Here is a 247,004-nt window from a genome sequence, read left to right as displayed (position 1 = left end):
GCCTGAGGTGTTCTGCCTACACTTCTGCCAGCCAACAGGTTACTTTGCTGGTCTTCATACCAGTGGTATTGTGTGGTGATGCAGAGCTCTGTTTTTTCAAAGTATCATGCAGAACAGTAGCTGTTCACCTTGATGTAATTGTTAAAGGCGGCTAGTGGTCTGCTCCCATGCATTTTGGGAGATGTTTGGTGGACTGTGCAAGATATCCAGTAGAGACAGCACTGTGGAAAATTAGTTTTAGAAAGCTTTTATTTTTATACCAAGGAAGTCAAAAAGGCTCCTGCCATTTGTAAGCATACAAGCACATAAATTTCAGGGCTTTTAAAACTGGAAGTCAGGTGACTGATGGATGTTAAGAATCCAATTTCTCAGGAGTAATGTATTTTGCTTCTTTCTTGGGTTTGGCTAATGAGAGTGGGGAGCTTTTAGTTTCTATAAGTTAGAAATATGTGCCTGTTTGATATTTTCATTGATACTCTTAAAAATGAGCTAACTCATAGGCACAGGGCAAAACAGACGAACAGGCTGCTTTGGTTTGACTTTGTGTACTGCACAGGCCAGAGCGTGACTGAGGTTCCTCTGCTTCTGATTGTGGAACAGTAGCTATTTAAAGATCTCCTTACAGCTGCTTGTGTTCTTCCATAAGGTATCTAGTTGCATGGCAATGATAAATCATAGATTCATAGAATGATGATGTTTGTAAAAATGTGTTTTGTGGCTTTTAAACTAAACAATGTTGATTATGAGCTGCCTGTTACTGGGCAAAACTCCTGGATTTGACTGGAGACCACATCCTTGATGTCTGGAAGGTTTGGGTTCCTGGAGCACTCTCTGTACTTTCTGGTTCTTACATGTTCAGGACTGGGAAGGGAGTTTGGAGAAAAATTAGTTTTCTAATGAAGTTTTATCTTTTCCTTTCTACTGCTTATAGGAGAAAATTTGGGGAAGAGAAGGCAGCATCTTCTAGAATGAAAGAAGCAGAAGAGAAATGGGCAAAGAGATGAATGTATTAAGTATCAGGAGCCGAAGTGACTGTTGCTGCATTGAGGATTTGGATTGCATAGGGAAATGAGATGGCAGAGCTTTATCTGTGGTGTCTATTGGAAGATTACACTTAGACCCTGAGCAGACAAGTTTTCAGACCACTGTAGTTAAATACAGGAGCATGAGAGCACTGTCACCCGTATCTTTGTATAGGAAAAATACAGTGGAGCTGCTTACCATGAGGTTAGAAGGGGCTTTATCTGGAAGTGTACTTTCTGTCATTCTGTGTAGACGCCATGAAGACAGTAAGAGAAAAGAAATCACAATGCCTGTTTTCTTTCACTGTACTCAGTACTTTCTCTGTTTGGTTATTTTGCCCATTCTAGTCCTCATACATGTTTGTACTGCTTTCATGTGATAGACCTTGTCAGAGTTGTCTTCCAGCAGCTGCAGAGTCCAGACAGAGGAATAGCCAGGGAATCTCACTGCAAGCTGACACTGACTGAACAAGCAGCTCAGTGGTATGAGACACAGGTCAGTAGTTTCAGACATTTCCAGTCTTTTCTCTGAAAGGAAGAGTTTGCTCAGGGTGAGCAAACAGAGATGGGAACTGTGTGGAGTTGCTGCTTCCAGAACACACTTCCAGTGTCAGATCTCTGTATCTGTTAATCTGTTGTTCCTGAGCTGTATCCCATGGAAATGTATCTGAGCAAGGAAAGGGAGAAAGGAGAAAGTGAGAAAGGAGATGATGATGGATTTTCTTGGCATGTGGCTGGGAGGTTCTTTGGGTATTTTTCACTTATAAGGGATAAGATGAGCCCTGGTGCCTCCAGAAGCACTAATTTACTATTAAGGCATAAAAATTATTACCCAGTTAGTCTTGTTAGTTTGTTCTCTATTCCAGGAGCTTGGGAAGTACTTATGCTCATTGGTTCTGAAAGGACATTTCAGCAGGAGGCTATAAAAAAGCAGAGGTCGTAGCCAACTCAAATTTCCTTTGGCTTTCAGTTAACACGTGTCTTTTTCACTTAGAGTAAATGTTCTCTAGGTCCTTGCTGTTACCAGCAACACATGAAGTGGTTGCAGTGAAGGCCACCTGCTGCAGCAGTTGGATGCTTTAGAGCTCTTCCAGTGTAGAAATGATTTTACATAGCTGAGAAGCTGTTTTCTGTGGTGGCTGTCAGCTCTCCCCAGGCTGGGCAGCAAATGCTGAGTTCAGTCAGTACTAAGAGCTACAGGTGTTTGTCTGGATAGGGCCTGGCACCTACCTGCACACATGATATTCTGTGATGGGAGGCCTTGCAATGGGTTATTGTCATGTTTGGTGAAGTCTAATTCACTGTTCCTTGAAGGCATGTTGAATGAGGTCTTTAGACTATGCTTCTACTGTGTCCTCTGCTCACAATGACATGCTTCACTTGCCAGACTTGTTTGCTCTTGTAGCCACATGAAATATACCTTTTAGCTGTTAGTCTCTGGAAATAACAGCTCATTTCAGTGAGGAGTTGGAGTCGGATTTGTACAGGTGCAGGTGAAACCAGCTGAGAATTGGCTGACGTCTTCACTGCAAGATACCTGTAGACCATTTTTCACTGTCCTTTTAAAGATCAAACTACTTAATAGTCCTAATTAGGACAGCGTGTGAAGGGCAGCCTTGAGCTCTGACTTAACCCACTGCTCTTGAAGTTTTGCGCATGTGTCAGCTAAACAACCTGGCAAGGGGCATAGATGTGCATTTTGATGCTCGGTCCAAGAATCAGTAGATGCAGGTGAAAGCAGATGGTGTTTCAGTGTTAGGATACTTAGAAGCAACTCCCTAACGACAGAGATTCCCTCTGCATATATAGTGGGGGCCATACATCACGAAATGTAAGGGAGAGGGTGTGAAAGTTTAAGGTGAGTGGTACTGTAAGTGAAAGGGCCTTTTTCCCACCCTCCCCTGAGGGTGATAGTGGGTGGCCCTTGTCTTTACCCCTTGCCTGTGTGCAGTCTCATCCTGTATCTGGCATAGCAGCATTTCTCAAACGTAAACTGTTGATCCCTGCATAGTTTCTGAGTCTTTAGGGGTAAAATCTTGGCATTCGTGTAGTTGGAAGACATGCCAAGATTGCACTTTGGATATTTGGCTTGTCAGAAGGAATAGTGTGATTTTTGCTCTTATAGAATTGATAAAATAAAGGTTTTGGTCATGGCAAGCCTCATTCCTTGGAAAACATCTTGTGCTGCTGCTGATAACCTTTTTCTGTGTAGATCAGGTATGCCAACCTCTGAGAGGGCCAGCTCCCCTTTTCCCTCTCCAGACATGTTCACCTGCAGCCACCTCTGTTGCAGGTGAAAGTTTTCCCTTTGTAAGCACTTTCCATGTGAGCAGAACAGTATTTGCCTTTGAACTTCAGTGTCTTTACAGCCCATGAACAAGCTGAGTTCTCAGCTGATGAAACAAGATGCCTAGCAACAGGTATGTCTGGAGTTAGCTGCGGAGTGTGTTTCTGTCTAGTTTTGTTTGCTGTCATTAATATTTATTTAGGATATGTATTTTCCTGCTCTAAAAGCCCATTCAGAAATAGCCTCCTGGGGAGTTTTTGAGCCTAAACTGGTTTTAAATTCGTTGTGTGGGTTTGTTTGTTATCAAGCCTAGCACTGTTGTATTTTGGAATAGAAGATGGGCTTTTACTTTCCCAGCTTGTTTAGCACTAGCTTAGGTATTGCTACACAGTGCTGTTGTGCACTGTGCCTTGCAAACCCCAGCCCACGGAAATGGAGTAAGCTTATGAAGCTTATCACCACCTCCTGGTATAAGTCAGCTGTAACATGATGTAAGTTTGAAATCATTGTCTGTCATTGTTGGGAAAGTTGTGTTTTTCTTACCCAGACATTAAGAGGTTGACAGGGTATTAAAATGAATTTCCCAGGATGCACCTAGGGAGTGTGTCAAAACAGGGAAGTACTCAGAGTCTGCTACTGAGGTTGGCAGGTTGGGCCATGAGGATGGCTCAGCATTTGTTGATGATTGTGACTGTTGTATGACTTTGCTTTTAAGCTCTCCTGATGGAGTGACCAGCTCTCAGCTACAGTTTATTCAGACTGGTTTGTGTTTTCTCTTTCTGTGCCTGAATAATATAATTCAAATGTGGCTTCTGAACTTATTTCTGTTTCCTGCTTATGTTTTAAAGGTACTCACACTTGGGACAGGGCAGTGGAGGCACCTGTCCAAGAGTGGCATTAACCTGCAAAAGCTGGAAGTGCAGCTTGGGGCTGTTCTGTAACAGGGTTTCCATTTGAGCCTATGCCTAGTTAATGCTCTTTCTCAGGGTAATGTCCAACTGCTTCATGTGCTGTCAAAAGGTCCCTTTGCTCTAGAGTGCTTCTTGTTGGTAGACAGTGACTGTGATCTGTGAATGACTTTCTTTTCCTTTATGGTGGCACCTGCATAGTTAATTAACAGGGACTGTGTCTCCACTGTCTCCTTCCATGTTGTGGTTTACTTTACCTTGCCTTTTTTAAGTCAAGTCAGCCAGGAGAGTGTCTCTCAGGAATTTTGGGGCTTAAAGGGCAGCTGTTGAGCCTTAGTGTCAACACAGTGGTGGTGTAATTCCGGAAATGCACCTTTTCCAGTGACTTGAGGGGTTTTGAGACCAGTCTGATTTATGATCCTCTGTTACCTACTGTATATGAAATGACCATAAGCTAGGTTTCAGACTCTTGGGGCACCATTATGGACATGGTGGTGTACAGGCATTTTGGAGAGACTGTAGAGTCAGTAAGACTATATTCTGAAAAAGGGGAGAAATTGAGTCTTGGAAGAAAACCACTCATTCTTTAAAGCCAAAACAAGATAAATACATTTCTACATAGTTCTCAAGAGTAGTGGCAATGAGTGTTGGGAATAAGTTTCTGGTAGCAAAACAAGCTTGCAAATTGTTTCTCAGAGGCAAGCATTAGTTCCTAATCTTAACAATGCTCAGTGTTTATGCTCTTTTTTTTTTTTTTCACCCCCACAAGCTTTTAAGAATAAGGGGAAAGAAAAAAACTGTAGGTAAAGCCCTGATAACTGGAGAGGGAGGTACCAGTGCTCAATCCATGTCCTACTGTGTGATGGGAGATGATACTCCTGGCTTGAGGCAGCCTGCTGAAAACACTTGTGTTAGTTGCTGCTGTCTTTGGTGCCTTCCTTGCAGCTGCACCATGTCAGCTGGGAGACACTCAGGATTGGGGGGGGGGGATAAACATATTTGGCATGTTCGGACCTGCTTGTCATAGGTTTTCTTGCCATGTTACTACTGATACAGCAGAATCACCAGCAAGAAATCAAAGGAGTCTCTTACCAACTGTGAGGGCTGAAAAACAACAGGATGAGTTTGAGCAAGCTGCTCACTAGAGTCACAGTGCTCAACTCTTGTGTGTCATTGACTTCCAGGAGCTGCAGGCTTCTGCCAGGAATATGTCCTTTTGCAGTGCTGTCATCAATGGAAAACTGCAGTTTTAAGCGATGAGATTTTTACATAGTCAATACAGGCTGCCACCTACAGAGCAATGCTTCCAGTTTCCTTAAAACATCTTTTCCCTGTAACTGAGACTTGTACCAGTACTTCCTGTACCTAGTAGAAAATGGTAACAGCCTACTTCTAAATATCTTCCTGACTGAATTTCAAAGGCTGTGTGTGTGTAGAAGTTCCAGCCCTACATGCTGAGCATTCTTTTCTGAGGTATATGTCTGCTGATGGCTTTCTTTTAAAAAGAAAGAGAGTTGCTTGGTCTTGCCGGTTCTTACCTTCCATTTACCTTTCCAGTTCTGAAGGGTGACCTTTCTGACGCCTGGTCAAATCACTCCTTTTTTAATGGGTTGGTTTCCCGTGCATCAGACTGAAGAGTATTTTTAATACATTACAAAAAAAAGTTCAGGTAAGGTTTTGTGCTTATTGTTTTTCTTGTATTAGATGTCAGCTGCTTACCATGAAGTTCTGTTGCCTCACATTTAGGTAAAAAAGGTAAGGTTTATTTCCACTGTCTGACCGTGAAGGTCTGTAATGTCTCAGTACCAAACGGGACAGTATCTAGTAACAAGCTTATCTCACTGGAAAAGACAGGTTTTGTTGGCTTTTTTGATATCACTGAGATTCTGATATTATAAAAGCTTCTCGTAGGAGGGGGTATGTGTTTCCACAGCTTTGAAGAGATGTCTGGAAAGAGGGTAGCTTCTGCAGCAGTGTGCTGTCAGAGGGAGTTACCAGATTTGAAAATGACTCTTCATCTGCTGAATCAGGTAAGGACGTCCTGCTTTTGCATTCTGACCACGGCAGGTGATTTGTTTGCCATTAACTTAAGCAGTAGGAACTAGCATAGCATTGAAATGAAGCTATATAGCTGGAAAGAATTAATAATGAGAATAAACAGCTGCCCTTTGCTGCCTTAAGTGAATGCCTATCACCAGTCAACTAACCCTGACATTTACTGAGCCCCTCCCAGTATCTATTCCTGGTACTTTGATGATTTTTTAATGTTTAAATCCATCTCCACATAGTCCAAGGTAAAGCACAAAGTAATTGTGTACATTAAGTAAGTGACAACCTGTAATGGATTAAGAGCAGGAAAGTGTGTTTAATGGAGCATCAGTAGCACTGGTGCTGGGATCCTCCTCCACCTGAGACAGCATGTGAAATCAGCTGCTCTGCTGTGGCAGTGTTTGTTTATCTCTGAAGTGCTCAGTGAAGTGGGGGCTGTAAAGCTGTTTTACAGTGCTCTCACACCCCAGACTATTTAAACAATGTTTTGCTTCCAGTTCAGTGTAAGGTTGTGTATTACTGTAGGTCTGCTTGTGGGCTCTCTAGTTACAGGCTGTGTGCTGTGCCAGTTTCTGCAAGCCTACAGGTGCTCCTCTGCTGTTACAGATGTAAGTTAAACACCTGTGTTGACCTCCCAAGTATCAGCTGTAAGACCTGGAGTGTTTCAGTTTTTCTTACCCTTGTACCAGCTATGGGTCCATGACATCACTCCAAATCATCACAAAGAAGAAAAATAAGTAGTACATTTATTGAATCTCCACTTACTACTACTTCTAGCTTTTATTCAGACACTTGTGCTCAGCTTCGAGAGCCAAGAATTTCTTCATTATCATTCAATGTGAATGATGCTATACATGAATCCAGTGCAGGAGGTCGGGCTCTTCTCTCTAACAGGAGCGAGAGAGGGGTTTCTGGTCTTTCTGTCCTTTTTTTTTGGCTGCACAAAATAACCCTTTCCAAGGGCACGTGAAATAAAATACTATATCGCATACTATATACATTTACATACAACGGTAAATGCACCATTCATTCAGAAATACACAATACCTAAGGCTCAATGGAAAAGCTTGGTTGAAGCAACTTCTCTCTGTGTAGGAGAAAAGGAGCTCATGACAGGTCGTGGAAGTTTCATCTGGATCCTGCCCCTCTGTTCTCAGGAACCGCAGCAGTCTCCAAGGACCGTCTGTGCCCAGGAGGGAGGGACGATGGCCCACACAGCTCCAAAGCCCATGGCTCAGTGACAGAAAACACGTACGACCGTGACGGAGGATTTCCTCTGAGAACAGTTATCCAGCAACTGCAGGAGGAGGCAAAGCACCTTCATGTACTTACTTGACTCTGCAGTAGTAAACTAAACAGCCCCTTTTGGACATTGAAAAATGCTTCTAACTCCAAGCCTTTCTGCATGATACTTTTAACTGTATTTTGCTTTCCTCCTTGGATCGTTGGACTGCATGGGGATTAAACAGGTGCCAGCTATCAGCATAGGTGGTAGGAACCCTGGAGCTCTTGGAAAGAGACAAATATTTGTTGGTTTGGGTTTTTTTTTAAGCTGATCAGACATGGGGAACTGAATTGTCTGCTTTCAGCTGTATCAGCCTTATTTCTTTCAGCTGTATCAGCCTTATTTGACAGTACCTGAGCTTTGCCTCCCCCAGCTTCTGTGCTGCACTAACACATGCCTCCAGAGTGTCCTAAAGGGACGTACTGCTCCTTGGTTATCTTTTGAAATGTCTAAAGTCCCTGCAGAGAAGTACTCGCCACGTTGCCACATGTGGCAACCTTTTCCCTATGATAACAAATCAGTTCGGCGACAGTAGCCACAGCTTTGCCTTTTCTCCCACTGCCCATTGACCACAGTCACTGGATGCTATCAGACCAACAATGCTGCAGGTAAGGAGAGGCAAATCTTAGGTCTATTACATCTGTCTCCAAGAAAGTGCGGTCTCCATCAGCCACACACAGTAGCACTGTAACTCATGATCATGGCCACTGTACTCCGCATGGGGAGGAACAAGGTGCTCTTGTACCTTGCTGTTGCCAAATAGACTTGTAGTCTATTTACAAGCTAGGGCTCACTGGACTAGATTCCCTCTTCTATTAAGCTGCTGCTTTTTTCGCAGCAGTGGGCTGAATAGCTCACCTCTTAAGTCTTTACTTCTGGACTCAGAGGCGTAACACGTTGACCCTCTAGCTACTGCCTGTTTCATATACTGAGAGGAGTATTTTAAACATAAAGTATTTACGGTGCTCTCTCCCCTGCTCAAAAGTAGGGCAGGCATTCCAAAGCCTTCCTGTAAGTAAAAGTCAAAAGTGTAATAACACCATTAATACTCAAGAATGTGACTTGCACTCTATATCCCAGGGCAGTGTCAGAGGCGGCAGCCCTTCCCAGTGGTGAGGAAAGGCTCCACATGCACACTCTCTGCTCCTGCTCATTTGTCGAGTTATTTTGGCTTGACAATATATGGCATCAAAGAGCACGTTGGAGCACCACACATCCCAATGGCACTGGGGGCAAGGGAGTCCCTCTCAGCTCCAGCTGGAGTTCTGCAGTTCCTCTCGGAGCCATGTTGGAAGGGGCTGCCCAAGTCTGTTCATCAGCTTGGATAATTCAATGTTGTGCTCGTGGTAGAAGTCTCTTAGGAACAGCCGTGACTGTGGAAAACACAGACCACATTAGTGGAAAATGTTACCCTGGACACGTTGCATAGGTCATCTAGGACACAGATGGTAGGAAAATCCAGGTTGGGTTGCTGGGATGTTTCTACATCTCTTGCTGCCAACAGATTTGAGACAGTTACTTACCAAGGAATCCATATCAGGGTATTTTCTTCCTTTACTCTTTCCTAGGCATTTAGTCTTTCCTCCATCTAGCAGCTGGCACCAAAATCCTTTTGCTTCATCAAATCTGGAAAGGACATTTGTCTTTAAATGATACAGCCACATGCCCAATTAGTAGCAGCAGAAATTAAGTAACTTCTCAAGCATTTCCCATTTCAGTGTTTTACAAATTGGGTTTGGGTTTTATTTACTTATTTGTTCATGGTTTTGATTCCTTTCTTTTGGCACTTGACTACTTTGACAAGAAATCCATTCCAACTGTGACTGTCTCAGCTTTATGCACATTTCAGAGGCAATGTAGTGTTAACAGTATTTGTCTGTTAAGATTGGGGGGAGGAATAATAATGTTTTAGTGTATGTAAATTCTTTTAAATCTCCTCATTATAATTGAGAAGTATTAGAACCAGCCCCTCCCCATCCCCCAAGCATTTAAAAAAGTCAGTGTTTCTTTTCTTGTTAAACCACAGGTATAAGGCAATGCTGGTAACAGTGTCTGAGTATGGCCTGTCCCCTCAGATAGCCAAGGAGGAGTTTGAGGTTTGAGCAAGGCCCACTACCAAACTCTGAGGCGAGCTGACCATTTATTTTCTGACCCTGGCTGAAGGGTACCAGCCAGTACCACGATTCTAAATAGTCCATTTACTATCACCACAAGTGCTCCAGCAAGTAAGGCTGTCAAATAATCTGACATTTCTAAACCTGCCCTTCCCTGGGGAGTGTGTGCCATCCCTTTGAAAAGACCTGTAGGAGGAGAACTGGATTAGTTCTCTCTCCTTGCTGTTAAAGGGCAATTGCCATATGCCTACACACACGCATACCACCCACCAACCTCAACAAGCATAGGCTGTGAGAGCAGAGATGGGAAAACACAGGTTTCAGCTGCAAAGAACAATATTCAGGATCTCCACTGAAGACTGTCAACTAGCACTTAATCTATTCAGATTAACTGCACTTGCAGTATGGGCAAGATCACAGTAATGGCTGAGTAACATCCTTCAGCTTATTAGCAGCGGGGTAGTGCCTCTACTAACACTTCCTCAGATAGCTCTGGGCACCTGTCAAGACCATGTCTTCTGTAATAATAGACTCACTATTTCAGAACTGTGCCATGTGTCCCTAATCTCCATCTGGTTGCAGATACGAGCAGCTTGTCACACATTTTTAATCTACCTCCGCTACTTTCTGTCAGCTATAACACAAAGCAGAAAGAGTGCTAATAATTCCAGCACCTTTTCTGAAACCATGCAGACTAAAACATCATAGTTACTGCTGTGAGCAACTTCATGCTTCTCCGTGACAATGACAAAAAAACACCCCTTTCCCTATAATTTCTTGAAAGGCTAAGCTATGATTTCGGTCTCAGCATAGCATGTCATGCTATCTGAACCTAATTTTAGGGTTAGCCATACCTCTGAAACCATAGCAGGTCTTGTAGTCTTTTAAGTCTTGTATACTTCAAGGTAAGTATTCTTCTAAACAAGTGTTTATTAGTATCACACTTGGCAAAGGAAAAATCCTCACAAAATGATTTCCCTACCTGAGGGCCTGGGTGTAGTTGAACAGTGGTGTCACTCCCAAGAACTTCTGGATGTTGTCCATTACAGAGGCAGGATTGTGTCTCAGCTCCTGACCATCCACAATGAGAAGCTGAAAAGACAGCAGCCGCCTTAGCCTCTAACCGCCTGTGCTGAATGACACCCGTGAGCTTCCTGGATCTCAAAACTGCCCCTGGCCCTTGTGTGTGTGAGTAAAGGCTGCCAAAAAAGCCCATTTGTTCTAGAGCAACACAGTGAGGGGATGTGGCCTATTTGTCACCACAGCTAGATAGAGAAGTTATAATATGGGCCACAAGTACCATAAACAGTAGACCTTGACAGGCTTTGCTTAATAAACTTGCCTTTGGCCAACCTCCCTGTAACTAAGCACTAAGGCCCAGCAGTAACACAATTTCCAGACTCTCTTTGGAAACCTCATATGTCCTTTTTAGATGCCAGCAGCCATTGTGCTAAGTATTCTTCTGTAATCTCCGAGTATTCTCCTGCTACATGTGTGATAAACAATAATGAACAACATTTGTGCTAATAAATTACCCATTTCAAAGAACAGAACAAAAAAACAGACACATGAAGTGTGTTCTGGAGAAGGTTGGAGACCTGACCCATAATAAGTGCATGGATGGTGTGTCTGGCTGTATCATTCCTCACAGCAGTGACCTCCAGAAATAGCAGGGCAATGAGATGTAAGCCCAAGAATGTTTTCCCATGTCTCTTTTTAGGCTTGGCAGATCTGTCACGTACAGTTTAGGCTGCTGCTTTGGCAGAGAATAACAGACTAAATGGGGCTTATACGCCTTTGCTGGATTATAGACTGTCTGAGGATAACCCCAGCAGCGGAAAGAAAGAAACTTAAAGGAACATATTCTGACTCACGCTGTATTAGACAGTTTATAAATTTCTTTTGAATTTAGAGACAGTAATGTTCTTTGTTAATGGATGTTGCGCAAATTTATATACAAAACATAGAATCCTGACATCTCTGCAGTGAAATTCCCCTTCAGCAGGCGGCTAAAGGCTTTGCAACACAGGAACTAATAAGTGGCAGAGACACAGAGCCTCTCTTTAAAACAGTGAAACTGCAGCAAGTGGCTGAGTGCCTACTGGGCCTGAAGAGAGTCTCTGGCCAACATGAACGGAAGGGAGCGCTTACACTGCTGAACTTCTCAATACTTTGGAGCTGTCCAGGAGATCGTAGTATGCTTCTGTACCCATTTACTTTTACAAACACAGTAAGGAGCAAAATCGGAGTATTCAAGCCTGATTTTCTTATTAGCTCATAACAGGAGGAATCAAGTGGCGGCTTTTGTTCCAGAAGACAAGACAGGAGGTCACATGAAAACAATGGGCTGGAGTGAGTGGGTAGCTGAAGCATACACACATGTAACAGTTCTCTACACTAAACCTACAAAGGGCTCCGCACAACAGCCTCTACTGCCAAGCCTCCTACCTGCCCAGAGGGGTAGTGTGTTAGCCAGCGCTCTAGGTGAGTTGAATACCAGCCAGGGAGCAGGCATCGGCTTTGCAGGTTGCGCAGTTCCTGAGGGGCCTGGGATTTTGCAGAGATCACTTGGTAGAAGGTGTAATTGAGTGCCACAGGGTCACTGTGAGCACGCTGGTGCTGGAAAACATAAACTGAATTTAGGAGCAAGAACACAGAATTCCACCTTACGCATCTCTCTGCAGACCCCACTGACTTGGCACAACAACCCACCAGTGCCTTTGTGTGTAACTGTCCACACTCTGCAGGCAGCCTGCCTTACATTCCCTGGCCCCTCTAGGGAGATGGATCCACAGGATTTCCACTTCACCCCACTGGAACACCTCTCTGGCCCTCACCTACAGAACAGCGCTGGGAAGTTACCTGGTACCACGAATAGGCTCGGTCAGCAGGGTTGATCAGAACAGTAATGATTTTGGCTCGAGGGAGCAGGGCTGCACCACGTTTTGGTACCACCTCTGTGTCAAAGTAATTGGCACTCTTCTCAAACATGAAGTCTGTGCTGGCATTGGAGGGGATGGGAAAGAATTCCATGTACCTGCCAAACAGAAGGGACACTGGTGAGCAGCTTGGCCCAACAAAGAAATGGCACATGGCAAAATGACGCCCTTGTGCCTCGTGAACAGACACAGTTCACAGAACAACTGCAGCTCGCCAGGAATGCAGTGAATGGGAAAACGGGCACAGAGGATAAGGTGTGGTGGAGCACAACATGGAAAGTTGGAGATGATAAAAGGGCAAGAAAGTATTTTGCTGAGAGTGTGTTTCCCAAGTCTTTGGGCAGCGGAAAGAAAAGGCTGAGGGTAGGGTACTAGTTCTAATAGAAAAGAGGTTCAGTCCAAGAGTAAGGCCAGAATCAGCTGCATGTCCTGCCACTGACTGGTTGTTTAAACCCACCTAAACCTGTTTAAACCCATCTAACTCAAGTGTCTCTCTGCACATCTGTCCATAGCTGAGGCGCAGGATAAAGATCACAGGAGCTTACATGGTATCTAAGGCATTTGAGTAAGGCAGAGGGCAATGTGTGGGACAGGGCACTGCAAAGTACTAGAAGACAGGTCTGTTGAAATTTAAGCTATACAACTAAGATTCCATGCTAAACATGCATGTGATGCAACACTCCAGTCAAGTTGGATGACTTTTCTAGGAGATGCACATAAAAACCTATGCTTTCTAGGCCTGTCAGCTAGTGCAACAGTTCACAGTATCACAGTATCACAGTATGCTAGAGATTGGAAGGGACCTCGAAAGATCATCTAGTCCAATCCCCCTGCCAGAGCAGGAACACCTAGATAATGTTACACAGGAATTGTGTCCAGGCGGGTTTTGAATGTCTCCAGGGAAGGAGACTCCACAACCTCCCTGGGCAGCCTGTTCCAGTGTTCCGTCACCCTCACTGAGAAGAAGTTTCTTCTCAAGTTTAAGTGGAACCTCTTGTGTTCCAGTTTGTACCCATTACCCCTTGTCCTATCATTGTTTGCCACCGAGTAGAGCCTGGCTCCATCCTCGTGACACTCCCCCTTTATATATTTATAGACACTTATAAGGTCACCCCTCAGTCTCCTCCAAACTATAGAGACCCAGCTCCCTCAGTCTTTCCTCATAAGGGAGATGCTCCACTCCCTTAATCATCTTCATTGCCCTGCGCTGGACTCTCTCCAGCAGCTCCCTGTCCTTCTTGAACTGAGGGGCCCAGAACTGGACACAATATTCCAGATGCGGTCTCACCAGGGCAGAGTAGAGGGGAAGGAGGACCTCTCTCGACCTACTAACCACCCCCTTCTAATACACCCCAGGATGCCATTGGCCTTCTTAGCCACAAGGGCACAGTGTTGGCTCATGGTCATCCTGTCGTCCACTAGGACCCCCAGGTCCCTCTCCCCTACGCTGCTCTCTAACAGGTCGTTCCCCAACCTATACTGGAACCTGGGGTTGTTCCTGCCCAGATGCAGGACTCTACACTTTCCCTTGTTATATTTCATCAAGTTATTTCCTGCCCAACTCTCCAGCCTGTCCAGGTCTCGCTGGATGGCAATACAACCCTCTGGCATGTCAGCCACTCCTCCCAGCTTAGTGTCATCAGCAAACTTGTCGATAGTACACTCAATTCCCTCATCTAAATCATTGATGAATATATTAAATAATACCGGTCCCAGTACTGACCCTTGAGGCACTCCACTAGTTACAGGCCTCCAACTAGACTCCCCCCCATAGACTACAACTCTCTGGCTTCTCTCCTTCAGCCAGTTCGCAGTCCACCTCGCTACCTGATCATCCAGACCACACTTCCTCAATTTAGCTGTGAGGATGCTGTGGGGGACTGTGTCAAATGCTTTGCTGAAGTCAAGGTAGACCACATCCACCGCTCTGCCATCATCCATCCACCGTGTTATTTCCTCATAAAAGGCTAAGAGATTGGTCAAACATGATTTCCCCTTGGTGAAGCCATGTTGACTGCCCCTCATAACCCTCTTATCCTTGATATGCCTTAAGATGGCACCAAGGATAAGGTGTTCCATCACTTTCCCAGGGATGGAGGTGAGGCTGACCGGCCTATAGTTACCCGGGTCCTCCTTCTTGCCCTTTTTGAAGATTGGAGTGACATTTGCTTTCCTCCAGTCCTCAGGCACCTCTCCCTTTTCCCAAGACTTGGTAAAGATGATGGAGAGTGGTCTAGCAATGACTTCCGCCAGTTCCCTCAGCACCTGCGGGTGCATCCCATCTGGACCCATGGATTTATGGATGTCCAGATTGCTCAACTGATCTCTAACCCATTCCTCATCGACTAAGGCAAACCGCTCCGTCGACCTGACTTCATCTAAGGTCTCAGGGGTACAGGGCTCTTCAGGACTGCCTGCGGCAGAGTAGACAGAGACAAAGAAGGCATTCAGTAACTCTGCAATCTCTGTATCTTCTGTCACCAGGGCACCCATCCCGTTCATCAGTGGGCCCACATTGCCTCTGGTGTTAGTTTTATCTGCCATGTATTTGAAAAAGCTCTTTTTGCTGTCCTTGACCCTTCTTGCCAGGTTTAATTCTAAGGATGCCTTAGTCCTCCTAGCTGCCTTCCTACATCCTCTAGCAGCAGCCTTATATTCCTCTGTAGTGCTTGATTCCTGTGAGCTTTGCTCAAGTACTAACCCCCTTGTGATATCTTTTCAGCAGTCCTCTAAACGATCAGAGAAGTCAGTCAAAGTCTCCCAGAGCTCATGGGCAAAGAAACCCAACAGCAGAATGCCTTGCTGTCACAGAGCTGCTCTCAGAGCCATGCGTGAGCAAGCACAGTGCCACAGTTGACCTGAAGTCAATGCTTTGAGCAAGAAACACCTTTGAAATGTCTCTGCCTGGAAACACAGCGGCATAATTGTGCCATAGTGACACCGACAGGTGGAAACACGTTAGCATACTTTTACACGTAAAGATCAAGGTATTCACGTGAACACTGGAGCCAATGTGAGGAATGCAGTGATGGCTGGAAGTCTGAAGAGCCCAGAACAACAGGAGGGAGGTTGTCCCCTCTGCACTGCCTCTTAACTCAGAAACAACAAAGGATTTTTAAATGAGTGCACTGTTACCTGTTTTTCATGTCAAAGGAAAAGAAACCTCATGACAGCAGAGCATTCAACAAAGACTGAGTTTTTAAAACTCTATCATGCCTACAAGTCTCCTGGTGAGCAGGCAGTGAAATCAGAAATTATCTGTCCTGGTACCAAGCAGTTGGATTAGCAGGAAAACAGAGCATGCACTGATCAATAGCTATGAAAATAGCTGTTCAGAAATGGAGAAGCTACTAAGGTGGCTGAGGTGGACATACAGAGAAACTCAGGAGAAAGCAACGTAACATGGGTGAACTTAGCACAGAAGAGCATGTCAGGGTTCTTACCAATCAATTCCTTTATGATAGTTGGGTCCATTGAAAAACTGGATCTCCTCGAAGGTGGATGGACTTGGGAAGTTACTAGTGACGGCTGGATGCATGGTCAGGAAGAAGTGCACAGCTGTTGTGCCTGCAACGGGAATGAGTTAATGGGACCTGGGTCACACATGACACTTGGCTGAATGAAAAGCTTTACCAGCACTGCAAAGCAGAGTCCCCAGATGGGCACACTCCTACCACGTGTGGCTAACCCACCCTTCACTCATGCAGGTTACAACAGTGGTGACACCAAGCACTGAGATTGAACCTGACTGAACAGTTCAATCCCATGTGTCAGCCCATGCAGCTGATTTAAGTCACCTCCTTAGCATGACAGCTGTCACCCATGTTGGCTACCCCCACTGGTGGCACAGCCACACTGTCAAGGAGCAGAATGCATACCCTCCAAACACAAAGTGGCCTGGGCACTGCAGGACAGTATCACGTGTTTGGGAAGGAGGCGTGCTAGGGGCAACATTAGTGTCCTTGCATGGGAGTTCAGCTAGAGGTGCCTTGGCCTTCCTCTGCTGTAGATGTTTTTCCTTTTACTCAGCCAAACCCAATAATCCTGCTCAGCAAACAGCTGTAGCCTCCAGCAGGACGATAAATCAGCCAAGAGAGGGGTTTCTTACTGTGCCATTTCAAGCACCTTGGGCCATGATACAGAAGGGCTCATGCTGCACACACACCAACAGAGCTTCACCATGACAGAGGCAGGAGACAGCAATATGGCTGGGACAAGCTTCCTCCCAAGGCCAGGATCACTGCTTGCTGTGCGTGGTTGGTGGCTGCTGTTTCACTGGGCTACAGAGAAAGCCAAGGCTTGAAGACCTGGCTTTGATTGAAAATTTTGTTCTCTTCAGCCTCGAAGGGACTCCTAGTACAGTATATACAGGCGTATCACTGCCAACCACAATGCCATAGCACTTAAGAGGTGGTGACAGAGGTCAGACAAAAGAGGATCTCTACCTCCCACTGACAGTGACATGGAGCGCGCAGTGGGCACACAGATCTGCCTCAATAAAAGCACTAGGGGGCATTCACTGGAACCTTTGCCAAGCGGCTGTGTTTATCCCTGCTGACAGCTTATGCTTGTGATACACTAAGTAAAGTCATAGTTTCTCTCGGCTTACCTGGAAAAGCCAAACCAACTCTGCAGGTAAGGCTTTTCTCTGCAAATCAGGACTGAGCCAGCCACAGCACCAGGGTACAAAGTGCAGACAGGCTTGCCAGATTCAGGTTAGAGCAAACCTGAGATTCTCTGAAATGTCCTCTGTGGTCATTTGGCAGCTTGCAGAAAGGACAGCCATACAGAACTACTACACAGACCTTTCCAGCTCTCCTCTCTGGAGGAATGACAGGGAAGCTGCAATCAATCTTTAGATAAAGTATTCACATTACCAGTTTTCTGAGGTCCCACGATGAGGAACTTGGGGAGTCGATCACATGTTTTCTCTTTGGACCAGATATCCTTGTGCCTCTTATCATCGCAGGGATTCTGCAGCACAAGTGATGGGATTAAGCATTACCACAGGAGCTAATGGAAAGGGGAGGAAAAGCTGGAAGGCCAGTCCTCTCAGGAAAATGCTATTAGCATATGAAGAACACTTCACAGCCACACTGCTACCCTGCCAGCGCCACAAATACTTAACTAAAAACACAGGAATGTTTTCCAAAAGCTCCAGGGTGACACCAGAGCCAAGGTCCCTCTGAAAGCGTTAACCACTAGCCTTGCCCTGTGCAGTCATGCTGACCTGGGCCACCATGATGGTACAGCTCAACATCTGTGAACTTCTGGCACACAGACAACTCTATCACCTTCAGTTAATTTCATCTGCTCATTACCATGCAGAGAGCTGCTGCACTGGGATAAAATGGAATAACCATGTTTTAATTTAATGAACATGAATCCTGCAGTGTGAGATTACTTTAAGATTAATCATATTAATGTGCCTGCAAGCTCCTCCAGCACCAAACAGGGTTCTTCCTTGCACACTTAACATTTCACAGCAGCTTGCTCTAATTAATATGCCTTTTAGTGACCCAAATGCCTGCAAGCCTGCCCCCCAGTCACTTTTGACAGCCATCCCCGACCCTAAACTCACACCATGATTGTGTCCTGCTGCTCCTACTCCCCATCCTTTCCACCCTGCAATTTGCCACTTACAGCCTCAAGCCACAAAGGTTAAACCTAAACTTTCCTCATTACCCCTCTGTGCTCTGGACCAGCAGTCCTGCCACTTTAAACGTGGGACATGCCTCTTCAAAACCACCAGGAGCAGTTAAAGCTGCCTTCTCACCTGCCACAAGGGATTCTTCTCCTGAGGAAAGATTTCAAAGTACTTCTTTGCAAGTTGGACAGGGGGCAATGTCTGCAAGCGAAGGTTGGTCCAGCACTGCACAAACTTCACCAAGCTCTCAAAAGTGTACAGTCCCAGACGGTCATTCCCATAGTTGGACAAGTGGGTCATGAAGATGCTGATCTGAAAATAGGGAAGACGTGGGATAAATCAGGTAACAGTACTCATTCTTCTTAGCTTGATTCCGCTGTCAGCAAGAGGCTGTTCACATCTCAGACTGCCCTGGCTGTCTCGGTTGATGGATCTTCATCTGCCAGGATACAGCACTGCCTTGATGTAGAGCTTGCAAGACAGGAGGAACTCAGGAGAGGAAGTCACAGACCTCCCAGTAAACCCTGGGAATGTTGGTGATGGAGTGGTAACTGAGCCCTGGATGTCAATGCAGAACAAGAGCTTCCCTTCCTCTCCCCAGGGCACAATCAGAGCAAGCTCTCTAGCTGCGGTGAGCAGCTAGGAGAGCAGGCCAGGGAGAGGAGCAGCATGCTGCAGGCCAGGGCACAATGGTGCAAGGACAGTTTTCACAGGAGTTATTTCTAGGGCCACAGCCTGTCAGCTTTCATTCACTTCAGAGCTGACATCTCAAGCATAAAGGAACAAGTGGCAATTCACACTGTAAAATACAAACAAACATATCTGGGGATCTGAACAGGGGCTGCAAAGATACACTGCACTAGGACATTGTCCTAGGAACAGATATCAGCTGATAAGGTTTTAGCTTGCAAGAGCCTTCAGCACAGGCAGCCCCTGAAAAATGTCCTGCCAAGCCTGAGGATGAAAACCCTTGGGCAAAGTGGCACAGAACACCCATGGGAGCCTACCCAGCACTGTAGTGCTCAGGAGCTGGTGTGCTATCCCTGCCTTGCCAAGTCATCTCTCAAGCATTTCCCTCCTGTGTTTCAGTACTTTAGCTTTTGGAAAGGAGTGCAAAAGACTCTTGTCAGCTTGACACTGGTGTATGGCTTTGACAGGTCCCATGGAATTGGGCATCCTAGTGCCTGTAACACAACAGCATTTTGCCAGACATAAACCACACCATGGCTACAAGTTAGCAAAACAAAAGCAGAACACTAAGACCAATGGAAGAATGACTGTGAATGATTTAGCACTCCCCAACCAGTGTCTGCTTGTGCAGGGAGGGAAAGAGACCTCAGTCACAGTAGGGGCATCCACTGCTGCACAGTTCAGGGCTTAATCCTGATGATGCCAGGTAAGATCAGGAGGCAACAAAAGGCTTCCCTGATGGGGGCAGGAATGGCTTTCCCACTAACAGCAGGGGAAGAGAAAAAGAGGGAAGCAGGAGACAGATGGTCTCGGGATGAAGACACTTGCTGGCACTCAAGAGGTCTGAATTCAGTCTTCTGCCCAGTGTTGCCATGGACTGGTCTCAGTGACCAGTTTTCCTTCTGGTTTCCTACTAAGCTGATAGAGAGGCCCTGACAGACAGGCTCTGGCACCTCCACTTCAAAGAGCAGCATGTGCTTGGTGCTGCCGTGTAAAAAGGAGATGTGCTAAATATAACACAGAGCAAAGGACAGGAAGATCTTCAGTGTAACTTCAGGGCCATGCCACGGAGCACATAAGGTGCCAAAGGATGTGTCTCATGTTGTATTTTTCCCATTTCTGGGGAACACAGGAATGTGGTGTGACAGCGAGTGCTGGCTCATCCCTTTGACTTGCCAGTGAAACGTTCAGAGGAAAAATTTGCTGCATGAAGCATGTGGCTCACTGGCATAAACCAAGCACTGCAGCAGGGAGGACACAGGTCACCACCTGGGGTCCCTGCAAGCGCTCCAGAATAAAAACAACCTGCATGTTTGCATCCATGTGATCAGGGAAGCAGCTGTGTCTCAAGAGTAAACACATTCAACTAAAAGGGCTCACACAGGTAATGCTGTCACCTGCAAACAGCCCCAAGTAACTGGATTTAGAAGACAAGCCCAACCAAAGGGCCATTTCCTTGTACTTGTGAGGATAGCCATGTCCTGTAACACACATGCGCTGTTCAACAAGGCCTGGCTGCTTGCTCTGCCTCATCACAGCTACTGCTGCCAACACTGCTCTGAGCACAACTTCTGACATAAGCTACATTGAAGTCCCATCTCTCCCTCCCATGCACACCCAGGGACCCCAGGGACTAGCTTGGTAATAACACCTCCTTCCTCTCCCCTCCCTTCCACTGTCAGCATGCCAAGGTTTCCCCTCCTTTGCACTGAGGAAAGATGAGAGGAAAGGCCACAGGGAGCCTAAAATACAGAAAATAAGCGGGTATGAGCACCCCTGCAGTATGTAACAAGCAGTTGTGGGCACAGCAGTAACCTAAGCAGCCGCTTAACGTGAGCAAAAGTGTTTGTCAGAAGTGATCAGCCTGTCTGCTGGGTATCAATGGCTATTCTCCTTCCTGACATCAGACCTTGTTCACCAGTCAGAACATCAAACATCTTCTGTTTGCACTGTGGAGTTAATCATATGCATACAGGCTTGGAGACTCCTGCATGTGTAGATACACTCAAAGGGAGCTGGAAGCACCAAAAAGGACTGAAAGAGCCTGGTCCAAGTCTGCTACGGATCACTGCTGGGGCTCCAGGGCTGGCCAGCTTTCCATCAGGTCTATGAGATGGCTCTATCAGCAAGAGGAGGAATGCAATGGTCTGAGTCACCGTGCAAACATGAGCAATGAAGAGCATCTTAGAGCACAGTACTCCACTGCTCACAGAGAGAGAAATGCTCCCCTGCCAAAAGGGAGCAAAACTGTAAACATCAGAATCATCTGAAGGTGCCTGAAAGAGTTTTAGTCACCGCAAAGAGCCAACAGTAAATCTGGCAAATAAGCTCATCCTATACCAGAGCACAACCTTCCCAAGCCTTCTGGATCACAGATCACTGCCAGCTGCTTTGACCATCACAAACTTACCAGCAAATTTTAATGGGTAGCTCTAGAAAGCATGTTTCTATGAACTGCTTGGCACAGCAATGATCCCTGGATTAGAATTCTTAAGTTTCACAGTAGCTAGTTCTGCAGGCATTCTTCAAGATCTGACAATTATGAAGTGCGACAAGGGGGAATTCACCCAGCGTATGGCAACAGAAACCCAGAAAAGCAGTGGTCACAGAGAAGAAAGCAGTTTGTTTCCCTCTGACTGATCACTCCATACGTACCACAAAGAACAGCCTTCTCCTTACTACAGACTTCTATTAAGCAGGTAGATTTGGTCCTGTGCAAAGATAACAATTGTGTCTCAGCTGACAGGCACAGAAGGCTGGCTTCCAGACCTTGGGGATGGAAGGTTGGCTTCCAGACCTTCTTTCTACCTAGGGCTTCCAGACCAGTTTTCTACCTAGGGCTGTTATAGACCCGTATCTCCTGTGGATCATACACCAAGGCAGAGGTGGTCACAGGCTAACCTTCAGAAAGAAACACGGGGCCTGTTTGTAAACTACAGCCTGTTTGTGTGATGCACCCAGAGCACATTGCAAGGGTCTTTTCACTATCAAAGTTCTACTTCAAGGAGAGCAGAGGCATTAAGCACTAGGAAAAACAGGAGACAAGAAAGGATTAAGCTCATTGAGGGGAAAAGCTTGAATTTATGATTCACTGAGCCTCTAGAGCCCCGACCAAAAGTAACTATATCTGCATATTCAACCCTGCAAGAGGAGAAGGCAGTGAAAGAAAAATCAGGGAGAAAGAGGCACTGAAGTTACATGACAAAACCCACAAAAAAGAATTCAATGAATGGGACCAGTACTCCAGGGTTCCCACCTAGGAAGCTAGGCAGAACCAACCTACTTTCTCTCAGATCTGCTTGCATGGCTTTTTGCCCATATTCAGGGCTGGTGGAAAAGATAATGGAGAAGTAAGAAGGTAGAAATTTGGAAGTCATGAGAAAAGAGATTAAACACCATTATATTTGGGAGTGGCTACATTAGAGGTAGACATTCTAAAATCACTATGTAAACTTGGCAAGCTGATGTCTATTCAGAGAAAGGGAAGACAACAGATGCCAAATCAGCTTTAGTAAGAAACAAATTTAGGTGGGGAATTGAGAATGTTACTGTACAATAAAAAAGAACAGCACGTTTTCCTGCTGCAGCCAACAAGCAGGAATGTGAGGGAGTGTGAAGGAAAGAGCTACACAGATTTGTCTCCTAATTCCATACATTCAGGATCTTCTAAAAATTACTGCTTTTTTTTGTGTGTGTTTCTCTTGCCACCTAGTACATCTTCACAGCTTCAATGGGGAGTGAGAAACTCATGTGATTTGTCATCCATGGCTAAGAACTGAGAAGGGACTGCATGGTGTTGAAGGTACTACTTTAGCTTTGTGTTTTGACTGAATTGTCAAGTACTGGAAGGGAAAAAGAAACACCTGTGTTAGATGCAGATCCCCCCAAATGCCTTAGGGTGACTACATCACAAAAAAAGGCACATAGAAATTGTTTTGAAGTGCATACATACTGGAAGAAAGGAGAGAACACTTCATAACAAAAGCCCAGAGAAAGCAATTATTGTGACCAAACTCATCAGTGAGCCAGCGGAGAAGCCAACAGGCGGCAGATGTGCAAGGAACAGAAGGAGCCAAGGCACATCTCACTTCTGATTCATGAAGATGCAGTGGTCTTGGTAACACCCACTCTACCTTGGGCCATACTCACTCAGTGTCACCCTAGCTAGTTTCTAACACTCGACACTGATGTGTCCTTGGCAGTGTATAAAGAAAAACATCATTAACTACAACGACTTCCTTGGCCCTCTTTTGCACATCTCCTTACCATCACATGGTGGTGCTTATACTGAATCCCCTGTAAGATCTAGTCCTTTTCCACATCAGGCACATCAGCCGAGATACCCATACACCGATTCCCCTTTCAGATTAACTTACTGGGTTTAGGAGCACCGTCAGGAAGAGTTCACCACCACGAATGCTCTTGTCCAACTCCTTTGAGCCACCAGGATACTCATTATAGAAGATAGTGTGAGTAAAAAGACCACAGGTCTGTCGAGGCAAGACCTAGCAATATCAGAGAAAAGCAAAATTAGGTAAGAGGCAGATGCAGCAGGATCTGCCAGTGAAGTGTCAGAGCAGCACTCTGGATCAATATGAAGAGTAAGGGACATAATCGACAGGGGTTCAGAGAACTCTTTTGATATTCCTCCCAACCATTTACTCATCACAGCACGGACAAGTCAGTGGGATCTCAGTTTAGTCTTCTTGTGCTTGGTTCTGCTCTCTGTTCAGTACTGACCTCTGAATTGTACTGAGAAACACACAAACTGGCTGCAGCCAAGCTTTTTTTCTCTTTGCTTGACTTAGTGATTTTGGAAACACTGGTGATAATAAGATTAATGTCTCTGATACAGGTCACTACGAGACCGTCCCTTGGGCAAGAAAGTGGGCTCTGATCACCCAGCTGTGCTCACCATGATTCCATTATGGATGAATCCACGCCGGTACCGGGCAGGGCGCAGGTGTGGGTATTCCTCTGTGCTCGTTACTTGGATGCTCCAAACGGATTTCCATGCCTCATAGAGTTGTGTATGGACAGGATAAACCCCAGAATGATGGGGGGCTACAGCATAGCCCAAGTCTGTGGGAATCCCATGCTCCTGGAAGCAGAATATGCAGCCTGATCATTCAATACTTAACTAAGATCCTTAATAAGGAACATATTTAGCAATCAACTCGAAGTTGGAGCAAGGTGACAAAGCAACATGAAAACTCTCTGGATTGGGAAACCTGAAATACTGCTTGTAACGTCTTGTTTTATGAATCTATAGAAGTATAAAGGTAATTCTGTATCAACCAGGATGTTTAGCACTGGTAACAGCTGCTGTAAGAATGGTGGTGTAACTTCCACCATTCTTAATTCACAAGCCTGAGGTCAGGCTCCTGGGTTACTGCAAACTAATCAATGCTGTTAAGTGACATATCTCACTCCCACAATGCCTAGATCTGAGCCACTAGAGGAGGAAAGCAAAATTTCCTTAACCAATATAGAAAGAAAGGAAGATGCCTGGGATCTGTCTCATCTCTAGCAATTCAAATAAAAGCAGACATGTAACAAGGGACTACTGAGGGTGGAGATACAGGGGCCTGGAGCTACATTAAAATGACAGGAAATATCTGAATTTCATGGGTTTTAATTCCACTGTGTAGTTCTGGTAACAATATGAATGATGACAGCTCTGCCCTGGTGGTGTACAGGAAAACCAGAGCCCCTAAATGAAGCAATAACCTTCTCCTTCCCACTGCTAGCCTGTTTAAATACGAGTAATTGTGTTCTGTACTTTGTGTCTCTTTGGAAAAGACTGCACTGTTATTCAACCAGGAAAAGGAGGAGCCTAAATTGTTCTATAATGCTGCAACTGTGCTCTGAATTCAAGATCATTCCTAATCTGTGTATGTCATGGGAACACAAGACAGCAGCCTGCTACTCCCAAGGGGATTACCATCAAAAGAACCAAACTAGAGGTGAAGAGGACATTTCATTTCAGAAAAACATGTATGCTATACTCAACTCTGGGCTGTAAGCATCAAACAGACATTGTTCCAACAATGCAGGATGTTCAAAGCTTCCCCCTCTGCCAAACCCAGGGAATTTCCCCTGCACTTCCTAGATAACTAGCTTCTTCAGCATTGCCTGAGGAGACCAGAAGTAAGGCTGTTAGCACACAGAGCATTTTATACAACCAACCAGGTGACTTCCTTACAAAACCACAGTGCATAAGGATGGAAAAGGAAATGCTTTCTCACTGCCGGAGTCTGTAAATTAATTGGATTTGGATGGTAATGCTACAAATTCACACCTCAGCAAACAACAGCCTTGGGATTTGCACCGTGGAATGTAGTAGCGCTGCCTGGGGCCATGCAGGTGCCAGGAAACATTCCCATTTCACAGGCAGGCACGGGAATTGTGTTTCTTGCCTGAAGACAGCAGGAGCTGCAGACCAATTTAAATTTTCAGAACTGCCTTTCTTAAATGCATCTGAGTTACCAGACCAATATTGGTGTTCAGTGAGGCCCGAACTCCTATCCCAGGAGAAGAATGTTTAAGGATTAGTACAGTAAAGTAACTAAACTGCGATGCCCCTTACCACAGCAAACTGCTTGTTGAGCTTCATCTGCTCAGCCAGCACAGTGACGTTGTGGAAAAGATGAGGTTGCATGTGACTCCACATGTGAGGGAACCACCAGAACTCCTTCCTGTGTTTGAGCAGCATGTCATCCCCTTCATCTTCCTCATCTGTACCTACAGAGAGCAGAAAAAGTGCAAAACCAAAAGGCAGAAAAGGGGCTCCTTGTTTCAAAGCAGTGGCTAATCCCCTGCAATGCTGAGTCCTCCCAACAGAGAATAATGCTTTCTCCAGTGTGGTACACATGCACATGGACACGGGGGCTGTATGCAGGCACTGGGACAAAGGGGTGCCAGGGGCTTACCTGTGTGGTAGAATTTCCCTGAGAAGCCCAGGTTAAAGGTGAAATTTGGGACTAAAGTTCTCAGCTTATTCTGGGTGCTCAGTAAAGCCTGTTTGAATGAAAGGAAAAAGAAATGCTCATATTCAGTTCTCTGTAACATTTCTCTGTGCTTTGCTGGTGCCCAGTTCAGTCTGAAAAGGTATCACAGGGCTAAGGCACTGTTGTCTGTGGAGTGAAGCAGCGTAGCCAGGCATTCCACATAGAGTCTCTGAAGTAGTCCCGCTGTACTAAATGATGCCACTTTAAAACCAGTCAGATGATGCTCTCTACTTCAATGTGAAGGACCCAGAGTGCCTGTGCTAAGGCAATGGAAAAATAAATCTCACTTCCAAGCAACAGATCCCCTACTCTTAACACGTTCAACCTCAGTGCTCCCTTCATCTCCTGTGCTGGCTGGGACATTACCATCGAACATCTGCCCTTTCTCCGAGCCTTTATGTTAATGAAAAGGAGGATGGGGCAGCACAAGGTGCATAGTCAAAGGAAGTCAACAGTGTCATGAACAGTAACTAAGTGATCCGAAGGGAGGGGGATTTATTTTGAGAGGAAAGGTGGATTTGCAGAACTACTTGTGAAAGGAGTCCTGCCACGGAGATATTCTTTTGTATCAGAAAAGTTTCCTGGATTCTGGAAATAGAACTTGAGGGAGCTGACATTCACAGTCATCAGATCTCCTACAGGTTCTCTCCTGCTCACTTTGTCTGCTTTAAATGTCCAAAGTAATTGCTCTAGCCAAAGGGAAGGAGCCTTCTGCCACAAACCCCAAGGTCCAGCAGTGAACAGAGCAAGACAGACAACCTTGGCGGAACAAAACCCCAGAGGCTCAGCATGTCCTAGACAAGTAAGATACAAACCAATTCCAGTCAAATCTGTTCTGTTGGAAAACAATAAAAAGAGAGAGCCCTGAGATGCACACTCTGCTGCTATCTGCGTGCTTCAGGGAATGTGTCGCTGGTGCAGCTCCCATGGGAGGAGCTCTCAATCAAACAGGGACCCGGCAGGAGGGCTGCTGGCAGGTGACAGAGATAGTCCTTGCCCAGGCAGTTATTTAGTTTTTAATAGCTTTTCCAAGGAAGCAATGGATGAGTGGCTACACCAAGGTGAAGGTGATGACCTCCCAACAGCAGACTTGGGCTAGATTTGAACACACAAGCAACTTGGCACATAATACTGGGGTAAGTGCTTTCCAAACTGTGCAGGGGAGATGGGCAGATCTTTCTGCACCAGCTGCCCTTCCCCAGCCCCAAGAAGCACAGAAGAGCACTACAACACTGCTTTCACATGGCTCACACTCTACAGGCATTGTTTAGGGGCACTGCTCCCTAGGTGGTAAAAGTGCATTCACAAATACAGACTCTCATCCTGTGGACCCTTGACACTCACCACTTAAGGACATCCTGACAAATCGGTGCTGTTACTCACATTTCAAAGCAGTGTTGACTTCTGGGAGTGCAGAAGTTGAGCAGTATTCCCAAGGCAGGCAGAACATGACCTCTTCACACAGCAAGGTGTGAAGACCAGACAGATTATTTCTGCAGTGCTGCAGAGAGGCTCAGTGCTCTGAGGGAACCAAGCTTTCAGACTTTTCCTTAGAGACACACTTAATGCCCGGTTCCTCCTCCCCAGATTCACGCAACACTGACATCAAATGCAGCCTGGGACAAATGTCAAAGATCCCAGCTCTCCGTAGCCATATGCCTACCACATCCATAGCCCAGGCCCCACCCAAGAGTAGTATTTTGAGGAATGTATTGCATGACATCTCCAGAACCTATCATAAATGTTAAACAAGTGTTTTTAAAAGCTGACATGCCAGCAGCACTGATGGCTGAAGTCCCCTTTGCTGCACAAGATCCAGAATAGGCAGCAGGAGGTCACGTTCCCCTCATGTAACTCTGTAAGGTGCAGGGACTCATCAGAAGCATCAGGGAGCACAGACTTCAGAGCTGTGCATCCCTTTACAGAGAAGCACCTGTCTGCACAGCTGGATGACAATATCACATCTCATCTGGGACCACCACCTTGAACATATCGCCCAGTATCCTGGACAGGAAAGTACAACTTTTGTGTCTTGTCTCCAGAGATGTCCCACACATCACCACCTCTCTGCTGCTCTGACAGGCACATCCAGTTCCCCAAGCCTGGGTAGGAAGGTGGAGGGAGGAAAGACAGCGGTTAAGAGGCTTAGCATTCCTCTGCACAGAGGGAGATTTAAAGCCTGGGTGGGGTTACCATGACAACACATCTGACTGATGATAAATCCCAAAAAGCCCAGCAATCCTTTGTGTCTGGCGAGGGACCAGAGATGAACCACAGGGGTCCCAGGAACTCCAAGACTATGGAGTCCTGCCTTCCTGGTTGGTTTATTGCTAATCTTGTGCCAGCCCTCTGCTGATGCTGGATCCTTTTCACAGCCACATCCACAAGGTGGCATGGAATAGGTCTGAAGCCATCCCCTGCACAGGATAAAAGAGATTAAGGTGCCAACGTAAAATATCTGGAAATCTATTTCATCATTATGTATTCACTCTTCCCTAGCACACTGGTTCAGAGATGTGTGAGCTGTATGTATTAAGGTGAAACAACACAGATGTGGGAATAGGCCAGGAACATGACTCTTCTGCCTGCTCTGACACCTCTGCACTATCTTTCTTGTTGATAAAGTAGGATGAAGATGATAGTACTAATAATGTCTTACAGGTGACTCAAGTGGCATTTCATTTATATTCATAATGTACTCTGATATTTTATATTAAATGCCATCAAGAAATACAGAATAGGCTATCCATTAACAGCCAGCCAGATGTAAACAGATCTTCATGTGCCTAATCTGTGCACTGGTGAGGCTGCACCTTGATTACTGTGTTCAGTTCTGGGCCCCTCACTACAAGGGAGATACTGAGGTGCTGGAGTGGGTCCAAAGAGCAACAAAGCTGGTGGAGGGTCTGAAGCACAAGTGTGATGAGGAATGGCTGAGGGAGCTGGGGTTGCTCTGTCTGGAGAAGAGAAGGCTCAGGGGGGACCTTATTACTCTCTACAACTGCCTGAAAGGAGGATGGAGCGAGGAGGTTCCTGGCCTCTTCCCAAGTAATGAGTGACAGGACAAGAGGTAATGGCTTCAAGCTGCACCAGGGGAGGTTTAGACTGGATATTAGGAGCAGTTTCTTCCCCAAAGGGTGGTCAGGCATTGGAACAGGCTGTACAGGGAAGTGGTAGAGTCATCGTCCCTGGAAGTGTTCAGAAACATGTAGACAAAGCCTTTAGTGACACGGTTTAGTGGTGGACATGGCAACACTGGGGTAACAGTTGGACTTGATGATCTTAAAGGTCTTTTCCAACCTAGCTGATTTTATGATGCAAGACATTTAGTTGTTCCCATGGTATGGGTCAGAGGGCTAGCATTTTAGCTACCCCCCATCTCTTAAAAGCAAGGTTTCTTCTCCCAGAAAACTGCCCCTCCAATCCCTCCAAGTATTTCTGTTTTGTATTTTCTAGCTATCTTCCACCACAAAATCCTCCCAAGATGCAGCCAAGAATACTAGCTCGCCAGAAAGACCCCCTTCCCTGCTAAGCTCCTACTACAAGTTCTGCAAGGTTCGCCCCAGGAAGGAATAGATGGAGTTTCCCAAGAGATTCCCAGCACTGGCCACTTGAACTCCTAAGCTACAGCACACCCAGACCTGCTTCACGCTTGCCAGAGTCTATTGGAGAACATCCTCTGCAAGTCATGACCCGTGCTTCTGAAGGCCTTTAGTACTTACTTGGGGCAGCCATACCGCAAGCCCAAGTGACAGACATCTACATTCCAAGGCACATTTCTGGGCACAGTGTGAAAAAGATCTAAGCTTCAGTCTGATGTCCGATGCCTAACACTTTAAAAAAGGCTTTCTGATAATCTCAAATAATGATAATTACTTCTAAGCAAATGTTAGGGGAAAAGAAGTTTAAAATCGTGCACTTTGTTGCAACACATTAAAAAATCCCCAACTGTACAATCTCACTGATGGATCTGCAAAGACTTACAGACACTTAATGCTGTCCAGTAAAAGACAAAAACTCTCACAATGGGATTAAAATTCTAGGACCGAAGAAGAAATGGGGGGAAACCACAGCATTGTACCCTCTTCAGGTTGTTTCTTTAGGACCTACTCCTCTTCTAAGATTGGCATCGCAATAATACAGGGCTAAACCTTCATAAAACTGTTGTGTTTAGCTACAACATTTTTAACTTGCAAAAGCGTTTGCAGAGATTTTAGCTGTTTCACACAAACCCTAAATGTTACCTCCCCTATCTCAGGTCCTTCTAAAAAGATGCAAAAGAAAAGGGGGAAACAAGTTTGAGAGTCAGAGCTGGGAAGAGAGGATACCATGAGTCTAGGAAAAGCACATGGACAAATGCAGAGAAACAGATGATAAAAAATGGAGGAGAAAAGCAGAGCACTTTGACAGCCTCATCTCAAACGCTTTTACAAAGCATATTAGGAATGTGTTGCAGAGACACCTTCGTAGGATCTGGCCCTATGACACAGGGCAGCACACTCACAAGAGAATTTTCTGCAGTCTTCTCACCACCCAGCAGTAGCAGTGGCATAGTTCAAAACAGCACCATCAAAACAGAAAGCATTCATGGTACTGGTACTTCTACCTCTTACAATGTTAGAATCAGCGAGTTAGAAATTGCTGAGTATTTTCATTTCATGTAAGATCATTCTCTACAATTTAGAAAGGCAAGAGCAGGCTGACAGCCAGCCTCACCAGCCTCGCTCTCTTCTACCCTCATAACCCAAAATGAAAGGGCTGTCCTTGATCTGCACTTAGCTTTCTCTCAGACTTGCTAGCAAGAACTGCTCACTATTTATGCCCTTGTAGAGATTACTAGCAAAAGAGGCAAAACCTGATCTACTTAATCTTCTTTCCTTATACCTAAGGACAAGCAGGAATGATCATAAAAGCCAGATCCTTTTGCATTAGAAACGGCTCATCTTTGCTGGCCAGTTCCACTGAGGTTTGGTGAATTTCAAGGATTATGATTTTAGAAGAGACTGAATACGGAATAATTGGGAAGAGAAGGGATTTTCTGAGATTTTTGTTTTGTTAATTACATGCAGCTCAAATCTCTGGTAAACTTTACAAGGGAAAAACATTTTCCTTGTTCAACTTCCAACTGTTTCAATCCAATTGAGGATGGCAAGCCCCTGGCTGCTGCCCTTCAGTAGAAACAGGAACTCAAGGGTTACCAACTTTAAAGTAAAAGCAAGCACAATTCCTTTTTTGCCTTGTTGAAGAACAAAGCCATTCAACTCTCCTTCAAGCATCACCAATAAAAACATTTCTCCTCTCATACAGGACATCTACTATGGACATGCATTCTTTTAATAGCCATTTTGTTTGGAAGCTCTCTGAATGTGTACCTGCACATGGGCGAACAGGCTCACTGGGACAGCAGAGTGAATTTTATACCTTCACACAACATCCAATCTCCAAACCGCTACCCTCACCATTGTAATCTAACCTTTCAGATAAGGAGCTGTGTGTTAACAGCCCTGAGACAGAGCTTTCATATGAAAGGCCAAAAAAAATGCCAGCTGTTCTGCCACTATTATATTCCCTTCTCTCCCCACGGTGAGAGGCTATCAACAAATCCATGTAGTTATTTCTCGCTTTTAAAAGGTAAAAATTCATTACCCTCTCATGTCTCTGCAATCAGAGAGCTTCTTTTAAATGGATAAATCTGGGTTTTATCTGCTTTGCCTGAGATTCTCTGCTTACTGATCACAGATTATTCCTCCATTTCACCCTGTTAAAACCCAAACAAAGCATCTTTGGGAATTATTTTGTCTGGGTTTGTTTTTAACATCACTAGAGCACCCTTTGTTTCCAAGGGGTTTGGCCACCTATCTCCTGCATTCTCACATGAGTCTGCAACCTGCACAAACGTTACAAAAGTGAGAATCTCTGCCAATTTGGTGTAGAGGGTGCAGGGCCTGCTTAAGACCAAGATGAGATTGTGATGCGTCAAACAACAAATTCAGAACATCACAGCTCCTCAAAACACATGGACACTGTGGTGAAATGATGAAAATTGTAGCACTTTCCTTAAATAAGTATCATATAAAAACTGCTCTATTTTTTCTATATCTGACTGCTTGGAAACACTTTTTATACATCTGTTTGCTCAGAGACCTATGGTCAAAGGTGCCTCTAAAGAATTATTAAAGCATGAAACAAGTAAAATAAATAATGGCATGCGATTACAGCTGCTTCAGGCATGCAGCTTCAAATGAACTGAAAAGATAAAGCTAGCTCTGAACAGAATGCATTCCCCCCAAGGCAAATCTGGGAAAACAGAACTTAAAATCTCAAAACCTCGAAAAATGGAGATAAACCGAGATACGTCTTGCACAGATGCAAAAAACAGATAGAAAAGGAGGTAAGACTCCTAAGTGAGGTGTAAGAGTGCTCTTGGAACATGTAATGGATGAGGTCTGGTTCAGGTAAGGGGGCACATGTGTATAACAGTATTTTGTTTTATACCTTTGCCTCAAATGTTCTGTGCACTCAGATGAAAGGTTAAAGGGTGCTTCAGTTTGAAGTTGTTTTGGAAACACGGTAAGGCAGCTGCTGTCACAGGCTTACTGTCATCATGACTGGTATCCAGGAAAATCCAGCCAGGACTTATCTAAGGGCAAGTGCTAAATGGGAAGCCAGAGAGAAAGGCTTGGAGCCTCATACCCGTGGTAACAACCTCAGCAAACCTGGAGAAACAGACAACACACCTGCCTCAATGGCTACAAACCAGAACTGATGGGGAAGACACCAGTCAGTATCTGATGGGGAAGCTACAAGGCAAGTCCTTAGCTCCATGATGCAGCATATGTACATGTATCACGGACTTAGAAGAACGCTCTATCACACACTTTCAAGGACACAAAGAATTAGAAGGGGCACTTGGTTTCTTACCTTCTTCCTACTTGCTTACTCCTTTGCCTGTCTTGCTTCCCTCTCCTCCAGAAAATATCCCTCTCTCTGTGCCTTTCCCGTATCCTTTCCTAATAGGTCACTGTATTACTCAAGGAACTGCCAAAGAAAGCAAACCATAAAGATGGCATCTCTCTTTCCCAATCATGAGGCCACGGAGATGGTTCTCATGAAAGCCTGGTGTGACCATGTTTCCCTGGTGAATATTTGGGTATTTCCTGCTCCGGAATGGGGGTTGCTGGTGGAGGATATGAGAGGGGTGTAATAAAGGGTGAGAGAAAACCTTTCTTTTTCCAGTTCAGTTATGTCCTGAAAAGCTAGATGGCTAAAACATAGACTATTGCAGTTTACACTCCAGGGACCAGCCAACAGCTTTGCAATATAATACATACAGTTTATACACATCATAATAATCTAATACAGTTTTATATTCTATTCTATTACAATCCGCCTTTTCCTTTTGAAAAGTACGTATACAGCTACAAATAGATTTGACAGAAGAAATCTGCATATGTCTGCTCCCTGTGTTAAAGATGAGACAGAACAGACCACCATAGGCAACATCCTCCTAAATTCAGAGAGGCCAGCTACAGGTCCCAGCATGAAAAATGCTCCTTTTGAACCTGCAAAACAGTTGAGAGCATCACACAGGATGCCTCAGCATCTGGCCTCAGAACTGGCCATTTGCAGGCCAGTTCTCTGTTTAAGATGAGAACAATTGCAGCAATCAAGTCTTGCACTCAAATTAAATGCAACCCTGCCTTTCCTGGCATACCACACACACTAGAGAATTGCCTGGTGCCTGTAGTTATTCTAGGAACTTTACCTCTACATCCGACACTTTCATGCGAGTGCCCTCTTTTCCCACAAATATATCATCAATGTCAACGAGGATATAGCGATCAAGTGTGAGACAGAGGCGCTTGCCAGTCAAGTAGGCAATGGCATCCACAAAAATGAGTTTGTGCAGCCAAAAATTGAGGTTATTGCCGAAGAGAACCCGCTGGATCCCATCATGCAGACCCAGGTCCTGCACCACTGTGGCATGCAATGCTTTGTGGGTGGCCAGGTGAGGAATAGACTCTGAGGACTTCGTGCTGGCCAACAGCACCGGCTCATAGGTGCTGTGGTTTGACTGGAACACAGTCCAGTCATCACCAGGCAGGGGACCTTGCTCCACCTCATTAGCCCGGGTGACGTAGAGCAAGGGAGCACTAGGGTTGATGTGATAGTCCCGCAGCCCCAAGTTGGAATGTAGGAAAAGGGGGAAACCCTTGAGCTGTGCACTGAGCAGGCTGTTCTCATTGGCTTTGAAAAAGCCTATAATCCCTACTCCATACTCTACACAGTATTTGTCCAGCAGCTCTCGGTTCCAAGCATCTAGGTTCACATATTTAAGGATGTTCTCGTAGATAATAAGAGCGTAGCGTCCTCTGTCTTTGTCTGTCAGGGTGGGCATATCCCCTTTGCCAGGGGCGATCTCTGTCCTGTATTTAAACCGGCTAGATTCCAGGATGGCCACTATTTCCTGCCCCAGCTGGGAGTAAATGCTTTCCACAAAGACTAACACCACAGGATCTGTGCGTGAGGTGTCCACAGACTTCGTGAGCCTCCAGCTGGCTTGCGGTGGGATCAAGACACGGTGCTGACTGCTGCAGTCACTGAAGGGCAGGGGCGGCGGCTCCTTGATTTTGGGACTGTTAGTGACGTAGTAGGCCAGGATGCACATGGAGATGAGGCTGAAGGCGATGAGCAGCAGGATCAACCTGTGCAGCTCCAGCTGTCGCACATGCCGCACCACTTTCCACAGCTGAATCATGGTGAGGCGGGCTGCCCAGCCCCTCCTCACGCGCTGCACCCACGGCGCTCCTGAGGTCTCCAGTGCCGCCGCGGCAGCACCCAGCAGCAGCTCGCAGAGAAGAAAGAGCAGCTGCGGAGAGAAACAAAGCGAAGGCGAACAGGTACAAGGCTAGACTCCCAGGGATCTGCCATTTATCTCAGGTAACCATGGCCCTCAATTCCCATCGCTCTTTTGTATGCTTCCTTCTGCTCCTCTCCTCTCACTCGAGGAAGTCTTTTGGAGGAGTGAAGTTTCCCTGAATCGTTTGGAAGAGCAAATCAGTCTGTCATCCTGTGCACGAGCAGTCTCAGCTCAGCCTTCCCAGGTGTCCCGTTTCTCTCCTAGCTGTTCTGCATTCACATGATGCCACCTTCTCTTTGCACCCTGCAATTCAAAAAGAAAAAGTCAATTCTCAGTATGGATTCATGTTATTTAACGGGTTTGAGATTAAATGGCAGGATCAGCAGGTGCTAGGTGGGCAGCACCGCTCGCCTGTCAGCAGGCAGACATGCTCCCTGGGAAGTGACACACACCTTTTGTGTGGGAGCTTGGCAGAACCTCCATAATGGCCTTTGAGAGAAAGGCCCTGACAGTGCACAGGCACTCAGCATTCACCCTGGGTGAGTTTCTCACACGCTACAGCAAGCAGAGCTGCCATACCTGGCCTTCCCCACTCCTCTTTATGCCACTGAACAGAAAACATGAACCCCTTTTATTCTAGCCTCTATTTCAAAATTAACAACAAGAAGAAAGAGCCCTCACATTCTCCATCTTGCCCACTTCCAATACTAACAGTGATGTGTCCAAGTCCTTGCCAGCAACTTCCTAGGCCCTCAGGATATGCTGCGTCAAGCCCAGCAGAATCATAGAAACATAGAATATTTAGGGTTGGAAAGGACCTGAAGATCATCAAGTTCCAGCCCCCCTGCCATGGGCAGGGACACCTCACACTAAACTATGTCACCCAAGGCTCTGTCCAACCTGGTCTTGAACACTGACAGGGATGGAGCATTCACAACCTCCCTTGGCAAACCTATTCCAGTGCTTCACCACCCTAACAGGAAAGAATTTCCTCCTTATATCCAACCTAAACTTCCCCCCTTTAAGTTTTAACCCGTTACCCCTTGTCCTCTCACTAAAGTCCCTAATGAAGAGTCCCTCCCCAGCATCCCTATAGGCCCCCTTCAGATACTGGAAGGCTGCTATGAGGTCTCCACACAGCCTTCTCTTCTCCAGGCTGAACAGCCCCAACTTTCTCAGCCTGTCTTCATACGGGAGGTGCTCCAGTCCCCTGAATGCCTCAAATTATCACGGAATTCCCACGGAATGCCCCACAGCTCCCAATTTTCATGATTCCCACCCCTCTCTATGAGGCTGCCCCGCTCTTCCTGGGAATTCATGTTCTTTTAGGGCCGTCAAAACATGGCTCTGGAGATACAATGTCCCTCAGACATCATGGAGCCAGGTGGCAAGGCTGCCCACACACCATACACCTGATTGCTGCCAATCGATTCGGTGGCAGTTGGACGGGAAACATCTCCTCAGATTTTCCTCACCTTCCCTCACATGCCTCTGAAGAGCATGAAGCCAGTTTCAAATCACCAACAGCACAACGTGAATTTGGGTTGGTCTCAAACATGCGAATGCTTCTTGTTACAAAGCTCTCTCACCTCCTGCTTTGTGTTTATGACAGCAGACTATTTCACCATATGCTGTTATTTTTCCAGGCTAAAATGCTCAACAAAGCCAACAAACACCAAACATAAACACCAGGGAAAGTAACTAAACTGCTCTTTGGTTTAAAAATAAAATGAAATCACTGTGTAGTTCTTCTCTCCCTTACCAGAAGGGTGACTCACCTACAGCGACAACACCATTAGCTGGGATACAGGTGGGATTCTAGGGAGCACCTGCTGCCCGCCCCTCCCAGCACAATGCACGGACACCCTGAATGCCAGATGTTGCTCACCAAGTCAGTCCTGCTCCAAATGAGCTCTCTGCAAAAGTTAAACCCCCCTTTTTTCTCTCAAAGCCTTTCTTAATCATTCACCCACACTCCTGCAGACATGTGCTCCACGATCCCGCTAACCACCTGCTCAACTGGCACCGCTTACAACACCAGGAGGCACAAGAGCAACAACAACAAAAAGCACTACCAAAACAGTTCTTCGCCCTTTCTCCACTCCTCCCATTCTCGAGCTTTTTTGCGACTATCACTCTGACAAAACAAAGAATATGGGAGACTAGGCTGTCCATGAGTTTAAGACTTATATAGTAAGGTCAGGGTTTTAACAACTAGCTCCACCAGAAAAGAAACTTGTGACCTGTGAGACAGATGCTAATTTTGCTCCACCAGAAAAGAAATGACTTGTGAGACAGATGCATATTTTGTAATGTGTATTACTAAACAGAAAAAAATCCTTCTGAGTCAGGGAAAATATCAGTTCACAGATGAGGCCAGAAGTCCCACTCGGAAGACTCCCACCAGGCTGGTTTCCAAACTGGTGCCACAGCTTGAAGCAGAGACAAAAAAACCTCCAACAGATTTCATATGAAGAGATATAATACTGCTAGCTTTGTGACAGCAGATGGAAGAGAGTCGGAGTGCTCCTTACACAAGCCTTGCAACGGTCATTAAGTATTATCACAAATAACATCTATGGTATAAGCTCAGCAGAGCCTGGACTGGTTTGCGTAGTGCACAAAGAAACCTTAGCCCCAGTGAGATCTTCAGAATAGCTGTAGACTGTAAATGCAAAGTATATGACAGAAACAATTTTCCGCTGGAGAAACTGAGGCACAGCAGCTCTTACTGAAGGTCACACTGTGAGGCAGAAGGTGAATCAAGGTTAAAAAACCAAAACAAGCAAAAACCCCCAACAAACCAAACCTCTGTTGCCCAGACTCCAAGCTGATCTAGTCTTCATTCCCAAATGGCCCTCTGTAATGACAGAACTGTCTTTGGAAATCCATCAGTGACAATAAGTTGTGTTTTCTTCAACAAGGGCAACCATCATCTTTGAGTTTTGTTTCTACATATTGTTAAATTTTACTGGAGAGAAGAGGAGAAATTACCACGGGAAGATGTAAAAAAACAGAATTCAGATACTTTTTTCCTTCTTTAGTTACTGAAGTGACAACAGATTTTGAATGCACGACTCTCTGGACTGAGTGCAGCATACAGCTTCTAATTCCAGTTTAAGTCAAGTTTAGCCCCAGTGATACACTGGGATTGCCAGTGTATCGGCACAGTATCCCAAAACATGTGTCACCTTTCAAAATCAACCAGGAAAACAACCTTTCCACCTCCACAATGAGCCTTCTGCATCCTACTGACTCTGCAAGGAAGGCTCTGATGTCACCTGCTTGGGCTTCGCAATAGAGCTCCAAAGTCACATTCAACGGCAGAGAGGCAGGAGCCAGGGAAAGAAAGAATTCAGCAGGGCAGAGACAGGTTAGGTAGAAACATATAATAAATGCTATATCTCTTATTAATTCCCTGTAAGATATGACATATATGACTCCATGCATACTAGCTACTATAAGAAGTGGTCTTCATTCTACTCCTATGCAACAAATTCATTCAAAACACTCCACTCGGATTCCTTCATACTTGATTTTCACTGAGAAGACTGAGAATTGTGTCAGTGTCTTCCCAAATAGCTCACATCCTTTTGCTTTTTAATCCCAGTGTATGAAATACAATAATTAGACTAATTTGGATTAAAAAAAAATCATTATCTCAAGAAACATAGACAGAAGTTGGTTTTGTAGGAGAAAGCAATGTAAAGAGGGATTTACAAGCTCAAGAGGCCATGCAGTGCCTGTAAAATATTCCAAGCAAGTGCTTCTGGGCTAGAATTTGTAATCTAAATACCACGATAACAGTAAGAAAACTCAGATTATGCTGATCTATGTGAAAGCCTGGCAAAGTACTGTACTACTTTTACAACTCTTTACCCCCAAAACATCAACCTGGAAAACACTTCTCTTCCCTGGTTTCACTCACTCACCTCTCTCCAACTTCATTTTTATTGTTGAACTGAATTGCAAAGAACTGCAGCTTCACTTTCCCTGGTTATCAGTTTAAAGATGAAAATCACAAGACAACTGGATTATTCTGCAGAATGAGGATGAAACCAGAGTTTAAACTAGGCTACCACACCTGCAGTGCCCAGCTGAGGAGCAAGAGGGAGAGGAGCCCCCTTTGCTGGGCACTTCTGAATCACAGCAGTGTTTTGATAACAATGGCTCCATTCAAGCCTCTATCGAAGCTCTCAAACAAGCCCCCATTTGTTACATGGGTGAGCTCAAAACCCCAAATTTTTTTTTAAAAAAGCCCTGCATCAGATTGCTGCTCAAGAATCTGTCAGCTCCGATCTCTTTAACAAGGCTTCACAGCCAGAGGGCATGCCAGCTGGCACCACACGCACTGAGCTCTTTGGGGACCAAATCAGCTGGTTTAGGTTCAAATGAAGAAAAAAAAAGAAAGTAGCAAAATAAATACACCAGCCTAAATTTATATTAAAAGGTGAGAGAACTGTCAGAAACCACCCGGACCCAACACACAAAGCTCAGAAAGATCTATACTGCAAGGGGAGGGAGAATCACACTGATAACTGTTCCCTCTTAAATGAAAAGCAAAATACCTGTGTCCTCTTTTGAGATCTAACTCCTCGGAATCTAACACCAAGAAAAACCAAACCCACCCAAACCTCAACCAACCAGATTTATAGATAAATTAAGGTCCATTCTGGATTCCTGCCAGGACTGCCCAAGTGTGAATCGCAAGAGGCGGCAGTCACAATGAACAAGGATGAAGTGTTTCACCAATGCAAGGGCGCAGGCTCAGCAGGCTCCCATCCTGCCAGGAAAGCATTGCTACATCAGAGAGCATCAGCTGCTAAGGTCAGCTATCTCACAAAGCACCAGCGTTAAGATAAACGCTTTATAAAACTTAGACATTCTGTTTCCTAGTGATATACAGTGTTAATGCAAAACATAAACCACCCTGTGAATTATCCGCTGCTAATCCACGTGGCAACTGATGTGATGTGAAAGAAGATAACAATCAGAATTGTATGGTTTTAATGTCTCACATCTCCAGATACTTCCAGTGCTTGGAAATTATCGTGGGGGATTGGTACAAACGCACCATCACTTAATCTAAACCAGTGACCAGAATATATGTTTTGGGGGCTGCTGGTACATTCATGCCAGGGCACATGGAAGATAATGGATGTCATCTGACACCTTTATCAAGAACTTCCATCACACACGGTCTTTCCTAGCTGAGCTACAGAAAGTCCTATCGCCCTAAAACCCAGTGTCACGAGTACATTTCCACAGCCCTTTTTATTATTCATAACATAACCCTCTTTCTGGAAGCACAGCAGCAGAATCTTGCCTTTGATCTTGCCTTTGTCCACAACAGTTCTAATTCAGAGGTCTTTCTTTGGCACTTCCTGCAAGACGGTTGCTGCCTTAGGCCTCAGGGGGGACTGCAGTAATAGAGTTACACAGTAATCAGAGAAAGAATCTGATTGATTTTTCCAACCGATTCCACTTTGATGGTGTCATCATGACACAAAATTCCTTTAATTGTGCTTTAATGTGAGTCACATCAGGCCCTCCCTTGTCTTTGGAGATATCTGTATGCCAGACCTCCAGGTACAGCCCCCTCTCTTGTGAAGCTGGAGAACCTGGCAAGTGTCAGCAGAGCACAGTGAGCCACACAGCAAAAGAGTCATTAGAACCTCAAGGGAATGAATGCTGGCTGTATTCTACATATTGGGTAAAACAGAATACTGGGAATCAGAGCCACGTTCTAATGCAATTGCCAACCAAACTCAGTTTTGGGGTCTGGGCATGTGTTTCAGCTACCACGCACTGACAGTCAAATCTTGTGGTGAGAGCCCAACGCATATAAAGCTCAGATCAAAGAGGCAAGAAACACAAATGGTGCCCATGCTGCTCTGACAGACAGGCTCACAGCCTCCGGCCAGGGCTGCGCTCTCCTCATGCAAGGGTAAGGCCCTGCTGGTGCAGACCTGTGGTAAGCCAGGAAGCTGACAGCGCTGGCCAGCAGGCTTGAAACACATCAATGTGATTAAGAGAAGACCTGTGCAATGAAGTAATCGTTTCATTATTTTAACCATCATCCCCAGACAGGTATGTAACCTCACACCTTCTGCAGGAGCAACTAACTGCAGTTCATGCTGAACACACCTGCATGAACCCCCTTCAGCCCAGCCTGGTGGAAACCCAACCGTAAGCTTGAATTTACCCTTGTGCCAGTGCAATGAAGTTTGACAACACCATGAAGGCAGAGATCTTGGAGAAGACACCTTATGCTGCTAGGCCAGCTCCCCAGGGGGCTGCACAGGGATCCAATGACTTCTGCAAGGTTCTTCCTGTTGGGATACATGATACATCCCTTCCACTGACAACCTAGTTTGCAGCAGATCTTTGTTCTCTTGCTCCTTTACAGCACAGAAAAAAAAGAACAGCTTCAGTCCTGCCCATGCCAATGACAGAGGCATGGCCCAGCATTACCTGCTAGCAACATAAACCAACCCTTTCCTCTGAAAACATGAAGGTCCTCCTTGTAAAAGCTTCCAGTAAATCTGGTTTTCAGTTCCCTGCCTTTTCCTTACCATACTACACTAACTGCTTAGGGTCACTACTGCTGACCTGACTCATTTTCAAAAGCAAGGAAATTACAACCTTTTACACTGAGGTATTCCCTCAAATGGAATGTCAGCACCACAAGCCCCTATGTGTTTCACTGTCTTGGCACTGGCCAATTTTGTGAAGGGAAAACAGCTGTTGTCTTGGTTTTCAGCCTGCCTAAAGATCAGATGTGCAAATCAGGAGAACCTGAAGAACTGTTTAAAAACCAAACCAGACAGAATTTTAGCCTTCACCAGTTGCTGATGTTACCTACTTAATAAAAATAATGAGTAGCTTGGCAGCTGCACACCTTTGCTGGAATGGAAAGAGTACAAGTATTATGGCTCACAGAAGTTAGAGCTTTCCACCAGCTGAGCGGATGTAACTGCTTGGCAGGTGCACAGGTCTCTGTCATGCAACTGCTCATGTAAGAGAAAGGAGAGAGAGAAGTTATCTCTTTCCTCAGAGATAACCAAAGGAGCATACCTACTCCTTTTATTTCATGTGCTACTGAACCCTAGGTATCAAGCTACCATAAGAACTGTACAGTTTCATTCTGGGCTTACCCTTTCTTCTGTTTTGTGCCTTTCCTGACACACAGGTCTACGCATGCTCTGACCCTAACTCTTTTCCCAAACCAGGTGATAATGTGAGATACAAGCTCCTTTCTGCAGCCAACCACTTGGAGCTGTGGAACAGAGAACCAGAGTTAGTGCAGGTTAGAGCCTGCCATATAAGAGCACTCCAAGTTGCTTTCTAATCCACTCAAGTGGGAAATGAGTATCTCAGTCACCCCAGATGGTGGAAACACACCATCTTCGGGCTCGTCCTTACATCAGTAATCAACACGTATGCTCTATCATGGCAGAACATCTTCAATTCAGCTATGAGAACAGGAAATAAATGCAGTTCCTTCCACATTAGATATGAACAAGGGTCTAATTTCCATTCCCTCATGCACCCTGCTTATCACAGTTCAGATAAAGGACCCTGCTGCAGAAAGCAAAATGTCTTCTCTGCTGTCTTCTCCTAAATTAATTAATGAGGAAATACAGTCAATCTGTCTCAAAACTAAGACAACCCAGTGTCAGAGTTGAAATGTTTTCATATCGAAATGTACATTATGGAAGTTTATCTGTAATTGCTATGAAAGCAGCATAACCATTCTTCCTTTGAGCTATACTTTAAAAATTTCACCTCAATTAGCAAGAGGCTGATGTTCTACATTCAACTGCTTCCTCCTGTCAGGTAATACATAGGAGGCAATCTTTTCCTATTTTACCTAGGAACGTTATGACAGTAGGGAAGAGGTTTGATGCTGTTATACTGAAAGTTTGCCCAAAATGACACCAGAAGAAAGCTGTAAGTATGCTCCACCAAAGCATGAAACCTCAGGAAAGCTTTTGTGCTTATCTGTCCTTGTGTATCTGCACTGAGATTCACAGGGTCAGAATTTGCTGGGCCTGTAAAAGAACATGTTCCACAGCTGAGCACAGCAGCTCCCTCCTATTCATGAGACTTCCACCCAGTATAAAGCTAATAGTGTATCTCCCAGCTTTTGTAGTTTCTAATACCTAGTTCTCTAATACCTCAGTGTAATTGAAATAAGTCTCCTGGACTCAGAAAACAAAATATTCATGTTCTTTTCTGGCTTGACTATTGAGAAACAGCTTTTAACACAGCACTAACTCATTGCAGAAAATGGGGTTAAAAGCGATATAAGCAAGCTATAAATCTGGCCTGCAAAGGCAAAACGAGTGAAGACAACCAAAGGCAACAGTACATCAGGTGGAAAAGGCATGACTTGAAGTCTACGGAGATTACACTGGCTGACCAAGAAAGTGGTTTAGAGGCCTGGGTTTGCAAGGCAGGAACAAATGCAAAGTCACTGCTCTCACTAAGCCTTCAGCCTTTAGGGCTACCTACGCATCTCGAGGGGGTACTCTGTGAGGAAGACTGTCGGGGCCCTGAGTACACCAACAGGCTCTGAATGCCCTCACCAGCCTTCACCTACTGACCTGCAAGCCGCTCCTGAGCTCATACCATGACCTGAATTCTGTCACAAGTACGCTCTGCCTTGCTGACCTGACTTTGGACCTGCCTGGTAACGCATCTGGTGATCACTGGACTCTAGGTTGAACCTGGCAGCTGTCACTGACCACCTCTAGCTGTCCTGTTTGGGTATTGCTGCTAAGGATGCTGTCTGTGCCAGAGGAGGAGGAAGGTGGATGGAGACTCCACATGTGGCAGGTGAGGACAAAGCCAGCCTGCTGGGGTCCTTACAGCCCTGATGGACTCCACAGCAGCTTCACACACGAGGTAATTTTCAATGCATGAAGGATGTGTAAGTGCCAGCAGGATGGAGTCTGCTAGAGAAACAGGGTGACAGAGAGTTGTGGCTATTGTTAGACTTCCCTGTCGTAGTGTGGGTGGAATTATTTAATTTTCTCTCAAACCATCTGTGTTTGTAATTGTTACAAAATCAGAGCAACACAGGCAATACATACTGCCACACCAGAGTTTACACTATGCTATGTTCCCTACCATTTTTAAACAAGCATTTCAACACTGTACCTTGAGTTCCCCCTTGTAGAAACCTTGTTTTTAGACAATCAAGACAGAAAAAGAAAGCTTAGTATTTCAAGAGACACACATCTCAAATACACTAATTCATTTTAAACTGCACTGTAATTGTTCTTAGTCTTCCTCCCATTTTATAGACTTAATACTAAAGTGGGTGCTACATCCTCACATTTTGAATTAGTCAAATGATTATAAATAGATTTTATTTCTTCTATGAAACTGCATCTTTAAAATACTCCTTCATGTTCAGGACCTCATTAACATCCTCACTAACAGCACAGACAAACTCAGGAACAAAAGCTGCCATATTTGCAATCAGATCTACCCTCTCATAAAACTGAAGTTTTGCCAGGAAAGCTCAATAATTTTGATCAAAATGTGCATCTCCATTAGGAACTGCAGCTAAAGACAAAAAGGATCTCGATATTGAAAACTGCAAGGGGCCTGAATATGACTAACACGGCTATCTTGGAGACTTTCTTCCAAAATTTGTAGGTAGTAAAATTCCCAATAAAATGCATTTGACTGCTGAAAATCAGATTAATTTCCTATTATTAACATGGAAACTATTTACTCAAGTAAGAAATATTTTTTTTTTCCATGAAGAAATGTAGTTTTAAGTCCACTTCTAGTTTCTGATAATGGAAAAACAAATGCTCAACCTTCAAGTCAAAACGAATGGGGTTAGTCTGGTGTGCCATTTTGCAAGCCTGTATTGGCATTAACAGGATTAAAACTTATGAAACTATTATTGTTTCAGACATAGCAGTAGGATACAAGGTCAGATATTATCAGAGGTGGGACTTAGGAGTATGCAGAACTGTTTATTACGAATCAGTCTAAATAAATATGAAATAGTCTAAAGCATCATTAATATTTTCAGAGTCTCTTTTTCTTTCTTAATAAATTGTCAAGTTGGTTCAAATAAGTGAACTGAAAACAGAAAATCCCAATAACTTTTTTTACTATAAAAATCAATGATCAGTTGGAATGGAAAGAACACAATTGACAGAAAAGTGAAATTCCCTCCAGGCAGAAACATGCATCAGCCTGCACGGCAAGGTGTTCGGTGGAGAAGAGAACTTGGTCTGGCCTGGTAGAAGGTATTCAGCCTATAAAATGCATTGCAAAAACCATGCTAACTTGATCCACCACTTGCATTCAACAACATAACCACTTATCAACACACAGTTCTACTAACATGGTAGGTCTTTTGCTTTTCTGCAGCATTTTTGTGGTAAGACTTGTTTCACAAACAAAATGCTTTATGGAAGGATTTTGTAAATATAAAATGGATACAAAAATGCCTTATAAGCAGTAAGCAGACACATCTCCATGCACACCTCTGTGAGCTTGTCCATGCTAGGGAAATAAGAGCCGCAGCACCACAATTACCACTGTAGCGAAACTGCAATGACAGAAGTATTTCTGAGCACCACCAGGTTTGCTGAGTACCCTGTGTTTTCTACCACCATTCCAGGCAAGTTGATAAAGAGAGCTGAACTTTGCCTATACAGACAGCCTAGTTGATGGCACTTGCTGTAATATAGATGCTAATTTTCTACAGCCTAGCAATTACCTTAAGATAAAACATGGCTGCTCTTTAATAGCATACAGAAAACAGTGAAGTGAAAAATTCTGCACTCCGAACGGGAATGGGAATCCATTACTAATCACTATAAAAAGAGCTAATGCAAACAATGCTCAACAAAATAGTGGCAAATATACTCCTGCCACATGTACTATTTCACATTAAGAAACATGGTCCAGAACAAAAGATACAGGAAAGAAAGCATACAGAGAGACAATTAGTCAAGTAAACAACTTGGGAATGATTGCTGGAAGAAACAGGTTTGCAAGAGCAGAGAGAGGGAGGGAGGGAGGGAGGGAGGGAGGATTTGGCAGCAGAGACTGGGAGACTGTTCCAGGAATAGGAGGCAGCATGAAACAAAATGCAAAGCTGAGAGTAGGAGGAAGAGATAAAGGGAGGAGTGCACAAGGAGTCAGAGGGGAGTAGGAGAAAATGACAGCTCACATCGCTTAAGGAGGTAGAAACACAGCGCCTAAAGACAGAAGGTGCCTTAGACATTAGGTCTAGCTTGCCTACTTTTAATAAACATAGGTTCTTTAATAATCAAAAGAAGTAGGGTCTATAAAAGTCTTAACAGCTCATCTTCAAAGACGAGTTCCAACAGAAACACACTAGCATGCTTATAGCTTATGTATTTAATGCTGACAGAGGAGGGCTCAGAGTCTGCAAGGCTGAAATTCACCATGTCTTGCAATATTCCGGACACACCACAGCATTATTTCCTCCACATCCTGACTAAAGCCGCAGCTGATTTGGTTGTGAAAATCTAATACACTTGCAGTACTAAGTGCACTCATCCCTTCCCTTTGTCCAGAGTGAAGCATTCAGGAGCAAAAGGTGGCAAGGAGTGCACTGGACAGAAAAGTTGCTCAAACTGCATTCTTACAGTGCTTTCTGCAAGTTTCATTGTAAACCATTTCCCATACAGATACAAAAGCAGCATTAGCTAGCTGACAGTAAGTTAACCTAAAGAATACACACAATAAAACATCATAAATGCTGACATTTCATCATTAATGCTGAAATCTCAAGTCCAAATGTACTAATTGATCTCAGTGATGTAACAGATACTTCATAGTTTTCAGATCACTTAACACTAAAATCTTGGGCACAGATGTGATGGGAGAGAAACAACCGCATTTAGAGCATTCAAGTAATTCAGACTCAACTTTGCAGCAACACTGTAACTAAATAATTAATGCTTTTTAGTAGCCCCAGATCAGAACAACACTGTATTTGCAGACAAGATTTTTTCTTCCTTTTCTACTCAACACTGCTGTAAAGGGGAGAGAGCAGAGGCAGTCCGGATATCCAAACTCTCTCTTATCTTCTCCATTGTAGCCAAAACACAAGCGTTAAATAATTTTTAGCTAGACAGCAACTTTGAAGAGCTACAATTATGTTACTAAAAAAGTACACTGTGATAACCATATTTTAAAATTTTAGACATTAAAGTTAAATACACATTAATTTTAACTCTTAATTATTTGGTCTACTTAACTCACATAATTAATTTGGTAGCTGGAATATAAAGATTACAGCTTTTTGGAAGACGTTCTCTTTTCTTAAAGAACAGAGAAATTAAGCCTCTACTTGGACTGTAAAATTCAGTCTTTGTTATGAACCTGAGCTAGTGTTTCTGCAATAATCTGAAAAGCTTTGGCTTTGTCCTCACCCTCCTGTGAAGCGCTAAGTGGCTTGCAGAACATCTGTGATTGCAAGCATTAATGGACAGTGCATTCAAAGGACGTGCTGACATCTTGATACCTGTAGTAAGAACCCTACCCTGGTGCTTTTACGCTTATTCTTGCCCATACCCCCTGTATTTTCCCAATCAATTTATTTGGTACAACCAGGCAGCACCACAGGGCAGCTGCCAGGCACTGGGTGCAACCCAGCCTCCTCTGCACAGCCAGGCACTGGCTTCGCTGCCTGACTCCCCTCTCAGCTGAGGGAGGCACAGGAGAATGTGGAAATCCACCAGTTCCTTGCACCCCGGCCAGGAGGGCAGACCTGCACATCCTCCTCCTTGGCCACACAGCACTGTCAGTTTGACAAACGCATTGGCCATTCCAGCCCCAGGAAACCCACCAACGTGGCTCTCAGTTTCAACTCCTGGTGTCCCTCTCCTCAGTGGGGCAGTCCCTGGGCAGCAGTGGCAACAGGTAACTCTACCCAAGTAGTGCCAAGGAGCCTGTGTAAGGGTTACCAACCCGTACATAACCCTCATTCAGGCACCTCCAGAGCTAAGACAGGGTGGCAGTTTTCCAACTCATTCCTGCACATGAGCTGAGGACCAAATTTTGTCCTCCCATCTAGACACCAATTTTTCAGAACATTCAGAGAGGAAGATTTCACAGCTAAGACAGAAGCACAGGCTCCATGTTCAGGAAACCAACACAGGGATATTTCAATGGCCTTTTTGTCTTCCTTCTCTCCTTGTACAGTTACAGAAGGGGAAGAAGGAAAAGCAGCACTATCATGGCAGGTAAAACAGGGTGAGACATTAAAATCTTCAACTACCCCTTTGTTCACTGGTCCACACGATCAGAAATACGTTCAAAGACCATTTCTGAGACGGTGAGAGCTCTTCATGTACCTTCTGGGAGGGAGCTAGACATCATCCTAAAAGCTAGGGAATTTGAGAAAAAGTCTTGTAACTTGATGTGGTTACATATTTACCAAACCCACGTTACACAAAGACACTGAGCACTGATGCCTCAAGAGCACTTTTTGAACTTAGCAGAACGGACTGATACCCTGACATTACGTGGATGAAACACAAACTTCAGAACAGTGATAAGGTAGAATTGCCACCGCTCGTTGCTCTCCTGCAAACACTCCAGAGAATGAGACCTAGGACAGACAGAAGGTGCAAAATCCTCTGGCAGCAGTCAATTAGCAGAAGGACTGTAACTCAGCTTGGTTTGCTGACACACAAAGATTGCTCCATGGAAGGGGTGAAAATTCTCTCCCCCTCCACTGCACTTGCCAGGCTCTCACCCATTTCTTTTTCTTCACTGCTGGTATTTGCATCAAACAGAGGAACCATGCTCCTTCAGCAAGGGCCACCTCAGAGGTTAAACTACTAGTAATGGCATTTAATTTATATGGAATGGGGAAGAGAGTGAATTTATTTTAGGTCAAATTGCTTATAAGAAGAATAACCTTGGACTCTGCAAGTGCTAGGAATACAAATAAGATGAGGTATTTGAGTTCTCCACTCTTTTTAGAGGTCCACTTTCCTTCATGATTCTAAACAGACTAATGTCAACCAACCAATTCAATGTATGCAGGCTGAACCACCGTCATATATCCTACCCCTAACTGCCTTGACAGGTTGTCTTAGAAGAGACACCTTATTCTATTGCCACTGCTTACAGAAATCCAAACCAGAACAACTGTACATGTATCAGTGGAGACACTGGAGGTCTGCATTATGTTCTCTTCCACATCCTCCACCCCTTTGCCCCAGAAAAAACCTTTACACAAATATACTCTACACTCAGAGTTTCAGTAGAAAAATGATTACTTACGCTGAAATGAAGCACACAATATGGAGTGGTCAGGAAGTGCCACGGAAAAGGCTGAAAAGCTGCAAACACACTAAAGCAGAGAGAGATGAACTTCTCCATTTGCTATTTTTCAGTTCCAAAAAGGAGGGTCTCTGCAAAACCTCAGCTCACATATGGGGGTATAAAAAAAGCAAGATTACGCTTCCTCTGTTATACAATACCTAACTTTACAACCTTTTTTCAGAAGAAGGCATCACACTGGATTGAAAGCAGCTTTTGAAATGGTAAGCAACAAAACCAAATCCCTTTGAGGAATATTTTGCATTAAAGATAGCTTCAAATTTGCAGTGAAAGAGTCCAGCATCAGCCATATTCTGAGAACAATGTGTGCTCTCTCTCTGCAAGCCCCTGGGCCTGGCTTGCTGGCTCTATAGTGAGTTTGTTACTGCCCTAAGGGAGTATTAGATAATGAAGAGCTCTGAGTTTTTCTTTCACTTCATGCCTGGGCTCATCCTAATGTGTGTAAGTAGGCTTAGTTTGCAGACTTTCCTTCTCAACCTCTTCCCCCTCCTATTTTCCAGCAACCCAGCAACATTTTTTATAAATGAACACTACAAATTGCCTCTCTTGAAACAAGCTTATTGAATTTATCACCTTCTTCACAGTGTTTCAGAGACTAAAACAGGTTCCCAGCTTTCAAATACACCCAAGTGCTTTTACTGCGCTTCATGTCTCCATCATGAAGCATCAGGAAAGAGGCACCCCACGGAGTGATAACTACTCAAGTACCTGCTCCAGTCCAGCTCTGCTCTACAGGTGGCACTTCATGCTGCAAGAAGCAAACTTCAGCAGGGCCCAGGTATGTGGAATGAATAATGACAATGGAGAAACGTCTATACACACTGGAATGGTAACACCAGGCTGAACAGGAGCTCATGCAAGCAGACCTCAACTGTGGTTTTAGGCAAACAGCTACATCCACTCACGAAATGCCTCTGAGATGCTGTAACATTCTACTGAGCACCTAAAATGGTTATTTCATTATGAAGGAGAGCAGTGGGATTAATGACTTTTTCTTCTTATATTTCATCTAAGGTGAACAGACCTTATAAATCATTTTGGATAGTTTAAAACCATGGAGATGGTTTTCATTTAAAGATAATTTTGAGGTTTATAGCAATTTCTTTCAAATCTTCAAAGCAGAAAAGCCACATAGGAGGTTGTCTGGCAATTCCAGTGGTGTGGCAAGATCCAAGATTCCTGGAGTTAGCAGCTGGTCAACCTTTGACAGGACAGCTCTGTGCTGGCTAAACACTCCTGTCAACATACACCTTTTCATTATCTCTTTGGGATTCTGGAACTGAATGACCTATGGAAAGGCCAGATCATAACACCATATGTAGAAAATGTCGCTGCAATTTTAGCTCACCTAAAACATACGACATCAGTTTAGCAGAGACCACCACCCTTCCTCACTGTTGAACTGAAGCTGGGGGAGTAGAGAAGAAGGGCAAAGAAGGGAATTTCAGCTTGCGTCTCCTCTTCCATACGGTCATATTGCAGAGGGAAGGTTTTAGACAGCAGGAACCATGTCTACAGAGTTACTTACAAAGAAACCATCTGACTACATTCATTACTGTTACTGCAAGAGAGTATGAAAGGAAAAAAAACAATGACCCATAAAAGAAGAGCCCTTGTGAGAAGTTTCTGGTCTGTGCTCCAGGCCAAGCTCTTGCTTCTTGCATCTGCAGTGTTCAGCTAAATTGCAGAACCATCCATACTATCAGCATGAACTTAATCGGTTAATTAAAAAACATTTTTAAACGCCTAAATTCTGTTCAGTGTGACTTGATCAGGAGAACGGCCGGCAGCTACCTCTCAGCTTGAGGATCAAGACATTTCTTAACAACTAGAAAATCCTTGGTGCTCCAAGCAAATCTCATTTACCAAGGAACTAAAAAATGGAAATCAAACACATCGTTAACCAAAGGGTCATCTTCTACTAGTCTGTGGTGAAAGGAAAAAGAATATATATAAACATTTCCATTTCTAAGCTTTCAAGTTGCTGCACATTAAGTTAGCACAACTAGCTCTGCTCTTGAGATGCAAATGAGAATTCAGATTGCTGTGTGACAAATCACTAGAAAATCTGGTTGCATTAGTCCTCAGGGAACACAGAAGACATCACATGATATTTGGAGTGTTCTATATCTGTAATCGCTCTAATCTTTACAACAATTTCATCAGTTACCAATATTACTGGTATCTGTTCATCTTCCAGTCATGTACCCAAGACATAAAGTGACTATGAAGGGTCAAGGGAGTGTCTATTTATAGTGCAGCATGAGCTGTAGCCCAGGCAAAGATGTGAAGCTCTAATCAGCTTCCTTGTACTGTTTGAGTGCATTTGTGAGACACCAGCTCCTCACAGGCCACAATTTTATCCTCCTCCAGCACATTTCAGAACCTGAATTTAACAGCAGCAAGGTTAGATGCAGAGACTCCCTATCAGGGACAGAAAGGGAGAGCAGAGAGAGGAGGAGGAGAGGGAACTAACAAATAGCTTAATGAGCAAGGAATGAAGCAGGCATATCAGTGTGAGATACAAGCCCTGCCAACTCCACTTAGTGCACTGCCTAATACAGTCACTGAAGAGCTGTTCCTGCATTCTCCTCTCAAAGCACTGCCCTTGCAGATGAATGGCCAACAAGCACCCAAATAGCAAGGCATGAAAGAAATCAATGCTTTCTTGTAACAACGTAAGTAACAATTAAATAAGGAATAAGAAAGGTAAGTACAGACATTCAAATTCCTACCTTTAAAAGTGAAATCCTCAAGTGAAGTTACTCTCTCAAAGGCGGTCTGAGAGTCAGCAAACCCAAGGAAAGATACAGAACCAAAGAGAAACGAAGAAAGCCTGAATGCTGTTCTTCACAAAAGCATATATAGAGCTGGCTTTTCTGGAGAAGGGCAGCTGGGTTGCACAGTTGGTAGATGGATGAACCATTATTAGTAGCAGTGGCTGCCTTCCCTTCACTCAGTGTTGCCACAGTCTCTCAGATCATTTTGTGAACCTAAGGATGCCAGACTTTGAAGTGCAGACAAATGGAAAATGTAAATAAATTTGCACTAAAAAAGAGCACATCACTGCTGAGCAGAAGCACTATTAACCACTAGCTGGTGTATCACACTGCAGCTACAGGTGGGTAGTAGGCAAAGCACAGTCCAACACAGACAGTCCAAAAGCACAGGCTTCTTCTCCCTGGAAACGATCTTGCCTTGCAGCTCCTCTCTGAAAAGCTTCAATGTCACTCCCTGAAGACCCAGGAACAGTTAAAGTAAGGAAGACAGTGTGCAGAGGAAGGTAGAGAAGCATGGTCCAGTACTCAGACTGTTACGGCACATGGCAGATTTGAGATGCTCCTTCACGGTGGGGATACAGCTCCATTCCTTCCTCCTCTTACACACTGTGCATCTAATCACGGCAGGGTGCTGAACTCCATTTGCACGGCAGACAATGGGATCTGGCAGCAGTTCAAAGGCATTTCTAGCAAAGTGACTGAACGAGCTCACTGCTGGCGCGGGCAGACGGGAATGCAGAGGGAGATGCAGAGCACACTGCTCGCTTCCCCTTCGCTCCCCAGGCTGCATGGGCAGATGCTGCACAGCGGGCAGCCAGTTCTCCTTTTGTTCCAGTGGCAAGAGGATCGAGGAGGAAACCGAGAAGGTACTGCCACAGAGAACGACAGCACCTAAACCCGCAGTGAGGTAGAGCGAGGTGGGGGGCAGGGAGGGAGGGGAAGAGGAGAGAGACAGGGAGAGAGGAAAGAGAGAGCTAGACAGGCAGAAGGAAGGCAATCAGGTGGGCAAGGGGGGAGATGGGAGGAAGGGAGCCCACAGACAGCAGTGCCTGGCACCCTAACAGCTTGCCGCCGGAGTTCGTCTTTTGAAGCTGTCACAGGTTTATGGATGCCTCCAGACTGACAAGCTGACAAGACAAGGGAGACTACACTCAGCAGATGTATTCAGCGGCAGTAAATTGGCTCTCTTGCCCTAATGTGGCTTGCAGTTTCACTCACTGAAATGATATCATGGGGGGGGACAGGCACAAAACAACCCACCATCACAGTATACTCGCACACCACTACTGGAATCTGGAGACTGTAATAAAACTGCAGAGGGACAAGGAAAAATCACTTTCTTGCACACCACTAATAAAAAATTAACATGCTAAAGGAATGAATGCACAAATCTGAGATTATGTTCTGTCCCTATCGAAGCATGGTTGGTCACAGTGGTGGTGGTGGAGCTAAACTCTCTTTATACCCCTGAAAGACTGCTACAAGAGGACCTCTCTACTTCAAAACATAGTAGAAAACCGTGTCCTCCTAGAGGAGCAGAGAGGCAAGCAGGAAAGGACCACAGCAGCATACTCTGATCTTTGAAGATGGAATACCCTAAGTATGCTCAAAGTTGCATCCCTTCCCAGTCAGGGTTTAGGAAAAGAGGGCTTTCAGACAGGATGACACACTAGCACACATCTCTGGGGGAGTTTTTTTAACAGGAGTTGACAGTGCACCACAAACACTTCTGTAAGAATACAGTGAAAACTTAATGTGATGGAACATTACAGGGTACTAGAGAGCACTCTGAAGGAGGCCTGAACCTCAGTGACTCAGGTGCTATTTCTATTACAAAGTGAACAAAGCACCTCCTTCGAGTTTTATCCTGACAGTTACAAGCTACAAACTAAAACCAGAAACAAGGGTCAATTATCAGGCTCTTGGGGTTACCTATTATGACTTAACCTGCTTTTACAGAATGTCTAGCTTTTTCCAGTTAAATTGACCAGGTAGCTGCAGCAATGTCTGTCTCAAAGGTATTTTCTACCATCCCATTGCTCCAACAGGACAGAAACAAGTCCTGTAAGTTAAGGTAGAAAAAGGTTTGTATTTTTGATTGTAAATAGATTATTTTCCTTTTGAATTAACAATAAAACCAATTCAGAACTAATTCGATTATCATGTATTCTTTCTGTCCAGTAAAGGCACAATGATTTTGCTCAGTGTTGTTTAATCCTAGAAGATATATTACAAAAACATTGCAAATTACATATTAATAAAAAAAGCACTGAAGTCTTTCAGAAAGAAAAGCACACAGATGTTAAGATATTTATTGCTAAGCAGAGAATAGAAGACAAGGTGCTGAGGGATCAGGATTACACACATTAAACTCGTACTGCTGTCCTCATCAATCAACAAAGTTAAATGGATGTTGAGTACCTCTGAAAAATGTGGTTTCCACATCTAACAGAGACAACTCTCTATTCTGCCTTGTTTAACAAAAGAACTTCTTATATTCTTGTCATGCTACAGTGCAGCACTGCAAGTTTGCAAGCTTTTCTGTGAACTGCAGATGGATGATGCTGACAACAATTTTCATTTATACATAACCTAAAACCATGCAAATTCTTAGCTTCCAGCTTCCATCTATGCCAGTAAACAAACCCTTCCCATCTGAGCTGCAGTATGCAAAAAGCAGATGTTGGAAATCTCTTGATGCTCCACTAGTCACAAAGATGACAGAAAATCCTAACTCCATACAACAAAACTGATGTGCAGAACAATCAAGACTTTCATGATGAGCTTTTGTCATACACTTAATACATTTTTCTCTAGCCTCCAGTGTTTTATAGCTATTCAGGTTTATTTGACACTTGGTGGTAGTTTTTTCAAATGTAGTCACTTAGGAAACGTTAGAGAGAAGAATTACTGCTGCTCCATGTATATGAAGACAATAAACTTTTGCCTTCTGCCTAAGGTGAGAAGTATCTCTCTCAAAGGCTACATTCCTTCCCCTCCATCCTGCCTACCCAAACCTCCCACACACTTCTCCACTCCTCTGCAACTCCCAGAACTATTCCACACTGTCCCCCGATCAGTGGCAAGCAGAGAAAAATTTAGGTCAATTGCTGTTGAGCATCGGCTGGAGGCAACAACATGAAATATTCCTCATGCTAGCAGGTAGATGTAGTGAGATTTCAGTTACGTTTTCCTAACCAGTCAGCCCTAACTACCCTGGCAGGATGCAAACTGTAGTTCTGCTCAGTATCGCTTTGTGGTAACTATCTCCAAACAGCCCTGGAAATAAAGAGGGAAATGCTGGGTGCTGTCAATGCAGTTAAGAGACAAGCCTCTACTGCTGCACACTGTTAAGTACAGCCTCCCTTTCCCGAACAGCTTCCCTGGTTATGAAGACTCAGATAACCATGTAGGTCTCTCTTTAACATTCCCTGTGTTGGCTATGATATACAATAAGGCCTTTCTGACATGATTTCATGATCTTTGTATTCATTACTCAGTGTATTTTAATCATCATCGTGAGAGCAGAGGCACAGCTGCAGAATTACACACTATCGGAGCAGAAGTTTTCCACCAAGATCAGCAGACTATTTCTATAGGGTCCAAGGAAGGGTAATCACAAAAAGTAAACCAATAGTACCTTAAATTCACTGTTAAGGTGTCAATATCTTTGTCAGGCAATGTCTGTAAAACTATACATGAAAGATTTTAAAAGTAACTTTTATTAGCATAATGCCCAGCAAAACGAAAGCAAACTCAAAATGTCTAGTAATGATTCAGATAAAAGTCTCTCTTCTGTCACTGGCTGAAATCACATGCCCACTGCAGCATTTCTGGAACAGCTTGTACCTTTCCTCTACTCCTAATGCTCATGATCTGGAATACCTTTCTGCAAACCAGAACCAACTATTCAGAGAAAGAGAGGCCTTTTAGAGTCTCTATATCCAACCTAAGAATGTTGGTTGTTACAAAAACATTAACGGTATTTGTGGTATTTCCTCCTTACCAGGGTCATACTTTGTAATAACGTAATTTCCAAGATACTGGTTAGGCCCAAATCTCTTGCTGTTCTTTGTACCAGTGGCTTAAAAGGATTTATTGGCATGAAGATAAGGCTGTTTGAAATAAGTGGCCTTAGTTTGTAAATAACCCGATCTTTGGAAATTAAACAAAAAAAGGAGCAAAATCCCACTATCCAGGCAAATCTGCTAACAGACCTATAAAGAAACCGGGGCTTCATACCTCAAGAGACTTTATAATCCTCTCTGAAGTCCCTCATTTACTAGGCTATACTACAAGGTGTATAGCTGGGCCTTTACAATGACTTTAAACAGCTAGGCAAAACACATTTTTCATGCCCCGGCATGTCAAAAAGATGTTCTTTTCCATCACATGTTTTTCAAAATACCTCAGGTTTAGGATGCTATTTGCACTAACAGTATTTGAAAAATGGATGGGGCCTAAATGGCTCTAGAACTACCAAGACATCACAAGACATGTTTGTTTAGTTTACATTCTTTAAAGAATTTTCTTGATAAGCCTTATTTGTAAGCCACCATGGCACAACAGCGTTGATAGTGCTATCCCTGAACAATTCTTAATCTCCAAACAGAAGTACACAACAAATCCAGCTTGGTTTACAGTAATGTGTCAAAAAAAGAATTTCTCACCCAGTTCTTCTGTCTCACACAGACAGACGCCAGTCTCCTCTGTGCACGGATCTTGTCCTCCAGGGCTCTGCCCACTTTACCACATTTTCCGGGTAGAGACAACACACAGGATATGCTGTAGCCAGTCCCATAGATCTTGAAACTGTCACTGAGCCAGTGAACCAAACATGCCTGTGTGTAAATTTCACTGGAAATGTACTAGCAACAAAAGATCACTACTGAGGTACTTTAATACTGCACTATATACCTGAAAAAACTAGATTTCTTTTGAATTCTTCCATCCTTACTCAACCATGTATTGATAAATATTCTAAACAACCTTAGTTCTTCTCAAAAAAGACACTTGGATACAGGGAAGATTTTCTGGGGGTCACCAAGGGAGAAGGGAAAATTTCTCATTCTCTTTAGCAGCCACAGAATGGCTAGGAGCAGCCACAGAATGGCTAGGAGATTTAAAGATGCGTTTAACTCAGCCAATATCTATTTGTTAACAGAGGAACAGCTTCCTGTCCTGAACTTCCCCTTTAACTGAGGTTAACAGAGTTCCACTCCATAGCACAAGGAAGACTACAGTTAAACCCAACAAGAGCTTATTGGCTTAACAAGGCATGCGAACACTGCCAGATGTGAGGCAGGGATGGGGGCTGAGAAAAGGGATGGACCTTGCAGCCCTGTGTAGGCACAATCTGTTCAGCTCCAGAAAGCTCATTTTTATTTGCACAGATTTTGGTACATTTCTAGCCTGCGTCAACATTTGTGTTGTCACTGATGGAATCTACCCTACCTGAAATTTAGCTGAAGACAGCTATATCATACTATACTTTTTTCTTGGACCTGCCACTGAAACAGAAACCAAGACTGGTTCTTGAGAAGGTCTTCAGGAGATAAGTGAGCCATCAAGCACCATGTTTGGAATGAAGTGCCCATCCAAGAGATGACAAGAATTTCTGGGGCCAGAATAAGCACACAAGGGAAAACCTTTCTGTTCATTTTCAGTGAAATAAAGGAGCTTTGTTATAGGTACCATTTATAACATCAAAACTTGTGAGCATACAGAGCAAGCAAACTTTCATCTGTCCCTCTAAGGAGCTGGAGGTGTCAGGACCCTGAGGGCACCTTAACAGCACAGACCAGTTTCATGTGGGACCTCCACACACCCATGCTGCCTATAGTCCTGCAATCCCTATTTAAGCTCAGGCTTGAGCCTTTGCTCTTTGCCTTAACTTTGCTGCAGGTGTAGCTGCCTGTAGCCTTACCTCTGGTCCCATCTCCTAGACTGATTTAGGCTGTAGGCAGATCAGTAGATTTAGGCTATAGCTTGCACCCAGTCCTGCCTTTAGCCCTGTCTCCTGGGTGGACTTTGGGCCTATGCTGTAGCTTTGTCTCCAGCTCTCTCTTTTAAACCCCTGGATGAAGCCTCATTGCTCCATCTTGCCTAGGACTGCCAACAGACCCTGTTACTAGCACCCCGCTCTGCCAGCTATGCTCAGACCCTGTGGGACTGTACCCCACTGGGGAGGGAACTGCCTACAGTGGGGTCACCCTTACCTCCTGGCTTGCCTCAGCTCTCAGCCCTTCCTGTGCCATGAGTGGTGCATAGTGGTTGCAGGAACAGATTAAAAAAAAAAAAAAAAAAAATCAATGGAAATAATATTCATCTCTTGTAACTGTTGACTAGACCGGTCCTTTCTGGGAAGCCTTCCAAGTTGTCCATAATCACAACCAAAGTTGATTTACAAGCCTTTAAGCATGGCTTTAAGGACAGACCTTGACAGTCTGGTGAGGTCCTTGGACCAACAGCTTTAATGCCAGGTACAATAAATACAATCTAAGAGACTAACAGAGTTTTGTAATATATAAATGCATGAATCATTTTGTGGAAGGTGAAAGAAAGGAAGAACATGTGTTTGCATTTATAGGAGAAAACTTAATGGTTATGTGCTACTTTTCCTCTTCCATGTTAAAGTAGGGAAAAAGCTCTTGAGATATTGAACACAGTAATCCCCAACCATAAGATTATACTAATTCATAATGCATGGCAAGAAGGGTGAAAAGGGCCAGAGTTAAGCCATTCAATTGACAAATAGATGATACATTCAGAAAAGAGGAATATGCCCCTGCCAGAGCACCCTAAGTCATGCCCTTCTGCTTTGTAATTAATTTTTTGTCTCTGTTCAGCTGTGCTCACATTTCTTATCTCATAGAGGAACTCCAAAACCCGCTTGGGGACAACCTAAGCTTATATGGAGGAAAGAATAATGAAGTTAGCAGGTGTTGCTAATGCAGGCTGCTAGCCTTACACTTAGTAGTGCCTACAATTTGAGACATTTCATTTTTGTATTCATATTCAATACTCAACAGTAATTACTGCCTCAAATTATACTTTACACTTACTAAGTCTTTACACTTAGTAGTGCCTATAATTGGAAAGACTTACTTCATTTTTGTATTCATCTTCAATACTTAACAGGCTCACCTTCAGGAACAGCCAGCTCTTAAGAATGATGTAAATAGTAACTGGCAAAAATCCACCACTAACTTGCCAGTTCTCTTGAACTTCATTCCAACAAACTAATTAAAATGGTTAAGACCAAATCCTGTCCAAGCATTAGAATTCATCTCGGTTGCATAAACGTGGCATGATGTCATGAAGACACACCATCTAAGTAAACCAGCATACTTCTGGAGATGTTTCAATGACAGGACCTCACTCTTCTGAGTAGATCAATTCCACAAGTTTCAGTGAAACTGGTTACCATAACGTGCTCCAGACAAGGAGATGAAGAACATGACTGCAAATCAATACCTGGTAGACAAGTCCTTACTAGACCCAGCTGACAGAACAAAGTAGACAAAGGAACCAGTGAATATATAACTGAAGAGGATTTATTTGTCCCTTTGCTTCTGCTATGACTGAACAGAGTTATTTCACAGGAAAATGAAAGCTTTTAGGAACATATAGGTTTATTGAAAACTAAAATATCGCAGACATTTTGCAGCTCACTCTCTTTTTCCGTAATTTACCTGTGGGATATAACTGGCACTGGCATTGAAGGAAACATTAAAACATTACAAACCTAAAAGAAAGTATTGCTAAAGATGAACTAATCACAGGTTAGCACTAGGAAAGCCCAAAGTCTGCTTTTAAATTAGTAAAAACTTCCAGTTTCCAATAACTCTGCTTTTATGTACAGTGAAACAGGTTCTGCATGGCCTATCTAGCTGTATATTCTAATGCATAGTCTCCTTTCCATTTGCTGTCACCTCTCATTTCTACATTTTTGCCGTCTTTCCCCATTTCCCAGCCTTCATGTCAATGAAATTAAAGGTGCAGTGGCAATTTACTGTGGCTGTACCTGAAATCATTCTTCTCCTTTTGCTGTTCTAGCTCTGATGTCACGTACACATCAACATTAGTTGAATACACAAAGTACTCCATTAAATATTTTCATTCTCTCTTATTTTAAGTATTTATTTTCTCATCTGAATATTACACCAAGTGTCTGGAATTACACAAAACTATTCAAGCTGGACAAAATGCTCTAACGTGGTCGTTACACTCATTCTACTCCACCACAAATTTTCGTTTAATTTATTGTTTCTACTCGAGTCTGAGAAAGTAGCCCTGGCTTCTACTACCACTCTATTCCCACAACAATGCACTGTACATACAAACCCCTTTATTATGTGTTCAATTTAATTTTTTTCTCCATTACTAGTCTCTGCCAACAGCACCTGCAAAATTGACAACAAGCTCACAGGAGAAAGGAATTACTATTTAAATCACACTGGAAGAATAAGCTATGAAACCAGACACACCAGCTACACAGATCCTACCTCTTTTCCAGCCCTCCAAAATCCTATTATCCAACCAATGCCTGAGGACCCTTGTCTACTCATAGCTAGGGAGAGAAAGCATAGAGCTGCAGTGTGAGTGGAGCTGGAAGAGGCTGCCAAAAGAAAGTGGGAGCTGCATGGAGACTGGCTCTGGAGGAAATCTTTCCTTTGGGCAGCAGTATCAGAATTGTCTATGGCTTTCCACGAAGATTAGGGTTAAAGTTCAGCTTCCGGCTGACAGACAGAGGAAGGTTAGTGCTGTAGCATGTGCAGGGCTCAAAGAGTCTGAAGTCCTTGTTGCAGCATGTCCACAGTTTCTGTGCACTGGAACTCAGCATTAAGTAAAAGCTCCTGCAACTTTCTTCTTCTAAACCCAGTCTACCTGCACAATGAACATGCTGTTTCGTCCTCCCTTTTTTTCCCCTCTGCTTTTCTGCACGTTATGGCACATGAAGCCGTAACAGTCTGCTCATATCAAACAACTTGACATACCCACATAAGTGAGGACACTCTTCAAAAAGTATTTCAACCAGACTTGTCCAGCACACACACAAAACCAAATCATCTATGTTCTTTCCAAGCAAAGAATCGAGGAGCCTTTCAGTGGAGGTAAGACTTGACCACATCATCCCTCTTCTACTGCACCGACTGTAGGAACTTCCACTCTCTTAAGATGGGATTGGCCTTTTTGCAAATATTAGGCAATTAGCATTTTATACGATTTATGTGTATATATATATATGCATGTATGTATATATCAGGCACTTCCACAGGACTTTTTTGCTACAATAGGCTGCAGTATTCAAACATCTGTCCTAAATGAACTCCACAAGAACTACCTTCCTTCACTATTCATTCAGACAGAACTGAGGGGAAAAAAAAGCAGAACTCCTTTCCTTCAGCACAGAATTTAGACCAACCCAATATTTCTATTTTTAATTACATTTATGATATTTCCTGTGGGTATAACTCATGAATGCAGTTTCAGTATGCTCGGAGCAACGTAAATATAGTAATTCCCAATGGGATCTTACAGCTGTTATGCATGGGTCAGAGATTCTGTGAAATGCAAAACCTGAGACTTTAAAAGCTTTTTAGCCCACATCCTTCCCCATTCCTTTTCAAAGGCAGAGTTAACGGATACTGAACAACACTGCCCCAGATTTTACCCACAAGGTATGGAAGTAGTAACTCCATTTAAATAATATTTAGGAACAAGCAACCACCTGGTCCTAACTCACTCAGGAACTACATCAAAAATTCCTTTCCGATACAAATTAACTCTTATCTGCCACTTCATGCTGACTACTGCGCACCTGGAAACAAGACACACAGTACTGCTTCCTCTGCAAATCATTCCAAAGAGAGGAAGGAGAAGTGCAACTTCACACTGCAGCATGCAAGTCTAGCCTCCACCTGATTCCTTGCCTCTTATTTTGACATGAGACCACTCAAAAGGACTTAAGTATGTTCTTCCCCTTACCAAATCTGAAGATGTCAGTACATAAAAATGCAAAAGATTTTGCACTTACCTCTGATCACAGTCTGGTGAAGGAAAAATACTCATTGGCTGCTTCTCTCAGGAACCATGCTCTGTTTTAAAATAAATAAGAAAGGAAAAAGATTTTAAACAGCGCTTCTCCCTTCCCTAATGTTCGCATCCATCAGTGATCGTAAACATTTACTCAGCAGGAGCACCTTCGCTCTCCAGAACCAAGGTAATGATTACATTACACTAACCATGGCATGAGGACAGAAGGAGGCCATGACAACAGCCTTGTTGGCACTGACTAGACCATGACGTAGGATTGCACTGCGGCAGCCTTAATTGTGCAAGAGCGAGAAAGAGTGCAATGAGATGAGAAATTACAAGTACAGGGATAAAAAAAGATCCCAACCAACAAACCAGGAACCTGGGTTTAGAGGTAAACCACAAAGAAAAAAGACAGCTCACAGAACAAGCAAATGTGGTATGAGCCGAGAGAACTGGACACACCAGTATAGTCCTAATGGAATTTCTTACATCTGTTCGTTAATATTGTTACCTTTGAAACAGTCAACAAAGCAAACTATAAGACGCTGTCTACTTTAGTCTTGGCCACAGCTAAGTCAGTTCAGTAAAACTTCAGTGGTGTGACAAAGCCTGTGTAGTCTGTTGCCAAAGCCTTTTAGAGTCAGGACCATGAGGTATACTGTGAAACAAAAACAAACCGAAGGACTAGTTACACCCTTCCTCCACTCCCCTACCTGGCTAGTGATCACACAGAGGAAAGTACTTTGTGAAGCTAACTGAAGCTCAGGAAACTCTGTGTGTACACAGTGAGAGCGTCTCAGTGGAGCCACCGAAACCCTGAGGGAGGGAGGGCACAGATTTGAACGGGGCTAAAAGACTAATTTTACTCTACCTGTCAGACAGCCTCTAAAGGCAGCTCTTCTACATCAGCTGTGTCTCAGATACACAAGCACTCTCCTGTAGCTCTCCTGCTCACACAGACCTTGATTCAGCAAAATCTGATCTTTGAGTTTCCAATAATCTGTAATACCTCTAGAGCCAATTAGTAAACAAGCAAGAGCCACACTTGCGCTGCTTGTAAATATAACCGAGTCTGCCCAGCTCCCTGTCCTCCTTGCAAATTTGCAAGAGCAAAAATTTTCTCCTTACCCTTCCCCAGCCTTTCTCCATAGACAACTTTGCTCTTTTATTTGACCCAAAATTCTTATGTTTCTTCACTTAACATTTTGAGAAGGCAGAATGAGAAGCCCTGCATGCCTGGCCTCTGCAGACAGCAACACACCAGGATAAACATCAAAACAGCCATATGCAACAGCAAAACATCTAAACTATAAAAAGGGTGAATGTTTGGTGTCACTGTAAAAGGAACAGACAACTGAAGAAATGCTTTCCGCAGAACCGCGGCAATCCAGTGAAACTCAATGAGAAGAACAATCAAACCAGGTTAATCATTAGTAGAATTTAAATGATGGCAGTGGATAAGACACTCACATGTCCACTACCCCTGTGACAGTCAGTACAACCCACACACGCAGATACACCAACATCCACCTAATGGCATTTAATACAAGTTTCCATAGGGGTTGCTGTCCCCCGATGTTTCACTGCAAAGTACCTTGCATTTTCTGATGAAAACTATTACCAAAGTGGAGGCTTTGACCACAATAGAGTATCACTCTGGTCTAGTTGATTTTACTTTCCAGAATAAACCTGACTTGAAAAAAAACCCCAAAGGATCAATAGACCACAAGTGCAGGGGAGACACACAAAAGGAAAATAAGTTTTGAATAATATTCTCTTCAGGTTTTAAAAATTCAACTTGCTTACACTTGCAGAAGCTCAGAAACATTTATACTGGTGAGGTAAAGAGAATCCTGCTCTTCGCAGTCCCATAGTTCTGCATTAAGGAATGTCACAACCAATAGAAGGAGACACAACAGGGCAGGGTAAGAGGCCAGGCAGAATTTAACACCAGTTGAATTGGGTAACAGGGAATTTAAACTGAACAGAGTAACTGATAAGTAGCCAGCAATGAAGCACAAAGAAGAGACTGGTATTATAAAGCAGATTTTTTTTTTTCCCATCAGTAGAGCATGACTGGAATTGGCCAAATCTGATTTTAGTGTGAGATTTATTTTAAGGGACCTCAAGCTAAAGGAGTGATTCAAAGAACCACTAAAGGGACAATACAGCTATCATGTCCATACAAAGCCAAGTGAGGTGGCAAAACCCTTGTCTAACGATTTCCCAGTTTCCCTCCTCCTTACATACTTATCTGCTTATGTTGTCAATGAGAGGCAAACAAATTGTATGTTGGCAAAGTCCTCAGCACAAAGTGCACGTTACCACCATCATCAACAGCTGCTAAACACCACCTCCCAAATGCTTAGCAGAGAATGCAAGACTGCATTTGGTCTCTCTGCATCAAAGCATTTACTAACAGAAATGAACCTCTGCATAGCACACCATTAAGCAATTTTGTAAAGATTCCAGTAATTCTAGGAGCATCATATCTTCTTCCAGGTTTGCATTTGGTTTCAAATTTACCAGTCATAACAGCAGAGTGGGAAGGCTTAGGAGCCGGGCATGCAGGGTGCGCTCCATACAGTACACACCCTGAGTTAACAGTCAATACATGATAACATTTGTATTCCTGACAGTTTTATTTCTCTAAACACCAGACACACTGGAAGTTTCACTTTACTTTTTACTCTGGAAAAAAGGCCAAAGCTGAGTGGAATGGATGCTGTCTGGAACACCCAGGACACATATGAGAGAGCATGTGTGTGGTCCCCTTCACCACTACGAGATAAAACAGCTTTCAGGGAAATTAAAATGGTGCTTTTCTAAGCATAAAAACCTTAATATTTACACTAATCAAATACAAAAGGGTCCACTTAGTCAGAAGAACTATTCACATGGGAGCCCAACTGAGTAGACCTGGTTTTCCATGAAGATCATCTCCTCAGTCTGGGCAAACAATCCAAGCCATACTAGCAAGACAACAGTTCTACTTTATGTATCTCTGTAGTAATTACACCAAAGAGACACAGAAGTTCTTAGTTTAAAAGTAATAATTATTTAAAAAGTGTAAATCAGAAGTACAGTGAAAAATATATAATAATAAATCACACATTGGGAAAACACAAAAGGTAGTTTGACACGGTCAAAATATGAAGAGATTTACAGAGACATGAATGGAGAGCAGAAAGTCCTGCTTAGTAAATGGTGGAGATTTTGAGTTAATTGGTGTAAAAGAATAAAAGAGAATAAAACCCCACAGGCGCTGGAGGTTTGCGTTCCTTTCTGGGTACAAATACTTTGTAACATCACTGAATGAGTAGGGTTGCTTTACAGTTCAAAGCTGCACAAAGACAACACAGCAAAGACAGGTGACTCTTAGTGGGTATGGGCAAGAAAGATGGATGGCCTGCAGCAGTCAAACAGGGAAAAAAGGGGACATGTACATAGACAAGGCACAGAGCTATTTGGGAAAGAGTGAAATCAAGGAGCAATTATCAGAAAAGGTTACTGTCAGAAACTGCAAATGTTCAAGAAAGAAGAACCATGGAGAAAACTGCATTCCCTGTCAGATCTCCAGGGAAGTAAAGAAATTGCAGCAAGGATATATCTGAAATAGTTAATCAAGGGCACTTGCCATCAAAACATTTTACCTTAGCATGTATAGCTCCTCTATGGCTCATTCATGTGCATCCAGAACTGGTTTGAGAAGGGAAATGGTTTCCAAGACCCAGTAAAGCTCTTAAGTGAATTCGTATTTCTGGTAAGAAAAAACAGCCTAATTTTCAAAGTTGTGGAAGTTATCTCAAATTCCTCCCTCCCTCTGGTATGATGGGTTGCTTCAATGTAACTCACCAGAGAAGCTTTCTCAACAGAGGAAAAAGGCAAAGCCATTTGAGGAAGGAGAAGCATCAGTCCAATAGCATAAACCAAATGGCTTTGCATGGTTAACCACTCAGCCAATGCCCTACTTCAGATCTTGCATGTCCTTACATGGCATCACCTTGTCACAGCGAAGGAAAAGATTCCTCCCTATTCATGGAGGGCATGCAGCCCAGACCCTGTCTGCATCAGCGTGATGGTGCTTGCTTGCAACCCTGCTGCTGTGAAATGCCCATGACTGACTTCTCCAGTAGCCCAATTTTCAGAAACGCCAATGCAAGCAGTGAGTGTTCAAACCGTAATGCTACCTGTCGTTGCCTCTCTCCTTTTCTCTCCTGCTATCAGCTAGCTTTATGTCTCCCAACAAGCAGAAAAGCAAACTGATTGCAGTCAAGGCCAATGGGGAAAAAGACTGCTTCCCAATGCTGCAGCCTAGCAGCTAAAATCCTGCCACCTTTGTGAGACGAAATTTGTAAAAAAAGGGGTAATAATTATAATAAAAATATTAGGAAAAGATCTCATTTGCTTTCTGCTCTCATCACACTGGTAGGAAGGAAACTGCTTTCTTAGCTGATGAATTTCTATTGCTACAAATCTCTTTCTCCCTTTGTTTCTGACTGTTCCTCTGTGAGTAAAGAATGGTCTTGAAGAAGGAAAAACTGTGATTTATACATTAGACAGATACATCTAAAAAGGCTGTCAGTTTCCATCCTGCCACAGAGCCACTGCCTTCTGACAGCAATGCTGTAATTAAGTTGATAGCACTGAGCATTCTCTGAATTAGCGGGTTAAAGTATCACAGCACTGTATTTAAACCTTTCACCCCATTCAGACCATTTAAACAATTCTGTTCATGCCTTGTTTAGGCTATGCCTCCGCAAAGCATTCAGATTAAGAGCACCCAAAAGAGCTAAAGACAGATAGTCTGGTACTAGCTTCTCTCTGGGCGTAATAAACCACGGTTCACACAGACAAAGCAATGCCTTATCTCCCCTATACCAGTCATAAAGTCATCATTATTATCTTAAGAAAAATAGCATTAAAAAAAAAGGAAAAAAGAGTAGCAAACGAATAACCAGATGAATGCAAGGCAATCATGTTAGGTTTCCAGACAGACAGCCTGAAAACACCTAGGAGCCCAAATCCCACACGAATTAACTTAATGTCAACAGAAAGCTATGTAAAGGCTTGATGCCTAAATGGTGACCTTCAGTTTACAATGAAGTTGATGGCTACCATGGAGAATTTCAAGAGGAAGATGGTCATTTACTTCTCTCATTTTATTCCTCTGTTAAATAAAGCAAATTAAGTCAGAAGCCTACTGACTTTAAGTCCATGTAATTCCTTCTCTACATTTTTCATTTATCGTTGTCAATATTTGATCTGGACAGTGTTGTCTTTTCAGGCTCCTTAATCTTACTTTTATCTGTCTTTTATCATAAAGTGAAGTGCAGTCTACATTGCAAAGAAGATTCCTCCAGTATCTAAGATGATGGCGGGGAAAAAACAAAGTATAAACAGCTCCTCAATTAACCTCATAAATGTGCCTACAATGTTATGAATCGGCAATTCCAAGTTATGACTCACACCCACCAAGGAACTAATTAAAACTAAAATTAACACTGCCCATTCTTTTTAATAAAGGGGAAAACCATTAAAGCAAATAATCTATATCCAAATAAAAGGTATAAAACATATGTGTGATGTGAATGTAAAGACACACTGCACTAATGAAAACATAGGTTTGCCTACAACTCAGTTCTAATGTGCTGTTTAAACAGCTTTCCTTGTATGTACTTTGAGGTTCATAGTAGTAACTTCCAAGATGGCCAGTAAGTGGCTGTAGCACAGCTGGCTGTACAGCAAAGATACAGGATGAGAAGAGATACTCCATCCAATAAACCAAATAAAAATTACAGGTACAGAGTTTCTTCCTGGATGCAAATGCACAAAGATGAATGAAATCCAAATCTGGAAGAATAAATATGGTATCTTGAAACCATATTGTGAAAGGGTAAGACTTGTTAGCAGATTGGCTGTGTCCACACTTGTCTTATTAGATGCATTTTGCCTTTTTCAGTAGGTGAGAGGAAGGAAATTTGCATACATGGAAACAGAGAAAAACCGGCAAAAATAATTAATGTTTTCAGGGAGTTAAGAAAAGAAGAAATCAAAGCTTCTTACTCAGTTACCTTTCACATGTTTTGACAATATTCAGCCCCAAATTCAGCTTAGCCAATGCTCAGAAACAGATATCTATCTTCAGGGTCTTTCCCACACGTTGAGGTATGATAGCTTTCTTTCTCTTCCCACACAGTTTTCTCAAGCTCTGCTCCTCGCTGCTGCTGCTTTCCAAACCCCTCTACCCAGCTGCTGATGGCGATGCTGCAGGTGCAGTCAGCTGGTGAGGAACATACAAATACTGAACAGGCTGTTCCCTCCTCCCTGGACACCCGCAATCACCACTGAGGGTTGGCTACGTAAATGCTCAGTCACCAAACCTTCCCACAATTGGAAATAGATATCTGATCCATCTGCAGAAGTGTCCACCATTACATGAGCTTGTTTGGAAGAATACTGAAACGCATTCTTTCAACTCTGCCTACCACCCCTCTTTATTTTTCTGGGATGCTGAGGTAAAATAACCAGGTACATAAATCCATTTTAAAATAAGTAATAAAGCTGCTTGATACTATTGCTCATGTTGTCTGGAAAAAAAAAATATCTTTGCATGAACCAGTAATTCTCTTTCTCCTTATTTTCCATGAGATCATGCTACAGATTGTAGCTACTGAGAGAGTAGTCCCAGAACAATGTGAGGAGTACAAATTCTTTCAATGCTACAGGTGCAAGGACTTGGCCACATCCTTTCACGTGGGTCTTTTGAAGTCAACAATCTGACTGTGGTTGAATTGTCAGGAAGAATGGCATCTGAAAAAGGTACACATGACCAACCAACCTGAATTCAAGGAACACCATTAATGCTTTGAGATTAGCAGGTAAAAGCCTGCAGATCCTCTAGGACACTAGGTTATGATCAGGGAGAAGTGTCAGTACTTACAGATTGACTCATGGAAGCGCAACTAAAGCAGCTCTGTGGGGCATTGTTTGAGAGTCATTGACCCAGAAAGGCACTAAAGCAAAGCTGTACATAAAGCTCCCAATGCAGGCACTCAGCTCTGTGCTCTGCTGCTGGAAGGAAAACACTGCACATAGCTCCACAATTTCATAGTTCACATAAACAGCCAGGGCAGCTTTTGTGCTTGCAGTGAAATGAAAATTTCCACTTCCCGTCTTAATTTCTTTTCATACCTCAAGTTAAAAGCTCTCTGCTTCCTTCTTTCTTCATCTTCATCTTCCCCCATCTTACTCTAACCCTTCACAGCCATCAGATAATGATTCTATTAGTGATTAAATTCCCTGTGTTTTCATGCAAACATTTGACTTTCCTGGCTTCACTGGGACACCAGTGAAGACCCCCCTCCCACTCCTCTCTCATCCCAAGAGATCAAGGCACACACAGCTTTGCCTAAGCACCATTTCAGAATAAGGCCACACTTGTGTTTTTCACAGAGGCATCCAGCCAGCTGGAGGCTGGCTTCACTAAGTGCAAAGCCTTTTACAGTCATAGACTGAGCCAAAACGCTGACCTACCATGGCATTGCGGGACCAACAGTATTCTTCCATTACTTGAGAGAGGAAATACATGAACTATCAGTTTAAAAAGCATGTGACACGGCAATTGAACATAGGACACTATCAAACAGTGTTTCAGCAGATAAAACACAGCAGGGTCTAGTGTGCAGGGCAAATGGTTTTTAGACTTTCAATCAACTGTGCTTCCTTTCAAGGCAGACAGAAAAAAACATGCAAAAGCAGAAGCTTCACTTTGAGTTTTGAACCACATTTACATGTCAGCGTGAGAATCTCATCTAATGTTTGTCACAACCATCAGAAGTATCTCCACTGAATTTAGCAAGCAAAGGGTCAGGATTTAAATATATGTTGTGCAAGAATTTGTACATACATTTATGTATACAGACACCTGTACAGTATTACAATTATTTTTTTTGGCACAGAACACGTCTATTACACATGAATCACAGCAAAGGGCTGGTTTTTTTAAATAATATTAAATAACTTCTTTCTCCTTTGGAACCCAACCATAACCCTCTCTTATCTCTGTAATAACATACATTTTCATCTCACTAACCTTCTCCCCTCCTCAATACAAAAAGAGAATTTGCAAAGTAGATGCCTAACCAAACCCCTTTCAGTTAAGGCTCACCCTGCTTAGATGTTTTGACACTCTTAAGCTATATTATTCTACTCATTTCTTGAAAACGCATGTTCCTTTTGTTTCAACAGATTTACAACAGACAATGTCAGAGACAGTGTCCCATCTGAGTTACCTCATAGATCAACAAAAACCTCAGAGGAAGCTGCATTTTTTATCCTAGCAGTGCAAACAAGAATTGCCCTTGCCCAGTCTTATTTACCAGACCATCTTGCTGGTGAACTGCATAACCCTTGCACAGTGTCCTGAACACATCCACACTCCTGTGGACCTAGGCAGTTGCAGATTATAGGGCTTCTCATGGGAAACACTTTTTTCTTATACCTTCCCTTTAGCTGAACAGTATAAAACCAGACAAAAGGGAAATGACTTCCCAAATACCAACACTCAAATCACTTTGTATTCCTAGCCACTATTTTCTCCAGTCAAAGGCTCTGCCATCTCACCCTCATGCAGACTCAAGCCTGACTCAACTGTCAAAAGAGAATCAGAGCTGTTTAAACACAACAGCATTTAAGCCTTGACTCAACAGAATAATAGCAAAGCTCTCCCTAGAACAGGCTAAGTATAATTCTTTCTGATTTACAGGACAGCAAAACTGAAGAACAGAGCACAGGCTCAGACACTTACCATGTCAGCAGCAGAATCAGAGACGTTTGGTTGCAGGAACAGAGTTCACAGGCTCTTAACTGCTGCCTTTTTGCCTCCAGAGTACAATTCCCGGCCCACCTAGAGCGCCCCCCTGGTTTTTGCCTCACGTGGAGCACAGGCCAGATTGTGTGCTCTCTGTGGCTGCTTGCATAGCCAAGGCTGGGACTGTGGTGCTCACAAAGTTCTCTCTTCCAGGTGTGATCCCTTGTCACCACAATTAAATATCCAACATTCAATATATGGCACCTTCTGGTATTTACCAAAGGGAAAATACAGTCATTTGATGCACAAACAATGTCCCACTAAAAATCACTGTTCTTTCTTTTCTCCTAACACCTTCTTGTCAATTCCATCTCACCCTTTGTTTCATATTTGCTCCTACCAAAGGCTGTCCCACACTGCACCACAAAATTAAGGAAAATATTTTTTTTCAGGAACAGTAAGACTGACACCTCCTTACCAAGCAGAACAAGACTAGCTCTTTTAACAAAATCAGTCTTTATAGGTTATCAGAGTCAACTCTTCCCTGTTTCAATGTCAGACGGATGATGGTTTCTGTCCCTTTTGCTGCCTTTCTTGTCTATCTCAGTAGGACTCAAGCTAATAAGCTTCTCATTAATGAAATGACTACGCTAAGGTACTGGCAGATGGCCCTATGTTCCAAGCACATCTTCCCATTCCTTCCCTCCCAGAAGTCCTAATCTATACACAGTGTAATCATCACAAAAACATATGCTCCCTGACAGAAAGCTTCCATTCCATTATCTTTGTACTCTAGGGGATTGCCCCCGAAACCTCTGTGACACAGAGCAACTCCCTTCCTACCCAAGTCTCAGTTTCCTACATGCCTGAAAACACATTGACCAGGTCCTGGCCACAGTACTTATACCAGCTTAAAATCCATGCTAATCATTCCATAGTACTGTCCTTATCCTAGTCCATTACTAAGTAAAATGCACATATACATGTAAATATACATACATGCACATGTAGTACTTTGCCACTGTTTTTTTTCTGAGGTCCCTGTAACAGTTTACAAGCCTTTCTCTTAGGTGAAACCATATAGTGAGATTTATTATGTTGGTTACCAGTAAATCTCTTAATGCTACACTTCCATTTAAATGCTGAGTCAGTCACTAATTTGATATCTCAAGATATCTTAAAATAATCTGTTTTTTTCATCTGCAGGCTCCCTCTCCCCCACCAATTTAATCAGATTACTGTGATTGATGAATTCATTAATGCGCTCATAAAATCCTGAGAGCATAGTAACTTCTACAGAGAAAATTTCAGGAAGCAAGAACAAGTATCTCTCTTGTACACACAGATAGACAGAAGCAGAGTAAGGAGCATTATCAGTTTCACAGCTGTGGGAACGGCTGCACTAAGGTTATTTCCAGACACTCAGGGTCCCTTTGGCTGACTTTGCTGGAGACTCTCAGAGAAGGCTAAGGGTATGACAGGCACAGAGAGGCTACCATAATGTGAAGGGTTGTCTTAGTTCTCCAAATTGACTTGAACCTTCTTAAAAACTCTTTCCAGAGGAAGAGAATATCTTATTGTCAGCTCTTCTCTGTATTTCATCTTAACAATACCTACCAGGTTTTCTCCACTGCAGGTAGGGAAAAACACCAACAGAAAGTAGAAGAGCTTCCTTTTAATCTTTCCCACCTGCTTTTCAACTTCAAGTTGAAAGTCTTCGAAGTAAGACCTTTTCTCATACTGTGCAATGCCTTAAACACTCCATATTGTCGTAGGGAAGAACTTAAGCTCAGTAACTCCAAAACTACCTTACAAAAGGTGAAAAAGTTAAAAAGCATGCTCATTTCTTGACTAAAACAAAACAAAACGAAAAAAGGTCAAATACAAGCAATGGTGGACAAAAACAGAGAGTGAGAAAAATCATTTAGCCAGCAGTAAAAATAGCACTGTTATGCTTCTGTAGCTTTTGTTACCCAGAAATAAGCTGAAGAACTTTGCTAGCACACCTTCCTAGTCCTCCCAAAGAGTAAAGGGAAAGATAAGAAAGAGTAACACAGAGAAAATAGAAGCAACTTGGCACTTACCAGGAAAAAGAGTAAACGTAACAGCACTGCTCAAGTACCAAGGAGCTGTGATCACCTGAGGAGGATGATACAAATGACCTTTGCCTGTGCTTACTAGTTGGCTGAAACTGTACTGACAAGTGGGACAACTCCGCCTTGAACTGTAACTTTGTATCTTTCTAATAACATCACAAACCAGATGAAAAACATATTGTTTAAAAATATGCTAAGTCTCTGAATTCCTAGGGAGAAAACCTAGTCTCTACCTTTAGCTTCTGCCAGAGCAACATCCAAGATGACACTGAGCATCTGAAGATCAAAAGAGCTCTTGGTGAGCATCTGTCAATTTGGATGAGGATTACTCTGGGAGGCTGGCCAGCCTGGTAAACAGCAGCTAGCAAACAGGAAAGGCTACTTGTTGGAGTCAGAAATGCACAACAGGCTTCCAGAAACTAAACACACCACACGCAATTAAAGCAATTTATTACAGTTATGTGGCTTTGCATATTTGGAAATGCATTTTCCCCTTTTTAGTCTTGGAGTGATGTGCTTATTCATGAAAACTGAAAGGAAATCTATAAACAGTTCTGAAAATGCAAGAACAAAGTGTGAGAATGGAACATTTCATATAGCATTATCTTGCGAATGCTTCCAGATTCCTCTCTGGTCACTGTGTGGGCAGTACATTCCCAGGAAAGAGAACGGGGTGGGTGGGAGAAAGGGGACTGTAAAGCTATTCATGAACTACATTTTGTCTTTTCCCGCTGACGCCCATTAGTGACCTACTGGAGCACTTGGGAGGAGGCAGGGCTTGCTCCAGCAGGAAGTACATCCACAAGTAGACCCCGATGCCCAATATGCTGGAGGAGGCCATGCCAAGGCAGCGCAGTCCTCTCGCCAACGCCCTGCCTACACCAGCCTTTTAACTGCTCTGCTTTGCAATCTCTCATTTGGATGTACCATACACAGTCATTCAAGAGGAAAGTTAGTCCATCACAATGAAGTTCTTACAATCTGGGCAGCCCTTTCTCCAGCCCCTGCATGAGTAAGAAGCCGAGTTACATCATCTTGATTGCTTAGACTTTCCCTAACCCCACTGAAGCTCAGAGATGTAGGAATCAGCTCCTCAAGAGAGATGAGGGGAAAAGGACAACAGAGAACCTGCACTTGCTGTTATGTTGACAAATGAGGCCTAGGGGCACTCAGTGCCAGCAAAATAAAGTGTCCACGTATTGCATCCTACGCCTAGCTGCTGTAAACACAGGAACCATCCCACACCTCCCTGCTACAGCAAGCATCAGGGTATTCACATCATACAGTATCTTAATTTTGACAACTGAAGATGGTGATAGAAACAGAAATGTAGACCTCCAGCAAAGGACTCTGCCCAGGATTTTTCTCTCAACCATCATCTGCCAGCAGATATTCCTTTCCCCCATTCACCAGTACCCTTTGTAGCACAGGGCAGCTCTATAACCAAGGCAATGTGAGAAAGCAAGGCCTGCCTGGAGCTATGAAGACAGGGACACATTTTGAAACTGTGGTATGGAAATAATGTGCAACTCATTAATACTGTGAATATTGTAACATTAATGAATGTGCTGATAAATGGGTGGTAAGCCCTGAGTACATAACAGATAGCTAGTGGTGTAGGCTGCCTATGGACAGAACAGCACTGAACAGTGCCCTCAAGGTAGGGGGTAAAGGAAAAGGTTGCGGGGAAATATAGCTGGAGAATCTGGATAACTGGTTTGTCTGCATAGCCCAGGTTACTCCAGGTATCCCCCAGAGCACTGTGATATAGCCCTGGCCCCTTTCAAAAGGTGGTGTTTTTTTTTTTTGTGAGCGGCATCGAGATGCATTCATATACAGTAGCCTGGGAAAGTGGTAAAAGAGTGTTTGGGGTCTTATGAGTTCAGGGTTAATTTCTGTTCCATTTTTAGACCACTAACATCTGGGGCTCAAGAGGCTGATGTAGGATGAAGAATGGTATAAAAGAGAGAAAATTACTTTGCCACATAAGAAGAAAAGAACATAACAAGCAAAACTGAAATGCAGTAGAACGACAGAAGTCACTAGACTGTGATCACAGTGGGCTATAAATCAGATCACATCACATTAATGAGTTAGGAAAAGATCTGTCATATGCAGAGGATTACAGAGTCTAACAAAAACATTCTGTATTAAGAGAAAGATGTAATTCAGTTCATATGGAAACAACCTTCATATTATACAAATCATGGGGTAAAATGCAGAACGCAAATTCAGGAAAAATGGCATATAACGCTGACGTAAAGTAAGCTGTCAATAAAACCTGGAAAAATCATGACACTAGTGAACAGAAAATCTATTTGAATTACTCAAACATAACCGTAGGAAAATGTAGAGATATGAAGTGGTAAATGCTGTACTTTGAAGAAGCAGAAATGGTGGCACAGTGAGTTTTTGACTAATAAACCTGATTTCTGTAGCTTGCAAATGAGTCAAAATGAAGGATTTATTTTTTGTGCTGCATTCACAGAGCATTCAAAACAGCTGGCACCTGACCTGTGATGAGGACTCTATGCACTTTGGCAATGCAAGCAAACTGGTAACCCAAACAACCACTTCATATATATGTATTCCCCTCAGAGAACTGAATTAAGAAACATGACGATATATTATATTTAAGCAAAGTACCAAACAGTGAAAATTATAAGGACTCATACTTGTTTTTTTTGAACAGAGTCGTAAATAAATTACTAATTCAAAAGAAGGGGAAAAACTAGACACCTCCATGAAGGTACACTGTGTGCTCAATAAGCAGTGACAGTGAAAAATGCAGTAAAAATGCAAATTAATTTATATTAAGATGTATAAGGAATTAAAAGGTGAGTAGTACAAGTACTAACATGCTTCCCACTGTGAAATACTGTTCAGTTCTCACTACTTTACCCTAAACCACAAGAAAAACATTGAAGTAATGGACTAATATGGCTGACTGAAAAAAAAACCCAAACCCATAAAGAGCTGGGTTTCTTCTCCTTTTCTTTTTTTTTCCCTTTTCAATCTGACAGGAGTTTTAAGAAGCACATGAAAAAAATCCAAAGGAGTCAAGAGCAGAGACTGGACAGATTAAGAAATATTAATTTTGTTTCCTAATTAAAAAAAACAAGGGAATACATTATGAAACTCATGGGCAAAAATCTGTGTAATTTGAGATGATGTAGTTTCACATCACACACAATTATCCAGTAGTGCTTACTATGGCATTAACACTGATGTTAAGAATACTATAAAACACTAATGTAATAAGCATATCTGAATTAATAACGATAAGCACAGAAAGACTCCTGTTTCAAGGCAAAACATAACAATAAATATGTAGGAAAAGTGTAAAAATAATAATCTACCACAAATTTTTTTTCTTAAACAGAGCTAATGTTGATAAGAGAAGGACTTTTGAATCTTGTTGGACAGATAATCTGATCCACTATGGGCAATAGAGAAAACATACCAGTAGCAGTTTATTCTGCAGGAAAAACACACTGTAAATTATATCACTGTAGCTACAGTGATAAAAAGTCTTACGAAGTGTGCCACACAAATGTGGAACTGAGAGGAGCTTGCAGTTTAAGCTTAAGAAAAGAGACAACAGAAAATTGTTTAGGCAAAGCTGCAACAGAAGTTAAGACAACAGTAATCAACAATACTGGTCTAACTTTTTTTTACAGGTATTATGAATATTTCTAGAGACCTTCCTAAATACGAGGGGCAGAATGGGAGGATGATACTTTTGACAATTTAGGAACTACAGGATGGAAGCTGTTACCACTGAACTGAGACAAAAGAAACTATATGGTGCTACAAAAACAAAAAGACAAATTACTTATTTCTTTTGACAAGATCTTATGCCTCCTGCTATTCAAGCAGATCCCTTCACTTCAGGATCCATTTCATTCCAAGAACCCATTATCAGTAACAGAGTGAACACCACCAAGTGTGTAACCGCCATCTCCCATTATTGGTGCTGTGGCAAGGATGGGGAGACAGAAAAGAGAACTGCAATGTGCCACGTGCTTTTTACCAGTATTGTGGGTGGCTGGTATCAGATGGGAACAGCCTCATTAGAAAAAAAAAAAACTCCCACTAAAATACCACCAGCAAGAAAAGAAACACTCTAACACTGTGCCATCACATTTTCACCTTTACAACTGTTCCAGCTGCAAAAGGGGACTGTGATCTTGCAGGTAGTTTGTTCCATCTCTCCTGGCTCAGTTGGTAAAATGCCTTGAGGTCTCAGTGTGCATCAAAGGCTAGCAGCTCTAAGAGAGAAAGAGCAGAAGACCCAATGGCACTTAAGTTGTGCAGTCCCACCATATCTGGATGTGGCAGGCAGAGCTGTGTCCTGGTGACAAGGTACACTTACAGTCCCAAGCAAAGAGTGATCAAAAAGGCCCAAGGTCCAGTCAGGAGCAAAGGACATGGAGCCAGGGACAGGACAAGACAGAAGACACTATCTACAACAGAGGTTCATGATCCATCCAGGAAACAAGGCTGGAGACAAAAGAGGAGACAGGCATACCTACCACACCACTCATGCCAGGACTGAAGGCCACGGCTTGAGGGCAGTCCCTGGACCCCTGGGGAAACAAGTGCACAGGTGGGCATCCTGATGAAGCTTCTCAGAGCTGATGCCTGAGCTGGTTTCTGCAACCTCTGAGTGCAAGGGAAGGCTGTGCACATCTGAAGGAACAGACAGATGATGTGCCAAAAGTGGTTTATATTCACACATTCTACTGTCCTCATGGGAATATACACAAAATCACAGATCTCTGAATGCATTTTTCCCCATGGGAATATACGCAAAATTACAGATATTTGAGAGCAGTTTTTCTACTAATTATGTAAACATATTGCTCTCAAACAGTGTGTGTGGGGGGGAACCACCTATTTTCCAACTCCACCTGCACTGGAGTGCTCTCCTGTAACTGCTCTTTCAACACATACTGGCCTCTTTATACTAGTGCAATCTCCACTCATCTGTATCTTAAAACGTCTGAAGCAGCATTTTGCCTTCAGCAATCACCATCCCAAGTATTCTAAACGCTCTTGACAACACAGGCAACACAACTGCATGCCCTTCTTCAACCCTCTGCTATTGTTTCTCACAGCCTCTTCAAGCAAAGACCAGGGAAGAGGAGCCTCACCTGCACGAGAAGGCAGTCCTGGAAGTTAGAAGGAAAAGTGAGGAAGTACGACATGAGCAGGGAACAGCAAACCTAAACAGAAGATAAAATCTTCTGGACCAATTCCTTCCACACAAGCAGTGCTGGGCTTGTCTACACCGATACTCTTTAAAAACTTCCTCCGTTTCACTGCTGCCAGTGCCTGCAGGGGTTGCAGCGTGAAGTGCTGCTCTGTACCAGTTTCCCAGGCACAGCCATTACTCCTGTACGCTGATTCGAATGGGAGATACCCATTTCCTTCTCATCTGGGATTTCCTTGCTTCAAAACACTTGACAAGCATGGTTTAAAATTTAAAACCATAAACACATGCTTCTCTGCATGTTGAGGGAAAAGTCCAGGCTCAAGAGTTTCATTTCACATGTTCAATTAGGCCATGAAGAAAAGTACTATGGATGCAGAATAACCCCCCAGCCTTCTGAGATTTGTTGGGGTTTGCCACATAAAAGTGCTATAATTATAAAATTTTCTATTAAAAAATCATACTTTTAAATTTTCCTTTTTTTTTTTTTTTTTTGCCAAGTGGCTTAAAAATGTGAAAGTACACAGAGTTGTTATCAATGCTCAGCCAACAGTTACAACACACTGACCTCTACCTTAACTCAACATGGCTCTAACTTCAAAGCCTACTTCAAAACTATTTAAATACCAACGTTATTAAGCATAACAGGCATGCTGAATACTTAAATGGAGCCAGCATGCTTTATGTGAAACCCAGCCTCTGCAGGTCCTCCCCCTTATTTCCCAGGCTAAGCTTACCTGTTCTCCGGAGCAGGACTTTCCTGTCACACTTCTTGACAGAGAGGAGTGGTGTTGCCCTGCTCTCTCATCCTTGGACTACACTTTTTTATTTCCCCACCTTTTCCCCTGTGGTGGCTTGACCCTGGCTAGATGCCAGGTCACCAAAGCCACTCTATCACTCCTCAGCTGGACAGGGGAGAGAAAATATAATGAAGGGCTCGTGGGTCAAAATAAGGACAGGGAGAGAAGCTTTCCTACTAATGATGCAGAGAGATCATTCACTGTCCTGTGCAAAACAGACTCCAGTTGAGGAAGAATTAATTTATTACCAATCAAATCAGAGTCAGATAATGAGAAATAAAAACCAAGTCTTAAAAACACTTTCCCCCAACCCTCCCTTCTTTCTGGGCTTAAATTTATGTCTGATTTTCTCTGCCTCCTCTCCTCCCAGCAGCACAGGGGGACAAGGAATGGGAGTTGTCATTAGTTCATCACATGCTGTCTCTGCTGCTCTTTCCTCCTCAGGGAAGGACTTCTCACACTCTTCCCCAGGGTCCCTTCCACATGAGACAGTCCTCCATGAACTCTCCAAAGTGAGTCCTTCCCATGGGCTGCACCTCTTCATGAACTGCTCCAGTGTGGGTCCCTTCTTACTCCCCTCTCCAGATGCAGTTGCTCTTGCAAAATAACTTTCCCCCCTTCTTCAGTATGTCATCCCGCAGGCACACCACTGTCACTGATGGGCTCAGCCTTGGCCAGTGGTGGGTCTGTCTTGGAGCCAGCTGGCATTAGGTCCTTGGACACAGGGAAAGCTTACAGCAACCTCTCACAAGAAGGCACTCCTGTAGCCCTGCTGCTACCAAAACCTTGCCATGCAAACCTGGTACATCCCCATTTTACTAACTGCAAGGAAAGGCAGGCACATAGCTGCTTTGTTTCAAGTCACAGGCTTGCATCCATACTGCAGTGGCTCTGCAGGCACCTTCATGATTGCTGATGGGGGGAACTGAAGGCTGGGCTGAAAGTCAAGTGAGGTTCTCCTGCTGTACACCCAGTAGAGGTAAATGGAGGCCCCCACTACCACTGACTGAGAGGAAGGGCTTAAAGGGGTTCATGCCTGACTTGCACCTGCCTGTGACATTTTAGAGGCAGTAATACTACAGAAAGTATCACCTACAGAAGGACAAAACAACATAGGAATTTTTGCAATCATTCACAAAACCAACCACAAACAGAGCTACTGTAAAAGGCTCTGTTATGTATGATGGCAGGGCAAGTGGGAGAAAAGCCTGGACTACTAAAGCCCTTGGACAGATTTTCTGGACCTTGCTGCATCTTTTTCACTACATTTGTTACAAATCATACATCTTGATTGACACTGGAGCAAAACCAACACATGAAGTTATCTGTCATCAGTGATGTTTATAAGGAAATCCTGTAGTTGAGCCAATGTCACAAAGCGTTTAACTGCTTAACTATCAAATGCTTAGCATACTTTAAAAGTAAGGCAAAACTTTCAACATAGCTTCTCAATCATCACTCAGAGGTTGCCATTAGTAACATTTGGACCTCAAGAGTACTCAGTAGTATGTATTGCTCATATCTGCAAGCAAAATAAACGTTTAGTAGCTTGAAACATGTCCAGGAGGTAAAATTGCAATGGCTTATTTAAGATGCAGCTATGAGGCTGCACGATGAGGAACGCAACCCAGAGAAACAATCTTCACAAGCCTTCACAAGAATGATTTTACTTCTTGCTTGGTTCTTTTAAAACCCTTCTCCTTTCTGTCTCATAAGGGTCCTAGGTGCAGTTACGATACACAGACTGGTCCTTACTGCTGTGGCCCAAACACTATTTAGTCTCCCATGAAAACTAGAGCATGGAGAGATACACACTGTTCACTGAGACACTTCATTGCAGACTGATGGACTCCAAGGAACAGTCTTTCAATCAAATTATTCTTAAGGCTTACATCAAGTGCCAAATGCATCAAATTCTTGGCTGTAAAAGAGCCCCAAACAACTCCCTCCTACCTTGAAGATGTATACTTCCAAGGTAAAACTTTCAGAACTCTTTTACCTAAAAGCTGCAGCCACAGACCATGCACTTCTAAGTAATAACTTGCTTTTAAAAATATTACCCTCGAACATGAGTTTCTGTAATTGGGAAAGAAAAAGGAGGAATCTGGATATAAAGTGTCTGTGAGCGCATGGGGAAATCTGCGTCCTGCGCTCACAAGTCAACCAGTACTTGGCACCAGTATTGCATTTTTCCACCACAAGTTATCTTCCCTGCCTCCAAATACATTTTAGTCCTATTTACAAAAGGCTCACATGGTAAATTGAAGTTTAGACATCCTTAAACTTATGTACCAGCAAAGGATTTATATTTACAGTCACCTTCTCCACTCCATTCCCAAAGTAACTCTTAGCCTCTAAGTGAGGTCATTCTCCACTAATTTGCAATGATCTGTTTTACATTCTGGATACTTGCTGCAAAACCTCAGAGGAGCTGGGGGATAGACAGGGAGTAAAAGCTGGATATAAGAGACCACTCCAGCACAAATATCCCAGATCAATTAACACTATAGAGACACTGCATTAAAAGCTTCTTGTTTCTGAACCCTTCCTAAAAGCCCCCTTGAGCACACAGTCCTACTGTACGTAATGATGGGATAAATTAAAATTGGTAGAGAGAAAGAAAAGAAGAATCCTAAAACATAAGGAGTTAACCTAAGGAAACATAAACATGTTCAAAGAAACAATCACAAACACAGTAATATCTACAGGCTTAAGCTGGAATCCAGATACAGATTCCTGGTAACTGACATGCAAATAATTGAGAAATCTTGGCTACTACAGTCAGCCTTTATACACTGAAGCCTTCTACAGGAAAGCTTTGAGTACTATCTCATATTGCAGCTCTAAGACATACTTTGAAATTTGGAAGACATACTTTGAAATTTGGAAGACATACTTTGATGAGGAAGGATAAGGCAGGACGTGACCCCAGGACTTAAATATAGGTTCAAGGGGTGTGTCTACTGCTTTGCTGCAGAGCACATGAGCACTTTCTGAGATCAGTTCAGAGTTGAGATGTTTCCCACTGCTTCTGTCCCCTCAACACACTGTCAAAATCACTACTTTGGTAAGAAACTTTCAATATACCACCACAGGGTTAATTTCCTTTTACCTTCTACTATCACATTTGAGTGCAAAGTGCTCAGCTTGACTAAAAGCTCAAACGGCATGAATAATTTAAGAGGACTCCACTGGGAGGACCATTAATGCCTCAGAAAGCCTTCACTGATCTCTCACCAGTTCTTACTTGCAATATCCTTAAATGTTACAGTACCAGCTTCACATCAAACTCAAAGCTCACATATCTAGCACCTCTCCAGCAGCAATGCCCCCAACAGGCTACAGGGAATTAAAGGGGGGCCAGGAGGGCAGTGGCCTCTGCAGCCTCATGGCTATGCCAGCTAGTGCCTCCACCTTCTCAGCCTGTGGTCAATTGCTCTTCTTTTGCCTGCCGCACCGAGATATTACAACCTTGGTTTAAGTACAATTGCTTCAACTGCCTTTGAGTTATATTAAGACCTAACAAATGCAAGAAATAGCTTTAATATTTGGGGAAAGTGCTTTTGGCTTTCAAGGATGGCTGAAATCCAACTGGACTATTCACCTTGTAACACAATATGGACATCGACCTTAGTAGGTGGACCATGTAATATTAAGCTTGGGAAAATTTGGCAATAAAATGAACTGTGGTTACAAGAAAACTCAGCCAGGTGCATGCACAGAGGGAAATGGTGAGTCTGAATGTTATCTGATGAGCCACTTGATACATCACACGCCATTATGTATGAAATTACATATAGTTCTTAACCGAATCATTCCAAATCAAATCAGGAAAACACAAGCAGAATTACAGGAAATACTGGGATCTTGGGCACACTGCCCTCAGTGTCTGCTCTCAGTTATGCTATCTGTAAAACGCAATCGATAAATGTAACCATTAAGTAAATGCAAAACATTAGTTCAATTCTTAAAACAGAAAAAAAAAACGAGGCAAGGACTTGTATGCTGTCATGTGTCAGATGTTTGCATTGCACTACACTGCAGCTATAATACAATTCAAATGCAGAAAATCCTTAAGATTTTTTTATGCATGATTATGATTTCCTTTGGTCATTATATTACTTAGTATGCTTTTCCAGTATTATACATGATCAAATGAAGTACTCTGAAATGAAAGATGCTATGGAAGTGAAAAACATTACTGCAATACCCAATTTGGACATGTTATAGTAGTATGTCTTCCTTTATTGCGACGTCTGCTAGGAAACCGATTTGGCCATATCACAGTGAAGTGATAACAAGCGCTGTTTAATCAAGACAGTATTAACATAAATTTTAACTTGTGTCAAGTAGCTTAATGGGAAATTACTGGATATTAAACAGACACAGAATTTTACACCTCTGGTCTTCCAATAAACAAGTTCTTGAGTAAACTAAAATGCACAGTTCAATGGGCAGTCAAAAAGAGCTAGGTACAACCAGGAAGAAGTCAAGCAATGACCTGAAATTTTAAACTTCATATTCAATTTTAAAAAGGTTCAGTACTGGAATGCTCTTCATCTTTGAACTAAATTCAAGATCTTTAACGTGAAAAGTACATCCAGATGTGCTTATAATTAGAAAGTAATAAAAGGTATTTTAATTCATTTCCGACTTTTGTACATATATGATACTTCCAACTTGGATGCTTAATCTTGAATAGCTTTTTTGTGTTTTAGATGGATAAGCATCAGTGAATTTCTGGCCTTATCACTGTAAAAATGAATATAAATTATGTACCTTTCCATGATAACCCCAGATTATGTGGTTTCATCTATTAGCCACTGATTTTGCCAGTCAACACATCTGCTTACTATTTCCCAGAGAAAAATATAAAACTTATAGCATCCTGACTCAAAACTACTCACAGTACAGTGTGGTGAAGAGCCACCACACTGACATCAAGCAGAAGCCTTTACTGCAAAAGCATAAAATAGTGACAGACATTGCTTTAGATATTCACCCTTAAAAGAAGGGAGATTCCTGAATCCAGTATTAGTAATATAAATGACTTGTCTGAATTTTAAATTAAGATTATTCCATAACATACTTGGTTAGTGAGTGTGTTAAGAGCAGAACAGCACTTATTACATTACCTAATGCAGGTCCTAAGAAAAGGAAGTGGAGTAAAGGAGAAAAAAACAAAACAAAACAAAAAACCCAACATCAAAAAACAAACCCCAAAACAAACCACAGGGAACAGCCCAGTGCCACAAATTATATGCTCTGCAGGTAAAGATGCAAGTTTAGTTCTTAGGACCAGGAAACTGGGGAAGAAGCAAAGTAAAACAGTTGAAAAAAAATAGAGCAATTGTATTTAGATGCACATAAGACACCCACATAAGAAGAGACTGCTTTCCTAACTACAGATGAGAAAAGCCAACAGCAGAAATATATCATTATCAAACCATATGCTTCTGTTCTCACCCACCTTTACACGATAACAAGAACGGACTGATCTATGGAAATATTTCAAATGAAAGCTTCTTAGTCCTCCACACAGAAACAGATGTTGAGACAGGCATGTGTACTTCAGTTTGAAGTGAAGTGTCTCGCTACCTACAGCGGATACCATGCCAAAGAGGTGGCTTTCATTTACTTCCTGTTTCAGTGGAGCAATTAAACATGTCCCTTCCCCACAATGCTAGGAAGAATGTCATGACAGAAGAATAGGTTTCTTACCATGACATGCACACAAAAAGTGTCTATGAGCAGATAGAAGAATGTACACCTGGTTTCATACTGTGCATGAACACATGAAGTGGGCATGAGTCCTAAATGATTACAAGAGCACCTGCAAAGGGCTAAAATGATAGTTGCTAATGCCCCAGTTCCAGGCCTTTCATTTATAGAGCTTAGAAAGAGCCACGACTTTCAGCACAACCATTTTATTAACACTAAAACCCACAATTAAGTAGGCCTTGTTCCTTCCGCTGTCACTTCATAATCACACTGACTGTTCTGAGACTCACACGCTCCCCATCCTACACTTTCCATTCTTGACCTGTGCAAGCTGACATCTTAATAGAAGACAAGAAGGCCAAGCTTTTCCACAGGTCTAATTCTCAATGCATCGGCTACCTTGAGAGGAGATAAAAAAGAGAAAGTGTGCTGTTGCTGTGGAAACACAGCACAAAAATACCCTGATTAGATCAAGTACCTCTTAGAGGATCAAGCACACTGCCAAACAGTTAATGGAACCTCCTGTAGCACACAGGAAAGGTTACGAGAGGGAACACATTCAGCCCAGATGCTTCACCATCACCCAAATTTCAGGAGATCTGGGACAGCTTTTCAAAAGTAGAGTTCCTCACTACACTTGGTGAGGAAAGGTATCTTGTTTGTGAAAACTATTACCATTACACAAAAGCCCTGAACTGGGAAGCGGATTAATCACACAGCTTGTTTGAATTCTTGATAGATGTATTAATACAGAGTCCAGGACATGGTGTTTAACAGAGGACTGCAGAAATACCTGGACCTGCCTCAAAGTTTACAGGCTGAATTCAAAAGCGATGCTTTTGAATGGCAAAGAAAATTAACCTACATCCCAGTGGAGTTCTTCTGTTCCTTGCTCCCTAAGAGATGAAAAGGAAATAAATGTGATAATGTAATTAAAGATGACACAATAATTAGCACAGAAAAAAGTCTGAATTAAGACCACATGGGCACACTTAGTATCAGACTACACTGATTTTTGAGTGGCTTGACTCTAAAAATCATTCTTGTGCATATATCTTCAGTTTTGTTCCTCTCTCCATTCCCTTTGAGATCCCTTAACTGTGCAAGCTGTTCATACCCTGACCTACATGAACAGTATGAGACTGCAAGAGTCTAATATAAATCCATTAGAGAGATCACTGTAGTTAAAAACAGTATTAATGAGAACACCACATACACAAAAGCCAGATCCAGGTCTTCAGGAAGAAAGGAATTGCAAAGTGTCAGCATTAGAACTCCTCATACCATCAAAGATCAGGTGAAACCAGCAACCAGTAGCTATTTGGTACTCTAACCCACTGATTTTGCTAGGACATTTTTAAACGTCAGATGGAGTTGGCAGATGATTCCACAACAGATTAGAAATTTGTTTAGTTTATCAATGTCACCAGACATTAATTGCCTCAACTCTGAATCTTCTACCCTTCCTTCTCATCCCTGCAAAGCATCTCACATTAAAAGAAAACAGGCATTGGCAAGCTAGAAGAATGATTATTTTACAAAGGTGTTGTGAAGCTTAATTCATGTTTGTAAAGCCCTTTCATCTGCTGTGAGAACCTTGCCGTATTATCGGTAAGGTCTTTTATACAGCAGAAAGGCTTTGCTAAAATAGCTATACCAGCAAATCAGCCTAGTTGAGATGCAGTTTACACAGGTAAAAAAGTGATTTTGCCAGAACAGGTAATACCAGTTCCTCAAAAAGACAAGCTGTACTGGCAGAAGTACATTTTTTGGTGTTATTTAACTGAATCTAGCATAGAACATTGTATGTCAACTAAGGGCAATTTCTCCACAATCCTAAGAAAGGAGAGTTATGCTGGCAAAACCCTGAAGGGTAGCTGAGAGCAACATATTTCAGAGACAACAAATGAAGGGATAATATTTACTGCTTTCACAGTACCAAACCTCTACATTTATGTGAATAAGCTAGAAGCAATAGAGCCCTCTGTAAAGAAATCCTTTCATCAGCAAATGCATTTGACTTTACTATTTTACACAAAATAATTGTTCAGGGTTTTTTTCTTTTTCTTTACGAAGCAAGAAGCCAAAGGAATAAAAACAATTAAGATAAAGCTTTGGTCAGATATATTCTGCTGAATAGAAAAGAACAGAACATTAACAACAATAGAATGAAGGCCTAGAAACTACTTCTACAACTGCAAAGAACACAGACTGTGGTACAAGAAACTAGTTCATGCGACACTCATTTTCAACTGTGCTATTATTTTCTACTCAAGACCTCAGTTTAGATGTTTAGAACATCTAATAACCGTTATTTGTCTCTTAACAAAGGTGGAGAGACGCCACCATGCCAGGTTCCCAAACTTGCCTTTTTTTTTTTTTTTTTTCTACTTGCCATGTTTTTTCTAGTCATGTTTATCATTCTTCTGAGCTGGCTGGGGTTGTAGCCTGCAGCTACCATCATTTGCACATTTACATTTTGCCTTTCAACATTTCTGCAAATCTGCAGTAAATCTTACCACCTAAGGGCTTGCTTCAGGTTTTTGTTCAGTAAATACCTGTATTTATTTTAGAAGGGTGTCTCTCCATATCCATCTTCAGTAGCACAAGATCTTCTAACACCCACAGCACCCAATCTATGCACCACAGCATCAGACTTTGACAGAGCCATGTTTCAAATCTGTGATGGGTTGCAAACTGGCTAAACCTTTTCCCATAAACTGATGCAGATCAGATGTGCTTCAACCTGGAACAGATCTCAAAATCCAAAGACAGAAATTGTCACAGTTAAGGGAAGTAATCTACTTAACAATATGGAAAATTTGTTTTTCATATGAAAGATGGTTTCATTACCAAATTTAAACAGGTGTTTTCAGTTGCTTTCCACTGAAAAGTAAAGCTAAATATACTTTAAAGCAAAACTAAATATGAAACTCAATCTTCTCTGCTACTGAGATGAATTACAAAAAGACTAGCTACTGGAAATCAACCAGTAACCCATTATTTACTAACATAGTACTGTAAAATCCACAACCACATACCAGGACTACCTAATGTGCTGCCTTGCTAAACCTAAGAAATATTTGTGACCTCTGAAATGATGAGAATAATAATAAGAGGTAATTTATATTTACTACATGTTCTCTCAGTCACCCGTGTACTTGTCTACATAGCGTGAAGAACAGCACTGACCTAAAACCAGACTTGACAGTTCTGGACTAGGCTTAAAAAGAACAAGGTTCAAATGAGAGCCAAAACACATGAAATCTTTTTGCAGATTGGCTAAACTACAGACCAAACCTAAAGCACCAAAAGGCTGGGCTTTCTTGCTTCTAGTTAAGAAGCACTCACTTGTCATGAGAGCATTAAAAAAAAGCTGGATCAGCTTTCCTTTTTGCACTAGCGTGTATTTTCCATGTAAGCAGCTGTTCCTAATCAATGAAAGTCAGATATTAACACTTCCTAGGTTATGAAAATTTATGTCACAGTCTTATTTCAAAAACTATAAAGACATTTTCCTGACTAGCTGTGTGCCATAGGTCAGACAGCACTCCATTTGCTGTGCCTACAGCATAGCAATCATGTACCCCTCCACTCTCCATAGCATCCTCCATCGGTAACACCAGAACGTTTGCATGAAGATCAAGGACAGACTATGACCATTAAACATTAACTACATTTCCAGCTGGAAAAGTTCATTCTTGCCTTTGGGATGCTCAAGAGGAAAATTCAAGGCTAACCACCTTTAAAGACAAAGCTATCTTTCTTCCCATTGCACTCACTTCTGTTTTAGCTCCTTCCCATCCCTTCTTAACTGTCATCTCCCATCTCACACTGACTGAACCCTTCATTTCCTCCCAGAAGAGAGTTCACAGGGAATGTGCAGTGTTCAGTGCATAATCTTTCAGTATGCCCTAGGTCCTGCCTACACGAAACTGTTCCTTTGCTGAGCACATCCTGGCAGTAGAGTTTAGCTAAAGTATTTGAAGCAAAAGTGGAGGCCGAGGCCAGGCCTCCCAAGTGGAAGGTCACCTACTCTGAAACATGCCTTCATCACTGACAAAGATATCCCACATTTATCGTTGCAAAGTTCAAGTACACTTCAAGGACAACTTTATTTCTCTCAAGCAAAAATGGAAGAAAAGGCATACATTCAGGTTGAGGCTTTTTCCCTTTTAGTCTTCTGGAATTTACAACTGCTCCAAAGTTTCTGCAGGGGTAGAAATGAAAGGTAAAGGGCAGAAACAACAGTTATTCAGTTCTGTTCTACACTGAAGCACAAAGCCACAACCACAGAAGAAATACAGTTAAATGTTGAGGAGCTCATTTCTACTGAGAGAGGCAGCTGAAGCACCCTGAACAGTATGGGAAGACTGAGGCTACATGTTTTCAGCAAGCTTGCACAAGTAAGTTCAAGCTGTTGCTTTTGACCTTTGATATCCTTCATGATTTAGGTCCTGAACCACTAAGATCAGGAAAAAGTCTAGAACAGGTCAAAGATTTAGCCAGTAAAGAGCATTTACATCTCAATGAAGAACTTTGTAGTTCTAACAGAATGGAGGTTCACAGACTTCCAGAGCATGCTACAGCTCATGTACTCAAACTTTCTGGGATGACTGGAGGAAGGATAAATACAGAGGAACAAAACATTAAATTTTTTTATATACAGGTTTTGTAGCTCTCAAATACAGATGAAGATTAGAATTAGATCTACCTACACCTAAACATAGTTACTGTACAGGAACAAAACCATGTGGAAGAAATATGCAGAACTGAAGATATGCCAATTTTGCACAAAGGTCTGTAGTACAATCCAAATCCAGAATTTCTTGCCTATTAGGCATCATTTAAAAAAATAAACCATAAATACATGTTTGTTTTTGTTTTTTTTTTCAGTAAAAAAGGCAAACCAGAAAAGCAGAACTCCAGGAAATCAATCGGCCTGCCTAGGAATTTATCTGTGCACACTATTTCTTTGAATGTAAAACACAGGCTTCAAATGCAGCTGCACCTATTTCATAATTCACATCATCATCATCTAACTGTAAAGGCAGTGAAACAGTCTCTGCTTACACACAAGGTATCTATGACAAACCATCAGTTCTAATCAAGGAAAATGCCTTATGGACACACTGGTTAGAAAATTATTCCCTTTTGGCCTCTGAGAAACAGCAGCGAATTCCAATTTGCCCTCATTTTAATATATGTCTGTATTTTAACATAACAAACATACCTGGATGCAGTTTTATCACTTCTTTCACAAAGGAAAAGAGGAGTCAATTTTCAGCTGAAAATGGGTCTGAAAAATGCTACCTTAAGACCGAACATTCAAGACACTTTGACTGAATGTGCTTCTTCTACCCACCAAAATGTGAAACACTTAAAACATTTGTGGAAAAGCAGTGTTACATTGATAAACAATTCTCTCGTAAGTTTTTTCTTGAAACAGCTGTAAAGCAAACACTTGAAGATCAAAACTGCACAGTGTTACACTCCTCCCCACTTTCCAGAGCATGCGTCAGAGCCAGTGTCTTGTGCAGAAGAGTACCTATAAAACCGAGCAGACAAACCCAAGCCATGAAAATCTGTAATGTGATCTTATAATAGCTGATCCTAAATTAATTTTATAATCCTAAGATTTGAAAAGGTGAAGGAAAAAAACCCAACCAACAGTGCTGGGTATGTTTCATATAACCATCTGAATGGCTCTATTGTCTCTTTCGTCATGCTAAAGTTTGCTTTGTCATTGTTTTCATCTTTCCTTTTAAAATAGCCTCCTGCAGCTCTAGGCTAAAGATCTTCCTGGAGTTTCTATGTGACAGCTGCAGTATCTTAGCCATCTGTTTAATTTATATTTGCTAATGCAGCTCCTGCTGTTTTCAACTGACAGCTTTTTTCTCTCTTATTACCCCCACACGGGAAATCACTGCACTTGCCAAAGTTTCTCTGTAGTCTCAGATGTCAAATCAAGTCTAGTGACAAAAGGTGATGAATGAGGCTCCTATATACCTCCCTTTTGTTTTGTTAAAATTATGAAAATCTGTAAGGGGGGGGGTCATGTTATTTCTTTAAAGAACAATTGTAAACAAAAAGAAAGGAAGTGCAGAAGCGAAGAGGGAGACAGTAAAGGAAATCATACCCCCTTCCTTTCAACACAGCAATTCTGGGGGAAGGTTGAGGCTGGACGATCTCCAAGATACTCTCAGGAACAGAATACCCATTCCATATCAATTCAGTAAAGCCATGATTCAACCTCTTCAGTCATCTACATCCACCTACCTCACCACCTAAGCGCAGGGTTTACATGACTACTGATCTTCCCCCACCTGCAACCAGCAACTTTTTTGGAGTGCTTTGGATCTCAGAAGTATTCACAAGTCAATGGGAAGTGAAGGAGGCCCAAGGCCTGCATGATGCAATGCCAGTAGTTACTGCCATCCTGTAAAGCCTCCTGCAGAAAGGTGCAGGGCTTGCCCTCTCGGTGCTATTAAGAGACACTGGATAAAAGCACAAACTGACTCCTGAAACAGACATCAGCCCTATACAGACAGCACAGATGTTACTGTCCCTGGAGCTACCCTAAAGCATGACAAGAAGAAGATTAAAGAGCCTATCCCAGCTGAAAAGCGGCATCAGGTTTAACAGAAAACTGAAATTTAACACAGATACCGCTGTCGTGCTTAAAATGGTATGAGCTGAATCACAGTGAGCTCTGCAATACCTGTCCCAGATAAGGCAGTACTCCTATGAGGACGACATTTCAATAAGCCCCAGCCCAGAAACAGCCACATTAAACACCAACAGCTGCACACAAACCAAACCCAGAAGCAGGACCACTCTTCCTTTCTGAATTCCCCTTTTCAAAACAACTTTATTAGGTGGAGAGGCACAAAGAAAATTGAAATGGGCCCTTCCCAAAGGGCTGGAAGATTTATGCTTTCCTGTGCCAAAGAGAGCCCAGCACAACAGCTGATAAGGAGCTAGCAGGGATGCATGTCTGAGACAATACTTGTGAGACAACAAGTCATAATCTCTTATTACCACTGCTCCCGTAAGATGATGGTGAGAAATTAAATCCATTGTTCTGACACTCTGGAGTTGGCTACAGCTCCTAAAATCAAAGCAACCCATAGGATGGAATTTGTGACAGATCCCTATCTTGTGCACAATCATTCCACCAAGCTCTGGAGGATGAAGTCACTTGAAGCAAAATGAACATTTCTGCTTTTAAAAGTACAGCAAGCTAGTGCCAAAAACAACTAGTGGTGCACTCTGGAGAAGGTTATTTCTTCATCTTCATATCCCCACTCCTTGAATAATTTTAGTACAAAAAGTTGATCTTTGAAAAGCATATTGGACAAAACAGAGAAGCTAAACAGAATAACCTAGAGCAACCTCAGACCTAATACAATAGCTACACCATACATTAGGACATTATATCCTTCCTACCTGGAAGATTTTGTACAAGAGCCAGACAAGTCAACTTTTAATTTTCATTCTGTATCTAAGTCTTTCCTATGTAAATATACATAAATCTTGATATACTTCACTACAGTACTATTATACAGTAGTGTAATAGAGACTAAGTACTCAGCACAGATTCTAAAGCTTTTATAACTCTGTGTCAATACCACTGGGGGGGGGGGGGGGGGGGAAATCACCTCAAGGAAAGCCTGAAGAGTCACTACTCAGCTTCAGTTGGTTACTCATACTTTATGTCATTTCATAAGTAACACAATGAAGAAACCATGAATTACTGAATTATAATAATGTAGCTATAGATTAATGTCCCAAGTCACCAAAGATTTGTTTCTTATCAACATACTGAACCAAAGACCCACAGAATATGAATTCTCTCAGTGTCCCTGTCTACCATGCTACCCAGGGCAAAATTACCCTTCGTATCTGCTCTTCCTTACCTCTAGCAGTGTATGTGCTGTCTCAGGAAGAGCTGTGTGGTACCAGACGCAGACTGAGCGAGAGCACCAGGAAACTGGGGAAAGAGAAGAGGTTTTGTATAAATATGCATATTTGACAGTGTAAGGCAGTAATATCTGCCAAACTATAAACATTCTCCAGCCAGGGTATCTGATTACCTTCAGTACCTGAACTACTACACTTCTCAGCTCAGGAAATGGAAGTAAGGTAGTACTGATTTTAGCAACTCCTTCAGCAAGGCAATGGAACAACTGAACTGAATGAAAATCACTCAAAGTCACAAATAGGATAAAAAGATTAGAGAAGGACTGTAAATCAGACATACTGGACTTATCTTTTCAGACAGATTTTGTTTGTTTGCTTGCTTTCTCTTTCTTCCTGGGTTAATAAGAATTATCAAGTCCTACTTTGACTAGGCTCTGGTCACACGCTACTGAAGAGGAGGCTCAGCCACGTGCTGTTGCTCAGTCTATTAGAGATTATTGTACCTGTTAAGCAGAAATGGCTAAACCAAGGGCTAGGAAGAGCCTGGGATTCCAGCTGAAAGGAAGAAGACGGTGCACAGCAAGGTGCTCCTCTAAGTGAGTCAAGATGTCTTGCACAACATGACACGACATTACAGATGACTCCGCATAACAAATATTGCAAAACTAGACACAGAAAATAAGAACTTCAGCATAAGATGGCAACAGATTTTACAACCACCTCACTCAGTCAATTTATTCTCTGTAGACTATCACAGCCCAAGGACAGAACAATACTTTTCTACCCCTTACAGGCAAACACAAGTAAATATAAGAAGCATAGAATCATTTAGGTTGGGAAGGAACTTTAAAATCATCAGGTCCAACTGCCTAACACTGCACCTAACACTGCCAAGTCTACCACTAAGCCATGTCCACCCCATCTACACATCTTTTAAATCACTCCAGGGATGGTGGCTCAACCAGGGCTTGACAAACCTTTTGGTGAAGAAGGTTTTCCCAATATCCAACCTAAACCTCCCCTGGTACAACTTGAGGCCATTTCCTCTTGTCCTATCACTTGTTACTTGGGACAAGAGACTGACCCCCACCTCACTACAACCTCCTTTCAGGCAGCTGTAGAGGGTGATAAGGTCCCCCTGAGCCTCCTTTTCTCCAAATTAAACAACCCCAGGTCCCTCAGCCGTTCCTCGTAAGACTTGTGCTCCAGACCCTTCACCAGCTTCACTGCCCTTCTCTGGACACACAGAACATTGCTTCCGTGGGAGGTTATGTTACTTTAAGTAGTGTATTCTTGTACACCTCTTTTTGGACATTTTCACCATTTGAAAACAGTATCTAAGTGGAAAAAAACCAAAATACTTTACTGGCAGAAAATTTTCTTCTTTTTTCCATAAAATACCTCTGCTATACAATCTCTTAGCACATGCAAACCACACAGGCCCACAGGCTTTCCTGGAAGCAGGAAACAAAAAAGCACATTTGCTGTTCACACTGCAAAGATAAAAGATACATCAAACTGAGTATATTTGTTCTAGGAAGAAAGCCATTATTCAAGGGTAGATGCATTTAGCAGCACAGTCAGGTACAGGATTATTTGCCCTCTCAATCTTTTCCATAAATGTTCTGAACATTGAGCATCCCAGGAGAAAACATCCGAACTAAATACTTTATTCTTAGTTTGGTCAGACACCAATTGATACAGCCTTCAACCAAGCATTAACAAATTAAGTCAGCTTTCCATTGTCCAGGATAGTGGGAATGGGTATAGGCAGATAAGGGGAAAACCCCAAGCACACAAACCCTGCTACTCCGAGGTAAAAATCCAGTGTCTGCACTGTGCGGTGCTCCAGGTTCTTGGAAGACTTTTAGCTGGCCTACTGAGTCAGCCCATAAGAAACCCTATATGACAAATCTCAGAGCAGAAGGGATCCTCAAACTGTTACTATCATCAGGTCCGTGGCTCTAAGTCTTGCAGAGCCAGAGCATCATCCCAAACCCGTAAGCTGTGGACCCCAGCTGGATTCTCAATGCTCCTCCAAAACCAACTTCCCAGTGTCCCATGTTCCAGTAGCACAAAGCAGGCACATCAGCAGTGGCTCTCAGCAAAGCTGTTGAAGCCTCAGCAAGTAGATTAGCTCAGGGTCTCAGCCATGCAAAAATCCATGTCCTGCTCTCAGGGCTGAACATGGGATTTCTGTACAGGTAACTTGTTACCAGAATAATGTACCCATGGAAAAATAAAACATTAGCTGTAAAAAAAATTAAAAAGAAAGGCCAATTCCAGTGCCTGCACAGTAATTCAGAGGTAAAAATTAACCCATCATGCTTAGAAAGGCTATTTGTAACATCCCCCAGAGTGTGTCAGAAATCCTGTCCTTTCAAGTTTTGCCCGTGTGCATTCCTCTTCACTTCCCAGCATCCTCAGGCATTCCCCAAGAGCCACTTCTTTTAAGAGTATAAAGACAATACTTTTAAGGAAATCAGACTTGACTGGGTAGGTTTTCCAACGTATGCAAACAATATACTCAGTTAAGCATGACTGTTCATACATACACAGCATTTAAACCCCAAGCCATTACAGACCGTAATACTGACCACCCTGAACCTTAGCTCTGAGCTCCAACAAGTAGGGTCATAGCCTTCCCCAACAAGGCGAATTCTAGTCTACTTTAAGCACAGAGGGAATAGCTTTCAACAAACTGCAAATAATTAAGAAGTTTTACTCTCCAGAAAACCAAGTTTTGTTACTCATCTGCTCTTCAGGTGCCTAGATTTAAAATGAAAAGTCAAGTACAGCTGCTCACAGCTGATAAGGCCTCATGCTTCTGGCATCTATTTATATCCATGATCCAGAGTAACAAACCCACATAATTTAAACTACTGAAACAACTGTTGGATAAGATATGGAAATAGGTAGATGGGCCTAGAAGGCACCTCCCTTACTGTATAAATCCCTTCCTCAGATCAAGAAAAAGCACATTTGGGTGAAAATGATGAAAGATCCATACTGTCTCTGAAGGCCAACTGCCAAAGCAGAGAATCTCAAAAACAATTTCCAAGGTAGAACATGATGGCAGCTCCTGATGGCATCTTGTTGGTTCTTGTCTGAATGGTTCTCTGCCAAGCCAGTTAAATGTCTATCGACTGAGGTCACTATCATGCTGTTTTGTGTACAGGCAGATCCTGCTGCTCAGCACTGCTCAGGAGCAGAAGCACTGCAGGATGACGCATGGGACCATGCATTTACTGTTTGTGATTAACCTCAAGCAGCACCTGATTTGTAGGGTTGCAAAGCATAGATGAAAACACAAGTTTAAGGTCCCAGGAAAGAAGGAAGAGGTAATCAGTCCTATGGGTCTAGGCCCAAGAGACAGCAAATGTGAGAAGATGACAGAGAAGCATATAGACAGAAGTGTGTGTCCACCTACAGCTATGCCAGCTTGGCCCGCAACTGATTGTCTCCTGCAGATGATATTCTGCTCAGCCGAGTCTGAAAACCCCTGCATAAGAGAATGTTACAACTCACAGCTATTACACTACACTGAGCTACTGCTTACAGAAGAAGAAACCGCAGCTTGCCCTGTACTCATCTGCAGCGTAATACTGCTCTGAGCTCAGTCAGTTACCCAAAAGCATATTACAGAGGAATGTTAAAAGCTTCAGGGTACAGATCCACAAAGAGCCTAAAAACCAATGTTAGCAGCTACCAGCTAACAAGGTGGATCCCACATCCCTGACCATTTGTAGCAGACTGATCCAAGTAACTAATCCATCAAAAAATTATTGATCTGTCAGATTTATGAGCTGATCGAATGCACTGTACAGCTGCCTGACTGCAGGAACTGAAGCAAGACAGAAATGCCACAACTGTGGCAGATGAGAGCAACCCTGACCTTTCCAGGACAAGCATAGTCTGAGATCACCTTTCACTAGTTTCTTTATTATACAGACTACAGGGGAAGGCTAGGGATACAGAAGCAGGCTAGAGAATATCCTAGTCCATTAGAGCATGTGTTTGTGTCTTGTCCTAAATCTCAAGAATGATTGTGCAACTGAGACACTGGTTATTTCCAGCTAAACTTTTAAACTGTAAAATGGTAACAAACTTTGAATATGTTCCAGCACTCAAAACTCTGCACAAGAGTGAAATAAGCAGCATTTTCAAAAGCTCTCCCTAGTGTGCCCTCATGTTTCTTCTACAGCATCTCTCTGCTGGGAAAAATGTTAACTTTTATTTAAAGCAGAAGCAAATATCACTCTCAGATCTCTCTTCCCCTGCTTCTCTCCTATCTTTCTGCTCTACTGATAGAATAAAAATCCACTATCACAGCTGGGAAGAGCAATACAGAGCCAACAAAAGACAACCAGACCGGGTGGGAAGGGATGTATTGGTGTAGAGTCTGGAACAAAACTAAAGGAGAGGATTTCACAGGGACAAATCTGAAAGAGCCAGGAGCTGGCCTTCAGGCATACACTACCCAAATACATCCAAGTTATAAGGGGCATCCCTCATGTTGCCCCAAATTTGACTCCACCCCACAACAGCTTGCTACTCCTAGTCTTTCTGGTAAACTGATGTCAAACACCTATTCAGAAATCCAAGGTTAGAGAGGATAATATTTACATTAAAGAGATTAATCCCACTTCCTGTTATGCCTCCTATGCTATATTTTGTTTTACAGTTTTTCATTTTGATTTTGTGTTCCAGATTTGGGTTATGACAACAGGAACTCCAGTTGATACACATAATGTAAAGTAAATGAAATAAATACAAGCCTCATCTCTGAGAACCTGGTGCTCTACATCCGTAGATAATGCAAGCAGCAACAGTATGTGCGCAATGCTTAGGCACAAAAAAAAAAAAAATCAGGAAGAAAATCAATCTCAGACACTGACCAAGTCAATTTTAAGTATAAAGTAAGCCAGATGCAACAGAGTGACTTGGGCAGGGATTACTGGCAAAGCAACTTACCTGAAATTGTAACATTTTTTCCAGTCAAACCCTCACAAGTATTCAGCAATTATTCAAATCTCCCATCCCTGATGAGCAGTAGTACTGCACATCTGAGTGTTTTAACTAGCAGCCACATGGTTTATGAAGCAGCCAGACTGCCAGGTAGGAAAAATGATCGCCTGTTGTGCTGACCCAGCACAGAAACACATTTTGTCTCAGCTGGAAATTGCTCTTACGCAACCAGCGCTCTCAATAGACTACAAAATAGCTTAGATACCTGATAGCATAGATTTTAATATTCTGACTGTGGATATGGCCATCAAAATCCTCACTGCCTCTCATTCCTCACACACTTAATATGTTGATTTAATTATATGCCTGTAATTCCGTGTACATTTTACAGGAGGCAAAAGGTAGAGAGATTCCAGTAAATGACACTTGAGATAAGAGAATGAGCAACTAGAGAGCACGATGCTCTTTTTTTGCATGTAGACCAGCCTATAATAAAAGGCTTAAAAATTCACTTGATCAGAGCAGGTAGGAAGCCTTAGCAAAAGCTAAACTAAAATTAATTTTCCAGACTTAAAGGTTTTAAAGGTAACTTGCGAAGTATGAATCAGTGAAGAGCTGTCTTCATAAATCCATGGACAGACAGCTTCAGTCTGAGAGCTTTTTCCCTAGCTGCAGTGAACAAAGCTTTGCCCACCCTCACTGACTGGGGCACCAGGCAGCAGGGACAGGAGTAGAGCTGAAGCAAAGAAGGCTGAATCCATGCTGCACCGGCTGGGAAAGCTCTGAATGGAAACGCTGGCTCTGAGTAAAGGTACAGTAAAACATCTAGGAAACAGACGGAGATTTAGAGCTGGATCTTCCTCCAGCTGCCTGTACATAAATAGGAGGCAGAAGGCTTTAGGGAGAGATCAGAAAATGACAAGCTCTGCCTACTGTTCAGATGAGAAAGGGGAAGGGAAAAATGAATCGAACAACTCTGAATCTAAAATGAGTGAGACATTAAATTATTTTCTAAGAATAATTTAACCAAAGACCAGATGGGATGAAGCAGAGAAGCTACCAGATGTGTCCTAATCATACAATTTATTGTTGTTATTAAGTCAGTCCAATAATCATTAGGGGAAACATAAATAAATAAAGTGAACAAACAAACCCCCACAAAACCGAATCGAGTAAAGGCTGATCCTGGCAGTGGGAGAAGGAGGCATTTCAGGGGGCAGAGTGAATCTAAATGTATCCATACTGAAAAATGGAAGGTGTTTCTTCAGAAGTTGAAACCTGTCAGCAATACCCAGAGAAATTTTTGACAAGCTCTAAAATTATTAGCGTAACAATCCTCACAGAGTGGGAGAGGAAGATTGCGGATTTCATCTCATGCAAACTCACAAGCAGGTAGGAGGATATTTTTTTCAGAGGGCCAATATCTAAATCAAAAAAGCCCCAGCAGGTTAACAGATTAAATGGAAATACACATGTAAGCCCTGATGCTGTTTTCAGCTCACTTAAAAATCACTATGTTAAAACAGATGCTCACCCTTTCCCCTATCCCTTACAAATGGTAACATGAAGCCAAGTGCCTATTAGGAAGCTAATCCCAAACTACAGTATCATTCTGTGTCCCAAAGGACTTCCCCCCTTTTTTCCTCCCTGTATCATTTTCTTTCAACTCCATCTGACAAGAGTGATGTATTTACAATAAAAAGAAGCTGCTTCAGCAGTGTGTTTTCTTTTAATCTGAGTTTTTGCAGTACCCCATCCAACTAGGTCCAAAGGAGGAAATCAAAGTCCTGCACATTATCTCATATGACTAAAAGTCATGGGTAACTGAGTCCATTATGCATGCATCCCTCTAGGGAATCTCTAGTTTTGGTAACAGAAATACTATTACAATCTTTGCAATAAACTAACTAACAAATGGGATGGTACATGCATATATATATGTATATAATATATATGGATATATATAATATACATATTTTATTTTTTATTATTATCTAGGTATTGTCATACACACATGCCTTTTTGAGGCAGGAATTTAAAATTCCCTTTTAACACATCAGTGGCCAAACAGCTAACACATTAACATTTTCAGAAGTGGCTTGCACAACAGGTAAAGTGACTGCACAGTAGGAAAACTCCAGCAGGGAGACAGCAGTCCAACAACAAACAGGACATAAAACATCAAATGGAGAGCGAACTCTCGAGGAGCTAAAACAGATGCAAAAGCTGTTGGCGGCAGTGTGAAAAGATTTGTTTAGCAAGTTTAGGAACATAGAGAAGATGTGGAAATATTTATCAGTGCAATGTACTGAAAAGACATACCGAAAGAGAACAAATTTCCACATATGACCTTAAAAAAAATGAAATGGCACCCACTAAAGTATACCATTGGTATTAATTTCTATGTTGGTATAGTCCTGACACTGTGAATTTTCAGAAAGCTCACAAAAATCCCTTCCCTCACCCAACAAGTGTATATTCATGGAATGCTTCCAGCTGGAAACAATGTCTGATTTCAAATCATAAAATTTAGTAGCTGTTACTTCTAGAACTGAAATGCAAACATCTATCAAACCATGCCAGGTATTCACTTCTCCCAAACTCTGTTAAGTGGTCATCAGCCAAAATAATCCCTCCAGTAAAAAGAACAAGCTTAAGCCCTTCAGAATAAGCTGAAAATTCTCCTGATCCCCCTATAAAATCATAGTTATCTTGGATGAAAAGTAATACATCACAACAAAGAAATATTATCTATAAATTTTTGGATTTTGGATTTTGTGCTTTGTAACTCCATTTCATGCACTTCAGCAGTATCCCCAACATCCTATTTCAACCTTGGGCCTGTCAAGATCCACAATTCAACATATTCATTATTAAAAGGTACCTTATTCAGAAAGTTGTTTTGACACTGCGTTAATAATACAGTGCGTAGGCAACCAGTACATATGGGGACTGCTAGAATCTCACGAAAGACAGACTCTCCTGCTAACTTCAGCATCACAGCCAGGAAACCAGGCAAGTCAGACTGCAGCAAAGAAATTCCACTTCTTGTGTGACGTGGCACTAACATAAAGGCTAAAATAGTACATACAGGAGGAACAGGTTATTGCCAGAGCATGCACTATATTCATTCATTCCTTACCTTTTCCTTTACATGGCAGAAGTTACATCACCCCTTGAAACACAGTCATAAGCAGGAGCAAGACTTGTACATGAATCTTTCTTTTCCTGAGTGCTCTGGGGAAGCAGGAACATGCACTGAAGTGAGCATTCATGCCTCAGCCAGCTTGAGGACAAGGCTCTGCACCAAAGTCCTTAAGACCTTCTCACGGCTGCTGATTTCATCCAGAGCACTGAAAGAGCATCTCAGCAGGACACTGCCAGCCTCCTTTTCAGCTCCCTCTCGCTGACTGCCAGTCTCTGGCAAGTGAAATGTCAAGAACCAGGCAGGGGCGGTGTTTGGAGAAGGAGGGATAAGAGATTCTCACCATCCATCAACCTCAAAACCTATTCAGCCGACAACTTGAATGGAACTGGCATTTCATTCTCCATGGTAACAAGAGATGGAAGGAGGTTGGAAAAAAAGAGAGAGAGGGCAGACCCGGGAAAACTTAATGTTGAAGAAGCAGGGAAAGTTGCAAACTTTGCAACTTCTCTTTGCTGTGCAAGTTGCATGTAGAAGAGGGAAAAGCCTCTTCCTTCCCTGCATGGTCCCCAAGACAAGCTGGCCCACAGCCATGATGAGGTGCCGTTTCTGTGAGCAGTGTATTGATGTGGGGGGTGGGAATCCCTTATTCTGCACCAGTCCTGCCCAAAGGAAAGACAAATGCATTCTGAACACTGGGAGTTAGGGAAAGCTGTAGATTATTGCCTCACAGGAAAAAGAACTGCCTGAAAGGGAAAAAGATACTGTCATTCCCTGTATAGCACTGCACATGTACAGATCGAAACCACTGATGCCGACTCAGCCTGTGTGCCAGCACTGACCACAAACTGGAGTGGAGAATTAGCACCACCTGCTCTGTACCTTCCGTGGAAGTAAATGTCTACTGCTTCTACTACGCTGGAATCACTTAGATGCACAAAGAAACAGTGTTTCTTCTTTCCTGAGGCACACCAAAATGAAGCGTGGAAGCAGCGAGATTTAAAAGTCAGGCAGCACCTTTGCTGAGCTCATGGGAGCGCTGGGTAAGTCAGTTCATAACATTTTAGGTCTGGCCATCTTATGAACTTCTTCTTCCTGCTATTTCACAATCATAACTTGAGCTGTCACAGCCAGAATGCACACACCAGGGAAATTACATTTGGATTCATGCACGTTTGTGTTCCAAACTGGCCCCATGCAGCTACTGAAAGAGTCTCTGGCTAAAGCACTTACGCAAGATAACCAAACAAAGGACTGAAAAGCTCCGCAAGTCCTGGCTGCTGCTGCTGCCATCTTATTTCTTTCTCCATTCTTTACACAGATTCCTCCCTGAAGGACACATTTAAATCTCCCTCCCCCACTCAAACCCACCACCTCTCAATTCTGAGTTTTTTCTCACTTTTGTACTGCATACGGTACACACAGTAGTGTGGTACTTGTTTTAGAGCCATTTCTATACAGCGTAGCTTTCTGTGAAAGGTGACCTGCAGAGCTGTTTTGAGTTCTCCCAGTAGTCCTCATGTATCAGTAAATAAGTTAAAATAGATTTTATTTTTTTTTCTTAAACGTCAATTTTTCTTCACTGCTCCCACCTGAATTTTGGACATTCGGCTGTTTCTTATGCAAGTCTTTATTTCCCATTCATGACACTGCAACCTGTAAGTCATGTTAATAAAAGCCCCTGTCCTCTGAACTTCAGCCTTTACTAGCACCAACCATTACAGAGCCATGTCAACACATAACTGCTTTTGAAAAACACTTTCCTCCTCTGAAAAAAATTGCTTAATTTTTCTCCTTTGTCTTTCCAGACTCTAAATCTTGGAAAAACCACAAGGGAACCTCGGAGGGAACAATCTGACAGTCACTTTACTTCTGCCGCCACTTTCTACTGCTCTCTGATTTATCTTCCCGAGACAGTCTTTTCCTTAGGTAAAGGAGGGTATATTTACCTTTTGAAATGTACTTCAAGTTGCATGGTTTAGAAGTACTTTCCTTCTTTTCTGAAGAATTTAACAAGAAAAAGAGAAATGAAACTGCTCCAGGCTCTCTCTCCCAGCTGAAGCCAACTGAACTGGGAGTGACACACACCAGTTGGAAGATGCCAGTCTCCTACAAGTGTAAATAAGCAAACAGATGCTGCTAAATGCATCCACAAACAGATGAATTAATTTCTTCAAAAGTAAGTGAAAAGATATTTGAGAATTCCAAGGAGATATTTCCATCGCTTTTAAAATATATTCAACCCACATCTATTAAGATATTTAACATAATAAGCTTTTTATGTTCTTTTCAAAGAACAATCTCAGAGCACTTTGTTGTTTTGCTTTGTTACGGGAGCACAAAAAAGGAAAGGAAAGAAGGTATTTTTGCCACTTGTCACAAAGCAGGATCATCTTCTCTGCACTTGCTGTTCACTGAGTTTCACCTTGATCCTTCTGAAGGTTTGAAAGCATTGTTGTTTATCTGTAGCTCAGAGAAGGGATTTTCTTCCTCTCTGAAGTTGACTCTAACGTACTTCAAAGACTTGCTATCTACCAGCATCATCCACTTGCCTTCCTGTGATCCAAAAACTATACCCACAGAAACAGACAGCTTTCCCAAATCCATTCTAGCAGCATGCTTTAGGCAAGGGAGAAGACACTGACCATGTTACTAATATTCATAAATGTGCCAAAACGCATCCCAAGAGCGGAGAGCTGTACCAACAATACTGTCCTACTGTGTGTTTTCCTACAGCCACCAGAAAAGGAATAGGGATGTCTCTCACCAATGAGACAACACATTTTGGAAATTAACCTACTATGAAGTGGCTAAAGTTAGCATCTCAAAAGGCTCCCTACAGAGAGGTACTGAAGTGAGAAGCATGACCACACAGAATCAAGGTCTTATCCAGCTTCCCAAAACAGAACAATAAACAGTACAGCACAGCCAGCATTCAAAGGACTGCCCACCATGTGCGCCTGTCATGCAATAATAAAAGCTGGAATACAGCAATAGCTTCAGGTTGGCTGAGAATGAAGCTGACTTGGGTTCTGATCGAGTTTGGTGGCCTCTGCACAGCTCACATGCTACAAAAGCCTCCAACTCAACAGGCGGCAATTTCACAGAAAAGTTAACTGGTGGTGAACCTGAACCAGTGGTGAAATCACGAATGAGAAGGCACTGGCAATGGCACGTCATAGCATCCTGTACTGCACCTGGACCTGCCCAGGGAACAAACTAATCTGCTGCTGCCACAGCTGTTAACCCAGAACTAAATTCACTTTAAGTCGATGCCCCCTCTGAAAACCTTGTCATGCCTACCAAGAAAATTAACCTCTGAAGTGACTACACTGTAATAGTGCTGATTTAGCAGTAGAATGCTATGCTACAGCTATTCCCCGAGATGCCACTTTAAAATAGGGGAATGAACAATCCTGTTCTACATTAAAAAAGTAAATAAAAGCATTAAAACTTAACAAATATTCCAAGTTTAGAGTTAAGTATCCACCACCAACCAACAGAGCCAAGACTGAGCCAGAATTCAGTGTCCAAGAGAAGATATATTGAAAGAGGCTTTAAACATGATAGAGAGATACTCCAACGCGAGACTGAATAACCTGGCACATGGAAGCAGTGGAGACCAAATACTCTCCCGCTCCTGCTCACAGCCTTCAGGCAAGCTCAATCAATCAACTATTCCCTATCCACAGGAACTCACAGAGACTGATACCATGCCATAAAGTAACCAACAGCAAATCCCCCTATCTAAAAGTCAGAAGAACAGAGGGACTAGAAAGGCAGCAACAAGTTACCGTTCACTAAGATCACAGAATAGTTTGGGTTGGAAAGGACCTTAAAAATCATCCATTTCCAAGCCCCCTGCCACGGGCAGGGACATCTTCTGGTAAGACCAGGGTGCTCTCAGCCCTGTCCAGCCTGGCCTTGAACACTGTCAGGGATGGGGCATCCACAACTTCTCTGGGCAACCTGTGCAGTGCCTCACCACCCTCACAGTCAAAAACGTCTTCCTTATATCTAACCTAAATCTACCCTCTGTCAGTTTAAAGCCATCCCCCCTTGTCCTGTCACTACAGGCCCTTGTAAGAAGTCCCTCTCCAGATTCCTTATAGGCCCCCTTTAGACACTGGAAGCTGCTTTAAGGTCTCTCTGGAGCCTTCTCGTCTCCAGGCTGAACAACCCCAGCTCTCTCAGCCTATCTGGTCCTCAGTGCCTTCTTATTTATACAAACCAGAACCCTTTGGCCCCAGAATAATGACACCAGAGAAGGAAAGAGGGCCTTTATCAAGCTGACAGGGCAAAAGACTCAAGTCCAGCAAACCTTCACCCAACAGCTACCCCACTTCACACTATGGTCAAAAAACAGGCAACATCTCAGGCTTCTATACCTCTGAAGCTACAGCTCAGGGTTGTAGCTTCATTTTTCAGAACACCTTTTTAAAAGTATTTTTACTTCTGGGATTAAACAACACATTATCTATCTCAGGAATAAACAGCCATTTTGATTTCAGGTCCGAAGTCGCTCCCTATCACAGAAATAGTAACAGCTCTGCAGGTCCTGTCAATGTCAAGGGTTCATCTGCTGTGGGAAAGGAACATTTATTTTTTGGTTTTACATTCCCAATTTCATCCCAGATAAACAAGACAATTTCTAAGAAACATGGCAAAGAACTACAAACTTGCACTTAAGAGCATCACGGAATAAACCTCACATTTTACCTGCCTGAAATGCAGAAGTGAGAAAGAACAAGTGAAAAAGGCAGACAGTCAAAGATTCAGAGGACAAAACAGAAAAATACTACACGCTAATCTTTCAAAGCATACACCAAAACGGTTTCTGGGAATAAAAAAAAAAAGCCTAAAAACATTAGAAAGCACACAAAAATCATCCAAGAATTCCAGACCTCAAAACATTCTGAGGACAGCATTCTGGAAAGCCAAAGCATCCTGATTTAAATTGACAAGCATGGCTGAAGTCTCTCTGAGCTATTCTCAATACAAGTCTTTTCAAGCTAGGAGTGAATATGGACAGAGTACACAGACAGAGCTGACCTGATGACACAACACGTGTATCCAGCAAAAGTATGCACCATATCACTGACCCGTCATTTCCCACTGAAGACACCACCCCAAAAGGGGAAGGATGCACTTCACACATACAATTTTATCAAAACTATTTCTCTACTAAGCAAAATTATACTAACTCCATAGCTTCCTAACTTCAAGTGTGCTACAAAATTAATCAAATAGAAGATTTTAATAAAAATATCTTCAAAAGAATCACCATAATTTATTCAGACCATCCCAATAAGGGTAAATGAATCCCACAGGACTGAAATTTTAACCTACTTAAGCTAAATAGTCCCCCCCCCCCCTTAATTAGTCAGAGTGTTTTAAAAACTTCTCATAAAATAGGCACTCATTCAACATCATCCATTAAACAACCCTTCCACTGTTTTAGAAACAAAAAGAATAAACGCAAAGTCCTTCGCATCACAGGAGTTTCATGTTTCGTAAGAGACAGCAAATGACTACAAGAGTCCTAACAATTTGTTAATTTGTTTGGCTAATGCTATCTAAAACAAGATGCACAAAGTCACCTCCATCTGTTACCCAAGAACTTGCAACGGCACTTAACATTATTGACATAGAGAGGTGAAAGCTTTCAACCAGCTTTTAGAAGAGTATTAGAGGCATATATGTTTTGAACTCTGAAATAGTGTATCTGCAGTAAAGGTTTTCATTTCACTATTTCACACGCAAATGTTTTCATGCAAATAAATACACATTCCTCTAAACTGAAAATGTTTAGAAGGGCACAACTGGCTGTTTTCATCGAGTATAAATAGACAACTGATTTATACTCATTTATACTCTATAATTGGAACCAGAAGCAAAAGACATGTAAGAGATGTTTTCTTCTTTGCAGATGTTCTTCCAAGATTTAAGGAAAAATTCTACTTCAAGAAATTAATGTAACAGTATCCAAATCTAAATGTTGTATGGCTTTCATGGGTAAATTTAAACGGAATAGTTGGTTTCTTCCCTCCCCCTCCCGGATTTTACCTATTTCATATAAGATTAAAACAGCTACAAAGACTCTGCTAGCCAAATTAAACACACCATGATCCCACTGCAAATAAAGCTATCTTTTAACAAGCAGCAGGGGAGTCAATGCAAATGAATCAGCACTAACTGCTATCACTAAGTACAAAAAAGAAAAACACTACCCCATCATTCTAAGGGGGATCAGAAAAGGCTGCAAATTGGAAGAAGTTTTACAGGTGAAGAAATGAGATACAAGTTTCATGTGACAGAGACAGGTCTAAATGTCTACTTCTGTCTACGTTTCACAGTGCTACTGAAATGTAAGTGATGTAAGATGTAAGCTTGGGACATAGGACACTACTTAAAGCACAGCACTAATCTATGCCTTAAAGGTCTATCAGTGTAAATAATACAAAACCAGTGGGTTTGGGGATTGCTTTTTGGGGCATGGAATGAAGTGGGCAGATCCTAACCAATCTTATTGTCCCACTAAGTCAGCATGTCAACAGCTTAGCCATCTATAAATGAACCTGTGTCTTAAGAAGAAACTGATTTCATTTAATTCTGTATCATTCTGCAAATAAGAGAACAGTACTTAGAAGAGATGGCACAATTCACTTCAGCCTTTCTGCTATAACTAACTGCTCCCCCAATTTCTAGACCACTTTCTAGTTTTACACACAATGATCCAGCTAGTACAAAACAGAGAAACTTCCCCTCCAGTGGGATGAAGGGAAAACAAAACACCAAAACACTTTTCAACATGCCAGCTGACCAAAATGTTGTAGATAAATATAAAGAACCCTATATTACATCTTTCTATGCACCCCCACTCCTAAGATACCAAAATAATGGAGGAACCAGCTGAGGTACCAATGCAGATGTGACCAAAGGGGCCTCAGGCACAGACAAATAAGTAACTTCTACAACTCTCAAAGCAACACAAGTTCCCAGCTGCTGGCTTCTCTTCCCCAGTGTAATAAGATGTAACATGAATTCAGTTTACAGTATGATGCCATATTTTTGCTGGAAGGCATAAGAGATCTGAATGTAACAATGTGTTAAATTGGAGTGTAGCACCTGTGCCTTACCACCAGCCTTTTGATTTCCCCAGGGCCAGAGATGCGCCTGTGACCTGGAGACAGGCAGCACAGGCTGACTTACTGTTTCCTAGGTAGAACTACCTGGGCTCAAGATCCCAAGGTCCCAAACCTGACTGCATTGTGATAGTGGTGGGGAGGAAAAGCAGACTCTGAATCACAGAAATGTTGAGGTTGGAAAAGACCTTCAAGAACATCGAACCCAAAACATAACACTGCAAACCCACCATTAAAACATATCCTTAAGTGCCACAAAATACTCATCTTTTAAATACCTCCAAGGGTAATGACTTGACCATAATGCTATCAAATGCTCCAGAGAAAGGGGTTAGTCTGTGAAAGAAAATATTTAACACCATTTACAAGCATCTCTCACAACATCTCCTCTCACTTGTCTGTGCTGCTGTAAGAAAGGTGGGCATATATTATAATTCAGGAAACTGCTTCAAGTAACTGCACCACAGACAGAAGCATCAACGTCTCCTACAAAAGGACACATTAGGGAGCTTTGTCTCTCCTATCAAATGCTTTTAAAACAACCCTCTCTGCTGCAGCATGGACTCTAATCAAACACCTGCATTCTCTCAAGGTATCTTACTGACATACATGGGCAATATGATGCATAATGAAAGGCACTAAAGCTTTGCTTCCCAGAAAATAAAATCAGACAGCTGATTTTAGCACAAGAAAAAAAAAAAAAAAAAGGAGGCTGAAGCTGTCACTAATGGCTTTATAAGTGTCTGATTTCTAATGCTAAAAGCTTCCTGCACTTAGGTTATGAATTTGGAAGGCAGAAATTATGAAACAAAAGTATGTTACACACTGTCTCACAGGCGTGTTAACTTCAACCTCTTCTGTGAAGGTAATTTGTACGTTGCAGTTTTCTGTATTTTGATTTCCTCTTCTTTTGGAGCAGCAAGAAAGGAGACATGTTGCTGAAAACATCTCATATTTCCTAGGCTGACCTTGTGTTCACTGCTTCCCCACGCAAATGAACGCCAAAATACCATGCCAATCCTTCTGTCCTGCTGTCTTTTCTCTTTGACCTCCAAGTAAGTACTCCTAAATATTCTGTGACTGCTTGGAAAAATCTACTGTATTCCCACCCCCTCAAACCATTCCTCTGTAAAACAGTTAATCTTGAAAATACAATGCTGTCACCTTCCTTTTGCAGGTTTCTGCCATTGCTGTCACCATGGAAACAATCAGAACATCAACTATGTCAGTAAGCATGATTTATAAAACATGAAAGTGACAAAGGTAAAGACTCTACATAAAAAACAATCAAGACAAAATTAGCTTGTTAGCATGGAAACATTGGCTTTAAAGGATTTTCAAGTTCATATGAATTCCTAGGGCAATATTGCAGCAAGCTATGGCCAAGGAGAGAGCTGTCAGTGCAGCATCATGCATGAAGTCACACAGCCAAAGGCTGTAACTATCTGCCAGGATGAAGTGTTGTAATCATCCTTCTTCCATCCATTTCCAAACACAGAAGCCAGACAGTAAAGTTAGTATATCCACAAAACATTACACCAATGTAAGAAACATTGTAATACACACAAACATTTGTTTCTTTGAGATTTATAAATAAATTAAGGAAGGCCCTTGCAGCTTGTATTGCCTGTATCTCAGTCATCTTCCCCTCTGTTCATCATCTTCATTCACATCTGCATCAGAAGCAAAGTCCAAGCCAATTATTCTTAGCTTCCTAACCAAACAAAGATTTAATGCAATTCTTAGAGAAACATCAGCTATAAAGCTTGGTTGGACAGCTATTCTGTTGTATTGTGGCTTCAGCAATGCAAAAGCAGAGTGCTTATTATCCCTGTAAGACAGGGTTCATCCAAGTCCTGTATGTGCAGAAGAAGCAGTTTTCCCCCTCTCCCAAGGCTCACCACATACTTCACTTTGACATGTTGACTCAATTACAGCACACGGGAGCCTCCAGGGAAAAAAAACACAGCTTTTTTAGACAACTCCCTCTCCACCACACACACATTCTCGTTGTGCTTATTTAGAAGCTCATTTCAGGGAATGTTTTGCCTTTCATCATCCCATTATGCTCTTTCTCTCCGCTCACTACATTACTGTGACGTACATACCCTATTTGTATTGCTGTTTTTCTTCACCTGTACTGGCTTAGAAAGTAAGTCACTACCCTCTCTCGAATTCAGCTACTGAAGTTACAATACAGACAGCAGAAACAAGAGGGGCAGCTTCTTATGCCAAGATAGAACATTTCAGCTTAAGAAAAGATAGCAAGGAAACAACTCAAATTAGAGCCACAGAGCACTACGAGAAGAGAGGAACTGACATGAAGCTGTGAAGCACTTTTAAAGTGTCATGCAGCCAAAAGTATAAGCGTACACTTTTCCTAGTAATTATATGGCAGACAATAAGCTCCAGGTGCCACTTCAGGTAGGTGAGACAGCTTGGCAACTAGTCAGTGACGGAGGGGTGACCCTGAAGAGTGCTTACTGTCTTTTAAGACTTGACTGAAGGACTTCTGCACATCCACTGCCTTCAATGCTACATGCACATAGACCAGATTCCCCTACATTCAGATTCTCTCAAGTACTTCAGTAAAATAGCCCACAGTATTCTTGACTTAAAAACATTTTTTTTTTTACTGGATATCTTAATGACAGTTGGAAATTTACCACATTATTCCCTTTTTGCTACAGGACTTGCCACTTTGGCAGCAGTTGAAATGCTCTTAAGACAGAGATATTTCCTTGCTCACTTGAAACATACACTTTTGAGTCCAATTTCCAAAATCTGAGATTACATGCTTTGTCTGAGACTCCCTCTGTTAGACTGCAAGAATCAGCTGGGATGAACTGCCTCTCAGACAGGAATTGCAAGGAGAGCATGACTGAAGGATCAACAGGGTAAGGAAGAACAGAAGGAGTTTATAGATCACAGAACTGAGAGGAAAGGTAGAGCAGAGGACAAGGTAAGTTGAATTAATAAGTCTCCTGTGGGAGCTCTCCTTCCACAAAAGCACCTTTTAGAAACAGAGAGTGAATTTTGTTGCACTGTTTCCCTGGTAGTTAATGATTACATCAGTGCACAATATCAGGAAAGGCATAGTACAGAAGACAATTCAGAGCTGGAGTTTATCTTGCTCAAATTTGGACAATTTGAAATAAGCCATTCCACCCCTTTTGAAAAGTTTCATGGAATCCCAAATTAAAATATTCATGGAAAAAAAATCAGTCATTAGAAATTGACTCTCACATTGTACTGTGTAACTTTATATCCTCTTCTATTAGGCTCTTATTTTCCCCTCTTTGCTATCAGTCATGCATGCCCAGTCCCACCGATTCCCATTTGCCCCTCAGAATTAATAACAAGCATGGCCATGAGTTCCACAGACAAATATGGGCATAATAAAAAGTACTTCCTGTTAACAGTTTAGGTTTGGTTCTGCTCAGCTCTTCTGAATAACTCTTTGTTCTCCCATAGATCAAGTAAAAAGAAAGTTTTAAATTACCGGTGCTAAAGTATTCACTGCTTTCAAAATACTTCAGATTTGTCGTGTCTTTAAAAAGTTCAAAATGTATAAACTTTGAATCAGATTTATATGGTACTGTCCTACTTCTCATTTGTGCATGTGCCTCTCTACCCCGCTTCTGCATCCTTTTCTGCCATTGAAAGGGCCTACAAAATACTGTACTTTGAAGTTCAAGTAACACAGTATTTTCTATCGTGCATTCTGAGACCATAATTTGGCTACTGTAATCAGGTTGATGCTAATTACAATGTGACCTCTAGTAAAGACTGCTCTTAGGACTTCGAACACCAGTCAGTGCCACAACACTGAACTGCAAAAATCCAAGTGATAAACATTACAAACTTTTGCATTTACAATACCACTTCTGCAATTATGCCACTGAGATCACTAGGGAAGATCATTAGAAAAACTCATTGTTATACATGGAGGGAGCATTTATTCTTTGGGCATTTGGAAAAGAACCTAAAGGAACAGTAAACTCAGGTTAACTTATTTCTGAACAAGAAGTCCACACCATGATTTAAGATACTTAAGTTTATTACATACTGACTTCCTGTCTTTAAAAAGTTAAGGTCACCTTTTCTCAATGCATTCATGCAAACAAGTCTTCAACAGTCAATGTGGTGAAACTCTCCCATTCTCCATGTGCCTTCAGAAAACAAAGGGCAAGGTAGAAGAACTTGTTTTTCAAGTGAAAACATTTTCTTATGATGGTGGATCCACCAAAAATGAAAACTGGTTTTAGCAGACACCTGAATTGGGTACTTTGTACCAATAGTCAAAAGGACCCCATTATGTCACTACAAATACCATCCCCTATTGCTCTGTGATGGATTACTTTCAACCTCACTACTTGGATATAACTTCCAATTATATTCTTAGCAGGAAGGATTTCATTAAAAACCAGAACACTAAACTTAGCCAATTTATGGAAGGAAAACATGAGCAACAGGGGACGAGTTTAATTTTATCAGCTATCTGAGCAGAAATACTCAGTGCCAGAAAGAAGTCCCTGAAGTCTCATGCATCATGTACATAACTACGCAGAAATACTGCTTTCTTAGGGTGACTGGAAGTATAGCCACAGCTGACCATCTAACACAGTATTTGCACATTTAACCAAACGTATTTGTGATTCCTCAAGTTGGCCAATAAGCATTAAAGACTGAAGAAACCAAGCATATCTGGATCTTCATAAGATAAAGAGATGATATCAGAGAAGAGAAAAGCTTCGAGCATTTATCAACGTGGCAAACCAGTACTAGTGTGGAAAAAAGAGTTTTATTATCTGTGATTCCACTGAAGAAGACAGAAAATTTTTATGGGTCTTGCTTATAGAAGGGCATACAAAGGAATCAAATACAGAACTGAAAAGAACAACATAATCCTGTTTAATGGAAAAACGTACTCGGTGTCCAAAACACATAGACATTTAATCTTCTCAGGCTGTTCTTGGCTAGTATATCCAGAAAATAAAATTGTGTCCATTACCTCTTCCTCTTTGCTTATCTGACTAGTGAGCTAAATATCATCATCTTACTCTGGGTTCTTGGCATTTCATTTTAATAGATTAATGGCAACAGAAAAGCCGCAACATTGAGTAGCAAACACCTGCTATTTTCTTTGCCTTTCATATATTTTTAAACAGGACTCTGAACTAAAAAATACATTTCATACACATACCCAACGTTCACAGGTACAAACCACAGAAAGGAAGGAACAAGGCACTGCATGCAGTATAACCGAGCCACAAATACAGGCTAGTCTGTATTAACACTACCTGCAGCAAACTGAACTTGCTCCAGATATTCTGATTCTCTAAAACAGAGAATCAACAAGGCAAATAAACTTCAGAAAAAGTATTTGGTTTGGAAAATGACAGTGATTCTCAGTCACGTAACAGTTGTCTCCAAAGAAAATAAATTAATCCAAAGCACCCTACTGATTCTGTGCTGTTCAGGAGCCGGTACTTAGTATTGCCTACATGCAGACACAGCTGGCCCAGCAGACTCTCCAAAGGAGTCGCACACTAGCAGAACTACAGTTAAAATCAACATGTAAACCCACATCACCCCCATTCTACATAGTATACCCCAGCTATTTCAAACATCCTTTCTTATTAACATAAGGAGCAAAAAATACTTTTTTGGCAAAAATGAACAAGTAGCAAAAAAAGAATAAAGTGTAATTTATTGCTCTGTAAATACATTAATTCTATGAATTAATTGCATTGTTGACATTTGTGCCCTTTTCCTTTGGCATAAACAAAATAGCTAAAAAGAGCTGAAAACAGAACCTCTAAACCCAAATGAAGTTGGCTATCCACATAGGGAAAGAATATGATGACAATCATATGACATACATTCATCACATTTTTAAAGCAGTTCTGGAAACTGCAGATGCTCAGCAATAAGCACAGCGTAAGAAGTTAGAACAAAATGAAACACCTGAAAGCATGATTGTTGGCAAGGATCTATTCCCAGGAAGGACTTCTCAGCAATTTTTCAGACCCAACACACATCCAAAGATTCTACTTTGTGGAATCTCTCCTTCTCTTCCTAGTTCATGGGAAACTTCATCTCTCTGCCAGACAATTTAAGAGAAGCTGAACTGTAAATTCCATTAACTTGAACTCCGAGACAGCAACTCGGCTACTGTGAGTCACTGACAGCTGGGACCTGCCAGCCTGGGAGAGACACCAAATTCAATTCAGCGCAATATCCACCCCTGTATACTCTAGTCCACAAAAGCCAGCGCATCTGAAAGGAATCACAAGGATACTACTGCTTACAGGAGAGGGAGATGTCAGTCTGCCTGACAAAAAACCCTCAGCAGGGCCTGCGTCAGGCAGTTGCTGATAATACATCCCTAACTGTGCAGAGCTCCTCAGCAGAAGAGGACTTCACATTCAAATCCAGTGTTTCTAACACAGAGGTCCAAAAAACTGCCCTGCACCAGAATTTCTGGTTTGAGTTAGGATCTGAAAAAGGGGCTTAGAAGGTTTTCCTGCATTAAACTTACATACTTACAATCACCTCCACACCACCAGTTCTCTAGGTATGGAACATGAAGGGTAGCATTCGGTATGTTACTGTACAGACTTGAAAGATCCCTCTAACACATTCCACAACAAAGAGGATGTTCAAGCCTTCCTCCATCATGAATCAGAACACAACCTGATACATCACATATGAGCAATCTACTTCTTTTTGTACTTAAAATTACACTGCTAAATCAACCAGTCTTCCAAATGAAGAAATATCTGGAATCAGACCAAGCTTTCTGATTAACAAATCTGACTTGTGCATTATATACTGCTTTTGTTAACTGCATGAAGTTACTGCAAGTCTACAACTCAGCCAATTACATGGATATGACAGAAGGCACACAGTAACTTATTTAGAAAGGTGAGATAAATGACAAGAGAAAAGAACCAAAAATTCAGATCCATAAAACTCCGTCTTTTATAAAAGTATCGCATTTGGAAATAAAATTAAGAGAGTTTGAAGAATTTGGGGTTTTTGTTTTCTTTTTGTTTGTGTCTCTTTAAGGAAGCCATGCCTTCTAGAGGACAACTGCAAAAACACAAGTATCCTCAGTAACTGCCCTAACGCTTTTCAACACGTAAGTTTTGCTTGTGTTTAGGGCCTGGTCTACAACAGTAAGTTTTAGAGAAAAGGAAACAAAATGCTATTCCCAACTCAGTTGTACCACTGAGACTCACATGATTTAGCTGCTAACAGTAAAAGCCCAAAGACGCTTAAGCCTCAAGAGTACCATGGTAATTGCTGAGCTAAACTTTATTGGAAATGATTATTCTCTAAACCCCCCCAGGTACAGAGAATTATTCTTTATTATTACTTAATACAATTACCACCTCATAATAGTAACTTCTTCCAGGCCAGATCCTTACATCTATCTGCCATCTCCTGCTATTAAGCTTCCTCCTTGCTTGCCTGCAAATCCTTCTGTGTATTGTATTCCTCACAACCGCTCTTCATCACCTCCTGAGAGAAGAAATATGCCAAACCTAACTGAAAACTCCAATTCATACCGTTGTTCCAAATGCCAGTCAGGGACACACTTCTGACACATAAGACTAGTTTCTGAGCTTAGGAGATTTTAAGTGTCCTTAGTCAGAAAGGTTTTTCTGACTCACAGATATCATAGAGCAAGAGAATAACGGAACAAGATCTTGCTCTACCAGGCACATATATCTATATGCAAAACCAGGAAAAGAAGCTTGCATTGCTTTTCATGATTTCAAAGACATAGCCTGAAATTTAGTAGACAACTCTGAAATGACCAAAGGCCAAAAATAATAACCCCAAAACCAACCACCCAAACACCAAAACAAATAAAAACCAAGAAATAAAAAAGTGCAAAACTTTTTGGATATTAAACTCCGTGAAGCATTCCTATAAGGTTGGAAACATGACTGCGATACACATTAATATGGACTTCCAACATCAATAGACAAATCTTCTGAGACAAGATGAAAAGGCTCCACATCAGACCAATAGCAAACTGTGTTGTGAAAACACTCTGATTTTTAAAACAAGTGGATAAAAAAAAAAAATGGAGAAAAAAAAATTAATCAAATCAAATCCAAATTGCAATTATAGAATGGGAGCTTTTCCAACCCCTTTTAACAAATGTCTGTATCTTTCCTAAGAAGTGTTTAACAGCTTCTTTCAAGACAAGGCGATACTTAAATCATTATTTTTTTGTAGTTAAGAAAAAATTTATTAGATATAATAATCACATTTGTCTCAATACAGGAAAAATGAAGCAAACAACAATAATAACTGACAAAAATTCAAATCTCAGTGTGTCGTTTCATCAAGAATAAAAGTCCAGCTTTCTAAAGGAATATATAATACTTGCTTTTAATCTCAAACATTCCAAGACAGTTTTTTTCATAAAGCCAAGATTATTTACTTTACATATCTTCTTGTATAAAAAACCTTTTTAGGCTACTAGTTGGAAGTTTCTGGAATGTTTTACCCATGACCCTCTATGGTCCCTAAGATATTAAGCTAATGACTCTATGCAGAGCAGTTTTACACACAGAGGTAGACAACATCAGTATTTTTACAGAATACAGAATATGTGTAAAGAAAATTGTCTGCAGAAGACCAATACATACATAGCATCAGACAGCTTAAAGTTGTATGGCTGTTTCTGAAGAACAATCTTCAAACATTATGGATGACATCCCCATTTGTGATGGTTAATGCAGTCTCATGGAAAACAGACCAATATAGACTTTATCACACACTTAATTTCATCTACCCTTCCTTACAGTACTAACACTCTCCTATAAACAAGTTTTGTTTGTGTGCAGATAGCGCACAAACATTATTTTTCAACCATAAAGCTCCCTTTAAACTCTTGTAAAGTTTTCAAAAGTTCCCTTTGGTGCTAATCCTCTGTTGCTTTACTCTATTCACTGCCAATTGGAAACACTTACAAAATGACACACCCCACACACACTGCACCTCACTGACTGAAAGGTTTTGAGAAATTCCTGCTAAGTACTCGCAGCAGAGCAATACCATTTAACTTATCTCCTATCTCATAAACAGCCTTCTCAATTTGATAAAAGCTTTTCTTTTTCTTTCAGTTAATGCTTAGGTACCTCAGCTACTTTCAGAAGACAGCTGATGTGACAGACACTAGATTTGATGAAGAATTCACACAACTATGTCAGTAATGGGTAGTCAAGCACTCCTCTCAGCCACTTCTTCCCATGCTGGTCATAGGGTAGAAATCATATTTTTATTACTGTTTATTTTCAGTGTCTCAGAGATTTTTCTAGCTCTAAATTCAGACCTGTCCTTTCTCCAATGCAAACCTAGATACAGTTTAAGGTGACAGGTTTGGCAAGTCTAAATTTATCAGTTCTTCTGAACATAAATCTGCATCAGAGGATGGAAGTTAAGTACTCACCTTTTCAGCAGCACCTTTGTTCCGAAGCCAGCACACAGAACAAAAGCCAACAATGCCTGGCTCACAAGCACACCCTCCACCTGGGGAAAAGAAAAATACAACCAAAGAGTAACATGGGTCTGCACCAGAGATACACAGGACAGGAAGATCAAAGTGTGTATACACATTATGAAGATCATTATACATGGGCTGAGCAAACAACTACTTTGTTCTAAACACGAATTATTCAACAAGATCATGAACACATTGTGCCTCCTTAAAAACACAGAAACTGAAACGGAAGACTATTTCTTAATCTTTGAAACCGATCCCCAATTATATCAAAAGAAAAGCAGAAAAGAGAAGAACCTGCTAAGAACCTCCTGGTTTAAGAACTGACAGTTCACCAGTCAGACCATCGCAACTCCTATGACTTTGTAAGCGCCATGGCACAGAGAACTTGGCTTTAAATTTCACATGAACACCTTTGAAAAAGTTAACACCATGAAAAAGTTAAAACACCCTCAGAAGTCCCGAATACCGGAGCTCAGACAGCAGCTTAAATCCTTACACAGACTGCACACAGAGACAATGTAAAGAAATGCAACTCAGCATCATAAATACACTGCCTCTCAGTGCTGTTTGAAAACTAAGGTTTAGGTCTTCTGATTTACAAAGGAAAACCCCAAAACTGGTACATTTCCAAATTCTTTAAATAATCACCTCAACATTAATCCCATGGCCGCCTTCCAGCCAAGAGGAGTCAGCCAGCAAATACCAAGCATAGCCATGTCCTGGCACTCACAAGCCAGCAAGTCAGGCCACAACTTCATTTGGCAACTCCTTGCTGTCTTCCTTTGCTCCACCACAGCCCAACAGTCACCTGACATCTATCCAGACAAGAAGCCACTAAGAGTAGTGGTGAATATGAACACCTTTTACTCTTTACCTTATCACACAAGTCAAACAGAGCAGCTTAGAGCAGCTCTCCATCCTCACACATGCAGTCAAACCGACTTTCTGACTAAAATTTACATGCAACTTGTTTCATTAAGGAAAAATTCTCTGCTGCCTTGCCCTACACTAAAAGGGTTTTTGCTCCTGTTCTTACCATCCCATCAGTTGCAGGTTGGCTGCACATAAACAAATAGTAACTCACAGTTTGGGAGCTCCTTCACCATCATTTACCTCGATGCAAACAGGAACAAGACCAGACCTCTATACCTGGTATGAGTTTGCTCCCATTTATTTGCAGCTACAGCTTTTAGGCAGAACGTAGCAAGAAAATGCTCTTGAAAGTCATTCCCAAAGCTCATTCACCTTTCTTCTACTTTTATATCTTTTTTACATTGCTTGCCCACATTGCTTGCCCAACTGTCCCTTCTTAAAACATTTATCTAAAGAAAGACAGTATCTAAGACTAGCATGCAATAATGTAGATTTGAATTGGTAGGAAGCATTAGGGAGGTAAAATTAAAGAGTTTAGAGAGGCTGCCAAATTGCCCTAATACCCCATAAGCAAACAAATTAAATAGGTAAAAGAGACTTACTGATTTATTCAATCTATTTTCATCAGAAAGTTGACTCTTTGATGCTAGATTATTTCCTGAATCTTTCTACCAATCTTACATATTTTTTCACATATAATTTGTTCTTCCAACCTTTCATTTGGGCAGAATATTCCATACTTTAATATATTTCATAATCTCACTCCCTTGTTTTATAGTTATGGCTCTTCTCACCTTCTTAATTAGTTTCTATCTTTCATGTACGTGCCTTTCAAATATTTGTAGGCTCTTATCATGTCTCTCAGCTACACTTCTAGTTATCACATAGCCAAGGTAGGCTCATTGGTCCCTTGATCTGTACTCCATCTGCCATTCGACCCTCAACTCTCTTTAGCTGGTTTACATCTGTCTAGAAACGGGATGTTTGGGCCTGCACACTTGGCAAGTTAACTCTCACAGTTGTTCAAGAAAGAACTTCTCCTTAATTTGTATAACCCAAAGCCATGTTACTTCGGGTTTTGTTGCTGTGATACATCTGCAAACTAAGTTATCTGCTGTGCTGCTACTCACCCCAAAGGCTTCTGGTGCTTGGAAAAACAGTAGTGCTTTTCCAGTTTCGCTCTTCCCCTGGCACACACACAGACATGTTTCAGGTTAAACTGTTTTTGACTGCATTCTCCCCACAAATGGGAAATACCTGATTTTGATACTCTCTTATTATTTCTAGTATCTCTAGTTCTTCTCTGTTATGTCTTCATCTACCTTTGAGTCACTTTCAACATTCAGCATCTTAGAAGTTCTAAAAAACAAACCAAAACAAAAAACAACAGCTTGTAATAAAAGCATTAAAAATGTACATTTCTTAGTATGAAACAATGATATCTCCACATGGCTAAACATGTTCAGCACTACTGCATCCACTTTTCTGTGACTGCTGAGAATTTCCTACTCTCACCCTCCTACATTACCCTAATGCAAAAAGAAAAGACTGAAGCAGATAATGCAATATACTTTAAGCCAGATATCATACACAGGTAAGCCAGCCACACCGTCAAAAGACGGCAGGTATCTCCCTTCCTCACACATTAGCCAGCTGCACACTGCCTTTGTCCTGTTGACACTGTCCTGTGCTGGCGTAGCTATGTATTTTTCAGTTTCAGATCTAGTGCACTGTGCATCTGCACAAATACTTGCAATGGCACTATGCACCAGATTATGTAGGGACAAGAGAAGAGTGGGACTGTGTGAGAACTTATGTCACTGAAAGATGCCCATGCAGTACTGGTCCTGTATTCCCATTTGTAAGCACCACGCCAGCATAGGAAAGTAAACCCAAAATCCTGTAAACTGGGAAGTCTGCAAAAACCCAAAGACTTCTCAGGAACAGAGGGAAGGAGAATCCTTCTGAGCATGTGAACACTGACGATTTCTGCATAGTTGAGGGGACAAGATGAATTGAACACAAGGTAGAATCTGTTGAAGAGCTGCATTCTTTCAAGGATTAGAAAAAACCCAATGGAGTAAAGGAATACAAGAACACATTGTTTAATGGAACTTTCTCAAAAGATTTGGTCAAGTCCTTCACAAAGGGCTACTCAAGTCACTCTGCAGGCAAGAAGAACAAAGTACTGTCACAAGCAGGAAGCTGGCAATAAAAATAAAACGAGAATCACTGATCAGTTTTGAGCGTGGAAGAAGGGTATTTGAAGAGCTTTCAAAGATTAACAGCTATTTTCTTTCAGGCTGTTACTAAACAGATGCAGAAGAAAGCAAAAATTTTTTTCAGTTGAAATTTTATTTCAACTGAACACAACTTCTAGTGATGGAGGTTGAATACACAGAATAATGTGGATTACATTAGGAAGTTCTAACAGAGAGAGCTGTTGGGCAGTTTGGGGCCACCGCAACAAAGAAAATGAGAAAGACAAAAACAGAAAGAGAGAGGGAGGTCTTTAATTATGAGCTATAAATTACCTGTAGTTCTTCTGTGAGAATTTACGTCGTGTGTCAGTCAAAACACTCATTTGATCAGCATGGTAAAAAAGACATTTAGAAAAGATAATATTGACGTTATATATATTAGCATTCTTTAGTGTACACTTTCTTAACACGCTTCTTCACCTTTAATGTGTTTAAGTTCACCTTGACTGAAACTGTATTTAGCAGAACAAAAAATCCTCAAGAAAATGCAATGGAAACTATCAGAGCAAAGAAAGTGATGCTTAAAACTGAAGGCAAGCTGTACAGACACAATCCTGCTACGCTTGAAATCACAAACAACAGGCTGGGAAGGAAATTCTTTCAGGTGGAATCAGTGATATCTAAAACACTGCCAACACATTTGCCTGTTATCTCTACTAACTAACATCTGCCAGGACAGAGCATCCAGAAGGTCCCTAGGCAATCCAGTCTACTGCTTAACTATTTGCCCTGCTGGAAAGCTTTTTGACTCTGCAACCCGAGTCTTACCCTGGTGAACTGAGCCGTATTCCTGGTCTTGAGCACAGAGAAGAATTTGTTCTTTTTCTCTCTGCAGCACACTTTAAATTGTTAAAATTATTTTAACTTCTCCAGCCTTACCTTCTCCTGAGCTACTTGCAGTTGGTCCTCATCATTCCGCAAGCATGGTGTACAAAAACAGCTGCAACAGTCCATCGTTCCAGTTCACAGTCAAGAGAAAGATTACGTGTCTCAGATGACAGGCTCCTTCATATATATTATTTGCACTATTGACTCATGTACAAGGTATGATCCACTACAATACCTGCTCCTTTCCCCCAAGCCTATTACTAAGCTAGCCTTTACTGTTCATTATTTGTGCAGCTGGCAGATCTTGTTCAGCCTGGAGAAGGCTGCGCAGAGACCTCACAGCAGCCTTCCAGTATCTGAAGGGGGCCTATAGGGATGCTGGGGAGGGACTCTTCGTTAGGGACTGTAGTGACAGGACAAGGAGTAACGGGTTAAAACTTAAACAGGGGAAGTTTAGATTGGGTATAAGGAAGAAGTTCTTTACTGTAAGGGTGGTGAGGTACTGGAATGGGTTGCCTAAGGAAGCTGTGCATGCTCCATCCCTGGCAGTGTTCCAAGGTCAGGCTGGACAGAGCCTTGGGTGACATGGTTTAGTGTGAGGTGTCCCTGCCCATGGCAAGGGGGTTGGAACTTGATGATCTTAAGGTCCTTTCCAACCCTAACCATTCTATGATTCTATGAAACAAGAACACTTACCTTAAGCAACAACAAAACACTCAATAAAATTAAAAGTCAAGTTATTTAAAATGGAAGGAAGGAATTAAGGGAGAAGAAACCACTCCTACTATCATTACCATGATAATCCATTATCAGAGCAGTATTTTAGTAAAAGCCAACAATAAACATGAAAACAGACAAAAATAGAAACATCTTCAGTTTCTACAAACACAAAAGAGAGAGGCATTTATACAATTTGGTTGGGTTTTTTTTTAACCTCCTTGCCTTTGAGTAAGATGTTTGTGCTTAAATCTATCGAATGTTTCTGAGACTCTCACTCGTAATTACATAATTGTCCATTATGGAGATGTCATCACTTCTTCCAAAACAACGGATCATCAGGTACTAATGAAAACAGAACACCGTATTACGCACACCACATCTCTGGATGGATATGGCATTCTCATTTTTTTATTTCTCATAAGTGCATTTTATGACGCAAAGTAAGTCAAAAGGAGACTGGGATTTATAATAAAATTAATCATGATATCAAAGAAATAAAGTATGAGATGATGGACAGAAATTTTTCCTTTATGTATTTGTGCATGAACAAATTAGTACTGAAAGCTATCATACAGTATTTATGGCCAGATCTAAAAACGTCACCTACAGTTAAAACCAAGAAGCCGTATTTTGTGACCAAATGGTTGAGAAAGCATCATATCATTTGTTTCAACTAAACTCTCACTGTTATTTACATTACTGCACACACCAAAAAGCTTCAGCCAAGGTTAAGATTGCTATATGCTATCCAAACACACACACGCACACAACTGTATATGTAATCAGGTATCTGTATATATAATCAGATTTCTGTATGCCTAGCAGAAGACAGTCCCTGTCCCACATACTTTTGAAAAGAAACCAAGATAGCACAAAAGTATTAGAAGTAGTATCCTTATTTGACTAAAACAGAACTGAGGCAGCAATGAAGTAGCTACCAAAGTTCACATGAAAAACTGGGCAAGGGACCTAGGTCAAATTTTCTAATCCCAGTTACAGTGCATTAACCACAAAACAATCCTCCTGCATTCCTTTCCCTAATCACCAAATAACACCTAGGTAAGATGCCTGCACTTAACACTCATTCACATTAATACGGATAGCTAAACAACATGCAACAATTCTCAAAGAGAAAGCAAGAAATACTTTCACTCTTTACAATCCTGAATTTAGGAAGCCAGTATCACTGTTTTCATTTCTCCTCCTTCTCCGCCAGTTCATACCAAAGGCCTATGCAGGCAGGGCTTAAGTGAACTATTTATTTCGCAGCTGGGGCAAACTAAGAACTCAGTCACTGCAGTCTACCTCTTGCAGTTGGTTGTTAGGTCACAAGAACTAAAAAACTGTTTCAGTTACTTCACCCTTAAAACAAAAGTACTATGGAGTGCTACTACAACAGCTGGAAAGAGAAAAATCATGCCTTAAGTTAAAGAACAGTGCTTCTACATGTGACAAAGCTCTAAGAAAGAGGATTAACTGAAGAAACGTTAGCAAGCCTGTCACACATATTTTCATCCACACTTGAAAAATGTATGCAAAGAGAGGTAAGAACGGCATCAGAAGTGAGTATACATTTTCACAAAGAAAATTGGAAATGCTGCAGGAAATGATGGAAAATAGAACAGCTGAACCAGAAACTAGGTTAGAAGGGACATCTCCCCAGAGCCCTAACAAATCCATTACAAGGCCATAGGGAGATGTTAAAAAACAAGGGGCTTTTGTAGCAAAGTTTAGCACTCCTTTATGTGACACAGCGCATATATTTACCAAGAAGAGTAATGCAGCACACCGAAACTAAAAATACAACTGCATACTGAAAGCAGTTAAAGATGACAAGACAGCATTTGTGCAAAGACACACAAAAGGTAACAGATAAAGAAAGAGTAAGAATGATGTTAGAAAAACTGATATGGGTTATTTCAAAGAACAGGGAAGGAACCACAGAGAGAGCTGGCAAAAAATATCACTGTCAGTTTAGTGAAAAGCCTAACACAGCATTACAGCAAAGTACAATCTGCAACAAGCAAGAATAAAGCCAAGTACCAACGTGCACAGTGGGCACAGAGGAAAAACACCCAACTGTGTACTTTTATGACCTATTTTGTTCATTTTGTATTAATGATAGCTTTCTAATCACTTTATGTTTGTATCCAGGCAACAGGACCAACCATGCATGTAAGAGATCAGGATGCTATTAATATATCTTTAAGCTAGGGCAGATGACAATTTTTTCTGGAGGAAGTGAAGAATCCCAGGCCTTGTTCTCTCGCAACCAACTGGAAAAAAGCCCTCAAACCATCCCACTCATCCTCCAGATTATATGCTGTGCTGTAATACAGCAGCAAACTACTCCCATCCCACAAATTATCATGTGATAAGCACTAATTCTACTTTTATAAGGTGATACAATTCCTTCCAGTCAGAGAACAGGAAAGTATCAGTAAAAGTTATTAGGAAATGGGTAACTGGGACAGTTCATAAACTCCTCCACTTGCTTTGCAGCACATCTGCAAAGTCATTAGAAAAGGAGGTATATCAAGGGCCAGATTAATTTTGTTGCTGCTCTGGATCTAATCTGCCATCCTACCTTCTCACCTTTGAGTGAGATACAACACTTCTTGCTCTCATTCTGCCCCTCAATCACCTTTGAGTGAGATACAACACTTCTTGCTCTCATTCTGCCCCTCAAACAGCTTTCAATCTAGCACATTGGAATGATTTAGAGAAGAAAACAGAGTCCTCCCAGTAAAGATACAGCAATATATGAAAACAGTGAAACAGCAATGGGATTTTCTGCCTCATGTCAAAGAGTAGCACACCAACCTCAGCTAGATACAGAATCCCAACCATTCCATCCAAGAGAATGCCTGTACGCTATTAATATCACAACATGAAGCTCAGCTGTATAAATAAAACCTCTCATTTCAACTAGGTCTTCATCTCTCTGGCATCCACCACCTTCTCCTCTTCACAACAAAGCTCTCAGGAGGGCCTTCAGTGTAGACTTTTCATAGCAAGTCTGTCGCTTAAGTACATCGAACAGGAATGCAAGCCCCGTTTTATCATCTCCTCTTGGCAAGGTAAAATTTATGAACAATTAAGTTGAAATTAAAAAGAAAAATAAAAGTCAAACAAGTTCCGAAGGAAATGCTCAAATAATTGCAAGTCAGCATGGCTTAAAAAGGAAGCATATTGTCTAGAAGTCAAGGGGACCTGCATGCTCTTTCAAGAGACTCACTGACGTGCAGGATGATCTCAAGCACATCACTTGATCTTTCCCACATCAAAAAAAAATATAAGATCTCCTTATACGACCTTCCTAGGTACCTCACTTTGAGAGTTAAGAACTAAACAGACTGTAAATCCTCCCATTATTATTATTGCTGTTACTATGGCGGCTGGAACTGTCGTCAGCAAACAGGCAGGACATAATTTAATTTTCTTCAAATATTTATTATACAACTACATAGCCATCTGTTTAACACTCACTACATTTAGTTTCTGTCTTAAAAAAACACAGGGAAAGAAATACCAGCTTCTGCCTCTCACTTCCACATATCCTTTCCAGCCACATATGCAGAAATACATGGCCAGTATCCTTTCAACTGCAGCACACAAGAAATTGCAGCAGAGCAGACAAAATTTCAGCTTGGATGAAAACAATTGCAACCACAAATTTACCTTCCAATACGCTAAAACCAGAATCCCTAGTTTTAGCAGTATTCAATAAAATTTAATTTCAGCATTGAGGACAAAGGACAGGATATGAAGGAAAATGGTGGAACAAGAGAAGATAGTAGTAAAGCACTGTGCACAATGACCATATGCTAAAAGAGCACAGATATAAGAATATTACATATCTATACAGAAAAAGTAACTTTTCAGTAGCATTACTTTATCTCCAGTACACTGTAAAATAAACCACCATTCTTAAGTAACAGTGCTTACACAAAAGCACCTTTGGCATCTAAATGTATTCTATTCAAACACTTTATGAAGAGGCTTCTCTTCTTTCCATTTGCATTGTATTCTTCCATCAGCCGGTATGCAAAATTCTTTATCTGTCTCATCATATCACTGAGACTTCGAGATAATACAAGAAGGTAGCAAAAAAATCTAAACTGATTAACATACACTGAGTAAATTTGCTAATGAGGAAAACAGAAAAACAGAAGGCACTGGCTAAAATATACACATGTCCTTTTATTTGTCCCTATCCCCTCTACTATTCCAGTCATGAGACCAGGAATCACTCCCAACGCACCTCAGCTCCTGGCAGCAGCATCCCTTATCACGGTAGTACTGGTCTACCAATGAAATTCCCATATAGAGAGATCAGCCCTAACTGGGAGTACACCCTAATTTTATAGAGCTGTTTATAAACTGTAATATCACATCAAGTCAGTCAGAGGCCAGTATCTGACACTACGATAAAAAAGGAGCATGGTGCTCAGGCCAAAGAAACTCCAGTGCACAGGTAAAAATGCGTAAGCCAGATGCATCAATGCAAAAAGATGCCCAAAGTTATGATGCTTGGATTGCTTTAAACAGTTTCTTTTCAGGTCTTCTGTTGCTGGCAAGTCTTACTCTGTATTCACGCAATCAAAAGATAGTATGTTCTAACTGTGATACACTGATATAATCAGTTTATTGGCATGTAATGGTTGAATGAATGGCAAACAACAACTCCCTAATATAGTGTCGGTATTTTGTCTATCAATCACACGTTTCCTGATGTGTTTTTGCTCATGAACTGCAGATAACAAATATGTGGAGCAAACAATTTTTTTTTTAAAAATGGGACTAACAGAACCAATAAGGGCCTAAATATTAACTTTCTGCACCAAAAAAAAAAACAAAAACCAACAACTAAAAAAAACCCCAAGAAACCTAATCATTTAGGAGAGGTAGCAACTGCTTTGAAAATAATCTTGTGTCTGTGTCTGTAAGACACTGGTTCAATTTCCCTCACTCTAACTTGTGGCATTGCACACTTACTCAGACTCAATCTGTCCAGAAAAGGTGCAGGTAGCCCTGCCAAGGCCTGGTTATGTCCTGATGCCTCAAGTGAGCATCAGCGCTACAAACAACAAACCAAATGGGGCTATTCTGTACCATCGTGGCCCAGCACTTCAGGTGTGGCAGAGTAGGACTGGGTAATAAACAACTTTATGTGCAAATGACAAAACATCAGCAGCAGGCTGCCAGAGCACCTCTCAATCCACCCGTATCCAACCTGTATCAGCAGCACAGAAACAGAGCTGCCCACTTACAAGTCACACTCCTGTGGAACAAGGGTTGAGCACGGGCACCGGCAGAGGCCTCTAACCTCTCTTCAGTTTCACAACAAGGACAAAGGTTTAGACAAACAACAGCGGACAAGCTTCAGTCCAAAATGAGATAACACTGGAATTTAAATCAAACATGATTTGGGAACAGGTTAATGATGTGCTACGGTCTGCCCAATCCATCCAAATAACAACTAGGTCTACTCTCTGTTAGAGATTCTGAAGATACCTCAAGAAATAAATCTAGATTATTCCTCAATCCTGTCAAAAGTCTATGCGTATTGTAAGTAGCCTGCCTGCATTGCAGAATACATTCCTACATAATATTTTATCACCAGTATAATACTCTGAACACCTTGTTTTTAGTGGAATATTCATAATTGTTTTGTGCTCTGGGGAGAACCATAGTTATTTAAAACATTCAAAATTATAGAGGACACAAAAACATTATTCTGAATTTGGCCTAAAACTCATTCACATTAGTAACCTACCATCTGTGCTGTCTGGTTCTAGGTATTTCAAAGGCCAGCAGAAGAAACTCTTGAAGATAAATCTGCAACCTAATCATCAGGAAAGGTAGTCCGCATTATCCTTTCCACTTAGGGATATTTAAGCTGAAGAAAGCTCTCCATCCCTTCCAAAAAGCCTTAAAAAGTTTGGTTTGATTTGTAGGTTTTGTCTATATAGCAATTACTACTCTCCTAACACATGAATACCAGACTGCTTTTGACCCCACAAAGTTTTACCCTTAGTGATGTACTGCAGCAATGAGTTCCACAGACCAATCTGTGCACGAAATGAAAGATTTCCTTTGGCCAGAACTGCATTTGTTACTTTCCAGCATTACCAACAGTCTCCCTTTCCGATGACAGCAAGCTATCTACTCCTAAACTACTACTTGAAACAAGAAATCATCAATATCTCCTTTACAGAGAAATTATTTCATCAACAGAACATACTCTGCGATCTGCTGTAATCAGTACGAAAGCCACCAACAATACATATGCTGCACCTTCTGCACCTGGGCTTAAGAGCAGAGCTCAGAGCACCTCACTTACAGCCCAACACCCAGGACTAGGAACAAGAGGACCAAAATCTCATCATGAAATTATCAACAATAACCATCATCATGAAGAATGATGGTAAATACATTTTTTAAAGGGCTGCTGGGTTTTCTGAGCATATGTCAGCACAACTGTAGTATTCAAGAAAGACACACTCCTTGATGGTGGGAACTAGTGTAGCAGCTTACAAATGCTGGAGTACTGTTCTTCTGAAATTGCCATCAGACAGAATTCCTACCTGCAGAATGTGAAGTCTGCAGCAGTCAGAGCCTTCATGATGCTGTTTCACAGAATTATGAAAATACCATATACAGAAAACAGCCAAACAATACCTGAAAGTTACTGAAAGAGGTTACTTAGCTGAGAGAAAACAAAAACACTGAACAACCAACTCAGAGATTCCAATACAGTACTTTGTCCTCTTCGTCCACCCCAAATTGTTAAAGCAGGCTGAGTAAGGTATTTCCATGTATTTTTCACTGCCATGAAGTGGATCTTCTATCCTTATCTGGCCAGAACTGCTGAGAGAAGCTGGAACCAAACCAGTGTGCTGACTAGCTTTCCCTCCATCATCTAAAAACCTTGACAGGAAGTGTGTGACCCCCTCCCCAATTAAGAAGCCTCACGTAGCCAGTAATATATCTCTTGCAATTACAGGTAGCCTTGAAATAGATTAAATAGCTTGCTATCCATCTTCAGAGTACTCTTATTTGATTTCAGTTTTTCTTGTATTGACAACTAGCAAAGATGGACAGATACCTAAATACTGTTAGAGATCTGGTATTATCTCACTGATGTTAGCCATCAGGGCTTTACTGGGTCAAATAATCTCTCCATTTATTAGAAATGACGATTCAACAATTTTAAAAATATTAAGTTAAAGGATATCTCTGGTAGGCCTGGATGAGATCACCACTAATTCTGAAATGACAGAAGCTTATGGAATGGATTCAAACCATTTGATGCTGGCAATGACCAAGTACCAATGACACTGTGTTTTTAGGACATATGAAAAAAGGTCTTTTGGCGCCTTAGAGAGCCGTTATGACAGTGCTCAGTCTATGATTCTATTCTAGTCTATGATTCTATGATTTGGATGAGCCAGACACATCCAAACTGGTCATATACCAAAACGTCAGTGAAACAGCATTTTTCTTGAGTTTTGTCATGTTTACCTAATGCTAAGGAGTTAAATATGATGGATATTTGCTGAATTCCTCCTTGTCAACACAAATGTAAGTGAAAATGGTCCCACTTGCCTGACTATTCCCTCTCTGAAGCAGCAGAGATACAAACACTACAGCTACTGCTACCCTGTCCAGAGCACACACACCTCCAGTGAGTCTGCAACACAATCCAGTGGCACCTACCTGGGAAACCATCATTTTAGCAGGCTCTGTGAAAAAAACAAAACAATAGCACATGACTTACCCACAAACACTAAGACAGACAAAGACCTGCCCTACAGATAGGCTGCTATTTTCCTGTTACATTCCTTTCGTTACTGAAAATTCAGCTTAATTATCTCCAAAGAGTAACCTGTGTTCTACTCAATTCACCTGGTTTTACCTTTCCCTGAAATAGTAGTGACAAACAACTAAAAATGCTTACTTGCTAATTAAGGAGTCAAGGAGCAGGGGGACAGCAGACACAGCAGGCACCTTCCACCAATTCAAGCAATGCAGATGACATAAACAGCATGAACATTTTACAAAAAGCCTTCAAGCAAATGCCATTTTCCATTTGATCCCAAAAAATAACTTCTAGTACAGACAAACTACTTAGGGCTTCCAAACAGCTGAAATAAACATTGGGTGCAAAACGAAAAGGTAAATTACAAATCACCACCTCCTTTAAGTTCTTTTAAAAAATGTTTTACAAAGGACTACTCTGCGTTGGTTTTTCATCTTCTGCATCAGTTTCTCTTCCAAGCCTCAACACCTTGCACAGCATGTTTTTTCTTTAACATGGAAACATGTATCCAGTGCCTTTTTCCTGGGAATGTTGCTGACAGAGGTAGGGGAATGTGACTCACTTCCTGGTTGCTTTTTTAAATCCATCGGCAAAGCTTGTGGCTGTCTCCTACCCTGACTTCCTGCTCCGTAAGACCCAGTGCCCACTCCCACCACCAGCCCTCCTTCCACCTGTAAAGGGCAGGTGGCTCACAAGTGGCCCTGGTCAAGGAAACGAAAACCCTGCAAGCCATGGGCCAGAGGGCAGGCACACCAGGGTTTGTTTTTTCCTACACTTCTCATTCAATCTGTATGCTGACCATTCCAAGCAGGAAAGCTTCTGGATGCAAGGACTGCCTCTTCCCTTCTCTAGTGGAAATCTCCTAGGCCTAAACAAATAAAAATATCATTTAAAAACCCATCACAACTCTTGAGAACTAATGACTTTACACAGAGTTACAGAAGAGGCATACACCTCAGAATCTGCACACAGATTGCCAGCAGCAGCATTGCAGTAAGGTGGCCTTGTAACAGGGCAGAGGTGAAGCATTTTGTTTTTTTTGATACAGTGATCAACTGACTGTTAACCTCTTTGGTCTCTTCAATGTGAAGACATGCAACTGAACTAGGTAACATGGAAACATGGGTCTGCTTTAATTACAGCGCTTAATGAACCACTGACCACAGAGATTTTTGCTCAGGACTGCATGAGATGGAAGTACCACATCACAGCACTGCTGAGTTACATCACCACTGAGTTACATCACCAAGTGCAACACAAACAGGACTAACATAACAAAAGATACTCAAATCTACAGAAAACACAGCAATTTAAATCCCTACAGATATAAATTACAAGAGGAGCAATCCTCCTGAAAAAAATAACACAGAATTCCTGATGTAGAACATGGTAAGAAAAAAAGTGGTATCTTTTTTCCCCTCAAAAGGAAACTTAAAAAAATGTAACTACTGAAATGACTCTGTGCTAATACGCTACTGAGATGAAAAGTGAGCCATGCATACCCCTCTGAACTACCCCTTCAGTCTTGAGTTTGAAAGGATTTCCTCACAGTCACTCACAATAACTTGGATTGTCTGATGACTGCATGTTAGCTATTAGGTTAGAATATATTCTGAAGCTGCACAGTTCTTCAAAAGCAAGACAAACGCTAGGTTGTCAGAGATCTGGGTCATTATAATATGCAGCAGACACATTAAGAAAGGGATCTGATCATCATTTATCCTACTATCTATGGGATCTGCTGCTCCAGAAGTGGATTCCTGCCTGTCTCCTTGCTCTAAGTTTCACGGCCTGAAAAACACCTCTGCCAGTGCATGTTGTTCTTGCAGGATTTTCCCCTGCAAGCAGGGGGAAAAAAAGAAGTAGAAACAGGGTAGAAAAAGAGGCTGGCTTGATAAGGAAAAAGAAAATACCTCATCTGGACATGACGACTACAAAAGGAACGGAAATGACTGACTCATAAACTGTATATTAAGCTGTTTCACAGGACTTCCCACCCTCAACCTCGCCACTTCCCTTTTCCCTAAAAGTGCTTAGATTAATGGGTTTTTCCCCCTGCATGCCAGCAAAGCTTCACTATCATTTAGCTCAAAAACTAATGCTATTGTTGCAGAAGAGAAGACCAAAAGACAAAATACAGGAAGTAATTCAAGGTATGACTTTTTTTGCAACTCATTATTCCTCGAAGAAAGGGAAAAAAGGGGTCCTTGTGAATGCAGCAAGTTCAGCTCCCAAGACCTAGTATTTCAAGGCTGCAAATTGCACATGCCACTCTATAACAGCAGTAAGAAGAATGAATATATAAACACTGCTTAACTCACACTGCTGGATTCCAAAAGTTCAATTAATAACAGTTAGTAGATAGGTAGAAAAGATAGGAGAAAACCTTCAATCTGTAGCATGCTTTCTCCCATATAATTATTCTAATAAAACATGTATAGATGATAGAATTAAAAGAACAGGTTTTGGAAAATGAGAATTCCTCCCCCCCCCCCCCCCAACTTCCATGATCCAAGTCAGTCAGAAACTGTTTTATTTAAGGGGGATGCACTAAGGTTGTATAAGCAAAATTAATCCTGATATGTTCTATTTTATGGGTGTTTGCCCTCACAACCTTCAGAATATCTGAATGTGGTGGTGTACATCCACACACCAGGTGTGCCCCCATGTGTGTCTCTCCTCCTGTCTCCAGTTTCCACGTTAAAAGAAATGCTGAATTCCACTACATAATCATCCCACTGGTATCAAATGAGCGGAGCTATCACCTGATCTGCCACAGGGGCATCCTGAGCTAACTAAGTTATAACAACTATAGGTGGCTGCTCTCAGTGTGGAAGAACTAGAAAATGGAGGCAGCATTTCCAGAAGGGTTTAGACATTTCTGACAGCCAGGTCTTCAGATTCAGAGACCTGGATTCCATCTAAGGCACAAGAATGTGCCACAAACCTTTGTTATCTACTTCTTGCTATTTGTATCTTTGCTATTTCATCTTTTCTCCTCCAAAACCTGTCTCTCCCACCTAACATGTTATAATTAAATCCTCTCATGCTCCTCATGCTGTACTTGGCTGTTCTTGCTGGTCATCTGTCAGTTCCCTGTCTGATATTTCCCCTTTGGCAATACAAGCTGACAGACGCAGTACCCTTCCGATCTAATATTTTCCATTTCATTAGCACCCAAAAGCCTACTGGCATCTCAGCAAGTCCACTATTCCTATGAACCCCATTCGCTTTCTAGAATAACACATCTTTTTTCAACAGCCATAGTCTTCATTTCCCATAACTTAGAGCTTCAGCTTCTGTTTCCTTCAAGAATCAGCCTTAAGCATGCTTAAGATAAATTTATTTCCTTGACATTGTATCTCTCAGCTAATTCTCATGGGAACATAAATGAGTATTCTAGCTGTAATGCAATATCAATAACCACATACTATATATATTTTGTATATACACTTCTAGTCTTTTTGATAGTCAAAACCACAGTAACAGATATTCATGTTGATAGTTCATATACATTTCCCTATCCCACCTATCCACATTAGTGAGAAAGACACCAGCCTCATTGTACAGACTCTCTAGAGTGCAGATACAAACTCACTGTGTTGCTTAGTTAAGATACCAATTCTTGGAATTCTTATCCACCTATCAAAAAAAGAAGAAAAGAAAAATTGAGGCTACTTTTGCCCTAGAAGGGGAATTGAGGTGTGATGGTAAAGACTAAAACTACAGCACAAAATGCTGCAATCGTTGTAAGTACTAGCACAAAAAAAAAGACTCCATGCTTCCAGCATCTCTGGTGAAAATTTGTGTGGCAAAGTGCTGGAGCTGACTCAGCTCTGTTTACAAATGCTTTAAATACTTTTATCTTTTGCTGAAAACTAAGCTGAGAGTTTTCCAAGGCAAAGGTAATGTGTACTGTATACTTTGAAAACATACAGTGTGGTTTAGTAAATGTTTACTGTTACTTACTGGAAGGAATAAAAAAAAAAACAAGAACGCAAAGTACACAAACTTCGAAAAAAGAGAACGGAATTTTCTCCTAAGTTCCATACCTGTGTTAGGGGGGGTCTTTTGATAAAAGACAGTGGCCAACCAGCAGATGCCATTTAATTGTGATGAGCAGCACGATGTGGCATGATAAGAACAGCTCAGAAGCCTGGGAAACAGCACTTGCCAGAAATCAATACAATCTGTGAGGGGTGGAAATCTTCAGAGGACCTCAGATGTACGGACATCACAGATCTCTCTGTACAATGAACTTTCCTGAGATAAAGCTGCTCTTTAGAAGAAAGTAAGTCTCATTGTGCAAAGCACAGCCTTGTGTAAAGTCAGACGACAAACAGAAATAAACTGCTTTAGAAAATGTAAGCTTTTTATTGGCACTGAGTTTTGGGTCTTCTTGTGACAGCTGACAGCTTTCTCCAAAACAACACAGTACAATGTCTGATATCTGTAAACTACTTCAGATCTCATAGTAACAGAAGAAAAACATTGCATTCAGTGTTTAAACAGCACAATCAGCTCTTACAGAAACTGCCACGTCAGACTATCACAACTGGGTGGCAACTGGTTTGTAATCTCCGGTATGGGGCCTTCCAGTCCCAGAACCATCTTTCAGTAAAACAGCAGCTGGCACGCAAAGCTCAGAAGCATCAGTATTGATTAAAGTTCCATTCCAATTTGAAGATGTTAAAGCTATATGAAATTTTCAGACTGCTGGGCGTTGTGGGAAAAAAGCAATGCTGCCTTTCAAAATTGGCCTCTGATCTGGAAAATCCAGATCGGTAACACAGTAAAAACCAACATCCCAGCAAGAATGAAGGTCCCCCATCGCAGGTGCTCTCAACCTCACCACACACATCTCCCCAAACGTAAATGGTCAGGATGAACAGGGCTTACCTCACACTGTTAAGAGGTTGACACACTTCACGAGTTAGCAGCACAAGAATATGGTGGAGGTAATCTTATGACCACCTAGCTCTTGGAAGGGCCAGGGGCCTCTGGTGAACATATTTATTGCTATCATCTTGAGCCAAATGCCTAAGGGTGACTGCTATTTCAAATCCTCTAAAGCCTGTGAAAACAGATAATCCATTCTTTAAAGATTTTAACTAAAAAAGACCAAGGTTGCAAAGCCTCAGGCAGAAAATGCAACGAAACACTAGACAGGAGAGCACTTTGCATTAGTTGCTGCCCACATATTACTATGCTCTGCACACTATACAAGAAACAGCATCAACTGGACCTTTGTGTCAAGAAAAAGCTTTTACAGAAGAGGGAAGAGAAAGGGGATTCCTCTGCCCAGTCTCATAGCTACCTCCTCCCAGATACACCAAACGTTTTAAGCCTTAGCAGTGATTAGTTATGCCCACTATGAGCTACATTAAATAGGGACAGAATTTTTAAAGTACTTGGCACTTGTTCTAGTAATGAGGCCCTTTTAATAAATTGCCTCAAGCTGAATACTTAAACATTGCGGCATTCAAAAAAAATCAGTAGTCATTTACAACCTCTGCAGCTAGCACATTTAAAGCATGATGCTGCTATGCTACCAGTGTAATGGCAATGCTGACCTTGTGCAGGAAGTGTGCCAAGCAAAAAACCGCACTGAGTGACTTGTTCCTGAGGAGAAAGACACCATATATCCAAGCAACTGTGACAGAGGAAAAACTACTGCACTCGCTGCACTTATGTACTGCTTCCCAGAATGTGCCATTTCCAAAACCAAGGAAAATTAACAAACGTTTCTGAAGAATTTCTGATTTGACATTTCCTCATCACTGTTTAAGATGCTCTTGGATGACAGCGATAGGACAAAGAGCCTTTTGCACCAGTATTACCAACTCAAAGTTAGATTCAGACCAGTACTAGCCAAAATATTTTCTACTTTCTTCTCATATTCCCAACTGATGTCTATGTCTACAGTCTCAGTGAGGCCAGCCTCACTGGCAGAAGAAAGGGATGAGCAGTCTCCTCGCACTTGCAGGATTTCACTGCATGACTTTATTTGAAACAAAACATTTCTTTCTGCTTCTCCTTTTCCTTCCAGACAGCAGGAATCCAGCAAGATGGCAAGATTTTCCTAAAAAATATTACCTAAAGATAACTCGTAAGAAATCTAAATTTAAGATTTGAGTGCTAGATTACACCCTAGTTGTCTGTGTATACACGGTCATTCCCATTCATTTGGCTGAGAGCTCCCTCATCTTATCCTGGCCAACACAAAGGTCCTGGCATGTGCGATCATAAGCCTTGCAACCGCTTCCCCAGCTTTGTCAGCAGTTTCACAGCTACACTGGAAAACAGCTATGGTAAAAGGTCATAACTGCAAAGGAAGATGGAACTCCACAGAGCCTCAGGGAAAGCTACAGATATCTCAATAGACAGCCCAGGAGCAAAGGGGGTATTAACACCATTGCCAAAGGGCTGTGAAGAAAGGGTATAAAACCAGTAGAGCTTTTGATACTCACTTTCAAGCTTTGTACCATTGGTCCCATCATGGTAAAGCAAGCATGAGGTTTCTAAATCACCAGCCCATGAAGACCAAACCACCTCTGCATCCTTACCTAATGCTTCGTCCTTTTTCAAGGTGCTGAAGCCTAGCAACAGTGGGGAGAAATGGAATCCCGCATTTGTGGTTTACACACTACATCTGTATGAAGAGGTGTTGTCTGTCTGTATTTATTTTTAGAAGTTTGCTCCTTTTTTAAAAACTACCCTATATAGACTTTAAGACCAAACGATTTACAGATGTATCCTTCAAGAACAGCCTTGCTTCCAGTGCAGACACTGTATCAATTTCCACTGCTTTGTCTTTCAGCATAGCCTGTCGCTGCTCTTCACCCTTGCACAGGATGCATTTCAGGAAGATATAATTGCAGGAAGAGGAGGGGCCTGAGCACTCACAATAATCTTAATCCCCAAAGATCTGTCCAGAATACTATTATGGGTCTGACTATCGGTGGCAGGGGGCTAGGAAAAGATGGCGAGGAAACTGTAACATCTCTCTCTCCTTTCTTTTAGCAAGGTGGGGAGAAAAACAAACCAACCAAGAAACATTCTACAGAAACATGAGCAGTTTTATGACATAATGTGTTGTGTCTTTGTGGTCTGCACCTTGACCAAAGCAACTGGTTTCCTCTTCTCCTGGACACATCTCCTTTAGAAACAACTATTGCTATGATTTTTTCAATCTTTCCTCTCAGAATCACAGATATAAAAGTTAATTTAATGTCCAATTAAAAGCAGAAAAGAACCAGCAGCAATAAAGGGCTGAAGTAACTGGCTCTCATTCTGAGGGGCATGCAGTTCAGCTATTATGCTGCCTGTTTCAATATCCTTTCGGAGTTTGTCAGGACCACTGTTAGTTACTCCTCTTCAGCTTTCATTGTATGAAATTGTACTTTTAAGGTTATTATCTGGCATATGATCAGGTGGTCACACCTCTCTCCTCCAAAGAGGGCACTCCCAGCACCTCATTAACTCATCCTATGCCCAAGGTGCTCCATGGTGGGTCAGTACAAATGCATTTGAGCCACACTAGGCTTCTTACTGATCAACTGAAAAGCAACTTTTTCTCTCCTGCAGAATGGTAACGTAGCAGAAAAGGAGGTTTGTTTTGTTCTGTTTGATTGCCACATCGATTTCCTGATCCTGCTTGCTGAGTGGTCGTGCCAATAATGAGAAGGGCCATTATAGAATTGGGTCACTTTCCTCAGTGGTAACATCAGTTTAAACACAAACCAAGAGGAGTACATTCAAAAGGCATCTTAATCCTGTTTTCATTTAGCAATGGGGAAAAGCTAGGACTGACATATAAGTAAGGTAATTATACAACAGCTCTACCACATGCAAAAGAATTACCTATAGCAACCTCAGAGAAACATTATACTCAACACCAACTGCAATTACAACAATCCGTGAACACTAGCTTGTTCTTAACCTGCCCACATACTCAATGCAAGACCAGAAGGGACTTCCAAGCTCTCCCTGCTGCCACAGGCACTGTACACTCATGTGTGGTTCGTGAGGAATTTCTATTTAAAAGGAATGCTGGGAAAGGCAAACATCAATACTTTGTTTGAGGGAAAGCAAGTCTTCCTGCAGAAAGCTCTGTGTTTATATGTTTATGTGGACTTAGGCCATGGAAACATACCCTGTTACACACACAGTTACATGATACTATAATACAGATGCTAACACACGATAACAGCACATTTTCGTGATAGTCTTGACTAGGGAAATAGGCTTATTCACATCATGCTTTGATACAAGTGGCCAGATCTGAAGCAGGAACATAAAGGAAGGATATGGATGAAAGCATGTAGACAAAACTGAATCAGGAGACAGTGACAGATCTCTGCTTATGAGGAAGATGATTATGACTCAGCCACAAGTAAAGCACATACAGTTTGAGCTGAAGTATCGCTGACTGAATCCAGGCCACAGAAAATAATCAAAACCAACAAAATTACAATTAACAAATTATATAATACATTATTTGTAACTGAAATCGGGAGGGTTTGAGGTTTCAGAGGTGTTCTGTACAACCGATCAGACATGCAGACTGGCAATTTATGCCAATTTCAATGCTGAAATGGATCTGCCTCTTCACAGCTGCTGGACTGGGCCAGGATCCCACTTTATCCCACTGAAAAGACAGATTCAACATTGTGAGAGATCACACGGTTCTCCTGAAAGCAGCTTCGCACAGTTGATGAAACAGGGAGCTGCAGCAGCCCTCGTGCACAGCCACTCTGCACCGATGGATGCAATGTCTACTCTAGTTTCCGTGCGCTCTTCCTAATACTTCTGCAAGCCCTCGATAACTGGGAGGACAAGCAGTTCATCAACAGTAAGGTTCCAACGATTTCAGTTCTGTAGCTCCACAGCTGAGACAAATGATATCACTTCAAAGGTACCTCACACTTGAAACAGACACACACACAGGTGATACCCAGAAGAGAAACACAAACAAGACACGGGCGATGACAGATGGAAGAAGATAACATTCTAAGAAGTCAGCCAAGACGTGAACCTCTTCTCCACTGAAAATCTCTGCATTTAATTAGACTGTGCAGAGTTCTCAGTCTTACCATGCTCCTCATTCACCTTGGACTGTCAAATATTAAGGGGTATTCAACTTGCTGTGAAATCACATTATTCATCTTCGGGATCTAGTTGCAAAATGCGTCACTGTGTTGGGTTACTCCAAGCTTGACCTTGTCATTTGTTCAAAGTTAAAACTTCCAGCAGTGCAAACCCCAGACTGTGCAGGAGAGAAACCTGCCTCTTTACAAAAACAAAATATCAAATCATAGGCCATTATCTGACATTTTGACATTCAGCTTGCTTCTGGAGCCAGCTACAAGCCCAGCAGTTAAGGTTTTGAATTGAACGATTATCTACTCATGACCTGGTCTGACTTCTCTGGGAAAGGCATGGCTGGCCAGGGCCACAGTAGGGTCATGGCTACCAGTTACAAGGGAACCCTGGCTGCTGAACAACTTAACCGCAGGGGCGAAGGCAAAGACAATAAACAGTTGCAGAGCATGCTGCAACATTCAGCATTTGCAAAAGCTTTCAGAATGGCACAGAATGACTGCATCAGTGTTAGCTATAAAACCCCAAAACAAACAACAAGACCTAGAGGAAAAGTGCTCTAAAGATGGGACAGGTAGTTAAGAACAAATGAGACAGATTTATGTAAATCAATTATCTGTGAAGTTATTAAAAATTAAAGCAGTCCAGGATTAGGAGTTAGTGTTGAACACTCTGAGAGGTGTTCAACTTACCTTCTGCTCAAGTATCTGTCCTGATAACATTTTCTGCATCTGGACCAACACCTTCAATTTTCATTATATTCAGTGGATAAACAGAACTTCCAGAATGTGATTCACCTCACCAAGTCCTGACATCTGCTTTAGGGTGAAATTAATTGTGCCCTAATATACCCTTAATATGAAGAAAACTTACAGTGCTTAGCTCAGGTGTGGACACTTTAGCTGTACATCCACGTGTACAGTCAGGTAAGCCCAACTCTCGTCATCCATGAGATGACAGAACTGACTGTTTTAAAAGCACTTTCGGACATGAAATTTCCCATGTACTTTATTTAAAGCAATGGGTAGGGCTACAGAGCTAACTCAAAGCCATTTAGTAAGAGGCTCTTAAGACAAAACCAGACATTTATAAAATGTTGTAGGGTTCTTCTAACCTTTCTGAAGTAAATCTTGAGCCTCCCTTCTTTTCTAAATTGATCTCTACCACTTGGAGCCGATCACAGCTAAGGCCTGTTATCCCCCTGTTTCTTTTGAGGAATTTACACCGAAGTGATTAAAACTGAAGATCTGTTGAAGGGCTCTAAAATTCCACATGAAGCTCAGATTTTACTTTAGAAGTACTGCCAAGCAAATTAGCATTAATTAGAGACAAGCTGAAAGACCAATAAAATATTAGGGTGATAGAATCATCTGGAACCATAAGACTAAACATGATCAAAGAAAACCAGGTTGCTCCGTCACATAATCTAATGGCCCTTGCACAAGAGCCTTCCGACATGAACGACTCAGAGGAATGTCATATTCTTGGAGAGCTTCTGATGCAGAAATGAAGGATGCAGGAGACTGGAGAAACAAGCAGAGGAGAAAGGGCAGGGTGCTGGGGTTGCATGCTGTCAAAGAGACTGATCAGATGGCAGACCAGAACTGCAAAAAGAGATTAAAGAGGAATAAAACTGTCGTTTTGCTGTCCCTCTTTCTTCCTTCCTTCTTGTACCAGCAATACCAAGCCAGCTCTGAGAGGAACTGCTGAGTATCAAGGAAAAATATACATTGATAAATAGAAGCAGCAGTGATGCCTAGCCCCCAAGAGAGCTATGGCTTGTTGGCACGTCATTTAACACATGGAGTTTCAGGTCCCATGCTCTCCCCTGTTGTGCGAACCCTTCCTCCCTGGGGAGATACCTGCAAGCCCTTGTCTCCTTGTATGAGCTACAGTACTGGGATGGGAAGGTAGGAGAGGAGGGGACAGACCCTGCTGTCTCTTGTGTACAGGAAATGCCCAAGACAATCTTTTCCCCTAATGCAGACACTTCCAAAGGGAAAAAATAATTCAGAATAGTGTAACTCAGGGAGAAAACACATCAGACTAGTGCAGTAAGGCTGTATTCAGATCCCACAAAACCCTAGATCACACCCCCTCATTCCCATCCCACACTCCAAACATGCACCAAAGTGCTGAAGATGGTTAACTGCGGCATGACACACACACAGCAGAAAGACCAGCACTAGGACCTGCACAAGCCCCACATACTGAGCAGAGGACAAAATGTATCTCTCCTTTTCACCCTCCTTTAATTGGGGGGGGGGGGGGGGGGAAACAACAACAACAAAAAAAAACAAACAAGCAAACAAACAAAACCAAAAAATGTTGGTATCTAATCACTGTTAGTTTTAATGCTTTACTTCATAATTTGTATTTAATGATGAATATTAAATTCACTTTGTGGAAAGAAAGGGTGCAGTATTTTAGGCTAAGTTAAGGCATTAACATTTCACCCTGACAGCAGCCACAAACACTTCTGATATTCAGTGTCTGCAACCCCAGTAGGAGGAACGGCTTTGGTTACATACAGCTACACACACCCTTGGAAGAGACAGGTACTTCTTAACATCTTGCTGTTGTCAGTACATAAGCAAGTGCTGCGTGAAGCGGTCCTTCCTTATTTTGCACTACTTACTTTATTCAACAAATTCAGAAGCTGGCTGAGTCTATATATAGAGGCAGACCACGACCATCCCCCTCCTTGTTTGGAGAGCTTGAGCAGCTTTAAAAACCAAGCAAACACCAATTTCCACTTCTGTGGAAACAGATCTCGTGACATTGCCCAGCATAAGCCACAAATATTTTGAGAAGGTTCAGATTGCATCTTCAAGCTTATCAACCCCCTTGCATGCACTGCTAGATCAGTTAGCGTACTAAAAATATTAGAGCAGGCAAGAATGTGATGGAGGATATCTTCCTGATGCAGAAGATTAATTCATCATTCATGTCTAGAGATTTCTACTGCATTTTTAATGGAGCACATATGGATTGCGTCTAGTGATCTATAGAACTTCCTTTCTGGATATGGGTCTATGCTGGATAACAGTCCCCAAACAGCAATTGCAAGAGGCCCAAGACCTTCAAATATCACTATGCAGAAAGAACAGTTAGGGCTCTGATGTACTTACTCCAGTAAATCTTTCAGTGGCGTTTTAAGACACAACTGAGCTCCACAGCTCTGCTGGAGATTCCTGCCTCCAGAGCAGGATCAGCAAGGCAGAAAGTCTGCCTGTACCTTCGCTGCTGCACCACACAGCCTGGAATCTCAGCTCCAGCGGCTGCAACGGAGGCACGTATTCCCTGCTGGTTTCACTATAGTGGGAAAATCGCCAGTGCGAGGGCAGGGGGCACCGCTCAGAAAAAAAACAACCAGCCTTTGAGACTCCCAGAGCTGATGTCAGATCAGGCGTGAGCTGCACCAGGACACTGTGCCTGCACACTGTGCCGCTGCAGGCCAGAGGTGATGTGCCCCGGTGCAGGCATAATGAAACACAGAGCCTCACCTTTTTGCATTATGATCAATTAACCAAAGCAACTTTGTTCAGGAAAGTCACAGTGAATTTCATAAAGACAGATAATGTTGCTCCGGGCCTTCTAAAAATACACTCCCAGCATTAGCTTTCTACCAATCCTGTGCTGCTCAAAGCCTGTCAACAGATAACAGCAGCAACGTCCATGTATTTGCATTCAGTTGCAGGGACTGGAAAGACAGCTATAAAGGGAGAAACATAACTTGAAGACCTGTGCATCAGCAACAGCTACAACAAGGCTAAAGAAGCAGAGAGAGCAAACAGGAGCATTCACCTCAATTAATTCCAGAATCCGGGACAGACCTAGCACTCGTGCCCAGCACTGCCGCTGCAGACTGCTTTGTGTGCTGCTGCAGCATCGCTGCCTTACACCCACAAACTCCACTGCAGCTGCCTGTTGAGCTGGAAATGTGATACACTGCAAAGGTTGCTGACAGCCAGAGGCTTGTCTATAAAATATCCTGTAATAAATTACATTACAGACTGGGGAAAAGGATTCAGAAGAGAGAGAATTAAAACACAACCTTATGAGTGCTAAATGAGACCAATTAAAAGAGATTTGCTGCAAGTGCTGAGAGATTTTGACCTGAGCTGTAATCAGGGATGGATATGCATTCCTTTAAAAGAGGAATACGAGAGATCATGTGTAAACAACTGCCAGTTAAACCGAAATGGTATCTTATCTATGCAGCTCTGCTCAGAGAATCACCACATATTTCAGATATACCACAGAGAGATCTGAGATAGGCATTTAAACCTCTGAAACAAGGCTCAGTGATGAGATAGGCTGTTGTTCGGGACACATCCAAGCCTCAGCTGCTCCTGGGTATCAGCAACCCCACCACCACCTTTTTTTTTCTATTATTAAGAAGTGATAGAATTATAAATACTAATGGAGAACGAGGCTCAGGCTTTTTTACCAGGTCACCTATGTGAATTCTGATCAGACTGAAGGGTAGGCATCACAACAGTAAAACATGCCTACAGAAACCCAGGCAGCACACAGCACTGCATTACTAGATCCTGCTGAAAAACATACAGCATGCAAGTGCACATAGTCATGTCCTGATAAACACTCACAGGTATTATTGCACACCTTAAAACAGTGATTCTTAATTGCTCAGCACCACAACCCCATTTTGCTGTCAGATCTCTCTCTCCTCATGGTCAGCAGTCCCAGAGGGCAGGACTGCCTCCGCTCTCTGCTCTGACACCAGCTCAGAACCCAGACCCAAGAGCAAGAGTCATTTCTGTGACGAGCAAAGAATCTGACATGGACAGATGCACCACTACTTCTGCTCCGTGTCCTTGCTCCGCAGCTCGTTTTCAAAGAGAGCTCCTGCTCTTCTGAGATTTACAGTACTTACTAGTTCAAAGGCATACATACATACAAATGGGCTGAAAAGCACTGAAACAAGACATATTAGGAAACCACGTTCGAGAAGCAACAGTAAGAAAAACAGTACCACGGACTTTGGGAAGAGCAAAAATTAAATGGGAAGAACAAACAAAAGGAGGAATTTGAAATGAGGAAGAACATTTTAAGAAGAATGCCACAAGCATACAAGACAATGACCCTAAGAGATATGTACTTGTTCACAGCTGCTGACAGTGGAAAAGTTTTAGAACATTTAGAACATTTCATGCTGGTTGCCAGATTCGAGCACAGAGTTTTTCCACTGGCTCAAATCTGGTCTAGCAGAGTCAGACTGCTTTTGGAACCAGCAAAAGCTCTTCACACAGCGCAATCCCCTTTGTGTGGTGTGAAGTACAAACAAAACAGCCTTTCTAGATGCAATCTGCCAGGAGTTCATCTGTAATCTCAGTGCCACGAAAACAGCTGCCCTGAGAAGTCTGGTGCAGAAACACCACCAACCCCACTGTGGACAGAGCACCCAGGTGTCTCTGCACAGCAGTCCTATGGGCTCAGCTCTGTGACTGCTTACCGGTGCAGATACAGAACCAGCTCATCTGGGCAATGTGAGCAAGTGTGGGCACCCACAGAAACTCTTGGGGCTAATGCTGAGATTGGAATTATTTCTGGCTCCCGGGTGGTTTTGTACACAAGGTGTCCCTCTGCATTGGCACTACCTAGATTCCTTCATCATGCAACCCTTCCCAGCCCAATTAACACAGGTAATTGAATTGAATGCACGTACCCTGAAAAATTCATCAGAGGCTTTTAGTTTACCTCTTTGCCACAAAGAGCAAGGTTACGCTTCCTAACGACAAACGCACACAAAATTAACAACCGGGAATGCTTCTTTAGCAAGACTGGACACAGAGAATCACAGTGTGGAGCGGCACAACTTGTGGTTACATTTAGATATATGGTATCTTCCCACTTCTCATTTGGGCAACACAGAATTTATTCACTCTTGCATAAGCAAACAGGGGTCTATTTATCACTTTACCACTGCGTATGTGTTTTAATGACTAAAGAATGTGAAACACTAGAGGAACGACACCTCAGTTCCATCAGGTTTTCCCATCTAACATCGTATTTGCTGCACCTTCACACTACCACGGCGGTACCCGCCGCCGGCCTCCCGTGAACACAACCCGCAGCAGAAGTGTGTGCGGCACACGCAGTCCAGCTGCAGCCGCATGCCGAGATATGCACATCCCCTGCCCCGGTGCACACCGACTCCCTCGGTCAGTGGCGATCGACACCGCACCAAGCCGCTCGCAACACGCTGCCCGGGGTAAACAAAGCCAGAGGGCGGCCCGGCACAGGAGCGTGAGGACAGGTTAAGAGGGGGCTCCGAGGGCCAGGAGCCACAGCAGCTGCCGTGGGGAAAGGAGTCGCTGCCCCGGGCCGCGTGTCGGCTGCTCGGCGCCCGGGAACCGCAGCAGGGCACGACGGCTAGACCTCCGGCCCCGGGGGCCGCCGCCAAACGGGGCCACCGAGGAGGGACAGGGGCGCGCCGCGAAGTCGGCTCCCGGCGAGCCCGAGCACCCCATGGCCGCACAGGTGGCTACCGGGCGGGGGACGCGGCGCCTCAGGAGCGGGGGACGCGGCGCCTCAGGAGCGGGGGACAGCGCCCTCCCGCCGCCTGCCCCAGCCCCCCCCCCCCCCCCGCCCGGCGGCGGCCGCAGCCGCTCTCCTCCCGCGGCCCGAAGCGGGACCCCGCACAGCGCGCTCTGCCCGGGACGGCCGGCACACAACTTCCCCTGCCCCGCAAGCGCCGCTCGCCCTCTCCCGCCGCCCCCTGAACCGAGCTGAGCCGGGCCGCGCCACCGCCACCACCCCGCTGCCCTCCTCCTCCCGCACCTCACCTGCAGGGAGGCCCCGCCGGGCGGGTGGCTTGGCAGGGCAGGGCCGGGCCGGGCCCCCGGAGGGCACGCGTCCCCCGGCGCCGAGGGGTGCTCTCAGGCCGGCCGCGGCCCGCCGGCTCCCGGCCGCTGGGCGTCCCTCCGGCCGCTGGGGGAGCCGCCGCCGCGCAGCTCCGCCGCCATCTTCCGCGCGGAGGAGGGGCGGCAGGCCCCGCCCTCCGCCGGGCCGGGCCGGTGCGGCTGGAGCGGGACCTTGCGGGACGGCGTGAGGGGAGGGGGACCCGGGCCGACCCCGGGGGCGCTCTAATCCTCGCCGCTTGCCGCTGCTGAGCCACGTTGCGGTTGTGCAGTAGTTGGGGTACGGGGGGGGCTACGCAGCAGGGTCCGGTGCAGCCGCCGTGGTCCGTCCCGGCGGCGCGGAAGGCGTGGGTTGCCCCGCAGAGCGGCCGGCAGGGATTGACACGGCTGTAACATGCCCTGCGGCAGGAAAACAAACACGCACGGTGCAATTTCCTACTTGGAACGATGGAGAAAATTGTCGTAGGAAGCCAGGATGGGATGTGGAGCCACATCACAGGGACATTTGTACTCAGCGGAGGATGGAGAAGTGGACAGGAGCCTGGGAGTGCCTGAAACCATGCTCCTGCTTCTCAGTCTGCTACACAGAGAGCACCCAGACTGCTGTGGAGGGGCAAAACTTCGTGACATGCTAGCAAGAGTAGGGCCTGGATAGTCACAAACAGCAGAACTGGCTACTGGTGGAAGAGGAGCAAGCCAAGCGAAAGCAGGTGCTCAGGGAACAAGGCCTCACCCTGGCACTGCGCCGCTTCCCATGCTGCAGTCCGGCACTGGCTCGCTCCCAAGATACCCATAGAAAAGCAATGCGAGATGAAAGGTTACTTTATATGAACCTGATCCTGTATTGAAAAGTCGAAAAAGCTTGAAAGTCACTGCTTTTGGATGCATCTACGGAGGTCTTTTCATCTTCAGCTAGTCAGTTTGTACCTGAAGCATTGACCATGCTGCTGCAAACCTGTTAACAGGTGTATCAAATAGCCAAAGTAAAGCAGGCAAAGCAATGTGCAATCAGATCTTTCTGCAGTTCAAAAGCCTGTTCTGCTTCTGGCCAACAGCACCCCCACCTCAGCAGAAGGTGATGAGGCAGCTGCTCCCATCACCTGCAACCAAGGCTACCGTCCTATCACACCAGCTCCGCACACTGCCAAATACCCAGCAGCACGTATGTGAACATGTGACTGCATTTCTGTGCAGTGAACCCAAACACATGCCATGGTGCTTACCTCACACTAATATTGTCCCCAGCACACAGCCAGCCTGAAGCATGGCAGTAGCAGGTGATACCCAGTCCACCACAGACCTCGCACTTTCCAAAACAGCTGAGCAAATCCAAGCCAACACGGGGAATCTGGGGCAGTTCAGCACTTCGTGTCATGTGCTTGTAGCATTTATGATGCACTACTACGTTCTGTGAAACGGGATTTACTGTTTCACACCACAGTTTGATATTTTGGCATTAAGCTTTTCTGGTAGTTCTCCCTCTCTCTCCCAGTCCAATCAATCTCAGTTACACTGAGGGAGGGGAATAACGGACAGGAGTATACATTGTACACTATAGTACACCATACAGGTACAGCAGTATTGGCTTGAAATTCCATTTAAATCTGCAGTGACAGAAATCACCCTGAGAATGCCCCATTTCTCCAAACCCCTCCTTCCTCCTCAAACCATCACAGAAGAATTCACCTGGCTTGTCATTTCACCACATCCCAATTTTGATCCCTGTATCATCATTGTCTTTCTGGCTACCTTGTATGTTGTTTCCTCTACTCACTTGCAAGACTGCCTGAAATCCATCTTGCATCTCTGCTCTCTTTACAAACACCAGCTTCCTTGTACTCCAAACCACTCTGGGTGCTCGGCTTTATTGCTCCCACCTTCCAGGCTATCAGAGGCACAGAGCAATATATTTCTTAGCACATGCTATCCCTGCTAACACTGCATTTCTCTGAAGCAACTCTTTCTCCTTCTTAAGGTTACGTAAATAGACAAACAAGCAATCCTTCCCTGAATATTCAGGACAAAACTAAATTTTAATGAATCTTTCTATTTGCCTGCTTCTGTAGAAGTTTTCATGGGGCAGGAAGCCTGTTTCTTTCAAAAGGGAAGCTTGAAGCATAATGCTGTATAAAAAAGCTCAATGAAGTAATCCTAATAGGAATGGAAGATACTTACTGAATTATAACAGATTCAAATGTCTTCAAACCTGCTGACTCCTGATGTTTAAAATAATTTCAGCATTAATACTCTTTAGAATGAACGAGGCTGAAATCTGTCTGCAATTCTTAAAGACATTTAAGACAATCTATCTCAAAACTTGGGTCTTTTTTTTTAATACAGAAAAAATACATTAAATCCAAAGCAATGAATTTCAGATGACACCCAAGAGTAGACTTATCCTTCTTCAAGTACTTATTTTTCTCCCCCAGTTTATTTTTAACTTCTAAACATATAGTAAGAAACAAATAATTGCTTTCTGGAACAGGAACAACCACACAGCAGTAGCACTGCTATAACTACTGATAAACCCTATAGGATGTTCCAATGTAAACAAGGCCTCTGAAGCATAGCCTTGATGCCATTTTTACAGGCTCTGCTCTGTTGGTATGAGTGCTACACTTTTCCACAGAAACATGGGAAAATAAATCATGACCAGACAGTATTTTATCCCAACAAGAACTGGCCAAATCCCAGCTCTGCCAATATGCAGTCATATGATGCATTAACTAAAAGGTTTTCTACAAATAAATGTAATCCTGCCCATCCATTCACAGATAATTATGGTGAGTAAAATTATGTAAATTGTCACTGATTAGGGACAAGAACTTCTTCTTCTCTCCCCATTCACCTGTGCTTGAGAAGACTCCACTGTGGCACAAGGAACTTTCAGACTAAGATTTTATTTACTTACTTATCCTTCACTGTGCCCAGGTTGCCTTAAACCTCACAAACCTATGCATTTCTGTTTCCTAATACTTGTTAAGTAGAGAAGAAATTGCTTGCTTAAAATTCTTCATACTACTACACACCAACCACTAAATTCCTATTTCTCACTGGCATGCAGGTAGGGCATTCCTGCAGGTGAGGATTTCTCAAGCACTAAGGATCTCAAGGGAAAAATTCATAACCCTCCACTCAAGCCACTTTAAGTGCCCCCAAAGGACCATCTTTCCCAACTCTAAAATAAATTTATACCAATCTCAAATAAACAAGCATTCCACATTGCATCAGTCTGCAGTCCCTGCAAATTCTCAAGGGGATGGGGGGGGGGGAGACAGGAGATGGGGAGAAGCTATGTGTGATGCGTAGCAGCAATACTACCCAGCTGCTCTGCATCACTGCTCATCAGTCTCTTCCAGCAGTTTCTACAGAGGTGTCTCATTATCTACACAGAAAAATGAGAAAGCTGAAGCACACAACACACAAGTGCCTCGTCTGCAGTTACCCTGCAAAGCCACAGCAAAACCAAAACCAGATCATAGATCTCTTGGTCTCTAGTCAAATGCTCTGTCCACTTATCTATGTTATCAGTTGCACAGAAGTAAAAGGCAACAGTGTTCATAATAAAATGGAAAGGATATCGACATTCGAGGTCTAATTCTGCTTATGTTTCTCCCCACATCTCATACATACTGTATCATAAAAGGATCCTAGCAGACTTTGTGCTGCTAGCCCTGCAAGTGAGAGCAAACCAATCCTAGCTTAAAGGGAAATCTGATTTGGGTACAAATAAAAGCTCCCATCAATCAGGTCTCCCACAGAGTAATCAGCGTATGTATACAAGCATGCATGTGCATATATTGGGGAGAGAATGGGGATGACAACATTTAGAAAATCACTCTCAGATGCTTCTTTTAGGGTAGGAAGATGGCAAAATGCCATCCAATAGGATGAACAGATTTCAAACAGATAGAGCATACTGGAAAATACATTTCTGGGAATACTGCTGCTTGATAGTTCAGCTTGGAGCTGTCATACTGCAGATACATACCATTCTCAATCCTGCTGTCAGGAACCCTTTTTGGAGCAGATTCTAACCCATTTTTCAGTGCCCCTACCTCAAACTAATAGACGACTTGCAAGTGGAAAAGGCACATACAGTACGGCTTAAATAGAACACCATCACCTTTTTTTGAAACGTACTTAAATCACACACATACACCAGAACAGTCTGAAAGGGCCCATATATATGCTACATAAGTATTCTTGACATAAGCATTAGTCTGATTATTGTGCTTTCAGTAAGTGTTGCAATTACTCTTGTCCTGGTTAAAAGAGCTACTAAGAACATGGGAAATCATCACTAACTCTATGGGTATCTTCCCAGCGCATATCAGATCCTATTGCAACATTACTTCAGAGATGATTAAGATATGATTAACTGCTTCAGGAGAGACTTTACCTGATAAATGATGCTGCCTTCGATGTCAGAAACGATAGCAGAACGTGGATTTTTTTTATGTTGTAACAGCAGGAGCTATCTCCTCTGGCCACGAATAGGCTGTCTCCAGTGCCCGGAAAGTAGGCTATAAAACTCTTACCTTCTCCCTTTGAACACTAAAGACAATTTTCCTCCTGTTTCATCAGACAGGGAAAGCAATCATCTCTTTAAGCAGCAGCAACAGACACCTATTTGCTAGGTAATTGCTGCACTTTAAGGGGATTAAGCACAACTGAACTCTTTCCTGATAAGGCAAAGCCACCACCTCCCACCTGCAGTTTCCCAGCTGCACCTGAGAAGACCTCAGGGGAGCGGGAGGCCAGCCAAGCCTGCTAAACTGGGGGCATGAATGCTGGCTAGAGCCCCCAGCACCAAACCAAGATACGTATCCCCTGCAGCAACTGTGCCAGACCCGACACAAGCTGAGCTGCCACAAGTCCAGTGGTAGCAGGAGATGCAGAAAAGCATGCAGGGGTCTCTGTCCCACTGACAGCCATGCTTCTCAGCCCAGTTGGGCAGGGGTCTCAGCAGGAGAGAGCAGCAGACTGCAGGCTCTCACTTAAGAGAGCAGTGTGAACACTGCAGGGTAGGAAATGACAGAAAAATGCCAAAGCAGCAAAGGCCTGAGTGCAACAAACCCTACCCAAGCAAGCATAAACGACATGCCTCACAAGAGGCAGTATAGAAACAAAACAGGCTAAATCCAGCCAACTTCTAACTTCTAGCAGTGTACGCATGATTTCTTAACAGACAAGGCAAATTTGTACAGGTGAGTGGTCGATCAGTGCCGCTGCAGGAGCATCCCATCTAGGACATAAAATATGCTAGCTCACAAAATGTAAGAGCTGCCATGCAACTGGAGTTCAACATGTTTATGTCAGGCAAACCTAATGGCAAGACAGCTTCTCCCAGAGTCTGAAATACTGTGAGGAAAGCAAAGGCTAAGAAAGGGCTTGCCAAGGGTTAGGCTACCAGGAACAGAAAGAACATCTCCCTGTTATCCCATGGTCTGTCAGGGAAATGCCATAAAGTTCATTTTAACAGATTCTGTTGTCCCTTGTCTTTACTAATGCTAGTATTCTTTCGTGTTAGGTATGGTACCACTTACCTTTGTTTCTTTCTAAACATGACATTTTTAAATCACTTGATTTACTGACACAAAAAAGGTCTTTGTGGCTTGATTCTTATCCCAGAAGTGCCAATTCCACATTGTTACTTGGTTTCAGACAAAAATGTGACACTCAAAGCTTTGCACTGTTTAAATGTTATTTTATTAAATATCTTCAGTTCAAGGTTTCATTGTAACAAAGCTATGAAGGTTCTACCAACATTCAGACCAAACAAACAAACACTAGCTAACTTTAATTATTTCTATATCATGCAAAAATTCTGCATCAAATGCCTTCCATTTCCTGTTTAAAATGTGATATTTATAATATATATTATATAGATGCTTATATTAGCCCCGTAAGAGAACATTAAGAATGCTAAAGGTGTACAGCTGTGTTTGATAATGGCCATACCAAGCTAAGGTTCTCATTAACTTAAAAGGAAACAAAACAAACAAAAAAAAACCCCAAAGGAGAGTTTGTCTCCAAGACTGTGCAAAACCAAAAAACAGTTCTGTTCTTTTAAAATTTTCTCTGAAAGATGCAGATACTTAATACATAGGGTTCTTTTTAATTATTAATAATCATCAGGAAAAGAGACAAGTAAGATCAGACCTAAAGAAGGCATGCATAATGTTTTGTCTTTATTTTTTTTTAAATGGCATTAATTGTAATCTCCTGTTTGCTCTCTCTTTGTGGCTTAAAACAAAAAAATCTGAATAAAATATCAAGGCTTTTAACTCTTCCACTTCACTCACTGGCTTAGTGCTGTCTTAGAAATGGTTCGAAATAATAACATCTAGTGTTTGCCCCCCATAGGTTCAATTCCTACACTCTTCCCTGGGGTGGTGGAGGAAGAAAAGGATATCTACTCAGACAAAACTGGGAAGCCTGGACGGTCTTTTCCTGCATCATGGGTGAGCTAATCTAATCTTAGTGTGAGATAGCACCTCTCTAACAAAAGGAGCAGAGCTATCTGTTGCAAAGTGACAGCTCCACTTTGTGCAACAGCTTTTATTTTCTGCATTCTCTTAAATAAGGATTAAAATTCCAAATTGGCTTTCTTCTCTTCCATAGTCTGTAAAAAGGTTGCCTCACACTTAGTATGCTGTCAATGTAGTCACTTCAACTCCCCTGAAAGATCCAAAAAATGAACAGGGGGAGACAGAAATTCAGGTAAAAGCCTATCCCAACTTCTGCAAGTGATGCCTTCCCTTGGTCAAAACAATTCCTATCAGGGTCCACCAGAAGGCCATTTTCTTCTTGGGGCTAGGCTCCCTCCTTGATAAGGTCAACAAAACACTTCCACATTCCCCACCCAATGAATAAAGGAACTGGACTCCTTTTACAACAAAGAAAAGAAAGGAAGATGAATTGGCCCAAAGGACAAACATCAGATCACATGTGCTAATTCCCTTTCCCCTCTGCTTCATGAGGTATCCTCTAACACTCAGAGACAACACAGGGAGGTGGCCTGGAGTCCTTCCGCTATGGTTTTTGAGGTTCTGATCTGAGAGTTTTCTGTGTTACAACATCACTGTAAAAAATAGAAAAATTACCCAAATAAACACTAGGAAACATGACACTTACAAACATCAGATGGGTTAGTGGTAGGGAGAAGCACCTGGCTGGGGCTGCTGGCTCCAACTGCTATTTTACTCGGAGACCAAACAAATCAAACAGGAGGCCAGGTAACCCCTTTAATTCTATGGGTGCATATATTTCAGTATAAAAAACACACGCTATTTATGCCTCATATAGGAGTGTATGTGCAAGTTTTCATGAAGAACATAACACTAAGTTTTTTGTCTGCTTCCTAAGGAACACGTGTTCTGCAGCACTGTGGATCCCAACTACACTAGTAAAAAGGAAACAAAAATTAGAAAATCCCATACATACACCCTCTTCCTCTAAAATCCCTGCTCTTAACACAATGCTTTTTTTGTCCTGTTAGATTAAATAAGCTGGCTTCAAACCTCCACGTTTGGCCAGGTAGTGGCTGTTTCTAAAACCGTATCTCTGAAGAGCAAGCTTCTATTTAAGTTCTATTCACTTAAACCCCTTTTTTTAAATTCCTACTTCCACCTTTAATTTTAAATCAACATCCCATTGTCGGGTTTGTTTTCTAATTAAAAAAAAAAGAAGAAAACAGAAACAAGAAAACAAAATAAAAAGAAAGTCTGTTCTGGGATCCAGCAGCTGAGCAACCAGCTTTCTGTAGCGTTCTTGCTGTGCAGAAATTGAAGCAGCAGCAGGCTGAAGTCAGTCTGCTGGGCAACAGGAAGAGAAGCGCCTCCTCTTTTGTGAACCCCAGTCTTCACACTGGCTCCTCTGGGGTCTCCTCCTCGCCACCTCTCACGGATTGAAGTAGCAGCACAGCCTGAATGTGATGTTGCCTTCCACCATGGCGTTGTGGAGCACCGTTCAGCCATCCGCTGCTCAAGCCGCCTCCTTTTTTGCTCTCCCTCTCTCTTTCTCTCTCCTTCACTTTTGCTTTCCCCCTCACTTAATTTCTGAAAGATGTTCCAGCTGCTGCCATTTCCTTAGCCCTGGGGGAGGGGGCACGTTGGATAATCTGTCATTTATTTAGCATTATTCCTGTTCTTTATTATTTTATACAAACAACATGTCTTTTTTTTTTTCTTTTTTTTTCTTTTTTTTCAGATTTAAAAACACCTTCGTACAGCAGAAACAGACACGATGGATCCATGGAAAACAACAGAAAGGCAGCGCCCGGAGCATCAGATGCATGCAGGGTTTCGTGCATTTGGCTGCTGCCTGTTTGTAATTTGTATTTATTTTTTTAACGTCAAAACAGACATGACCGTTGCTGTCACTCAGGCACTCCAGAGCTGTTTGCTAAGAAGATATTGCCCTCCAGCTGAGTATCTCCACAAGTTGCTGCAGTCAGGAAGAAGTAGTGTCCAGCCAGAAAGGAGAGGGGAGAACAGGATGGAAGATGGAAGGGAATAAAGCCAAACATTAGCTGTACACAATTAGTGAAACAAATTTTCTACAGGCTAATTAATTGGTGCAAACAGAAACCCTTTCTATCACAACACAAACTGGGGCTTGTGAGAAAAGCCGAAAGCCGTGAAGACAAGAGGCACACACCTACCCTCCAGTGAAAACTAACTACTTGCTAAAATCAATTACTCACGCGACTGGAGCAGACTGGGCCCACTATCTAATAGTGACATCCCAGAAACTGAAGCAGTTCCCCAAGACATTCCTGAGGCTGTGATCCTACAGAATAATTTCTGCCTCACTTCGCATTGGCTTTTGCCTTGAACTGAAAGGTTTTCTTTGGTGATTTTTTTTGGTTTGTTTGTCTTTAAGTCTTCAGAAATTTTGTCTCATGTTCTTAATATTTAAACAGCCCTTCCCCCCCCCCCCCCACCGTACATGGAAATCCTCTGATTAACCTCAAACTTCTTTTATGGCTGCAGTTTCCTTTTAAGATGACTTACTCAAAACTGAACTCTGCCTTCCAGGTGAGAACAAACCACTGATTTATGTTTAAGCATTCTTATTCACCTCACTCATTCTTCGTCCTTACCCTTTACTGCACATGGCCAATGGTGCTCCAAAAGGATTCGGTGTGTTCAGACGGGGGCTGCCCACACTGACCCCACTCGTAATTGCACATGGTTACACCTTCTTCAGAACTGAGAAATGCATGCAAGTATTTCAGCTCCAATTTAGTTTATAGGTTTTTTAAAATACTCTTTCAACCAAAATTTTGTGGTTTGGAAATGGCTTCTGCTCTGCAAGTTTAAAAAACCCTCCAGCACATACTTTTGGAGGAGGTGCAACATTTCAGCAGCCAAGTCAGTGAAATATACCTCTTCCATAGCAGCTGTGAATCTCCATTCCTAAGCTTCCTCAGAATTCCTAGGCACAGCCACTGAGCCATACTTATATGTAATAATTTCTTCTGCATCTTTTTTGGACTAAATCCATGACAGAAGTCTCCCTCAACAGCTCTGATGAAAACTGACGCAAGTAAGTTATGTTTTGTTTCCCTGCAAAGGCTTTATCCTCCTCATTGCCTTACTCCCTTGAAATTCAGCTGATGGTCCAGCTCTCTTGAAGGCTTCCCTGCTTCTTGTGCCCCCAACTGGCTTTTGCTTTTCAAATTCCATCTGTGACCTCTACAGTTTGCTTGTGATAGTTCACATTCCTTTCCACTGCCTTGAGTAGGGTTGAATCCCTCACAACATATAAGAATAAAAACTGCTCTTACTGCTCAAGTAGCACGCAGGATTAGGACTCAAATAGTAACTATAGTTGAATGGGTCATCCTCAAAGGAGCCCATTAAAAAAAAGCTTGTCTCTCAGGTGTAGGGTTTTTTTGTTTCCCTTTAAATAGAAAATCTTTGTAAAAAGATCCTAACATTAAGAAACTTAGATCTTTAAAATGAAAGTGACATATACTTCAGCATAAAACGAAAGGAGAAAGGACTTTGTAACATCTAACTAAAAGAAACCAGAAAGGCAATACACAAGAATGCCTAAATGCTGCAGAAGTAAATGGATCTGCTGTCCTTCAGGAGCAAGCAGCAATCATTTCCTCAAGTCAGATTTTGTAATTGAAGTTTCCTCCAGTGCCAAACTGTGGCAAGCTAGCTGGGGATGTTTTAAATCCTCTGATATTATCATTTGTTTAGATTTTTTTTCTTCCTTGAGTTTTCTCAACATTATACACTAAATACCTTCTACTAATCAGAAAATCCATAGTAAAAGTTTATATGACATCTTAACCTTTGTGGCATAGAATTTTTTCTGTATAGATTTTACAATATCCTCTCTTAGAATATGACATTCTCATAAAAAAAAATAATCTCTGAAATCATCCCCAGCACGTAAGGGTAAATCCCTGACATCCCTGGGAAACAGCAAACCTGCACACAGCATGAGATACTCTTTCTCTCTGCTCTGGATTAGCACTCTGTCTGAGACAGAGCTAAGTACCTGGGAGGAAGCACTGCTGCCACAAGGGTAAAAATAAAAGCTCAGAACAACCATCTGGCACATGACTCCAATTCATCAGGCAGATAATCCTACTGAGTCTAGAGGACAGCACATACAGAAAGGAACACCAACTGAGCAGCAGAAGTTTTTAGCCTACAGACAACTAAAAACAGTTCTCCCACAGCCTGCTAAACAACCTTGAATACTGAATTACCACATACAGCAGCCTCCTCTGTGTGTATGATGTATGCTTTCCCTTGCAATCCATACCCGTATTCAATCCTCACTGGAGAGGTGCTGCAGGAGCTCCAGAGCAGTGGTAGTGGACATTCAGCCACTTGCCATCTCGGCGGTGCCAGACGCGGGTCTCTTCAGACTGCGTGGTGCGGGGCCGGCCTTGGCCATCAATGTACTGTGTCAGGCGGATATACGCGATGCAGGCAGCATCTTCACCAATGACATGGACATGGGGGTTCAGGATGGTGGTGTGTATTGGCTTGCTGTTCTTCGACAGTACTGGCAGAACATACAAATCCATCAGCTTCATTTTACTACTAAAAACCAACAGTCCCCAGCATCCTTCAACATCTTCTGTATTCTACTCACCTTCTGCTGGATTCTGGGATACAATAAAAATTGCTCCTGCAATTTTCCAGGCAAAATCCAAGTAATTCTTTCCCCATCACCTGTTCCTCTCTTTAGGAACTGCACGCTTATTATTGCCTACAATACCCTGACCCCTTTGCTCCTACTTCTTCTGCAAAGCATACTTGCCACATTTTCATCAGGGCTGCTATCACTTTGGTTATAGGAAAAGATCTTCTAATTACATAATTATTACAAAGGAGTCAATAATCAGGAGATCTTTAAGCTAGGCCTGCATTAAATATGAGCAAGCCTCAGAGAAGTGTAAAAGTCACTCCTGAACAGGCTTTTGAGAGAGACAAAGTCTCTGCATAATTAAAGCACTAAGAATTGCCTATACTAAGGACCTTGACCTAACCCCCAAAATAAAACAAACTGAATAGCTCAGGATTTAAATTTCAATTATCTCATCCTGTGGAGACATCCAAGAATGGAGGCAAATCCACTAGTATAAATGATAGCATTCCTCCCAACTCTCTTTTTCCCACCCCAGGCTGACAAGGTAACCCTTATATCCACATAACAGGTTCATTAGGTGTTAGAGATCTGAAACCATACAGGGAAAACTGAAGGTGTGACTGATTTGTGCATGACTATTTTTATGTCTGACCCTTCAGTATGTCTGCTCCACATACACATGTTGTTTCCATCAAAATATGCTTATTTTTTTTCCATTTCTGTATCAGTAGGAAATCCAGTGCCCCAAACTCTTAACACTCCTGCAGTCCATGCTTACAAAACATTTGCACCAGACAAATTGTATGCCTACAGTGAAGGGATCTGGGGGTTAGAATTGAAATCATTGCTGAAAAGGTTTTTGTGAGAAATCATACTGGCTCTTATGGATGCATCATAACCCATGCAAAATCAAGTTCTTGCTGGTTCTGATAGCCAGTAAAAACAAGGGCAATTTCCCCCTTAAAATGTGGCATAAAGGAAGATTAGAGAGAAAGTTGTTGGTGTTACCAATTCTACCCACTCACAGTTCTCGAAGTAAAACTTATGGAAATCCATTCCTTCAACCAGGTTCCCCAGTGCTTCAGGTTCAAATGAAGTCAAGCCAGGATCACAGATTTTTCTGAAAAGCAAAGCACCACAGGCTTACAGTCTGCATTTCAGCCCAAGGGCTATTTACATGATGAAGTGCTGCTACAGTGTTTGACTCACACCCTGTGTCCACCTAAATATTTCCCTAAGGAATAAGCTCCTGGAAGACTCAGTCCTACTGCAACAACACAGAGTTGGTCCTATTTGGCATTTCACATAAAACAAGCCTTTAGGTTTCTGGTTTTCTTTTATTCTCTTTCTGCCCATCTCACTGCCCTTCCCCCTATTTTTCTTACAAAGCCAGGACATTTTCCTTCCATCATTCCTGTTGCTGTTTTATACCTGACTTCTACTTGATATTCATTTAGAGAGCTCTATCATATCCCTACTCCTAACTGATGGAGGCTAAAAGGCATACAACATTTCACCATCCCCAAGTGCATGATGACAACTCATATCCAGAAGCCAGAACAACACTTGCACACAAACTGATAAACAACCTGTCAGAAGACATCTGTACTTACGTATAAGCCTCAAAATCTCCATTGTTGATGGCTTCTATCAGCTGCTCTGTTATCTTAATGATCTCTTGCTTACGCACTGCAAACAAGAAGGAAGAGCAATTTAATTGTGCATAAGACTTCAGTGGGCACAGGGGGCTAGTGTGTGCTTCCTACAAGCAATTTATGGAGCACCATTAGTCTAGATCTCATAGAATGCTGCTTCCTGCATTCTGGAGAGATGCAGTAATGACAGCCATCCACATGAGAGTAGGGGGGGCAGTGATATGAAAGGGGAATGGTGATCCCATAATGCAGGGAGAAAAGAAATAAAGATGTCTTGTTAAATTTTTTTCTTCTAGAAAGGTCTGAGGCACCAGAGGTGTCTCCTAAATGACAGCCTGAGGTGCTTCTGGGGAGTCTGACCAATGAATGGTAGTGAGCCTGCCAATGAGAAGCACTTGTTTGGCAGCTTAAGATGTGGAAACCCTTCACCACGGTAGTAATATACAAATGGCCACCACACAGATCAAGCCAATTGGAAAAAATCTCCCAACAACTTGCCTATCACCATCACCAACACCTCAGCTATTATGAATGCTGCAAACAAGCAACTGGGACATGTAGGGATGTCTTTCTGCAAGCTAGAAAGACAATCACAGCAGGATGGATGGGTTGGATGAGCAGGTCCTAGCTATATACTAGTGAACACTCCATTCCTCAGGCAGGTAAGCTTCTGCCAGTCCCTATGGCACAGTTCTTTTCAGCACTCTGACTGCACTGCCATTAACTCAAGCCAGCACACTGGACTTCAGGATGAATGAAGACAGGGGCTAGCTGTCTACTGTTACTTGGCTTTCTCTGGCCAGCACCTCTGTATTCTCTTCTCTCAGTTTCCCACAGCTGACTGCCTGGGCCCCATCTCCTCTGCGGTGTCCGTCACTCATACTGACCTCAAGAACTCTTAAAGTTTGGGTTGGGCCTGTTAAATAATACAATTCTAGTTCTAGGACTATATGTGCACTATCCATATGCCTGAGCTTATGTGCACACCCTCACATTTCTTCAGCCTTCCCCACACTTTTGCTGTAGTTAGAATATCCTATATATTATACAAGCATTTAGGAGGTGCTCTAGTGTTATCTTTGTTACCGAATAATTTATAATCCGTACCACCAGAAGCAGAATTTATGTGCCCTTAGGGATCTAAAATGCAGGTGTCTGATATGGAATCAGCCACCTGACTGTTCCTCCTTTAGGCTCTGAAAGAAATAGGCACTTCTGGATAGCTCACCTGAGACATCTCAGATGCCTATAATTAGAGGGATGGTGTTTCAATCCAACCTACCATCTTTAGATGTCCAAGTCAGGGAAGCCAAATTCCATTCTAAATGCCAGAAGATGCTAGTCTTAACTGCCCTCCCCTGTGTATTTAAATCCACATATGTATCTCATCCCACCATTGATAAGTGCAGCTGAAGAACAAGAAGATGATAATCTCACTGGCTATGAAAGATGTTTGCACCCACTCTGAAAATCAGTGAAGAGAATTAATTATACTACCCAGCCAGCCCCTACAGAAACATCTCAGAGAGGGGACAAATGGCTCATAACAGTAAGGGAGTTGGTTTTACCACTCAGGCTGTAATCATTTCCACACACTGAAAGATGCATACAGGAAATAGGTCAAAACAACACAGTGGGCTATGGCTATTGTGAAAAAAGTCCTTACAAGCAAGCTGTCTGGAATTGCTTCTGCATGAAGCAGGGCTCTACTTCTTGGACCTCCCTCCCATACAGAGCACACACCAACATGTGCAATGTCTGGAAGATGGGGTCCATGGGAAAGGCTCCATATGGGACAAGTGAAGAAAGAAATCTTCAGACCACAGCCACCATGAGCCGACTCATCTCAAGGAGAGTGGCAACCCCAAGTGTCACGATGCAGCAGCATGCACCCTACCATTCAACACAAGTCCATTCCATCAGACTGCTCGTCTTCTTGCTTTCACTACATGTCCCAAGCTACAACCAGCATGCAGGAGGTGATCTGTTTTTCCCGAGGGACAGAGAACCTCGGAATGTCACAGGAGAAGGTGGCATTCATGCCTGCCACTCCTGATAAATTCATGTGGCCTCCTAACTTGCACTGCAGAGGCACAAAAGGGAGGCAAGCACACACCAGCACGGGTATGAAAGCATGGATCACGGATGTTGTACTTTTCCGAGTAACCAGAGAGGCAGCTCCGCTGCCGGCCAGCCTTGTGCAGCCGCCTGCGGAGGGGCACAGCGCGGCACGGCAGGACCTGGGGCAGCACTGCTGTTGGGACAGTTCAATTCGGACACCAGGACAGGGGCTCACAACCGGTCCCTCCATCCTCTCGGCAGCGGGGGGCTGCCGCGCCGTGCCTAGGGCACCTCCGCTCCCCGGCACCGCGGCGCCCCCCGGCGGCCACTGCCGCTCCCTGCAGCTGCCCGCGCCTGGCTGGCAGCGGCCGTGCCTCCCGCCGACTGCAGCAGGTCTCAGGCTGAGCTCAGAGGGCGCTCCGTGCTGCCCCGGACGGGCAAGGGGCACGGAGATGGAGAGAAGAAAGGAGAGGGAGCTTTACATCTACAGTAACTAGTATTAGTTGCACTACTCCACTACTGCTACCCAGCTGCTAACTTACACGGTGCACGGTTAAGTACAAAGGGAACTACTGGAGTTAGCAAAGGCTCCGACCGAGCACGCTCTAACTCCACTGTCTGCACTGGGCTGTCCCAGGCATGAAGCTTCTCTTCACAAGACTGTGTAGCTGCAAAACAAATGTAAGTGTTAAAATAATAAACAAACAAAACTAGAAAGCAAAATAAAAGCTAACAAGTAAGTACAAACACACAGAGCCCCAACCCAGTCGGCACACAGACACGTCCACATTCCAGCAACCTCAACCTGCTCTCCTGCCTCTGTCACCCTTCGGCTGGGCCGGATCCTGCTCAAGGGCAACACCCTGCCACCAGTGCAGACGACCCCTCACAGCACAGTAGGAATTGCACTAATGCCACTGCAGGTAGTTTGAGGGTGACCTGAAACACTGGTCAGAGTAGTGACAGAGCAGCATGAGGGCACGTACGAGATGCGACTGATAGGGAAAGAAAGTAGAGCATCCACATCACTGCAAACCTCAACCCAGAGGGGAGCAGGGTGAGAGAACCCTGCCCCACTTGGCAGAGAAATGATTTGGCACTCCTCAGCCTACCAAGCAAGGCCTTGCTATGAGCAAGAGGCACAAAGAAGTTATTAAGAAAACAGTGATGAACAGTTCACAGCAAAAAGGACTTCAGAAGAGATCGTTTCCCTTCCATTCCAGTTGGGCAAAACACCCTTCCCATTGCACCTCACAATCCAGCAGTTTGACATCCTTAAAGTAACAGAGAGACTCCAACTGCTGCATCATATGGGATATACTGGCGCTGTATGCAGGAAACTAGGGGAGGAAGACCGGAGGAGACAGAAGAGGGCATGCCTGTTCCTTCCTTCCCAGACTGACCTCAACAGATTAAAATACTCAGACACTTTAAGCAGGCAGCTAGCATGGTATGTCTGTGTACATAGGGGATGGGGTGGGAAACCCACCTAGATTTTCTCCAACTGACTACCTTTTTTCATACCCATTTTCAGCCACAGGCTCCTCTGATAAAGGCAGCCAGTTCTGGAGAGATAGGCAGATGGCACTGTCTGTAACTAGCAGACTAACCACAGTACCAACTAACTGAGCTAGCAAGACAAGACACACAAGGTAAAAGCTCACGACCGAGAAATGCCCCTCAGAGCCAACATTATCCACGGATTTTCATTCAGAGCACCTGACAATGGATATGGAAATGCTATGGGATCTTCCAACAGCCACAGCCTCTCTTCCACGCATCCTTGAAGCAGTCTGTAAAAAACTTTCTTCCTTTTGTAACTGGTGAGCACCATCCATGTCTGGGGTGTTTAGAAGTTCTTGACAAATGAGATTGCATTCAGCCTTGAGCATCCGCTCCGTCAGCAGACCTGCACCACTGACCCCAATTACCACAAGGAAAACTAAGAGATGCTGTGACTTGCCTGAGGACACCCTGAAAGGCAGTGTCTGCAGAGAACTCCACTTCTCACTCAGATGAAATCAAGGGAATGAAATTAGACAGGATGAGGTTCTGACTGGGGTTTTGGAAAGGTTTGGAAATTTTCAGTGTGCAAAGGAGGGTATTTTTCAGGAAGGGAGATGATTTCTTTTTATTCTGGAGTAACTAGAAATGAAAAATCAACGTTCTGGAAGGAAGTTGAGGAAAGGAAAAACTTCGGGGAAGGAGAAATGGGAAAGGTGGAGGGAGGGGTGGGAGAAAGATGCCATGAAGCACTGCACCCCTGGACTTACTGGCTGAGAAACAGAGAGAAAGCTGGGACTGCATGGACTCAGTCTGTGTTTTGCTCTCACTGTGCCTCCGTCCTTCAAGCACTGAGCTGCCGTCCCCGGTGGAGAGAGGGGGAGCTAGCATGGCAGGGAATTAAAACACAAACACAAACAAAACACGCAAGTTCAGTAAATAAAAAAAGAGAAAGGAAATAGGAGAACATTAAAGAAACCACAATGCTGGGCACAAAACATGCAGGAGTATACTCCAGGCCAAAGCCAAGTAGACAGCTCCACAACACGGACCTGCTGTGCAATTTAGAATGACACAGGGAGGCGTGGGAGGGGTCGCTGCCTTTACCCCACCACTGTCAAAAAACGTATCCCTGAGTCAACTGTCACTGATGGATCAAGGCATCCCCCACACCACAGATGAACAGATCTGCATCCCCTGTTGTCTACTAGAAATAAGAAATTGGCTGAGGAATTGCACAGACACTTCCCTTTTCCCAAAGTCACGGCTATGAAGAACACAGAGAACTCCAACACCCCCAAACCTTTTGGTCTATTCAGTTTTCCTTGAGTGTTTGTTTAGCTTAAAATATGGAGGGGTAGGAGTTGAAAAGGAACACCGGTAAACACTGCTACACTTAAAACTGAAGCACTAAAATTACCAGAGCTGGCCATAGTGTAAACCATTACTGTGCAAGCTCCTTCCCCCCCAACCACCATTCAAGCACTCCCTTCTAGTAAAATTATAACAAAAATTCCTAACCTCTGCCAAAAAAAACCAACCCAACCCCAAACAACCCAGAACGCCTCAGTCTTGATCTGCAGCAATGCAGCCCTATACAATTCTTCATAGATTTAGCCCTGGCCAACTGCCCTCCTTCCCCCTACCTTCTGTTCCAGTCCTAGCCTTTTTCTCCTCACAGCATTTCTACTCCTGACTTACAGGACCTGTTGGCTCAAATGGCTTAAGTCTGGGACCTGTCCTGAACAAAAGCTGCCAAAGGAGACAAGGTTCTGGACAGATATCTGTTCTGGATAGATATCCAGTGGAGATTAGATACATCAGTTTCATTACCACACTACCAAAACCATCCAGTTCCCTTCCCTCAAGGTCGTATTCTTAAACCACGGATTACTCTTCAGCAAAAAGATGGGAGCTAAAATACTGTCCTGTAATGAGGCCAGGTCTTATCTGAAATAATCTCTATTGCAGAGCTCATTCACCCACTGGCATGCATTCTGCTCCCTATGACTCCTCAGAAGAGCAGCCAGCAGTTTGTGATAAACCATGGGAAAAGCATCAGGAACTAGCTCAGCTGAAAGAGGCGACATTGCTGCTACACCACAAGGTCAGCATTGATTTTTCCCTGGATATGTAACTCAGATTGACTACAGGGCAAATGAGAATACCTCTGCCTCAAAATGCAAACTATTAACACATTTGCCTCAGACTGCAAACTGCATTCACCCATCCTGAACCCGCTCATTCAGGAAAATGTCTGCTTGTCCTTCTTTAGGGAGCTGAGGAAAAAGACAGCTGCTCAAACAACATGAGCAGACAGGAGACTCAGAGTTCCTTCATCTGAAGAGTTTTACAAGCACAGAGTATTTGCAATACGGTCAGTGAAAGGTGCGAAAACTCTCCTCAGACTCTCCCTCTACTGGTGTCTCAGTCAAGGACACAACAAGATCATTTCCATGCAAGAGACAATAGGCTGAGAATGATCTTCAACTTAGAAATTAAAATAGACCCAAAGGGAAAAAAATAGAGAGAAATGCGAGCATGTCACTAAAGAGACTCCCAGAAAGGGGTGAGAATGGAGCCAGAGCAGTAAAAGAGAGGTTTCAACTCCCTGTAACCTACAGAGAAGCACAAAAACACAACCAGACTCCTAACCTCAAGGGACTGGTAGAGATTCTCCATGCCTAGAAATGGACTGGAGATTAGAAGATTATGATATTTGCAACAAAAGAATTCCAACTCTGAGATAAAAACAAATTAGCTCGGTGCAAACAGTGTTTATATACCACAGGGCCCATGTCAGCTGGTTCCCCAAAGCATGGTCCCACTGTGACAGGAATGACAGCATCATGGTGAATTTATGAACTGAATCAGACACAGGAATCTGGGAAGCTAGTTCAAGGCAATGACTGCATCTCCAGGATCCCCTGCCTGCACGTAACTGTATTAGAAATTACAGGCAAAACACCTACCTTTCAGATCCTCATCTTCAGTCGTGGTGTTACAGCTCTCCGTGGAACCCTGCATGGCAGAACAGAGCATTACCAGGCATCAGCAGTCAGGAGCATGAGTAAATAGCTGGATTTGTTTGTGAAGAAAGATGGGGAAAAGCACAAAAGCATTAGCAGGGATGGCAGGGAGAGGATGATACAAGAAAGATTTGGATGGAAGCAGGCCAAATATTAAGCAAAACTTAACAGCATCTCTGCTTAGCTTCTGCGTGTTCAAGCCGTTCAAGCTGTCCACCCAGAACTTTACAAGGACAGAAGTTACCAGACTCTATCAAATGAGATCAAATGGGAGTTGCTTTTATTTGGAAGAAGAGTAGCCACAAGAAGCTAAAGAAGGGCTCCTAGGCTTTCTTGGGGGAACAGGCCTCCACTTCCAGATGAAAAAAACCCAAGTGTGTCAATGCCTGTATCTTCTCTTCCACCTCATATATGAAAGAGAGTGGTGATTAGACACCACAGTTGGAAAGAGATGATAATATCATCCCTACTCAGCCTCTTCCAGAGATCCACAGCCATACAGCACAAATCTCCCAGTCTACTACCAGCAGTATTTGGGAGCATGCTACAAACCAGAAGTCAGAAAGGTAGAAACCGAAGTAAGACACACGAAGACGAGAACCACAAGAGAGAAGGGGAGGTTTCTATGGCAACACACCCATCCCTTACCTTTATGCCATCTGTAGCATTATGGACAACAGTTGTTTGAGGCTCCTAGGAAAGGATGGAAGAATCATTAAATTCCAGTTCCAAAGCATTCTCTCATTTCTTTTCACTCCCCAGCAAGTGGAGAAAAGGTGACTGACATAGAAAAAATAAACCAAACCACAAACTCCAAACAGCACACGAGTGCTTCTGTGCGCAACGCACACACTTCCTGCACAGGTTTCCTGAAGAGAGAGGCTGCACTAAAAGCTAGAGTCACAAGGAGACAAAGCCCCCAGCTCCCCTGCAATTGCCCCTTATTCCCAATTTGCCTCCAGTGAACCAGTCTGGCACAAACAGCAGATGACAACCAGGCAGCCAGTCTGCACCCTCTGCAGCCATTCCTGAAGTAGTGACCCCTTACCAGCAGCTTCCCTGAAAAAGTGCTTCAGAAGAGAGAGAAGGGGAGGAAAGGCTAACATTGGGCTGGGGCCTTTGTCTCCCAGTTTTTTGGAAAGTTTGCTGGTTTTTTTTTACTAAAAAAGGGACATTCATAATTTCTGTAATAAAAACAGGATAAGCCAGACCACCTCAATACCTCACAGAGAGAAGCTGCTAAGGAAACTGGACTTTGAAAAAAGTTCATTTTTCTACAAGGATCTAAAATGAAATACAATTTCAATAATAACAACAACAGTTAATAATTTAGAAAGGCTCCCTCAGCATCAAACCCATTGTGGACAAATCCAGTGAAGGGAAAGCAGAAAATTATGAAGTGTCCCAAGAACCCTTCATCCTACAACAAACAACAAAGACACCAAATCCCACCCTCCAAAAATGCCAATCCAGCCCTCCAGAGCACACAACAAAGAGAAGTAACTAGGCCTATGTGGGGCTGTCTTCTGCACTCATCCCTTCATTACCGGGACAAGACTTCAGGATCTCCCCTCACTGCTGTCACTCTTGCAGGGTGGCTTAGGGAGGGCACCAGGGACTGTGTGATGGTGCAGTGATGTACACTCACCCACTGCACTGCTGCCTGATCTTCCAAGCACTGAGGCAGCCCACTCCAAGCTGTGCCGTTAAACATATTAGGCACAAGGCATCCTATAGAGTCTGCTGCGCAACAGCCCAAACAGAAAATGCTAGCCTAGCAAGTCAGCGAGCTCTGGGGGATCAATCACACAACTGAGCAGGCCAATGGGCCACCAAAGGATTCCTCTAAAATTGCTTTGCCTGCCCTTTCTTCTGTGGTGTCCTGGAGTCCATCCTCCATTTCCTGAGTGTTAAGAGAGTGGATGGATCTTGCCACTCTCTTCTTCCAAACCAGCCTCCCCAAAGCCAACAGGAACAGTTGAACGGACACACAGAACTATACAGGGATGGCACACGGGGAAGTCCAGGCAAGCTGCGATCCCCACATCCAACGACAGCTCTGCTCAGCAGCCCCACCCCAAAGCCTGTGAGGCTGTGATCAGGCCCCACAGCAGCACAGGGACACAGAACGAAGCCAAAACACAAGCTGAAACAGAGCAGCACAAGCAGCACTTGGGATTAGGGGGAAGGGGAGAAGGGGAGAGGACAGAATCAAAATTAAACCAAACAGGAAAAAAATAGCAGTTGGGGAAGATACCATGGACGTCTGCACTGGGGGTGTTTCTTTTGCAGTGCTTACTATACTGGTTTTGTTGTTGCTCTGTGGCTGAGACAGAAAAACATGGTTTTAGTTTCTCTGCTGGGCAGCAGAGGCAGCAAGAAAATGACAGTGTTGCTTCAACCCCAACCACCTCCTTTCACCCTCCCCTCCCCACAGGCTCAATCACCAAGAAGAGGAAGGAAGGAGGAGTGCTGCCCAAGTTACTGGACATCATCCTTCCCTCAGAGGCAACAGCTATTGAAGGGATGTACCAAAATCCAGATGTTCATGGACTGCTAGAACTATACAGAAGGAAAACAGAAGGGGAAAAGACAGCAGTCCAAAGGGATGGGGAGAATCCTGCGGTGAGCACCAACAAAAGTATGTGGTAAAGAAGAATGACAGATGGCAGTAGTCCTTAGAGAAAGAGACTACATAAGTGAGACACACAATAATCATGGTGCAGTCTCAAACAGGGGACAGATGGGAGCCATGTCTGAGGAGTCCCAGAGTGTCCAGGGACAGTCCAAGGTATAGGATGATGCTGAGGGTCCCAGAGAATCTATTAATGCCATAAAAAGAGTGGTCAGCCCTAGAAAAGGCAGAGAAAAGGTGAGGTAAGGTGTGTTGTACTCCTGCTGTGACCTGAACAATGAGATTTCAGGACCAGAATATGGAAAGGGATGGGACACAAGGAAAAGGCTATGCAGCTCCCCAAGTAGCAAGTCCTCTGAATTGTGCCCAGCAGTTTTTCATCTTCCCTCTCTTGTAGCTATGACAGAAGAATAATAACCCCATTTCCTGCATTCACATAACACAATGAGGCAGTCACAAGCTTGCTGCAAAGAAACATCCCATTTGAGTCATATATGTCAATAATGAGCAAAGCCTGTATTTGTGGGAAACCAAACCTGTGTCCACTACCATATAGTTCCTAGCCCACAAATCCAATCAGTTGTTGGAGAATAAGGCCCAGTTACACTGGCATATAACCCCCAGACCAGGCATATAGCTCTCTTGCTACCAGACACCAGCAACAACGTCAAAATCAGCACTGCAGGAGCCTGACTCAGACTCCTTGGTTTAGAGATCAGGGGTACTAGATGGGTGCTCACAGCAGTGTGACCTCACTGTAGCTATTATTCGGGAGTGCAAACTCATGCTGCAAAACATCATGCCCTCATTGCCCAGTAACCACCACAAAGAATGCAGAAGTCAAATGCTGAGCTGGAGAACACCTATCAAAGGTTTAGTTATATCAACCAGAAACAGATCCTATGAGGTTAAGACTTCACCTACTAATATTTCAGTTTTTCTACAAAAGCAGCACACCTTGGTTTAGCTATCCCTTTTGGAGAGGGAGAGAAGAGAAACGGAAGAGGAAGATGGGACAGGTAGAAGGGGGAAGAAGTAGATGAGAAAGGCAGGAACGAATTCGTTAAAAGTCCACAGAAAAAAAACGAGCATATGACACACTCATCCCCAATGCTAAGAAAGGAGAAACACTTCACAGATTACTGCTGAATGCCTCTTTCCATACATCTCCACATTGTCCTAAGACTTTGGCCTTCAAAGAGTTTTGCTTCCTGCATGTATTTCCAGCCTGATAGCAGAAGAGATGACAGGCAACTGTAGAAGCCAAAGAGGAGCAGATCAACATGAAAAAATTAATCTCAAGCTATTTTGTGGCATAAACACAACCAAAATTCTGGCAATGCCTGAGTCCACCCTTCTATACAGCACTGAAGGTCCCATACTTCTTCACGAACAGTGATCCTAGTGCAGAGATCTGTTTCCCAAAACTCTTCCAGTGAGAAAAGCACAGCCCATTTTTCTTAGCCCCCTGGGATGAGAAGATAAAGTTAGCATGAAAGAAGCCATACAAATATATTTCCAATTTTTTGGAAGGCTTTATAATTGAGGTGAAATGGGACCGAAATAATACTAATAAATTAAATAAATAAAATGAGAACCCAACAAACATCCAGGAAGCTACTGTTCTGAAAAAAGTTGACAGCAGCTTGTTAGGTGTGGAACACCACCTTACAATGTGCAAACCCATGCACAAAGCCTACCCTCCAGGCTGCACTGAGCACCTAGTTCATCCATCATGCTCTTCCCCAGCCAGTGGGCTGAAGAAGACCAAGTATCATGTTTGCTAGTCCAGAAACACATAGCATTTCACTCCCAGACAGAGTCCTAAGGAAGTAAGAGGCAGAAGACTTCACCTAACCATTTTTCACAGCTCTTTCTCAGATGGAGGTATCTGACATACTTAGCTTTCCACACACACTCGTGTCTTGTGGCCTAACATAACCAACTGCCCTTCCCTGGGCACGACTGGCCTACCCTTCCCAGACCCCCACACGGCACAGCCAACTCTTACCCCACCACCTTCCACTCCTACTGCCAGCCAACATCACAGTTGCTGGGTAGGCTACGACCCATGGTAATTCACAGCAGTACAGCTCAAGTTAAAAGAGGCCAATTCACCTAAAAACGTGCCAGGCCCTTCTTAAAATCTATGTTAACATGATTAGTTTTGGCACAGCAGTTGGCAGCACTTCCTGAGCTAGACAAGAGACAGACAGACAGGCACAAACAACACAGAGGGTACAAGAGAAAGAACAGACCAGTGATCATATTGCTAGGGACACACATTTCTAGCCAACTGAAAGAAAGTACCAACACATGGGCTAACTCTGGTTATTTAGCCACCTTCACTGCTTCCATGTTTTATGAGGCTGACACTTTTGTGGTTTACATATCCCAGCTGCTTTAAAAAACATGAAGAGGGAATTAAAGTACTGCTGGCAGTGGGCAGAAAAGTGCAAGAAAGGCACAATGAACTCCTGCCCTGGAGTTTCATAAAGGCAGGGCTGGCAAAAAGATAGTGCCTCATATCAGATTTTCAGGCAGTACTTTGGGACTACTTTGTGTGTGTGTGTGTGTGTGTGTTTACATAGTTTTAAGCTGTCCTTGAAGGAGGAAGAGAAGAAATATCTTCCAGATAGTAATGTACAAACAAGTTCTGCTTTCTCAGTAATGCAATATTCCTGTTCTACCTGCAATAGAGGAGAAATAGTTTCTGTTCTTTTTCTGTGTAAAGGAAATAATGCAGTAACTAATTTTTGTACTTTAGTTACTTTTCATATCTCAGTGTCAAGGGACAAAGGCATCATCTAATGGGCTGGGTATGATTCCTCACAATATGGCACCGGCCAATTTTCTCTTTGCTCTGTTAAGAGTGGGTTTGACTACTTTTCTGACAAATTTTATGGATATCAAACATCTGTATGGATGAAAAAAGGAAATGAACAAGACAAGGGAGGCAGTTACTGGGTATTTGGTCATGCTGGGATACATAAACGAGATCAGGACAAAAGGAAGTTTTGGATTATATCACAAACCTTTCCAGTAAGTATGCTAAAAAAAGAAGTGCCCAGCAGCTCTGAGCTGCCCGGTGGTGCTGTGCCCACACATTTCATCTCAACAGTGGAGCCCCATCAGTCTCTGCCACATTTGGAGCAACTCCCAGTTTGTTCTATACTGCAGGGCTCCCATCAAGGATGACGGCACCAACACCAGGCAAAGCACCTGCTCCTCTTTTTGGCACCTCTGTAACAGAATGACAAAGCCCCATGTCCAGGCAAGACACGCGCCTGTTCTGCTGAGCCTAGGAGAACCACTGCTCCTTTTTGCTTCACACTCAGAGCAGGGAAGGTCAGACTGCATTGCCAACAGTTGATTTTCTGCACAAAATGGGAACTGTCTGACTGGCCAGGGGCCAGACAATCACAGGGCCCTTTAAGTGAGGACATGGACCTTTTAGTGCACAATGATCCCCCCTGCCACCACCCCCCCTGCACAGACATGCTATGTAGAGTGATGAGCACAAGCCGAGCGTGCATGGCATGAGAATGGCGGACGCACGAATCGCAGGCAGCTTACGGGAGGTGCTCACCATCAAATGCACACTGGAGCTCGACTTCCTTTTCTGGACACACCATTGAGAGAGGGAAAGAGAAGGGAAGAGAGGAGATGAGAAGAAAAGCACAGAAACTATTCACATATTAGTGCGCCAGCAAGGCCCCCCTGCCAATATTGCTCCCCTTGGGGCAGGTATAAGCAGCAGCAGAAATGCAGAGACACGCGAGAAGGTGCAGAGAGAGTCACCATTAAAGAACATGACTACACACCGAGGTGAGGGCAGGGTTGAAGCCCCCATTCACTCAAACATCGAGGTCAGAACACAGGTGCCCCACACACTATTATAAGGAGAGAGAGGAATATATATGCATCCTTGTGGGATGCAAGGGGGTGCCTTTGTGTGCTCTCCCAATTCAGAAAACTGTGCAGCTTCCCCAGACACACTGAAGAGGTAGGCAAAAAAACCCATTTTTTTTCACATTTGAAAGAAGCAGAGGTGTGTTTGCAACTACAACCAGAGGGTAGCGAGGAGGGCACAATGGGAAGGGCATCCCCAAGGGCTAAAGAAAGAAGAGGGAACTTCTGAACATAGTACAGACAGGAGAAAGGCTCCCTCACACAGAAATGGGCTAATCAGAGGGAAGGTGCACCCATGCTCAGACACACAGGAAAGGCAAGAAAGACAAAGAGGCACTCGACATCTCAAACACCTTCTCCTTACAGATACTGGAAGAATAAACAGAAAGCAATGCTCAAACGCTATCTTACTGGACTCTACCCTTGTGCAAAAGTATCTTCAGTCATGCTCAAAGACACCTTCACACCAAACTGCACTCTCCAGTAAACAAGGCTCAGCATGCATTTCTATGATTTTTTCACTACACTCAGTATCATCCTGCCCAAGCCGAGCCTGACAGGTCTTTCAGCATTACAATACCAACCCCTGCCTCTGCTGTCTTGGCATACCTTTTCTTACTACCTTCTCCCTTTGGTACCATCTAGGCTATTTCTCTGCTGCTTACTACAGAGTCTAGCTCAGAGAGTAGTGTAGGACAGCACATCCTAGCCAAAAACCACGATGGCACAGGCTCAGTTATGTACCTCTGGATTCCTGCACACTACCATGGCTCACCTCTGAAGCAGTCCTTGAACTCAGAACAGGCCATGGAGTTGTACTTCCCCATTTCATACACTTAGTAAGTCTTTGCAGCTTTCATCTTAAATATTGCCTTCATCTGTACTAACCTCACAGCACACATACAGGCTGGCATGTCTTTGAAAGCAGAAGCATCCATGTTCACCTGATACCCAGAACCACATACCTAATCACATCATACAGTCCAAAATCATGCAGCCACTGCATGAAAAGACTTACACTAGCAAAGCTTCTACCTTGGCTGATCTTTAATTCCAGTATGGACACGCTCCAAATGCTGATCTGTTCAGCATCTGGCTGACAAATCTTCCACTTCATGAAGGCACAACACAGGTATTGCCATTACCTGGTTTACAAACTTGTGATTCCTCCCATCTTCTTTTAGGACAATTTAGCTTTTCCACAGGCTCTTCCTCAAGCTAGAGCTAAAATAGGATGTGCTACCACTGCATGAATACAATTTTTAATGTATTCTATAAGTTGCAGCAGACAGACAGAGGCTATACAGATATTGCAGGGAAACTTATCACTAAGGACAGTTTCATTTGAAGTTCATACAGATTTTCAATGAGTTACAGAAACAAGAAAAAGGGTAGAAAACATTGAGACAAGCAAAAGGTTCAATATGAAAGGAGAGTCAACCAAGCCATACAGAAAGCAATCGCCCTCCTATATTAGAGGCAAAATTAACACTGACAAAGGAGGAAATGGTACCCTCTGCCAATCAGAATTTAATGAGCATAATCTAAATTTAAAATAGCATTGGTCTATTAACATGGCACGATACACTACAGAAATCCCAGAAAGCAGATTATTACTACCTACTATAACAACAGGGGGAGGAAAAGCTAGCTAGGCAGTATGAAAAAGGTGGGGAGCAAGGTCTGTGTTAAGACCAGAGCATGAAAATTATATTACAACTTGAGACAGGTTGGATAATGCCAACATGAGGCACAGAAAGTAAATGCTAAAACATCAGAACTTTTGACTAAAGTCAAACCATACATCAGTAAATTACTAAAATCAGATCGGTCTCCCAATCCCCTCTGTGACATCTGCATCAAAGCCATCTATGTCACCTTCTCAAAGGAACTAACTAGCTGAGTGAGCAAAAGTCTTTGTTGTTCTTGTGACTGAAACTTCACAAAGTAAGATAAACAGTTCTCTTTCCCTTCCATAACAAAACTCCATTTTCTAGGCAATGCAGAGACATCCCAGGAAATGAAAAAAAAATAAAATGTTAAGGGCAGACAGATAGTCTATGGTAAAGTACCTCAACTGATCACTTCAAGGATTTCCTTACATATGAGTGACAGAACATTCTCCTAAAACAGTATGGACAACATTTTCCTCTCTAACAAACATTCATCCCTAAGTTCTGTTTCTGTACTTGTGTGAAATTCAGGTGTTCATCTCAAAAGAGGAGCAGACTCTACAATGAAACTTAAGGAGTCTCTTGCTTTAGGTAACAATAAACAGAAATTGGCAGGTGACAGAAAACAACCTGAAGAATCTCTGTCCCTCCAACACAGCAGCAATACTAGAAATGGCCACTGTAAATCATTTTGAGCACTTACACAAAATACAATACACACTAGAAGATGCTGTAAGTTGAGTGATTCCAAGCAAGGTCCCATTCATGGTTCTGGGCACGTAACATGGCTATCTTTTTACACCAGCTTTTTGTGTATCTATCTTTCCCAGTTCGACTCTGACAGTACAGTCATGTTAAAATATTAAGCTTGCTGCAGCTCATATTCCTATAGAGAGTACAGTCATTTCAGTACTTAAGGGAAAAAAAAAAACCCAAAAATGTTGAACTCAGAACAGATCAGTGAGAGGCAGCCTGAACTAGCATATTTGAGGTCCTATTTCTGTTTCTGCTTTTGCCGTTTTGTGTGATGCTGAGCAAATCATTTCATCTTTATCAGTCCATCTTCTCTCTTGCCCTCTGTCAGCTTGTCTATTTAAATTGTAAGCTAAGAAGCAGGGATTTTCTGCTTAGGCATCACTACAGTGCTAAGCACACTGGACCCTTCATCTCAGAGTTTCCAGGCATTACAACAACGCAGTGAAAAATGTGAATGCATCAAAGGTGGGTAGAACGTGTTATAGGATGTCAGCACTTAAAGAGATCTGAATCATAGAATAGTTAGGGTTGGAAAGGACCTTAAGATCATCAAGTTCCAACCCCTTGCCATGGGCAGGGACACCTCACACTAAACCATGTCACCCAAAGCTCTGTCCAGCCTGGCCTTGAACACTGACAGGGTTGGAGCATGCACAACTTCCCTGGGCAACCCATTCCAGTGCCTCACCACCATCACAGTAAAGAATTTCTTCCTTATATCCAATCTAAACTTCCCCTGTTTTAAGTTTTAACCCATTACCCCTTGTCCTGTCACTACAGTCCCTAATGAAGAGTCCCTCCCCAGCATCCTTACAAGCCGCCTTTGGATACTGGAAGGCTGCTGTGAGGTCTCCACGCAGCCTTCTCTTCTTCAGGCTGAACAGCCCCAACTTCCTCAGCCTGTCTTCATACAGGAGGTGCTCCAGTCCCCTGATCATCCTCGTGGCCCTCCTCTGGACTTCTTCCAACAGTTCCATGTCCTTTTTATGTTGAGGACACCAGAACTGCACACAATACTCCAGGTGAGGTCTCACGAGAGCAGAGTAGAGGGGCAGGATCACCTCCTTCGACCTGCTGGTCACGCTCCTTTTGATGCAGCCCAGGATATGATTGGCTTTCTGGGCTGTGAGCACACACTGCCTGCTCATGTTCATTTTCTCATCCCCAAGTCCTTCTCTGCAGGGCTGCTTTGAATCTCTCTGAAGCACTCCCCAAGCATCTTGCATAGAACAGTTCAGCATAAAACTGTGCTGTTCAGGTGAACTTGGGTTCTCATTTAGCTTCACCATAGCAATCTTGAAACAGCATGGCTTTAAGATTACAACAAGTTCAGATACAGAAATAAGAGCAGTAACTACTGTTGGTCACTGCATGGATGTTACTTGACCTCTTGCAGATTTCCAGACCCTTGCAGATTTTCTAGGTTGGTTCACCTTGCTACTGTGCCTTCTCTAAGGCACACTTTCACAAGCTGCTTTCTCAGCACCCTGCCTTCCCCACATACTCTTTACTGGGCAAAGGGCAATGAAAACTGATACCCACCAGGCATAAAATGTACACTTACCACAATATTCCTTCCAAGCAGCAGAACAAATGGTGTTTGGTGCCTCTTTGCAGTTACATAAAATGAAAGGCAGGTTTTACAACATAGCCTTGTCACACAAAAAATCTGGATTTTTACTCTTTCAGCTGAGCTCTCCTTTCAGCTATGCTATGCAGCTTTTACTGGGAAAGAAAATAATGTGCATGCAGCAAAGAGACAAGATTTTGCAGAGCACTGCAAGTGAATGCTGTTAAAATCTCCTGCATCCCATAGCTTTCTCCACAAAGTGCTATTTACATAGTGTTACAGTGGGCCTGAAGAACATTATTGATACCATCTTGTATCCCCCAATCACAAATTAAGGTGCTCACAAGAAAAAAAAAAAAGAAGAAACTGACAAAGAGCTTAGAGAAGAACTGATTTTAAGACACTTGCAATGACATACTTCACTAAAAACAGCATTTTGTGCGTTAACAAATTCTGATTGTAAAGGTGGATGTGACAGGCCTCCCTAGAACTGGAAACACATGCATCCTCACCACCAGTAGGAAATTAAATTCCCTTTGGGAAAAAAAAAGGGAATACCGCTGTTGGAAGTGCTGCCCAGAGACAAAACAAATAACAGTAGGTCTGTAATGCTAACTACAGGGAGCCCAGACCCTGATAAGGTCAGAGGAAGGACACTCAGCATAAAGTGTCCTCCATCTTCATACAGGGGCCTGCCGCGGCTCATTCCTTAAGCCCTCCCTCACCCTGCAGTGGATGGCAAGTCCAGATTACAGGCAGAAAGGGGAACAAGAAAGCAAGTAGATTTGACATGAAACTAGCAGAAATGAATTTTAAAGTGGTAGCTGCACAATGTTGCTTATAAGTTTAGAATCTCAAAGGAAATACCTGGGACCTACAGTGCTGGTAACAGGTTATGCAGTATGTTACATGGCTCTGAAATTCATCACCCAGTATCTTGTAGCCTCACTTTCTGGATTTGAAAGCAGAAAAGCATGTTCCTTGGGGATAAAACCTGGGCCTTCCCTGTTGGTACTTCACCAGCTTGGATCCAAATTCTGACTGAAGAAAGTAAGTGCAGCACTACCAAAGGTTTGGTGAGCAGGGTCAATTTAAGATTCAAGGCAGTTTAAATCATTCATTATTTAAGATAATGGAAAAGTTCTCAAGTGCCAACCTGATGAAATATCTACCAATTAGCAGAATTAGTACTTGAAATAGAAGCAGCAGTGCAAAATGAAAACTAGGAATGCTTCAAATAGATTTTGGAAAGGAATTTGCTAGAGAAGAGGGTCATGTACATGGAAATTTATCAAAATAACCCCAGTGCTGGCACACCTATATTGGAATAAAAAATGTTTCCTTCATGTTCTTCCCTCCTGATTTAAGCTCCCACCACCCTGCTTCCAAAATGGTCTGATGCAAATGAAATGCATGCATGCCTCACTCAAACTTGCCTAATACTGTGTAATAGAAATACCTACTGTATTTGTCAAATAATGCAGGGTGCTAGAATACACAGCTCTGAATACTAGCCAAAAGAGCTGGAAAGTTATAACAAAAACAAACCAGGAGTCTCCGTATCTGGAAGGAGCATGAGAAACAGCCTAACCACATGGCATGTGGTCAGCAGCAGACCACAGTTAAAAATACAGCATGCAATGCTTGTTCTAAACCTACATCTGATGTAAAATTATTTATGTGGGAAGTGGTAGTGAAAAGGATACCACAAAGCTGAAAACACGTTTCGTGCTCAAGCCATGGTACCAGTGCTCCGCATTACTGCAGTGGGCAGAAAATCATAGTTTGCTACAAGTAATGCAAAACCAGATGCTCTTAACTCAACCAGTCACTGGCACAAGATGTCTGTCAGAACCATCTAGGGTGAGAAAATCAGTAGGGCTAAAATTACAAGTTGCCTGCATAAGGAGCAATGAATGAAGAGCAGGCTAGTGAGGCCACTAGCAGAGAGACTGCAGCACAGCAGCCAAGTGTGCCAGTAGTGCACTGATAAGCAAATGCAAGTGGTAAAAGCCTACACTTCCACAGGATGACTAATGGGAGGCAGCACCATACCGGTAGACAGTAGATGCAAGGCAGGAGACAAGCATATAGCCACAGAAATCATACAATGGAGGTGTTAAGGATGCACTACAAATACACAGACTGCTACCTACTCTCTATCTTGTCCAAACTTAACACTGAGGGGAAGCAATGTGTACTTTTAAAAATCTGCATTACTGACTAAGAGAGTTACTCAAAACACCAACTTTAAGAAGAATTTCTGAAGTTCTTTTAAAGCTTATAGAAATCATAGAACAGTTAGGGTTGGAAAGGGCCTTAAGATCGTCTAGTTCCAAACCCCTTGCCATCGGCAGGGACACCTCACAGTAAACCATGTCACTCAAGACTTGGTCCAACCTGGCCTTGAACACTGACAGGGATGGAGCATTCACAACTTCCTTGGGCACTTGGCTTAGCTGAACTTCATAAGATTGGCACTGGCCTACCTCTCAAGCATGTCCAGGTCCCTTTGGATGGCATTCCTTCCCTCCAGTGTATCAACTGAACTACATAATTTAGTGTCATTGACAAACTTGCTGAGGGCGCACTCAATTCCACTGTCCATGCTGCTGACAAAGATGTTAAACAAGACCGGTCCCAACACCGATCCCTGAGGGACACCACTCGTTACTGGTCTCCAGCCAGACATTGAGCCATTGACCACAACTCTTTGGGTGCGGCCATCCAGCCAGTTCTTTATTCACCGAGTGGTCCATCCATCAAATTGAGGTCTCTCCAATTTAGAGACAAGGATGTTGTGTGCAACAGTGTCGAATGCTTTGCACAAGTCCAGGCAGATGACGTCCACTGATTTGCCCCTATCCCTCAGTTCCGTAGCCCCATCATAGATGGCCACCAAATTGGTCAGGCAGGATTTCCCCTTAGTGAAGCCATGCTGGCTGTCACCAAGCACCTTGTTGATTTTCATGTGCCTTAGCATGCCTTCCAGGAGAATCTGCTCCAAGATTTTGCCAGGCACAGAGGTGAGACTGACTGGTCTGTATCTCCCTGGATCTTCCATTTTCCCCTTCTTGAAAATGGGGGTTATATTTCCCTTTTTCCAGTCATCGGTAACTTCACCTGACTGCCATGATTTTTCAAATATGATGGACAGTGGCTTAGCAACTTCATTCGTCAGCTCCTTCAGGACACATGGATGGATTCCATCAGGTCCCATAGACTTGGGCACATTCAGGTTCTTAAGATGATCTCGAACCAGATCCTCTCCTACAGTGGGCCTAAGGTCTTCATTCTCACAGTCCCTGCATCTGCCTTCCATCTGCAATGTGGTCAGAGTACAAGACAGTGAAGACTGAGGCAAAGAAGTCATTGAGAACCTCAGCCTTCTCCAAATCCAGGGTAGCCAGATCTCCCTGGCTTCTGGAGAGGAGCCACATTATCCCTAGTCTATCTTTCGTTTGATACATACCTACAGAATACCATCCTGTCGTCTTTCACATCCCTTAATTCTAACTGGGCCTTAGTTTTCCTGACCTTGTCCCTAGCTTGCTGGACAACATCCCTGTACTGTCCCCAGGCTGCCTGTCCTTGCTTTCACCTTTTATAAGCCTCTTTTTTACCCCTCCAAGTTTCCTCAGCAGCTCCTTATCCATCCATGGAGGCCTCCTGGCCCTCCTGCCGCATTTCCTCCTAGTTGGAATGCAACACTCCTGAGCTTGTAGCAGGTGATCCTTGAATATCAACCAACAGTCTTGGGCCCCCCTGCCCTCTAGGGCTATATCCCATGGAACCTTACTAAGCAGGTTCCTGAAGAGGCCAAGTCTACTCTCTTGAGGTCAAGGGCAGTGAGCTTGCTGCACGCTCTTCTCCCCATCCTGAGGATCTCAAACTCAACCATCTCATGATTGCTACAACCAAGGCTGCCCTGGAACACCACATTTCCAACGAGCTCTTCCCTGTTGGTGAGCATGAAGTCAAGCATGGCACCTCTCCTTGTCGGCTCCTCTATTACTTGAAGAAGGAAGTTGTCTTCCACACAATTGAGGAACCTTCTGGATTGCTTGTGCCGGCCGTACTGTCCCTCCAACGGATATCAGGGAGGTTGAAGTACCCCATGAGAACAAGGGCCTGCGAGCGTGAGGCTGCTCCTATCTGTCTGTAGAGAGCTTCAACCACAGAGTCCTCCTGATCAGGTGGTCTGTAACAGATCCCCACAGTAATATTCCCCATTGCTGCTCTCCCTTTGTCCCTGACCCACAAACTCTCTGTTAACTGATCACCTGTCCCCAGACAGAGCTCCACCCTCTCCAGGCTGTGACTGACACAAATGGCTACTCCCCCTCCCTTTCTGCTGGGCCTTTCTTTCCTAAAGAGCCTGTAACCCTCCATTCCAACACTCCAGTCATAGGAACCATCCCAACGCGTTTCTTTGCTGCCAATGATATCATATCCCTGTAGCCATGCACACATCTCTAATTCCTCTTGCTTATTCCCCATACTACAGGCATTTGTATAGAGGCATTTGAGCTGAGCTCCAAATGGAGCCGACTCATTGGCTGGAGGGGCTGAAACAGTTCTGCATCACTCCAAGTATTTATTGCAGGTGTTACTAATATGACCCACCGCTTTCCCCCAGAGGCACCAGCAGCGATCCTCTTTACTGGTTCATTAGCTGGTTGGGTGTGCGTTTCCTCCTTAGCCCTCTGCACAACTTCGAAGTGGTTCTAGGTGGCAACATCAGAATTTGGAGGAAATCCCCTGTTTTTAATGGTCCTCTTCCTCCTTTGTTGTTGTTTTTGTGGGCTTGTTTGTTTTTGTTTGTTTGTTTTTGTTACTAGCGCCCAACCTCCTGCATTAACACCCTCCTCCTTTTCTCTCGGCGCTAGGGTGTACGCTTGTGGCCCCTACACAGTCTGGGCCTGGAGCAATCAGTCCTGCTCCCTCTCAGCTCCCTAACACCTTTCAGCTACTGACAGTGCCCGCAGCTCAGCCCCTACTGCAGCAGGACCTCCACCAGCGCGCGCGGAGCACAGCCCTGCCCATTGCACACCCTCGCCTCAAGAGACCAGTGCAGGCACTTTCTGCACCCCAAGCTCTGTGCTGCGGCCTCCCATCGGCTCTGTCTGGTGCCAACGTTGCCACTGACGGGGCAGCAAGAGCAGAGCGACCAGACCGGGCCTGGCCCTGAGAACTTTCACCACCCTGGCCGCTACCCGCTCGCGCTGCTGGCGCCAACGGCCCCACCAAGTAACGAGCTGCGCCTTTTGCCTGCCATGGTCGCTCCTGTTCCCACCACCTCCACTAAGGGCGGGACGGTCCCTCCTGGCACTACCCCCTGTGAGTCCCCGAGCTCCTCAGGGGAGCTGCCGGCTCCTGGGCAAGGGCTGGCGGGGCCCTGAGGTTCCCTTGGGGGCTCTCGCCGCTCAGAACTGAGGCTCCTGTATTCGGGGTTTCCCCTCGCTCTGGCATTGAAGGCTCCTCTCTGGAGCTGCTCACCTCGGCAGATGACTGTTAGCAGCTACAATGAGGACTCAAAAGCCACACCTGAAGATAGACGCCATCTAGTGAAAATGGGATGCTTAAACAACTCTGCTGAGGGCCCTCAGCCCAGGTTAAAAGCGTGGAGTGCCCCTCCTGGAAAGAACTCAGGTTCATAAAGCCGAGCAAGGCAGTTGCATGCTGACTCTTGACTGGGGGTCTCCAGTGTCATGCAGACGTAGAGAAGCGGTTCCCAGAGGACAGCCCCATTCACCACGTACGGTGAATGCTGTGCTCTCTAATCTTCCTTCTGCTTTATCACAAGTATTCAGTTATATGTATCAGGAACAACATACACTGTGAAGGGTTGAAGACTACTTCAAACCATCTAGAAAAACAAATCCAGCTTTACCCTTTTCACAGAGGAAGACACTGTTCTCAATGAATCAAACACCGCAAGCTTTCTGTGGAGCTGGAAGTCTCTAACATACAGGTCTCCTTGTAACTCATCTGACCGTTTCTGGGATATTGTGACCCAACTTGGGAAGGCTCCCTGAGAGCCTGTTGGAAATCAAGAATCCTGAGAAGAAAGGCATTTTTTTTTCTAGACAGCTGACAAAAAACTATGTGGATGTGTTATCTGCCGCTTTTCTAGTTGCTTCTCCTCTGCCATGTTGGGATTTTGAAGCACGTAGATGCTGGTTCTGAGTTCACAGCATTGGGGATCATCCATTCTTATTCCATGGGATTTTACTGTGATGTTTCCCATATCAACAGACGTGACAACACAAACGCACTTGCTGTATTAGTGTGCATGTGTTCAATGCGTGTCTGTATAAGAGGCGGGCATGTGCAAGGGCACAAAAGTTCACTCTTGCAGGCACATTTCAAAGGTAAGCATCCTAAGGCAAGAACAGCAGTTCCATGTAGCATTCTGGTCAAAATAATCCAAAGACTTGGGTGTCATTAGGGCAGAACACAGTAGAACTGTAAGAACACAAGTTTTACTAGAGCAGTCCCCAAAATAAACATAACTCCTTTGAAAACACCTCTTTTTCCAGAAGCCTGCTTGTATTGTGAGCTCTCTGGAAACACAGCCTCATTAAAATGGAAAAGGGCTAAGAGAGCAGGAGAGAACAAGCATGTTGGTCCTGCAGTGTGCATATCAACCCTGCAGTCATGGGATAATGAAGATTTGCACAGCACAAAACCAGAAGATGAACTATTTCGCCTAACAGCTGTGGGGAAAGGTTTGGACTTCAAATGAAAATGCAAGCAAATAAACCAAACCCTAGTTTGCCACGTGGAGGACAGTTATCCTTTGGAACAGTTAGGGGAAGACAGCGCTCTAGCCCAATACTGTCTCAACTCCAGTACCAGATGGTAAAGGGCTACTGCCTGGAACAACATACAGACTTGGGAATGGCCTATTTGACCTCCAGAACTTAAGGAAGATCATGCGCACAAAGAGTGAAATTGAAGTGGGGAAACAGATTGCCTGGCCCTCAGGGATGTGGACTGAACAACACAAGACTCAGTTTCCATTCTGTCCAAACATGAACATCTTCCCCATGCCTCTTCCCAGCTCAACCTTCAGCATCTGTCCAAGGGGGATGACAAAGACATTTCCATGGGGTCTGCTGGGTATCATCAGTTATTGACAATTGCTCTGTGCAGTTTTGATATCCAGAAGCATTCTGCACTGAACAAACCAGACTAGCCAGAGGCATGTTACACTTGAACAAGTTGGTCTTTCTAATCCACAGCACTGACCAGTTCTCCGTACTTCAGAGAAAGGGCAAAAAGAAAACTTGCTGCTATGACAGTGCACTTAATGAGTTGTGTGATGTATAAGGTGCATGTAAGGAACATTAAGACCCCACCCCACACTTCATAAGGATACACTGAACAACCGCAGCCACAAGACAGGGCTGTGGTTTCACCCTGGGAGGGGACAGGAACCTCAGAAAGCAGCTGCCTTCTGCTCAGATGGTGGAAGAGACAGTGAAATGGGAAAGCAAGAACTTACCTTCACTCCATCTGACTTCTTGTTCAGCAGGCTTTTGGCAGCTGTAGGGAGAAGCAGAAGTAGGTCAGATCTTGTTTTCAAGAATGTTCTCCTCCCCAGCTCCCTGAAAACTGCACAAGACTTCAGGACAACCATACTGCTAATTCCTACCTAACAGCAAGAGACCTAGAGAACAGGCTGAGTCACCCATCAAATCCATCCTGATAGCAGAGTCACCCATGCTATCTATCGTTCACCTATTTAGGCAAAAGTGTTCTCACTTTCACCATCTCAAGACCACCGAGACTGAAATGAGACTTTACAGCTCCTCTATTTCAATCCTCCACTCACACACTGTGACCCATCCAGAAGTGCCAGCAGTTACAGGGGGAAAGCTAAAGCAGTCTGCCAGATCTAAAGGCTTTACCTTCAAGTTCAGCCATTCACACAACAGACTTTGCAAATAAAGGGGGCACTGATAATGCAGAGGCCTCCTAATTACTGCTATTCACAGTTAGTTACTCTGGGGGAACATCTGGATAGCTGAAAGGAAAAGCCTGGAAAAGTGCAAAAGGCAGAATCTGATAACAGTTAAAAAAAAAAAGAAAATGAGAAAAGAGACAGGAACTAGGCTGAATTCTCCACTGGAAGATAAAGATGCTCTGTTCTGCTCAACTTAAACAACTGGCACTAGCAATGAAAGTGAGAGCATGATGAGGGAGCCCACAAGAAATGCCTGTCAGAAGGCACACTTGGGACTGACAAAGGACCTGCTCCATCTATTACAGGTGAGTGGTATGTTGACCACAACTGTCAACAGTAAGAACCCATCTACAACCTCAACAGACGTAAAACATGGCTTGCCTACTCATGAAGAGTATCTTCAGTTTTTTCAACTTCTGTAAACAGCATTCTAGAGACCTACTGGACAAACACACTGATACGCCTCCCCTAAGTAGCTGCTGGGTCCAGGTACTTGACCTGGATTTTAGCTCCAGCAAAGATAAGGCCTTGAGAAAAGGCAAATCCTAAGACAGTGCTCACAATGACTGTTTAAATGCTTAAACTCCCAAAGACATGCATGAGTTGGTCAGCGTGAAGTGCTCAGTCTCTCTCTAGATGCAGCAATATTAGGCAAAAATGGTCTTGCAATATCCAAGCAACTACTCAAGTTGTACGTCACAAGCATTTTCCTTCCTGCGTTCCCTACCACATGACTCCACAGATATGGATTAAGTGGACAATATTACCTGAGCTGGTGCAAATGGTGACATTGTCTCCTCACAATAAAGAAGTGACACCCATACAAGTTTATTACAATCTCTGAATTGGCCTTCCTAATTCTCTTCCCTAATGAAAGTATCAAGTTAGACCAGGATTTTGTCTTCATTCCTGCTCTCAGAAACCATCCAAGAACACTGGAAAAACCTCATGCAGAGGTTGTCTGAGTGTTACCTGTCAAAACACAATGCTACAATGTGCACATGGGAAGGTAAGGCAGACAAAGTGATCCAAGCAACTCATTTGCCCTGCAACAGTTTCTTTGCTGTGTGTACACATATGAAAGCATTGAAAGACTGAATCTAACAAGTAAGTTCTTTCCACCTTCAAGGCATGAAGAATACCAGCTTGATTCTACATGCAAGTGAGAAAAACAAGGTGATTATGGAGTCACAAGGGGTCCAGCATTTATACCACACACATATCGAGGCATCTCACACAACAACTGTAGAAAACAAGAAACTGTTATGGCCTTAAACGCTTCAGAAAGGGTAAAGGATTCTGCAACTTCACAAGTGTCACAAATGGGACATCTTTGAAGGGGGGTGGGGGGAATCAGAGAAGGAAACAGCACCACCATATGTTCTGAAAATGACCCAGACACAAACTGGGAAGCAACACTTTTCACACTTTCTGCAGTTTCCCCAGAAACTGACATTTGTCTTTGTGGACAGAAGACAGCTAAAATTATGTTCTATGAAGTTAAAACAAATTCAGCTGAGAGTCCCACTGCATGGCCCAGCACTAATGCTAAACCAGTGCTCCCCAGAACAGCCAGGCTGTCTAGCCCCCTTCCCTGTTTGTACCTCTGCACTGCGTACAATCTTTTCCCACAGGCCTGCCAGCATCCCAGCACTGCAGAAGGGAACTATGTCTGGGTTGTATTTAGTTCATACATCATACTGTGGTTTGTAAGGACAACTGGAGAGTGCATGAAATGCATTCACATGCAAAGTCGACTGCAGACACCTCAAACAAAAGGAAGGCATGTGTACATGTTATAAGACAAAGCAAAGAGGATGCAATTGGAATTTCTGCAGCAAGGCTTCCTGTAACACCAGTCATTTTAGAAGACAGACAGCACCACCCAACATGCAGCTAAGAAAAGTAGGGAAGGAAAAAAATCCAAGGACACATGGAGGCAGATTCTTAACTGTTCAGGAAGTGGTCTTGTACCCATGCTCTGCGTTTTCCAGGCATGAGATGCTAGTATTTATTTTCACCATCCTTGGCAGTTCCTCCACACCTTAAAAGAATAAAATTCCCCCTTCTCTGTGGACTTAAGAGCTCCTCTATAAAGAAGCAATAGAAAGGCACATGCTGCTAAGCTGGTAACTTAAAAGCACAGTTCTGTTTCTGCTTCAACATGACACCCTCCAATTAATCCAGAAGAGAAAGGCAAAAAAAGTCCTCCCCTGCACACACCCCACATGTCGCTCCCTCTTCCCACATTTGTCAGTTTTGGCCACCATAGGAAACATCCTGCATTCTGGACCATGCTCCTGGCAGAAACCCAAATCTCTAATACTGAACTTATCAGCAATAAACACTAGACACTCTGGAAGCACCAGATCAAAGGGAGGGAGGGGGGCAGTGGAGGAGAGAATTTCCAAGCGGGACTGAAATATCCATTCCAAACACAGCCATGGAAAGTGCCTTCACACTGCCAGCTCCACTCCTCCTCTTCCAGAGAGGGTAGCCTGCACTGGGTTTGCCCTGTCTGCAGCTGTCAAGTCTCAGTTATATTTCTCATCTCAGTTAAGCTTCCAAAGAGTATTTTTTGGGATGCAGAGATAACACTGAGGATGCTTTTATTAAGCTTGACTGACTTACGATGCTAGGCCAGCAGAGAAGCCAAGTTCTGGCTTCTAAACACAAGATTTACACCATGAAGAATTCTAAGACTTCGCTGAGACTTGATTATTAAAATAAAAATCATACCATAACAACAGAACTCCCAAGGACACCGAGTTGCAGCTTGTCATCCTCTTTCTCAGTTCAAAGAAAGTCAGATTAACTAATTCTCAAATCAGTGTCAGTTCTGGGGCTCATCGCAAAACAGCCAACACTCAATATATAGCCACAAAGAGGCTACCATTACAAACAATGCCCATGACTGCAGTGTAACAAGAACATCTATTTCTAAAGGACAAGATAGAGCAAAGACTGGTGGTTAACACTCTGCCATGATGGCTATTTAGGCACAAGTCATCCTAGCAGCAGCCATTTAAACACAACAGAGTGATTTCACAGAACAGAGGGGAATAGCTGTTCTCTTGTATTCTCTATCCTCACTTTGGTTTGTCACAGCAGTCCCCTTTCTCTTAGATTCCCCAGTGACTTGCTGTGGGAACTTACTGCAATAGTAATGCACTGACAGAGGAATACAAAGACAACCCATTTGCATGGGTTAACTGTCTGGCAGAATTTACAACGTTGACTCTTGCTGAAAAGTTGATTTTAAATTTTTTGTTAATCCTGCTTTGGCACTAACTCCCTCTGCCACCTAAATGACACCAGTGTTCCAGAAATGTACCTGAGCAATAGACAAGCAGCAACATTTAACATTTTTGCCCTCAATGAAAAGCCTTCCACGAGGGCTTCTATTCCTCAGCATGACTAGAGTGATTCTGTTCTAAGAACTGCTACAGGCACTGGCACAGGTTGCCCAGAGAAGCTGTAGCTGACCCATCCCTGGCAGCGTTCAAGGCCAGGTTGGATGGGGCTTTTAGCAACCCGCTCTAGTGGAAGGTGTCCCTGGACCTTCAAGATCTCTTCCAACCCAAACTATTTTATGATGCTATGAAAAGTAGTGATGCACTTCTAAAGACTCTTTTTAAAACAAGCAGAGAAAGAAGAGTAGAACCAGGTGGAGAGGCAGGTAAAAACCCCAGCCCATTAGGCAGTACAAGCCTTTATGTGATTTGGACTCACACGATCTCTTAACAGCAGATGCTTTTTTCCTATCCAATTCACCTCATAAGGCACAGCCATTGCCCAGCACTGTGCACATATGTCCAATGCTTTGGGAAAAATTTGAGCTAGTTCTTGAAAATAGTTCGATAGTTGAGATAGTTTTTGAAGATGCACACCATCTCACAGACATGTTCCAGTGGTTTCAGAGAAATATTAAAAGAGGAAATATTCATTAAAACCAAAGCCTGAAGTACACAACAACAGTGGTGTCCTCTTGGCATGAGCCACACAGCTCCCAGTTGTCCCACTAGTGAATAATGGAGAAACTGTGATAATGGAGCCAGGTGATTTTCTGCTGCTTTTTTCACTTCTGCCAGGTGTGCATATGAGACATGTACACGCACGAACAAGAACAGAACCTTAAAGGGTTGAAACAGTCTGAATGCCCATCCTAGACTTTTGAGCCTGAATGCCACTGTCTGTCCCAAATTCAAGAGTTGATAAAAATATGAGAGCACCACTTCTGCAGAGTTACAAAAACTCGATTTCCTGACAAACCAAGAAATGAAGGTGTGAAGGGCAAACACCATAAGAAAAGGCATTCACAGAGTTCTTCCGAACTTTAGGGAGAGGAAGATAAAAGTAAACGGAATTACTATGAAAACTTAAATACATTTTTGATGATAAATAAGACTGCCGAGTCATTGTGATAAACATTTAAATGCAGCAATGAAATCCATGTGATTCTGGGAAGCTGTAAAATAGCAGTTTAGTTACCGAAGTGCATTACTTCAGCAGGTCCACACTGCAGTAGTTAACCATCATTTGCTGAAACTCCTTAACGTTTCTTAAGCAACTTGGTAGATACAGAAATCACTTAAACTTAATTTTTATTAAATGTGACCTCATCTTCTGCTTGGGAAACGTGACTCCCAGTGATCTCATTTATTCAAAGCTCTCTGGAAACAGCTTGATAAATGTTTTCCTCCAAATTTTCATCCTTTGAATTCACACCAGGAGGCTGGTGTTGACATTAGCCAAATGACACAAATTTCTGGTCCTGAATGGATAGCTGTGTAACTAACACAACATAGCAGAAACTTCAAATATATTACACAATTTCAAATTTACTGTGGTTAAAGGAAAGGAACCAAATTCCAACCTGAGCATAAATATATATATACACACACAAACCAGCAAAAAAATCAGATTCACAATCACTTCTAGAAGGCAGGTGTAACAGGACAACGAAATATTTCAGTACCACTTCAGTATTTGTACTATTTCCTTTTTCTTGCTCTTTAGTCAGCTCAAAAAACATCTCTGTACAGGTTACACCAAATACGCACAGGCATATCAAGCCCTTCATTACTGAGAAAGCACTCTGCTTCCTAGATCTGCCTCCAGCCTCTCTCAGCCTCACCTATCTAGTTAAAAACCCAAACCTGCGTATCAAAGAGTTAGTAAGGATATAGAGACAAACATAATGAATTCTATCTATTGCCACAAGCTGCCATAATAGCTCCCTCACAAAACTGACTTGAGCATGCAGTGACAATTCCCAAGAAAAAAGGTCAGCATCAGTTAGAGATTCAGGCATAAGGCTTAATTACTTGCAAAGTCCGCCCTAGGATCTTTTTGGAACATAGGGTAACACAGGACTTGTGCTGAAACACTTGAGAGAAGGGAATTTCATAGAGTGTGAAAGCTTGTTGAACAACTCCTCCCCAAATGAACAGTTGCAATCAGGTTAGGAAAATGGTGCTAAGAATTTCATGTAGTTCACATGCAAGTCTTGCATAAAAAAATAACTCATGGAGGAAAGTCATTTCTCAGCACTTTGTGAGGATGGTTGTTTCTAATATGAAAACCATTTTTGTCCATCCTTTCACTCAGTTTATAGCATGCTTGCATTCAGAGTTTTATCGACATAAATGAGATCAGGCACTCTTAAATACTGCAGCTATTAGGAATCACTGAAAACCTTGCCAACTTTCTCCTAGTAATAAATTCACATTTACTTCTCAGAAGGTGATTGAGGAGTTTCTTGCATATGATCTAATCAATTGATTTACCAGACTGTACTTCTGTATTCAGTAAGTGAATGCAGCTCAGATCACTGTTCCCTTGGATTATCTGAACATCACAAACCACAAGTGAGCACCCAAATCATCCCCTGGACACCCTGGTGTGACTATTAAAGATCCCACAGTGAAGTTTAGATTGCAATTTTCTCTCTTGCACCAGAATGTGGGCAGAAGCTACAAAACCCTTATTATAAACACGTCTCAATTTCCTGACTTATAGTGGAAGGAGTGAGACTGTATCTGGTTTTAACAAATAGCTTACAGCTGACCTGAGATGAAATCTTTTATAAAGAACCACAAACAGCCAATATTTAATTGTTGAATATACCACAACTGGGGAAGGGAGACAGATCACGTCCCTTTATCTCTAGGAGCTGACCTACGCAAAAGGCAAAAGGCACTCAAGGAAGCAACATATTACTGCAGAAGAACAGATTTTTTTTTTGCTTCATAAAAAGTGAGATTTTTTGATGGGACAAATAAGAGAGGAAGCACTGCTACAGACTCCTTAGGCATACCATTTGTCACAAGCTAAAACCACACTGTCAAACGAAGGAACTCCACATTACAAAATGTGTGACAGAGGAGACAGTAATGACAACAGGATTAAAGTCTTCTTCTCATATTTCCTGCAGATAGTACTATTGCGCCTAATTAATTGATACCAGGGTCACATGAGCCTTCGTTTCCTCTTAATTCAAAACAACTGTGTAGAAGCTTTTAGAATATCTTATCCCCAGACAGGAATAAGCTTCTGTCTTCATACATTTAGTTCCCTGTCTGCTGAGAATGGGGCTTTTAGAGGCCCACAGACCTGTGTCACCCAATTAGAGAAAATAAAATCCCCTTAAGGTCTTCAGGGAAAGAAACAAGCTACTATTTCAGAACTTTTCTAGAGCAGTTAGATGACCTGTCACTATAGGGAAAGTGTGAACTGTACCCAAAGTTCCCATGTGGACTTTCTAACTTTTTACTTTCAGCTAAAGTGCACTTATTCTTCAGTTCCAGCAGATTTATGTATTTGAGCTGCAACAATTAAGAAAATCTAAGTAAATTAAAAAATAGTAGCAATAGAAAGAAGTCAAGCTCATCTTCCACACAGCCCTGCAAATAAAACAAGAGAAGCTGATCTCCCTGCTTTCAAAGCACATCAAAATATTAGAAATTGCTGCTATCCACAGAGGCTGTAAATACTTTGCAGCTAAATTTGCAGTATTTCTTTCTGGACAGCTTTTTGGGAGCATATCATTACCTGGTATCTCATTACCTCACAGCTTACATTCAAGGCAGAAATTGGTGACACTGAGAACCTTGCACTCTCTATGGGCCACCTAGGATTTCCTTTTCTTCAGCTGCTAACTGAAGCAGATCCAGCAGCTTCAGCCCTTGAGACAGAGAGGAATAAGCAGAGCAAGCCTTTTCGTCGTTGATACTAGCTCAGGGAATAAGTGGATGTATAGGTCACACACCATTAAGGAGAACCCTTCTCTCAGGCATTTCATGTACTCAAAATCTGGGCCACAGGAGATTTTCTTATCCAAGCACTTCTGCAGCTTCATTAGAAGTGACAACATTTGCAGACTAAAAAAAAGGAATCTAAAACTGCTGTTTTAAAAAAATAAAAACCCTGAGTATTTCAGGATCATCAATTAAGTGAAACAAAAACCTGTTGTGTGGACAGATCAAAAATGGTTCACACAAGCCCAAGACAATGTACAGTCCAGCAGAAGCCCTGTTGTTGTGCCATATCTCCTCGGTTACTTCAGAATCATTCTCAGAAAACAAGATATAGTTTTTAAGTCCTGTAATAGCACAATTCTGGGACAGGTGAATGGAGAAAATTATTCTGTCCCTTTAAGAATGCTGCCTTGATACCATAAAAGAATGAATGTATGAATGCACTCTTGGAATGCTGGGATGATCATTTCACAGAGGTTTTCATTCCAATTAGAAGTTTATTGTAACATCACCCAGAATGTAAGTATTGGTATTCACCATTAGTAAATGGCCAGATGAAATTAATACACTTCCATTTCATTCATCATCACTTATAATCCATACAACAGTCTTTCACTTGAAAGTAGCTGTAGTCAGGTGCAATAAAAATCTGACTCATGCATTCAATTATTGCCCTCTTTAAAAGGGGAAAAAATTACAAAGAGGGCAAAGAAAGCAAACAACCCCATAAACCAAAAGCACTTGCGAACAGAGTTTTTCCACCCAAATGGAAATGAACACAGATAACTGTATCACCTAGATGTGCTGAACCAACACAATCATCTTCCAGAAAGTACTGATTTGCATGTTGAGATCTGCATTTTCAGTAAGTGCACTACGTAATGCAGTTGGGTGGGAGCCAGATTACCAGTTATTAAGCTTAAAAGGATGAAAACCACTTCTGAGACTCCAAGAAGGAAAATTCTAATAGCTCGGTACTTCAGACCCATTTTTGATGAGTCAAAGTAATACAATACCCAAATAGCTTCTGTCCGTATTCTCACCAATATTATTACTTGCCCTGTGCCCTTATCTCAGTCTAAAGGAATCACTGCTTACCTAATACGAGTTCTTGACTCCTGGCTTCACAGGGGAAAGCTAACAAATACCAGCTAGTATTACCCCAAAATAATCTGATAACAAAGTACCATGAAAGGTTTGTGGCAGCTGACTTTACTTCAGTTTTGTACCTGAATAGAGCACCATGTGCTCCTCCCCAAACAAATTACTTCTTATTTCACACTGGGCACCAGCCAAGACAAAGCAACCACCATTACACCATGATGAATTGTAAGCATGTTTCCTCCCTTCCTACTCAACCCCAAAATGGCTATAATATCTCCCAAGTCACTCACACAAAACAAAACCAAGAAAGGGACAGAAACAGGAGCAACTTACCTGAAAAATTCCGAGACACAAGCATTGTTGTGAGGATTGCACCCTGTGGGAAAGAGAAAGCAGGGATAACAGATGGTGTCACTCACTTCAGAGAGGGGCTGGGCTGGCCCGTGGAGAACACAGTGTGTCAGATATTCCAGTGCTACCCAGGATTCCCACATGTGGCTGTTGGACTTGACAGAACCACTTGAAGTCCTGTCTTTCTAGAGTGGCAGCTAGGGATAGCCTTGGAAATCTAAATAGCATTAAGAGTTAGCTTAGACACACAGTTGTTTCCCAGCTTCCATACAGCAGATAGCTGCTTAATGCACAAGCCACAGGCTTTGCCCCAGCTACAGGCAACTGATAATACTCTTACGGAGAAGCAGAGAGTAATCAGAACTAAGAGGTCCACGATTTAAGAACTAGTTGCTCTATTTCAACCCTCTTGCATAAAGTAGAAGGGGTGATTATATGGCAGTAGAGGCATTGGAAACTTACAGCTCTGGAGACAGAAACTACCCAGCTCCTCAACAAACTGCTTTAGTACTCTGTACTGGAGGATCACATAAGATACTTCACTAATGTTAGCGAACTAATCATAAAATGAAAAATACTGTTGCTAGGAAGATATTAACCTCAAGTTCAGAGGATTAAAACCAAACTTAAGGCAAACTAACATATACTTACTTTTAGCTTCCTTCTAGCATTGAACTTTCTCAAGCATTCCACAGTCTCCTGCCTGTGCATCATTGAAGCGACAGTGGATCGTTGCTGAAAAACAGGAACAGCAAAAGATCAAGAACATACCCTAACCAAATCAGCCATGGGAGTTTGCACCACTTGTACACAACCATGACATGCAAGCTGACATGGCTAAGCCTCCCACCACTGCATGGCTGCAAAACACTACCACTTACAACACTTCATAACTTAACTTCCCAATACAGCAAGACATGTTAAATCTAGGCTGGCTATTACAAGACTGTGCCCAAAAAACTCTATGGCTGAGGTATAGGTGAGAATCAATGTTCCCTGCCTCTCAGGTACACAAATGAACCAAGACAGTAAGACAAAATCAAATGAACAAGCTTGTCCGTGGGGGACTGAGTTAGAGGCACTACAGAAAAGATCTGGGTTGCATTAGTTATGGCTCTAAGGGGAAATTCCAAGTGGTAAATGAATACTAGTGAGCGGTAGCCTTCCTGAACATGTCAACTCCCTGAATCTAAGTGCTTGACTTGGAGAGGCCTCGGCATATTTGCATCAGTTTTGCAGAAATAGACTTTCAGTGTGTAAGAGGAAAGATCACACAGCTCTATTGTACCAGAGCAAAAACCTGAGCATATAACCTCTAGCCAGTGATGCACACCTGTCACCACAGCAGACTGGGATCAAATCAGCTGCAAAAGAGAACTTCCCAGAAGTGTTGCCAGTCACTGAGAGCACATGAGGAAACCAGAGACTGATGCTGCCTGGCATTTAGAGCACATGAGGAAACCAGAGACTAATGCCAAAGTAGCTGTTGCTCTTGCACAGAGCCACAAGCCTGAATTCCCTTTACAAGGACAGTGGGTGAATTACTAACTTGGCAGATTAGTGTGTAACAAACCCTCCATTACCCTTCTCCTGCTTGGAAAAACTTCTGCAATACCCAAAATAACTGTAAACCATGCTCATATTCAGCTAGTTTCATGGGAAATCTCTGATCCTACCATCAAAGCTGGTCACCTGATGCAGTACACATGCCAGCACAGAGGCAGAACATAGCTAAACTGTCCTCTAACAACTTTGGTGGTCACTGTTCATCCGGCTTCCATAGGAGTGACAGTGATGTCCAGTTTTTCAGTGTGGGCTTACAAGAGTCAGGACACAAACTTCAGTTCAGTGATGTTAGGGAACTCGGTGTCTCAGACAAACTCAAGATTTCCTACTATATTTACATCAGAGGAGCAATACATCCCCAAAAAGAAAAACGCATGTTGCACACACACACAGACTGCAAAGCAAATGGAAACAACAGACTAATAGGAGGCAGTTTGGGTGAGAGGCTGAAATGGCTGTGAAGTGAAACTGAACTCCACATAACTCAGAGAAGGAAAGTCTCTCCTGAACTGTTCTATATTATGTTGCCACAGGGAGCGAGCTATCGTAATACATACAACTTTGGTTACAGGCACTGGGACAAAAGTTAAATATACAAGAACTGCTATTGATTACAAGCATGCAAAGAGAAAAAACAGAGATGCAAAGCCTCAGGTAGTGTGAAGTTTTGACTTCCAAGGAACTCACATTACTACAGCAAACACTACACTCCTGTTACACAGATTTTCACGTAATTTTAAATTCCTGAGCTGTTGTTCTGGGGTGGAAGTGAAAAACAACCATCATTTCTCAAGAACAAATGGGCAAAGGAACACACTAGGCACATCCTAGAAAGCAGAACTATGCTACGGTATTACAAGAACATCTGGTTAGACTTAGGTGGAACTATTTCATCCTGCAGAGATAAAAGTACACCATTGCTGCCCTCCCTACACCCACTCCCACTTGATTTCTGGGATTTCCTTGCCATCTTTGTAAAAGATGGAAAGTACTTATGTGTGGGGTCTGACAAGGCAGAAACTACATACACAGAACAGCAACAGCTCTTCTGCGGATTTCAAGTTTACAGCGAGTTAAGCTGCAGCACAGCAGAAATGTTCCAACGTTGCAAAGATGCAATGCCATAAACTGAAGTAGAGATGAAGAACAAAATAATCCTCAGATATTCTGTCTGATGCCAAACTCCCTATGACATTTTAAGATAATAGGGATCAGAAGAGGGAATGTGGGGAAAACCAGAAACTGTGGACATTCACATGACTTTTAAAAGAATAAGGGTTTTTTCCCCCTACAGTGGCAGTAAAGTCCCATAGTGTAACAAAGTTGCTGTGTTGAAGGTCAGCCTTGAAAAAAACAAAATAATCACAATTTGAAATATTTCAAATTTTCTGGGTTCCTATAAAGCAAAGTCTTCTTGATGTGTCAGTTCAGGGTAAACCACAAGTCAGTCTGTAATAACGGAAAGCACTTACACAGACCCATGGGTGTTTGAGAGCCTGGTCAGCTGTGATGCGCTTTGCCGGGTTTATCGTCAGCATCTGGTTGATCAAATTCTTTGCTTCGGGTGTCACAGTGTCCCACTCAGGTGATGGGAACTGAAAGAGGAAGAAGGAACAGATGAAGTGAAAGTGTTTTCTACTAGCACAAGAGATTTTCCTTCCTACACAGCTGAATTCCAGCTGGATTCCAGCTTTTGCCCTTTTGATACCAGGGCTAACACATTTGCAAAACACAACTCTGAAAACCCACGCTGAACAAAAAGTGTACAGAATCCAGTGAATGAATGGTACCAGACAGTAGGACATACCTGTAGCATTCACCAGACACAGACAGGTAGATTATCAATTTAAAAGCTTTCTGGGAATCACTCAGAACTTTGAATTTCTTTCACACTCAACAGTCAAAAACCTAAGTCACAGATATGTCAGAACATGAGTTCTGATGTGAAAAACACAAGCAGTATTTTTTTACCCCACCTTGCTCTTTCTCCAGCATGCTAAAAAGCTGTAACACAAACACTTAACTACATCAAAACCTTATGAAAGTGAAAACTGCTAACAGAAAACGTCCCATCAGGTCACTTTCACCACCACAGAGCACAATATTCTGGAACAATACCAGCCACTTAGGTGTAACATCCCACCATCAAGCTGTTAGCAAGCAGCTACCATACTAGAAATCATTACTTGGGGAGCAAGAGAGATGTAATAGTGGATGGGAATATAGAAGCATGGAAACAAAGAGAAGATTCTCAAGTATTTCAGCTACCCATGAGAGGTAACTGCTCTCTCCTATAATTCCAGTAATGATAAAGATGAATATTTACACCATCCTCCAGATGCTTGCATGTGGTATAGATGACAGCTGAGATTAAATGCAGTACATCTCACTCCTATGAATCTACTGTACAAACAGAGGTGAACTTGAGAACACAAAGCTAAATGTGCTGTTGGGATAAAGTCCCCTGTCTTTAAGGGGAGGGGAAAGACTGATCCATCCTGAGAACACTTTCTTACAGTATTACATTATTTAGAAAAAGTTTATCCCATCTTTTTTCTCCTACATTTTGTGCTTTGCTCAGTAGGGACTTAAAAATATACCACTGCATTTGTTTCACACATACTCCTATTTCTGCGTTCTCGGGCATCAGCAAGGCATTATACAAATTTGTTCTGCTAACATTGCAAGAGACAACTCAGAAATTATGATACTGAGCTTTCAAGCCAGGACACCTTCCCCCATCCAAACTCTGAAGTATTCATGGTAATGCCTTGCAAAACCCCTACCCAACAGCACAAAGGCCAGTTCACAGTTACCACTTCCTCTATGGTCAAGAGAGAACAACAGACTAGTCCGGTACATACTAGCCTGTTGGGGTACAGACACCAGGGGCAGGTACACAAGTAAAACTTGAGCTGTTTCCTACCAGGCAAAACAGAGGAGGAATCTACTGCAACTTGTTCATTATAGGCAAGAATTGAAAAACAACATTTAGGTGGGAGGTATCAGGCACTTCACTCCTCATGACTTACAGAAAGAGTTAGACATTTAACCCCTGAAGTGCTCTGAAAATCCTCATCAATAGAATTCCTGCAAAATAGCAAGCAACACAGAAACGAGAGGGGCAGGAAGACAAGAGAACACAAGTCCATTTAAGGCTATCACTTTCTTTTCACTCAGATAGCCACTGAGCCAGGACATGGGGTTAGACAGACCTTTGTTCTCACCAGTACAGCCGCTCTCATGGACTCAGGCACAGAGGCTGGGAGGCAACTGGGATCCCCCAGAATCCTTGCCTTTTCTTTTTTAATACACATAACAAGACAGCCTACAAAGCAAACTCCCCAACTTGTCTCAATATTCATGCCTGCACGCTTCAAACTAGGATTTCCAGAAGTTCCTTTGTCCCTCCCAAGCCTTTCTTTACATGGAAGAATTTATGTCAAACATTCAAGCTGTGGTACCCAAACCACGTTTTACACCACTCTGCTTCCCAGTACTAACCTGCTTGCTATTCCTCTCCTTCAAGCACTTTTCAGACCTCAGTTTTGCCTTGCTCTGAAAACTGTTCCGTGAACTGGCTTTTTACCAGAGTCTCCAACCCACCAAGCTGATCCCCACCTCAAAGCCACCCCTCCAAAAGCCCCTGCCATACAGTCTTCTCACTGGGCTCCATGCTTTCCACTGCTGGAAGAAATTCCTCTATGGCAATGAGGAGACCACAGGCCATAATTTAAGCTATTAGTCTATAGAATACCTCCCCATACTTTTAATTAGGCCTTGATAAAGACAGACTCCTCCTTTCTACCTTCCCTCTGCTACCCTGAAAGAATTAACATTGGCTACATCTGCAGCACTTTGTGGTAAATGCACTAGAGGACACCATTTCCCATCACCTGCATTTTCAGCTCTGCATCTCCCTAACAACCAGCAACATCTAGGTGCCCACTGCAATGTTTCCACATATCCTTTCAGAAGCCCCAAAGAGGACTGTATCCCAGGCAGTGAAGACAAGGTGTATGAACATGCCAAACATCGCTCTGCACAGTAGCTTGGGGCCTGCTGCTAAACATCAAGTAAGATAGTGCCATGTTTTGGATGGCTTCTACACCCATGCAGGTACTCAGCAAGAAAGTGCCCTTACGTCATAGGCTCCGGCTTTGATCTGCTGATAGAGTTTGTGCTGATCTTCATCCCAAAAGGGAGGGTACCCCACTAGTAATATGTACAGAATCACTCCTGGGAGGGAGAGACACAGATACACTATGGTTAGGCTAATATGCCAATTATTCCTTCAGCCCCTCTTCCTTCCCTCTTGACAGTTCCCAAGGTAATGACTGCTCTATATCTTCATTTGCCATCATATTTAGTCTTCTGAGGTAGAGAAAGACAGTGCAAACCTCTCCTCTGCTGAACCTCACCCTGGCACTTCATGTGCCAGGAGCTAGAACAAGGTGCATGATGTCCTTCTACCCTCCTGTGGCTATCATGGCTGGTGAGCCACAACTCCTAGCTGCTCTCAGAATAAAATGAAGCCACATTCCCTGGGGCTGCTGGGCAGAAAGTGATTGTTTGGTAAGGACTGTGGTTTTACATGCTTACTGTGCATGATCCTGGGACAAAAATGACACTGCCAAAGCTAACACTCTTGGCCTGCAGAGAACCATTTAGTGCACATCAGGCAACACTGATATCACATATTTTTTAACTTATCAGTCCCAGATACATTTACACTTAATTATTTCCTTTAAAAAAAAGTCATTTCTCTTCGGTATTTCATCTGCTACATAGAGTAATAGGAAATTGCTACAGTTACCTAAACAACTGACTCTGCAAAGCATAGACAGGTCCTATCTCTTGAGTCTCAAACATCTGACAGATGGCCCGAGGAAAGAATTAGGAGCCAGAGCCAAATGAGTTCAGACTCCACTATTAACTCCATCTACACAAAGTGCTTATCCTCAAGTGTGCCTTCATCTCTCCACCCAAGAAGGAGCACTGCATACCCTCCCAGCAATAGGTTATAAGCAATTGCTCTTCTACATGAAACGGTGTTGTTTAATTGTAAAACACTTTAACAGAATCTTACCACATGCCCATATATCCACTGGTTTTCCATAAGGATCTTTTCTTAAGACTTCAGGGGAGAGGTAGCCTGGAGTGCCAGCAAATCCTGCCAGGAAATGGATGACATGAAGTACTTAACAGTACCCAAGCAGAAGAGATCTTGCCATATCATAAAATCCACTAGTGGTAACCAACAAATTCCAAAAATCCATTTCCCACCCTTCATCTCATATTTGCTAGAGCTACCCCTTAGTAAACCAACAAAAAGGCAGGGAGGGGAAAGGGGAGATCAGATGGGATTGAGTGTCTATGCAGTGCAGGAAGAACAGAAAAGAGAGATACCATGTCAACCAGCTGGGCACAAACATATGCCAGGCCTTAGATCACTGTTACATATAATGGCTTGGTGTTTGAAAACACAAGACCCATATGGAACACATTTGATTGTGTTCCAAATGGTGAGGGCAGACCAGGAGCAGCAGCCATCTCTCCAGAATCTCTGCAGCACTGCAAAGTCTTGGAGATGATGTTTAGCCTGAGAAGGTCTCATTTCTAATTATGCTTTAGCCAAAGCCTTGGGTGACATGGTTTAGTGTGAGGTGTCCCTGACCATGGCAGGGGGTTTGGAACTAGATGATCTTAAGGTCCTTTCCAACCCTAACTATTCTATGATTCTAAACAAAGATAAGGCCAGATCCAAATGTGCCTGAGGCAGGCCAGGTTAAATGCATTTCTGTAAAATGACCAAAAGAATTCAAGATGTGTACACTCCTGAGCAGTAGGAAAGTTCAGATCAGGCTCTAAACTTAGCAGCTGCATTCATCTCTGACACCAGCACCTACTGTAAACCAAGAATAGAGAAATACACAGACATTTTTTCTCTTTTTATTTATCATATTCTTTCCTCTATCGCACCTAGGTTCATGCCCAAGGACCCAGAGGCTGAGATGCTTGGAAAGGAAGCAGCAATGCTACATACACACAAACATGTTGGAAGAGCTGAGAGAGAGTATTCAGGAAGGGTGCAACTCAACCAGCCACCAGGAAAGGGGGAAGCAAAAGTGGGAAAGGTCAAACAGTCTTACCAAACCAGGCCTGCTGCTCTCCCTGGACTTCTATAGCCAGTCCGAAGTCAGCCAGTTTGACAGCAGCACCCTTACATTTACTTGCCAGTAGTAAATTCTCAGGCTGCGGAGAAGAGAAAAGGGGGTAAGAATGAAAGACTGACACCCTTGTTAAACTCTCCTACCTCAGTATTCACATAACTGAATTCAATCTGCTGACTGAATTTAGCAGGCATGTACTAAAGTTGTTCAGGTGAAGACAGAGCAACAGAAACAAATGGCCTTAACCTACAGTGGCAGAAAAACCTGAAGCCTAACATAAACCCCTGTGGGAGCCAGAGCCTCTCCTCACCCAGCCCACATATTACATGCTGACACCAGAGGGCACTGGCAGTACAGTTCCTGCAGCACAGAACCCAAAATTTGTTTCTGGCATCCCTGCAGAGAGTAATTGAGAGGTGGGGGGAAAGGATGTAGTAGATACAATCTGCAGTGATGTTTCTCCCCATGAACATTACATGATCCCCAAGGCACTGGAAAAGTAAATATGATGCTAATAAGGGCTGCCAAATCCACCACTGTAATGTGGGAAGGCATCATCTAGATAGTGAGTAGCTTTCATCCCTAACAGAAAAAGCCTCAGCCTCAAATTGGCATGAGCAGCGCAGCAGTGAGTATCCTTGTAAGCTGTTTCTTCATGCTATGTATTTACAGCAGCATAAAATATGCTGTCTTGTTACTGCTGCCATCACATATATAACAAGCAAGCATGCCACTTCCCTGATGTGCCAGGAAAGGGAGACTTTTGCCCCTCACATGAATCTCACTCTGATCATAATTCTGTTGTGTTCCAGCAAAGGACTTCAGCAGGAGGCTTAACACAATTCCAAAAATTCGACTGAGTGTCAGCAGCTTCCTCTGAAGCACAAAAGCAGATAGTTACATGGGATCTTTTGGAATCCCAGGGCCTTTAAGGTGGTGGCTATTACACCTCTGCAGGAAATCCAACTTGTAGATAGGCCAGACAAATGTGAGTTCTCATCCTACCTCCCTCTGATAATTTGTGCTATTCATATCAATTTGATTTTTTTAACAAGCAAGATGGAAAACTGGAAATCCAGAAACAGAAACTTGTCTCAGTTTCACAAATCTGATGAAGGTCTTTTTTGCAGCCTGCTCACCAGTTTCATCCCACGACAATCCTCTATCCCTGTTCTGTCTGACAGGAACATGATGCTTTACTCATTCACCTGCCTTAAAGTACTGGGTACATGCCTTGCTTCTGCTTTGAATGAAGGGAGAACAGCCCTGCCCATCACAGTCCTTGCCAGAAGCAGCATGGAAGGGAGAGGAACTGAGTCTCAATATATTTGGATGTCACTGGCTTTTCACTGTACGGGAAGTGGAAAAGACTGTGTTAATCAAACTACATTGGTGAAAATTCACCAGTGTAAACAAATCCCTCAAGTGGAAGACCAATGAAATCTGAAAATCTCTCCCAAGTTCAGATCACACCTGGGCTTGGCTTGACTAAGAAATAGTGAAATTAGAAACTATGTGCTTCTAAAATAAAGCTACAAACACCTTAAGGCAAATGGTGCTTATCCATGTGCATGTTTGCCAACATAAATATGGGTTGTCCCAGGTTTCACATGCTTTTTGGTAAGGATGTGAACGAACTCCCTAATTTCTTGCAATCCCTATGGGCAGCTCAACATTTGAAGGTCTTTTAAGAGCATGCCAGCCAAAAGCAGGCTTATGAGAGGGAGGTGCAAAAAACTTCTCTTGAAGCAAGCTCTGCAGTTATTACACACTGATCCTGAAGGCCAAGCTTTTGGCAAGGAGCTAAATATTAAATGAAGAGCACAGGATCTTTTATTGCTAAAAGGAATGGCTACTCTTCAGGCCTGGATAGCTTCAGTGAATCAGAGCAAGCAACAGAAGAAACACATTAACTGCCGTGGGGAGTGTCCAGCAGCTGGTAAGTTCTAAAGAAGTTCACAACTTTCACACAAACAAAACTTGGGAAGCAAAACAGATTATACCCGAACACAGGATGCGAAGGAAAACTTAAATCATCCTGTACTGGAAAACTGTACTGATACTCATAGAGGCCCTAATTTTGGGCAGTAGTGCCTCTTGAAGGCTGCTTTATCAAAAGAAGATGTCAGGTCTATTCCAAAGCAGCCACTCTTCAATAGACAGCTTGCATCTTTTCACAGTGCTCCAAATCAGAAGGCCAAAAGTGTTGCATGGGAGCTTGCCAGAAACACTAAGGGTGAACAGCTGCCCACTAGATCTAAACACTGGGAGAACACTGCCACCAAGCTTGCAACATGCCTTTACCTTGCTCTCTGAAATATATTTTTGTACTCTTCCCCTTATGCAACGTATAACAAACCAAAACCAGCAGTGGTAGCATGTGTCATCCTGCATTAACTTAACTCGACCTCTGGTGGCCATCACCATTCCCACTTTAGACAGAGAGGGCTGCAGGGCAGGCAGACCTTCCCGCACAAAACTCTTCATTCTGGAGCCTGCCCAGCTCCCAGTACAGCTGGCACTGCGTGGGAAGGGAGTTAAAGCAACTTACACTGCAGAGGTTCTGGGTCTATAAATGCATTATAATGTGGCAAATGGTCTATCTATTCACCCGGTGTTTGACTGGCCAGCAGTTTTGGATTTACATTAAAAGAGCTTCTACTGATGAGAGAAGGAAGAAATGACGTGAAAAGTTCTTGTTGAGCAGCTCTGCCCTAGCCCAATGGCATGTGTTTGGCAATAGCGCAGAACAAAAATATACATGCTCTGTGCAGACAAACTCAACCTGGCAGATTGAACAGAGATTGCCCCAGGTCTCCAGAGATCTCTTCAATGGCAAACTAGAAAGTGTCCTTCATTATAATGAATCCTACCCAAGTTTCTCTGAAAGTCTACTGCACTCCAAGGTTCACAACTACTCCATCCTGGAGCTGTCTCAGAGAGGCTGAGAGCTGGCAAGGCTCATGAAGACTGAGAAATTCCTCAGGAGTTCAGCACACCCTCTAGAAAACTCTGAAGGAACAAACTTGTGCTTCAGGAACCCCTGAGCCCTTTTCAAGTGAAAGAGCCCTGCCAGCTGGCAACACAGTATATCCCTGTCTTGCCTCGTCCAATGATCCCCTGGCTGCTCTCCTCAGCCTTCATGGCACGGAGGAAGTATTACCTTCAAGTCCCTGTGCACGATATCATGCTGGTGAATGTGATTCACACTCTCCAGTATCTGATGAATACAGTGGCTGAAAAATAAAGGGAAAGACACACAGTTATGCATACATAAACATATACTTGGCATCTCATCTCATCCCAGAACTGTTTCCCTAGCTTTTATATTTGTTCCAGGGAGAGCTCAAGACCCCAGGCTGAATCCCTTCACCACGTCCACTGGATGGCATAGCTCAGTACCATCACAGCTGGACACTCACAGCACTTTCAGCAACAGGATGCTAAACACTCTATCTATAGCAGGGCCACAAAGCCTACCTCCTACCTCCCATCACTTCCTTCCTTTCCTCCCCATTACACTAAGCGTCTCACTTGTCCCTTCAGTAAGCACCCCATACAGGAGAACCGAGGCACCCAAGTGTCTACAAACAGCAGCCAAAATTGGGTAAGCAAGACCAAATCACTTCAGGAAGCATTCAGCTGGGCTAGTCCTGAGCACAGAATAAACTTTCAGAGAGCAGCAACCTCCCCCAGCAAATTCAGGATGACAACTCCTGGGTGCCTGCCAGTTTGCAAAGCTTTCAGAGCAGCATCTCAAGCACTTTACATACACAATGTGCACACACACCCGCTTGCTGGGTGCCTTTTAAGTACAGATCCCACTTAAGGGGGTAGCGATCTGAAAAGCAGACTCATTCCCCGTTAAGTGCAGTATGCTGCACTCCCCTCTCTCACAGAAAACCCAGTCTCTGCCACTTTCACTGCTGCAACCACAGGGGCAAAAGCAAGATGTTATTTACACCTGTCGCTTAAGGACAGTGCTACACACCCATGGGCGAGATTTCTGGTTGAAAACATCTCTTCCACTAAATGTTCACTCAGCTCCCAAGGTTGAATGTGGAATACAGTAGGCATTCAGACAACTGTGGCTGAGCAGCAAGCACCGAGATGTGAGCAGCTCGGGTGACTCTGCGCCCTCACTGCAGGATCAGTCAGTCCCCTCAACCGAACTGTACAAATCTCAGGAGAACAGATTTGAAATGAGTGAAATATTTGAGGGAAAAGAAACTGGCTACTGGAAAAGATGGGAAGAGGGTGAGGGGAGGATGGGAAGAGGGTGAGGGGAGGAAGGGAAGATTAGGTGCGGCACTGCGTATTTGCTACCCTCGCCCTCCAGAGCTGGCAGTACAATCCTCAGGGTCGGAGTCCATGAATATCTGCCCGCTCCCAAAACAAAAATGTATAATTAGAACAGAGCTGAGTCTGAGCGAGGGAGATTTTCTGGCCAAAAATGGCAAAAGTGTGAGGTGTCCCAGGCGAGCCAAGCACAGCGGATTGGCACGGACCTCACTCCCTCGCTCTCCCAGCCTGCTCTGGAATTCAGCTCAGCATGGGGAGAGAAAGGGAGGAGTTTCACCCTGTCATCTTGTGGGCACTGCGAGACCTGGCCAGCTGACAGTCAGAGGGCTGAGCACCCTGAGGAAGCCTTGCAGAGAAACAGACTGTTCTCCTCTTCCCCTAACCCTGCCATAATTTTCCTGAGCAGTGCTGGTCACTGCCAGCTCTTGACCACTTCAGGGAACAGCCACTGGCAAAAGGGACAGGATGAAGGATGATGATTGATAACCTCATAACTTTCCAACTTCAAGGCAGAACGGCTTGAATGACTGTGTATCTGTCTGAGATGCTGTGCCTATAACATCTGTGCAGCCCACTGAATACATCTACAGGGCTCTCAGACCTCTCTGCCAGAAGCTCATCAGAGATTACGAGCCCACTGGCCTTCCCCATCAGCAGACAGCTCACAATGGAGTGCATGGTGCAATGCCTCACTTAAAAGCATCATGCAATGCCTAGAAGACAGAGGCCGTAAGCCTACAAGAGGGAAAGCAAATAAGCACCCACAAATTCCTCTTAACTATCAGGTCATGCTCTATATTTCCTCACACTCAGTTTGATCTTCTTCACAGTACTGCCTACCAAGGTTACCCTGCAGCAGCACCCACTGCTCCCTTCTTACCCCTCTCCTCTCACGGCTTCCCTAATTCCTGTTCCAGCAAAGGTTAGGATTAGATAAGAACATGGGTGCAGAATAAGATGAGGTGAAATGTCACCATCATGCCACTCCCAGACCCTGCTAAAGCAGAACAAGAGCTGCTTAATCCCGGCTTTGATTCCAAACACTGCAAGTTCAGCAGACAGACAGGTCAGAGAATACCGTTCTCTACTGCTATACAAAACACTGACCCAGCATAAACAGCAAAGGGACAAGCACAAGCCACTTCAGGAAGCTCACACATGGGAGAGGGGGGACACACTCCAAAAAAGAAGGGCATAACTCTAAATCTTTTTAAAATTAAAATATGAAGGCTGTTCTCACATTGTGCCTCTTTTCATTGTGCCACCCAGCTCACAGAGAGGACTTCCACAGAAACATAGCTTTCAAAGCCCGCTCTCCCCCCTGCCCCATAAACCATTATCTAGACATGGGCAAACTGAATGGGTCTGCACAACAGCAATGGCACATCACTAGAACCCTACACCAGAGGACAAGCAGACAGTGCTCTCACAGCCACAGGCCAACACTTGCTCACTAGGGACACACTGTCATCAACTACCAGAAAGATCAGGCAGACAAAGCTGCTACCAATGGGTCTCCCAGCAAAGAGCACGGCATCTGTAAGTGGCAAAGATGGCAGTGCTGTGCAATCAACAAGGGCTAGAGCTGTGGTGTGTTAGGCTGACCGGTGACAATAGTTTACACTGATAGCAGAAAGAGGAATATTTTCCAGACGGGAAACAAGAGTGTCAGAACAAAGCCATGCACAGAACAGGAGTCAGGAAACTCATCCTACTTGCCAATGCATGTGGCACACACACAGGGGGGTCTGTAAACAGTCTTACCTGGCATCTGCTTCACTGTAGTATTCTCTGGCAACAATATCCTCAAAGAGCTCCCCACCTGTAACCCTGGAGTGCAAAACAACAAGGCAGGTTACAGAGCCTGTGCATCTTTAGCTTAAGGCTGCACAGGGCATATGCAGCCATCTCTCTGGGCTCTTTCCAGCAGCCTATGGGGGGACCTGCAGCACAGAAATTCAGGGCAGAGCTCCACCAGCACAGTACCACCACTGATATATCCATATGACTGACCCCTTGGACTGCCACTTCACCAGCAGTGTACAGGACACTGTTGACACACTGCACACAAATTGCCCATGTGCCTCTACAGGGCTTAGTATATGCTAAGCTTGGGTAGGCTAAGCTTGAGCAGAACAATCCTCATCAGCCCCCTCCAGACTGCCTCAGAGACAGCAGTCAAGCGGCCTCCCTATGCAGGATAGCCATCCTTTGCCATCCCACACCTACACCTGCTGCTAGGAGTCTTTCTGGTCCATCCCCTACCACACAGTCTATGGATTTCTGTCAAATAGGCCAGAGGTATCTACAGGTCTCTAAAAAGGAAGGGAGAATTATACTAATGCAGGCGCTTTTTATTCCACTCTTAGTCAAGCATCCACGTGCCTGTATCACTGGTGAAGCATCAAAGCCAAAGACAGACACTTACAGATCAAAGACGAGGTAATGGAAACCTTCTTCTGAAATACTGTCATGGAGCCGCACTGCAAAAATATAATCAAGAAATGGAGGTTTACAGAGCATGTAGCAAATATGACACTTCACAAATCAAACCCGTGCACACAGCCAAGTTCTCCCTCAACCCAATCAGTCTATTAATTCCCCATGCCCTTCACTTTGTGTGCTCCTTCCATTATCTCAAAGGAACAGATGGGTGTCCTTCACATACACCCACCCCTCCCCAGCGTCAAAACAAACTCTAAATATCTTTGACCTCCTGTTCATTCTCCTTGTCTAACACTTCAGTACCCTCCTTTCACATCTGCCTACTCTTTTCTCCATGCTCCTGTTTTGCCATTTCTCCCCACCCATTCTTATTTCCCCAAACAAGCCATTTTCAGAATTTCCAAACAATCCCTCACCCCCAAAATTGACTTCCAGCCTCATCCACATGTCAGTGCCACTGATGTCCCTTCTGCCTTTGATCTGCAAAGCTCCATGAAGTTCCCTCCTTTTCTTTCCTTTGCCTCACTTCATTCTGACTTATGCTCCAAATCCTTACACAAAATTCAGAGCCAGTTCCTTGTCTCAATTTATTTCTGATCTGTTTGTTACAGACATTCCCCTTCTCACAATTTCATTCTCCTTCAGCTTCCTTACCTATCCTCTCCCTGAGTTCTCCTCCTATTGCCTAAATTAACCTTCATCTTTTCCATTTCCTTGTCTGCTTTAACTTACAGGGCTGGGGTTGCCTCCATGATGGGCCACTGTCCCCTGGTATTGTGAGGTCTTCAGGGCTCTGTCCTGCTTTCCCCACCTTACACACTGGCAATAACTACTGTATCTATGCAGCCAGAAGAGTCCCATTTCATCCTGTCTGAATCAAAATCTCAATTTCTTTGATGCTTATTGGACACCTAGGCACTAATTCTCACCTGGGAAAAAACAAAGCCCTTAATTTCATATTGCTACCTACCCTGCTCTTTGCTTCCTCCCCTGCTGGAAAACATCACTACTTTCCCTGCCAGAGTTGCAAGCTAGCAATCCTGTTTGCTTCGATGCCTCAACCTTCACACCCTGACCAGGACTTGTTGTCCTCACATGACCATCTACAGTCTTCCCCTGTTGATTCACCCAACTGAAGCACTTAGCTGAAACTAGGCTGTGTCTCAGTCACTGTCACACCTTTTAATCAAGTATTGACCAAAGTAACGTTACTGTTCTCATCCCTACAAGAAAAATCTTGTTATCCTGCTTCGGTACCTTTGCCTCTCTTCCCTGTCTTCCTTTTTCTGCCACATACAGGTGACCTGCCTTGACTTTTCTCAACATAATGATTTTCTCTCTGCCAGTATTAAGAGGTCAGTTTGCACCTCTTACTGGTGCATGACATCAGCTATCATCACTGCCTTGGGAACGTTTCAAACTAGCACTTGGCACATGCTCCTACCTCATATGGAACAGCTTCTGCAAATGTTCTCAATGCTCTCCCCTCTCCTTGCAACTCTCATTTGCTAAGGCACCCTCCCACATGCACGCAAACACACACAAAGTCAAAATTGAGAGTAGCACAGATGTGCAGAGTCCACTGCCAGTACCTTTCCTAAAAGGATTTCATACTTTCCTTATTCTTTCTGCCTATGCTTTCCTGTATTTTCTTTGCCTTTATCTACAAGCTCTCTGACCTGGCCCCTTGACCAGTTTCCTTTCCTTAGCATTTCTACTGCATCTAACCACAGGGGTCTGGGAGGAGCACTTCACCCAGAGTAATGCCACAAACAAGCAAGTACAGCTAGAGTACCAGTACCACAGGTGTTTCAGATGCAACATGCTGTTCCTACAGCATGAAAACAGAGACACATCACCTTTAGGAACTGTGATCCTCAAATCATTCACTGCAATAAAGATCTTCTTCCAAGTAAGCCGTTTTAGTTGGCTTTATAATAACTTCATTGTAATACAATTTTGTATTTACAGAAAACTTGTGTCCTGAGCAGCTGCCAGAAACTAACAAAGGCAGCATTACAGAAATGCAAGTGAGAAAGGTATTTTCTAGGAGAAAGATTTTCCATTCAAGACTGGAAACAAGATGGGAAATGGCTGAAACGGACACTTGGATTCCCAGGGAAGAGCAGTTTTCACTCCAGTGCCCAAGACTATTTGAAGTGAATGCAGGAGACCAGCACATGAACAACAGCTGAGGCCCAGAACACAGGCAAAAGTCTGTGAAGAGCCCTTATGAAGAGAGAACAGATGGAGAAACTTCAAGGAAAGCCGAATGTGTTAACAAGCTCATGTCTGGTCACACTCAGTGTGCACAAGAGAGCATTCTCCTTCCTCTGGCACCTGAAAGGTCATCAAAGCGCTGCAAGAAATCAAGCAGAGAGGAGAGCAGTATGAGTGAAATCATGACAGAGGAGGAGCACAGCCACCAGCAAGCTGACAGCAGTGGCCATGAAAAAGGAACAGCAAACACATCTGCAGGTAGAAGTGAGAAATAGTGAACGATAAACTTTGACGTAAAGATGCAAGCAGCAAATTATGTCAGAAAATAAAACAAATAAGCTGATCGGTGCTATTTCTTTGCCCTGAGAAGTTTTGACAGATACATTAAGAAAAGGAAAGGAAGTCACAATTCAGCTGGCAGAGGCACCAGAAAGAGCCTTCAAGGACTGTAAAACACTATTTGCATCCTTAGGTGAGGAACAATGACAGAAGGACAGAGGCAGTCCATAAATACTGACACCGTACATTGCCCTAGGGCTGCACAGCAAAAGAAGGCCTTGGAGGCAGGTCAGTAACTTAACAAGGGAGCTGCCCCCTCGCTATGGCCCAGAGCGACGCTGGAACAAAATCTGCCCAGGATTTAATCTGCTGAGGTAACAAAGCTCATGGAGTACATGATGCAGCAGCAAACTCCAGAAAAGCTATAGGAAAGATGACAGCAGCCCTCCCATGGGAATAGTTAGTAACAGCTCAAAACATTAGGCTTAAAGTGAGGTGCAGGGCAGCAATGAGGGGTCTTGACCTGCTGGAAAGCAGTTTTGTGGAAGAGGACATGGGAGTCTTGGTGGACAAATTAACCAAGAGCCAGCCATGTGCCTTGTGGCCAAAAGGCCAGCGGTATCCTGGGCTGCATTAGGAAGAATGTGACCAGCAAGTCAACAGAGGTGATCCTCCCTTTCTCTACCCTGCCCTAGTGTGGCCACATCTGGAATACTGTGTCCAGTTCTGGCTCATCAGTTCAAGAAAGACAAGGAGCTACTGCAGAGGGTCCAGTGGAGGGCTATGAAGATGATTAGGGGACTGGAGCATCACTCATATGAGGAAAGGCTGAGAGCTGGGCCTGTTTAGCCTGAAGAAGAGATGACTTGAGAGAGGATCTTCATGCATACAAATATCAGACGGGTGAGTATTGAGAGGATGCTGCCCAGCAACAGGATAAGGGACAATGGGCACAAACTGAAACACAGGAAGTTCCATCTGAATACAAGTAAAAACTACTTTGAGAGTCACAGGGCCCTGGAACAGGGCTGCCCAGAGAGGTTGTGGAGTCTCCTCTAGACATATTCCAAACCTGCCTGGACGTGACTCTGTGCAACCTGCTCTAGGTTAATCTGCTTTAGCCGGGGGGTTGGACTAGATGATCTCCAGGGGTCATTTCCAGCCCCAACCATTCCGTGATTCTGATCTCCATTACTACCACAAGTTCAGGTTCACCCAGGCAGTTGAGCAGAGTCCACACAAGCTGCTCATACCTGTGTAACCTGTTGATAGGAAAGGGTGAGAAATACAATAATTTGTAGACACTGGAGAGTAAAGGATTCTCCAGAACTGACTATCCATGATAAGAAAAATGGAGAATTACAAGTATTCATCCAGTTAACCTTTTCTTCAAAAATATTACTGAACCCTTTTTCTTGCTAGCTCTTGTCAGGGGAGCAGTGACATCTATGCCTAGCTGCAGGCTAGACAAATACACACAAAAAGTGATAAGAAGAGTTTCAAGTCACAGCAACAGGGAAGTTGCTCAACAGCAACACTGGGTCTTCCAAAAGATGATCAAACTACAAAAGAGCCCAGTACTTGCCAAGGAACCTGATCTCTGTTCACCAGAAGATGAAGTAGATTATTTCTAGTAACTGATTCTGTCACCCAGAAGCAGCAGTTCAAACCATATTTCTTCCTAGACAAACACTCTTAACACAGGGATTCTTACAGATGGGGGAAATCAGTTCCTGCCAACACCACACACAGCCAGGGTCACCTGATGACTGTTCCCACGTCAAAGGTCTCTGATGGATGAAAGAGCATGTACTACAACAGTTAGCAAGAACAGTCAAGGAGAGGGGAGTAAGAAAGAAAACAGAAGCAAGTCAGACAAATCAGTGCCTGATTTAGTCAGGTTCTAAATCAGTTACAGGATACAGTGAAAGACTTTACCCAAGGTTTTAAAGCACAGAACACTCCCATCCACACAAAGAATGGAGGGCTTGTATTGCTCACAAGCCCATCTGATTTCTACGACTGTCAAGTCTTACAGATAACTTCAGAAATAATAAATAAAACCCCACAGCAGTACTAAGCAATGCCAGAACAAATGCTATCCAAAGGAGCAGAATCATTACAGACAGTTAGGTAGAAATATCATCTGCACCAGTACCAGCTGGTCGGTCAGCAGAAAGTGTGCCTCACCACTTGTCTAACTTTCTTCATATACAGTCCTGAATCTGGTACTGTAGTGGTACTCCACCAAATGTAATGAGAGACCGCTACCTAAATCTGTCCCTCCAATTTTAAATGCAAACCTGTAACCCTGCACTGTTAAAGAGCTGCAATGCATCACTACACACAAGGCACAACCTAGCTAAATGCTTTAAGCATCCTTTTCTTCCCTCAGTCTCCTCTCCAGCCTCATCCCATGTAAACGCATCTTAGCTGCACAGGAAGCATCTCCAAAAAGCTGGTCTTCTGTTAAAATAACTAACAACATTAAAAACAGAGAGACCAAATCACCCCCTTTCCCCGAAACCTCAGACCTTCAACCCCACCTGATGCAAGCTACGCATCTGTCCTGTGTGGGTGTTTAAGTCAGGCCTGAGGCCCTGATGCAACCCAGAGCATTTGCACAAAGCCAGATATCACAGTGAGCGGCTCAAGGGGACATGCTGCGGTTACTGAACCTAACAGCAGCTGGGTATCAGGAGTTCAAGTGCTTTCTAAGAACATCTGCTGTGACTATTACGGTTCTCTGCCTGCTGTCTTCAGTCTTGCTGGAAATCTTGCCTCAAGAACAAAACTTCAAACTGATACTTCAAAGTGGTTCAAAATCCTCATGCATGTACAGTTTTTATTTTAGGAAAAAAAAGTACTGATAAGTCATGGTATTAACTACAGAAAATTAAGCATTTTAGTGAGAAACAGCAATACAGTAAGTAAGCCACATGGTTTCCATTCCCAGCCTGAATAAAGTGACCCTGTACAGGCAGCTGCAGTTCCCTGACGCTGCGTGAGTGTGATGCGAGTGTGATACTAAGCAAGTAAGCACAAGGGGAAAATCACCCTCACACAAACTGTAGCAGCCTAACAACCAATGTAAATTGCTGCTGCGTCACGCAAAGCAAGTCTCTGTGAATGCAAAAGCTGAAGTGAATCATGAAGAAATCAGCAAAGAGCTTTCATTTCTTATAAAAGTCTACCTGAACTACAGGAACATAAAGGGACATTGCAAAGGAACAGGCATCTCACTGTTAAAAGGTCACATGTAAAAGGCCCAGGACGAACATTCCCCTATATTCCACATCCACAGCAAACAGAGGAGCAGGGCTGAGTGAGAGACCAGCCCATGGTTGGGGAGGTAGGCTCTTGTAACTCAGGGCCGTTTCTGGCAACCTGCTGCAAAGTAAATCTCAGCAAGCAAAGTACTAATCAAGATCCCAACAAAAGGCAAATACACAAACAGAAGAATAATTTCATGGGCCAATTTCCATTATCTTCACTTTGCAATTACTCGTCTCTGCTAAGGAAATGGTAACATAGGCTCCTACATACCACTGGTCTTTGCCTGTCCTTAGGGACAGTGCTCAAGCTATTGAGTAGGATAATCTTGTCTGCTAAATTTAAGTCCACTGGTGTTGCTAAGTGTAAAGCATGTGGATATTATGGGAATGTAAAGGACACTATCAGCCAACTACCTGTGCACCACCACACACTGTGTGCTGTGATTATATAATATTTGGGACTCTCAAGTAGCCCATGTTGCAGTACCTTCAGTAGAGCTAATACGTGGCAACAGGGATTTCTGGTTGTCTCCTAGGTGGTGGTAATTGCAACATATGTACTCCTGCACTCAAGCTTAGTAGTGCAAACTGGAAAATGTTCTGGGATCTTCTGGCCTGAACAATGCTATTTAAAGGCCAGCCACTCATTAGAAACAGCCACAGCTTCACTTCTCAGCAGTTTCCAATCAGACATTTGCCTATATCATGGAGAAACAGAAGAGGTGATACCACAAGAGGCATATTTCAAGAGGCTGTGCATGCCAGAAGAAGCAGAATAAAACTGGAGGCTAAAACCTGCCTGATGCCCTCTTCCATAGATACCTTCCAGCATACCAGAAGATGCTGACACTACAGACACACATACCCACGGCCCGACAGACTGCGCACTGAGCACCATTGTCTGTGGCAGCACGAGTGACAAGTCAACTGACGCAGATGGCTACCACCCACTCCCCGCTTTCCCAGCTGCTTGCCAGCCTGGGCAGCCAGGATGGGAATTGTCCCACACCTCCGAGCCTGGCTGTGTGCCAGGACACTTCCCACACGGCTCACATCGCTCAGGAGGCCTGCCCCGCAAGGAGTCACCACCAACCTGCAACTGCCTGTGAGCTGGGTGCTCAGCTCCCACCCCAGCTGTTCCTCTAATTACATTAAACACACAGAATTCAGCTGCAGCTGCTCAGGCTGCTTCCAAAAGGACTCTCCTTTTAATTAAAAAGTTGCTATTAAAAAGCATGAAATTGTGTAATGCAAATAATCCTCTAGAAATCATCTGCCCCAGCAGCTAATGACCAGCTTTGTTAAAGCAGTAACTAAAAGCAGCAGGACAGTTAGCTAACAGGACATAGCATGCCGCTATTAACCAGTCCCTTAGGAACAGGGACTCTTTCCCTCCTCCTCCTTCGAAATCCGACAGAGAGGTTACAGTATGCTGGCTATACACGAGCTCGCTCTGAACTCCCCGAGCCCGCAGCATTTCACACCAATTGCAGTTCTGAAGCTTTGGAAAATGGAAGAGACGGGCTTGTGAACACTGGTCCAGTTCAGGCAGAACCAAGCTGCTGCAGGCTCTGCAAAACCAGACAAGAACAGTCCTAAGGGAGTATGAAAAGGCGTACACAACCACAGAGGTGGGTAGGTTTCTTCTTCCCCCTCACCATGATCTCACTGTAACCTTTTTAACACTCCAGCCCTAAAAAATTAGGTTAAACAGTGCCTTTTCTACCATGCATAATGCCAAGTTGGGGAAAATTCCCTTATGCACAGAAATTCACGGCCTAGAAAGAAGTTCTCGGGAGAACAGTATGTGTCCTATTAGGAAACTAGTCCTGCAGAGGTAAAAAGCAAAAGTAGAAAAAGAAAACAAAGTCATTTTAAGAACCATTTCAGCACCAACTAAATGTTATTTTTTCCTTTGATTTTGCAATGTCTGTATCGAAAGGCTGAAGTTCAGCACAAGATACATAACATTTAGTATGCCCTACTTAAACATTACATGAGCCAAAACCAGTGCATTAGCAGGAATATTTCCTACTCACCTGATAACAGTGCAATCACGACCATCCAGAATTGTTATTAATATTTTCCGATTATGCACCTATCAGATAAGCAAAGTGCTTCTGATAACCACTAGTATTGTATGAGAGCTTTTCTTGTAAACCCCCCAAATAATAACAAGCCAACTTTATCGGTATCACAAAGAAAATACACAGAGAACACCCAGTTCATTAGAATTGACAAAGATAGAGACCATGACAGATTTTAGGTCTCATATAGGCTCTGCAACTGCAGTACACACATCTCTGCCATCAGGGACAGCCTCTGGTGCTGCAAAGCAGTGTATGCCCATGCATCCCCCCCCGGTCTTGCTGTATTAACTTGTTTCTCACCTTGCCCAGGACAGTCATGGAACCTTGCCACAGACGCAAGCTCTGTTCAAAAGGCAAGTTGTTGCTTGCACAGTTTCACCAGAGTGCAGCCATCCCTCTGTTCTGTTTGGTGCTCAGGCAGGGGGAACCCCAAAGGAGGCTCTTTCAGTTTCCTCAATGCTATTCCTAAGGGAGGGGGATGTGCAGTGGGGGAATCCTCCTCCAGCTCTTGCAGTACCTGTGAGTGGGATAAGTCTGGCCATCATCCCACTATTTTTTTTTTTAAGGGATTGCTTGCATACAGATAAATCTCACAGCTAAATACATGAATAATGGAATACGAATACCTCCTTAGTACAGACCACAGATAGAATAAATTCATCCTCTGGCAAGGAAGAAAAATATAATTGTCACTCAGTTCCCAAACTGAGAGGAATTATGGAGAAACATTTTCCTTAAAACTACAGGAAAAGGTATAGGAATAGGTGGCAGAAAAGGGAGAAAAGAAGAAGTAAATAAACAATAGTTAGTGAAAGAAGTAACTGGCAGAATCAGAATGGGAGCTAAAAAGCTGGGCTGCCTGATGTTTTGGGGAGCCTCCTCTCAGCCAGACACACATGGGCACTCACCTAAACCCCTAACTGTGTAGGGATTGTAAAGAATAAATGGGAACTTGCAGATCGAAGGCTCAGACTTTCCCAGAGGGATGCACTCGAGCTGATATTCTTTTTGGGGGTTTTGGGGGTTTTTCCCCTCTTGGTTTTTTTTTGTCTGGTTTGGATTTTTTTTTTTTTTTTGTGGGAGGGGATAGGGTGGGGAATAAGGGGTGTAAGCAAGAAGAAAGTGGTTTAAAGACATAAGGCCAAGAACATCCTTGTTTGACCTCAGGAAGCACAGCAACTTGCTGTCCTCACAGACAGCCCCATAAGACTTCCAAGGAAAAGCTGCTCAGGAACTCAGAGAGCCGCAAAACACAACTCTTGCTACAAGGTCTCTTCTCCCCCCATTTCCCTTTCCCCAAGCCATCCCCTCTCAACACCAGTTTTATCCAAGAAAAGGAGCATTCCCCCAGCAGAAATCTCAGGGCAGCAGCTTTAAACAACAGGCCAGGAAAGGGAACATCCTACTTGGAAACCATGGAGTTTACATAGGGCAGCAAGCAGTGGCCAAACCACTGGAGAATCCCCAGCATTTTAACTATTCTTTGCACATAAGATCCTTTCTGTCCCAATTGCAAAGGCAGTCTGGATGTCTGCAGCCAAATGAAAACAAGAAAATCTGCTGTTTACAGCAAAACACAGCCTACGCTCTTTTCTTGTTCACTAAGGAAGCAATTCACATCTCTTATTAAGGAAAAGGTGATAGGAAAACATTCCAAGTTGGCAGCAGTGGGCAAAAAGTGAGGGCCTGCTTATCAAGAGTAGTATCTCAAAATAAGGAATGAGAGAACCTTAAGATGTAGCTGATACCACTAAGACAACAAATCTAGTATTAGGTCTGCAGACATGATCAATGCATCCAGCTTCCCACCCAGGTTAGTTATGCGGGGTTCTCCAGCTGGGCTGCCCACAGAAGCACAGCATCCTTCTTGGTCCTTGCAGCAATTTGCACCTTGTGTGACCATCATGTAAGGGCACACAAACTGGAGACCTTTTTTAATACACAAAACATCAGAATCACACCCACAAGACAGAGGTATTAGGAAGATACACCACTTGTCAAAGGAAATAGAACTGAACTGGGTCGAAAGAAACTCTTCTACATCACAGGAGATTTCTGTGTATTTTCTCCCCATTCTAAATATGTGGCTTATGCTGAAAGAAGCCAACAGATAGAAGTTAAAATGGAAGAATTCAGGTGCAAGTATATTTTGGAGAACAAGTCTGAAGCAGGAAAACCTGAAAAAGCAATAATTCCAAGAGATGCTGAGGACAGCATTTCACTACTGCTATAAATTCCCTCAAAGAAATTAACTCTGAAGCAGTTCAGCAAAGAATATGAAGGCAGAAAGAAAAATAATTTGGCTCTGGCTCTTTGGCTACTACCAGCCTCTCTTAAAATATGTATTTTTATTATTCTAGACCTAAGTGCAGGCAGTTTTTCACAGCAATGGCTGCCATGAGCTGGGACACAATAACCAACCATAATTGCTCGGTTTGAACTGTGAACAAAATATATTGAAGAACTACTCTCCATAGTTGGGTTAAAAAGATCTAAGAACATACAGATCGTCTGACGACGGGTCCAAAGAGGAGGCGCTCCAGTGTAACAAAGAAAACTTAGAAGGAGAACACCGAACACTACAGTGGACAAAATCCATGCAAAGAGCAGACTTTGTAGTGCACAGAACAAGCCCCAGTCCTACTCTTGCAGGAAGACACAGAAGTGCCAGAGAAGAGTTTTCAAAACCATAAATGAAGACTGTTACTGAATTTTGCATCATTATTGCTTTGGGAGTCTTAGGACAGGGAAGGGCATGTTCAGCACTGTGCCAAACTTCACATCTGCACTGAACAGGACTGCAGGAAGATACTGCAATTCCCAGCTATGTCACTGCTCTTGACTGGTAGCAGGAAGCATAGGAAAAAAATTAATTCCCCACAAGAGAATTCCTATGTAGTGAATGAATTGCAGGACTTAAAAAATCAAATACATAGACTGACTGAAATTAAATTTACAACTAAGCAGAAGATCAAAAGACCTGTTCCAGTAAGCAAGAGTCAATATTCAACACATTTAAATTTAGCTCTACAACAAACAGAAGGTGAAAGTAAAGTCAGCCATTGCACAAGCTTCAGCAGCACAATCAGGAAAGTGTCTGCAAAGGGTCAGGGCTATAAGTGTGCTTATAGAAACCCACTCTTTCCAGCAGAAACCAAGGGAAAAGACAGCCATATCATTCTCTTCTACGTGCTCCCAAACGCATCCATGTCAAATGCCCACAAGATTTATAGATAAGTGAATCACTAGAACAGTAAGCTGTTCAAGAAGTGGAACTCCCCACAGAGCCATGACTCTTGCCAACTTCTACAGGCATTTTATCTGCTTACAGACAATGGGGTTTTAATGATGTTGCCTTCTGCCTGTCTTTAACACTCCCATATCCTCAGTAATGGGTACCTCTCCTAGAGTGAACAAATCACTGATTGATCTCTGTCCAATTCTGCTGTATTTGGTGAGCATGGCTGGCAAATGGTTCCTCTGGACCAGAATGAAAAATACTTTTAAGAGTTGTCAGGAGGAAAAAAAGTCAAGTTGAAAGTTATGGAAAGAAGTCCTTCCTCTACTGAACTGAAGCCTGAGGTGACCAGCTATAATGGCACATTCAAATGAGTGGTTTGCAGTGAGAAAATGGTATGTACCACGAGTCAGGACTCAGTGCCTCAAGTCAACTTTCTTCTACCCAAAAGCAGACAAAAAAAAACAACCCAACAACCTTACTCCACTGTAAGGAGGAGGATTACATGGTAAATCACTGGATTACTCCACTATGATTACCTTGGCCTTAATGTGCATCCAAAGACAAACAAAACACCCAGTTACAGAGCAATAGCCTATAATTAGGGCTGAGATTTGATGAAGGCATGTTAGAATAACTCAGAAAGCAGTAATTTCACAAAGCAAGCAGCAAGTGGAAATATCACCATTATTTTGCACCTAGAGTAACCTTTATTTTATCAGAGTAGCAATTTTATGGTCAATGTGTTGCAGTCCAGAATCTCCATAGCAGGATCGACTGACTTGCAGCAAATGGGTAAGAACCACCACAAATACAACAATAGGTTTATTGCCTTTATGTCCTGTATACAGGCAGCAGAGGAAAGCAGCCCACTCACAGCGTCCTAACTTACAGTCCTCTACCGCTAGAGGCTGAGGTCGCTGTAGAAGAGCAGGACGTGCTGCAGTTCAGTTTGCAACAAAAACAGTAGCAAAAAAACTTAGTGGGAAAATTAAAGCAAGTGTAAAATCTGCAGAATTCTTCAGGATTGGTGCAGTGTTACCAGCATAGCTCACACTGAGGCAACACACTGAATATTCACCATTCAGAAGAGCTTACAACAACGAACAGCAGTAACTAGGTGATTACTAACTGCTAATACACACTTCAAGAAAAAAGCCTACTGCTATGTCAGAACAACATGTTTCCTTTCTATGACAACATAACAACTCCAAGGAATATGGAAGCAGCAATGCATGTAGCATCTGGACTTCAGCAAGGCTTTTGACAGCATTTTATGTGCTACTTCTATAACCAATTCAGAAAAAATTGGGTATTCAGAACTCGCTTAGATCAGTGTATACAACTTATTGAAAACAGACACTCAAAACTGAAAAAAGAGTTTGTCTAGAGTCCAACAGTATTCAACACTGTTATTTATTACCTACATGATGCACTATATGGCACTGTTATTAAAGAACATGTTACTGGAGGAAGGGGAGTTGGAAACCCTATTACACTATCAGGAGGTAAATCAAAATGGTCTCGAGAAATCCTGGGGGCAATCCACAGAGTGGATTTCTTCTTATTTGTTTTATTAAAGACAAATGCAATGTACACTTTGATAGGAAACCTCATCTATACAAGATGGAAAAATTATCTGCTTGCCAGAAGCTCTGCAGAAAGCAGTCTGGAGCAATGATGTGTCAGGAAGCAAACATGAACCAACCATATATTTAATGGCAAGTTTCATAGGCTGACATACAGAACAAGAGTATCTTTGGTAGGACAGGTAAAGCAATTCTTCCCCCTCTAATCAGCACTGACATGGCCTTAGTTAGAATCTTATGTCTAGTCTTGGGCCTCACACTTTAGAAAGGTATGAAACAACTGGAGAAAGTCCAGGGAAGGAGGAAAGAAAAATAAAAAGGAAATAAAAAAAAAAGACTGAAGGTCTAGAAAACATGACATATGAGAAAAAGATTGAAAGAACTGGGTTTGTTTAGTCTGAAGAAAAAGAAGACTAAAGAGAGACATGATAACAGCCTTCAAATATGTAAAAGATTGTTACAAAGAAAGAAAAACTACTTTCCACATAAACTCTGGATAGAATTAGAAACAACAAGCTAAGATAGCAGCAAAGTATGTTTTTCCTAACGTCTAACTGACAGGAAAATTAAACATTTGAAAGACTGCCACTAGGGGCTGTGGGAGCATTCAAGTTTTTTAAGAACAAACATGCCTGGAACCAGCCAGGTATAAAAGGTTTTCACAGGACTGCTGAATGGACCATGTGACTTACTAAGGTTTTATTCAACACACTCTGATTCTGTGCTGTAGGCATAAAACTTAATTCCTTTATTGCTATTTGTGACCACCCGTTGAGTTTAGAATGACTAGTCTCTTTATCTTACAAGAAAAACTGCTCTTTCTAGGAAGACAAGAACCGCTCTGCAGAAAATGCAAGAACCACTGACATTCTCCCAAACGTCGTCTTTTCCAAACCACGATACAACAGGAGACAAGCCTTACAGATGAGGAACAAGCTGTAGAATTGTCCCAGGAATGTGATATGTTTCTGTTTTCAGTGTGGTTTACTTATAAAAGCAGTTTTCCTCTTGTGCATATGATTCACTCTGTGTGAGAGGCCTGGCAAGAAAACTTATAAGAAATGATAAAAAGGAGAGATGATGGAAGTGAGTGAAGTTAAGGCCAAAATAAAAAGTGACATCACCTACTAAACTAAGCGCAACAAGTCTTATGGGACAAATGAAGCTCGATAACTAGCTAATATGTGGTTTAGTCATTCTGAATATTGCCAAGCAATACGTTTACCGGCCAATATATTCATCAGTGCAAATTGCTGTAGAAGGTGACCACCACTCCTCTCCTCATGCCATACCTCCACAACTACATTCTAATGCAACAAAGCTTTCTCTTGAAAAGCTGCTTCTAAGGTGCTTTGTATTTTGTGAGGTCCCAAGCTTGTGGAAATTGCTTCTTCATCACATATGGAACAGGCTACAGATGCTAGTCCAAGGGTTTGCTGTGAGACACCTTTCCTCTCCCAGGTCTTCAGAGGATGGGAGCAAATGGTTACAAAGCTGAAAGTCAGGAGCCCAGCCAAATGCCCTTAAGAAGTTATCTACACTGACAGACAGGGTTATGCAAAAGAAAGGCAGCGTAATGCATCACAGGTTTCCCAGACAGGGATATTTAACAGTCGTTTGGTTGAAGGTGGCAGTTTGGTATTTTGTAATGTTTTCTTAACTAAATTAACTCAAATTAGACCTCAGCGAGGATCCTAGAGGCTTTGTTGATTTAAAGATCCTAATAAAGAGATTATTAATGGTCCAATTGTTTTGCTCAAAGCAACTTCCAGCAACGTGAAATTTCTCTAGAAAAAAAAACAGGACAAACTTCCTTGGTGCTTTGAAAGTAGATAAAAATCCATGCCCCCTCCCTAGAGTTCAGTAAATAATATAGTTTTGGTTTGAAGTTGAGCCTTATTTTGCCTTTTCCTATACTTCTAGACAAAACTATTCCTTTACTCCACCACCCTCAATTTTCTTATTTATTTATTTTCTTACCACTGCCAGAATGGGAAATTTGTTTCCTTTCATTTTTAGAGCAAGCAGCCACTCTAATAGGAAGAGCTGCCATAGTAGCCCACCCTTCTATAACTATGGGCATGTTCTGAATATAGCACTTAAACAGATACATCAAAGAGTGCCAAGAAGAGGAAAAGGAAGACAAGTGTGGGGAAAACAAACAACAGCTCACTCCCATTACAGAATGTCAGATGAGCAGACGAGAGTCATGCACCACCCAAGGAGCTGGGACCGCTCTGCATGGGCGAGTGGATGGGAACACAGCACACTTTGGTGAACATCTGTCCCAGGATGTAAAGGAATGGGACAGGATCACGGGCAGAATTTGTCAGAGAAACTGAAGCAAGTCTGACAAGTGTTTTGTGAACATTCAGAATACATTTGCTCTCTCACAGCATGCTAGGTGAGACATTACTCCTCTCTCAACCCCATCCCTCTAAGGCCCAGGAAGGTTTACCAATATTTGGATGCTTCAGAAGTCGGCAGATTCGAGCTTCACGTTCCAGTTTCTGGTGATCTGGAAGAGAGTAAGAAACAAGACGTTAAGCACCACGACTCTGAACTAAGCTCTTGTTCATATTCAACCAAGAAAGGAACACAGTGACCCAGCAGACATCCAGAAGGCTGGAAATTGCTGGAACATGAGTGTTTCCTAAAACCTCAAAGCCATTTCAGTCAAGGGCTATGCAACTGAGACTGCAGGAGGATCTTCAATCCTGCTACAGAGTAGCATTAAAGTGTTAACTCTCTCCTTGGATTCACAGTAAGTAGAAGCAGAGTCAAACACACCACTCTTCTGCCAGCCTCAAAAATACGCTAAACCACTTCCAGTGATATCCCTTCCAAGACATACCCCCTTCTCCAAGGCTGGAGAGGAGTCTCTGAAGAAATAGCCCACATGAAACGGGAAGAGGACCCAGACAAACACTGGGGAAGAAGGGAACAGTAGGAGGGAGAAATACACAGCTCCTGCTAGTGCACAGCCATTCACATGAAGTAGGGAACTCTGCCAGCTCCAGTGAACTGTAAAGGTAACCATACTTCAGTACTCATGGACAGATTCACTAGCAAAATGCTGATCAAGCACCTTGAGATTTCCAGGCAAGAAGTTGTGCCCAAATGCTAAGCCCAAAGGCAACATCAGTTCGAGCACAACTGTCATCTGGATTAAAGGCAAAATAATCAAGGAGAGTAAAGAAATGATTTCTCCTCCCTATAAATGTAATGTGCATGAGCACAAGGAAAGGAGAGGGAGCTAAAGCAACTCTGCTCATCTCAGCCAAGAAGCAGGGGGCCTAGCCACTGAGGTTCAGTCAGGAGATTTTTCACTACAGCAACTATTGAGTACTGAACTTCCACTACAAAGTTCCCATCCTCTCAAGTGAAATGCTCACAATGGACAAGCAGAGATGAACTGAAAGGATCCAAGGGAGGCAAATCTTTTAGGCAGCCCTGGCAGCTGGTACGCTCTAGACTTTTGGGGATGTACATGCCTAGAAAAAAGCAAGGACTGCCACTCCTGCCCAGTCCAGCCATCAAAAGAACATAGTAAGGGGAAGCAGTAGTTCCTGACTGCTCTTGACATTTCTTCTGTAGCAGATCTTCAGCACACAGGCTTAAAAACACACCTTCTCTGTATCCCCTGTGACACACAGTTCTTCTGCACAGGTGTAAGCGGGACCCTTGGCTGTTTGGGCTACTCAGCAGAGCACTGCCAGGAATGCAGCATCCTCCAATTTATAGGAAACCCACTAGAGACCCGCTGCAACATAGCCACACTGCACAGCTCTGCCTGAGAACAGCCTGTGCAGCTCCAGGGTCTCTGCACTGTCTTCGCTTCCCTTTGTAAGGGAGCTTTGGGCATCTGTTCTCTTCCCTATGAGTAGAAGACTGAAAGTCAGCCAGATCTCAGCTGAGAACACTTTTCTCTCCCAGGCTGGGAATAGCAGCACAGGGCACTGCAGGGTTTCTGCATTCTCTCCCACTGCTGAAAATGTCCCAGTTAATACTTTGTAGGGCTGAGATATGCTTACATCCTCATCTGTTACTGTTCAGGGATGCGGGAAGGTAAATAACTCCTTTCATCTCTCCTTCCTTCTCAGTCCTGGAAATTATTGTTGTTGTTGCATGTATTTTACAGTTCTATGCCAGAAACACTCTCCAATAAAGTAGCAGGCAGCAAGAAGGCCTGGAAAGCTTCCACACTCCCAGGTCCTTGGTGCAGTGCAAGCACTTTCTCACCTGCATTGCTGGGGAGGGGCGGGGGTGCCCTGGCTTTTCTTTTAGCAGCACCTCTCTCACAAACCAAGTTTTGCAAAGCACAGTTGCAAGGTAACACTGCGCTGCATACTCTGCGCTCAGGCAGATTCTTACAGCAGGACAACGGTTGAAGATAAACTAACCACAGCCTGCTTGCATGGCTGGGTCTTGCCAATTCTCCGCTAACCCTCCCCAGCTCTACTTGGAACTCCTACAGAAGGGGATCCTTCATCCACCTGGATCACGCTGCCCTCGCGCGCAGTTACACTTGCTGCGAATCTGTTCCCAAGTACAAGGACACGAGGAAGCAGACAGCAAAAACAGCTGAGCAAAGGGGGAAGGAGAGGTAAGAGCTCACCACGTGCTGCTCAGCCACTGAGTCCTGACAGCCAGGACAGACAGCTGATAGGAGCAAGGCTCAAACAAAATGACATAACCATCAAAATGCCATGGGAGATGTAAATCAGGAGCAATTGCTCCCCTGAAATCCTACACCATGGTGCAGAGGGAGGGGAGCGGGCAGGGCAGCCAGTGATCATGGGCAGCAGCCACACTAGAACTTGTGACAAGAGGTCATCACCCCACACTCCAGCCCTCCAGCACCACACAGCCTGGCCAGAGACCAGAGGAGGCGTACAGCGCTCCGGTCACAAGGTACAGGAAACTATTTCTGGTCAGGGTGAAAGCATACCACACTCTTCTGTCTCCAGGGCAACAAAACAGGCCAACTCAAGCACAACTCGAAGAGTGAAAGCACACTCCAGCCTGGGAGCACCAGCCCGCAGCAGCCAGCCGCCACAACTGAGAGCAGCGAAAGGTCAGGCTGGGCGGGTTTCCTGACGCAGGTCCTGGAGGAACACAGATCCTGTTCCTGCAGGATCACCCGTCCCGTTGCAGGCGGCACCAGACCACAGCCTAATCTGTGACTTGAGAAGAGCTTCCCCACCGCAGCTCCAAAGACAGACACTTTCTAATCTCTCTTCATCACCTAGTGGCCTTTGGCATAATACAGGCATTTGACTCTCATTCCAGGGATCAGTGGCAGAGCCGATTCGGTACTTGTGGGGAACAACCTGATACCTAAACGCATAAGGAATAAACACGGAGCTGCATTTTTTTCTACCTCTCTTCAGTCTAACAATGATTATTCTCAATAGGAGAGAGAAATAAAACAAGATTCTGTTGATTCCAGCAGAGCAAAAGATGCACTTTAACATGTCTCTTACATGGACTCGGTCTCACTGAACCTTAAAAAGGCAAAGGGTTCTTAACTGCATTAGAATAATGATAAAAAGACGACATGGGTTCAGATCCCTGCTGTACCACGAGCTTGCAAAACAAGCAATTTCTCCTCCCTCTGCCCAAAAGATCAGACTTATTTCTGCAAGCCATCTGTGGAGTGAAGGTGGTTATTCTTACTGCACAGTGGAAGTACACCTCGTAGCTAACAGAAACACAGTACCACACCTGACCTATCTTACAAGATCCCAGGCCTGGGACATTAGGCCTATTTCCCACCTTTCACAAACTATGAAATTCAATCAGCAATTTCCATAATTTGCCTAAAACCCCGCACATCCTTCAGAAAACATAAGGGTTCACATTCCAGACTTCAAGTGATAAATAAAGCCATACACCCACAGAAACTACTCCTAATGTTAGTTATCCTTCCTGTTAAAATTTAGCACTGCTGTTCCAAGTCTGAATTCATCTACCTCCTGCTTCCAAATACTGGATTTCATTAAGCTCTTTTCCTGCTATGTTACAGAGCTGTCTAGCCCTGAACAACAGCCGATGCTTAAAACTTAAGTACAGGATATTACAAACACTCATCTAATATTCATTTACTGTTTTCCAGCCAAAAAAAAAAAAAAAAGAGATTCTTGCTATTTGGACAATTCTATCTACAGTCTGAAGCAATGAGTATCTACACAGACAGAGAAGTGCAGTCTACATAGCTCTTTTGTAGCAAAATTTAAAGTGTAAATGCTTACGGAGATGGTGCTTAAAAACTGCAGAAGAAAACCTCATGTTTTGTACACAAACAAAAGTGTAAATATCTATTTCTCTGTATTAGTCCTTTATATGAGACAATTTCTGCATCTTGGTTCAGCATGTGAGATTATGTTTAACCCAAGTACTTTTAACATTATTGCTCTGCAAATACTGTGTTGTATTTGTAACATTAATACCGGGTTTCTTCAGAGTATACCTAAGAAACTGCCTGTTCAGAGAAGTGGGATTTCTTCTGAGTTGCGTCTTGATTTGCCTAGGGATTTACTTTAATAGAAAACCAAGGATGATTGTTTTAGAATCATGTGTGAGAGTTAAGGACCTGCTTAATTTTCTACAAACACGTAGTCCATTCACTGGGACGGGAATGCTCGTGCACAATGGATGGACAGAAGTAGCTGTGCACAGTTAATAACATCACGGCTCTAAGAAGGTCTAACTGAGCAGGTTAAAACGAAAATAACTCTGAGTACAGAAGACAGCATACCAAACCCATGATAGTCTGGCCTGTATGTCCTGAACGCATCAAACTTCAGCAGCTAAACAAGATAACATGATGTAAAAAGTGTACCCAACAAATAAAACCCAAAATACACACAGCTTTACTTCACAAAAATCTGGCTATCTCCAGCAGAGGGGGGAATATAATTAGTTCTATATCAATGTGCATTTCTTACTCTTTTGTAAGAAAATCCTTTCATTGCCTGGCTACTTCAGTCTGTTACCCAAAGATGCAGTGGCAGAGATTGATGAATAACATAAGACCTGGCTTCTGGGCTCCATTCTTCTCCAAGGAATCAGTTCCTGGGTTTTTATTCTAGCCACACTCCCATGACTTCTTCACAGGAGGTTTTTCTTCACCAGGTCTTTCTCCTGCAAGGGTACCCAAGGCCTGGAGAAGAACATTTTCAGACACACAGACAGGGCACAGGACATCTATAAATCCCAGCAGTCTAGAGCTGTCAAGTGAGAATATTTACATAAGCAAAAAAACAAGATGAAGAAAAAGGTCACTGTTGTCTGCTCAGCCTGCTAGGAAGCTGTGTTGGGGAGAAGGAGCTGCCAGGGAAGCACAGGGAGATCTGTCTGTGTGGAGCTGAGGTATACCTGCAAAAGGCAGAGTCTGGAGCAAGACACCTGCAATAGACCCGAAAAGAAGATCAGTCCCAAGCAAACAGGGCAAGGGCTGAATTTGAGCCGGGAGCAGAAGATGGTGAGGTGTCAGGTGCCGACACTGCCACCCTGCACAGCATGGAACCCTTCAGCTTCAGACAGAGTTATGATGCCCTGACTCCTGCTCCTGAGAGAGACACAGGGAGGGTTCTGTTTCAGCTGCAGCAGCTGCCATGCAGACACTTTCCAGCCAGGGTCTGGCCACAGGATCCTCAAAGGACCAGTCCCCAGGGAGGCTGAAAGAGATGTGCCTTTTGCTCCCCATCCTCTCCACCTGCTCAAGGAACACTGACATTCATTGCTCTAGGAACAAATGTCAAACTACATCTATTTCAGATGGTTCCTTCACCTGGCAAGCAGGAGAGAGCATTAAAAACTAATTGAAAGAACAGACAAAATAGTTATTGAAATAAAAGAAACCAAAGTTTATCAGTGAAAGTCATTAATTTCACACCTACCAGAAAAGGAGGTGGGAAAAGTTAATTCTACCATAGTTTCTACAACAAGCATTACAAATACAGCATTGTGTCATAGCAGTTCAACATGCAACAGAGCACACCCACTGCAGCATTTACTGGCTTACTTTACCAAACTGCAGCTATACTGAGGTCCTGTGGCTAAAGCTTACCCTTTATTTAGTACACCTGCCTTAGGAGAGAAAATAAAAAGGGGAAGGGAGAGTGACTTTCAGCAGTCTAAAAGTTTAGGCACCCCAATGGAAGGCAGATTTTTTTCCTAAATGCAGTAAAAAGCAGCAGCAACAGAACTAACCGTTAGTTGTGAATCATCTCTGTTTGATGAGAAGATGTGTCATGAAGAAAGAAAACAACCCTTGCTCCTCCCTTTACCAATACACAATCTTCCTGCTCTCAGCTGGAATATACAATCCAGTGCTCAATAATACACTCCACCTGTTTTCATCCTGCACTAGAACCATGCTCTATTGTTACTGTTAAAGGAGGCTTGAAGCTATCATTCCTATGGGAACACATTCTAGATTACATTTCTGAGAATGGGAAGAGTCCGGAAGAAGAATCAAACCCAAAGCAATAAATTCAGTTTGATTGCTGTCATCATGCCAATTCCGGGAGAAAGTCAATTGGTGCCAGCTGCTAAGATATCCTTTGAGTTGCTTCAAGACAGAAATCGAATTTGCATCAAATACATTTTGTAGTGTGAGACCAGCCTGAGCCTTCAGGTTCCTCCACGCTCTTCTTTGCTTGTTTACATTTAAACTTCCTCTGCGAGACATTCCCAGCAGAAGAGAGCTAGCTCCCTCATCCCACACTTCAACCCACAGACCTTTCCCCATATTCTCTTATTTTTCCAACAAGACCATACTACAGAACAGCTGAGATCTCTCAGCATTTGCAATAGGGTAGCACAGGACAGTATGCCATGCCACACCACCACTTTAAACACGAGTACTAGTGAGTCTCAGATCACCACTATTTCCCCTGTTGCAGAAGTTATCCTAGGCCTTAAGAATGACCAGAGGCCCCTGTAGATTCAGTATATCCTTTCTGACAAGAGCTAACTGCAGATACCTAAAGAAAAATATGAAGAAAATAAGCATATAATGACACTTCCCAAACACCCTCCCTCCCTCCCTCCAGCTATTTGCAGCTCAGGACTCTGACATTTCCATTTCAGTGTTTCTGCATTGCCATTTCAAAGACCAACCAAAATGAATAAATCTGTAACAGCATACTAACCACAGTGCAGGTGACACCTCTGAAAGCCAGTCTGTTTTCCAGCCTCCCAGTGCAGAACAACCCCAGTGGTACAATGTCCCAAGCACAAGAGCAGATGCACCCACCCCCTACCACCACCACCAGCAGCATCTCTGGTGCAGCAACTGTGCAAGAGTCAAAGTCACCAAGGGGAAGGAAGACACAGCTGGAGTGGGCAAGCAAAGATGAAAGAGTGAAGCTCCACTTTTCTCACCCAGTGAAAGCTAGAGAAACAAGACAGTGGTGAAATCCTCACCACTTGCCTTCAGCTATTGACAAAATCAGAGGTTCAAGTGCCAATAGGACACAGTAAACAAATACAAGACTTCTTTCAAGAAATGCCAGCAGACATACTTTCTGACAAAGCCCTTTCTCTAATAAAACCACTAATATTATTACCTTGGAACAGCCTTTTCCCAGCCCTCACAACCTCCCAGGAGCAAACAACTCCACATGTTAAAATATAATACTACCCTATGTACATACACACGTGGATCTTGAAGACAGCCAGAAAGCTCACACAGTTGTAACAAGCCGTGTTTCCACATGCCAGTATTTGTGAACCCCTTGGTATTACTATACTGCAAAACCAAAGCAATATAAAAGGAATGAACTACATGAACTTACAACAGTTTTTTGTTCAAGTAATGTAGAAATTAGACTATCAACACCACAGTGTACAAGTCAAGACTACTTACGTAGTTATACTTTTGTCTCTGACAAGTACTCTGAAGAGTAGGCTAGGGAAATTGTATTCTCTTTTCATTACCTTGTACTTACTTTGCAGAGATAATCTAACTGGAGACAGATACGAACAACAGTGACAAAAGGAAAGAAGGTATTAAAAATACCTAAAGGGGATTTATAAATGTCACAGTGTGCACCTTTGCCATTGCAGTTTCTACACTCAGTGCTGTGCAAAACTGCCTTTTATTTCCAGAAGTGTATTTTTCAATTTATCAGGTGGACCTGGTAAGGGAAGGAGAGTTCCTGTCCTCTTGTTTTCAGCAGGAATGCACAGCCTGAGCATTGCCTATTGTGTGAAGTATAAAGCAAAACAACCCAATGTGCACATTAAGAGGAAGGGGGGAGCTTGGGCTCTCACAGGCACCAGCAGCTTTCCAGGAACTTCAGGAGTCAAAGGAGGTCAAATTACTGAATCAGCTCAGGCTCACAGCTATAGGTGAGAGTCGTCTTGGTCACAGTTAGCAATGTGAGCATGAAACATGGGAGTTAAGTGTGCTCAGGCTGGACATGCTATCCCTTGCCTAGAAAGGCACAGATAAAGCCAGACTGGGTGTTTTCTCTCTCTGAGAGAATTTCCACCTTAGGTTCTTCCCTACAGCAGATCCCATGGTTTGACCAATGCCAGCACTGCAAAGCAACATGGAGTTTGAATGCATGTGCATGCACCAGTATACAGAAAGGGAAGGAGCAAGCACCCCAGCCATCCATTATGTAGGCATAGTCTTTGGCTTCACATCAGAGATCAACTCAGAACCTGGACAAGAGACCTCCTCTGAGCTTGTTATAGCACTTAGAGCAGAATATTGTCAACCCCTTGAGGAGACATCCCTCCACAGCATCCGCTGCCCCACAAGCTGACCCATCCTTCCCCACAAGCCACAGGCCCCCAGAAACCTTGTTCTTCAGGCTGTTTCAAAAGCTGTTCCCAGTCTTATTCAGCCAAAAGCAACAGGCCAAGTTGAGCACAGTGGATTCAGCCTGAAGCCTTGGTGTCAGTGCAGCCACTGAAAAATGAGCCAACACCATGACTGCATTAGGAGGGTGGAGGATAGGTGTCTACAGAACAACTGACGCAGGCCAAAGCACCATTCAGGCCCCAGTCAAACTCTTCAATAAGCTTTGACATGACACAGGTCAACCCTCACACACAAGCCTGGTATACACCTCCTCTCAGGGCATGCCAGTTCTTCTTGCTGGCAAGAAGAATGTCTCGTCATCTCCCTGGTCATCCTTCCCACAGTGCCAGTGGGATATACAAGACCTCTGCCAACTCCACATTATTCTGTGTCTGCTTTCCCCATCAACTAACATTTCCATTACGAAAAACCAATGAAGAATTTCCAAGAGCCTCTGATCCGAATTTCATTCCCCCTTTTTCTTCCTGCTACAGCCATCAGCTTATTTTGTGCCACTGTGATGGAGGCAAGTCATAGAGGGAACATCCTTTCCGGGTTTGGTGGTAAATAGGTGCAAAGGAAACGTTTCACCACTGAGGTTACCTTCCAAACTGTGTTCTGTGTTAACATCTACAGCCACAGAAGTCAGCACCTACAGTCTGCTGCAATAATCAAGAATCCTACCAACTGGCCATTAAAACTACCCACCAACTCCCCAACTCCACCTGCTTCACTGAGTACTGCAAAGAGTGCAATTTCTTGCTTCTATAAGGCTTCTCTTTTGCTCAGAGTGGGATGAAACACAAGGAAAACCAGTGCTGCAATGGGAGGTACTAGGAACCATTCCTGCAGCAGGGCATTGTAGCTCCCCTCTGAAGCAACATATCCTCCAGTTGACAACAGCAGAAACACAGGCACCTTCCTCCTGACCTGAAGCAATGGAGAACACAGACCACGAACACCAACACGCAGATATAAACGCAGCAAAGGGCAGGAATTCTTTTATCTCGTTTTATCTGCTGTGGTCAGGAGGCGTTAACTGCACCGACCACAGTCCTGACACAGGAAGCAATGTGCTGTAATTGCACTCCCCCAGGAATGGTGAAACTGCCGTGTTGTCCAGCCTCATGGGCCATTTGCTTGAAGGCCTCCACTGGGCTTGTGACGAGCCTAGCACTGGTTTAGTGTAATTTCGAAAGCTTAAAGAGCACCTGCATCACAGGGAAAGGAGGAACTGTGGGATACAAACACAACTAGCAAAAGGAATGATTCCGAAGATGCCGAGCTCCACAGCTTGACTGGTCAAACAACTTCCCCCTCTTGCACTAAGCCAGAGCAAAAATTAACACAGCCCTCTGTCACAGTCTCTTCAGACCCTGTATCCCATACAAAGACAACTGACCTTCAGTTCAGAGTTACTTGCCTAGCCTAACTCCCCATACACAGCCCCCCATCCCACCTGCATCAGAGCCCTCCTCTTCCTCCCCCTGCCCCGCATGCAGCACCTCCCACCTCCTTCCCCTGGTAGCACAGCACATTCCCCTCCCTTTTGCCTCCTGCAGCTCGCACTTTCCTCTGCAGCCCCACATCCTGCAGCACACATTCCCCCAAACCCTCATCCCACAGCAGCATGGCCCCCTGGCTTCCTGCAACTCAGCAGGGAGACATCCCTCCCTTCTTCTGCACACAGGGAGCCCAGCCCAGCTCCCCCATCCCTGATTTCCCATCTGCAATGGTACCATTTATTTTTTTAACTGCATTTTACAAGTAAATCACGTGCTCAGCTGCTAGTTTGGGTGCGGAGCCAAGAAACACTCCAGCGCATGGGGGAAGGGAGATGATGTAGGTTTTGTTTCATGTGACCAGCTTACCAGCAACTTCACCGAGACCAAGAGCCTATCTCCCCACGGCCCCCCTTCCTTCCCCACCAACCCCTTCCCCCAGCCGCTCTCACAGCAGAGATGCAGAGCCCACGCACAAGGGGAGAGGCTGGCATCTCATGTGACTACAGCAACCTTGAAGTCAGCAGAGAGGTGACACCAGCGCTGCACCCCAGATGATTGTCTGAAGGCGTATGTGTGAGGAGCAGATCTTCCCTGTAAAACGGAGATGGGGCGTGGAAAACTGGTGGTGGGAAAACCAAACCCAGTACAGCACTAAAGGTAGGGCAGAGGGGAAGAGCATGCCCTGCTGCTCCACAGGTGGTGTGGTGTTCCTCAAGAGAGCCCCAAGAAATGCTGCCTTCCCAATGACATCTCACGTCCTGACATGGCAACTCAGGAGTCCATCCGCAACTCTGAGCGCTTGGTCTGGGGCAGTGTTACAGACAGCACGCTGCAGCCTCCCATGCAGAGAAAGGCAGAAGCTGTGGGTTTAGGGGCTGCAGAGGCAGGAGGCTACAGTTACAGTGCTAACTTACATACACACCACACACGTAACTACATTGGTTTTGGTTGGAAAGTTGGCGGGGAGGAGAGTGTTTCAGATCTAAGAGGCTGGCTGTAGCACGTGTGTTTAAACAGCATCCCAATGGACTTCCACAGAGAAGGGACAAGCGAGTTTTGAAACACACAGTCTACATTTTAGAGGGGTTCCACACACTTTCTGCAGTGAGGTGAGCAGGACAGCATGCACAGCAGTGTCTCAGCTCACACACAGCTGTGCAATAACATTTTTCTTCGGTGTCCTTTGCAGAGCTCTCTTTAGCTGTCCCCAGACCTGCAGGCCACAAGCAGAGATTTTGGGGAAATAGACATCCCAGTAAATTGCTGGAGAAGACAGATACTTAAATGAGGGGGGAGCAAAGAGAATGCTGTTAGAAAACAAACCCCATAGAAGAACAACTGCTTCCATAGTATCGTTTGTCAGAGAATCATTACGTTCCTAACAAACATTTGCTAAGCAGCCTGAAAACCCCTGAAGCACAAGAGGTTTTTTTTTTCCCCATCTTTAAAGAGATAGAAGAGAAAAGCAGAGGCACTGAAACCAGAGACCACATCAGTGACAAACCTGTGAACAAACTTGGATCTTTGGAATTTGGACCTCTCACTACCACAGTTTTCATCCTTCTGCAGAAAAAGACATGAAGATGCAAACAAGGCAGTTCAAATCAAATGGGTTTTGAGTAGTCTCTCGAAGCAAAAACTGATGGGGCAACATTAGTACTGCTGAGATACCTCTGAGATCTCTCACTTAGGAAGCATGAAATCACACCTCCATGTCATACTAGGACCTAATGGATTTTTATTTTAAGGTTCAGCATTCAGAAATGAAGAAAATAAAAACTAAGATTTTAAAAACCAGCATTTAGCTCAGACAAGAGCACAGCCTGAAAACAGCTTTCTTTACATTGAAGCTCCAGATCTGGCCTATCTGGTGAGCACAACAGCTTGAAAGTAGTCGCCTTGCCCCATCACCATGCCTGCTTTCAGACTGCCAAGGCAAGAGGCACTTGATTTGCATCTTTTCCAAAAAAGCAGCTGCTGTGCTACAGTTTTGATTTATTCTCCGGGTACGCTTATTTCTTGTTTTTGATGAATGTTTAATGCTCCTGGCTAAATCAGTTTAGATCCTGCTTGCCTGGGGGCATTTAGTGCTGCTACATTACTGTAATACTAATTTTAAGACCATCTACAGCATTTTTTTCTCCCCACAAGTCTTTTTGATATTGTTTGGATCTAAATTATGTGGTGCGTTTTGGCACTGAATTCCACAGCACCATACCAAGATGACAGACACTTACCGAATCTCAAGAAATGGCCAGATTCGCTGATCAACAGACAACATACCCAGAGCAGCAGCCTTCACTGATTAAGTCCACCCCATATACTGATCAACAAAGACTTGAGGATGAGGGGTTGAACCTGTAGCTCTCATGTTATCTCAAAGCATGCACATCTGCAAATTGCTGCCTATCTCAAGCAAAAAATGAGAAGGGAAAAGGAGATGTCTCAGAAGGAGAAAGAGAATGCAGTGAAAAAGTTATTAAAGCACTAACACCAATATTTACAAAGCAACCTTCTCTCTTGAGGTTGGGTTTTTATGGGGTGGCAGCTAAGCAGTCAAGCCAACGTGTCTTAAAAATAAACCCTCCTTTTTTATTACAGAACACACAGGTGAGGAGTAGTGGCAGAGAAAGCTGCTCCCATGCCACCCACCAGACAGCCTCAGCTCTGACCTAAAAGGAGCACTTCTGCCCTGCAAATGTTACTTTGACCCACACAAATTGAATTTCAAACTAAAAAGATGGCAATCAGGCTGCAGCACCCCCTGTTAAAAGAGGCTTCCTAACAGCCACCATTCCCAGCAGAAAACACAGGGAAAAAAAGATCTTATGCTTCCTTTTTTGCCATCTCTCTGGTCAGAAGATCCAGCCAGATGAGACTTGGGAGCCTGCTCATCCTATCACCAAAACTGTTATCTCCATTTCAAGGTGAATGATAGCAAAAGTGATCCCTGCCCCTTCCTCGGGCTCTTTCCCCTTCTTCATTTCTCTCAAGCAGCATATCCACATACTGCAGTCCTTCAGCATCGCAGGCAGAGGACAACTTCAGACGTCTGATTACGCTATTCAGTGAAGATATTGCTGCAGCCCTGGCATAGAAATACATCTCACCAGAAAGCTCGGAACATGGGAAAGTAGAAGCACAGCCCTTTAATCTGTGCTCTAGAACAGGTCTCTGCAGCAAAAACAGTTTCCAGGTCCTGTGACCCAGCAGAGGAGGGGGCAGTGGCAGGGGAAGGCGCACTGTTTAGGGCTTAGGGACAGCATGTCTCTCAAGCTGCTTATATCCAACACAGCCGGGATCTGAAGCGACAGCAGCCAGCAGGCAGGAAGGCCTAGAAAGCATGTCCTCCAGTCACTAGTAAATGCAAGCAAAACTGCTTCTGAAAGGAAAACATTAATGGCACTTCTAGCCAGGAACACAGACATGGACAAAGATGACCAAAGAATTGTCCAAAGGGAAGCCAAAGCCACAGAAAAAAGTACGGAGCATGAGGACACAGCACCCACCACGAGCAGCAGCGCAGGGAAGAAGGGATCATGCAAGAACAGAAAGTCCAGATCAGAAATAAGACTTGCTGGCCTTGGTGAAAGGGAGTAAAGGACAGCATAGTGGCTGCCCAAGGCAGGCTGTTCTCATTCATGGGCCATAACCCTCAGCAGCGGCCTGGAGCATTACTAACCATGACATCCAGAAAGTGAGCCTGGTAACCTCTGACAAGTTTACCAGCTGTTGTGATCACGACAAAACTAATCAGTTTTCCATTTTACATTTATTTAAAGACCTTCCTGTACTTTACACTGTTCCCACATTCGCTCTTCCTTCATGCTATGAAATGTGTTTCTGTTCAGCTGGAGCAAAGCCACCAGGCCCTCTAGTCACAATAGCCAACGTGGCGCCTGGAGAGGGCACTCAGCCTAACAACATTAGCCACCATGTAAAAGAGTGACCATGCTGTTGGCTGATCAGCTTAGGAAGTTTCTCCCTCCAGCCCATCTGCTTGTTCTCACCTCCTCAGCCAAGTCCAGTGCCAGATCAGCTGTTTGGGTGGCAGCCCTATGAGCAGACAAGGGGAACAGAGGCAGAAAAGGCAATTTTAAGTCTTCTCTGGAGTCAGCTGAGCTTCCAAGGCAGTTGATAAAATTAACAACCTTAAGAGAAACTGCCCACTGCAAACAGCAACCAAATAAAGCTGCTAGTTCCCAAATGGCTGATGACCAAGCCACAGCTGCGGCGGGGGGAGGAGAGGGGGAGAGCGCACATGAATCCTTGAGTGAGTCACTCGCTCCCTGCATCCCTGCTGGCCTAGATAAACGCTGCTGCCAGGCCATGGTGGGTGCTGCAAACCAACCCTTAAGCCCACAACATCCCTGCTGCTCATCTCCTGGCAGGCACAGAGCCTGCGCTGAACAGCGCACGTACACATGTGCAAGCACAATGGCCATTAGGTCTCTGAGGCTCCCATACAGCTTCAGTGGACTTTCCTGTCTCTTCTTATCCTAGCTCTTCTTTTGGAAGTCCCCACTCGAGAGCTGGGATCTAAGCAGGTGAGGATGCAATATAAAGCTCCCCTTTTAAATGAGGAAAAGACTGAAAAAAATGGGAAAGCAAATAGATACTAAAATAAATACAGTGATACTAAAATAAATATCTACTGTGTAGATAGGAAATTGCTCCTTGTCTCTTTACTGGCATTAGCTGGTTTATACTACTGACTGCTTCCTTGTACCATCCAAGCAACGAGTTCTGATAGATCACATCAGGACTGCCTTACCTCAATGCTGAAGTTTAGAAGACAGCAGGCATCAGAATTAAGAACAAATCATATGATGTCTAAATCACGTTTGTAAGGTCTCCCCTAAATAAGCAACAAGGCTAGGGAACTGGTTTAGAACACTCCAGCTAGTTAGATCTCTCACACAAAATAAAGCTTCAAATGCTGTAATACTGACACACCACAACTGCAAATCCCAGAGGAAAGTCATTCAGTGTTTTAAGAATGGAGGGTTTTAAGCAAGTCCTGTAATACCTAATCCAGTTCCTATGGAACACTACTAAAGTTTTAACTATTCTCACCCACTGAGTTTGTGACATTTCTTTCCCCCAGTTTCATAACTGTACAAACATGCCAGAAGGAATAGGGAAAGAAAAGGAAAAGAACCTTGAAGGAACAGAGAGTCTCCATTTTCCTCATCTGCAGTGTTGGCATCCATGCTGGATGCTGAGGATTTCAGCAACAGAAGCTGGCTAGCTGAAATTCAGACTAAGAATAAAGGGTGAGGCCACAAACTCTTAAGTTTCAGGCTGATGATACTAAATTTTGCAGTTTATAAATTCCATTTTCTATGTCACACAAGTCAAAAACTTCCTCCAAAACTCTTGGTTGTGAAATGACAAAACACACAGGACCCTGGGTAAAACATAGCTGTTCTCACAGTTACAACTGCCCGAGATAGTGCTGGCTTCTCCTCCAAACCATTCTCATAACCAGTGCAGGGAATGCAAAGAAATAAAAAAACAGCTTATCCTCTGTCTAATCCATCTATTCTTTTGGCCTGAAGACACTTCACAGTGGTTTTTCCACTCCTTACCAAAAAGCCCAGTCATTTAAGATGCAACTGCAAAGCTTCCTTATCTCTATTTTTTAAGACACAAGATGAAAGAATTACAGTGTTGTCACACATGGCTAAAAGCACAGAAGAGACAGCAGCACAAGGCTGCATAAGACCTCTTATGCTTGGTCCCAACCAAGAGTATGGCAACAGCAAACCCTATCAAGTGTATGTACATGCAATAGCTTTGTAAAGGGTCACTGATATAAATACATATTGAGGAAAGGTCAACAACTTAAACGACTGGTGCAGACTTTCTGCAGCCCCCTAGACAGGCAGGATTGCTTGAATGCTTTGATGCCAGGTTTCCCTGAGGGAACTGCAGCCAAAACAAGCATATCTGAACTCTTTTACTGCAATACTAACAAGTGAAGAGGAAAGACATGATCATTTCTGCAGCTTTCAGACCAACACAGCTCACACTGAGAACCAGAGCAAGAGAATGAGAGAAACAGAGAGGTCAAGACATGAAGTGCTGCCTACCCTACCCTAAGAGAGGCAAAGCAAATTGATGATGCTGGTCACGAGAGTACACTGTCCAGTCTCCAACTGGGTACTGAAGCCCACTGATTCTCCTGAAGCACCCAATGCTGCTACCTCTTCCAAGCGACCACCTGGCTAGTAATGCCCACATGATAAAAATCAGGCCAGCCCAAGACATGATGTGTTCATGAGGCCTTCAAAGTCTCCTGAAAACACAAAGATATCCCACCTTAAAAAGGCCTGTCTCCCACCCAGCTCTGGGAAAGGTATCCTAAAACACAGCAAACCCCTGTTGTAAAAGAAAAGTGGTCTAGGGACTAAATGAACTATGGAGAGCCAGAGGAAAACAGCTTCCCATTCTACTGTGCTCCACAGTATCACACAGAAACACAGCAATGGACAAATCAACCAGTGGACCTGGAGACCTGGGAAGACTTCTTTACTTCCTTCTCTCAGTCAACTTGGTCCATTCAATACCACTTTAGTGTAATCTCTGCTTAACTTCCCTGAGCATCTGGCTCCTGAGCACAGAAGATAGGTCACGTGCCCCAGTGTTTATACATCTGTGCTAGAGGCAGATTTATATCAGCTGGCTCAGGTCCTGCTTGTGTAATCGATCATAGGTGTCATAGTTGTTAAGTGGCATTTCTTTAGCCAAACTCTGGGTCCTGGGGCAAAAGATTCCTCACCGAGCTGTCACAGAGCTCAAGAACTCAGAAATAAAAGGTCTTTTGGAGGGGGAATTCACTAGGATTGTTCAGCCTGTCTGGAAGAGAGCGGGGATCTACATTCTTTGGAGAAAAACATTTTTGGGAGAAACATCTCAATGCTGTTCTGCTACCAGCAATTATGCTATGTTTTAAACAGCAAATATATTTCCTTTTAGTGACCAGACTTTGATTTAGTGTCTGATTCCAGCACAGATTTCTTGCCTTTGAAGTCCAAATTTCCCTCTTACATTCCTCCCGTCTCACCCTACTTGTGGACTACTTCCTTACCTCATATTTTAACCTATTTGTGCTTTTAAATAAAACAATTTTTCATTCTGAAACATAAACAATAAACTGAAAAGGTTTATACAAGAAAATGCGTACTTTGGCTCTTTACAGTAAAGTCAGCAAGTAACTTCGTATAAATCTTAATTCAGAAGGTACCCACAAGACAGCTGAGGGTCAATGCTGATGACCTGAGGAAGTCAGGCAGACACATGGCACTTTGTTATCTCCACTTCTGTAAGCACCCGGGAGACCTGCGAGTGCGAGTGTAGGCAAAAGCAGGCAGCCACCCTGCCACAGGAGTAGCAAGTAAGGCCAGCTATAAGCTGGATATAAAAAGGGGGTAGAGAAAGGCTGCAGAGAAGACCTGGTGTCATATCAGGACAGGCAGGGACTGAAGAGAATAAGTCATGACCTGGCTGTGGGGAAGGGCAGGATGAGAGCTGCAGAGCAAAAGAGAGAAAACGAGGTGCCCTCCTGCCAGTCACAGAACTAAAAAATAATCTAAAGGTAAAAATAGACGATTTATTGATAGCTCTCTTGTAACATTGCAGACACACGTAAACTACTGCTCTAGCAGCCATAGAAATGCCAGATGAATGCAACAGACGCTCATCCACACAGAGAGAGAGAGGGAAAAAGATGCACATGATGGCATCCTCCAAAGAGAACACACCTAGTACTGCTCTCCTTTGCTCCCTCCAGGAGGTTCACAAGGCATAGCTGGAAGCACAGTATTTGATGGCAGTAAGACACCCTTTCTGCCCTTGCTTCCTTGAAAATAGCTGTATATTTGAGGTGCAAAACAAACTGACCAAACTTACAAGCAGTTTCCTAGATTTTGTTTCCGAAAAGGTCAATGTGACAAGCTCCGACAGGCTTTAATAGAATCTGCTTGACAAATCCAAGACAGCACTCATGCATTCTTGTTCAAGCCCCTACAGACCTGTCTCTCATGATGATTAACCTTTGGGACCAAAGAAACAATTTAGAGAGGCTCAGAGAACTTCTGTGTTACAATTTTTGTTCGATGTACAATTTCCACCTAGAACTACGCTTCCTAATGAATTACACATCCTATACTTTAATAACACACTTACCAAACATATATGAGTAGTATGTCCATGTACATCTTGGTATTGTTTCTGGTTCTTCTGGGTAGCTCGTTAGAGTACAGTGTGTATCTGCGAAGGCCAGACAGCACGGCACTAGAACAATAAGCTTTCTCCAAGAGCTTTTAGCAAGCCCACAAGCTTCCTGACTTGGAGGCTGGAAGCTGTCTGTTGGTAGAGTGCCAAAGAAAAAATGAGATGCCCCTTTGCAGGGACCAGACACACAACAAAGAACAAGCATCTGGGCAGCATCCAAATGTACAAAGGACTAAAGGCATGCTGTCAAAGGGCTTGTCAAAAAAGTTTAAGCGAGATTTGATTCTCCTGCATTGTGGGCAAGACACAGGTTCTAGTCTGAGAAGCAGAGATCAACAGATGAACAGAAAATGACTTTAGGAGTGCACTGTGACCCTAACAGAAGTGAATACACAAATTACCACCTGGAATTAAGCTTCACATAAGGAAAAGGGGCAATGAGCTGCCCTTTGTAAAAGCCCTGCACCCCCTGCTATGCCACTGATTAGACTGACATAAAACAAGAGGAAGGAGATCCCACCAGCAGCCTTGCTCTGAGCAGCTACTTTTATTTTAGCAAGACAGGAGGAGAAGGGGGGAAAAAGGAAAACAAAAGCCTCCATTAGTCACCGATAGGATAAGTTATATTTACAGCGAGTGCATTAGTCATCCACTGGTTTTATTCCAGAGGGAGCAGAGGAGGGCTCTTGTCTTCCCGGCTTCCATGGGTGACAAGGCCTCTGTGCCTGAAAGCACAGCCCGTGCACACTTCATTCCGGAAAGCACTCTTGAGGGCACGAGGTCCCCACATCCCTTCACCAAGGCACTGCCTCCTGCCCTCTGACAGAGACCAGCTAGGAGGATGAAGGTGGAAAACAGATCCTTCCAATTAGTATTTGCCTACACTGCTGCTCAGGGCTCAGTCTATTAAACACACATCAAAACAGCACTGCCAGCTCTGGTGGGAGGAAGACACGGGAAAATACTGAGGCTGCAGCTTCTCTAGTAGCTGTCACTGCTCACATGAAACCTCATCAACAAAGGGACATAAGAGTGCAAGGCAAGCAATTCAGAGGTATTGCAAAGACAGCCACTCCTCTTTCCCTCCCTGAAGTCACAGCACGCTGCACAGAAAGCCTAAAGTACACAGAGACCCTTCCCATAACCAGTTGCAAGTGTCTGGACTATCACACACTTCTGCACAGCTTCTATGCATGCCCCAGCTCTCTGAGTGCACCTTATCCCCAGGCAGTCAGACAGGAATTGTCTCTTCCTGCACACCTCCTTCTTGTGTGTTGTCTGCAGCCATCAGGAAAGGCTGTGGCAAGCAGGACCTGGCCCTTGGTATGAAGAGAGCACAGAGGAAACACAGTGGCTATGTTTCTACAGGCACCTCCAGAGAGGTTCACATCCTAAGGAGCTGAAGGGTCAGGCAGGCTGGTAAATGAAAGACCTGTGACAGAATAAGTGCTGTCCCTTCAAATGCTGAGCTGTTACCAACTCCTTAAGAGCTGCTGAGCTGCAGGGAACCTGCCTCCAGTTCATCTGGGAAGCTCTTGAACCCCATGGAAGAGGGCGGCCAGCTTAGTGCATGTTTTAGTGCTGCTGATCTACAAATCTATTCATTCCTGTTCAGTGAAACAAATCAAAATCAAACCTGTAACCACATTCATGTCTGCCCTGCTAAAAGTGATTTTGCTACTTCCTCCCCCACCCAGCCACTCATTCATCTCCACACAAAATAGCAAAGGGATTATGCAGATGTTGCTTTGCTATCCTGACCTTCTTAATCCATGTCCACATGCCATCAGTGATGCTGTGCATTCACCATCCCACCATCCGTACGTCAGAGGCTAACTCCCTTCTGGCTGCACCCTCATTCATAAGCTGGGTATTAGTTCTCATCTCCTGCTACACAGCTTTACAGGAGCAGGAACAGGAACTACCACCCTCCCTGCACAAATGGGAAGCAAGGTCCAGAGCACAAGATGTTAGTTGCAAACCACAACTGAAAAGGAGAAGGACAACACAGGCAGCCTACCCAGAGTTGTATCCAACTGAGGGACATCAGAAACAAAGAAAACTGAATGCTGAGAGAGGAGGTACACAGTGGGGACAGTGCAGAACATCTGTGGATGCGTGTGGAGAAAAGGTGGAGAGGGAACTGCGTCATGAGGGACAGGATTTCACTCTAGTGTCTAGCAGAAGCAGCAGCTCAAATGGAGCTGAGGCTACTGCAAAGGAACCACAGAAGGTGGCTAGGCCATCAGTTGGCAAGTACAAGTATGCTGTTTTCTACTCCTGGCTGAAGGCCTATGTCTAATCCAGAAAGTGACACTGCACAAGTCCTGCAGAACAGGTCAGCAAGGATTTTCAGTCATCACTTGACCACATTATGGACACAGTAAAGTCACATCCTATCCAGCGAGGATAAATTACCTTTGCTGTCCAACACCCAGCTTCAGAGAGCCCAAGAAGAGAATGATGTTAAGGACAGCCTAGGATAAATCCATGGTGATGTCCAGAGCAAGGGAACAAACACCCTTATGATTTAGAACAGCTCGATAGATGTACAGCTGGGGAGGTTCCAGGTGAACAGGAGGAATGACTCTGAAACTTGCTCAGCAAACTGTAAGAGGCATATAGCAGACAAAGGACCAGGTGGTAGGGGAAGGGCTCTGGCAGAGCCAAAAGGATAACTTTTGCATGGCCATCACTGCAGTGATCACAGCTAGCACCATTGGTGAGCCTTGTGTCAAAACACAAGCACCAGCAAAATGCAGCTATCAAAACCTGTCCCCTATCACCCAAAAGACACAGGGAAGCAGCAGGTATCTGTTATTTTGATTCCAAGAATCAGACCAGAGATCATCTCAGGCTCAGCCCTATTGTCCCCGCAGTCCTCCCTGATCTTCTGCAGTGCTTCAGGCATCTGCCCTGGGGAGCTGCAGGACTGATACATCCACAGGGCAGAGCAGGGTCACCTTCTCATGTACAATTTTCTCTGGAGCTTTGGAGGGGAAATTAAAAAAAAAAAAAAAAAAAAAATTACAAAAATCAAGGCTTCTTCAAACCAAAATTCCTCAAACAAACCTCAGCTCAACTGCTGGGACTTACAAACCAACACAGCTAGCAGCTCCCAGAGCTTTTCAGGGTATGTGGCTGGAGTTAGCAATGCACCTGCCACAGCTGCATTTCCATTTCTTTGTCTAGAAAAGTGTGTGGAGGAACAAAGCAAAACACACTGGAGCACACATGGATTACAGGGCTTTTTGGTCACTTTCCTAGGTCTTAGATGCCTTTTTCACATTCAGAAGCCATGAAGGTCATGGTAGTTCCCCATGCACACCACAGCCACAGTACTTCCTTGACCTCTGGGGCATTAAAAACACCAGCGCCCCTAACACACCGCAGTTAGCAAAGATGCAGGCTATCAAGACCCCAGGCTTTCCACTGCCCTCTCTGCCGTTCTGCCCTGAACGGACAGAGGGATGGACAGACTGAGGGATGGGTGGCTCTCACCAGCATCTTCCATCCATCTGCTCCTCAGCTTGACTGAGAGGGGACACAAATCACCCTTCCTAGGATCTGATGATGACAATCCAGCACTGTAGAAAAGCCACTGCCTATAAGGACTCAAATGGTCACGCTGTTTTTTCTCCATAGGGTTAGGGGCTGGAAATGTTCCAGGAGGATGGGCTTTAGTGAACAAGCCCCTGTGCAAGGGGATACCATAAGCAGCTGTTCTCTGCAAAGCCAAGACCTTTGCTTCAGAAGTGCAGCAGCAGAGTAAGAACTGGAGTAAAACCGAAGTGAGAAGCAAACTGTATAACAATTTCCTCTGGAGCTGGCACTCACAAGCAGGAGACAGACACCTAGCTTCTGATACTGTTCCTGCTGGGCGCCTTCTGTCCTTCCAAAAGAGCCTCAAAGCTTTATGGAGAGGTCTCCTCTGCAATCAAAGGTTTAATCGCAGCATGAACAGACATATAAGTTAGCACTATACTGACTAGCAGGAGTAGTAATAACGGGATTCATGGACTTTAATGCAAATAGTACAGGCCTGCTGGGGACCTACATATGTGCCTAAGTTGCTAGCCCCCACTGAAATCCACATCACTGTGACTTCAATGCTATTATCCTTACATTACTGAGAATAAAGTTAGTGAACTATGCCCTTCATGCTGCAATCACACTTTCTGCTACACTGCCAGCAGACGCTGGCAGACCAAGCTCTCCCTTCATCAGCTTCAGATACTCAGTACTTGTATATAAACTAGAAGCAGGATAAAAGGAAGAGAGAAAGAAGAGGGAAAAAATAGACACACAGTGAGATAATTCTAATTATGCTTTGTTTGTTCAGTCCTGAGCACTTTCCCACTCAAATACTGCACACATCCAGTGACAAGTTCTATAGTAACAACAACAGTAACAGATATCAAAAAGGAGAGACACATGAAGAGCAGCTCTGGTAACTCACAGCACATGTGGGTGAAGTGATTACACTTCAGATCTCACAACTCCGCTGCCCACAGCCAATTCCACTTTCAGTACAGTGAGCAAGATGTGTCAAGTACCAATCTCCAGCTCGATGAGTGCCGAGATTTACAAACACACACACAGTAACTCCAATTACAGTGGTCTCTAAGCACAAGCTACCAGCATTCACAGGTGCTTTTTGGTCACAGGTGCTCTCCTCCACTAGCTCTGCATTTCAAAACTAGCACTAGAGAGAAGGAAACAAACAGCAGTCAGCTTTGCATAAGTTTTAGAGCCTCCAGAGAAGATCCAGGTTAGTTTACTCATTCACAGGACTAACGCGTTCCCACAGGGCTGGTCCCTGACATCAGCATGCTGGCAGCACAACCTCCACATTGAAAACTGGTCACCTCCTTCAGCTGCCTTTTTGTATCACATCACCTACCAGATGAGACCATACTGGTAGTTACTTTGCTCAACTTACGACTCAACTCTCTACTTAAGTATGCTTTCCCTAGGTTGAGCTTATATTCTCTCAGATCTGGCAGTCAGAAGTGCTTTCAAACTGTACCAGAGAAAAGATTGCTAAGAAAAACAAGAGGTCTCAAACAGCCAGGACTTCATCCTTTCCCCTCCAAATAGCAGATACCAGAAAGAAAAGATGTTTTCAGAAACCTCTTTCTGAATTTTGCAAAGACTGGGCCACCCTCAAAGACATATGTGAGGGAACAAAACTGAGGGCACAGAACTGAAAAAGGCCATGGACCAGGAAGGTCAAAATTACACCAGCTGAGCCATAGTCAACAGGACTGAACTCCATCCGAGTTAAGCATGCGATGGCTGTATCACCAGCATGCAGCCAGGAGCACAGGAGCCTGACCCTTACTCAAATTACGAGCTATGCCTGGCTACCTGAGGCCACTGAGCCAAGGAAACCGAGAAGCAGATCAGCCACAGTGCTACCAGTTTTGGACATGTGTTTTGGGACTCGTGGAACAAGGTCCGTGAGGGCTCAGGTGTACTGCTGCTGGAAGAAGAGCAAGTCCCCACCAATTGACTGCCTCCTTCATTTGTCTTCCAAAAGCAAAATGCTCAAAATACATAATTTTAAAACCACAAAAGTAAGGAACAGCTGAAAGCCTTACTTCCCTCCACATTCACATGGTGTAAGTCTGTGCCTAAGACTCCTTGAAGCTGGAGATGCATATGTCAACAGAAAAAGCACAGAAAACAAGAGCTGGAACCTGGGGATCTGCAAACTAGCTCATTTTACAGGACTAGAGGCAGGTGGGAAAGAGGGCATGAGAAGGAAGGGGAAGAAGAAAACACCCTATTCAGTCTGTACCAGTACTGGGCAAAGAAATACTCATCACTACTCCCATACCCACTACTTTGCCATGAGAGGAAAGCAAGTAAAAAAGGAGTGTAAGAATGAACTTAAGAGTTATTAGAGTCCTACTATGTAGCTGCGAGAGACCAGTGACCTCGCCCAAGAATTCAACAGGATACTTTAAAAGCTCAAAGGGGACAGACTTTCTGAATTGCAACAGAAAGTTTATACAAAAGAATCCTTTTAGTTTGTTTCAGGACTTGTCCTGAGGGAAGGGAGGGAAAGGGAGGGAAAGGCAGCACTGCTGTCACAGGACCTGAGGAAGGAACGGATGGTCTCTGCAAAGGCCTGGGGGCAAAGGTGATGGGGTAGAAAGTAACAGCCTTCATCTCTTCATCAGCTTGCCTTCATTGCAGACAAAGCACGCTGCCCTGCCTGCCCATGCAAACCCATGTGTACAGAGGGCATGTACCTCCCAGCTCCAGTGGTTAATAGTGAAAAGGTTTGAATGATATCCCATCAAGGTACAGAGGGAACACCGTTCTGCCCGATGATCCAGGAAAAGCTACATCTCGAGATGCACAAAGGCACAGAGGCAGCAGCTGAGGGGGACGGCCTAGGGAGATTAACATGTTTATCTCCTCGCTTAAGTCTCTTACTGGCCAATGGTTTCAGCCTGATAGCAGCAACAGGACTAAAAATAAGAACTCGGGCATTACCAGTGACTCACCGTGTGGGCAATGACACTGCGAGGGATCACAGAGAAACCTGTTCCCACTCCTGGAGCCTAGCTCTCAAATTGTAGGAAATGACTTCCCAAAGAGCCAGGGGAGACACTGCATAGGGATCTCTTCAGTCAAGTGATCTCAAGACTGTGTGACATTTTCTTCAACTGGGAAAATAGAGAATCAGACCAATCCCAGACCCCAAATTTTGGGTTAAGTACCTGCATCTCAGAGTGAAACCAAGCTTGAGGGAACAGATAATGCCATCAGATCACATCCACACTTCCAGAATGCTAAGA

General features: G+C 43.3%; 2 protein-coding genes across 14 annotated transcripts; both read right to left on the bottom strand.

Annotated features, from left to right (window-relative positions):
* Window positions 1–7,871: 7,871 nt before the first annotated feature.
* NDST2 (N-deacetylase and N-sulfotransferase 2) lies at window positions 7,872–145,812 on the bottom strand. 7 transcript variants are annotated; one of them, XM_057423681.1, is made up of 17 exons: window positions 62,865–62,979; window positions 62,505–62,651; window positions 62,145–62,282; window positions 61,992–62,052; window positions 33,717–35,114; window positions 25,874–25,961; window positions 25,531–25,685; window positions 23,857–24,042; window positions 23,318–23,446; window positions 18,381–18,563; window positions 17,482–17,578; window positions 16,048–16,171; window positions 12,528–12,702; window positions 12,114–12,284; window positions 10,648–10,757; window positions 9,075–9,177; window positions 7,872–8,924 (listed from the first exon to the last, which is right to left on the bottom strand). In XM_057423681.1, the coding sequence occupies exons 5-17, from the start codon at window positions 34,707–34,709 to the stop codon at window positions 8,799–8,801; spliced, it is 2,640 nt and encodes an 879-aa protein (XP_057279664.1). In that variant the 5' UTR covers window positions 34,710–35,114; window positions 61,992–62,052; window positions 62,145–62,282; window positions 62,505–62,651; window positions 62,865–62,979; the 3' UTR covers window positions 7,872–8,798. The 7 variants fall into 7 exon arrangements, with proteins under 7 accessions (XP_057279664.1, XP_057279666.1, XP_057279665.1 ...); XM_057423683.1 differs by lacking the exon at window positions 62,145–62,282; XM_057423682.1 differs by lacking the exons at window positions 62,145–62,282; window positions 62,505–62,651; window positions 62,865–62,979 and adding an exon at window positions 145,764–145,812 and having other exon boundaries at window positions 61,992–62,050.
* Window positions 145,813–151,532: 5,720 nt separating this feature from the next.
* Window positions 151,533–246,687, bottom strand: CAMK2G (calcium/calmodulin dependent protein kinase II gamma). 7 transcript variants are annotated; one of them, XM_057423689.1, is made up of 22 exons: window positions 246,297–246,687; window positions 222,086–222,145; window positions 206,920–206,974; window positions 206,256–206,321; window positions 203,353–203,425; window positions 200,169–200,271; window positions 199,106–199,189; window positions 198,161–198,255; window positions 195,489–195,611; window positions 193,102–193,185; window positions 192,433–192,475; window positions 183,275–183,315; window positions 171,443–171,475; window positions 167,476–167,544; window positions 165,867–165,911; window positions 165,162–165,210; window positions 162,960–163,073; window positions 161,229–161,354; window positions 158,584–158,659; window positions 157,996–158,090; window positions 156,638–156,883; window positions 151,533–154,294 (listed from the first exon to the last, which is right to left on the bottom strand). In XM_057423689.1, the coding sequence occupies exons 1-21, from the start codon at window positions 246,367–246,369 to the stop codon at window positions 156,651–156,653; spliced, it is 1,740 nt and encodes a 579-aa protein (XP_057279672.1). In that variant the 5' UTR covers window positions 246,370–246,687; the 3' UTR covers window positions 151,533–154,294; window positions 156,638–156,650. The 7 variants fall into 7 exon arrangements, with proteins under 7 accessions (XP_057279672.1, XP_057279674.1, XP_057279673.1 ...); XM_057423691.1 differs by lacking the exons at window positions 161,229–161,354; window positions 167,476–167,544 and having other exon boundaries at window positions 246,297–246,684; XM_057423690.1 differs by lacking the exons at window positions 161,229–161,354; window positions 171,443–171,475 and having other exon boundaries at window positions 246,297–246,683.
* Between the last annotated feature and the right edge of the window lie 317 nt (window positions 246,688–247,004).

The sequence above is a fragment of the Pezoporus wallicus genome, unplaced genomic scaffold (genome assembly GCF_028554395.1).
Source record: "Pezoporus wallicus isolate ANWC-B61680 ecotype Strahan unplaced genomic scaffold, APGP_CSIRO_Pwel_v1 contig_1181, whole genome shotgun sequence".
Taxonomy (NCBI): domain Eukaryota; kingdom Metazoa; phylum Chordata; class Aves; order Psittaciformes; family Psittacidae; genus Pezoporus; species Pezoporus wallicus.
Note: the sequence above shows the minus strand (reverse complement) of the source record. Positions and strands in the feature narration are given on the sequence as shown.

Bases quoted from the DNA above. Each gene is read 5' to 3' on its own strand.
- NDST2 (XM_057423682.1), bottom strand. From the start codon at position 34,709: ATGATTCAGCTGTGGAAAGTGGTGCGGCATGTGCGACAGCTGGAGCTG. The intron at 17,579-18,380 runs GTGAGAAGGCAG...CTTGTGCTGCAG, and splicing joins AGAAGAATCCCTTGTGGCAG to AATCCCTGCGATGATAAGAG. The intron at 8,925-9,074 runs GTAAGTAACTGT...TGTTTTCCACAG, and splicing joins ACCCTGATATGGATTCCTTG to TCACGGCTGTTCCTAAGAGA.
- CAMK2G (XM_057423689.1), bottom strand. From the start codon at position 246,369: ATGAAGGCTGTTACTTTCTACCCCATCACCTTTGCCCCCAGGCCTTTG. The intron at 206,322-206,919 runs GTAAGTGTCTGT...TTTGCACTCCAG, and splicing joins CATTACCTCGTCTTTGATCT to GGTTACAGGTGGGGAGCTCT. The intron at 183,316-192,432 runs GTAAGTTGCTCC...TTCTCCCTACAG, and splicing joins TGTGTCTCGGAATTTTTCAG to CTGCCAAAAGCCTGCTGAAC.